At 38.8% G+C, this 288,358-nt stretch overlaps 2 pseudogenes and 2 gene segments (V, D, J or C); all 4 read right to left on the reverse strand.

Moving 5' to 3' along the window:
- Window positions 1-26,044: 26,044 nt before the first annotated feature.
- On the reverse strand, window positions 26,045-202,126 carry LOC148120330 (Ig heavy chain V region 102-like). The segment is given in 2 exon segments: window positions 26,045-26,513; window positions 202,018-202,126. Coding segments are annotated over 2 exon segments (375 nt in total).
- Window positions 44,119-44,618, reverse strand: LOC148120331 (immunoglobulin heavy variable 1-84 pseudogene; annotated as a pseudogene). Its single transcript, XR_015739270.1, has 2 exons — window positions 44,531-44,618; window positions 44,119-44,447 (listed from the first exon to the last, which is right to left on the reverse strand). The product of XR_015739270.1 is annotated as an immunoglobulin heavy variable 1-84 pseudogene (transcript).
- Window positions 202,127-212,440: 10,314 nt separating the features above from the next.
- LOC148120332 (Nuclear RNase P) lies at window positions 212,441-212,661 on the reverse strand (annotated as a pseudogene).
- A 67,800-nt stretch (window positions 212,662-280,461) lies between these two features.
- Window positions 280,462-281,018, reverse strand: LOC148120333 (immunoglobulin heavy variable 1-84-like). The segment is given in 2 exon segments: window positions 280,462-280,802; window positions 280,886-281,018. Coding segments are annotated over 2 exon segments (456 nt in total).
- Window positions 281,019-288,358: the final 7,340 nt, after the last annotated feature.

Below are 288,358 nucleotides of genomic sequence, written 5' to 3' on the forward strand. Positions count from 1 at the left end.
ATGGATGGAGATAGAGACAGAGACCCACATTGGAACACTGGACTTAACTCCCTCAGTCCAAATGAGAAGCAGAAGGAGGGAGAACGTGAGCAAGGAAGTCAGAATCAGACGGACCCTTCATCCGACGATAGATGGAGATTGAGACAGAGACACACGTTGGAGCACTGGACTGAGACCCCAAGGCCCAAATGAGGAGCAGAAGGAGGGAGAACATGAACAAGGAATCCAGAACCGTGAGGAGGGCAATCACTCTCTGATACAAGGGTACTGATCTAATGAGAGCTCACCAAAACCAGCTGAACTGGGACTGAACGAGCATGTGATTAAACCGGATTCTCTGAATCTGGCTGACATGGGGGCTGTCTGAGAAGCCATTGATAATGGCACTGGGACTTGTTTCCTCTGCATGTACTGGCTTTTTGGGATCCTAGTTTGTTTGGATGCTCACCTTCCTACACCTGGAAGGAGGGGGGAGGAACTTGAACTTCCCACAGGGCAGAAAACCCTGACTGCTCTTAGGACTGGAGAGGGAGGAGGAGAGGGAGTGGGGGGAGTGGGAGGGTGTTGGGAGGAGGGGAGGAAGTGGAAATTTTTATAAATTATTAATAAAAATGCTTTCTACACAAATAAGAACAGTTAACAGACTGTCTTTTCTCCAGTAGTCTCTGTTTGCTGGTGGCTCGCAGAGGTGCAGCTCCTGTTAAAGATACTTCCTGACCCAGCGGTAGTTACAAAAACTTATCAGTTCTTTTAAGAAACTCTGTCACCAAACATTTAAATGGTGTCTATGAGCAGCCTGCATCAAGCTTTTATTTATTTTTTTTTGTGGTAGCATGAAACTAAAAACTACAAAGGGATGTGGCAATAAATGCGGTACCTGCCAGTACCTCTGCCATGAAACTAGACTCTCAAAAAGCTAAGGAATGGAGTGAAGCCATCAGCAAAAACCACAGCTTTAATTTGTCACGCACTTTATCAGATTAAAGACACAAGTGATCAGAAAAAGATAGAGCTATATAATAAAGAAAGATGAAAAAACCTATATACGGTTTATTGTATAATTAAAATCATATATATGATTATATATATGGAATTAAATTTAGGCTTGGGAGAGAAAAGAAAAAGGATAGAAATTTTTTTAAAAAAAAAGAAAGAAATTGAGTAGTAAGGCATGGCACATGCCTTTATTCTCAGCACTTGGGAGGCAAAGGAAGGTGGATCTCTCTGAGTTCGAGGCCAACCTGATCTACAGAGTAAATTCCAGGACAGTCACACTGTAATTTTAACTGATTTGATTTTGGGTAGGACTTAGGCTGGTAACAATGGCTGCTAAGAGCGCATTTGTGCAATGAGAACATGTCAATCACTGTAGATAGAATTCCATGACTTTCAGTCTCATTCTCTGAACCTTACATTCTTTCTATTCTCTCTTTCATCATGATCCTTTATTTTGGGGAGGGAGGTGGTTGATACAGAGGATTCACTGTGGCTGAGTACTCAGTCATTCATACTCAGCACTTTGATCACTCATGGATGTCTACTAAGATCATTTCACACTGCACACAGATACTTCCATGATCAAGGTTGAAACCAGCACAAATCAGCTTTTGGGCAATCGAAACTCCCTTCTCCAGAGATCTATGCGCAGCTTTGAAGTTGGTGTCCTTGCTGTCAATCCAACGACCCCTGCCCAACACACATGGTATCTCCAGGCCACTATCAGCAGGGGCTGCTAGGGGGAATATATATATATATATATATATATATATATATATATATATATATATATATTCATAGGCAGTTAGACAACATGACAATCAGCAATACAACTAGGGTCTACTTGGGCTGTATCATTCATAGTTTGGAGTTTTTAAGCATGTTTACCTGGAATGGTGTCTTTCCTGTGGAGCAGGTCATAAATCCAAGTAGAAGGCAGTTATTCAGCATATAATAGGAATCACTAGTTGTTACCTCTTACCTGGAGGCTGATAGTGTAGCCTGAAAGGTGTAGTACTGTGTGAGATTATTGATGTCTTTCTCTCCCTGCAGGCTTCATAGAAACTTCCTGCACTAGAAAACAAAACCAGCAGGGAGAATTTCCTGTTCAGATCAAGATTGGATTCTCTATGGCCCTGCAACCAAAGTCCTTAGTTCAACATAAAATTCAGATTAAAACAATTCCAATTATAGATTATTGCCTCAATAAGAATGACTGTAAACAAGCAAATAAAAGAACACAAATGCAAGCATGCATGTGGGGAAAGGATAATCTATAGTCACATGTTGATGTAAGTGTAAACTTGTGCAGTGACTTTCGAAATCAGGTGGCTGATAACTAAAACTGTCCTGTAAGATGAAATAGCTTCTGGAGTTATCACCATCCCTGATTTCAATTTGTATTGTAGAGAAAAGGAATAAAAATTTAATTGTATTGACATAAAAACAGACAGGTTGATCAATGGAATTCAACTGAAAACCCAGATGTAAATCCACATACTTATGAACACTTGATTTTTGAGAAGGAAGAAAAAATTATACAATGGAAAAAAAAGCATCTTCAACAAATGATGATCTAAATAGATGTCAGCATGTAGAAGAGTGCAAATAGGTCCACATCTATCACCCTGTATAACACTCAAGGCAAAGAGGAAAAAAAACCAAAACGTAAAACCAGATATACTGAACCTGATAGATGATAAAGTGGGGAATAGCCTTGAACACATTGGCACAGGAGAAATTTCCTAAACAGAGCATCAATTGCACAGGTAATAAGGTAACCAATTAACAAACGGCACCCGATGAAACTGAAAAGCTTTTGTAAGGCAAAGGAAACTATCAAAATAACTAAATGACAGTTTACAAAGTGGTAAAGATCTTTGCCAACCCCACATCAGGACCTAGGGACTTAACTCCCTAGGTCCAAATAAGGAGCAAAAGGAGGGAGAACGTGAGCAAGGAAGTCAGGATCCGAGAGAACCTTCATCCAACGATGGATGGAGATTGAGACAGAGACACACACTGGAGCACTGGACTGAGACCCCAAGGTCCAAATGAGGAGCAGAAGGAGAGAGAACATGAACAAGGAAGTCAGGACCGCGAGGGGTGCGTTCACCCACTGATACAAGGGGACTGATCTAATGAGAGCTTACCAAGGCCAGCTGGACTGGGACTGAACGAGCATGTGATCAAACCGGATTCTCTGAATGTGGCTGACATGGGTACTGTCTGAGAAGCCATTGATAATGGCACTGGGACTTGTTTCCTCTGCATGTACTGGATTTTTGGGACCCTAGTCTGTTTGGGTGCTCACCTTCCTAGACCTGGAGGGAGAGGGGAGGAACTTGATCTTCCCACAGGGCAGAAAACCCTGACTGCTCTTAGGACTGGAGAGGGAGGAGGAGAGGCAGTGGCGCGAGTTGGAGGGTATTGGGGGGGCGGAAGTGGAAATTTTTATAAATTAATAAATAAAATAATATAAAGTCACAGTAACACATCATGCTGAAGAGGATACGGAGAAAAGAAACTCTCCTCCACTGATGATGGGAGTGCAAACTTGTACAACCACTTTGGAAATCAATATGTCAGTTTCTTAGAAATGAGGGACCTCTACCTCAAGATCTACCTATAACCACCCCCGGCATATACCCAAAGAACATTCCACCATAACACAATGACACTTGCTCAACTATGTTCATAGCAGCATTATACATAATAACCAGAAACTGGAAACAAACTAGATGTCCTTCAAACAAGGAGTGGTTAAAGAAATTGTGATACATTTACACAATGAAGGAATACTCAGATATTAAAAAATAACATCATGAAATTTGTGGACAAAAGGATAGAACTAGAAAATTTTATTTGAGTGATGCAACCAAGACGTCGAAAGACAAACATGTTATGTAATCATTTGTTAAGTGGATATTATCTGTAAAAGAGAACAAAGCTACAATCCACAGGTAAACAAAGTAACAAGGAGAGTTCAAAGGGTAACACATGAATGTCCCTGGGATGAGAAATAGAATAGACATCATGGTTGGAGTTGAGACTTAAGTGGGACAAGAACAAAAGGGGTCAAGTGTAGGGAGGATGGAGAGGTGAGAGTACTGGGAGAGATACCTGAATCTGAGAGGCATCTCAGGGACAATTTAGACACCTATCACAATAGAAACTCCATAGACTCTATGAAGGTGACCCCAACTGTGAATCCTAACAATGGGAGATACAGAATCTGAACTAATAATTTCTCATAAGCAAGTAAGACTTTCAGTGGAGGGACTGGGACATCAAGCCATCCACAAAACATCCAGCCTACAATTTTTCCTGACACAAGATATGCTAGGGTAAAGGTGGCAGAGAAATTGTGAGATTGGTCAAGCAATGACTGGTCCACACTGAGACACATGCCATGCAAGGGAGCCTACCCTTGACACTGCTTAGAGGACGAGAATTCAGAGGGTGTCCTAGGATAAAACTACACATGACTGTGAAAAAATTCATGAAATGAAGACTAACACTGTTCTGCTATACTCATAGATTGGTGCCTAGCCCAATTGTCATCAGAGTGATTTCAAAAATAGTTAATGGAAACAAATGAAGAGACCCACAGTCAAACAGTAGGCATACTCAGAGAATCCAGTAGAAGAGGGGGAGGAAGGTAGGTAGATTTCAGGGGTGTCATGACCTCTACAAGTAAAGCCAAAAAAAAAATCAATGCAAGCTCATAAGGACTCACAGAGTCTTAACTGAAAAGCAGAGAGCCTGCATTGAGTTGACCTAGCCCCTCTGTATATGTTACAGTTGTGTAACTTGGTCTCTTACAGGATTCTGAAAAGTGGGATGGCATCTGTCTCTCACACATTTATTGGCTTTTGGGACCCTTTTACTCATATTAAACTGCCTCACCAAATTGATGTACCATGTATTATTGATATCCATGGGAAACCTGCCCTCCCCTGAATAGAAATTGAGAACTGGATGGGAGAACAGGGAAAAATGTAGGTATGGATTGGAGGAAGAAGAGTGAAGGAAAATAGCAGTATGGTGGAATGCTGGAACCTATCACAGGTGATACTAGAGAAATACTTGCCTGATTAAGCAGTGTGGATTCACAGAGACATCCTATTCTCATAAGGGAATTCCTCCACAAAGTCCTGGACTCTGTCAGATTGTGGAGAAATGATTAGAGCATCTTCTCCTAAGGTGGACAAATTGAGTATCACAATATGTAATAGGCTTGTGATTACAGTGAAAGTTATTCGGCCTGGAGCAGACTATGTGAAATGCTTAAACCCTGAATCTATTTCTCAAGACATATAAATATGGATTAAATTGATGAATCAGTATTTTTAATATCCCAACAGCAATATTGGTCATGTCCTAGGAGTCAGACATTTATTTAATATGTGATCAAACATTTCTGTTTCAAAGTGTTGACCCAATTATGGCAGACACAGGTGTTGACACTAACAATAGCAGTGGAATACGTGGGTCATCTTTACAAATGTAAAACCGATTTTTGCATGCATGGTGATTAGGAAATTTTTTTATGCACTGAGAATTCAATTTAATTCTATTATTTCTTTCATCAATACTTAACCACAAGTTTTGAGTAAGTCTTTCGGTTACCCTTTCCTGTCTTCTTATCCCAAGACAGCCTCCTGCTCCTTCTGAGTTTCTGAAACAGCTCAGCTCTGGACATGACACTGTGTCTTACACAGTAATGGATGACAGACTACTCATGTCAGGCTTCTGACAGCCATGTTGAAAGTCTTAGGCATTGTGTTTATATCCAGCGGTGCTCTCTCCTCAAACTTCTGTCCATGCTTTGTTCTGTTAATATTTGGAGTTTCCATCCAATCCTTTCAAGTCCGTGTCCAGGGTTCTGCAGTTCCCTGTAGAATAGATATGAGTAAAAATCTTTGCAGGACACATTTAATGTGCCTTCAGGATTTCTTAATTTAGCCACAGACTGCTGTAGTTGAATGTGAGAGTAAACAATTTTTAAAGAATGCATTTGCCACTTCAATTTCTGGCTTCTTGCCAAGCCCAGTTCTGTGAACACACTTACCTGTAGCTGATGACACCAGGTAGAGGATGATCTAACTGCAGTACATGCTGAGAATATGTGTGCTCAGGGATAGTGAACAAGAGACTATTGTTATGGTACTGTGGAGTAGGTGGACATCACTGTATTTACAAACATAATTTCTGAAATTTACATAAGAATGAGAAAGAGCATTCCCTAGATCAAAGCAGGAATCTGTTTGACACAGAAAGGTAAAGGTTTTCTGAGTTAGTCAGTGGGATGGTGAGTTCCAAGTCCTCAACCTGTCTGGCGCAATGCATTTCTTGTTCCATTATTGAACCTATATAGACAAGAACTCTTCCATTCCACTGAGAACAATGTCACTACATTAATGTTTGTTAATGCGACCCACAATTCAATGGTGCATGGGCCATCTGAGCCTCCTTAGAGTCAACTATAACACTAATGCTGTGAAGATGCATTGACCATCCTGCCCTCATCAGATACTAGCATAGAATGCAGGAGACTGCTCTCATCCTTTTATTACCAGTGGTCTGTAGAACTTTGGAAACACCTGAGGTATTATCTCTGTAGTTTTGAAACAATTTCCCCCAAAATATCTCCCATGATCCTGAGGCCAAAATATTCTTAACCTATAATAATAAGTGGTTAATGACTTAGTTTCCTATCCAGTGGCAATAGGCAAATTCCAATTTGGCACATATAATTTGACCTCAAGTATTGATTGTATTAAACAAAGAAGCTCTCACATCTTCTTTGATAACACAGGGATCTCACATTTCAACTACTCCACAGTTTCTGAATATAATGATGTTGGCAATGGAATCCACAGAGGAAATCAGTCAGTGTACAACTTCCTTATCAGCTTCTGCTATTTTATTTCTTAGGCATTGGTGAATGGATCTACAGTGCCACCTGCTGGTTTGGAGAATCAGCTAATACAAGTTTGTGTATGAGCTCACACAGTACCCAAATCATAATTCTCACATCTGTCTTCAGTGTCCTAAGGTGATATTGAGTAGATAATTCAAGAATGAATGGTGAGTTGTGCATAGCTGTTTTTCACATCTCCATGAAACCTAGTCTTTTCTTTAGGTGTTATGAGATCTGTCTGTAGCAGTCACAGCTTTGGAAATCAGTGTGGCAGTTTCTCAGGAAACTGGGAGTCAGCCTCCCTCAGGACCCAGCAATTTCACTCTTGGGAATACACACAAGAGATGCCCTATCATACTACAAAAACTTTTGTTCAACTATGTTCATAGCTGCACTATTTATAATAGCCAGAACATGGAAACAACCTAGGTGCCCCTCAATAGAAGAATGGGTAAAAAAGGTGTGGAACATATATTAGAGTTTTACTCAGCGGTAAAAAAACAATGACATCTTGATTTTGCTTGCAAATGGATGGAAATAGAAAAGGCTTCACTGAGTGAGGTAACCCAGACCCAAAAAGAGGAATATGGTATGTACTCACTCATAAGTGGATTCTAGCCATAGTTAAAGGTCTTTGAGTCTATAAATTGTGATCCTAGAGAAGCTAAATAAGAAGGTGAACCTGAAGAAAATCATATAGTTATCCTCCTGGATATTAGAATTAGGCAAAATTGCCAGGCAAACTTGGGTGCATGGGGGGGGTGGAAGTAAGGGGAGATGGTTAGGGAGAGGAGAGAGGGGGAGGATTGGGGACGGCTTGGGGAAATGGGAGGGAGGGAGGGAGGAAGGATGGTTATGGGAGCAGGGAAGTTTATATCTCAACCAAGGGAGCCATTTTAGGGTTTGCAAGAGACTTGATTCTGGAGGGGTTCCCAGACCCAAGGAGAGGTCCCCAGATTGTACTCTGGGCAGCAGAGGAGAGGGTGCCTGAACTGGCCTTGACCCATAACCATACAGATGAATATTTTACATGTCACCACAGAACCTTCATATAACGATGGATGGAGATAGAGACAGAGACACATATTGGAACACTGGACTTAACTCCCTAGGTCCAAATGAGAAGCAGAGGGAGGGAGATCTTGAGCAAGGAAAAGCAAAATCAGAGGGGACCTTCATCCGACGATGGATGGAGATAGAGATGGAGACCCACATTGGAGCACTGGAGGTCGGGACCGCGAAGGGTGCGTTCACCCACTGATACAAGGGGTCTGATCAAATGAGAGCTCACCAAGGGCAGCTGGACTGGGACTGAACGAGCATGTGATCAAACCGGATTCTCTGAATGTGGCTGACATGGGGGCTGACTGAGCCCCCGAGGTCCAAATGAAGACTGAGAAGCCATTGACAATGGCACTGGGTCTTGTTTTGTCTGCATGGACTGGCTTTTTGGGATCCTGGCCTGTTTGGATGCTCACCTTCCTGGACCTGGAGGGAGTGGGGAGGAACTTGGATTTCCCACAGGACAGGAAACCCTGACTGCTCTTGGGAATGTTGAGGGGGGAGGACAGGGAGTGGGTGGAGGGAAGTGGAAAGAGTGTTTTCAGATACTTGAATAAACAAGTCTAACGGGAAAAAAATAAAAAAAAACACAATAGTAAACATATTTCATACTCTCTGTGTATTTTCTATTTTTACATGACTTATTTTCTTAGTCTTTTTAATCAATGAATGTCTGTATTCCTGTTTCTTTAAAAACATTGCCTTTTTTAAAAATTACTTTTGTTTATAAATGTCTGTACTTTATTTTTTTCTCTCCCAAGCATATGTACATTTTTAGACACACTGTGACACATTTAGACGTCTTTTTCATCTGAATTTGTCATTATTGTGTATATGAAATTATTTTCTGACCAGAAGTGCTTCTTAAATTGCTAAACTGCAGCATGACTAGGGCCAAGGCTGTTTTAACTTTTGGCTCTGCCCAGTCTAACATGTCGGGGGCAGGTTCACTATTTCTCCAACCTGTGCATTGTGCTCCATTTCCAAGTATTCAGCAGGTCTGTGTTGCACAATTAAACAGTTTGTAACATGTTGCTCTCAAACTCCATGTAAGTGCTCAGTCTCCTGAAAGTCTCATGAAAGTGCTCAGAGTTCATGCTGCCACACAGTCCAGAAAGCTATTTTGAACCATGTGTTTTTTGCTTGCTTTATTTATTTAATTATTTGTTTATTTACTTTTGCTACTATGGCTCAATAAAAAAGACCTCACTTTTTAAAAAAATATTATTTATTAAAAATTTCCACTCCCCCCCACCTTCCTTTTCCCTCCCCCTTCCCTCTTCCCCTCCCTCTCCAGTCCTAAGAGCAGCCAGGTTTCTCTGCCCCGTGGAAATTCCAAGACCGCCCCCCACCCGCGGCGATCCGAGTCTATAAAGGTGAGCATCCAAACAAACCAGGCTCCCACAAAGCCAGTCCATGCAGTAGAATCAAAACCCAGTGCTATTGTCCTTGGCTTCTCGGTCAACCTTCATTGACAGCCACATTCAGAGAGTCTGGTTTGATCACATGCTCCATCAGTCCCAGTCCAGCTGACCTTGGTGAGCTCCCATTAGATCTGTCCCACGGTCTAAGTGGGTAGATACACCCCTCACGGTCCTGACTTCCTAGTTCATGTTCTCCCTCCTTCTGCTCCTCATTTGGACCTTGGGAGCTCAGTGCTCAGTCATACTACAAAAGCATTTGTTCAACTATGTTCATAGCAGCACTATTTGTAATAACCAAAACCTGGAAAAAAACCAAGGTGCCCCTCAATAGAAGAATGGTTAAAAAAGGTGTGGAACATATATACTTTAGAGTTTTACTCAGCGGGAACAAAAAAAAATGACATCTTGAATTTTGCTTGCAAATGGATGAAAATAGGAAACACTTTACATAAAGACCTCTCTTAAAGGAGCTTGGGCATCATGCCAACAAGCAGAGCCCATCCAATAAAACAAGCTAAAGCCCTGGGTAAGTCATCTCTGACAGATACTGACACTGATGAATCCTGTCCTTGTGCCTTCTTTCCCTATTCATCAGATCCAATAATTTCCTCAATCATTTCAATTCTTTTTATTATTGTTTTTGGCAAAGCCTGAATCTCCTGGCCTGTATATATTTCTAGTGATTTCATTGAGGCACCTAACCTCTGGTCCTCATTCTGTACACGTGATTCAAAAATCTGAAGTTTCTCCTTTAAAGATAACATCTCATTCTTGAACATTACTTAAACAGCATGCAGATTGCAATCCTGGAGAACAGTTTTTCTGCTAACTTAGCATAACTTTTGACAAATTTTGATTGTCAAATTCAACAGTATGAATTCTTTCAGATAACTTCTTAGTACCCTTAGATATGGATTCAAACTTGTCTGTAATAATATTAGCTTTTCCAGGTAATTTTTGATCTCCTATGGTATTAATCCTGTCAACTATCTGTTCATTATCAATCTGTAAATACTGAATCATTCCTAAAAGTGCCATATTCTTTTTAATGATAGAATATGGAGAAGAAAACTGAATCCCACTACCCAATAAATTTAAGTATCACCATAGTCTTATAAGGCCCACATAATACAATCCATATTATTAGCAAAAAAGTTACTAAAAGTTGCATTATGAAGTCTGCCATAATGATTTATTAATTACCTGTTATGTGATCTGGTAAACTGCAATCTTTATTGTCCAGCAGATGTTGTGATTGCAGAGTTGCAACTAGAAGCAATGCAACCAGTGGTGAGAGGAATGGTCCTGGGCTGTTTTAATTTCCATGTCATTTCAGTTTTTCACCTTGGTACTGCTTAAATACTGTGAAATATGCTTTGCTTGACAAATTAAAAGCAATTAAATCAATTCCATACACAGAGCAAGAAAAACAGAACTCAGGGGCCTGGAGCAGAAATGGAAGCTGCACAAGTCGCCATTCTTCAAGGAACCACCCCAAGGAATGCAGCGGTCCTGAGTGCATTCGCTTGGAAAATATCCAAGTTGCCACAAGCAGTAAACTCCACTGTGGTGGGAATTCAACAAAAAAGCTGCTTAGATAAAATCAAGCCAAGCGGGCAGGGTTGGGAGACTGTCCGGGCCATGGGTTGGCCATGCCATTAGATCAACCACCCAGTAGGCATGCAGTCTGATCCCACGTGGGTGCCGAATGAAGACGGTCGCTTGAAAGAAATCACACACTAGCTCATCATTGAGAAATGGATGGTTATTTATTTAGGGGTAAACTCACAAATATATCGGAATCCTCGGCTGGAACGGATTTCAGAAACCAAAATCCATAACTGGAACAGAGAGAGTAGCCAGAAGAGAGGCGTGAGACATGCTCTGCATCAGCATATACAGGACAAGAGGTCATGCATCAGCATATATAGGACAAGAGGTCACGCCCCAGTGGGTAGGATTCCATTAGCTGTAAGACTTCTTACAACAGCATAGTTTCTCATCTTTCTCGAGTCAGAATTAATACGATGTCCTGTGAACTGTCAGCTCAGAGGGAAACACTGTCAGGGAAAAAAAGCACTTCTCATAATAGAGGAACAAATCGCCTTAATGTTCAGAGTTCTGGGTGGGCTTATCTTGGCATTCCTAAAATCTATTCTTCTGGGTAGTGTTTATAAGAATTATATCATACCCCAGTGTGAGGAGATGCAGATGGCTATCATGGATGGAAATTTAGAAGAAAACTTTAATGCCAAAGCAGTATGGAAATAAATTGACATCCTCCTGTCTCACATTTGCAAAAGTCTGGGTTCTATAAGATTATGAAGAGATGATATGAGCTTCTTCTTCTACGTTAAGGCAATGCAAGGATCACAATATGGCTGTGCAAGTGCAATGTCTATGAATCTGAGCAGAAGTTTTCTTGGAATACATACAGACATTGGTTTCTAGCATTATTCATTCACTCTTTATTCTGAGGTTTATTTAGCCTTCTCCTCTGACTGTGGCTTGTTTTCATTTATCATAAGTATCTAGAGATTCTTTCTGTAACTGGGCCACACTTGACTTTTCTCACCATCAATAAAGGTTCTCAGCACCACTTTTTGCTGTCCTGAACCCCCCTGCAGTGATGAATAAATCTGGAATCTGACTTACATCACCTACCTCTGATTCACTCACATCTTCATACATATTGGTTTCTGTAACAGGAAGGGGTCTGCTTGTTTGTGTTTTTCTGTCCTTCCCAGTAGCCCAGCTGTTTAGTCCCAGAGAAAAATCACACTGAGATCTCTATAAGTTATAAAGCTGATTGGCCCATTAGGTCAGGCTTCTTACTGGCTAACTCTCACATCTTGATTAACCCATTTTTCTGTTCTATGTTAGCCATGTGGTTCAGTACCTTTTTCAGTGGGGAGCTGCTGCTTCAGTGATCTGGGATGGAGTAGGAGGAATCAACTTCCTCCTCCCCAGAATTCTCCTGCTCTCCTTGCATCATTTCCACTTCCTGTCGGGCTTTCCCACCTTACACCTCCTGCCTGGCCAATCAGCATTTATTTAAAACATGATTGACAGAATACAGACAATTCTCCCAAACCAGGTTTCCTTAGTGGTCATTATCACAGGTGTAGGATGAACCTGTTAAAATGTGAATCAGAGAATTTTATTTTTTTATTTACTTATTTATTTATTTATAAAAATTTCCACTTTCTCCCCTCCTTCCAATACCCTCCCATTCCCCCCACTCCCTCTCCTCTTCCTCCTCTCCAGTCCTAAGAGCAGTCAGGGTTTCCTGCCCTGTGGGAAGTTCAAGTAACCCCCCTACAGGTCTAGGAAGGTGAGCTTCGAAACAGACTAGGATCCCAAAAAGCCAGTACATGCAGATGAAACAAGACCCAGTGTCATTGTCAATGGCTTCTCAGTCAGCCCCCATGTCAACCACATTCAGAGAATCCAGTTTTGATCACATGCTCATTCAGTCCAAGTCCAGCTGGCCTTGGTGAGCTCTCATGAGATCAGTCCCCTTGTATCAGTGGGTGAACGCACCCCTCGTGGTCCTGACTTCCTTTTCATATTCTTCCTCCTTCTGCTCCTCATTTGGACCTTGGGGGCTCAGTCCAAGGCTCCAATTTGGGTCTCTGATTTCATCTATCAAGCTCAAAATTATGTGTTTCAGGATGTCACTGAGACGTTCATCCTGTATATCAACTCCAGGAAAAGTTACAGACAAACTCTGCACCTCATTTATCTGGGAAAATATTATTAATCAGCATCCAGAATTACTACTCTTGGAACAGACAGACTGGAAAGTCAAAGAGAATTTTTGGCTGCTTTATTAGACTTGGGCTCATATCATCCATCTCATATGGATAGAATGGCTGGTGAGAAAATTAGTTCACTGACAAGCATTAAAGGGTAAATCTAAGAATTCAATGTGCAATTGTATGTAAAAATACATAAAAACGAGATGTCACGTTGATCTGCAAAAAGCAGATGGATTTTTCAGAAATTTTGTGGTTCCAAGAAAACATGGAGAATAGTACAGAAATACTGTCCTTTGTTCAAAGTCTTAGCTCAAACAAGAAAGCAAGAAGATATGCTTTGCTAATATATAAGATTTGCAAAAATGACTTGTTCTAATACTAAGACTCAACAAGTGAAGAAATACCCTACGTTACTCTAGTGAAAATGAAGCCTGTTCTGAAATCACAGAGGAAGATGTCTTTGAGAAGACCAGTGTCATCACAGAGGAAAGACCAGAATGGAGTAAATATGATCTCTGTATTATGAGAGGTGATGACACACCACCCATTGGTGATGACACATCTCGTCAATATTCACCTCTTTATTTATGCTTAGTCTAAGTCCTCTTACATCCAGTATAAAATGTCAAGATGGTTTCAGTGGAATTCTCTAGCTGCCATCTCTGAGTTAATCTTGTAACCATATTAACAGACATTCTCACTGTATGTAAAGAAACAATATGAGTTAAAAATCCCTGAAGAGCATTTCCTGCACATCCAAGGATCCTAGTTCAGTACCAAATTACTGTAACCAAACCTGGGTATAAACAATTTAGGAAAGTATGCTATTGTCTCTGACTTCTGGTTCAAGCCTGGATCTAAGAATTCACTTACCTATAGCTGCTGCTACCAGATAGATATGATCCAACCACAGTTTATGCTGAGAACCTGTGTTCTCAGGGACAGTGAACAAGAGAGTACAGATGTGGTGCTGTGGAGTAGGTGAACATCACTACCTATACAAACATTATCTCTGCAATTTGCACATCAATGAGGAACATTCTTTAGATCAAAAGAGTAATCTGTTTGAGACAAACCAGGAAAAATTTCTCTGTGTTAGTCAGTGGGTGGTGAGTTCCAAGTTGTAAATCTTCCTGGGGAAATGCATTCTCAGTTCAATACAGGCACCAGTGCAGAAAGAGCTCTTCCATACAACTGAGAACAATGTCGATATATCCAGGATTGTTAATGTGACTCACACGTCAATAGCTCATGGGCCATCTGATCCTCATCAGAATCAACCATAAAGGTGATGCTGAGAAGGTGCATTGAACATCCTCCCCCATCAGACACTAGGACACTAATCATCTCTGTGCACACCTTTCTTATTGATTTATTTTAAAAAACAATCTTTTCTCACTTTGTGTACCAATCCCAGTTCCTTCTCCTTCCCTCCTTCTGTTTCCTCTACCTTATCTTTGTCCCATTTCCCATCCACTTCTCAGAGTGTAAGGCTTTCTATAGGTAATCAACAAAGTCTGACACATCATTTTGAGTTAGGACCAAGGACTTCCCCCAATATCTAGGCTGAGCAAGTTTTGTCTTTCATCTAAGCTTATGTTGGCATTTTCTTCTTAGGAATAGGTGGATCTACAGTGTCACCTGCAAATTTGAAGAACCCAAAAGTATAATTTTGCCTATGGGTTCACAATGTGGCAACTATGGCTCTCACATTGTCTTTATTGTCTAAGGTGATATTGAGTAGATGTTTCGATGATGTATGGTGAGATGTGCATTTGTTGATTTTTAGATCTCTGTGAAACTCAGAGATCTTTAGTGTTGTTAATGGATGGTGACTACATACACTCTACCAGGCAAAAATCCAAAATCTCTGTAGAATAAAGATAGCCACCAAGTATCCAATGGTCTGTGAAAGCTAATGATCCATAGATCTTTGTTCTGTAAAGGCTTAAGAGAGTGGGGCAGCTTTCAGATTCTGGGAAGAAAGTAAGTATGGGACAAAAGAATAATGTGATCTCAGAACCTACATCAATTAACATGTAATATATTGATTTGATTAATGATTTTTGTGAAAAGTAATTCAAAAAGATACTCAGGATAATTATTTTTGTGAAAGTCTTCAAGCCAATCTTCTCTGTCCTTTCAGTCCCAGTGCAACTTTCTGCTTCTCCAGGGTTTCTGACACGCTCAGGATGTGGTTGCAACACTGTGTCTTGCACAGAAATAGACTGCAGAGTCCTCAGATGTTAGGCTGCTGAGCTTCATATAGGCTGTGCTGGAGGACTTGTCTACAGAGAGTGTGGCCTTGCTCTGGAACTTCTGAGCATAGTCAGTATTACCACTTACAGGATAAATTCTTCCAATCCACTCCAGTCCCTGACCAGGCCTCTGCTTCACCCAGTTTATAGTATAGTCAGTGAAGGTGTAGCTTGAAGCCTTGCAGGACAGCTTCACTGAGAACCCTGCTTTCCCTAGCTCAGCTCCAGACTGCAGCAGCTGGACCTGGGATTCGACCCCTGCAGAGACAAAGACAGAGTAGGTATCATTGCTACCTCAATACTGTTCGTTATTAGGATTTTAAACTTTGAAAGGCTGTTACCTGTAGTTACTGACATAATAGACAAGAGTCCCAGGTAACCTCGGGTCCATGGGGGGGGGGGGAGGGTTGTTGGAAGGGGAGACGGTTAGAAAGAAGGGAGTAGGGGAGGAATGGGCAAAGCTCGGTGGACTGGGATGTGGGGGAGGGAGGAAGGATGAATATGGGATCAGGGAAGAATATAGTTCAACTAAGGGAGTCATTTTTGGGATTACAGGAGACTTGATTATATATGGGATCCCAGGTCCAAGGAGAGATCCCCAGATTGTTCTCTGGACAGAGGAGAGTGTGCCTGAACCGGCCTTGGCCCATAACCATACTGATGAATATTTTGCTTATCACCATAGATCCTTCATCTGGAGATGGACGACGATACAGACGGAGACCCACATTGGAGCACCGGACTGAGCCCCCCGAGGTCCAAATGAGGAGCAGAAGGACGAAGAAAATGAAAAAAGAAATAAGGACTGCGAGGGATGCTATTACCCACTGATACAAGGGGACGGATCTAATGAGAGCTTACCAAAGCCAGTTGGACTGGGACTGAACGAGCACGTGATCCAACCAGATTCTCTGAATGTGGCTAGCCCGGAGTCTTTCTGAAAAGCCATTGACAATGACACTGTGACTTGTTTCCTCTGCATATACTGGATTTTGGGGATCCAGTCTGTTTGGATTCTCACCTTCCTGGACCTGGAGGGAGGGGGAGGAGCTTGAACTTCCCACAGGGCAGGAAACCCTGTCTGCCCTTAGGGACGAAGAGGGAGGAGGAGAGGGAATGGGGGGAGTGGGAGGGTGTTGGGAGGTGGGGTGGAAATGGAAACTTTTATAATTTAATAAAATTACTAAAAAAAATAGAAAAAAGAAAAAGAATAATCCAGCTCCAATTCATGGTGAGGATTTTGTGTGTTCAGTGACTGTGCAGAAGATACTGACCATATATTGTCCTGGCCTGTAAACATCACTGTATTTACCACAGTAGACTCTAGTAATTTGCATATTCATGAGCATGGAAATATTTAGAGAAGGACCTAGTCCAGCTATAAAAGAAGGAGTTGAGGCGATGTGAGTCAGACAGCAGTATGTAGAGCTCCATGTAATAATCCCTCTGAGGAAATGCATCTTATACACCTTCCCTAAGTCGTGGGCAGCCCCTCTGGGTGTAATATCAGGGCTTAAGTTTTCAATTGATTTCTGTCCTGAGGAAGTTGCTCCACTTTGTGACAGGTATTCAGATGGATTTACAGCAGGTGTTTGTGGTCATGATGCTGGTGACTGAAAATTTCAAAACCTGCTAATTATTAGAATTTGCAACCTCCTTTCAATACTAATAACATTTTCCTTCACAACTGGTCTTATACTTAAAACTGCCTGAAATGACCAAAAGTAAACGTACTTCAGAAATATTGTTATTTTTATTATTTTATATTATTTTAAATATTATTGTTAAAATATTCAGAAATCAATGTTCATTGCAGCAATATACAATAACTAAACTATGAAAATTATCATGTCTGTCAACATGACTGTATATTGTTATATTCACAACACAGTAGAAACTTTTCATCTGGAAGGAATAAGGAAACTATTAGGAAAATAGATGCAAATGGAGATAACCATATTAATTAAAAGTATCTCTGAAACACAGACATTATGACCCTCACACAGTGAATACAGTTAGTATTATCTATATACACATAAGTGTGTCATTCACTAGTAGATAGGGAACTCCAGAAATATTCCAAAGAAAATGATTATATTTTAATCATCAGGTATCAAATGTCAATAAATGCAAAGCTTGGTTTGAGTCCTCAGGAGTCCTTCCCCATCTGTGTTGTAGAGTTTATTAAGTATTATCCTATCTTCAGTAGTCACATGAGGGTATTCATGATCACAGAGGTATTTGTGATCATCACAGGACAACTTATAAAATTCAATTCTTGTATTCTACCATGTGGGGCCAAGGGATTGAACTGATATTGCTAGGCTTGTCAGTAAGCTCCTTTACCTGTTGATATTTCATAGGCTATCATGCTGTTATCTTGAATGGCTGAATATTTTTCAATGTTTTTTGGAAACTAAAACTGCTGTGACTACATGTGTACAATCACCATTTCAAGCCCTGAAGGTAGTTTTCCTTGTCTATCCACCTTGTATTCTGAGTATTACATTCTTACCAGTCCCTCTTTTGTGATGGTCCTTGATCTCTGAATGAGAGGTTGATACAGATGTTTCTTTTGTGGTTGAGTACACAGTCATTCATGCTCACCATTTTGACCAGTCAAGAACATCTACATTAATCATTACACAGCACACAAAAGCTTCTGTGATCAAGGCTAAGAGCAGCATTACTCTATTGGCTGTAAACATATTTATGAGACAGTTTCACAATATTACCATTAGCAACACAATGACAGTTACTACGGCTATGTCATCCCTAGTCATGGATTTTTGAATATGCTTATTGGGTTAAATATTTCCTATGTCACAAGTCACGAATACAGTTAGAAAGCATATGGTCAGTACATAAAAGACAGGTAATAGAGGGTGTATCTCCTTTGATGGTTGATATTGTGGACTAGTAGGTCTGGTATATCATTTCAATATATCATTGAAATATTTCATCTCACTGCGGGCTGCATAACAATGTTCTGCACTAGGAAACCGAGTCAGCAGGGAGAGTTGCCTGTTCAGTTCAAGGTTGATTTTTCTATGTTCTGTAACTAAACTCTTTACTTAACAGTGAAATGCACATTAAAACAACTTCATTGCTATATTTTTATTTCAATAAAATGATCATAAGAAAAAATTGCAGCAAATGCAGGCATGTATGCGGGAAGAGGGTAATTTTTACTCACCCAGAATGGGAATATAAACTAGTGTAGTGACTTTGAAAATAAGTTTTGTATTTCCAATAAAAATTAATAAATAAAACTACACTGAACCATTCCCGGCAGTGACCTTGGAACTCTCCAAAAACATGATGGTGCCCTTGACTGATGACCATATGCTGTCTACTATCGACATTCAGTACACAAAGGTGCCAGACTTCTGAACTTCATGAAGACAAGGTAGGCCAGCCATGTAAAATTCCCTTCGCGGTCCATGGCTCAATGCAGAAAACTTCACAGTTTTACGATCACAAGCAGCAGATCTCCAATAGGTTAAAGGACCACAATCTATTAAATACATCCAGGGCACAAAAATTTAGTTTCTTGTTACCTGTTTTAGACTAAAGTTTGAAGCAGACAGAGATTTTGAACTTTTCTTTTAACATGCATGGGTGTGTTTAGAGAAGGAGAGAGTCATGATCTAACTCCGAAGACAGCTTTATTTTTAATTGAATTCTAACCACAAAGGGACAATTACTTAGCAGCAGAAATAAATATTTGGGAAGATTTGTGAAATTCGACCCCACTGAAGGTGTGAAGCTGAATCCATTGATTAGGACATTGCTGTTGATGCTCAAGGAAACACCCAGTGATAGAGGTTCTGATGTCAATGAATGATTTTTATTACAAAAGAAACTTTTATAGAGTTTCTGGCACTGACATGAACTTGGCAGATCTTTAGCAAAATTTATTTTTTTACATGGCTTGAACTTAAATAATTATGTATGTGGATATAAAAAAAACTACACTGAGCCCAATGCATGAGTTCTTTAAGCATGCATTCAAAAATCCTACATCTTAAATAGACACTCACACACCCATGTTCATTGATTGTCGATTCATAGCATCTGGGATATGGAATCATCCTATTTTCCAACAAATAATGAATAGATAACAAAAATGTGTAACACTAAGACAATGGGATATTAGTCACTACTAAAGGATGAATGATCAAATCTATGGGTAAATGGATGAAACAAGAAAACATATGAGGAGTGTGGATACCCAGAGCTAAAAAGACAAATGGTTCATATTCTTTCTCATAACTGGTTCTTAGACTTTAATATTATGTTTTGTGGGCTTAATTTGGAGAAACCAAGAGAGTAGAAATGGGCCCTTATGATCTGTGGATTTAAGGTGGTGGATAGAGGAAAATACAGATTAACGAAAGCAGATGGAGAAAACAAGAGACAGGAATTTTGAAACATGATATGATGCTGAATAGTGAATAAAGGAGTTTCTGAAGGGTAAACTAAAATTAAGTATTATAAAAAAGCTAATTTTAACTCTAGGATCTTGAAGTGTAAGTAAAAGTAAAACTATAGAAGTTATAGAATGAATGTGGGGCGGCAAAACGCCCAGGTGATTGAGAGCAAAGGACTGTGTAGATGCACTGAATTACAATGTTTTTCTATAACAAAATGTTTGGAAACAACAAACAGTTCATACAAATCCAGTTTTAGATTTGGTATTTTAATTGAGTTGTTAGAATAATTTTGTGTTAAGGTAATTGTTTGGTTTTATGTATCTACTGATTCAATATTTTATCAAAAAATAAATTTAAGAAAGTTGAATACAAAATTAGAGACATCTAGTTAAGACTTGCAGTTTAGTAATAAGTCTTGTCTGTTTCTGATCATGCTCTATGGGTTGGGGACATTTATGCTTGCAGAAAACTGAGTAGAAATCACATGTGTGAGTTTTGTATTTTGTTTTAGCGTGTTAGTCTTTGAACACAGGTATCCTCATGAGGGACAGTACTTCTCTCCAAAGACAGTAGTTATTAATTGTATACCTCAGTACCAGGCACAGGAAAATCTCCTAAAATTTATGGAGGACCCCTCACAGGACACTGAAAACACTGTGAGGTATTGGTAGGGCTCTTGGTTGATCAGAAAAAAAATCCACAGTTTGACCTTATTACTGAGAAGAAATTTAATATCTCAGCAAATTGTAAGAGCCAGAAAGGTAGGTGACTCTAAGTAAAAAGGGTCTTCCTGACATGACGGGACTAATAGGTGCTCTTATGAACTCATAGAGACTATGACAGAATGCATAGAGCCTGAAAAAAGTCAAGCAAATGGATCCCTGTGTTGAGAGAGGGATATAGACACAGACTCTCACTCCAAACGAAACAGTTTTTGGAATTGTCCTAATACTGCAAAGGAAATATTTGTATTCTACAATAGAGTATCATTCGGCATATTAACCACACTTAAGATGAGGAGGGGAGGAAGTGAAAAATTTTTGTAAGTAAATGAATAAATAAATAAATAAAAAGAATAGACATGTGATCAGCAGTAGAAACACAACACAGAATTACCTCAGTGACATTTTTGTAGATATTTTATCACATACCATTTTGTTTGTTTGTTGATTTTTTGAGTATTATTGGTCTATTGCCTATGTTTTATAATTACAGAATTGTATTATTATGAGGTTTGTAAGTGTGTCTCTTGATAGTTTGATTGCAGTTGCTTTAATGCCTTTTTAAAGTTCTTATTTTCCTATTTCTTTGAAATTTTCAGAGAGAAGGAAAGTGAGTAGAGTTGGGAAGGTAAGGATGTAGGAAGGAACCTGGAGAACTTGGTGGAGGGGAATCAACGATCAGAATATACTACATGATTTTCTTAAACAAATAAACTATAAAAAGTAAATAGAAATAATAAAATAAACAAGAAACTAGAAACATGTTAAGAATTAGCAAAGATTCTTTCTTTGCTTGAGCATGGAAACATTATTCACAGCAGGCACAGCTCAGCTAGCAGACTTCAGAAAAGAAACCACAGAGATATATAGTCCCCCTACACACCAACCTCATCTCTGTACTATGCATTCTTGGCTCCACTGTGCCACCTGTTGGTCCTGAACTCCCCTACACACTGGTTTGTAATGGCTTAAACTGAAGTTGCACAATCTTGGCGGAAGCAGTAACATAACCCCGAAACTCACTACTCACAGAGCTCAGATTCAAGAGTAACAGCAATTGTTTATCTGGAGAGGTTGATGGTATGCTTCAGAGATTGATTTTAAGATGTGCCTATATAAATATCAATGTCCTCTCAATTCCAGGTTTACCTTAGGTGGCAGCTGGTTTCATCCCTAACAGTACCCAAGTGAAAGCAGGTGACACAAGAGAGAACAGGGTATTTGTTACCTTCATCAGGCTACACCTGGAGCTGAGCACCACAGGTTAGAAGCAAAGTGTGTCTTGATATCAAATGCAGCTCTCATGCATCCATGAATAAATTCCTGGCACACTCAAATACAGGAGTCAGCAGTAAGTTGAGGGGAAATGGGGCAGGCGACAAGAGGAGAGGAAGGAAAGGAAACTGTACTCTGAATGTAAAATAATTGCAAAAATGTTCATAATTTTAAACAAGGTACTTAGAAATCAAATGAATATATACATACATCAAAATATGAACCATCATAACCAAGTATGCCTTATCTTGGTAGTGGAGGGATGAGTGATATGTGTGTGTCAACAAATCCATTGAGTCAAATAAATGAAATGAAAGACAAAAAAATCAAGGCAACAATTGATGCAACTTAATCTGTTTCTCATATCACATTTGCATGTATTTAAAGAAATAAGTGGAGAAAGGAAATCACTTTGCAAAGGACCCTCCTGTATAGAGGATTCTTACACAGCCTTTTCTCTCTCTGTCTGCCATTTCAAACCCAGTGACCTTTTATTCCTGGACAGAACACAAATTAGTAAGGTTTTCAGGGAGTTAAATGTTTCCACCAATGATGGATACCTTTGGAAAATACTCCCACAAATATGAGAAGGAACTATGCAGGATTTTGTATGCATGTGTATAAGATTGTGAAGTGTACTTAACTATATAAAAGCAAAAATGAGTCACAGAAATGATATTCTATTACTTTTCACTACAATTTCATGATTTTCTGTAAGCATTTTATATTGCAGGGGAAAAACATATTCTCTTCTATCACTGGTCAGTATTGATATGGTGTCCTGTAGATTGTCCATTCACAGCAAAACACCCTTAAGGGATCACCTGCTACCTATTATAGAAGGTCAGATTTCCCTAAAATTTAAAGTTCTGTATGAGCTTATCTCAGCATTTTACCTTATCTGTTATTCTTGGTAATGTGTACAATGGAGCACTTGCTTCTGCAGTATGAGGTCACACTAATGGCTATCATGGATGACAGTGGAAAAGAGTCATTCCCAGCCAAAGCAATATGGAATTGCACAGACACACACCTCTCATCATAGAATCCACTCACAAATGACTGGACACAGTGAGATATTGATGTGGTGATCTGAACTTTTTCTCCTAAGTTAAACTAATGTTAGAGTCATAATATGTATGAGATAGTGTAATGTCTGTGAACATGAGAAAGAAATTTCCTGGAATACATGCAGACATTGGTTTCTATCTAGAATTTCTCATTCACTCTTTTGGTTTTTGCAGATGATATAATGATGTACATAAATGACCCCAAAAACTCTTCCGAAGACCTCCTACAGCTGATAAGTACACTCAGTGGTAGGCAGGATATAAGATCAACTAAAAAAAAATTAGTAGTCCTCCTATACACAAAGGATAAAGAAGCAAAGAAGGAAATCAGAGAAGCATCATATTTCACTATAGCCACAAATATCATAACGTATCTTGGGGTAACACTAACTAAGGAAGTGAAAGATCTATTTGATAATAACTTTAAGACTTTGCAGCTCATTTAAGTGGTCCTGCCATGCAACACTTATATGATGTTGATGAAAAACATGTGCTTTTTGGGTATTCAGCAGTAGCAGGAAAAAAAAAAGGAGAACCATTTTAAAATGCTTACTTTGTGGGCCATTCTGGCAGCACAAACATTGACACTTTCAGGCAGGAGATCCATCTACAAAGCATTTGAATATGTTTTTTGAGCAGACTGCTGTAGCTTGCTTGCTGGCAAGAACCTTGGAATGTCATAGAGTTATGGCAATAAACACGACTCTGTCCGGTACCTCCACCATGAGGCTGGAATCACAGAAAGCTAAGGAATAGGCTGGATCCAACTTTTGAAGCCACGGATTTAATCCTATCCATATTACTTAGCAAATTTAAGACTCACATAGTCAGAAAAAGAGAGAGATATACAGTAAAGATAGATTCAAAGACAAAATACCCTCTAAATGTTTACTGTGTGTTTGAAAATATATATAGACTTGGGAGAAAAAAGAAAAAAAGAGAGTAGTTGGGTGTGGTGGTCCCCACCTTTAATCACAAAACTTGGGAGGCAGGGACAGGCAGACCTCTGTGAATTAAAGGTGTGGTGGCACACACCTTTAATCCCAGTTCTTGGGAGGCATAGGCAGGTGGATCTCTGTGAGTTCAAGGACAACCTGGTATACAGAGCGAGTTCTAGGACAGCAAAAGATACACAGAGAACCTGTCTCAATGAGCCAAAAGTTAAAAGTAAAAATAAAAGTAATAGAGGTTAAAATAAAGCCACGTAAAAAAATACACAGAGAGTCTGGATACTGTATATTATTATGTTCTCTTTGAATTGTTTAAATGCTGAGGAAAGAGCAAGAGCTGATTAAAGATATTTGTTTATAAATGATGCTGAATTAAACCAAGATAAATATTTTGAAAATACCTTGACTTCAAAATTGAAGTCAAAAGGTTTGTTACTTTGGAGAAGAGGATTTGCTTTTGTTTCCACAGGAAAGGAGAGGCCGTGGATTCATTCTGAGTTAAGAAAAATCAGGTTTGATTAAGGGGGACCAAGTAAGAAATCTCTGATAGTAGCAGATGGTGCAGATATCTGAGTTTTACATCCAGAACAGTTTCAAGATGCTGCCTGAGATGATGAAGCCACAAAGGGTACTCCAGTTAGGACATGATCATAACTCTAAATTTTCTTTAGGTCCCCAAAAGATTATCAGTGCCCCCAACTATCATGAAATAGCCTGGAAAACTATGCCCACATTGCCAAAAAATGGACTATGGATGTTCTTCAAAAAAAATAATGTAAAGTGGGGAAAGTGTTTTGGGACCATGGTCTGTATTCTGCCAATTATATTTTAAATAAATGCTGATTGGCCAGTAACCAGGCAGGAAGGATAGGTGGGACCACCAGACAGAGTTAACTAGAAAAGGAAAATTCTGGGAAAAGGACGCAGTTGTAAGCCCGCCATAGAAGACACAAGATGTGACTACCACACTGAAAAAGGTCCCAAGGCATGTGGCTAGCACAGACAAGAATAATGGACTAATATAAGTTATAAGAGTTAATAAGAAGCCTGAGCTAATATAGTTAATGTAGACCTCTGTGCTTTTCTTTGGGACTTAACAATTGAAGGAACTGGGCAGGACAGAAAACCTCAGACAACAATTTAGTGTTCATTGTCGCTCTACATTTAAATGGATTTGTGTGACTGCTCTTCCACATAATAACACAGAATATGACTGGAGTCACCTTCAGACACTCCAGGTAGTTGGCATAATTCTGCTTTATCCATGGACATATATTCCTCCCTTCACCAGAAAATCGCTGACATGCTCACTCCGTGCACAAAATATGGTTGTCTCTGCTTCCTTCATTATCTAGGGTGATATTGAGTATATATTTCAAGAATTAATAGTGATCTGCATCCCAGTTGATTTCCGGATCTCCATGAAACCCAATCTTTTCTTTGGTATTGCTCTATAAAGCTGTAACAGTGAACATTGAAGATGGAGTGAGATGATAGACAAACACAAATGATGATGTTCAAAAGTACTCAACCATTCAAAACCCCAAACACACTGTACAACCAAGGAGACCACCAGGTTGATATCCAATGGCCTGTGAGATGGAATGACCTATCAGTATGGTTTTATGTTCTATAAAGGTTTGAGACTGTGGGGCAGGTTTCTGAGATTGTGAAGGAAGTAAATTTGGGACCAAGGAATAATGAATTGTCTCATAACCTACATCAATTAACATATACATACATTGATTTGATTAATGATTTTTGAGAAAAGTAATTTAATCATACTTGACCTACTTACAGGAATTATATTCCTGCATAGTGCATTTTGACATGTATCTAACATTCTAAGAGACTAGAACTTCTGTGGGAACACACAGCCAGAAAACTGTAGTCATGTAACATTTAAGATTCCGAAGAAATTTTGTTTTCCCAGCAGTTATTGTTTGGCCTTTACTACTCAAATACTTCAGTTTATTAAACACTACTTTCAAAATGTCCCATTCTCTTAGAATCCAGAGATGGATTTTTTTATCATACTTCATAATCAAAGTTTTCATTTTTTATTATTTTATTAATGGAGAAACATTTCAATGAATGTGATCATTGGTGAAAAGATTGTGAAGGTATGGTGTACACTAAATCAACATCCCTTCATTCACAGATATAATTTTGAAAAGTTCTTTCAAAAAAGTAAGAGACAAAACAACATTCAGAATGACTGTTTCTGTGAATGTCTTGAGGCTCATCTTCTCTCTCATGTCAGTCCCAGGGCAGCTTCCTGCTCCTGCGGGGTTTCTGACACACTCAGGATGTGGTTGCAACACTGTGGCTTGTACAGTAATAGACCGCAGAGTCTTCAGATGTCAGGCTGCTGAACTCCATGTAGACTGTACTGGAGGATGTGTCTGCAGTCAGTGTGGCCTTGCCCTGGAACTTCTGTGCATAGCCAGTATCACCATTACTAGGATCAATAGCTCCAATAAACTCCAGGCCCTGTCCAGGCCTCTGCTTCACCCAGATAATTTCATAACTAGTGAAGGTGTAGCCTGAAGCCTTGCAAGACAACTTCACTGAGGTCCCAGGTTTTCCCAGTTCAGGACCTGACTGATGCAGCTGTACTTGGGAGTGGACACCTGTGAAGGAAAAGACAGAGTAGATTGTCAGAGGCTTTTCCACATCAGTCCCTGTCTTCTCCTCAGGTTTGGAATTAGAAATCCCTTACCTGTCATTACTGACACAAGAAAGAGAATGATAGAGCTCCATGCCATGGTGTGGGCCTTGTGTGCTCAGTGACTATGGAGAAGACACTGATCATATGTTGTTGTCGGGTGTGGACATTCCTGTATTTACCATAAAAGACTCAGATGCTTTGCATATTTAAAAACAGAGGACTTCTTAAATAAGCACCTAGTCCTCTTTGAGAAGGTGGTGGAGGACAATTGAGTCAAGCAACAGGATGTGAAAGTTCAAGTCCTAATGCTGTCTGAAAAATGCATCTCATACGATTCTCTCAGCTCTTCAGGTGCTGTGGGTGTAAGAACAGGACTTAACCTCTCAATATATTTGTGGCCTGAGGCAGATTCTCCACTTTGTGACAAGGTTGTCATATTGATTTAGAGATGGTGGTTGTGATGATAATGGTGTAGACTGCAAATTTCAAATCATTCTAGTTTTTGAGAAATTATAGTCTGATTTTATATATATATATATATATATATATATATATATATATATATATATGCATACCAGAAGGATTCATACAAAAACTGACTGAAATGACGTAAAGAAACATACCTCAGAAATATTTGTACATTAATGTTTAATGCAACACTATCTATCACAACTTATGGAAATAAACTTCATGTCTTTCAGCAGAAGATTGCACCAAGAAGGCATGGCTGTACACATGACAAACAGGAATTGGTCATCTAAAAGAATAAAGAACTTATATCACCTTTAGGAAAATCAGTGTAACTCGAGATAAGTGCATTAATTAAAATTATGTTTGAAATACAGATACAATATGAAATTCTAAGTAGATTTTTCTATATTAAATAAGTACACAGAACTACTTATGCAAGTAACTAGCAATTTAGAAATGAAACTCTCTAGCAGAATATTGCAAAAGCAGGAATACCAGGAAAATGAGTGGTAGGAGTTACAGGGGAAATATGCACAGTGTAAAATGTACTGGTATGAAAATTCTAAACATATGTAAAGTTGTTATTTTCATTTTAAAAAATAATTGTGCTTAAACTGTAAAATTTTTATTCATGTATAAATTATATTGTGATCATGTCTATCCCCAAATATGTTCCTCTGACTTCTTTGGTACCTTCCAAAAAATAATCTCGTTTGTTTCATAATAGCACAGTTAAGTCCAAACTGTGCTATCTACATACACATAGGTGTATCATTCCATAGTAAAGAAGGTGATGAAGGAGCCTCTAGAGACCTTCCCAAAAGTTATTATACTTTTTTCATCAGTTATCCAGTAACTAATAGATCCAAAGCTTGGTGTTGACCAAAGAAGAATCCCTTCCCATAATGTTGCAATATTTCTTTAAATTTTTAACTCTTTTCTCATAAAGTACATCCTAATCAAAGTTTCTCCTTACTCTTCTCTCTCACCAATACTTCTGCTCTCCCCCCGATGCATCCTGCTCTGTCTTTGCCCCAGAAAATTGAAGCTTTTCCAGAAATGTCCATAAAATATGGCATACCATGCTAAAATAAAACCAGGCAAATACCATACCATCAGCCTGGATGAATCAACCCAGTAGGAAGAAAAGTGTCCAACAGGTAGGGTAAAGAATCAGACAGACTCCGTTTCCAGCATTAGTAATCCCCAATCACGTCAAGCTATTCAGCCATAACAGATATGATGGCTAAGGCAGCCCTACAGGATCTCTGATTTCCATGAACCCATATGAGTCTTCATTAGTTGGTTATGTGCAAAGTGATCTCATGGTGTCTATTGGCCCTCTGGTTTTTACAATCCTTGCTCCCACTCCTTAGTAGGACATTATGAATTCCACCTAATCTTTGGCTCTAAGACGTTGTGTTTGCTCCTATCAGTTGCTGGATGCAGTCTCCTTGGTATTAATTATGAAGATTCTTCTAGGTTCCAGTGACAGAACACTCTCCAGACAAGAATACTTAACTCTAGGTCTATGGTTTTGTGGCTTGCTTGGAGTCCTAACACCTCCACTTTAGACCTTGTGTGGTTACAGAAGGTATTCTATTTAGGAAAACTGGTACCATGGAAAATCTATGCAGTCTATGAAGCTAATACTATCAAAGATTCCTAGTAATGGGAGACATAGAGCCTGAACTGGCCATTTTTAATTATTTTTTAAGCTTTTCCATTGTATACAGTAGTAAAACAAGGCACAAATAAACCAAGATGCCTGTAAGAACCCAGGAGGGCAGCTTATGAAATTCAATTCCCATTTCTACCAAGAAGACACAAAGCAATTCAAAACATATTGCTAAGCTTGCAAGTTGACATCTTTATTACTCAGTTACTTCACAGACTCTCATGCTGTGATGATGACTTGCTTGGTCTGCTAAGATCATTACCTGGTACCTGGAGATGCTAAGAGTTCATATGTATAGTACCTATGTCAGGTCCTGAATACAACATTTCATGGCTACCCACCCCATATTCTGGTTCTTAAATTTGATCCCATCTTTTTAACGAAGGCCCCTGAGTTTTGGGTGCAAAGTGGACACAGATGGCTCATCTGAGGATGAGTACTCAGTCTTCCCTTCTTAGTACTTTGACCAGGTCTGAATGTTTACATTAATTATTACCAACTGCACACAGAAGTTCTTGTGATCATGGCTGAGAGCAGGACTAATCTATTGGTTGTAAAAATGAATATTTATATTACAATTTGACAACATGACTATTAAAAATGAAACTTGGCCTATGTTACCCCAAGTCACAGCCTTTTGAACATGTTTACCTAGGATGAATATTTACAATGAATTACTCAAAGAATATAATTAGAATAAAGTTGATCATCACATATCTCTCAGGCACTAGTGGGTATATCTTCTAGGAAGGCTGTTATCTAAGATTATAAGTTTTGGTACTTTATATGATTATTGATGTCCTTTCTCCCAATGCAGACTGAATAACGCCTTCCCATGTTAGGAAAGGTAGCTGAAGAGAGAATTTTCTATTCAATTTCTGGTTGATTTCTCTAGGGCATACAGTGATACAGTCCTTATCTCACACTAAAATGCAGTTCCTAACAACTTTAACATTCTATTTTTACCTCAGTTAGAATGACTATGAACAAGAAAATAAATAATAACAAATGCACACTTGGTGGTGGAGAAAGGGTGATCCTCATGCACTGTTGTTGACAGTATACACTAGTGTTCTGACTTTGGAAATTTCATCAAAAATACTAAATAAAATTATTCTATGCTCTAGATTTATCCCTTCAAGCATATACTCAAGAGACTCTAGATCATACTGTAAAGAAACTTGCACAACAATATTTATTGCTACTCTTTTCACAAAAGATGGGAAATGGAATTAACCTAGATTTCCATCAAAGAACAAATAGACAATGAAAGCTGGGGCACATAAACAATGGGATATTACTCAGTAGTAAAACAAAAATCATAAACTATATAAGTAAGTGTTTGAAACTGGAATGAATATGCTGAATGAGGTCATCCATGTCCATGAATACAAATGCTTCATGTTCTCTCATCTATGTGAATCCAGGATTTGAATATTTGTTTTGTGTGTTTAATTTTTAGAAGCCCAATGATTAGAAATGTATCATTAGGGTCTGAGGTATTAATGGAGAAGTATAAAAAAACAGGGACAAATGGAAACCAGAGGAGGACACTGTAGAAAGAAAGTCTCAAGCATGAAGTGGCACTTGGCGATTGAGAAATCAGGAATTGGTGTAAGGCAAACCAAAATTAGGGGAGATAAGAAAGCTGTGTGTAAATACAGGATATTGCAGCAGAAGTAAAAAATAAAGATGTAGACGACATGGTGTGTGTGTTACTTGACAAAATGAAGTTAGATTGCTTACAGTAAAGATAAGTGTACTATGGAATAAAGAGAAACATAAATTACCTTTGTTGATTCAATACCAGAACACGTTAAAATAATAAACAGTAAATAATTGCCTTGTTCCAAATTTGCAGTTTTCCTTTGTTGACAATATTTTTGTTGTTACGATAATAACATGATGAGAGCATTTGCATAAAAACTAATCAATTTTAAAAAAAGCTGTAGACGAACCTTGTCATATCTAGAGAAGACTGGAAGTTTAGCTGTTAGCGCTATATCAGTGGTCTGTTCTCATCATGATCTATTGTTATCTGGGTTATTGCAGAAACCTGAGAAGAAAGTACAGGATGAACTTTGAATTACATTTTAACCTGTGAGCCTTTCAACACAGGTCCTTCCTGGGTGAATAGTGTTGCTTTCCAAAAACATGAGTTATTAATTTATTATCTCAATGCCAAATTAGAATAACTCTCTATGAGTTAATAGTCAGAGAGGCCCGACAGTTAAAAATCAGTATGAGGTATTGAAATTGTCCCTAGTTGACCCCAATAACTCAATAGTTAAACTAGAAACAATTAAAAACTCAATAGATTGAAGGAGCCAGAGCAGATTAAGTGTCCCAAGGAAAATATCTTAGAGACATAACATGACTAAGGCATACATGAACCTACAGAGATTATGAAAGTATGTACAATTGCTGCAAAGATTTGATCCGAATGTGTTTCCAGTGATGAGAGAGAGAGGGAGACAGAGACACAAGCTCTCAACCCAAGGCAAGAAGTTTCAGCAATTTTTGCTTGTGAAGGAAGCACTAGTTTAGTGTAATTGAGTGTCATTGGGTATATTAACCACACTTAAGGGTGAATCCATGCCCAGGAGTAGATGGCCAACACAAAATGACCTCAATTGTACGTTTGTAGATATTTTCTAGCATATCAATTTATACTGCATTTCTTTTCATCTAATATGTTTTTGCATAGTACTATGGTTTCACTGTCAAATTGCTTATATTTTTTTGGTTTGATTTAGTCTATTTTAGTTTTGGTTTCTCTCTCTCTCTCTCTCTCTCTCTCTCTCTCTCTCTCTCCCTCTCTTTGTCTCTCTCTTTCAGTCTCTTTTTCACTCTCTCTATCCGTATCTCTTTCTCTGTGTGTTTATGTGTGTGTTTCCATATTCTTTGAATTTTTGCTTGTTTTAATCCTATTTTTAAACTTTTTTGTTTATGTGTTTGCTTTCTATAGAGAGAAAGATCTGGATGGAAGGGAAGAAGGAAGTATCTAGAAAAATTTAGAAGATGAAAATCAGTAATTATAATATATTGCATTAATATTTATTTAAATATATATAAATAGTAAATGAAAACTGAGCAAAATAAGCAAGAAAAATTTAAACCTCTGAAAATTTATTAAATAATTTTTACTGTTCTTGAGCATGGAATCATCGCATGTGAGTCACAGCAGGTGCAGATCAGCTAGTAGATTTTTAGTAAAAACACCACAGAAAATTCAGAGTAACCTCCACTTAATTCTTATCTTTTTACTTGGGATTCTTGGTACCATTGTGCCCCCTTCTGGTTCTGAGATCCCCTGCAGGTTGGTTCGTCAAGGCTAACACAGAAGTGGCCTTGTCTGCCATGAGCACAAGCATCCTTGCAACTTCAGTGCTCACAGAGCTCAGCTGCAGGGAGATATGGCTCTGGTTCTTAGGTGATGCTGACTGGATATTTGAGAGATGAATTTTAAATTATGCCTATGTGATTGTCAATGTCTCTCTCAATGCCAGGCTCTGCTAGGGTGAATCCAGTTCTAGCTGTTCCTGCATGTAATACACAAAATAAGGACAGACCTGGGTCTTTGCAGCTTTCATCTTGTTACAACTGGGGGAGAGCACCTGACCTCAGAGAAGCTCAGTGGATCTTGAGTTCAGCTGTGTTCCCCCAGGTGTTCATATATGAATTCCTGAGAAACTCAGACATAGGAGTCAAAAGAAAGAGAAGTAACAACTGTGACACTCATAGACCAGGTAAAACTCAATAAAAACACTTTCACATTCAGGAGATAAAAGTCAGGTCAATTTGAAATTCAACCCAATATATTTACTGTAAATATTTTAGAGAATGAAAGAGTAGATTTCTTTAACAAGGATCCTCATGGGTACAGAGTATATCTCTTAAGACAGTTTTCTCTCTCTCTGTCTGCTCCTCCAAATTCAAGATCTTCTTATTCTTAGACAGAGAATGTGTTAGTAAAGCTTTACAGGAGTTGAATGCTTTCACAAGGATGGATGAATTTGGAAGGTGCTTCCAGGAATGAGAAAATCCAAGAACACTACACAGTATTTTGTCAGTATCTCTGTTTTAATTTCTGCAGTGTAACTACAAATATTAAGACAAAAATTCGTGATACAAAAATCCAAGCTACTCATGTGGGTTTTGTCTAATTTCTAGACCATGAATCATTTGTGCCTAATATTGCAGGAGAAAATCAGCTTGAACCAGTAAGTTGCATGGTTTCTATTCTATAACTGACCATAATTGGTATGATGTCACTGGGTCTTTCAGTTCATTGGCAGCACCCTCAGGGCCACATCTAATTATGAAGGAACAGTTATCTGTACAGTTCAGGATGCTGAAGGGACTTAAGCTGGCATTTCTTCTTCTGTTCTTGTCAGAGTGGTGTCCACAAGTCTTCACCTCATAGTCTAGTTTGGTGGAATGCTGACTAATATCTTTTGTGACAATGTACAGGGGTCTTTGCCTGCTTAATCCATATGGCCTCACAGAGACATCTGCCTCATGTAATGAAATATATTCACAAAATTCTGGGCCCTAAAATTTTTGAGAGATGGCATAAGAGTCTGCTCCTAAGGTAAATCAATTGAGTATTTCAGCATATGCTATTCTGATGCAATGTCTCTGGAATTATGTGAGACTTTTCCAAAATACATGAACACATTCATTTCTAACATTCTCATCCACCTTTTCCTTGTGGATTATTTCCCAATTAAAATCTGTCTGAGGCCTGGTTTAATTACCCTTAAACGCACAGTAGTTCCTTGTGTTATTGTTTTTATATTTGATGCATCTTCACGACTTGATGTAGGTGTGTCTTTCTATGTGTTACTTTCATTGGTTAATAAAGAGAACCGGTAAGCAACAACCTCGTGGTGACATACAGGTTATTAGAAATGGGTTGAATCAATATGTAAGAGCTAGCCAAAATGGGGCTGGAGACAATGGGCCAGGCAGTGTTTAAATGAATACAGTTTGTGTGTTGTTATTTTCACTACAAAGGATGCCAAACATGAAAGACCTGATTAAAAGTGCCCCTATACAACAGGAAGAAGTTTGAAGAGAAATAACTACATCCATATTCCCAGATATTGTTTTTAATGTTCTTTTACATTTAAAGGGGGATAAGATATAGATATGAATAATTTGCATTTGTATGGATTTTTTAATTCATTAATTTATTTATCAAAAATTTCCACCTCCTCCTCCCTCCCGCTCCCCTCCCCCTTCCCACCTCTCCCTTGCTCTCCAGTCCCAAGAGCAGTCAGGGTTCCCAGCCCCATGGTAAGTCCAAGTTCCTCCCCTCTGCATCCAGGTCCACAAAAGTGAGCATCCAAACAAACCAGGCTCCCACAAAGTCATTCCATGCAGTAGAATAACAACCCAGTGCCCTTGTCCTTGGCTTCTCAGTCAGTCTTCATCGCTAGCCGCATTCAAAGTGTCCAGTTTGATCACATGCTTCATCACTCCCAGTCCAGCTGGAGACAGTGGGCCAGGCAGTGTTTAAATGAATACACTTTGTGTGCTGTTGTTTTCACTACAACGACTGAAGGGTCTGAGCATGACTTGCACTATTGCTGAGTCCCTTTGCAAATAGGTTTGCATCTGAAACCTGGATCATACCTTCTCACTCTTTCTCACTCACAGATTGAAACATCATAGTTTTCTCAGTGGTCAGGTATCTCAGCTGAAAAAAGAACCAATTTAGATATGTTTCTGCAGCTGTCTGGAATGTCTACTAGGTAATTTGCCTGTGGAGGAAGTTAGAGATAACGTCTACATTCCCCTCCCATGGAACATCATAAATCAGTATCTGGAATTACTATTGATAGAACACCTGGACTGTACAAATCAAAGAGAATGTCTATGATGTTTTATTAAATGTGGACCCAATACTTCTTATGGATGGGACACTTGATGGCACAATTAGATCACTGAAAAGCATATAAAGCAATTACAGGCCACCAATGTGCAATCATATGAGAATACTCATGAGAAACACTTGGTACACTGATTGGCATATGGATAAATTTAATGAAATGCATATGAATCTCTGTGGTTCTAAGGAAACATAGAGTCAATTATAGGACATGGATAATTCCTATCTATTGACAAGAGACTTAAGTCAAACAGGATATTATATGCTTTGAGTATGTGAGGCGCAAGAGTTGAAAAGGGGGCATGATAAAATTCCAAGATTCAACAAGTAAGAAGTAACCCTCATTTCTTCACTGAAAGTTGAATCTGTTCTGAAATCTCAGAGGGTTAGTGTTCTTTGAAAAGCAACTGTCATCACAGAAGGAAAACACACAAAAAATGTATATATGTACTCTGGGGTCATGCAAAGTCCTAAGGAGTAATGACATGTCTCTGCCACTCACCAATTTATTCCTATGGACCCAAAACTCATTATCAGCTCAAAAGCCTGATGTTTCTTGCATGCACTATAAGATGATATGGCCCTTGCAGCAGAACTGTAAAACAGCTATGTAGTTGAACCTTCAGTAAAAGGCTTGCAGCCATGGTGGTTGCTATATTCATTGTGTTTGCAGAATCTATTCACTTCTGAATTAGAATGTTCAAAATTTTTCTACATATTGATCAATCCCCATGTCACCATTGGAGAAAAGAAATAGTGTGTTTGGAAACTCATTGGTATTTTATGCATTATTTCTTATTTTCAATTTTTATATAAATGTGCTAATTTTACAATCTGGCCACAGTTTCCTGCTTTTTTCTCTCTTCCAGCTCCCTTCCCACACAATCCTTCTGTTCCACTCCTCCTCTATTTCTGTTGAGGAAAGGACAGTTCTCCCATGAGTATCAGTAAAATGTGTTGAATCAAGTTAGAGTGAGATGAATTACCACCCATGTACGTTGACTGGGCAAGGAGACAAAGTATGACAAGTAGGGCCCCAAAGCCAGTAAAAGAGTTTTATACATCCCCTGTTCCCACTGTTAGGAATAACACAAGAGGACCATGTTACCCAATTCTATCATATAATCAGCGGACCAAGCCCATTCCTTTGCAGGCTGTCTGGTTGTCAGTTCAGGCTCTGTGAATCCCTATGATACAAGGGTAGTTGATTCTCTGAGTTGTCCTGTTGTGTCCTTGGCCTACTGGCTCCTACTATCATTTCTCCACCTCTACTGTGGAATTCTTAGTGTGTCTGCTTCTGTTTCCATATTTTGATGGATGATTCCTCTCTCAGAATAATTGGAGAAGACACCAATCAATGAGTATAGCAGAATTTTATTTCAGCACACAGTTGCAAGGTTCTAACTTAGAAGTGGAGAAGAATATACACATATGTCAAAAAGTATTATTAGTTTGATAACATCTATTCACAGCATTCAGATTTCTCATGGGGAGAAACTTTGTGATGGAAGAACATGCAGAACAGGTCACTGTTCTCAGCTACCCTTCTCAATGACAAGCCCCAGAGATCACAAGTGCCATGTGTCTCTATGCTTCTCCTTGCTTAGATATTCATTCAAACCGAGTATGTATCCCCAAACTGTAGAGCAGGTTGTTGTGGCTCTGAGGTTCAATGAAATGCAATATGCTATGAGTACAAGGCAGGGTATTGGGACTTGGGAAGACTATGAGTGTGGAACATGTGACCAGCGGTTAATCTCTGAACCTACCTTCCTGATACCATGAATAAAAATCGGAATGATGAAATCCTTTTTATTAGTAACTGAAAAATAATTTTGGACATCTCCTGAGATTTAGACTTTGATGTATTAGGCGATCAAACACTTCTACTCCAAGATATTTGCCCAGTTATGGTAGTAACCTGAGCTGATATTAATATCAACATGGGGATATGTATCAATTTTATTAAGATTAAGCTTTCTCTTCTCTATATCTTGAATGAAGTGTCACTAGGAAAATTAATATGCAATAGAATTCATTCTTAGTCCTGTTATTACTTTCCTCAACCATTATCCGCTCTTTTGAGCAAGTCCTCATGTTACTCTTCTCTCTCCTCTCAGTAGCAAAGAAGCTCCTTGCTCCTTCAAAGTTTCTGACATGCCTCAGATGTATTCTGTGACTCTGTGTCTTGCACAGTAATAGATAACAGAGTCCACAGGTGTCAGTATGTTGAGATCCATGCAGGCTCTGTTGAATATGGTGTATGCATAGACTGTTTCTCTGTCCTCAATGTTTTTGCTTATAGTATATTCTACCAATGGTTGGGAGTATGATTTTAATCCATTCAAGCCAAAATGCTAGCATCTGCCTCACCCCACTCATATTGGGGAAGGCATGAGTCAAAAATCTTACAGGACACCTTTACTGAAGTTCTAGAACCCCTCAATTCAGACACAGACTTCTGCAGATGAGACTGAGATTAGACTCCAGTGGAGTGGAAGCAGTGGCTGTCACTGTCACTTCACCCACATTCCCGTCCTCAGGCCTAAAATTAAAGATTCACTTATCTGTAGCTGCTGCCACCAGGCCAATCATGATCCAGCGCAAGATCATGTTGAAAACATGTGTGCTCAGGGACTAAGGACAGAATTGTAAAAATATGCTGCTGTAGAGCTTATGGAGATCTGTTTATATACAACCAGAAACTCTCTTATTTACAACTAGAAATTCTGTAAGTTATATATTCATGAGGGAGGTTATCTTAGATCAAAGATCAAAAATTGATCCTGTTTGAGACAGAACAGAAAGAAAATTTTGTTTTAGGCAGCAACGTGGTGAAATATGAGCCTCAAATCTGTATAAGGAAATGCATTTTTTGCTCCATCCTGGTCTTTGTGCACTCAGAGGTCTTCCATCCCACTGAGAATCAGTTCATCACATGCATTAATGTGAATTACCCTTCAGAGGTTCTAGGGAGACCTGAATCTCCTTAGTTTCAACAAGTTATTGTGATGTGAGAAGGTCCATTGAGATTATCATGGTCCAATAAGACACTGGCACAGAATATTGGAGACTGCTGTCCATGACAACACCAATGATCAGCAAGACTATGGAAATCTATGATATCAACTGAGAAGTCTTGGGATACTTTTTCCCAAAACGTTTTTCAGGGTTGTGAGGCCCACATAATCTTAATCTATGCTGATAAGTGCTTCATGCGTATATAGAGACAATAGGAATGCAATGTGGTTTTTGTTGGGTTAACAAATGGGTAATGTCAACTACACCATAAGCTCTGAGTGTAATAAAATTGTGAATGGAAACCAGGGTCTGTTGAAATCTCAATGATCAACTTCCTGTTCTACTGCTACTGCCACTTACTTTGTAGGGATCAGTGAGTCTACAATGACCCCTTCCAGTCTTAGGACCCAGTTTCTTTAACTTTGTCTATGCTGTCAGACTCAGTCCTTTTATAATGGCTCCTCCTTCTCTTTTTCATTCTCTAACTGCTGGTGTTGAGTAGATATTTAGTGAACAAATTATAAGAGGGGATTTCCTTTTTCTGCATATTAAATTGTCCTGCAGTTCCATCGGTGGTGACAGAAATGACCTCTATTATGAATGCTATGGCTGTATATTTGTGTCTACATTCCTTAATTTTATTTCAACATATTTACTTTTATCTCTATAATTTAGTGTTTAAAATTATTTTAAAAGATATTTGAAAATACTCTTTATGCACATTCCTGATTAACATCACATACATAAGAACATGAATTTGATTCAACTACTCAAAAATAACAAAATAAAAAAACACTATTCAAAACACTGAAAACTATATTCACATATCTTGGCTACCATTGTTGAGAGTTTGTACAGACGCTAGCATTGTGCTCAGCATTCAAAATGAAGTTTCTTATTGCATTAGATTAATAAAGAAATCTGTAATTAAAATAAAGAAATCTATAACTGCTGAGGATGTATTATATTGGAGGGTTTGACCCTTATGTAACAGCTATATCAACTCATCTATGTCTCAGAGTGCACTGGAGAATAGGGGATAGAAAGTATGATAAAAGAATGAGAATATATGCGCATCAGAGATGTTTCTTATACATAAAGTAGCTATTTATTCAAGAAGTAGCTATGGTTCTATGTATGACTCCCGCAGATTGAGAACCTCACAGGTTCATCATGGACAGTGGCAGAGTATCCAAGGCTTCACTCCTTCCTAAATGACTATTGACAAAATGGATGTTGCGAAATGTGCTGTCATTTCTTCAATCATATACCATCTGGTAGCACCTTCAGGATATCTACTTCCCCCATTCAGTCAACATAAATGCAATTGGTCACATATAAAGGAAGATAATGATGTGCAACAAAAAAGGAAATGATGAGAAAGAAGAATGAGAGTGAAAGTAACCAAAATCCTTTACACATATTTATAAAACTTCCTAATAAATATTTCAAAATTAAAAAAAGAAATTATTTGGAAGTAATGTAAAATCATCTATGGTGTTAAGGTTTTTCTCTATATAAGAGCAGGCAGATCAAAAGGGAAATGAGTTCAAGGAGCAAATATTAACTTACCTCAGAATGAACAACTTCTAACATATGTTTGGCCAAAGGGACTCACATTTGCTACAAGACAATCTTAGCATGATACTCTCCATATGAGTCACATAGCATCTTATTTGTTCCTGGAGAGACTGACTCCTAGAGGAACCTAATTAGTGACTGTTTAGTAAAGAGACATTCTAATGATGTTTTTTTGAAATATTAGTTTTTTTCATTTATTTTTTTTCAAAGTATACAAAGGAAGAAAGAAAGAATCTTTAACAAATAGTGCTGACAAAACTTGATGTCAACCTGTTGAAGAATGAAAATAGATCCGTATCTATCACCATGCACAAAACTCAAGTCCAAATGGATTACAGACCTCAATATTAATCTGACCACACTGAACCTGATAGAAGAGAACGTGGAAAGTAGTCTACAGCACATGGGTACAGGAGACCACTTCCTATGTAGAACACCTGTAGCACTGACAATAAGAGCAACAACGAATAAATGGGACCTTCTGAAACTGAGAAGCTTCTGTAAAGCAAAGGACACTGTCATTAAGACAAAAAGGCAACCTACTTATTTGGAGAATAACTTCATCAACCGTGCAACAGACAAAGGTCTGATATCCAAAATATATAAAGAACTCAAGAAACTAGACATTAAAATGCTAATTAACCCAATTAAAAAATGGAACACTGAACTGAGAAATCTCAACAGAAGAAGATCAAATGGCCAAAAGACATGTAAGGTCATGTTCAACCTCCTTAGCAATCAGGGAAATGCAAATCAAAACCACTTTGAGATACCATCTTACACCTGTCAGAATAGCTAAAATCAAAAACACCAATGACAGCATTTGCTGGAGAGGATGTGGAGTAAGGGGAACACTCATCCATTGGTGGTGGGAATACAAACTTGTGCAACCACTTTGGAAATCAGTGTGGCAGTTTCTCACGCAATTCGGGATCAACCTACTGCAGGATCCAGCAATACCACTCTTGGGAATATACCCAAGAGATGCCCTATCATACTACAAAAGCATTTGTTCAACTATGTTCATAGCAGCATTGCCTGTAATAGCCAGAACCTGGGAAAAGCCTAGGTGCCCCTCAATGAAAGAATGGATAAAGAAAGTGTGGAATATATATGCACTAGAGCATTACTCACTGGTAAAAAACAATGACATCTTGAAATTTGCATGCAAATGGAAGGAAATAGAAAACACTATCCTGACTGAGGTAACCCAGATCCAAAAAGATGAATATGGTATGTACTCACTCATAAGTGGATTCTAGCCATAAATTAAGTACTTTGAGCCTATAATTCGTGATTGTTGAGAAGCTAAATAAGAAGATGACCCCAAAGAAAAACATATAGTTATACTCCTGTATATTAGAAGGAGACAAGATTGCCAGGCAAAAATTGAGAGATTGGGGGTGGGGGTGGGGTGGAGATAAGGGGAGATGGGGAGAGAGAAGTGAAAAGGGGAGGATGGGGAGAGCTTGGGGGAATGGGATGCATGTAAAGGAGGAAGGGTAGATATGGGAACAGGAAAGTATATATCAATTAAGGGAGCCATTTTAGGGTTGGCAAGAGACTTGACTCTAGATCATTCCCAAGTGTCCAAGGAGATGCCCCCCAGCTTGTACTTTGGGCAGCTGAGGAGAAGGCACCTGAACTGGCCCTATCCTATAACCACATCGATGAATATCTTGCATATCACCATAGCATCTTCTTCTGGAGATGGATGGAGATAGAGACAGAGACCCACATTGGAGCACTGGACTTAGCTCCCAAGGTCCAAATGAGGATCAGAAGGAGGGAGAACATGAGCAAGGAAGTCAGTAAGGGAGGGGTGCGCCCACCCACTGAGACAGCATGGCTGATCTAATGGGAGCTCACCATGGCCAGCTGGACTGGGACTGATAAACCATGTGATAAAACCGGACACTCTGAATGTGGCTGGCAATGAGGGCTAACTGAGAAGCCAAGGACAATGGCACTAGGTTTTGATTCTACTGCATGTACTGGCTTTGTGGGAACCTAGTCTGTTAGGATGCTCACCTTCCTAGACCTGGATGGAGCCGGGAGGACCTTGGACTTCCCACAGGGCAGGGAACACTGACTGTTCTTTGGAATGGAAAAGGAGGGGGAGGGGGAGGAAGGGAGGAAATGGGAGGAGGTTGAAATTTTTAATTAAAAAAAGAATGACACTTATCAATAAATAAATAAATAAATAAATAAAGATACTTTTGGGCCTTTGTGATAAATTTTATTGAGGGTAAATTAAATTTTCACATTGTTTTATTTCTTGCTACATAAGTTGTTTTCTTTTATTATTATTTAAAAAATACCAGTCCAAATTCCCCCTTCCTCCTCTCCTCCTAGTTCCCTTTAGCTCCCTCCACAGATTTTCCTCTCACCCCTCCAACCCTAAGGGAGTGCCATGCACCCTGCCCTTTGGAAAGTCCAAGGCCCTCCCTACTATGTCTAGGTTGAGCAAGGTTTACATCCAAAGAGAATAAGGTCCCAGGAATCCGGTATATGCAAGTAGAGACACATCCCAGTGTCATTATCAATGGCAGGGCTAGGTCAACATATCAATCAGTGTACTCCATCATATAAATAAACTGAAAGAAAAAAAGCCATATGATCATTTTATTAGATGCTGAAAAAGCATTTGTCAAAATCGAACACTGGAAATTCTCATGTTGAGAATTCTCTATTTAGATTTGCACTCCGATTTTAAATGGATTATTTAAAATTCTGATGTCTAATTTCTGTAGTTCTTTATGTATTTTGGAGATTAGTCCCCTGTATGATGTAGGACTGATAAAGATCTTTTCATATTCAATAGATTACCTTTCTGTCTTATAGACTGTGTCCTTTGTTTTACATAAGCTTCTCTGTTGTCAGGGTTTCTGTCCCGCCCAGTCCCCCAGTCCAGTTACCCCAATCAATAAGTCCCAAAGAAATCACACAGAGGTCTACATTAGTTATAAACTGATTGACCCATTAGCTCAGGCTTCTTATCAACTCATATAACTTACATTAGTCCATGATTAGCCATTGTTCTTATCTGTGTTAGCCATGTACCTCATTAAGCAGTGCAGTCACATCTTGCCTCTTCTGTGATCAGGTCAGGAGTGCAGAGGAATGGGCTTCTTCCTTCCCAGAATTTTTCAATTCTCATTGATCCACCTCAATTTCCTCTCTTGTTGTCCTGCCTATACTTGCTGCCTGGCTACTTGCCAATTAGTGTTTATTTAAACTATAATTTACAGAATACAGGTCATTTTCTCACTCATCTTATACCACTTTTTTTAAACAAAGGAAAGTATCTATAGTCCATTTTTTTGGAAATGTGGGCTTAAGTTTCCAGGTTACTTCCTGTTGGTTAGGGGCACTGATAATCTTATGGGATCTAAAGAAAATTTACAATTATGATCAAGTTCTTACTGGAGTATCCTGTGAGGCTTAATCACCTCAGAAAGCAGTGTTCAATCTTTTCTGGATGTAGAACTCAGACATCTGGGCCATCTGTTCCTACCTGAGATTTCTCAGGTGGTCTTCCTTTATAAAACCTGATTTTTCTTAACTCAGAATGAATCCACAGTCTCTCATTTCCTTTGGAAACAAAAGTAAATCCTCTTCTACAAAGTAACTTCAATTTTGAAGTCAAGGCATTTTCAAAATGCCTGTCTTGGATTAATTCAGCAGCATTTATAAGCAAATATCTTTTTGCAGCTGTTGCTACATCCTAAACATTCAAACAATTCAAAAAGAGCATAATAACAAACAGTATCCAGACTATCTGTGTATTTTCATCTTTAAGTGGCTTTATTTTAACCTTTATTTCTTTTATTTTTTAATTTTTGGATTTTTGAGACAGGATTTCAATGTATATCTTTGTCCTGGAACTCCCTCTGTAGACCAGACTGTCCTTGAACTCACAGAGATCTGCCTGCCTTTGCTTCCCAAGTTCTGGGATTAAAGGTGTTTGCACCACATCTTGAACTCACAGAGGTCTGTCTACCTCTGTCTCACAAGTATTGGGATTAAAGTTGTGTACCACCACACCCAACTACCCTCTTTTTTTCTTTTTCGGACTTCACCATTTTTCTTTTCTCTCCCTGGCCTGAATATATTTTTTATCATATGGTAAACTATTTAGAGGTTTTTTCATCTTTGAATCAATTTTTACTGTACATCTCTCTCTTTTTCTGATCATGGTGAGTCTTTAATTGGCTGAGCAATATGCAGAGGATTAAAGTCATGGCTTCTATGGGTATATCCAGCCCATTCCTTAGCTCTCTTTGATTCCAGGCTTATGGCAGAGGTATTAGCTGCAGTCATGTTTATTCCCACAACTCTATAACATTAACAGGTTTCTGCCAGCAAGCAAGCTGTAGCCGTCTAATCACAAACCACACTCAAATGCTCTGTAGCTGGACCTCCTCCCTGAAAGAATCAGAGTTTTCCATGGCAGGATGTCCCAGAAAGCTGTACTTGTTTTAGGAAAACCAAATTGGACTATGAAAGGGGCTTTCTTAGTCCACTTGCTGTTGTTTTGTCTTTACTGGCCTAATCCATATTATAGCTTATTCTCAACTATTTCGGAAACACTTTCATTCCCTTAGATTTAAGAGATATTTATATCATAATGTAATGCCACAATCATATTGTTCTTATTTACTTCATAAAAATTAATCATGTCAATGGACGTGGTGACTGATAAACAGCAGGTCAAGATATAGCCTACTCTAAAAGCATTCTGAATTAGCATCACTTCATTCCTAGCAGTCCTTTAGAAAATCTGACAAAGACTCTATAAGACTGTGAAGTGGTCAAGGGACACTTAGAGTAATCATTTTGGAGCGATGCTAAAGGACAATCTTCTCTGCAATCTTAGACTCACGGCAGCTTCCTGCTTCCCCAGGGTTTTTGACACACTCAGGATGTGGTTGCAACACTGTGGCTTGCACAGTAATAGACGGCTGAATCATCAGATGTCAGGCTGCTGAGTTCCATGTAGGCTGTGCTGGAGGATGTGTCTGCAGTCAGTGTGGCCCTGCCCTGGAACTTCTCATTGTAGTTAGTATCACCATATCCAGGATAAAAATACCCAATCCACTTCATTCTCTGTCCTGGCTTCTGCTTCACCCACTCAATACTGTAGTCAGTGAAGGTGTAACCAAAAGCCTTGCAGGACAGCTTCACTGAGGACCCAGGTTTTCTAAGCTCAGGACCAGACTGCTGCAGTTGTACCTGAGAGTGGACACCTGTGAAGAAAAAGACATAGTGTATATCACTGACACTTCAGTCCCTGTCCCTTCCTCAGGTTTGGAACTGGAAAGCTCCTTACCTGTATTTACAGACACAAGGAGGAGAATGGCCCAGCTCCATGCCATATTGAAAATCTGTGTGCTCAGTGACTGATAAGAGGACACTGGTCATATGTTGTTCTTGGGTATGGACATCCCTGTATTTACCATAATAGACTCACGTTATTTGCATATTCATGAGCAGGGAACTTGGTTACTAAGGACCCAGTCCAGAAGGAGAAGGAGTTAGAGGAGACCTGTAAAAGGCAAAAGAATGGTGAGGGACAAATCCTAATCCTGTGTGAAGGAATGTATAAAATGCTCCTTTTCTGAGCCCTGAGCTAATGCTGAGGATATAAATAGACATATAAGTTCTCAATAAATTTCAAGCCTGAGAGAGTTGCTCCTCTTTGTATAAAGCTTGTCAGTCTGATTTATAGATATTGGTTGTGATAATAAAGATAGTTATGATAAATTTAAAACTTCTTAGTTTGAAATTCTTCAGATTGATGCAATTAATATTTGTCTTTCAAACAGAACATAAACTAAGAAAATTATCAAAATGAACACAAGTAATTGTACTTCAGCAACATTTGCACAACAATGATAATTGCCGCAACATCACAAAAACTAAATTATGGAAATAAATTATGTATCTTTCAACAGAGGATTTTATTAAGAAGACATATTTATGTAAACAAAATGTTTATATGAACCACACATGCAAGAAATATTGAACTTGCATCACTTATAGAAAAATAGATGCAACTAGTGATAGCTATATTAAGACCATCTAAGAAACACAGACATAAAATGAGACTCTTATTAGTAGTTTTTGTGAAATTCTCTAGTAGAATCAAGGAAAAGAAGGAGGGGAAAAAATAAGGGTAGAAATTATAGCAGAAATATACACTGTACAAAATACACATGTACGAACATTCTAAACATATGTAAAAATGTTTCACATTTAATTATTAATATTCTTTAAAATTTTATTCCATGTATAAAATATAGTATAATCATATCTATAGCCACTATGCCTTATGGATTCCTCTTGAAATCTTCCAATAAGTCTCTCTCCCAACTTCATGACTTCTTTTGTATCATTAATTAATAACCCAATGAGTACAATCAGTGTTATCTATACACACATAGGTGGAGTCATTGACTAGTACATAGGAATCCTTCAGAAAAACTCCCAAAAAATTGATTATATTTTACTCATCATTAATCAAATAACAATGGATTCTCAAAATGATTTGTGTCCTCAAGGGTTTTTATCCATCCATGTTATAGTTGCAAAAGTTGTTACACCATCTTTATTACTAAGAATAGTGCACAATGCACCAACATGTATGTGTTATCCTTAGAGGAAAACTTATGGAATTCAATTTTAGTGTACTACTGTCATGTGGGTTCAATTAGTCAAACGGGTGTTGATAAGCTTTGCAGTAGACTCCTTTACCTCTCCAGGTACTTTACAAGCTCTCAGCTCTCACAAAACAAAATTATCTCAATGGTATTTATAGACATATTTTCTCTCAAATTACATTGCTCATTTTTGTCTTACTTGTTTTTTTGCCTATGTAACATGATTATATAGAATTTTGTATGTGCTTGTGTGTATGTATTATTTTACTTCACTTTGGTTTTAACCCATTTTTAAAATAGTTTTTGTCTATTTGGGTTTTTTTCCTAAAAAGAGAAAATCAGATTATGGAGTTGGGTAGGAAACAACTAAGGAAAAATCTGGGAAGAATAGGTAGAAAGGAATCAGTGAGCAGAACACATTGCATGAAATTTGTCAAAATGTCTGTAAAGAACAAATAAAAATAGAATAAAATAAACAAGAAAACACAAATCCATAAAAAGTTTAACAAAGAATCTTTATTGTGTTTAAGCAAGGAAACATCACTTGTCAATCACATCAGTTGTAGGTCAGCTATTGGACTCAAGAATGGTAATCACAGAGGACAGAGAGCTCCTTTGAAACCAACCTCATCTCTCTACTGGGGATAATTGACTCTTTTCTGACCCCTGATGGTCCTGTGCTCCCCTGCACTATGGTTTCTCATGGTTTGCACTGTCTCCCTTGAACAGTAACACATCCCTACAACTTCAGTCTCACAGAGCTCCATTGCAGGGAGGAATGGCTCTTGTTTACCTGGAGATGCTGACTAGAAGTTTGAGAGATTGATTTTAAGATGTCCTATACTATCATCAATGGCTTTCTCAATGGCAAGCTCCTCCCTGACGACAGTGCTCTAACAGTTCCCACTTGTGGTAAGGTGACAACAGAAGAGAAAAAAAGCCTTGACTACCTTCATTAGACTATACCTGGACAGAGCACCTGATGTCAGGGAACCACAATGAATCTTAAGTTCAGATGCAGCCCCCCATAGATCCACTTAAGAATTCCTGAGGCATGCAGGTAAAGTGACCAACAGAAAGAAGAAAACCCACTGTTGTACTCAAAGAAAAGATAATAAATCCAGAAAAATGAACTCACATTAAGAAGGAAGAAAAAGTAAATAAAATATATGCCTTGACTCAATCTGTTTCCCACATTACATTTAAAATAATGGGGGGGTAATCCTTGACAAGGATCCTCAAGGGTGTTGGATATCTCTGCTTACAACGATTTATATCTCCATGTCTACTATTCCAAGTCCAGAATCCTCTTATCCTAGGACAAGGCATGTGTTAATTATGATTCTCAGAATTTGAACATTTCCATGGAAGAGAAATGGATTTGGAATATGCTATATAGGAATAGTACAGCCAATAGTTCTATGTAGGTATATGTGTGTTTAATTAAAAGGTTTGAAGCAAAGCTGCAATGTTAAAAAATACATACTAAATAAATTTAGGATATTCATGTATATTTTGTTCTGAATAGGTCATAAATCAGATACACCTAATTCTCTAGGGTAGAAGGAGCTGAGACCAGACTTATGTATGTCTTCCCTTCTATCACTTGTCAGAATTGATATGATGTTTTGTAGTTTGTTAGTTCACTGGTCAACATCCTCTTCTCAGTGTAGAGGAATTAATGTCCCTACAATTTATGGAGACATTCTCCTCTTACAATATAAATCTTCCACAAAAATCTGAGCTTTATGATAATATGAATAGATACTATGAGCTTTTTCTCCTGAATTAAAGTAATATTAAGATTGTAATATGTACATATCTGGTGCAATGAACTTGAAAGTGAATGGAGGTTTCCTTGAATATATCATCTATTGATTTCTATCATTTCCCCATTCTCCCTTTATTCTGAGGACTATTTTCCAATCTTTATGGCTGGACTATGTTTTTATTAACCCCTAGCAGTTCCTGATGTAACTGTTCTATATTTTATTCTTCTAAACACCACTTAATGACCTGAGCACCACTTTCACAGTCCTTAGGACCTCCACAAGGATGTTTGCTTCTGGCTGCCTGCTCACATGTCCTCATTCCAATTTTACTTAATGATGAGAGAAGCGCACACATGCACCGAGGGGAATGCATTTATTTATGGGGCAATTTAAGAAATTAAATTTTTGTATTCTACAATGTGGCTGCAAGCAATCAAAATATGATTTTCAAAACTCACAGTAGATACCTTTACATGCCCAACAATTTCACAGACTCTCAATCTGTCTTTGTGTTTGGCTGGATTTGTTCATGTCTTGTGCTGGAAACTATTGTGATTGTTAGCTCACATGTGCAATGGTCAAGGTAAGTGGTAACATTAGAATTCCATGAATTTCTGCCCTATATTCTGTATCTTACATTCTTTCCAGTGCCTCTTGGTAATGATCATTGTGCTTCAGGTAGGAGGTTTAATGATTCATCTGAGATTGTGTACTCAATCATCCATTTTCAGCACTTTGAGTAGTCATGAATGTCTGCATTAATCATGAAACACAGCACAGAAGAAATTCTGGGATCAAGGCTGAGAGCAGCATCAACTTACTGAAAATAGACATAGATATTTTTAAGACAGTTTGACAATATGGCCATTAGCAATACAAGTAGGAACTACTAGGTAAGTAGTATGTCACATCCAGTCATGGGTATTTTTTAATTTGTTTACCAAGGATTAATATATTCCTATGAATCTGAAAACAAATCCAAGTAGAAAGTAATCCATTATTACATAACTACTAGGCACCAGTGGATACATCTTAGCTGAAGTCTGATATTGTAGATCATGAGATCTGCTAATGTGTAAGATTATTGATGTCTTTTCTCTCCCTTCTGGCTGTATAACACATTTCTGCACTAGAAAACTTACCAATCAGCGAGAATTTCCTGTTCAGTTCAATGTTGGGGAAAGATTGTTTACAGGTTGATGTAAGAATAAATTAGTGTAGTTACATGGAAAATCAGTTTGTAGATTGTCACCAAAATTATTCAACAAAATTATGCGGTGTCCCAGCCATATCCCTCCAAGCATGTGCTCAAGGACTCTTTATCTTTTTAAGAGTAAGTTCTGTGTCCATGTTTATTGGTGTTCTATTATCAGCGACTGGAAGATGGAGCAAATCTATATTTCCAGAAAAAGGACAAATAAATAATGAAAATGTTGGCTGTATGAAAAATGGAATAATAAGCAGTAGTAAAATACAAACTAAGAAATCTATAGATAAGTGGATGGAACTGGAAAAATATGCTGAGTGAGGTCTCTCTAGACCATAAAAACAAATGCTACATGTTCTCACTTATATGTGATTGCAAGATGTGAATATTATGTTTGTGTCTTTCATTTATATAAACAAAGAGACTTAAAATTGGCCATTGGAGTTTGAGGAATTAAGGTAAAGGATATACTAAAATATAGATAAAATGAAAGGCAATCAGGAAAACACAGGAGACAGAATTTCAAATTTGAAATCATTTGCAAAATTGAGACATTAAGTGATTGTGTAAGAGAAACACAATTTATGTTGTAAGAAAATCATATTAGAATGGGGATCCTGAAGCATAAGTAAACATATAAATGCAAAGGATACAGGATGCATTTGCATGACATAAGAAAGCAAGACCATGAACGTAAAGAAATGTAGACTATGGAGTAAGAGAAATGTAAATCATAATGTCATTTTTATAACAAATTTTCAGGAAATAAGGAAGATTTCCTAGATGCCTTATTTTACATTTGAGATTTTCTATGTATTGACTGAATAAAGTTTGTGTTCAGATTTTGTGTGGTTTTATGGATCTGTTGATACAGGATTGTCATCAAAAATATATTTTAAAGAAAATTGTATGAAGACAAATAAAATATAGATAAACTTGTCATTTAGTTATTAGCATTGCACCTGTGGGTTTTCTGATCATGTTCTATGGATATAAGAGATATATGCTTCCAAAAATATGTTAGACAGCTCATAGATGAGATTTGTAGACGATGAGGTATGCTACTGTATAAGATCCTTGATGTCTTTTCTCACCCTTCAGGTTCCCTAGCTCCTTGCTACACAAGAAAAATGACCCAACAGGGAGAATTTTCTGTTTAGTACAAAATTGGTTTCTAATTAACTAATGAGTGTTTGAACACAGATACCTGCATGGCTGAGCTGTTCTGCTCCCAGAAACCCTGAGTTATTAATGAACACCTCTGTTTGGGCACAAGACAGCTTTCTGCCTTTTGTTATGGTGATTCCACCTTTAAACAAGGTTCCAGCTGCAGGCCCTATATGCCTGCCCCTCCCAACTGCTTCTGGCCTTAGGCTCCGCACCTGTAATCCTATTCCATTGCTCCTGATGGGAGGGGGCCGTGCCCTTTTGCCCTCTTGCCCACTGGTATAAATACCCGACTTGAATTTAATAAAGTGGCCATTTACTGTTTGGTGAATGAGCTTGGTCTCTTGTGTGTCTGTGTGTTTAAACCCTTAGGTCAATTGTCCATTCTCGTGGACTCGGTTCAGGAAAGCGCATGCCTGGATCGGGTGTGGGTATTCACAGAAAAGTGTGGAGGTTAACAGCTTTCTACTATAATAATTGGGGAGATCCCACAGGTGTTCAAAACAGTAATAGTTATTGCCAGTGTTCTTATTTGTCTACAGTAGCTCAATAGTTAGACCTTGTTTCTGAAAAAGAATTTAAAATGTGAATAAATCTTAAAATCTAAAAGTGGTGCATAACCCCAAGGAAAGAGTGTCTTCCAGACACCACAGGACTGATGCACATATGAAGTCACAGAGACTGGAATGCATACTGAGTCTGCACAGATTCGATCCTAATGGGGTCCCAGTGTTCAGAACAGGCTTTCATCCCTTAACCAAGAAGCTCCATAATTGATTCATCCTTGCAATGGAAATGTTTGTTTTCTCCATTGGAGTATTATTGGGTGTATTTACTTCACTCAGGACAGGACACAAGCCTTGCAACAGAAGGCTAACACAGAATAAATGCAATATTTTACAGATATTTTCTCTGATTTCACATTGTGCATTATTTCTTCAATCTTACTCATCTTTTACCTATATAAAATAGTTTCATAGTTGAGTGTTGTTGTGGGTTAATGACTGTAAGTTCCTGTTTTTGTTTCTTACATTAATGCTTTTCTATTTTAATTTTTCTTTTTTGACTGTTGCTTTCTACAGAGAAAAGGAGAGAGTGTGAAATTGGGGGAGGTTCAGTAATCAGAATATGTTGTAATTTTTTTTTCAAAAAATTATGAAATAAATAAAACTGAATAAAATTTTAAAAGAATATACAAACCCATGAGGAGTTTGACAAGGAATCTTCACTGTGTGTGACCACGAAAACATCATATTTTAATCACAGCTGTTGCAGGTCAGTTAACAGACTTTAAGAAAGGAAACCACAAAGGATACAGAAACCCTGCCACACTTCTCCGCATCTCTGTAATGGAGATTCTTAGCTTCTTTGTGCCCCCTCCTGCTCCTTTGTTGCATTACAATTTGATATGTCATGGCTTACATTGAACTTGCACAGTCTGGTTTAACTTCTAACACAGACATGAAAAACAGTGTTCAGCTGCATATGTAAATGGGTTTTGATTCTCCTGGAGATACTGAAAAGATGTTTTAGAAATTGATTTTATATTTTGCCTATATAATTATGAATGTCCATCTCAAAACTAGGCATCACCCTGGTGACAGTTGTATGTATCCAACTCTAGCAATCCCCCTTTGTAACCACAGGAAAAAACAGAATCTTGGCTGCCTTCATTATACTATAACTGGGGCAGAACACCTGAAGTCAGAGAATCACACAGTCTTGAGCTTAGTTCATGCTCCCACCTATTTCCAGACACAAGAGCCAACAGAAAGAAGAGGCACCACTGTGGTATCTATAGATCAGTTAACAACTTCAGAAAAAATATATAAAGAAGGAAGTAGAAATTTAGTGAATGTGTTGAAAGACATTACTGACTGATCAGATGTTACAGTCTACCATAGTTGAGCAGTATTCTCTAAGCTGGGAAACATGGAGATCTCCCTCCATACAGCACAAGTTTTCTGCTTAGGCTTATCTGGGAGATGTCTCGCGGCACAGAATTCCTGACTAATCTCAATGGTTACCCTTAACACATCTTCCCTTGATGAACTACATAGTAATTAGGCAAGTGCTCTAAAAATTTTATAGGGCCATGTTTCTACTAACTTAACTGTATGATAGAACCTTGCAACTTAATGCAAATCATGGTATCTCCCCAGACTCCCCAATTCTCCATATTGCCATAGCCTGGAATAAAGTTGAGCTTTTTCATCAAAAGCAGTCTCCCAGAGGGCTGTCTCCATTCCTCTTAAAGGCCACTTACACAGCTTTCTTTCAACACTTCTTCCCTTTTGTTGTTTGTTGCCTGTTAGACAACAAACCAAGATGGATAAGAGAACACTCACAGATTGTATGCCATGCCTCAATCTGTTTCTCATGCTGCACATTTGCCAGGGCTCATAAGTATGGTTCCATTCTACCTTGACTCAGTTATGGTCAACAGTTAAAATACCAGACATGGCTAATATCCAGACTTGCTATTTCAGATGTGAAGAGATAGATCTGATTGAACCATATCTGGCAAAAAAAATGTGTTAGTAAATCATTTTAGGAGTTGAATAGTTTCAATTATGAAGAATGTTTTGGAATGTGCTCCCACAAATGAGACAGAATAACAAAACTATGTAAGATTTTGTGTGCATGTATGGTTAAATATCAGAAATGGAGTTTCACAGAAGAAAACAAAAGTGTCTGCTATAGAAACTAAAACTCTTCACATAGGTTTTGATCTAACTTCAGGATCACAAATCATATGCACCTAATATTTCAGGATAGAAGAAGCTGGCATCAGTCCAATGCATGGCTTCCCTTCATATACAAATTTATATGATGTCCTCTGGACTGTCAGAACACTGAGAAACAACCTGAGAGGACAATATTCTCTTTTCATTGTAGAGGAGCAGTTATCCCTACAATCCAGGGTGATAGAGGTAGTGGTGCTCCCCTTGGATTTCAACATTTTTTCTATCCTGGGAAAAGTGTATAATGGTGTGCTTCATAGTACAGCATCATGGGATGCTAGTGGCTATCGTGAGTGTGAATGTACAGGAATTTCATATGATTAAGCAGTGTAGATTTACAAAGACATTTTTTTCTCATCACCAAATTCATGAACTAAAGTCTAGACACAGTGACACCATAAAAAAATGGCATGAGCTTTTTTCCTAAGTTAAACTAATGTGAGGATCTCAATACAGGCTAAGGCTGTGCAGTGTGTATGAAACTGGGCAAGATCTTCATTAAAATGCATGCATACATTGATGCCTAGCATTCTCATTCACATTTTTATGTGATTTTTTTTCATATTCCTTTGCTTGGGATAGCTTTCACTCAACAGAATTCTCAGCAGTTCTTTTTGTCACTGAGCTATAAAGGATGATTTTCGACATTACTGAAGGGCCTGAGAACCATTTGCACTATTCATAACACTATTTGCAAAGAGGATTGCTTCTGGAACCTAGTTCTGATCTCCTCTCTCTGAGTCACTCAAAGATTGATACACCATGATTTCCTCAGTGGTCATATACCTCAGGTGCAAGAGCAAAAGTTTGGATATGTTTCTAGAGGTCTGAACAATTTCCTCCAACAAAATTAACAAACAAGGTCTGCAGATTTTTCATCTCAGAAAATTCATGACTTTTCTGAATCAGCGTCATCAAGGACAAGAAAGTTGTTATCTATGTCAAGTAGTGATATCTTGAACCTTCTCAACTGAAGAATGATGTTATGTTCATGGTAAATCACTTACTTTGCCCTGTTTTATAGACAAAGTAAAGAGTTGCGAATTATTGAACAGGAGAATGAGAAAATTGATATAAATGAGTAAATAATGATTCATCTCAGGACTGGGTGACCCTTAGAGCTGAAACAATTTTGAACTTAGTACTGAAACAGGCCTGTGTTTCCAAGAATAGATAATTACTGACAAATTGACTTAGAAAAATTAAAACGGACCAATGGTAGGAAGAGTGTGAATCTTAGAGATCTGCACTGGACCAAGAATCCTGTCCTGATGATGTCATGTAAGACAGTGAGAAATTAGTGGATGAAAACTGAATTGTAATCCTTAATATAAATAACAAAGATTTGTTTGACTGTGTCTGTGCTTGAGTGTATCTGGAAGGGAGCACTATTCTACAGTGATTCTGCCCATGTTGTGATAAAACATCTGAGCAGTAAAACATTTAGAAATCTTTATATATTCCTACTGGATTATAAGAAATGGAATCAACAGTTCAGTAGGAAACTGACAAGAAACTGGAAGCTCTCAAACCAGCTTGTTCATGTGCATGCCAGAGACATTTATAAACATGTTTAGTCTACACACAATATCTTCATATATTGAAAACTTCAATACACAATTTTGGAGGAGGATTCTAGCATTTTCAATTAAATTTTCTTTATTGAAAAAATTGTTTTCAACCAGTACACTCTGGCCATACTTAGTCTTTTTCCCAACTGCTTCTAGATGCTCCTCACCTCCCTACTATCTTTCTTTCCTTCAAACTTTGAAAAACAACCCCATCACTCATTGACTCTCTGAATCTCTATCTCTGTTTCTCTCTCTCTCTCTCTCTCTCTCTCTCTCTCTCTCTCTCTCTCTGTCTCCCACAAACTCACAAAAAACACAAGAATCAGAAAGCAAAATATATAAACAAAAGACCAGCAAGACAAGAAAATGCCAAAATAAATTTATGTGGTTAAAGAACATCTTCAAAAATACCACTCTGATTTATTGATGTTAGTATAAGACCTGTTGGGCAGCACGTTTAATTCGGCCAGTTAAATTCCCAGAAGTACACTAATATTTCTTTGCATGCTCATACCAAGTGCAGATAATTTCTTCATTAGGATAGGGAGTCCTGTTTATTTCTGCTCTTGACAGTAGAATCCCATGTGTCTTGAACTTGTACAAAACCTGTGTATATTTCCACCGTATGTTCATTTGTGCATCAGTTCTATTGTGTCTGGAAGAGAATGTTTCTTTGGATTCATTCAACACCTCTGGCTCTTAAAGTCTTTCATGTTCTTCTTCTAAATCATTTCCTGAGTCATGAAAAGAACATTTGTTTAAGACAACAGATTTATAACTGAGTTGTCCAATATCTCTCATGCTCTATAGACTGTCAATTTGAGATTCATTATGTTATTTCCCATATTATGAAAGAACATGATAGTTGTGTCATGTATGCAGATTAATATGCATATCCAGGCATGTCATTGGGAATTATTTTATTGTTCTATTCCTTTAGCACATTGGCCCTCAACCTTCCTATTGCTGCAGCCCTTAAATATAGTTCCTCAAAAAAACCATAACCCCCTAACCTTAGAATCATTTTGTTGCTATTACATACCTGTGATTTTTGACTATGGATCCGATATGTAAATATCTGCCTTGCAACGTACCTCATATATGAATCCTGTGAAAGAGTTCTTCCATACAAGTGAAAGAGTTGTTCAAATCCCAAAGATGTCATACCCCACAAGTGGAAAACAATGGCTTTAGCATAACATTGGTTTTCCCATAAGAAGCCTCACTACAAGTTCTAGAATGTTCTAGTAGTTTCAAGCATGGTTTACATTCATGGAGTGGTCTTTAAATTCAATCAAAAAATGGCTGATTACTCCCCCAATATTTGTGTCACTGATGAATACACAATCATATCTCACAGGCAGATCAGCATTGTAGGTCACAGATTGTTGTTAGGTTTATTATTAAACTTCTCTGAGAGCATGCCAAGTACCTTCTACTGCTATGAACAGTAGTCAGTAGATAAGACCTCCAGTAAGGTGTCAACTCAAATTCCCCATGATCAGTGAGATACATAAGTGTTGTCTTTAGCAATAGGGATTTATCATCACTTTCTGGAGAGCAACCAATAGACATGGCGATAGCCTGAGGTATTTTGTGATTTACATGAAGTCACTTTGGACAATAATACAATTTATGAATGTTTGTCCAGGAATTCCAATCTTCCAAATATCCAGTAGTTTACTGAATATTGCAATAATTTGGAATCTGCTCTTTGGGGAATTTGAGGCCAAAGACTGAATGTACGAACGTCTCTAAACCACCTGAGTTAGAATCAAGACACCCTTGATACTTAAAAAACTGTTGGAGACCAGCTTGAGCAAAAATACCACTTAACAGTGTGGAGGCATGAAGATTAGAAAAGTCAGTAATGAGTATGAATACATACACGAAAATAATATAATAGAAGCATAAGATAGTATCAGGAGGGAGTTCCAGTAAATACTGAAATTTGCCTGCATTTAATTTTTCATACATGTTTATATCCCAATACAACTGGGGGAAAAGACAAACAACAACTTTAACACAATACAAAAGACAACTGGAACAGTTATTTCCTTTAATACTATGACATCGAGTCATTCTCACTCTGTTTTTTAGGCAGTGAAATCACCCTAGATCAAGTATCATGAAGGCAGTCATTCTCAAGGTGAAAATCCTATTTCAAAATAAGGATGTATAATGCCTGTATTGTAGAAGGAAGACACAGAATGGAGAAGTAGGCGGAACTATTGACTAACTGTCAGCTCAGGCTGTGTCAATGTGCTCTCTGTGCACAGTATATGTAGCAGTATCTGCAGCATACACACTGGTGATCTTAAGAAATGCCCGGTGGTTGGTGAACTTGGAGACTGTGAGTCGGCCCTTTAGGGGTGTTTTGTAGAACTTAGTATCATCCCACCAAATGTTTGCAAACCACTCCAAACCCTTTCCTGATGCTGACGGATCCAACCGATATCTATACCGGAAGTACTCACTGAAAACCCAGAGAAAGAGCAGGTCAGTATGAGATCCTGGGAGAGATGCAACTGCTCAGGGCCAGGTTCCTTCAGCATGACCTGGGAAAGGACAACTGTGGAGAAAGGAAAGCAGAGGATAAGGTTGGAATAGGTGATAATATAGCAGTCTGCCTCTTAGTGAGCCCTGGCACTCACATGCAGGGCAACTCTCAGCAGGAATGAATGAGGAAGTCTGTTGGTGTCTGCACACCAGTGAGTACCCAGACCCATTTTGTCTTTTCAACCCAAGAGAATCCAGGAAAGATTTGCATTCTATGCCAGGCACTGACTTTGATGAAGGACTTAAGTTTTAGGACTCAGGGGGAGCCAGTCTGTCAGTGGAGGCATAGAAGACCTCACTGGAGTTTTCCTTTTCCCCAGGGAAAGTAGCCCACATGGTGGAGCCAGGTATTCAGTGTACAACCCATCACATGAGTATTGTGTGAATGCAGCAGGAAAGAGTAGATGCCCTGGCAGGCTGGCAGATATGAAGTCTATCTATGCATGGAAGAGAGTGATATTACAGTGACTTCTAATCTGTTAATTTCCTGCCTCATGTATTTGAAATTTCTATTTATTCAATATTAGTAGATTCATCTTTATACTGCCCTCTGATTCTTTAAAAACAGTACCAACAGAAAACATAAACTATAGGCAAAGACAAAGTTAGCTCAATTCTCTCAGACCTCGAGCATACTGGAGGAGGGCCAGAAGGACAGAAGACACTGAAAGTCACAACACAGGGCCTAGGATTTTAGTCACTGGTACTGTGATGTTAAAACACAATGTAACTTCCTTTTCTTGCCACTATGGATGTTTTAGAGTTAAGAAAGACAATGATTTGCCTAACTTTCAACACCTTTCACAGTGACTTTGTGGTATGAACATGACTGAAAATGTAGAAAAAAAAAAAACCTGAGTAACTGATTTCCTTAAATAAATCTATGTCAAAAATGATCAACTCATTCTTAGGAATAAACTATCTTCTTGTTTAAATGTCTAAAATTTAAATACATCAAGATGTGTCTAAACCATAAGTTTGCACTTGTCACACGTTCTAGTAACACTGTATAAAGAAACCGAACCCTCAAGGCTAAGAAACAGCTGAGGCACTGAACCCTCATGGAAGGATGGGCAATAAGACCTTCACTTACACGTGGTTCACTTTCCAGGGCATTTCAATGTCACAATGACTTTTCATTTATGATTAAATTATATATATTGAAGTAGGAATGTATTTGACATTATCTCCATGATATTCAAAGATCATCATAAATATCCTCATCAAAGACAGGGAGTAGAATGGTTCCACAAGAAATAAAAAAGGATTCTGCAATGGATGATAACAGGAGCAAAGAGGCTCTTTCCAATGTCTGGCTATTATCTGTAGAGTAGCAGTGAACATTATTGAGTGAGTGTCCATAGTACGATATAGAGTCATTTGTGTGTATTCTCCAGAGTGGTATAGCTGGATGCTGGCTAAGTCAATTCCAATCTTCCTCTGGAGCAGTCACACTGATTCCACAGTGGCTGTAGAGAGTGGGGAGTATGAGGCGTTTATGTTTGCAGCATAAGGGGTTTGGTCACTTCAAAATGGCTCTGCAGCATGCAACAGACAACTGCTAGAATCAAGGTCTCACGGCCACTTGACTGACTCATTACATTGACGAGTCTTGTTCAATTTAGAGGACAGAATCGGGAGATTCCCTTTCCAGCTGCACATTAATGTTTTCCTGTTGGTGGAGACAGGATAGTGATTCATGAAGACAGTATTTTTAATTCAACAGAGGTTTAAATGTCTCTACCATAGAATAGGCCAACTGGATTCATGCTTATGAAGATTATGCCATAGATATTCATAACATAACATTCATATTTCAAGGCAATTTATGTTGGTTACAGGAACATGCCAAACTATCCCTAAAAACTACAGAGATTTCTTACTGAATCAATTCCTTGAAACTATCAAGTATCACAGGATACCATTTTGCTTGTTATTGTTCCAGGTATTCAAAACCAATCACTTTATAGCTCAAGAGTGACTTCATCATATCCAATGGGACGACAAGGATGGTGTCGTTGTCAGAGTAAGTCAGTGCCCGTAAAATCCTGAGACTGTAGGTCAGTATACTGGTTCTCCGAAGGTAGTAAACTTAAGATCAGATTAATATGAATAACGTCAAACATATTCTTAACTGATATGTATACACACTGGGTAAATAAATCAGTTGTATGGAAAGTAATTTAATATTTTTGACAACTTATAAGATTTACACTTTTGTGGTAGTACATTTAAGATGTAAATATCTCTTCCATACTGAGAAACTGAGATTCCGCTACACAACACAGGTAGAATTTAATTTATTTTTTTTCTTTATTTATTCATAAAAATTTCCACTTCCGCCCCTCCTCCCAATAGCCTCCCACTGTCCCTATTCCCTCTCTTCCTCCCTCTCCAATCCTAAGAGCACTCAGAGTTTCCTGCCCTGTGGGAAGTTCAAATTCCTCCCACCTCCCTCCAGGTACGGGAAGGCGAGCATCCAAACAGACTAGGATCCCAAAAAGCCAGTACATGTAGACGAAACAAGACCCAGTGCCATTATCAATGACTTCTCAGTCATCCCCCATGTCAGACACATTCAGAGAATCCAGTTTGATCATATGCTTGTTAAGTACCAGTCCAGCTGTCCTTGGTGAGCTCTCTTTAGATCAGTCCCCATGTATCAGTGGGTGAACGCACCCCCTGCACTCCTGACTTCCTTGTTCACGTTCTCCCTCCTTCTGCTTCTTATTTGGACCTAAGGACTTAAGTTCAGTATTCCAATGTGGGTCTCTGTCTCTATCTCCATCCATCGCCAGAAGAAGGTTCCTTGGTGACATGAAAAATATTCATCAGTATGGTTATGGGCCAAGGCCAGTTCAGGCACCCTCTCCTCTACTGCCCAGGGAACAATCTGGGGACCTCTCCTTGGACCTGGGAACCCCTCTAGAATCAAGTCTCTTACAAACCCTAAAATGGCTTCCTGAGTTGAGATGTACACTTCTGTGCTCCCATATCCATCCTTCCTCCCTCCCCTCATCCCATTTCCCCAACTTTTCCCCAATCCTCCCCTACTCTCTTTTCTCTAACCATCCCCCATTATTTTCACACCCCCAACCCCCATGCACCCAAGGTTGCCTGGCAATCTTGTCTATTTCCAATATCCAGGAGTATAACTATACGATTTTCTTCAGGTTCACCTTCTTATTTAGCTTCTCTAGAATCACAAATTATAGGCTCAAAGACCTTTAATTATGGCTAGAATCTACTTATGAGTGAGTACATACCATATTCTTCTTTTTGTGTCTGGGTTACCTCACTCAGAAAAGCATTTTCTATTTCCATTCATTTGTAGGAAAAATTCAAGATGTCATTGTTTTTCATCACTGAGTAAAACTCTAATGTGTATATGTTACACACCTTATTTAACCATTCTTCTATTGAGAGGCACCTAGATTGTTTCCAGGTTCTGGCTATTACAAATAGTGCAGATATGAACATAGTTGAACAAATGTTTTTGTAGTATGATAGGGAATCTCTTGGGTATATTCCCAAGAGTGGAATTGCTGGGTCCTGAGGTAGGTTGACTCCCACTTTCCTGAGAAACCACCACACTGATTTCCACAGTGGCTGCACAAGTTTGCATTCCCACCAACAATGGATGAGTGTTTCCCTCACTCCACATCCTCTACAGCATAGGCTATCATTGGTGTTTTTGAGTTTGGCTATTCTGTAACATGGTATCTCAAAGTTGTTTTGATTTGCATTTCCCTGATTGCTAAGGCGGCTGAGCATGACCTTAAGTGTCTTTTGGCCATTTGAAGTGCTTCTGTGGTGAATTCTGTGTTCTGTTCAATACCCCATTTTTAATTGGGTTAATTAGAGTTTTAGTGTCTAGTTTCTTGAGTTCTTTGTATATTTTGGAGATCAGACCTTTGTCTAATGAGAGGTTGGTGAAGATCTTCTCGCAATCGGAAGGTAGTCTTTTTATCTTACTGAGAAGGTTCTTTGCTTTACAGAAGCTTCTCAGTTTCAGGAGGACCCATTTATTCATTGGTTCTCTTATTGTCTGTGCTACGTGGTTCTACCTAGGAAGTGGTCTCCTGTGCTTATGTCTTGTAGACTACTTCCCACTTTCTCTTCTATCAGGTTCAAAGTGGTCAGATTAATGTTGATGTCTTTAACCCATCTGGACTTGAGTTTTGTGCATGGTGATAGATATGGATCTACTTTCATTCTTCTACAGGTTGACATCCAGATATTCCAGCACCATTTGTTAAAGATGCTTTCCTTCTTCCATTGTATACCTTTAGCTCCCTTGTCAAAAATTAGGTGTTCATAGGTTTGTAGGTTAATATCCGGGTCTTCTATTCGATTCCATAGGTCGACTTCTCTGTTCTTATACCAATACCAAGCTGTTTTCAATACTGTAGCTCTGTACTAGGGTTTGAAGTCGGGGATGGTAATGCCTCCAGAAGTTCCTTTATTGTATAAGATTGTTTTGGCTATCCTGGGTTTTTGTTTTTCCATATAAACTTGATTATTGTTCTCTCAAGGTCTGTGAAGAAGTTTGATGGGATTTTGATTGGGATTGCATTGAATCAATAGATTGCTATAAATAGAATTGCCATTTATACTATGTTGATCCTCCCAATCCAAGAGCAAGGGAGTTCTTTCCATTTTCTGCTATCCTCCTCAATTTCTTCCTTCAAAGACTTAAAGTTCTTGTCAAATAGGTCCTTCACTTCCTTGGTTAGAGTTACTCCAAGATATTTTATGCTATTTGTAGCTATTGTGAAAGGTGATGTTTCTCTGATTTCCCTTTCTGCTTCTTTATCCTTTGTGTATAGGAGGGCAACTGATTTTTTGGAGTTGATCTTTACCCTGCCACATCACTAAAGGTGTTTGTCAGCTGTCGGAGTTCTTTGGTAGTGTTCATATCATCTGCAAATAACTATAGTTTAACATCTTCCTTTCCAATTCAAATAGCCTTGATCCCCTTATGTTGTCTTATTGCTATTGCTAGAACTTCTAGCACTGTATTGAAGAGGTATGAAGAAAGTGGACAGCCTTGTCGTGTTCCTGATTTTAGTGGAATGACTTTGAGTTTCTTTCCATTCTATTTGATGTTAGCTGTTGGCTAGCTGTAAATAGCTTTTGTTATATTTAGGTATGATCCTTGTATCCCTATTCTCTCCAACACCTTTATCATAAAGGGGTGTTGAATTTGTCAAATGCTTTTTCAGCATCCAATGAAATGATCATATGGCTTTTTTCTTTCAGTTTATTTATATGATAAATTACATTGATAGATTTGGGTATGTTGAACCAGCCCTGCATCTCTGGGATGAAGCCTACTTGATCATAATGGATAATTTTTCTAATGTGTTCTTGGATTCGGTTTGCCAGCATTTTGTTGAGAATTTTTGCGTCAATGTTCATGAGTGAGATTGGCCTGTAATTCTCTTACTTGTTAGTGTCTTTGTGTGGTTTTGGTATCAGGGTAACTGGACCTTCATATAAAGAATTTGGCAATGACGCTTCTGTTTCTATATTGTGAAATACATTAAGGAGTACAGGTATTAGCTCTTCTTGGAAGTTCTGGTAGAATTCTGCATTGAAACAATCTGCTCCTGGGCTTTTTTGCATAGGGAGGTCTTTGATAACAGCTTCTATTTCTTTGCTACTAACAGGTCTATTTAGATTGTTCACCTGAACATGATTTAACTTTGGTAAATGGTACCTATCTAAAAACAAGTCCATTTCTTGTACATTTTCCAACTTTGTGGCGTATAAACTTTTGTAGTAAGATCTATTGATTCACTGAATTTCCTCTGTGTCTTTGGTTAGGTCCCCCTTTTCATTTCTGATCTTATTAATTTGCGTGTTCTCTCTCTGCCGTTTGATTAGTATGGCTAGGGGTTTGTCAATCCTGTTGATTTTCTCCAAGAACAAGCTTTTTGTTTCATTGATTCTTTGGATTGTTTTCTGTGTTTCTATTTTGTTGATTTCAGCCCTCAGTTTGATTATTTCCAGTCTTCTGCTCCTCCTGGGTGAATCTGCTTCTTTTTTCTAGAGCTTTCAGTGTGCTGTTAAGTCTCCAATATGTGCTTTCTCTGTTTTTTTAATTGTGCACGTAGTGCTATGAACTTTCCTCTTAGCACTCCTTTCATTGTGTCCCATAGGCTTGAGTATGTTGTGTCTTTATTTTCATTAAATTCAAGGAAGACTTTAATTTCTTTCTTTATTTCTTCCTTGACCCAGGGGAGATTCAGTAGTTGACTGTTCAGCTTCCATGAATTTGTTGGCTTTCTGTGGTTAGAATTGCTGTTGAATTCTAACTTTATTCTATGCTGATCTGACAAGATACAGGTGGTTATTAATATTTTTTGTATCTGACCATGTTTGCTTTGTTACCGAGTATGTGGTCAATGTTTGAGAATGTTCCATGCTCTGCAGAGAAGAAGGTATATATATTATATCCTATTTGGGTTGAATGTTCTATATATGTCTCTTAAGTCCATTTGATTCTTTACCTCTCTTAATTCTCTTATTTCTCTGTTAAGTTTCTGTCTGATTGACCTATCCATTGGTGAGAGAGGTGTGTTGAAGTCTCCTACTATTAGTGTATGTGGTTTGATGACTGCCTTGAGTTCTAGAACTTTTTCTTTTACATAAGTGGATGCTTTTATATTAGGGGCATAGATATTCAGGATTGAGACTTCCTTCTGATGAATTGTTCCTGTTATGAGTATAAAATGTCCATCTCCATTTCTTCTGATTGATTACAGTTTGAAGTCAATTTTGTTGGAAATTTGAATGGCCACACCTGCTTGTTTCTTAGGTATGTTTGCTTGGAAAACCTTTTCCCAACTGTTTACTCTGAGTAGATGTCTGTCTTTGTGGTTGAGGTGTGTTTCTTTTAAAAAGCAGAATGTTGGATCCTGTTTTTGTATTCAATCTCTTAGTCTGTGCCTTTTTATAGGTGAGTTGAGTCCATTAATATTAAGCGATATTATTGACCAGTGGTTGTTGACTCTTGTTATTCTTTTTGTGTGTGTAGTAGAGTTTTTGTTTCCCTTCTTTGATATGTGCTTGTGAAGAGTCGCTAGATGTCTGACTTATTGTAGGCAATGGTGGCAATGTTAGAATCCTTGGGTTGCGATTTTCTTTCTATTACTTTCTGTAAGGCTGGATTTGTTGCTACATATTGTTTAAATTTGTTTTTATCCTGTAATATTTTGTTTTCTCCATTGATAGTGAATGATAGCTTAGCTGGGTATAGTAGTCTGGGCTTGCATCCATGATCTCTTAGTTTCTGTGGTACCTCTATCCAGGCACTTCTGACTTTCATGGTTTCCATAGAGAAGTCTGATGTAAGGCTGATAGGTTTATCTTTATAAGTTACTTGAACTTTTTCCTTTGCAGCTCTTAATATTCTTTCTTTTATCTGTATGTTTTGTGTTTTGATTATTATATGGTGAGGGGATTTTTTTTTGATCCAGTCTATTCGGTGTTCTGTATACATCTTGAACCTTCATAGGAATATCGTTCTTTTGGTTGGGAAAGCTTTCTTCTATAATTTTGTTGGATATGTTTTCTTGGCCTTTGATCTGGAATTATTCTCCTTCTTCTACTCCTATTATCCTTAGGTTTGGTCTTTTTATTATGTCCCACATTTCTTGAATGTTTTGTGATGAGAATTTGTTGGATTTTCTGTTTTCTTTGGTCATAGCATTTATTTTCTCTATGGCATCTTCAGAATCGGAGATTCGTTCTTCTATCTCTTGTATTCTATTGGTTATGGTTGATTCTGTAGTCTTTGTCATTTACCTAGATTTTCCTTATCCAGCCAGCCCTAGGTTTGTGTTTTCTTCATTGCCTCCATTTCAGTTTTCAATTCTTGAACTGTTTCCATTACCTGTTTGATTGTTTTTCCTTGGTTTCCCAGGGTATCATTTACAGATTTACTCATTTCCTCAAACTTTTTGTTATACTCTTATCCATTTCTTTAAGGGAGCTTTTCACATCCTGTTTAAGGTACTCTATTGCTTTTATAATGGCACTTTTGTCCACTTCTTCTGGCTTAGGGTGTTCAAGTCCTTCTGTTGTTGGGTTGCTGGGATCTGGTGTTTTCATGTTGTTTTTCAGATTGTTGGGGGAATTCTTGCCTTGGTGTCTGCCCATCTCTTCCTTCAAATGCTCTGTAATGGATCTTCTGGTACCAGGTCAAGTTCACTTGTTGGGCTGGGACCTCACTGTCAGAAGGCCTAACTTTCTGCAGGCAGTCTATTGAAACACAGGTATTCCCTCTTGTCGGGGTTGCATTTACCACCCAGTCTCAGGTTCCAAGCAGGCTGAGCTGGGGATTTTATGGCCCTGAGGTGGAAGGCAGGAATAAGGGAAGGGGTTCATTGGTGAAAGCTGGGAAGGGATAGGAAGTAAGAGGGCTCAGCAGGGTGGAGCAGCCCCTGCAGAGTGATCTGGGAGTCAAGGTGGTTGAGGAATGTCTGAGCTCCTCATTGCTGGGATTCTGCCACGGGTCTGGAGCAAACTTACCCCTCTGATGGATCGTCCACTAGAGGATCAGTGACCCTTGCTAGGCAGGAATCTAGCTGAGCTGACAAAAGCCACGGGTAGAATTTTAAAACACACATTCATACTACTTAAGACTGTGAGAGGAGTTTTGCTTTGGTCAGATGCTGTTTATGTGAACTTTACTGGTAAAATTCATATTATACATTATTCAAAGCTATTCCAAAACCTTTAACTCTCTTCAAATCCAGAGATAATGCTGTCACTATGCATTAACACAGTTTTCTCTTCTTTAATGTTTTATTACAGAGAAACATGTAAATGGGGGTCAGTTAGGATCATTTTATTTATTGAGAGGTTGGAGGAAAAAGAGACACTCAGAAAGATTATTTCTGTATAAATCTTCAGGCTAGTCATTTCTGTCATCTCAGGCCCAGGACAACTTCCTGCTCATTCAGGGTTTCTGACACACTCAGGATGTGGTTGCAACACTGTGTCTCGCACAGTAATAGACTGCAGAGTCTTCAGATGTCAGGCTTCTGAGCTCCATGTAGACTGTGTTGGAGGATGTGTCTGCAGTCAGTGTGGCCTTGCCCTGGAACTTCTGATTGTATTTAGTATTATCATCTCCAGGAAAAATCCTCGCAAACCACTCCAGGCTCTGACCAGGACTCTGCTTTACCCAATGAATATAGTAATAATTGATATCGTCAGAGACCCTGCAGGACAATTTCACAGAGGTCCCAGGACTCACAAGCTCAGGCCCAGACTGTTGCAGCTGTACCTGGGAGTGGACACCTGTAGAGAAAAGACAATTTAGGTATCATTGTCATCTCTTTGTCTGTTTTCTCTTCAGATTTGGAACTGAAATGCCCCTTTACCTGTAGTTAATAACATGAGGAAGAGAGTGATCCAGCTCCATTCCATGGCAAGGACCTGTGTGCTCGGTGACTGTGGAGAGGACACTGATCATATGTTGTTCTGGGGTGTGGACATCTCTGTATTTACCGCCATATACTCATGTGATTTGTATATTCATGAACAGTGTACATCTTACATAAGGTCCTAGTACAGGTTTAGAAGAAAGAGGTAGAGGACCTTGGGTAAGGCAGTAGGATGCTTAAGTCCAGTTCTAATCTTGTCTGAGGAAATGAAACCCATACTATATCCCCAATTCTTGTGCCAACCTGAGGATGTAACATCAAGTTATAAGCTCTCAGTTTAAAAAAGACTCTAGCCAGAGACAGTTGTTCTTCTTTTGACAAAAGATTTACAGTTAGTGCTTGTGAAAAGGATTTCAAAACTTGTAAATTATGAGAACTTCTAGTCTTTTTTCATATACATGACATTATCAAGTGTTTCTCCAGAAGATTGTATACTAAAACACTTACACAAATGATCAAAAGTGAACATGTCTCAGAAATTTTTGCACACAAATGTTATTTCTGCATTGTCTACAGTAGATAAATTATAGAAACAAACTACATGCTTTTGAACAAATGACTTTATCAAGAATACATGATATATATTCTACAAAACATAATTTGCTCATCAGTAATGTATGAGGAACTTATATAACTTTGAGGAAAATGAATGCAGTTGGTGTTGACATTATTAAGTAATTTAAGACTTTCTCATAAACAGATATTGTCTGAGTTCTATTTGTAGTCCTTAGATATCGTATAGTTAGAAATAATAGTGAATGTACATATTGTAACGATGTAGAAACGAAAATGTCAAAAATTTTAAAAGTGGCAAATAATTATAGAGGGGTAAGAAAATGATAGGTTGACTTTATAGGGTAAATATGTAGAGTGGACATTATATACCAATATGAAAATTCTAAACTTATGGAATATTGCTATTTCAAAATGATTTTGTTCATTCCTTGCAATTTTCATTCATGAATACAATATATTTTGATCATATTCTCACCCATTATGTCCCTCTAGCTCCCCTTATGATCTCCCCCAAAAAGAGGTCTTTCCTCTAAAATATTGATCTCTTTTGTTTTATTAATGAACAACTTATTAAGTCTAATAAATGCTGTCTGTATGGATATGGTTGGTGTTATCCACTAGCTCATAAGAAACCAAGTGGGCATACTTCTAAAAAAAAGTGATTCTAAATTCCTATGCCTTCTTCCCATTCTAACATCTCATCTGCTGGCAGTGATCCATGGGGCATCCCTCCCCCACCTGTGTTGTAGTCTTTTAAGATATACTTTGTTTACTCTGGGGAGGGGGCAGGGCATACATGAGTCAAGGAACTTAGAAGACAACTTATGGAGTTCTGTTCTCTTTCTGAGGTGGCTATCAGAAATCAAACTAATATTGTCAGTTTTGTTAAGAGACATGTTTAACTTCTTAGCCTTTCCACAGACTTTCATGCTGTAATTTTAACTGATTTGATTTTGTGCAGGCCTTATGCTGGTAACAATAGCTGCTAAGAGGTCATTTATGCAATGAGAATATATCAATCACTGTAGATAGAATTCCATGATGTTCAACCTCATTTTCTGAACCTTATATTTTTTTGTTTCTCTGTTTCATGATGATACTTAATTTGTGGGAAGGAGGAGGTTGATAAAGAGGATTCACTGTGGCTGAGTACTCAGTCATTCATTCTCAGCACTTTGACAAGTCAGGAATGTCTACAGGGATCATTACACACTGCACACAGATGCTTCTGTGTCAAGGCTGAAAGCAGTACTAATCTATTATATATAAACATATAGTTATAGGCAGTTAGACAACCTGCCCATTAGTAATACAACTAGGGTCTACTTGGGCTATATCATTCCTAGTCTTCGGTTTTTGAACATGTTTATCTGGAATGGTATCTTTCCTATGGAACATGTCACAAATCCATTTAGAAGTCAATTATTCGGCATGTAACAAGAACCACTAGTTTGTACCTCTTACCTGGAGGCTGATAGAGTAGACTACAAGGTCTGGTACTGTGTAAGATTATTGATGTCTTTCTCTCCCTGCAGGCTTCATAGAACCTTCCTGCAGTAGATAACATAACCAACAGGGAGAATTTCCTGTTCAGTTCAAGATTGGATTCTCTATGGCCTGCAAACAAAGTCCTCAGTTCGCCCATGAAATTAAAATTAAAACAACTCCAATAATACATTATTGCTTCAATAAGAATGACTATAGTCAAGAAAATATAAGACAACAAATGTAGGCATGCATGTGTGGAAAGGGTAATCTATAGTCACATGTTGATGTAAGTGTAAACTTGCAGAGTGACTTTGGAAATTAGTTTGCTTGATGTAGGTGGGTCTTCTATGTGTTGTTCTCATTGGTTAATAAAGAGACTGCCTTGGCCCTTTGATAGGACAGAAAATTAGGTAGGCAGAGTAAACAGAACAGAATGCTGGGAAGAGGGCAATGAGGCAGACGCCATGGAGCCAGCCACCAGGTCAGACATGCTGAATCTTTTCTGGTAAGCCACCACCTCGTGGTGCTACACAGATTATTAGAAATGGGTTAGTATCAAGATATGAGAGTTAGTCAGTAACTAACTCTCTAGAGATAATGGGCCAGGCAGTGCTTAAATGGATACAATTTGTGTGTTGTTATTTCTGGGACTAAGCTAGCCGTGCGGGAGCCGGGTGAGGCGAAAAGCAGGCCTGCCCGCAGCCCCTCACTACATTTGTTGACAGCTAAAACAACGCTGTGCAATAAAAAAAAACTTCTAGAGGTATCTCCATCTCTGATTTTAAACTGTACTATAGAGAAAAGTAATAAAAATTTCATCATATTGATATAAAAACAGACAGATTGATCAATGGAATTGAACTAAGGCCCAGAAATAAATCGACACACCTAGGGACATTTGATTTTTGAGAAAGAAGCAAAATATATACAATGGAAAAAAGAAAGTATCTTCAATGGTCTAAATAGATGTCAGCATGTAGAAGAGGACAATTAGGTTCATATCTATCGCCCTGCAAAAAACTCAAGGCAAACTGGATAAAAGACCTCAACATAAAACCAGATACACTGAACCTAATAGAAGAGAAAATAGGGAATAACTTTGAACACAATGGCTCAAGAATAAATTTCCAGAATAAACAACCCATTGCATAAGCAATAAGAACACTAATTAACAAATGAAACTAAAAAGCTTTTGTAAGGCAAAGAACACTGTCAAAAGAACTAAATGGCAGTTTACAGAGTGATAAATATCTTTACCAACCCCACATCAGACTAAGGGTTAATATTCAAAATATAAAAAGAACTCAAGATTAGACATAAAAAATAATTAATTCAAAATGAAAATGTGATATAGATCTAAACAGAGTATCTTCAAGAGAGGAATCTCAAATGTTGGGGAAGTACTTAAAAAATTTTCAACATTGTTCACCATCATGAACACTGAGGGGACACTGAGGTTGGCACTCAGAGGTCCCCCAAAAAACGACTATGAGATTCCATCTTACACCTGTCAGAATGTCTAACATTAAAACCACAGCAACACATCATGCTGGAGAGGATATAGAACAAGAGCAACTTTTCCACTGATGATGGGAGTGCAAACTTATGCAGTCAGTTTAGAAATTAATATGTTAGTTTCTCAAAAATGGGGACCCTCTACTTCAAGATCTACCTATACCAACCTCAGACATTTACCCAAAGGACACTCCACCTAACACAAGGACACTTGCTCAACTATGTTCATAGCAGCATTATACATAATAGCCAAGAACTGGAAACAAACTAGATGGTCCTCAAACAATGAGTGGATAAAGAAAATAATTGATACATTTACACAATGGAGGAATACTCACCTATTAAAAAATGACATCATTAAATTTGCAGACAAATGCATAGAACAAGAAAAATTTATCCTGTGTGAGGTAACCCAGAGTTTGAAAGACAAACATGGTATGTACTCATTTGTAAGTGGATATTATCTGTGAAGGAGAACCATGCTATAAACCACAGGTAATCAAAGTAACAAGGAGAGTTCAAGGGGTAACATATGAATCTCCCTGGGATGGGAAAAGAAGAGACAACATGGTTGGAGGTGAGGCTTAAATGGGACAGGAATAGAAGGGGTCTAGTATAAGGAGGATGGAGACAGAGTGCTTGGAGAGACAGCTGAATTTGAAAGGCATCTCAGGGACAATATAGACACCTATCACAATAGAAATTCCATGGAATCTGTGAAGGTGACCCTAACTGAGAATCCTAACAATAGGACATACAGAATCTGAACTGACAATCTTCCATAATCAGGTAAGACTTTCAGTGGAGGGACTGGGACCCCCAATCATCCATAAAACCTTCAGGCTGCAAGATGTGCTAGGGTATAGGTGGCACAGATATTGTGGGAATGATCAAGCTATAACTGGTCTGGATTGAGACCCATGCAACACAAGGGAATCCACCCTTGACACTGCTTGGAGGACCATGATCCAGAGGATGGATAGCCCAGAGGTCTAAGATAAAACCACATGTGACTATAAATAATTAATGAAATGATTACTAACTCTATTCTGCTATATTCATTGATTGGTACCTAGTTCAGTTGTCATCAGAGAGACTTCATAAAATAGCTGATGGAAACAAATGAAGAGACCCACAGTCAAATGTTAGACAGAAGGAGGAAGGATTGTAGATTCCAGAGGTGTCACGACTACTACAAGAAAAGCCAAAAAGTCAACTTAATCTCATAAGGGCTCACATAGTCTTAACTGAAAAGCAGAGCCTGCATTGAGCTGACCTAGTACCTCTGTATATGTTAAAATTATGTAACTTGGTCTTCTTGTAGGATTCTGAAAAGTGGGATGGCATCTGGAAATGGAGAACTGGATGGAGGAAATGAGGAAAAAGCAAGCAGGGATTGGAGGGAGAGGAAGGAAGGAAAGCAGCAGTTTGGTGGAATGCTGGTGCCTATCATGGGTGATAATAGAGAAATACTTCCCTGATTAATCAGTATAGATTCACAAAGACATCCTGTTCTCATCAGGGAATTCATTCACAAAGTCCTGGACTCTGTGAGATTGTTGAGAATTGATAAGAGCATTGTCTTCTAAGGCGCACAAATTGAGTATCACATTACGTAACAAGCTTGTGATTACAGGAAGTTATTGGGACTGGAAGAGTCTGTGTGAAATGCTTAAACTCTGAATCTATTTCTCAAAGCATATAAATATGCATTGGATTGATGAACCGGTGTTACTAATATTCCAACAGCAATATTGGTCATGTCCTAGGAGTTAGACACTTATTTAATATGTGATCAAACATTTCTGTTCTAAAGTGTTGACCCAATTATGGAAGACTCATGTGTTGACCCTGATATTAGCAGGGGAATATGTGATTCAACTTTAAAATTTTAAAACTGATTTTTGCATGCATGGTGGTTAGGAAATTTTCTTATGCAATGAGAAATAATTTTAGTTCTATTATTCATTTCATAAATACTTAACCACAAGTTTTGAGCAAGTCTTTAGGTTACCTTTTCCTGTCCTCTCATTCTAAGACAGTCTCCTGCTCCTTCAGAGTTTCTGAAACAGCTCAGCTGTGGATGTGATACTGTGTCTTACACAGTAATTGATGACAAACTACTCATATTAGTCTTATGAGCTCCATGTAGGAATTCTTAGGCATTGAGCCTACATCTAATGGAGCTCGGTCCTCAAACTTCTGTCCATACTTTATTCTGGGAATGCTTTAAAGTTTCCAACCAATCCTTTAAAGCCTATGTCCAGGTTTCTGCAATACCCAGTGGGGAAGATATGAGTAAAAATTCTTGCAGGACACATTTAATGTGCCTCCAGAATTTATCAGTTCATCCACAGGCTGCAGTAGCTGAACATAGGAGTAGACAATTGTGGAAAGGATGCTATTGCCACTCCATTTTCTTGTTTCTCAACAAGTCGAGTAATGGGAACACACACCTAGCTGCTGACACCAGGTAGAGGATGAGCTAACTGCAGTCCATGCTGTGAAGCTGTGTGTCCAGGGACAGTGAACAAGAGAGTATTATTGTGGTACTGTGGGATAGGTGGACATCACTGTATTTACAAACATAATTTTTGAAATTTACACATGAATGAGGATGAGCATTCCTTAGATCAAAACAGGAATCCTTTTAACACAGAAAGATAAAGGATTTCTGAGTTAGTCAGTGGAATGGTGAGTTCCAAGTCCTAAACCTCTCTGGGGAAATGCATTCCCAGTTTCATTATTTCACCTTTGCAGACAGAGCTCCCACATCCCACTACAAACAATGTCATAACATCCATGTTTGTTAATGTGACCCACATGTCAGTGGTTCATGGGCCATCAGATCCTCCTCAGAGTCCACCATAACAGTGATTCTGTGAAGATGCATTGACTATCCTGCCCCCAACAGACGCAAGCATAGAACACTAGAGACTGCTGTCATCCATTACCAGGGTTCTGAAGAACTGTGGACACACTTGAGGTATCAGCTCTGTGTTTTGGGGATAATTTCCCCCCAAATATTTTCCATTATCCTGAGGCCCAAATACTCTTAACCTATAATAATGAGTGGTTCGTGACCAAGTTTCCTATCCAGTGGCAATAGGATTCCAATTTGGCTCATATATTACAATTTGTCCTCATGTATTGATTGAAATAAACAAAGAACCTCTCAAGTATATCACAGGGACCTTACATTTCACTATTCCACAGTCTCTGAATGTAATGATGTTGGCAATGGCATCCACAGAGGAAATCAGTCAGTGCACAACTTCCTTATCAGATTCTGCTCTCTTTTATTTCTCAGGCATTGGTGGATGGATCTACAGTGCCACCTGCTGGTTTGGAGAATCAACTAATATTAGTTTATATATGAGTTCACACACAGTGTCAAAACTAAGACTCTGGCACCTGTCTTCAGTGTCCTAAGGTGATGTTGATTATAAACTTCAAGGATGAATGGTGAGCTGAGCATAGCTGTTTTCCACATTTCCATGAATCCCAGTCTTTTCTTAGGTGTTATGGGATCTAACTGTAGCAGTCACCACTGATAATAAAGTTGATAGACAGCTCAACTGATGCTTTGAGTCTACACGCACTCCACCAGGCCAAATCTAAACACACTACACAACAAGGTGACCACCAGGTATCCAGTGCACTGTGAGAGCTGATGCTGTATCAGTATAGGTTTATGTTCTGTTAAGACTTGAAACTGTAGGACAGGTTTCTGAGACCATGAAGGAAGGGAATAACGTATGATCTCAGATCCTGCCTCAAGTAGAAAGTACATTGATTGACTTGATAATTATGGGGGAAAGTACTTCATTATTACCAACTTACAGTAATTGCATTTTTTTAAATATATATTACATTCTAAGACACTGGACTTCTGCTGGACCACAAAGGCAGACTTCACTATACACTGGAGTTTAAGTAAAATTTAAGAGGATTAAAATATTTATGTTTATCCGGACTTTATTTATTTACTCCTTAGTTGACAAATTCGTATTTTAGATTATTGAAAGCTACCCTGAAAAGAGTCCAGTCTTTAATAATACAGAGATATTTTTATCATAAAGCATAATCACAGCTTTCAGGTTTTATTATTTTATTAAGGAACATACTTGTCAATGGAGGTGGTCATTGGTGAAGAGATTATCACAGCATGATATACACGAGGGCTTGTTCAATCAGCATCATATTATTTATGTTTGTAATGGGCTTGTTCAATCAGCATCATATTATTTATGTTTGTAATATGAAAAAATTGAAAAACTATAGTACTATGAGGATGAGGCAGAAAGTGGACACTCAGATGATTATTTATGAGCAAGTCTCCAGTCTAATATTCTCTGTCATCTCTGTTCCAGAACTGCTTCATGCTACTCTTGGGCTTCTGACACATTCAGGATGTGGCTGTAACAGTGTCTCACACAGTAATTGACTGCAGAGTCTGCTGCTGCTGAGCTCTATGCAGGGTGTACTAGAGGATGTGTCTGCAGTCAGGGTGTTCTGTCCCTGGAACTTCTGAGCGTACTTACTTTAACCATCTTCAGGATCAATTAATCCAATCCACTCCAGGCCTTGTGCAGTGCTTCACCCAGGTAGGAAAGTAGTCAGTGAAAGTATAGCCAGGAGTCTTACAGGACAACTCACTAGGGCTTCAGGTTTTCCCAGCTCAGGCCCAGACTGCTGCAGCTGAGCCTGGGCATGAACACCTGTAAAGAAAGGGCATTTTAGGTGTCATTGTCTCTTCAGTCCCTGTTCCTTCGGAAGTTTTGGAACTGGAATGCACCTTACATGTACTTGCTGACATGAGGAAGAGAACAATTCAGCTCCATCTTACGGTGAGGATCTGTGTGTTTGGTGACTGTAGAAAGGACAATGATTATATGTTGTTGATCTGGGGGGTGGACATCCTGTATTTATCATAATAGATTCAAATAGATTCAGATAATTTGCATATCCATGAGCATGGAACTTCTTAGATAAGGACTACTCCAGCTGGAGAGGTTGGAGGCAGCACACTTGGGTCAAGCCACAGAATGCTGAGGATCAAGTCCTATTCCTGTCTGAAGAATACATCCCATTCACATTCACTCAGCTCCGTGCAGATGCTTTGGGTGTTACATCAGGACCTAAGCACACAAAAGATTTCCGGCCTGAGGCAGTAGTTCTACTTTGTAACATGGTTATCAGACTGATGCACAGAAGGAGATCGTGATGATGATGGTGGTAACTGGAAATTTCAAAGTCTGCTAAGTTTTGAGAATTCACAACCTCCTTTCAGATACTTACAATTAATATTGTCATTACAGAAGAATGCAAAGAAAAAAAACTTACTGAAATTACCTAAAGGGAACACTTCTCAGAAATGATTATACAATGTTGTTTATTTGGCACTATCTTCAATAACCTACAGAAATAAACTTCATATCTACCATTAAATGATTAAATCAAGAAGATATGGATATACATGCAACAAAAGAGAAATATGTCACGTGAATGAATGAGGGAATTATACATCTTTTCTGAAAATTGTTGTAACTGGAGATAACTGTATTAAGATTATTTCTGAAACATAGACATTATATGAGACTCTAGCTTTTAGAAATTGAAAAGGTACACAGAACTATGTATGTAAATATATAACAATGTATAAATGAAAATGTGTAGCAGAATATAGCAAAAAAAGAATGTTACAAAAAAGAAGGTTAGAAATTTGTGGGAAATAAACATAGTGTACATTATAAAGGTATAAAAATTGTTCATATTTCAAAATAATTTTACATATTATTTGAATTTTCCAATCATTTGTTAAATATACTGTGTTCCTGGTGTGAGAGAATTGTCTGTATTCTGTCAATCATATTTTAAATAAACGCTGATTGGCCAGGCAGGAAGTATAGGCAGGTCAACCAGACAGGAAGTAGAGGCAGGACAATGAGTACAGGAGTATTCTAGAAAGCAGGACGCTCCCCCCACAGTTCTGCCCAGACCACCTGAGAGGCAAGATGTAAGCTGCCCCACTGAGAAAGGTACTGAGCCCTGTTGCTAACATAGATAAAAATAATGGGCTAATATAAGTTATAAGAGCTAATAAGTAGCCTGAGCTAATAGTTTATAATCTTGTGGAGTTCTCTATGTGATTTTCTTTGGAACTTGCTGGTTGTGGGGTCCCGGGTGGGACAGAAACCCCGATAAGCAGGCCCCTTCATATTACGTGTTCCTGCCGATCCCCAACTATGTCCTTATGACTTCCCTTGGGACTTTCCAATAAGTCTCTCTTCCAACTTCTTGACCTCTTTCTTTCATAACAACAGAGTGCTATCAGTGTTAGCTATCGACAAACAGGTTGTCATCCACTAGTTCATAAGGAAACTTTAAAAGCCTTCCTAAACAAAGTGATTATATTTTCCTCATCAGTATTCAAAGGCCAATAGAACCTAAGCTTGGTGGGGCCCCAAACAATCCCTCCTCATCACATTGTAATGTTATTTTAAAAATTACTTCACTTTTTAATTCTTCTCTCATATATTACATCCTGACCACAGTTCCCCCTCATTGTCAGTGAAATGCAAGTATTCACTGACACCACCTATCTGTATGCCCATTTCCATGTCCTCCAGTGCTGTTATTATTATTAATTCCAGAAATGTATTAAAGAGTACTGATAACAGGAAACATCCCACAACACTCTTACAATTAACTTAAACTAACCACTTAGTTCTCCACAGGCTTTGACTTATGCAAATGCATCTTTACAGGCATTTTCTAGTATTCTTGCCATTTTCTCTGAATACCTGTAGAGCCTCATTGTTTCCCAAAGTACTTTCCTTCAAATGCTATCAAATACATTCCTTAAGTCAATGTAAAAAACATATAAGTCTTTGCAAATTCTTCATATTTTTTATTCCAGGTGACTGAAAGTGAATATCTGATCAGTTTTGCTCTGAATCAGCAATAGGCCTCTGCTAGGATTTTCTCTGTTTTGCTCTTGGCCCTTTTTAGGACAATGGAGGAGAAGATCTTACTGAAAGATGTTCACTTACTGGCATATCTTACTGACCATAATCACTACTTGCTGAAAGTCCAAATGAGCTGAAGACCATGGTAAATAGAGTGGTGGAAGTAAATAAAAACCCTGGAATGAAAGTAAAGAATGAGGACTGAGATAAAATACATGGGAGGGGCACTTAAGGTAATGGTCAACATCCTTAGCTGTCAGGGAAATGCAAATCAAAACAATTCTGAGATACCGTCTTACACCTCTCAGAATGACTAAGATCAAAAACACCACTTATAGCTTAAGCTGAAGAGGATGTGTAGTAAATAAAACACTCATCCATTGTTGGTGGGAATGCATACTTGAACAACTGCCTTGCAAATCAGTGTTGCAGTTTCTCAGAAAATTGATCTTTTTTAATCTCAGCATGATTATAAGCAAGAAAACAAAGTATAGCAAATGCAGGCATGAACTGGAGAAAGATTGTTTACAGGTTGATGTAAGAATAAATTAGTGTAATGAAATGGGAAGTCAGTTTGTAGATTTTCACAAAAGTTAATCGATAAAACTATGCTGTGTCCCAGCCATATCCCCTCGTGCATGTGCTCAATAACTCTGTATCTTATTAAATAGTCAGTTATGTGTCCATGTTTATTGGTGTTCTATTCACAGGGAATAGAAGTTGGAACCAACCTGAATTTTCAACATAGGAGAAATATATAATGAAAATGTTGGTTGTATAAACATTGGAATAATAAGCAGTAGTAAAATATAAACTAAGAAATCTATAGATAAGTGAACAGAACTGGAAAAATATGCTGAGTGTGGTTACCTTGGTCCATAAAGACAAATGCTACATGTTCTCACTTATATATGACTGTAAGATGTTAATATTATATTTTTGTGTTTAATTTATATAAACCAAGAGACTAAAAATCAGCCACTGGGTTTTGAGTAATTAAGGTCAAGAATATACTAAAATATAGATAAAATTAAATTAGATCAGGAAATCACAGGAGACAGAATTTCAAACATGAAAGTTATTTCAAAATGGAGATGTTAAGTGTTGGTGTAAGAGAAACACAATTTATGTTGTAAGAAAATTATATTAAAATGAGGATCCCGAAACATATCCAAACATATAAATGTAAAGTTTGTAGAATGCATGTGGCATGACATAACAAAGGAAGAACATGAAAGTAAAGGAAAGTGGACTATGGAATAAGAGAAATGTAAATTATGTTATTTTCATAACAAAATGATAGAAAATACTGATCATTTCCTAGGTGCCTAGTTTTACACTTGAAATTTTCTATGTGTTGAGGGGAGAAATTTGTATTTATATTTTGGTGTGGTTTTATTGATTTGCTGATACAGCATTGTTGTCAAAAATAACATTTTTAAGAAAATTGTATGAAAACTAGTGAGATGTAGATAAAATTGTCATTTAGTCATTATCCTTGTCCTTGTGTTTTTCTGATCATGTTCTATGGATATAAGAGATATATGCTTCGAGAAATATGAGTTAGATAGCTCATGAAAGAGATTTTTAGACCATGAAGTCTGCTTCTATGTAAAATCATTGATGTCTTTTCTCTTCCTTCAGGCAGCATAGCACCTTTCTGCACTAGGAAAATTGACCATCAGGTAGAATTTCTGGTTCAGTTCAAGAATGGCTTCTAATTAACTAATGAGTACTTGAAGTCACATATCTGCAGGGGTAAACTGTTCTGATCCCACAAGATAAGAATTATTAATTGAACACCTCTGTATTGGGCATAGACAGTTCTCTATAATTGAATGATCAGGGGGGCACCACAGGTATGGGGTATTGCTAATGTTCTTATTTGCCTATAGTAACTTAATAGTTAGACATTATTTCTGAGAAAGAATTTAAAATGTGAATAATCTTAAGAACTAGAAGTGGTGTATAACTCTAAGGAAAGAATGTCTTCTAGATCCTGGAGGAATGGTGCACATATGAAGTCACAGAGACTGGAAAGCACAGCAAGTCTGCACAGAGTAGATCCTAATAGGATCCCAATGTTCATAGCAGAACATGGACACAGGCTTTCATCCCCTAACCAAGAAGTTCTATAATAGATACTTCCTTGCAATGGAAATGTTTGCTTTCTCTATTGGAGTATTACTGAGTGTATTAACTTCACTCAGGACTGGAAACAACTCCAGCAGTAGATTGCTAACACAGAATGAATGCAATATTTTATAGATATTTTCTCTGGTTTCACACTGTGAATTATTTCTTCAGTCTTACCCATCTTTTACCTATATAACCTAGTTTCATAGTTGAGTGTTGTTATGGATCGTATGTATGTACGTTCCTGTTTTTATTTCTTATATTTTATTAATACTTTTCATTTTAAATTTCTTTTGTCTGTTTGCTTTCTACAGAAAAAAGAGGGTGTGAAATTGGGTAGGGATTTAGTTATCAGTGTATTGTACATTTTTTTCAAAAAATGCAAAAAGTAAATAAAAGTGAATAAAATTTAAAAAGAATAGATAAAACTGTGAGGAGTTTGACAAGGAATCTTTACTATGTTTGAGCATGAAAACATCATATTTTAATCACAGATGTATACCTGTGGTGTGCTTTATAATAAAATAAGCAAAAAACTGTTTCATTTTCTTAGATTCCTATGCTGGACCATTGTCTGTCTTTATTTGTGCAAGAATGCCGATGATGGTCATAACTTCTAATAAATGTGTGATTACTAAATCACCCTTTTCTGAGCTCAAGGCAGTGGCCCATTGAAAACCTGAATATTTGTCTATGTTGTGGTATACTTATTTTAATTTACCAAATTCCGTAAAGTGGTACACAACCATCTGCCATATTTCATTCCTTTGAGAACCCTTAGAGATACTCTCTGCAGGCAATGGTGTTTGATTATAAGAAAGAGCAAGTAGGACATCTGTCTATAATCTCCTTAGCTTGTTGCCATGTAATAGAAAATTATTTCTTTAAACCTTTGCTATTGACATGATGTTTTTTATGAAATTCAGAGGCCTTCAACACATTTCCAATCAATTATTGATCAATTTCTGCATCACCTTGTGGTAGAGTACCTGGCAGACCCATTTGGGATCAGATGTATGTTATGTATAAAGGACAAAGCCTATTCCTGATTATGTCTTGCATCTGGATGAACAATGAAGTCAATTCTGTATAATCTGGTATAAATTCATCAGTTTCAATATGTAACACAAATCTTTCCGCATATTGTGAATCAGTAACTATATTGAGAGTTTCTTTCAAATCCCTTAGTACCATAGGATTAGCATATAATTCTGCCGTTTGGACAGAATTATAAGACCTTTGTTTCATCTTACTTAATTCTGATGATTTGTAAACTGCCTTTCCTGTTTTATTTGCATCAGTATAAAATGTACAGGCTCCAGTTATTGGCACATCATGTAAAATTTGAGGAAAAATCCAAAAAATTCTGTTTATAAGGTTAAATCTAATGATTTTTGGATAATTGCTATTAATTTCTCCAAAAAAATAGCACAAGCCCTTTGCCAGGGTCCATTGTCTTCACATAACCTTTTTATTTCATTAGCAGTAAAAGGCACTATAATCTCTATTGGCTCTATATCTACTAATTGACAAAATCTCAATTTACCTTTTATGACTAATTCAGAGACTTTTTCCACATAAGTTTTTAATTTTTTAATTGGTTTATGAGTTAAAAAGATCCATTCTAAGATAATATCATTCTTCTGCATGAAAATTCTTGTATGAGAAATTCTGGAATGCGATATGACTAGAATACAATTAAGATTTGGATTTACCGTATCCACATGTGTCTCCTGTAATTTCTACTCAACAATCGCTAATTACTTTTCTGCTTCAGCTGTTAATTCTATGGGACTATTCAAGTCTTTTACACAATCTAAGTTTTGTTTAAATGAATTATAAGATCTGGTGTTATCTCAACAGCTGATCATAGATCAGAAATGTCTCCCAATAATCTATGAAATTCATAAAGCATCAGTATCCAGTCTCTCCTAATGTGTGCCTTTTATGTTCTAATTTTCTGTAAGCCTATTCTATAAACTAGGTAATTAACAGAATCTCTTCTTTGAATCTTTTTAGGAAAAATTTGTAATCACCATTTAGGCAAGACTTTCTTTACTTCTTCAAACATTCTTTCTAAAGTATTTGTATTTGCATCATATAACAAAATATCATCCAAATAATGATAGATTATAGATCTAGGAAATTGCTTATGTATTATTTCCAATGACTGGCTGGCAAAGTATTGGCACAGGGTGAGGCTATTGAGCATTCCCTGTGGGAGAATGGTCCATTGATGTCTTCTAGTAGGCTGAGAATTATTATAAGTAGGTACTGTGAAGGCAAACTTTTCTCTATCTTTATCCTGTACAGGTATAGTTAAGAAACAATCCTTTAAATCAATAACTATGAGAGGCCATCCCTTTGGTAACAGAGAAGGCAGAGGAATTCAAGATTATAAAGGGACCATAGGTCAAATAACCTTGTTGATAGCCCTTAGATCTGTCACCATTCTTCACTTTCCAGATTTCTTTTTAACAACAAATACAGTATAATTCCAAAGGCTGGTATATTCTTCTATATTCGAGCATCTAGTTGCTTTTGTACCAGCTGGTCTAAAGCCTGCAACTTTTCCTCAGCTAGAGGCCACTGCTTAACCATTGCTTTCTCAGTTAACCATTTTAAATGTAGGGCTGTTGGTGCTTCTGAATGTTTATCAATTGCTTTGTATTCTTGTGCAGCCTGAATGGCTGGTGTCATTCTTCTGTAATATCTTCTAATATTATCCTCAAAAACGTTAGTTTTGGAGGCTATAGGAATGTTAATTTTGGTATTCCATTGCTGCAATAGGTCGTGACCCCACAAATTCGCTGTAATATTAGTTATATATGGCCTTAGTCTTCCTATTTGCCCTTCTGGCCCTAAATATTCAACCCATCATATGCTTTGTTTCACCCAAGATAGTGTTCCAATTCCTAGGAACTGAACATCTACCTCTTAGAGAGGCCAATTCGAATGCCAAGATTCTGGAATAATGATACTAACATCCGTGTCTGTGTCTAATAAACCTCCAATATAAACGCCTTTTATACAAACTCTTAGCTTTGGTCTTTGATCATTTATATAAGTCTGACAAAATATTTGTTTCCTCTCTCATACTGAAATTTTTTATTTATCTTCCACACTTAACACATCATTCATACAAGTATTGCTTTTTAAAGTAGGCATTGGATTTTTTAATTGTCCAGGCAAGGCATGTACTCCACAGTAACTGGGAATGACTGAATCACATAAGTCATAGGGGCCTGCAAAAAGACCCCCATGAAATTTCCCAATAATATTGGGTTGCCTTGTCAATCTGTAACTGACCTATATTCATTGGTCCAATGTCAACCTTTGCCACACTTCCTACATATACCTGGAGGCTGAGCCCTCCTATATATGCCATTCCCAGATGAGGCATTATTCCTAGAAATCCATTATCTACAATCCATTTTCAGATGTCCCATTCTACTACAATTAAAACATCTGGTATTCTGGTGTCATCTCTTACCATTGGAAATTGCTTCTCCTACCTACACTTCAGTACCATAGTCAAGTGTCTCAACATTCATTTATGCAAGACCCATTCATCCATGGGTGCTGCTCTGATCGTTAAAGGTCAAAGGATCTATTTGAACTCAATGTTGGCATTCTCATAAGCCAAATATTTAATTATTATACAACTTACTTCTGGGTCAGTTACCCCTATTTTTACAGCCCCAGTTAGTCTTTGCAAAAAGTCACTAAAAGGTTCTCTCTGACACCATTTAACCCTGAGATATGATTCAAATCTCTTTCTTTGGTCCTGAATCCTGTCTCAAGCCTTTAAAGCTTCTGTGGTACATAGGAACAAGGTGTGGTCATTATAAAGAAATTGATCCTGAGGATCAGAGTAAATTCTTTCACCTTGAATTTGATGTAGGGAAATCTCAAGTCCTTATGCTTTATCTTGTTGCTCTAAAATTTCTGCTTCCTCTTTTAAACAGCAACTCCAAAACAATTTTAGTCTTTCTAGGACTGCTGAGATTAACTGAGCCCAATCTTAAAGTGTGGCTTTACTAACGAAAGCCCACGTTTTAGACATTTCCCTAAATAAAGATGAATGTAGTCCATAAGCTACAATTGTTTGTTTAATGTCTTTTGGATCAGCCACACGATTGAGCTCCCATGTATATTCCTTGATAACTTTAGAGTACTTGGAGCCAGATATTTTTTTCTGATATTATTACTGTAAAGGCAGGTAGAACTCTAGGGAAGCTATTCTGGAGATTTTTACATGTGAATGAGGTTAAATTTTGTCTTTTTTACCTTTTGCTCTTGTTCACCAAATTCGACCATTTTCTCAATCTTTTCAAATCTGTTTATCATTGCCTTTTGTAATATCTTGGGCTATATAAAATGCAAGCTATTGAGATAGATAAAAGCAATTATGAAGGTTTGAGGATGAGAAAGTTTAAGTAATGATACAAAAGTGATTGAGTATCTAAGCAAGAAACACGTTCCTGATTTTTTTCTATTGCTATTCTGCTGTTATACTGAGACTCCAAGGGTTCTTAATTTTAACAGAAATTAATAAAATCTGATAAACTATTATTCTGATTGTGACAAAATATCACTACTATTAAAATAACCACAAATTATAAAAATGTTATGTATTTGTATTTTTTTGTCTTTATGAAGGTTCTTATAGGCTCTAAAGGTCACCGTGAATTCACCAATACCCATAGGTCGAGATAAACTTAAGAAAAGTCCCACTGAGCTGTGATTTGTTCCCCATCAACCTATTTTCTTAATGGGACACTTTCTTTCTCTCTCTCTCTCTCTCTCTCTCTCTCTCTTTCTCGCTCTCTCTCTCTCTCGCTCTCTCTCATAAATCTGTATTCCCATCTACCAAGACTATTTCCCCACTATAATTTTTTTCTGAACTAGTTAACTGTACTTCTGTCCCTAGTCTATCTGTCCAACAGGTTTCAAATCAGCCACAGACACCTCCAGTAAATCCAACATCAACTTTAGCTGTTTCCTCAGAATCAATATCCTGGTCCAGCATCACAGAATACAAATCCCTAGTCTCAGATGGTCTTACAGAGCATGAGCAATGAGAGAAACAAACTGAATTTACTGGACTTGGCTAATATTGTACTTTTTTGGGGTTCCCAACTACAATGCCCTAATTTCAGCATGAAATAGGAAGATGATAAATTGTACCTTGTCTCTCATTTATTATCAACAAAAAATCTACAGAATTAATTTCTTAACTTAGTGCCTAGGGATGAACCTTTTTAACATGAGTTATAAAAGAAATTACTAATGTTCTTAGTAAATCTAAATAACTTAATGCTGCTTTATTTGGGCATTATTATACACATTACTACTATAAGAACTGTTGTATGTACAACTTCCTTTGTGCAACAGGTTCCTACTACAGAGGATGTTAATTGACTCTCAAAATTTGTTGTCTGAAAATTCCAATAAATCTAGAAGACAGGGCCCTTCAGGATCATGTCAATGCTTTGGAAGAAGCTTCTTCTTTACAGGAAGTCAGGTGAATGATATTAATCTTAGACTTTGTGTTCATTGTCATTCAACCTTTAAATGAATTTCTGTGACTGATCTTCCTTATAATGACAGAGTATATAATTGGGGTCAAGTTCAGGCACATTTATAGAGTAGTTGGAATAATTCTGCTTTATCTATGCACATAGATTCCTCCCTTCACCAGAAAATCTCAGACAGGTCCCCTCTGTGCACAAATTATGGCTGTCTCTGCTTCCTTCATTGTCGAAGGTGAAAGTGAGTACATGCTTCAAGAATGAATAGTGATCTGTGCCTCAGTTGATTTCCAGATCTCCATGAAACCCAGTCTTTTCTTTGTTGGATATAGGTGTAGCAGTGAACTCTGAAAACGAAGTGAGTTGATAGACAGCACAACTGAGTGATTATATTCACAAGTACTCAACCATTCAAAATTGAAAACACATTGTAGAACAAAGGTGACCCCAGGTTGATATCCAATGGCCTGTGAGAGGCGATGATGTATCACTATAGTTCTATGTTCTATAAAGATTTGGGACTGTGGGGCAGGTTTCTGAGAGGGAGAAAGAAGTAAAATGGGACCAAGGACTAATGTATGTTCTCAGAACCTACCTCAATTAACATGAACATACATTGATTTGATTAATGATTTTGTGAAAAAGAATTTAATATTACTCTTTACTAACTTACAGGAAGTATATTCATATGCAGTGCATTTTGACACATATCTAACATTCCAAGAGATTAGAACTTCTGCAGGACAAGACAGCTAGAGTTAACTCTAAACATAAAGTCATGTAACATTTGAGACTCTGAAGGACTTTTGTTTCTCCAGCAGTTATTATTTGGACTGTATTGCTCAAATCCATATTTCAGTTTATTAAAAACTACCTCCAAAATGTCCCATCATCTTAGAATCCAGAGATGAATATTTTTTAACATACTTCATAATCACAGTTCTCACTTTTAATTGTTTAGTTAATGGAGAAACATTTCAATAAATGTTGTCATTGGTGAAGAGTTTGTGAAGGTGTTGTGTACACTAGTCATCCTAAATCAGCATCCCTTCATTCACAGATATAATTTTGAAAAGTTCTTATAAAAAAGTAAGAGATAAAACAACATTTAGAATGACTGTTTCTGTGAATGTCTTAAGACTCATCTTCTCGCCGGGCGGTGGTGGCGCACGCCTTTAATCCCAGCACTCGGGAGGCAGAGGCAGGCAGATTTTTGTGAGTTCGAGGCCAGCCTGGTCTACAAGAGCTAGCTCCAGGACAGGCACCAAAGCTACAGAGAAACCCTGTCTCGAAAAACCAAAAAAAAAAAAAAAAAAGACTCATCTTCTCTCTCATGTCAGTCCCAGGGCAGCTTCCTGCTCCTTTGGGGTTTCTGACACACTCAGAATGTGGTTGCAACACTGTGTCTTGCACAGTAATAGACTGCAGAGTCTTCAGATGTCAGGCTGCTGAGCTCCATGTAGACTGTGCTTGAGGATGTGTCTGCAGTCAGAGTGGCCTTGCCCTGGAACTTCTCATTGTACTTAGTATTACCATTTCCAGGATAAATCCATCCAATCCACTCCAGGCCCTGTCCAGGCCTCTGTTTCACCCAGCTAACATAGTTGCTAGTGAAGGTGAAGCCTGAAGTCTTGCAGGTCAACTTCACTGAGGTCCCAGGTTTCCCCAGTTCAGGCCCTGACTAATTAAGCTGTACCTGGGAGTAGACACCTGTGAAGAAATAGAGTAGATTGTTAGAGACCTTGTCACTTCAGTCCCTGTCTTCTCCTCAGGTTTCGAATTAGAAAACCCTTACCTGTCACTACTGACACAAGTAAGAGAACGATACAGTTCCATTCCATGGTGTGGGCCTAGCGTGCTCAGTGACTATGGAGAAGTCACTGATCATATGTTGTTGTTGGGTGTGGACATTCTTGTATTTACAATAATAGACTCAGGAAATTTGCCTATTCAAGAACAGGGAACTTCTTAAATAAGCACCTAGTTCAGTTTGAGAAGGCGGTGTAGGACACTTGAGTCAAGCAACACAATGGTGAAGTTCAAGGCCCGATCCTGTCTGAAGAAATATATCTCACACCATTCCCTCAGCTCTGCAGATGCTGTGGGTGTAACAATAAGGACCTAAACTCTCAATAGATAACTGGCCTGAGGCAGTTTCTCCACTTTGTGACAAGGTTGTCTTCTTGATTTAGAGAAGGAAGTTGTGATGATAATGGTGGTGAAGTTTAAAAACTTGCTAAATTTTTAGAAACTATAGCCTCATTTCAAATGATTAATATTGCCATATCAGAAGGTTCAATAGAAAAACTCACTGAAGTGACCGAAAGAAGCACACCTCAGAAATATTTACACATTAATGTTTAATACAGCACCATCTATCATAACTTATGGAAATAAGCTTCATGTCTGTCAGGAGAAGATTGCACAAAGAAGACATGACTGTATGTGTGACACAACAGGAATAGGTCATTGGAAAGAATAAGAAACTTATACCATCTTTCAGAAAATCAATGTAACTGGAGACAACTGTATGAATTAAAATTATGTATGAAAAACAGATACTATATGAAACTCTAAGTAGTTATTATATATTGTATAAGTACACAGAACTATTTGTGCAAATATCTAACAGCTTAAAAATGAAACTCTTTAGCAGAATATAGCAAAAACAAGAATATCAATAATGAAGGGTAGGAGTTGTAGGGGAAATAAGCACAGTGTAAAATGGGCAAGTATAAAAACTCTAAACATATATTAAATTGTTATCTTCATTTTTCAAAATAATTGTGCTTATTCTATAAAATTTTCCTTCATTTATAAATTATATTGTGATCATGTCTATCCCCAACTATGTTACTCTGAATTCTTTGGAACCTTCCAAAAAGTCTTTGTTTTGTTTCGTAATAGCAGAGTAAGTCCAAGCTGTGCTATGTATATAAAAATAGGTGTGTCGTTCCATAGTAAAGATGGTGATAAAGGAGCCTCTAGAGACCTTCCCAAAAGTGATTATACTTTTTTCACCACTCATTCAATACCAATAGAGTCAAAGTTTGGATTTTGAACTGAATTTGATGAGGAATCCCTGTCTAGTATGTTGCGATATTTCTTCAAATTTTTAATTGTTTTCTCATAAAGTACATCCCAATCAAAGTTTCTTGCTATTCTTCTCTCTCACCCATACTTCTGTCTCCCACAGATGCATCCTGTTCTGTCTCCACCTAAAAAATTGCAGACATTCCAGAAAAATCCATAAAATATGGCATAACAAGCTACAATAACACCAGGCAAGAACCATATCATCAGCCTGAATTAATCACCCCAGTAGAAAGAAAAGTGTCCAACATGTACGGCAAAAAATCAAACATTTCCAGTGTCAATGGTTTTGTGACTGGTTTGGTGTTTTACAACTTTCACTTTAGAACTTGCATGGTTAAAGAATATATTCTATTCAGAAAAACTGGTGCAATGGAAAATCTATGTAATCTATGAAGCCAATCCTATGAAATATTTCTAAAAATAGGGGACACTGAGCCATTTATTATTTTTTTATTGTTACATTGTGTTCAATGGTGAAAGCAAGGCACAAATAAATCAAAATACCTATAAGAACCATGGAATAGAGATTATGAAATTCAATTCTCATTTCTACCAAGTAGATACAAAGCAATTCAAGCGATATTTCCAAGCTTACAAGTAGACATCTTTACTCACTCAGTTACTTCAAAGACTCTCATGCTGTAATGTTGGCTTGCTTGGTTTGCTGAGATCAAGAGCTGGTAACTGTTGATGCTGAGAGTTCATATGTATAGTAGCTGTGTCAGGTCCTGAAGACTGTATTTCATGACTACCCACCCCATATTTTGGTTCTTAAATTTGATCACATCTTTTTTGTGAAGGTCCCTTAGTTTTTGGTTTAAAGTGGATACAGATGGCTCATCTACAGATGAGTACTCAGTTTTCCATTATTAGCACTTTGACCAGGTATGAATGTTTACATTAATTATTACCTACTGCATACGGAAGTTCTTTTGAGCATGGCTGAGAGCAAGACTAATCTATTCGTTGTAAAAATAAATATTTATATTGCAATTTGACAACATGACTGTTATCAATGAAACTTGGGTAGGGTCTACTAGGGCCTATTTTATCCCAAGCCATGGGCTTTTGAACATGTTGGAAAGGTAGATGAAGGGAGAATTTTCCATTCCATTTCTGGTTGGTTTCTCTATGACGTACAGTGGTACAGTCCTTATCTCACAGTGAAATGCAGTTCATAACAACTTTAACATTCTATTTTTACCTCAGTCAGAATGACTATGAACAAGAAAATAAATGATAACAAATGCATACTTGGTTATGGAGAAAGGGTGATCATCATGCACTGTTGATGACAGTATACACTAGTGTCCTGACTTTGAAAATTTTATCAAAAATACTAAATAAAACTATTCTGTGCTTTAGCTTTATCCCTCCAAGTATACTCAAAAGACTCTAGGGCTTACTGTAAAGACACTTGCACATCAATATTTATTGCTACTCTATTCACAACAGATGGGAAATGGAATCAACCTAGATTTCCACCAAAGGACAAATAGATAATGAAAGGTGGGCACATAAACAATGGGCTATAACTCAGTAGTAAAACAAGAATTATGAACTATATAATTAATGGATGAAACTGGAATGAAAATGCTGAATGAGGTCACCCATGTTCATGAAGACAAATGCTTCATGTTCTGTCATCAATGTGATTCCACAATTTGAATACTTGCTTTGTGGGTTTCATTTGTAGAAGCCAACTGACTAGAGATGTGTCATTAGTGCCTGAGGTATTAGTGGAGAAATATAATAAAACAGGAACAAAAGAAAACCTGAGGGGAACCCTGGAGAAATAAAGTCTCAAGCATGAAAGGGCACTTGGGGATTGAGAAATCAGTAACTGGTATAAGGCAAGCCAAAATTAGGGGTGATAAGAAAGCTATGTGTAAATATAGGATCTTGCAGCAGAAATAAAAAATAAAGATGTAGTCTACTTGGAGTGTGTGTTGCATGACAAAATGAAGTTAGATTGCTTACAGAAAAGTTAAGTATACTATGCAATAAAGAAAAACATATATTACTTTTTTGCTTCAATAACAGAACATGTTGAAATAATAAACAGTAAATAATTGCCTTGTTCTAAATTTGCAGTTTTCCTTTGTTGACAATATTTTAGTGTTAAGATAATAACATGATGAGAGAGCATTTACATAAAAACTAATGAATTAAAAAACTGTGGACAAATCTTGTCATATCTAAATAAGACTTGTAGTTTAGCTGTTAGTGCTATATCAGTGGTCTGTTCTTATCATGATCTATGGTTATCTGGGTTATTGCAGAAACCTGAGCAGAAAGTACAAGGATTAACTATGAATTTGATTTTAACCTGTGAGCCTTTCAACAAAGGTACCTTCCTGGGTGAACAGTGCTGCTTTCCAAAAACATGAGTTATTAATTTATCATCTCAATGCCAAATTAAAATAACTCTCTATGAGTTAGTGGTCAGAGAAACCTGACAGGTATAAAATCAGTATAAGGTATTGAAATTGTCCTTAGTTGAACCCCAAAACTCAATAATTAGACTGGAAACAATTAAAAACTCAATAGATTGAAGGAGCCAGAGCAGATTATGTTTCCTAAGGAAAATATCTTAGAGACATAACAGGACTGAAGCAAAAGTGAACCTACAGAGATTATGAAAGCATGCACAATGCCTGCAAAGATTTGATCTAAATGTATTTCCAGTGATGAGAGAGGGAGGGAGACTGACAGACACAAGCTCTCAACCCAAAGCAAGAAGTTTCAGCAATTTTTGCTTGTGAAGGAAGAATTAGTTTACTGTAATTGAGTATCATTGGGTATATTAACCACTCTTAAGGGTGAATCCATGCCCAGGAGAAGATGGCCAACACAAAATGACTGCAACTGTATGTTTGTAGACATTTTCTAGCATATGAATTTATACTGCATTTTTCAACTAGTATGTTTTTGCTTAGTACTATGGTTCGAGGGTTTAATTGCTTAATTTTTTTGGTTGTTTTGGTGTACATTAGTTTTGGTTTTTCTCTCTCTCTCTCTTTCTCACTCTCTCTATCCCTATTTTTCTTCCTCTGTGTGTTTATGTGTGTGTTTCTGTATTCTTTGTATTTTTTCTTGTTTTAATCCTATTTTATACTTTTTTGTTTATGTATTTGCTTTCTACATGGAGAAATAGCTGGATGGTAGGGAAGAAGGAAGGATCTAGAAAAAGTTAGAAGATGGAAATCAGTAATTATAATATATTGCATTAATACATATGGTAAATGAAAACTGAGTAAAATAAGTAAGAAAATTTAAACCTCTGAAAATTTAATAAATAATTTTTACTGTACTTGAGCATGGAAACATCACATGTCAACCACAGCAGGTGCAGATAAGCTAGTATATTTTAAGTAAGGACACCACGGAGAATACAGAGTAACTTCCACTCAAACCTCATGTTTTTACTAGCTATTCTTGGTACCATTGTGCCCCCTTCTGGTTCTGAGATCCCCTGCAGGTTGGTTTGCCAAGGCTTACACAGTAGTGGCATTGTCTGCCATGAGCACCAACATCCCTGCAACTTCAGTGCTCACAGAGCTCAGCTGCAGGGAGATATGGCTCTGGTTCTTAGGTGATGCTGACTGGATATTTGAGAGATGAATTTTAAATTATGCCTATGTGATTGTCAGTGTCTCTCTCAATGCCAGGCTCTGCTTGGGTGAATCAAGTTCTAGCTGTTCCTGCTTGTAATACACAAAATAAGGACAGACCTAGGTCTTTACAGCTTTCATCTTGTTACTACTGGGGGAGAACACATGAACTCAGAGAAGCTTAGTGGATCTTGAGTTCAGCTGTGTTCCCCCAGGTGTTCATGTATGAATTCCTGAGACACTCAGACACAGGAGTCAAAAGAGAGAGAAGTAACAACTGTGACACTCATAGATCAGGTAAGACTCAACAAAAATAGTTTCACATTCAGGAGATGAAAGTCGGGTAAATTTGAAATTCAACCCAATATATTTACCATAAAGTATTTAAGAGAATGAAAGAGGAGAGATAATCATTTCGCAAGGATCCTCATGGGTAGAGAGTATATCTCTTAAGACAGTTTTCTCTCTCTCTGTCTACCCCTCCGAATTCAGGATCTTCTTATTCTTGGACAGACAATGTGTTAGCAAAGCTTTACAGGAGTTGAATGTTTTCACAAGGATGGATGAATTTGGAAGGTGCTTCCAGGAATGAGAAACTCCAAGAACACTACATAGTATTATGTCAATATGCCTGTTTAAATTTCTGAAGTGTAACTACAAATATTATCACAAAAATTCATGCTACAGAAAGACAATCTACTCATGTATGTTTTGTTCTAACTTCAGGACCATGAATCATTTGTGCCTAATATTCCAGAATTAAAGAACTTGAACCAGTCAGTTACATGGTTTCTCTTCTATCATTGACCATAATTGGTGGGATGTCTTTGGGTCTTTCAGTTCATAGGGCAGCACCCACAGGGCAACATCTCATTATAAAGGAACAGTTCTCCATACAGTTCAGGGTGCTGAAAGGACTTAAGTTGGCATTTCTTATTCTGTTCTTGTCAGAGTGGTGTCCATAAGTCTTCACCTCATAGTCTAGTTTGGTGGGATGCTGATGGCTACCATGTGTGACAATGTACAGGAGTCTTACAGCCTCCTTAATCCATATGGCTTCACAGAGACATCCACCTCATATAACAAAATATATTCACAAAATTCTGGGCCCTGAAATTGTTGAGAGATGGCATGAGAGTCTGCTCCTAAGGTAAACCAATGTGAGTATTACAGCATGTGCTCATCTGATGAAATATCTGTTGAACTATGTCAGACTTATCCAAAATACATGAACACATTGATTTCTAGCATTCTCACACACCTTTTACTTGTGGATTATTTCCAAATTCACATCTGTCTGGGAACTGGTTTCATTAACCAGAAATGCCCAGTAGCTCCTTGTGTTATTATTTCAATGTTTGATGCATCTTCATTACTGAAGGTTCTGCGCATGACTTGCACTATTCCTGAGTCCCTTTCAGATAGATTTGCATCTGAAACCTGGATCATACCTTCTCCCTCTGTTTCACTCACAGAAGGAAACACTATGGTTTCCTCAGTGATCAGATATCTCAGCTGAAACAAGAACCAATTTAGATGTGTTTTTGCAGTTGCCTGGAGTGTCTGGTAGGTAATTCCTGAGGAGGAGGTTAGAGATATTGTCTATATTCCTCTCCTCTGGAAAATAATGAATCACTATCTGCAATTATTATCTGGAATTACTACTGTAGAACACCTAGACTTTACAAATCAAGGAGAATGTCTACGAAGGTTTATTAAATGTAGACCCAATACTTGTTATGAATGGGACACCTGATGGCACAATTAGATCACCGAAAAGCATATGAAGCAATTACAGGCCACCAACGTGTAATCATATGAGAATAATCATTAGAAAGATGTAGCACATTGATTGGCATCTGGAAAATTTTAATGAAATACATATGAATCTTTGGCATTCTAAGGAAACAGAGAGTCAATACTAGGATATGGATATTTCCTATCTATTGAAAAGATATTGAAAAGTCTATTGAAAATTGACTTAATTCAGACAAGATGTTATATGCTTTGAGTGTGTGAGGCATAAGAGTTGTAAAAAAGAACACAATAGAATTCCAAGATTCATCAAGTAAGAAGTAACACTACGTTTCTCACTGAAAGTGAACTGTTTTCTGAAATCCCAAGGAGTAAGTGTTCTTGGAAAAGCAACTGTCATCACAGAAGGGAAAAAAATATGTATATATGTACTCTGGGGTCATGAGAAGTCCTAAGTAGTAATACATGTCTCTGCTACTCAACAATTTATTCCTATGGACCAAACACTTGTTATCATCTCAGAAGCCTGAGGTGTTTTGGATGCGATATAAGGCGTTGTGGCCCTTCTAGCAGCACTGTAAAGCAGCTATGTAGTTGGACCTTCAGTTTAAAGCTTGCAGCCATGGTGGATGCTACACTCACTGTGTTTGCAGAGTCTATTCACTTCTGAATTACAATGTTCATAACTTTTCTCCATATTGATCAATCCCCATGTCGCCATTGGAGGACAGCAGTAATGTGTTTTGGAAACACACTGGTATTTTATGCATTATTTCTTATTTTCAATATTTACATAAATTTGCTTATTTTACATAATGGTCAAAATTTCCTTCTCCCTTTCTCTCTTCCCAGTCCCTTCCCACAAACATCCCTCTTTCTACTCCTTCTCTATTTCTGTTGAGGAAAGGACAGTTCTCCCATGAGTATCAAGAAAATGTGGCTTATCAAGTTACAGTAAGATAAATCACCTCCATGTACTTTGACTGGGCAAGGAGACAGAGTGTGACAATTAGGGTACCAAAACCAGTTAAAAGTGTTTTAGACATTCCCTTTCCCCACTGTTAGGAACACCACGAGAGGACCAAGATACCCAATTCTAACATATATGCAGTGGACCTACACCATTCCTGTGCAGGCTGTCTGGTTGTCAGTTCAGACTCTGTGAATCCCTGTGATCCCAGGTTAGCTGGTTCTCTGAGATTTCTTGTTATGTCCATGGCCACCTGGCTCCTACTATCCTTTCTCCACCTCTTCTGTGGGGTTCTCAGTGTGTCTGCTTCTCTTTCCATATTTTGATGGATGATGCCTCTCCCAGAATAATTGGACCAAACAACAATCAATGAGTGTAGCAGAATTTTAATTCAGCACACAACTGCAAAGTTCTAACTTAGAATTTGAGAAGAATATTCACACTTGCTAAAAGGTATTATTAGGATGATAACATCTATTCACAGCATTCAGATTTCTCATGGAGAGGAACTCTGTGATGGAAGATCATGCAGAACAGGTCACTCTTCTAAGAGTGACAAGCCCCAGAGATCACAGGTGCCATGAGTCTCCATGTTTCTTTTTGCTTACATATATATTCAAACTGAGTGTGTATCCCCCAAACTGTAGAACAGGTTATTGTGTCTCTATGGTTCAATGCAATGAAATATACTCTGAGTACAAGGCAGGGTATTGGGACTTCGGAAGACTATGAGTGTGGAACCGATGATCAGTGATTAATCTCTGAACATTTCTCTCAGATCTCATAAATAAAAACTGAAATAATGAAATCATTTTTAATTGTAATTGAAAAGTAATTTTGGACATCTCCTGAGAATTATACTTTGATTTACTAGGTGATCAATCACTTCTGCTGCAAAATATTGACCCAGGTATGGTATTAACCTGTCCTGGTATTAATATCAACATGGAGATATGTATCAACTTTAGTAATATGAAGCTTCCTCCTCCCTGAATCTTTTATGAAGTGTCACTAGGAAATTTCCTATGCAATATAAATCATTCTTAGTCTGTTATTACTTTCCTCAACAGTTATCCACTCTTTTGAGCAAGTCTTCATGTTACTCTTCTTTCTCCTCTCAGCAGCAAAGCAGCTACTTGCTCCTTCAGTGTTCCTGACATGCCTCAGATGTGTGCTGTGACTCTGTGTCTTACACAGTAATAGATAACAGAGTCCACATGTGTCAGGATGCTGAGCTCAATGTAGGCTGTGATGGACATGGTGTATGCACAGACTGTGGCTCTGTCCTCTAACGTTTCGCCTATTGTTTATTCTACCAATGGTTGGGAGTATTTTCTAATCCATTCAATAGCACATGCTAGCATCTGCCTCACACAATCCATATAGGAATTGGTGAAGCCATGAGTCAAAATCCTTGCAGGACACCTTTACTGAAGCTACAGAACCTCTCAATTCAGACCTAGACATAGACAGATGTGCTGGAGAATGGACTCCTGGGGAGAGAAAGTAGTGGTTGTCACTGTCACTTTACCCTCATTCCCCCCTCAGGTCTAAGACTAAAGATTCACTTACCTGTAACTGCTGCCACCAGGCCGAACCTGATCCAGTACAAGTTCATGTTGAAAATATGTGTGCTCAGGTACTAAGGAGAAAAGTGTAAAAATGTTCTGCTGTAGAGCTTATGGAGATCCTTTTGTTTACAACCAGAAACTCTATTATTTACAATTAGAACCTCAAAAAATTAGACATTAAAATTCTAAATAACCAAATTAAAAAGTGGTGTACTGAACTAAACAAAGAATTCTTATCATAAGAATTTCAAAAAGCCAAAATATACTGAAGGATATGTTCTAATTTCTTGAGCTCGTTATATATTTTGGAGATCAGTCCTTTCTCTGATGTGGGGTTGATGAAGACTTTTTCTCATTCAGAAGGCTGCCTTTTTCTCATATTAACTGTGTTCTTTGATTTACAGAAGCTTCTAAGTTTCAGGAGGTCCCTTTTATTTATTGATGCTCTTGCTTTTATTTACTTATTGATTGTCTGTGCTATTGAGGTTATATTTAGGAAGTGGTCTCCTGAGCCCATGCATTTAAGGTTACTTACCCCTTTTCTCTCTTTCAGATTCAGTGTGGTCAAATTTATATTGAGGTCTTTATTCCACTTGGACTTGAGTTTTATGCATGGTGATGGCAATCAGAAGAGATGAAGAAGAATACTTTATATTTGTAAAAGGAACAATTCATCAAGATGAAGTCTCAATACTGAACATCTATGCTCCTTATACAAGAGCACAAACATATGTAAAAGAAACATTACTAAAACTTAAATCACATATCAAACCCTACACACTAATCATAGGAGATTTCAACACTCCACTATTGCCAAAGGACACATCCATTAGACAGAAACTTAACAGAGTAATAAGCAAACTAACAGATCTAATTAAACAAATGGACTTAACAGACATATACAGAACATTTCACCCAAACACAAAAGAATATACCTTCTTAACAAGTAATGGCACCTTCTCTAAAATTGATCACATTCTCAGTAACAAGCAAACATACACAGATATAATAAAAATTGAAGTAACCGCCTGTGTCTTATTGGATCACCAGGGAATAAAGTTAGAATTTAATGACAATATTACTTTCTGAAAGCCTACAATTTCTTGGTAATTAAACAGTCAACTCTTATACCACCACTGGTCAATGAAGGAATAAATAAAACAATTAATGTGTTCCTTGAATTTAAGAAAAATGAAGATGCAACATTCCCAAACCTATGGGACACTATGAAATCAGTGTTAAAAGGAAAGTTCATACCACTAAGTGCCACATAAAGAAAGCAAAGAAAGCTCACACTAGTGACTTACCAGCACATATGAACGCTCTAGAACAAAAAGATGCAAACTCACCCAAAAGGAGTAGACAACAGGAAATAATCAAATTGAGGGCTGAAATCAACAAAATAGAAACAAAGAATCAATAAAACAAATAGCTGGTTCTTTGAAAAAATAAAAATATTGAGAAACCCTTATCCAAACTAATCAAAAGGCAGAGAGAGACCACCCAAATTAACAAAATCAGAAATGAAAAGGGGGACATAACAACAGACACTGAGAAAATTCAGACAATCATTAGGTCTTACTATAAAAACTTGTACTCCACAAAATTGGAAAATGTAAAAGAAATGGACAATTTTTTAAAAAGACACCATATACCAAAATTAAATCAAGACAAGGTGAGCAATTTAAATATACCTATAAAATGCAAGAAATAGAAGCTGTAATCAAAAACCTCAAAACAAAACAAAAAAAGGCCAGGGCTTGATGATTTTAGTGCAGAATTCTATCAGAACTTCCAAGAAGAGTTAATTCTTATACTCATCAAAGTATTCCACATAATAAAAACAGAAGGGACATTGTCAAACACTTTTATCTATTTTGTTTTATTTTATTAATCTTCATTGAGCTCTACATTTTTCTCTTATCCCCTCTTGCCGCTCCCCTCCCTTTCAACCTCCCCCAAGCTTCCCATGCTCCCTATTTACTCAGGAGATTTTGTCATTTTCTACTTACCATGTATATTAGATCTATGTATGTCTCTCTTAGTGTCCTAATTGTTGTCTAAGTTCTCTGGGATTGTGATTTTTGGGCTGGTTTTTATGAGGCTGCAGTTACCCTGACAGCAAATCCACACAAAGCCTAAACCACGAAATCGAATTACAGACACAAAATTCTCAATAAAATGCTGGCTAACAGAATTCAAGAACACATTAAAAATCTCCTCCATCATAATCAAGTAGGGTTCATCCCAGAAATGCAGGGTTGGTTCATGATGAAAATCTGTCAATGTAATCTATCATGTAAATAAAATGAAGAAAAAACTATATGATTATTTCATTAAATGCTGAAAAATCATTTGACAAAATCCCACACTTAAAATTTTTCTATTGATAATACTCTGTTTAGATCTGTCCCCCAACTTTTAAATGGATTATTTGGAATGTTGATGTCTAATTTCTTTATTTCTTTACATGAATGATGTAGGACTGGTGAAGATCATTTCACAATCAGTTGATTGCCTTTTTGTCTTACTGACTTTGTCCATTGTTTTACATAAACTTCTCTGTTGTTTGGATTTCTTTCCCACCTTGTCCTTCAGCCCAGTTCCTACAATCATTAAGTCCCAAAGAAATCACACAGAGGTCTACACTAGTTATAAACTGATTGGCCCATTAGCTCAGGCCTCTTATTAACTCTTATAACTTATATTAGCCCATTATTAGCCAATATTCTTATCTGTGTTAGCCATGTGGAGCAGTACCTCATTCAGCGTTGCAGTAACATCCTGCCTCTTCTCTTCTGTGGTCGAGTCAGGACTGCAGAGGAATGGGCTTCCTCCTTCCCTGAATTCTTCTGTTCTCATTGATCCACCTCAACTTCCTGTCTGGTTTTCTTGCCTATACTTCCTGCCTGGCTACTGACCAATCAGTGTTCATTTAAAATAAAAATATAGAGAATACAGGTCATTTTCCCACACCACTATCCCCTCTTTTTTTTTAAACAAAGGGAAGTACCATAGTCCGTTTTTTGGAAATGTGGACATAGGTTTCCAGGCTACTTTCTGATGCTTGGGGGCACTGATAATCTTATGGGGACCTAGAGAAAATTTAGAATTATTATGATAAAGTTCTGACTAAAGTATTCTGTGAGGCTTGATCACCTCAGACAGCCGTCTTGAATATGTTCTGGATGTAAAACTCAGACACATGGGCCATCTGTTCCTACCAGAGATTTCTTAGTGGGTATTCCTTGATAAAACATGACTTTTCTTTCTTTTTTTTCAAAGTTTATTACATTATAATAGTTTCCATTTCCGTGCCTCATCCCAACACCCTCCCACTCCCCCCACTCCCTCTACTCTTCCCTCTCCATCCCTAAGAACAGTCAGGGTTTCCTGCCCTGTGGGAAGTTCAAGTTCCTCCCCCCTTCCTCCAGGTCCAGGAAGGTGAGTATCCAAACAGACTGGATCCCAAAAATCCAGTATATGCAGAGGAAACAAGTCCCAGTGTCATTGTCAATGGATTTTCAAAAAGACTCCGGGCCAGCCACATTCAGAGAATCTGGCTACATTCAGAGAATCTGGTTGGATCATGTGCTCGTTCAGTCCCAGTCCAACTGGCCTTGGTGAATTATCATTAGATCAGTCCCCTTGTATCAGTGGGTGATCGCACCCCTCGTGGTCCTGATTTCCTTTTTCATGTTCTTCCTCCTTCTGCTCCTCATTTTGATCTTGGGGGGCTCAGTCCGGTGCTCCAATGTGGGTCTCCGTCTGTATTGCCATCCATCGTCAGATGAAGGTTCCCTTTGGTCTTGCCTTCCTTGCTCACGTTCTCTTTCCTTCTGCTTCTCGTTTGGACCTAGGGAGTTAAGTCCAGTGTTCCAATGTGGGTCTCTGTCTCTATCTCCATCCATCGCCAGATGAAGCTTCTATGGTGATAAGCAAAATATTCATCAATATGGTTATGGGCCAAGGCCAGTTCAGGCACCCTCTCCTCTGTCCAGAGAACAATCTGGGGATCTCTCCTTGGACCTGGGATCCCATTTATAATCAAGTCTCTTGTAAACCCTAAAATGACTCCCTTAGTTGATTTTTCTTAACTCAGAATTAATCCACAGCCTCTCATTTCCTGTGGAAATAAAAACAAATCTGCTTCTCCAAGGTAACATATATTTTCACTTCAATTTTGAAGTCAAGGTATTTTCAAAATACCTATCTTGGATTAATTCAGCAGTGCTTTTAAGCAAATATATTTTAGCATCTGTTGCTCCTTCCTCAGCATTCAAATAATTCAAAGAGAGCATAATAACATACAGCATTCAGACTATTTGTGTATTTTTATCTTTATTTGACTTTATTTTAACCCCTATTTCTTTTGTTATATATATATATATATATATATATATATATATATATATATATATATATATATTACTTTTTGAGGCAGGGTTTTGATGTGTATCTTTGTCCTGGAACTTACTCTGTAGACCAGGCTGTCCTTGAACTCACACACTTCTGCCTGCCTCTGTCTCCCAAGGGTGGGGATTAAAGTTGTGTACCAACAAACCCAACTATTCTCTTTTTTCTTTTATATTTTAAGAACTTTACCTTTTTTTCTTTTTTATTTATTTTTTTGAAAGTAAATTTTATTGAATTATAAAAGTTTCCATTTCCACCCCTCTTCCCAACACCCTCCCACTCCGCCCACTCCCTCTTCTCCTCCTCCCTCTTCGTCCCTTAGGGCAGTCAGGTTTTCCTGCCCTGTGGGAAGTTCAAGTTCCTCCCCCCTCCCTCCAGGTCCAGGAAGGTGAGTATCCAAACAGACTGGATCCCAAAAATCCAGTATATGCAGAGGAAACAAGTCCCAGTATCATAGTCAATGGCTTTTCAGAAAGACTTCGGGCCAGCCACATTCAGAGAATCTGGCCAAATTCAGAGAATCTGGTTAGATCACGTCCTCGTTCAGTCCCAGTCCAACTGGCCTTGGTAAACTCTCATTAGATCCGTCCCCTTGTATCAGTGGGTGATAGCATCCCTCGCAGTCCTGATTTCCTTTTTCATGTTCTTCCTCTTTCTGCTCCTCATTTGGACCTTGGGGGGCTCAGTCCGGTGCTCCAATGTGGGTCTCCGTTTGTATCGCCGTCCTTCGCCAGATGAAGGATCTATGGTGATAAGCAAAATATTCATCAGTATGGTTATGGGCCACGGCCGGTTCAGGCACCCTCTCCTCTTTTTTCTTTTCTCTCCCCAGCCTGAATATATTTTTAACACACGGTAAACCTTTCAGAGTTTTTTTTTTGTCTTTGAATATATTTTTACTGTATATCTTTCCTCTAAATCCTCTCAAATACCTGAAAAATGTAAAAAGGAATTTCACTAATCCATTCAGTGTCAATCAAGAAGTGGTGACAAAGACAATCAAATATCAGGAAACAGGGGAATGAGCAACCAGGGCTACTGATGACAGGATCAGGCCTCTAACATTCCCAGCTTGGTGTCCTACTGTTCTTCCCCAGGTCTGTCTGTGCAAGAGCCTAGCTTGTTGTGAAAGTAGCTGATTCCTCACCCCGTGGAATTTACAGCATGACACTCAGCTACATCCCTAATGATAAGACAGTAGGAGGTTTAATTACTACTCCCCAAAGTAATTCATGATTAAAGACCATATGCATAAATATCCAAAGATGTAAAATTATATTTCATAAGAAAGTTTAAAACATTTTCTACCAAAATTTCCAAAACTGTCTGTACTTGTTTTAGGGAAACCAAATTGGACTATGAAAGGGGCTTTGTTTGTGCACATGCTGTTGTTTTGTCTTTAATGGCCTAATCCATATTACAGCTTATTCCCAGCTATTTCAGCAACACTTTCATTCCCTTAGATTTAAGAGATATTTATATTATAATGTAATGCCACAATCATATCGTCCTTATTTACTTCATAAAAAATTAATCATGTCAGTATATGTGGTGACTGGTAAACAGCAGGTCAAGATATAGTCTACTCTAAAAACATTCTGAATTAGCATCACGTCATTCCTAGCAGTCCTTTTGAAAACCTAACAAAGACTCTATAAGACTGTGAAGTGGTCAAGGGACACTTAGAGTAATCATTTTGGAGCGACGCTAAAGGACAATTTTCTCTGCAATCTTAGACTCAAGGAAGTTTTCTGCTTCCCCAGGGTTTCTGACACACTCAGGATGTGGTTGCAACACTGTGTCTTGCACAGTAATAGACTGCAGAGTCTTCAGAAGTCAGGCTTCTTAGCTCCATGTAGGCTGTGCTGGAGGATGTGTCTGCAGTCAGTGTGGCCTTGCCCTGAAACTTCTGTGCATAGTCAGTATCACCATCTCCAGGATAAATCCATCCAATCCACTCCAGGCTCTGTCCTGGCTTCTGCTTCACCCAGTGTATAGAGTACTCAGTGAAGGTGTAGCCAGAAGCCTTGCAGGACAGCTTCACTGAGGACCCAGGTTTTCTAAGCTCAGGACCAGACTGCTGCAGTTGTACCTGAGAGTGGACACCTGTGAATAAAAAGGCATAGTGTACATCACTGTCACCTCAGTCCCTGTTCCTTCTTCAGGTTTGGAACTGGAAAGCTCCTTACCTGTAGTTACAGACACAAGGAGGAGAATGGTCCAGCTCCATTCCATATTGAAAACCTGTGTGCTCAGTGACTGATAAGAGGACACTGGTCATATGTTGTTCTGGGGTATGGACATCCCTGTATTTACCATAATAGACTCAGGTTATTTGCATATTCATGTGCAGTGAACTTGGTAGATAAGGACCCAGTCTAGGAGGAGGAGAAGGAGTTAGAGAAGACCCGTGAAAGGCAAAAGAATGTTGAGGGCCAAATCCTAATCCTGTCTGAGGAAATGTATAAAATGCTCCTTCTCGGAGCCCTGTGCAAATGCTGAGGATGTAAATTGGGACATAAGTTCTCAACAAATTTCAAGCTTGAGAGAGTTGCTCCTCTTTCTGAAAAGCTTATCAGTCTGATTTATAGATAGTGGTTGTGATAATAAAGATATTTGAGAAATTTAAATCAGCTTAGTTTGAAATTCTTCACATTGATGCAATTAATATTTGTTTTTCAAAAATATAAACTACGAAAATCATCAAAATGAACAAAAGTAAATGTACTTCAGCAACATTTCTACAACAATGATTATTGCAGCAACATCACAAAAACTAAATTATGGAGATAAATTATGTATCTTTCAACAGAGGATTTTATTAAGAAGACATATGTATATAAATAGCATGTTTATATAAACAACACCTGCAAGAAATATGAAACTTACATCACTTATAGAAAAATGGATACAACTAGTGATAAATATATAAAGACCATCTCAGAAACACAGATATAAAATGAGACTCTTATTAGTAGTTTATTTGAAATTCTCTGCAAAATTCTTAAGATGTAGGTTTCTATGCAACATTCTTACCGAGTGAACATTCCATAAATATCCAGAAATATCTCTAAATTGGATCTTTCTGAATCTTAGCTGTCTGACCACTGAGGAAATACTGGTCAATCATCCTGTGAGGGAATCAGAATGAGAACATATCATCAGGCAGGCAGAAACAAATATCCATGTGGAGGTCCTAAGGAACTGTGAAAGTGGTGCTCCGATCACTAAGTGGTGTTTAGAAGAAAAAAAAATATAGAACAGTTGCATAAGGAACTGCTAGGGGTTAATAAATACATGGTTCAGACATAAAATAATGGAAAATAGTCCACAGAATAAAGGGAGAATGGGGACATCTATAAATCAATAAATGATGCATTCAAGGAAACCTCCTGTTCACTTTCAAATTAATTGCACCAGATCTGTATCAAATACAGTCCTAACATTGCTTTAATTGAGGAGAATAAGCTCACAGTATCTATTCATATTACCATAGAGCTCAAATTTTTGTGGATGGATTATATTGTAAGAGGAGGTACGCAGATAAAGTGACCAGCAGAAATAAGAAAACCCACTGTTGTACTCACAGAAAAGTTAACCATTCCAGAAAAATGTACTCACATTAAGAAGGAAGAAAAGGTGAAGGAAATATATGCTGTGACTCAATCTGTTCTCCACACTACATTGAAAGGAATGAGGGAAATCCTTAACAAGGATCCTCATGGGTGGTGGATATCTGTGCTTATACAGATTTATCTCTACATGTCTGCCATTCCAAGTCCAGAATCCTGTTATCCTTAGACAGGGCATGTGTTAATTGAGCTTTTTGAAAGTTGAACATTTCCATGGAAGAGGAATGGATTTGGAATATGTCCCCAGGAATAATACAACAAATAGCACTATGTAGGTATATGTGTATTTAATTTAACGGTCTGAAGTAGAGCTGCAATGTTAAAAAAATACATACTAAATAAATTCAGGATATTCATGCATATTTTGTTTTAATGTCATGTCTTGAATCAAATACACATAATGTTCTAGAATAAAAGGAGATGAGACCAGACAAATATATGTCTTCTGTCACTCATCAGAATTAATATGATGTTTTGTGGTTAGTTAGTTCACAGGTCAACACCCTCTTCTCACTGTAGAGGAATTATTATCCCTACAATTTATGGAGATATCCATATTTGTGATGCTCAGAAGTTACATTGACCATTCTTCTCCCATCAGTCACTGGCACAAAGCTTTGGAGGCTGCTTCCCATTCCATAACAATGTTCAGCAGGAATATGTACATCTCTGATATCAGTTGTGAACTCCTGAGACACTTTCTCCAAAACGTTGCTTAGCATCCTGGACCTCTAATATCCTTAAATGTTACTGGCAAGTCTTTTGTAAACTAGAATCTTATTCAGCAGGAGTCTATTCTGGACCTTGCTGATATCACAATGGATTTCATTTAATAAATAACCTCTCCAGTGTTGTAACATAGAGATCTTACACTCAACTAGACCATGCTCTCAGAATGTTATCATATTGGTAATGAACATCAGAGAGATATACACAAATATCAGCTGGGAACGGAACAACATTCTTAGCTGCTTCTGCTGTCTTCAAATCCTTAGAGAACTGGTAGATCCACAGTGCCCCCTGCCGGTTCTGGTCATGGGCTTCTGTAAGTTTTTTTTTTCTGTTTTTCTTTTTTTGTTGTTGTATTTTCTTTTTTTTTTTTAGAAAGTAATTTTATTAAATTATAAAAGTTTTCATTTCCGCCCCTCCTCCCAACACCCTCCCACTCCCCCCACTCCCTCTCCTCTTCCCTCTCCATCCCTAAGGGCAATCAGGGTTTCCTGCCCTGTGGGAAGTTCAAGTTCCTCCCCATTCCCTCCAGGTCCAGGAAGGTGAGTATCCAAACAGACTGGATCCCCAAAATCCCTTATGCAGAGGAAACAAGTCCCAGTGTCATTGTCAATGGCTTTTCAGAAAGACTCCGGGCCAGTCACATTAAGAGAATCTGGTTGGATCGCGTCCTCGTTCAGTCCCAGTCCAACTGGCCTTGGTAAACTCCAATTATATCAGTCCCCTTGTCTCAGTGGGTGATCGCATCCCTTGCAGTCCTTATTTCTGTTTCATTTTCTTCCTCCTTCTGCTCCTCATTTGGACCTTGGGGGGCTCAGTCCGGTGCTCCAATGTGGGTCTCCATCTGTATCGCCATCCATTGCCAGATGAAGGATCTATGGTGATAAGCAAAATATTCATCAGTATGGTTATGGGCCAAGACCAGTTTAGGCACCCTCTCCTCTGTCCAGAGAACAATCTGGGGATCTCTCCTTGGACCCAGGATCCCATATATAATCATGTCTCTTGTAAACCCTAAAATGACTCCCTTAGTTGAAATATATTCTTCCCTGATCCCATATTCATCCTTCCTCCCTCCCCCCAACCCCGGTCCACCGAGCTTTCCCCATTCTTCCCCTACTCCCTTCTCTCTAACCCTCTCCCCTTCCAACAACCCCACCACCCCCATGCACCCGAGGTTACCTGGGACTCTTGTCTATTTCCTACCTCCTGGTGGATAGCTAAATAATCTTCATCAGGTTCATCTTCTTATTTAGCTTCTCTAGGATCACGAAAAATAGGCTCAAAGACCTTTAATTATGGTTAGAATCCACTTATGAGTGAATACATACCGTGTTCCTCTTTTTGGGTCTGGCTTACCTCACTCAGTAAAGCGTTTTCTATTTCCATCCATTTGCATGCAAAATTCAAGATGTCATTGTTTTTTACCGCTGAGTAAAACTCTAATGTGTATATGTTCCACACCATTTTTAACCATTCTTCTATTGAGGGGCACCTAGGCTGCTTCCAGGTTCTGGCTATTACAAATAGTGCTGCTATGAACATAGTTGAGCAAATGCTTTGGTAGTATGATAGGGCATCTCTAGGGTATATTCCCAAGAGTGGAATTGCTGGGTCCTGAGGGAGGTTGACTCCCAGTTTCCTGAGAAACTGCCACACTGATTTCCACAGTGGCTGCACAAGTTTGCATTCCCACCAACAATGGATGAGTGTTCCCCTCATTCCACATCCTCTCCAGCATAGGCTATCATTGGTGTTTTTGAGTTTGGCTATTCTGACAGGTGTAAGATGATATCTCAAAGTTGTTTTGATTTGCATATCCCTGATCGCTAAGGAGGTTGAGCATGTCCTTAAGTGCCTTTGGCCATTCGGAATTCCTCTGTTGTGAATTCTCTGTTCAGATCAGTACCCCATTTTTAAATTGGGTTAATTAGAGTTTTAGTGTCTACTTTCTTGAGTTCTTTGTATATTTTGGAGATCAGACCTTTGTCTGATGAGGGGTTTGTGAAGATCTTCTCCCAGTCAGAAGGTAGCCTTTTGGTCTTACTGAACTTTGCTTTACAGAAGTTTCTCAGTTTCAGTAGGTCCCATTTATTCATTGCTTCTCTTATTTTCTCTGCTCCTGGGGTTCTGCTTAGGAACTGGTCTCCTGTGCCTATATCTTGTAGACTACTTCCCACTTTCTCTTCTATCAGGTTCAAAGTGGTTGGATTAATGTTGATATAAGTTCTCACACAGGTCTCTCACTAAGACTCTTCTTTCTCATCTTTCTAATATACCTGGTGATGATGAGTAGGTATTAAAAAATGAATGATGAGCTCTGCCTCAAATGTTGTCTCCCGGAACCACAGTCCTTTTTCTAAGGGCAGTTAGATCTAGCTTTAGCAGTGACCACATGTGATGCAGTGAGTTACCATAGAGGACAAGTGATGCAATAGAATTGCATTTGCTATAAAATGCACTTTCCCCACTTATGGAGCTGCACTTGGAACAGAAAACTCACAAGAACTTGAAGAGGAGAAAATGAGTTAGTTACAGATAAGTTTTCAACTACAAAAAATATTTTCGTATTTGAGAAGTGACCAGAATTTAGGGTCATTTGGACTGTGGTTCCATCTGTTTTCTAATTTGGCATTTGTATTATGGAAGGCTGTAGTGCTATATGTGAAGAATAAAAGCAATTGTTTGTCCCTCTGTGCTCATTTTTCTGGGTGTAAATGCTGTCTGTGTTCTCAGGCATCTTTCCTTTCTCTTTGGATCTAGTTTTTCCACGTACAGCATCCTCTTATTCATGGAAAGTCATGGCTATTGATTTTCAGAAACTTGGCTGTACTTAGTGAATGAGAGCTGTGCAGCTACCAGCTTCAAGGAATTAGTGGAACCATTATTTATATAATGCTGCATATTGAGGTGAATTTGTGAATTTGTCTGGATCTAAGCAGAGCGATCATGAATTCACGGCATTTCATTCCCATACATGTTGATGTTGTATTAAAAAGTTTTTAGGGTCTCAAAGTACTCAGTTTTGAATTTCTTTATGTGATGTGCTTTGAACAACATGTATTAAAAGCTTACTACAAAGAAGAGCTGTTTAATCAAGGTCACTTGTATAATGTATGTTGCACATTGTAGATGCTTTTGTTGCATCTCCCTTTTCTAGTTATTACTGTCAGTTGTTCTTTTTAAAACCATTACATAGTTACATGTGTGGTGTTTGTACGACAGTGATAGAAACAACATACATCCCCCAAATTAATGACATTACCCAAAACTTTTTTTTAAAACTCATCAAATATTGTGTATCAGGTCTCCACAATTTTTCATCATCCACATGCATGATTATTCATTATTGCCTGGGGCTTTGGAAGATATTTTAGTCTTCCCTCTATGTTTCTTTACATGTCTGAGGGACAGTAATTGGAATGTTCTGACTGACAATTCTGCTCCATTACTGGAAACAAAATTTCAAATTACCAGTAATCAGAAAAAAATAGTTACACAATGTCCTGATTGTTCTAAGTTGGGTATCAAACTATTTTCCACAAGGATTCTCCTCACAGACAGACCAAATTACATCTAACCACTGATTACTACTATAATCCCAAAATCTTGCAAGCCAAAATATGTCCAAATCTCTGCGAGTACTTTCTCCATCATGTCAGGCAAAAACTTAACCGGAAAAGTATGGTCTTTGGGCCATATCACATTTAGAAGCCTTTCTTCTCCTTTCTAGGTATTCTTAGATAATTGAAGCTAGTAGTGATCTTGTATACCTATCTCATGAAATCAAATTTTTGTGTGTTCTTTAGTTACTTACAAGACTGAGGTAATATATAAGTGTAAAGGCAACATAAGTCACTGAAGAACACAAAGACTGTACCTATATACATTGAATTATTACAGGATAATGAACTTTGTCCAGTATGATTTCCCTATTCTATAAGCTCAAATGATATAATGTTGTTGATAACATCTGCTTGCTGATCTACCCTAAACTTTGTTGGCTAGATCAGCTGATTCTATGAAATATTGCATAACTTGCAGTGAAATATAAGTTGGATGTGTATAACATATACACATGCACACATGTGTGAGCTATTTGACTCCCTAATGGTGCGACCTTTAGGAAGTGGTAGTGATCACAACAAATCTCTTATCACCTTTGAAACAAAGGTCATTATCAAAGGGATTTTCCAAACTATTTTTATGCTATTTTCATTGTGCCTGCCTGTCTCTAATAATGGCAAAAGAAAGTCCTTCTCCTTGTCAAATATCTTGGACTTTTGCACCAGAAGAATGATGATTCAATTCATTTTTATTTATGGTAAATAAATTATTTTCCATGGTTTTATAGACAGAGTAAAGAATTGCACAGGAATTGTACAAAACAGGAAGAACATTTATATAAATGTGTACATATTGCTTCATTTGAGGGCCAGGATGACTCTTAGAGGCTGAAACAACTTTGAACTTTGTGCTGAAAGAGGCCTGTGTTTCTAAGAATGGATAAGGAGGGTCAGCTCTACTTAGAGAAAATAAAAATGACCAAATATAGGAATAATCTAAATCTTAGAGATTGGCACTGGAAATAACAACAGAATTACAGCATAGGTATGGATCATAAAACCCATCCTGATGATTTCATGTAATTCAATGATAAATAAGCAGATGGAAACTAAAATATAATTTTTGCTCCAAGTAACAAAAACTATCTGACTGTGTCTATGCTTGAGTAAGTCAGGAAGGGAGCATTATCCTGTGATGGTGCTCCAAGTGTTTTAAGGATGCATCTGAGCTGTGAAACATTTAGAAAATTCCATACATTACTTTCTGGTTATTTTTATTGCAGGGAGACAGAAATGATAAGAGATGGAATTAACAGTGCAGTAGGCAATTGATCAGGAATTGCTGGGAACACTCCAACCAGCATGTCAGAAACATAAATAAACATGATTTGTCTATTCATCATGTCTTTATTTATTGTTTACAAAGCAATATACAATTCTGGAGAGAGGATTCTAGTGTTTCATTTAAATTTTCGTTGGTAAGAAATGGTTTTTAAACAATTCATTCTGATTATACTTTGTTTCCCAAGTAATCCTAGATCCTCCTCACATCCCTAATAATCAAATACCACAAGAAACATTCTTTTTCTATCTTTCTCTCTCACTCACAAATTCATAAAAGCATAAAATCAGAAACCAAAATATACAAAGAAAATATTAACAAGACAAAGGAATGCCTAAATTAAGTTATGTGAGCTGTATGATTGTGGCACATGCCTTTAATCCCATTGTTCGGGAGGCAGAGGCAGTCCTTGTTAGTTTGAGACCAGCCTCATCTACAAAAGCTAGTTCAGGACAGACTCTAAAACTTCAGAAAAACCCTGTCTCAAAAAAAAAAACAAAAAAAAGAGTTATATGAAACAGAATATCTACAAAATACCATTGTGTTAGTTTTGTGTTGCTTTTTTGTATAAGACCTCATGTGAAGTATGTTTAATACAGCCAGTGACATTCCAATGAAGTGCACCAATTTTTCTTTGTATATACGTACCAATTGCAAACAGTTTCCAGGTTAGGGTTGGAATTCCAGGTCCATTTACTCCTCTCTGCACTAGAATCCTATGTGACATGAACCTGTGCAAGCCTTGTGCTTACTTCCAGAATCTAGTGTGTTCATGTTTGCATCAGTTCTATTGTGTTTGGAACAGACTGTATCCATGATCTCATCCAACACCTCTGTCTCTTAAAGTCTTTCTACCTTCTCTTCTGCATCAGTCCCTGAGTCCTGAGGAGAACGATTTCTTAAATCATTCCATTTATGACTGAGTATGCCGATTGTCCATTTAAGATCATCTATGTTACTTTCCATATTTTGCAAGAAGAAGCTTCTCTAATGATAGTCATATAAACCACAAATTAATGTGCTTATATTGTCATGTCATTAGAAATTATTTTATTATTGTATACTTTTAGGACAATGGTACTCAACTTCTTCCCTTCAAACCTTTAATATAGTTCCTCTTGTTGTGGTGACTCCCAAATATACAATTATTTTGTTACTACTTCATAACTGTAAATTTTCCACTATGAATCATAATATAAATATCTGACATTTAGGATATCTGATGTGTGACCTCTGTGAAAAAGTTCTTCAACTCCTGTGAAAGGGTTGTTTGACCCAAAGAGATCACTCTCCACAAGGTGAAAACTACTGCTATAGCAGAAAATTTAGTTTCCAAATAAGCCCATAGCCTATCTTGTCTCAGGTTCTAGAATATTCTGGTAGTTTTAAGCATGGTTTGTGTTCATGAAGTGGGCTTTATATCCAATCAAAGAATGATTGATTACCCCCACAATGTCTGTACCTCTATTGCATCAGTGTATCTCACAGGCAGGTCACCATTGTAGGTCACATTTTGTTGATAAGTTGATTCTCCTTTGAAAACATTCCAAGTACCTTCTACTATAACAAACAGTAGTCCATATGGAAAGGACCTCTAGTTATGGACCAATTCAAATTATTTGTATTCAAACAGATATGCAAGTGTTGTCTGCAGCAAGACAGTGTTGCCATCAGTTTGTGAAGAGCAATAAATAACCTTGGAGGTGATAGCCTGGGATATTTTGTGCTTCCATGGATTCACTTTGACCAATGACTCAATTATGGATGCTTATCTAGAAATGCCAATCTTCTACTTAATCAGTAGTATAATGAAGGTAAATGTTATAATAATTTTTAATCTGCTATTCTTGGTAGTTGAGGACAAAGACTGAGTGGAATCACAGCTCTAAAACACCTGGGTTAATAAATATGCACACTTATTCTTCAAAATGCCAGACAGTCAGAGTCTCATTTCTGAACAATTTGTAAAGGGGCATCTTTTTTTAACAAAATACTTGGGTTCTAAAACTCAGAGTGAAGTGAAACCCCCAGATTTTAGCAGAATAAGTGTGTCTACTTCAAACCCTTTGAATTGTAGAAGGATGGCACAGAACTATGAAGCATCCTGAAATATTGTGCAACCGTCAACTGAGGCAGTGTCAATATGCTCTCAGAACACATTAGTATATGGCTTTATCTGCAGTGTTCACAGTGGCTATCATGAGGAATACCCAATTGTTGAAGATATTCTTAAATATTGTGAGCTGGATCTTGTTGTAATACTTATCATTATGCCAGCAAATGTGCGTCAGTCACTCCAGACTCTTCCCTGAGTGCTGATGGATTCAACCTACACTCACAATAGAAGTACTCAGTAAAAATCCAGAAAATGAGCAGGTCAGATTGAGAGTCTTGGAGGACTGCAACAACTCAGGGTCAGAGTCCTTCAGAATACCCTAGGTCAGGAAATTTGTGGAGACCAAATCTGTGGGTAAGATTGGAATAGGTGAGAATATGAAAGATTGTCCTTAGTGGGACTCGACACTCACATGGCAGGAAACTCACCAGCAGGAATGAAGAAATAAGCCGGAACATGGTTGCACACCACTGAGAACACATTCCCAGCTTTGGTTTTTCACCCAGGATTGGATGGAGCCAGGAGAGATTCACATACAATCACCAGGTGTTAACTCTGATGGTAGTCTTAGGTTTTAAGAATCAGGAGGAGAAAGGCTGTGATGCAAGGCACAGAGTAGCCCTCGGGGAGTTCACTTTTGTTCCTCATAGAAAGTAACCAACATGGTGAGTCCCTGGGTCCTCCGTATACAGCACATCTTATAAGTAGTGTGTGAATGCAGCAAGGTAGAGTATGTGCCATTTGCAAGCTATATGGGGAGACTGCTTGTTCTTTTCCTGGCCGTTCAGACCTAAAGTAATCACACAGACACTACATTAATTAAAACCCTCTTAGCCTATTAGTTCTGTCTTCTTATCTTTTACATCTTTAATTAACCCATCTCCATTATTTTGTATTTTACCATGAGGCTTGTGGTTTACCAGTAAGGTTTCCAGAGCAGGTTGTATCTTTCTCCCTTGGTGGCTAAATGGCCTCTATCGGACACTACCTTCTTTTTTCCTCTATCTCTGCTTGGAATTCCTGCCTTGCTCTATATTGAACTGCAATAATCCCAAAGCAGATTCTTTATTAGTCAATAGTAATAAAACATATTGACAGCATACAGAAGGGAATCCCACATCACCAAGCTGTCATTTATGCAGTCTATAATTCCATGAAAGTAAGTCACATTTCAATGATTTTACTAATATTTCAATTTGCTGCCTCCCATATTTGAAATTTTTATTTATTCAGCATTAGTAGCTTCATCCTTATACTGCCCTCTATTTCTGACTTGAAAACAACATAGGCAGAAATCATAAACTGTAACTGGTTGTGTAACATGACTAGTTATTTTAAATATCTCAGATGATGAATAACCCATAGGAGGAAGCAGGAGAACAGAAGGTACTGGAGGCCATAATACACAGGGCCTAAGGATTTTCTTCACCGATTAAGCAATATTAGCATAATGTATTCCTTTTTCTCATTACTATTATATGTTAAAACTTATAAAGAAAATGATTTGCATAAATTGTGACACATTTTCTAGTGTCTTTGTGATATAAATATGGTTGAAAACATGCAAAGAATATTGTGTGAATTGCTGATTTCTTTAAAGAAAGCTACATCAAAAATGATCAACTCATTTTCATGAATAAATCAGCTTCTTACTTAAGTTTTAAAATATGAAGCTCTCAGGATGTATCCAAACCATGAATATGAACTTAACATAGGTTGTAGTATCACTGTAAAAAGGAAAAAAAAATCACACAATGCAGAACACAGACTTAGGCACTGAACCCTTATTGTAGCATGGGCAATTAGACCTGCACTGACTTTTGGTTCATTTTCTAGGGCATTTTAATGTTACAGTGAATTTCAACTATAATTAAATTATGCATTTAGAAATAGGAATATAAATGTCATTCTTTCTATGGAATTCTAAGATCATCACACCTCTCCTTATTAAAGGCAGTCAGTAGAAATGTTCCACAAGGAGGTAAAGACCCTGGAATAGATGACACTGGGGCAAAGTTGTGAAGTTTGGATGAATAATCCAGAGGGCCAGATAAGCAAGGACTGCTGGTTTCTGAGTACTGAAAAGACAGGCACCAGCCTTTTCTGAGAAAAATCTTCATTTCTAACAGGGATCACTGATTGAATTACAGGTGCTCTTGGAAAGCACAACAGTGCAGTGGTCTGTCTAAAGTCTGTGATAAGAGCTGCAGTGTAAACAGAAATTTTTCCTGATTTTTTTCAGTAGTGTTTGAAGTACTTTTGGGTTCAAGGCTAAAACTGTGAGGAAAATGTAGACTATGTGGTATAAAAATTTAAATTCCTAAATTTATTACAACAAATATATTATAAATTTAGATGGTAAGCATACTGCCAAGGTCAAAAAGTAGAAAATATTACTGTAAATTTAGAGCAGAATAACTCATCCATTCACACATCACTGAACTGCTTTATAGCTTTCAAAATTACAGATCTCAGATATATCCAAGTTAAGAGTCAATTTAGTGTATTTCAATCAGTGCTGCAGGCATGATTGCACTCCCTGTGATATGTGTGGTGAAAATTACTAGAAAGGGAATAATTGTTAGATAAAATGCAACCATCAATACATTCTTCAGAAAATGTCAAGCACCAGGATTATAGATATAATTATGAGACTCATGTGAGGAGAGTATGTTATTTACTGATTATGTGAGTAAAGGAATTCAACTTATGCACAGAGTAGAAAAGCAACCAAACATTCCTTTAGATGGCACATAAAGTCTGCTACCTCAGGCAGATTTTAATCTCATGAGGTCCATATCATCCAGTCATTAACAGTTCAGTATGGAAAGAAGGGAAGAAAGTGAATCCCTTATGAGAAATCACCATTAATCTCAGGATTCTCCATAGTAAACTGAAATTCTACAAATGAACATCAGGGCTGATTCCCAACAAGATAATGAAATTTTCTGGGAAGGAATCTTAATACTAGGAGAGATTCAGTCCATACACCCGGAACATCACACCAGACTGAAGGGTTCTCATTCTTTAGACACAAGAAAGGACAGAGCAGAAGCCAATCACAGGTGAGTTCGGAAGTGCTGTCAAGAGATGAAGTGTCGCGTCCGCCTCGTCAGCAATGAAGACGCAACACTGGACTCTTCTTAACTGGAGTTTATTCAGGCCCTTAAAATAATCTTCTCATCCTTTCATTACCTCTTGCAACCTCTCGCCCCCGGGCAGAGCCAGCCTACAACTTAAATAACCTCTGGGTAGCCTACCCCAGCAAGCCACGCGGGAAATGCAGATAGGTCCAGAAGCGCTGAAGTAAGCCAGATCTTAGCGTTAGCTATATATGGAGTTGTTACACACCTGAGAGCATTCACCCTTGGAAAGGTGGAAGGCAGGAATCAGGGCCAACTGTAAGGCATGGCACCACGTGGCTCTCTACAGTTCCCCCTTTTTGTTTTAAAAGCAATAGGCAAGAGTAGAGGCCTGATCTCTGAATAAAAAATGACATTGGGACCTTGTACTGATCCTCATTCAGGTATCATCCACCCAAAGAGTATCAGACCAGTCCGATACCGGTTTTCAGAGGTGGGATCTAGGGTTTCAACCCACATGCAATCAGGCATGCTCTTCTCTGGGCCCAAAGTGACTGACCCTGAGTGCAGTGCTTAGCCTCACATGCTGAGCGTAACAATTCTATGATTGTCCATCATGTGTGGGGGACTGTCCTGCTTCAATGGCTGGCTGTAACGGCTTTAATAATCATGACTGCTCCGCGCTACTGAAAAAACCTAATCTTGCATATATACAACAGGCAAGCCAGGGAGACCAACACCAAGAGGTCTGTTAACATTCCCAAACCTGCTCACTCTTTTAGATGTTTTATGGAAGTGGATATCCAGAATGAGAGTCCTTCAGCTATGCCAGCATCTACTCAGGTAGAATTAATGGTGACGATGACCACCCTCAGCTGTTCAATCATGGCATCAAATTCTCCAGTCCAATTACCTAAAAGATAACTAGACAATTGCTCTGACAAATTTATAGCACGGTTCAGGTAATAACCAGTCACTGCATGTGGGATCGTAGGGGTGTAATCCTCCAGCTGCATCAAGAAGTCCACCAGAGGCGTGCTGCAGGAGTACCTTCCCCTCCTTCAGCCAATAGTCACTGAAGTACAAGCCCACAATGTTGCGGGAGTGACTTCCACTACTTCAGCCAATAGCTGCTGAAATACCAGCCCACTGGGGCGTGGTATATTTCTCTTTTAAATAGAGCCACAAGTCTCGGCTCGGCCTCTCTCTTGGTTCCGGCGCTTGGCTCCGGCTCCTGCTCCAGTGACTAGGCTCCTTTCCTGACGGTTTGTGTGTATGTAAGTTTTAACCTCCAAAAATAAATACCCCTTTAAAACCTAACTGGTGTGGGATAGATTCGCCATAAAATGCCGGCTTTCTGGGCCATCCTACAGGGCAAACTCTGACTCTTTCAGGCAGGCAGTCCTGACTGAGTGTGGTCTGTGAGCAGAAAGACACAGCTTGCTTGCTGGCAGGGACCTTAAAATGCCTTAGAGATGTGACTAAGTTAAAAATGGCTCTGGTGGTACCTCTGCCATGAGGCTGGAAAGCTAAGGAATGGATTGGATCCAGCCAAAGTCACGGCTTTAATTCTCCCGATAAAGACACATGTGGTCAGAAAAATAGAGATATACAGTAAAGAGAGATTCAAAGATAAAAAACCTCTAAATGGTTTACATTGTGTTAAAAATATATGCAGGCTAAAGGTTAAAGTTCTTAAAACTAAAAAAGAAAAAGGGAGTAATTGGGTGTGGTGGTACACACCTTTAATCCCAACACTTGAGAGGCAGAGGTAGATTGACCTCTGTTACTTCAAGGGGTAGAGGTAGATTGACCTCTGTGACTTCAAGGTGTGGTAGCACATACCTTTAATCCCAATGCCTGGGAGGCAGAGACAGACAGATCTCTGTGAGTTCAAGGTATGGTAGTATACACCTTTAATCCCAGCACTGGGGAGGCAGAGATATTGGGATCTCTATGAGTTCAAGGACAGCCTGGTCTACAGATTTATTCCAGGACAAAGATATACAGAGAACCTGTCTCAAAAATTAAAATTAAAAATAAAAGAAATAGAGGTTGAAATAAACCCACATAAAGATGGAAAATACAAAGAGAAACTTAATACTGTATGCTATTATGCTCTCTTTGAATTGTTTGAATGCTGAGGAAGGAACAACAGCTGCTAAAAGACATTTGCTTATAAATGCTGCTAAATTAATCCAAGATAGACATTTTGAAAATACCTTGGCTTCAAAATTGAAGTCAAAAGATATGGTACTTTGGAGAAGAGATTTTGCTTCTGCTTCCACAGGAAATGAGAGGCTCTGGATTCAATCTGAGCTAAGAAAAATCAGATTTGATCAAGAAAGACCACCAGAGGAATCCCCGGAAGGAACAGATGGCCCGGATATCTGAGTTCTACATCCAGAACTGATTCAAGACTGCTGCCTGAGATGATCGAGACTCACAGGATACTCCAGTCAGGACTTGATTATAACTCTAAATTTTCGTTAGGACCCCATAAGATTATCAGCGCCCCCAATCAGCAGGAAGTAGCCTGGAAAACTACGCCCGCATTCCCAACAAATGGACTATGGCTATTTTCCTTTGTTTAAAAAAAAGAGGGAAATGGTGTGGGAGAATTATCTGTATTCTGTCAATCATATTTTAATAAAACGCTGATTGGCCAGACAGGCAGTATAGACAGGAAAGCCAGACAGGAAGTAGAGGTGGAGCAAAGAGACTGAGAGTATTCTAGAAAGCAGAAAGCTCCCTCTGCCATTCCTGTTCAGATCACTGAAGAGGCAGCATGTGAGCTGACAGCTGAAAAAGTTACCAAGCCATATGGCTAACACAGACAAGAATTATGGGTTACTGTAAGATATAAGAATTAGTTAATGAGAAGACTGAGCTAATGGGCCAATCAGTTTATAACCTAATGTAGATTCCGTGTGATTTTCTTTGGGGCTTGCCAGTTATGGGGTACTGGGCAAGACAGATACCCCAACAAGCAGCCCCCCTTCATTCTACATAGGCATGCTGGACACTACGGGCTTCATTTCTCTGTTGACCGCTCTCGGCAGGGCGTAAACCCCATTAGACATTGCCCCTTCAGGGGGAGCTACACTGCCCGCTGCCACCGAGGCCGGCCCACGCTGCTCCGCCAGCTCCTCGGCTCATGTGGTTATGGAGCCCATGCCCGTAGTGGCGGCTTCAGCACCGGAACCCCTGCCATCCCCGCAGGGCTAGCCTTGCTCTCCGAGGCTATGTTGGTGGGGAGTGTGGCGGGAACTGACACTGGACATGCCGGACTTGTGACCGAGGCAGCACAGGCCAGCAACGCCTCAGGGTCCACGCCGGAGCTGCTGTAGCTCTGGGGCTGATGGGAGAGGCAGCAAACAGGGTCGTTTCCTTGTTAGCAAACTCTAACAAGAAGGCTCTCTAGTCTAAATACTGTCCTGGGTTTAAACATGCACATGCAATCCCATTCCAATCACTGGGAGTCATGCAATATCTATTCAAGGCTTTCACCTGTGCCATAGTAAAAGAGGTGGTAAATTCTCACAGATTTAGTCAATGACCCAATCACCTTAAAATCCAGGGGTTCTTTGTACCTATATAAGTGTTTTAAGCAGTTCTTAAAAACTTAAGTTGCATCTTGTAAGGTAATATGGTACTGCCTGTTTACTGCCAGTCTAAACCATAATTGCGCTTTTATTATGATAATTACGACCAGTCCTGCCTGAAGTCAGCACAGTTTAGCTTAGGCAAGTGGAGCTGGAGCCATTCCAGCCTCAGAGCCCCTCCCAGTTCCAGGCACACTACAGGTCTTTCGGTTTGACAGCTTGCAGCACCTCTCCCATTCTCAGCACTGATGTGGCATCCGCCAGGCTAGGCACCGACTGGGCTGGGGCTATGTGCCTTTCATCACAGCCACCTAGCAAAGCTCTGCTCCAGCTGCCTTTTAGCCCCAGCTGCATTCGTTTTAGGTCCAAATTGGTGCACAGAGTGGAGCGGAACTCAGGGAAGCAGGCTTGCTGCTTTGTGACCACTGAAAGGACCCCATTTAAACAATCCTTTTGGGAATTTGGGTGTTGTCAGTCTGTCTGGCTACTTCCTGCTGAGCGGGGACGCTGCATTCTTAGGGGTATTTACTACAACATTTCAGGAGGTCTCAGTGATTCAAACCACATTAATCTCAAATAAATGCTTAGGGTCTCATTTTCTCTGGAGACGAAAATAGAACCTCTTTTCCAAAACATCAAGTCCTTAGGCCCATATTTTAAATTCAAAATACCTTTCTTAGCAGTTCCTTAGTTCAAATATCTTTCTCCTGTCCAGTACACAAAAGACAACACAAACAACATAACATACATCTTTACACATTTACATTAACCCTGCTCTTGTCACAGTCACATTAACCCCCTTTTGTCATGGACTTCTCCTTTACCGGGGAATTTACTAGACTTCCCTGCCCGGAGCAAGTTCTGAGTCCAGACGAGACGTTGTCTCCCCACAACATTCCTTATCCCATATCGTTCCTGGGTTTCAGCACCAAATGTCACGTCTGCCTTGCCAGCAATGAAGACGCAACAACGGACTATTCTTAACTGCGGTTTATTCAGGCCCTTAAAATAATCTTCTCGCTCTCTTCCCCCCTCCCCTCTGGGGCCACAAGATCTCCCCAGAGCTGCTCCCTTGCACGCTGGGCCTGGGCTGTGGGCTCAGGCCGGCAGGGGCAGTTCCTTTGTTTGAGAGCCTGCCTGAGGACAGGTAAGCTCTGTCTCAGCTCAGCCACACTCCTGGCCAGCAAGAGACAATGATCTTCTAGCAGTCATCCATTGGAGGAGGGGTGAGTTTGCTACTGGCTCGAGGGCTTTGGCTAGGAGGAATTCAGACTTTCCCTGCCCCCCCTCAACTTTCTGGTAACCAGGCAGAGGAGGCTCCTCCCTGGAGAGCTCTCCCGAATCCTGTCCCAGTCTTTATCCAGGCACACCTTCCTCTCTTCCACCCCCTTCCCTCTGGGGCCACAAGATCTCCCCAGAGCAGGTCCCTTGCGCTCTGGGCCTGGGCTGTGAGTGCAATCCGGCAGGAGGGAGTGCCTGTGTTTCAATAGGCTGCCTGAGGAAAGGTAGACCTTCTGTCAGTGAAGTCCCTGCCCAACAAGGGAACCTGACCTGGTACCAGAAGATCCAATAGAGAGCATTTGAAGGAAGAGATGGGCAGACACCAAGGCAAGAACTGAGAGTCCCTTAAACAGGATATGAATAACTCCCTTAAGGAACTGGTCGAGAAGTACAACAAAAAGTTTGAAGAAATGAGTATAGAAATGGATGAGAAATATAACAAAAAGTTTGAAGAAATAAGTAAATCCGTGAATTATATCCTGAGAAACCAAGAAAAAACAATCAAACAAGTAAAGGAAACAGTCCAAGAATTGAAAACTGAAATGGAGGCAATGAAGAAAACACAAAACGAGAACCGGCTGGGTATGGAAAACCTAGGTAAACGAGTGGAGACTACAGAATCAAGCATAACCAATAGAATACAAGAGATAGAAGAACGAATCTCAGATTCTGAAGATACCATAGAGAAAATAAATGCTCTGGTCAAAGAAAACAGCAAATTCAACAAATTCTCTTCACAACACATTCAGGAAATCTGGGACACAATAAAAAAACCAAATCAAAGAATAATAGGGATTGAAGAAGGAGAAGAACTGCAGATCAAAGGCCCAGAAAATATATTTAACAAAATTATAGAAGAAAACTTTCCCAATCTAAAGAACGATATTCCTATGAAGGTTCAAGAAGCATACAGAACGCCGAATAGACTGGATCAAAAAAAAACGTCCTTGCGCCATATAATAATCAAAACACAAAACATCCAGATTAAAGAAAGAATATTAAGAGCTGCAAAGGAAAAAGGTCAAGTGACTTATAAAGGTAAACCTATCAGGCTTACACCAGACTTCTCTATGGAAACCATGAAAGCCAGAAGATCCTGGATAGAGGTACTGCAGAAACTAAGAGACCATGGATGCAAACCCAGACTACTATACCCAGCCAAGCTATCGTTCACTATCAACGGAGAAAACAAAATATTCCAGGATAAAAATAAATTTAAACAATTCCTAGCCACAAATCCATCCCTACAGAAAGTAATAGAAGGAAAATCGCAACCCAAGGAATCCAACATTGCCATCACTGCCTACAATAACCCAGACATCTAGCGACCCTTCACAACCACAACTCAAAGAAGAGAAACACACAAACTCTACTACATACACACACACACACACACACACACACACAAATAATAAATGGAATCAACAACCACTGGTCATTATTGTCACTTAATATTAATGGACTCAACTCACCTATAAAAAGGCACAGACTTAGAGACTGCACAAGAAAACAGGATCCAACATTCTGCTGTTTACAAGAAACACACCTCAACCACAGAGATAGACATCTACTCAGAGTAAAGGGTTGGGATAAGGTTTTCCAAGCAAACGGACCTAAGAAACAAGCTAGTGTGGCCATTCTAATATCTAACAAAATTGACTTCAAACTAAAATCAATCAGAAGAGATGGAGATGGACATTTCATACTCTTAACAGGAACAGTTAATCAGGAGAAAGTCTCAATCCTGAATATCTACGCCCCTAATATAAAAACACCGACTTATGTAAAAGAAAAACTTTTAGAACTCAAGGCAGTCATCAAACCACACACACTAATAGTAGGAGACTTCAATACACCTCTCTCACCAATGGACAGATCAATCAAACAGAAACTCAACAGAGAAATAAGAGAATTACTAGAGGTAATGAATCAAATAGACTTAACAGATATCTATAGAACATTCTACCCAAAAAGGAAAGAATATACCTTCTTCTCTGCAGCTCATGGAACCTTCTCGAAAATTGACCACATACTCGGTAACAAAGCAAACTTACACAGATACAAAAAAATATTAGTAATAACCTGTGTCTTGTCGGATCACCACGGAAAAAAGTTAGGACTCAATAACAATTCGAATTCCAGAAAGCCTACAAATGTGTAGAAGTTGAACAGTCAACTACTGAATCATCCTTGGGTAAAGGAAGAAATAAAGAAAGAAATTAAAGTCTTCCTTGATTTTAATGAAAATAAAGACACAACATACTCAAACCTATGGGACACAATGAAAGCAGTTCTAAGAGGAAAGTTCATAGCACTAAGTGCTCATTTAAAGAAAACGGAGAAAGCATATATTGGAGACTTAACAGCACACCTAAAAGCTCTGGAAAAAAAAGAAGCAGACTCTCCCAGGAGGAGTAGAAGATTTGAAATAATCAAACTGAGGGCTGAAATCAACAAAATAGAAACACAGAAAACAATCCAAAAAATCAACGAAACAGAAAGTTGGTTCTTGGAGAAAATCAACAAGATTGACAAACCCCTAGCCAAACTAATCAAACGGCAGAGAGAGAACACTCAAATAAATAAGATCAAAAATGAAAAGGGGAACGTAACAACAGACACAGAGGAAATTCAGAGAATCATTAGATCTTACTACGAGAGTTTATATGCCACAAAGTTGGAAAATGTACAAGAAATGGATTGGTTTTTAGATAAAAACCATTTACCAAAGATAAATCAAGAGCAAGTGAACAATCTAAATAGACCGGTTAGTCGCAAAGAATTAGAAGCTGTTATTAAAAACCTCCCCCACCAAAAAAAGCCCAGGTCCAGATGGTTTCAATGTAGAATTCTACCAGAAATTCCAGGAAGAGCTAATACCTATACTCCTTAATGTATTTCACAATATAGAAACAGAAGAATCATTGCCAAACTCTTTTTATGAAGCTACAGTTAGCCTGATACCAAAACCACACAAAGACACAACCAAGAATGAGAATTACAGACCAATCTCACTCATGAACATTGACGCCAAAATACTCAATAAAATACTGGCAAACCGAATCCAAGAATACATTAGAAAAATTATCCATTATGACCAAGTGGGCTTCATCCCAGAGATGCAGGGCTGGTTCAACATACGCAAATCTATCAATGTAATCCATCATATCAATAAATTGAAATAAAAAAACCATATGATCATTTCATTGGATGATGAAAAAGCATTTGACAAAATTCAACACCCCTTTATGATAAAGGTGTTGGAGAGACTGGGTATACGAGGATCATACCTAAATATAATAAAAGCAATATATAGTAAGCCGACAGCTAACATCAAATTGAACGGAGAGAAACTCAAAGCCATTCCACTAAAATCAGGAACACGACAAGGCTGCCCACTGTCTCCATACCTCTTCAATATAGTGCTTGAAGTCCTAGCAATAGCAATAAGACAACATAAGAGGATCAAGGGGATTCGAATTGCAAAGGATGAAGTGAAACTTTCGTTATATGCAGACGATATGATAGTGTACATAAGTGACCCCAAAAACTCTACCAAAGAACTCCTACAACTGATAAACACCTTTAGTAATGTGGCAGGATACAAGATCAATTCCAAAAAATCGGTTGCCCTCCTATACACAAAGGATAAAGAAGCAGAGAGGGAAATCAGAGAAACATCACCTTTCATGATAGCCACAAATAGTATAAAATATCTTGGGGTAACTCTAACCAAGGAAGTGAAAGACTTATTTGACAAGAACTTTAAGTACTTGAAGAAAGAAATGGAGGAGGATACCAGAAAATGGAAAGATCTCCCCTGTTCTTGGATTGGGAGAATCAACATAGTAAAAATGACAATTCTGCCAAAAGCAATCTATAGATTCAACACAATTCCCATCAAAATTCCATCAAACTTCTTCACAGAACTTGAGAGAACAATAATCAAGTTTATATGGCAAACCAAAAAACCCAGGATAGCCAAAACAATCTTATACAATAAAGGAACTTCTGGAGGCATTACCATCCCTGACTTCAAACTCTATTACAGAGCTACAGTACTGAAAACAGCTTGGTATTGGCAAAACAACAGAGAAGTCGACCTATGGAATTGAATAGAAGACCCGGGTATTAACCCACACACATATGAACACCTGATATTTGACAAGGGAGCTAAAGGCATACAATGGAAGAAGGAAAGCATCTTTAACAAATGGTTCTGGCATAACTGGATGTCAACATGTAGAAGAATGATAATAGATCCATATCTATCACCATGCACAAAACTCAAGTCCAAATGGATTAAAGACCTCAATGTTAATCTGACCACTTTGAACCTGATAGAAGAGAAAATGGGAAGTAGTCTACAAGATATAGGCACAGGAGAACAGTTCCTAAACAGAACCCCAGGAGCTCAGACAATAAGAGAAGCAATGAATAAATGGGACCTCCTGAAACTGAGAAGCTTCTGTAAAGCAAAGGACACTGTCAGTAAGACCAAAAGGCTACCTTCCGACTGGGAGAAGATCTTCACAAATCCATCATCAGACAAAGGTCTGATCTCCAAAATATATAAAGAAGTCAAGAAACTAGACACTAAAACTCTAATTAACCCAATTAAAAAATGGGGTACTGAACTGAACAGAGAATTCACAACAGATGAACTTCGAATGGCCAAAAGGCACTTAAGGTCATGCTCAACCTCCTTAGCGATCAGGGAAATGCAAATCAAAATAACTTTGAGATATCATCTTACACCTGTCAGAATAGCCAAACTCAAAAACACCAAGGATAGCCTATGCTGGAGAGGATGTGGAATGAGGGGAACACTCATCCTTTGTTGGTGGGAATGCAAACTTGTGCAGCCACTGTGGAAATCAGTGTGGCGGTTTCTCAGGAAACTGGGAGTCAACCTCCCTCAGGACCCAGCAATTCCACTCTTGGGAATATACCCAAGAGATGCCCTATCATACCACAAAGGCATTTGTTCAACTATGTTCATAGCAGCACTATTTGTAATAACCAGAACATGGAAACAACCTAGGTGCCCCTCAATAGAATAATGGTTAATAAAGGTGTGGAACATATACACATTAGAGTTCTACTCAGCGGTAAAAAACAATGACATCTTGAATTTTGCATGCAAATGGATGGAAATAGAAAACGCCTTACTGAGTGAGGTAAACCAGACCCAAAAAGAGGAATATAGTATGTATTCACTCATAAGTGGATTCTAACCATAATTAAAGGTCTTTGCGCCTATTATTCGTGATCCTAGAGAAGCTAAATAAGAAGGTGAACCTGTTGAAAATCATGTAGCTATCTGCCTGGAGATTGGAAATAGACAAGAGTCCCAGGTAACCTCGGGTGCATGGGGTGGGTGGGAGGGTTATTGGAAGGGGAGAGGGTTAGAGAGAACGGAGTAGGGAAGGAATGGGGAAAGCTAGGGGGGACTGGGATTGGGGGAGGGAGGAAGGATGGATATGAGATCAGGGAAGAATATATCTCAACAAAGGGAGTCATTTTAGGGTTTATAGGAGACTTGATTATAAATGGGATCCCAGGTCCAAGGAGAGATCCCCAGATTGTTCTCTAGACAGAGGAGAAGGTGCCTGAACTGGCCTTGGCCTATAACCAAACTGATGAAGATTTTGCTTATCACCATAGATCCTTCATCTGAAGATGGATGGCGATACAAATGGAGACCCATATTGGAGCACTGGACTGAGCCCCCCATGGACCAAATGAGGGGCAGGAAAAGGAAGAACATGAAAAAAACTCAGGACCGTGAGGGGTGCGATCACCCACTGATACAAGGGGACTGATCTAATGAGAGTTCACCAAGGCCAGTCAGACTGGGACTGAACGAACATGTGATCCAAACAGATTTTCTGAATGTGGCCGGATCTCTGAATGTGGCTGGTCCGGATCCTTTCTGAAAAGCCACTGACAATGACACTGGGACTTGTTTCCTATGCATATACTGGATTTTTGGGATCCAGTCTGTTCGGATACTCACGTTCAGGGACCTGGAAGGAGTGGGGAGGAACCTGAACTTCCCACAGGGTTGGAAGCCCTGACTGCTCTTAGGGATGAAGAGGGAGGAGGAGGGGGCGAGGGAGTGGGAGGGTGTTAGGAGGAGGGGTGGAAATGAAAACTTTCATAATTTAATAAACTTTAAAAAAATAAAATAAAACCTATGCAAGGACCTACTTAAAAAAATAAACTAATATCTTTTAAAATGGAAAAAAAAAGAAATCAGGACTGCGATGGGCGCCATCACCCACTGATACAAGGAGTCTGATCTAATGAGAGTTCACCAAGGCCAGCTGGACTGGAACTTAACGAGCACATGATCTAACCAGATTCTCTGAATGTGGCCAGATTCTCTGGATGTGGCTGCCCGGAGTCTTTCTGAAAAGCCATTGACAATGACACTGGGACTTGTTTCCTCTGCATATACTGTATTTTTGGGATCCAGTCTGTTTGGATACTCACCTTCCTGGACCTGGAGGGAGGGGGGAGGAACTTGAACTTCCCACAGGGCAGGAAACCCTGACTACTCTTGGGGAGGGAGAGGGAGGAGGAGAGGGAGTGGGGGAAGTGGGAGGGTGTTGGGAGGAGGGGCGGAAATGGAAACTTTTACAATTTAATAAACTTAGAAAAAAAATAATCTTCTCATCATTTCATTACCTCTCACAACCTCTCACCCCTGGGCAGAGCAAGCCTACAGCTTAAATAACCTCTGAGTAGCCAACCCCAGCAAGGCACGTGGGAAACGGAGATAAGTCCGGAAACACAGAAGCAAGCCAGATCTTAGCGTTAGCCATATATGGAGTAGTTACACACCTGAGAGCATTCGCCCTTGGAAAGGTGGAAGGCAGGAAGCCACCTGTAAGGCATGGCACCACGTGGCTCTCTACAATGAAGGTAACCATTGCAATCAGGATATGATATGAAACATTGTCAGAATTCACGTAAGAGGAGCAGTAGAGTGGTGTAGGTAGGAGGATTCTCATCTTCTCTACCTTCAGGATCCTGAATATGAATAGGTAGAGTCCAGATTTAATATATTTTCTTCAAATCTCTTTTCCCAAGTCAAAACATTAGGACATGGTATTATTAACTTGACAAAAACCTTTCCTGTACAAAACAAAACATACACAGGAAAAAATGAGAAATGAAATCCTAAATGCAGTGATGGGCAAATTGTGTGACCATTCCTACGTTTTCCTTATCTCCTTCTCCTGAACTGAGGGCTTCACAGGGCACTGGATGCCTTCAGACCTGGTCACTTACAGCAGAGCAACATGGGCTCCACACTGGATGGAACATCAAGACTAGAGTTACTAAGTCATAGTCATAGAGGAGAAAAGCCCTCATGCCAGTGGAAAGAAGTTACATATAGAATTACAGATGCCACTGCTAATGTTGTAATAATAATGACTGTATGTCTGACACCTCGTGTTTGAAAAATTATAACCTTCTTACACACAATTAATGTTTGTCCTTCCAATAAAGCTCTCATGTAAAGACTAAACACATATGTGCAATATAACTTAACAAAGAATTTTTATTGTACAAAGTTTGGAGTCTTGCCACAGTTACTACATCACAAGTATTATATGGTCATTGTAATTATTTAAGTTACTACTGTTTCCTGTTATTGAGGACAGGAAACCTTGGAGTATCAAGAATCTCCATCACAGTCTAGATGTTCCCCTCACCTACTACATTTTCTTTTCTGGTGAATATTTTACCTACAACACAGCTTCTGGTAGTGAGAATCTTCAAATAGATTTGTTTCTGAGCACGTAGGGAACCTGCTCACTATGTCTGCTGCACAGTAATGCAAGGCTACTTTCAGTGGTTAAGAGAGCCCAGCATCAATGTGAACTGGTTCTTGACTATGTCTATTGACATACTGATTGACATTTTAGGGACAACTTCACACCGTCAACCTGACTTTATCCATTTTTCTCTCAGGTCAGGTATGTTGTCCATGAAGATCAACAATCAGGATAAGGATGTCATCTCCGGGGAGCCAGGTGGTTTTTGTGACCTTATTAATTTAATCAGGACTGTATAAGTAATCATGGGAGTAACATTATTTAATGTAACCACATGGTTTCCTTTTGTTCCTGATTGAAACAGGGTCCCAAGTTCTCCCACATTCCCTGGAAATAGTTGTGTACTCAGAATAGCCTTGACCTGCTAATCTTCTTTGCCTACACCTCCTGAGTGTTGGGATTCTTGGCTTCTGCTGAATAAGCCAGACTATAAAGGAAATTGTATCTCATTTTTTTTTACTTTAAAGTCATTTTGTGTTCCATATTTATCAGCACACCTTGTTCATGCTTGGAACTTTTGGAGGCCAGAAGTGGGTGTTGGACACAATAGAAGAAAAGTTACAAAGAGTTATGAGCTGCTATGTGGGTGCTCTGCACTGGAAACATGTCCTCGAGATGAGCAGCTAATTCTCCAGGATCCTGTGTTACTATTTAAGTTAAGGTTCTAAGGAAGTACAAACCTTTATACAATAATTACTCCTGATGTTTTTCCAAGAGAGAAAAAAAAGTATGGTTTAATCTGATCTGATTTAAAAGTGCTTCATTCCACAATTATCATTTTCATTTTTATTGAAAATGGGTATTTTTATATAATGTGTTCTGCCTATGATTTTCCCTTTGTCTGTTTATCCAAGTTCCCACCCATACTCAGTCATAAAATTCTAATTAATTGGGTTACAAATAAAAAGAGTCACAAAGTGAGACATGCTGATGAAAAGAATGTCTTTTACAAAAGAGGAACAAAATAAGAAAGGAGAGTGAAAGTCAAGGTAACTAAAGTATTTATAAAATTGTCAAATAAAAAGTTGAAAACTGAGGAAAAACAGAATTTTACTGGCAACAAAAAGAGCTCAGATCCTCTCTGGGTTTGACGTTCACACCTATATGAACTTAATCAGGTTAGATGTGAAATGATTTTTTAATTCTGTCACTAGGCCAAGATTGCCTGTGAGCTCCTGTCTGAATCCCAAGGACTAAAAAAAACACTGGTGTGTTGTCTCTCATCAGAGCAAAGTCTTCAGATTCCTTCCTGATTCCTCAGGGTCTAATGCATGGGGCAATGGGAAGGTGCTGCCAGTGTTGAGCAGTTCGATGCACCAGACAAATGATCCCCTAGAAAGTTCATGCAGTTACTAGCTGTGGAACGGTTGCTCCTGTCTGTAATTTCTCTCATGAGCAACTTCATTTCTGCCTTAAGAACAGCTGTGGGGTTCTTTCCATGACCCTTTGGCAATGGGTTTTACACTTATTCAGGCACACGTATAGCTGTGAGTGATCAAGATGATGAATTCTGTTTAGGCTGTATAACTTTGATGAATAGACACAATACTAGGGTATTTTGCAGTACTCAGACTAACATAGGTTCTCAGCCACAAAGACGGCCTTTTACACATCAGAGCAGATTCAAAGCTGTTTGGTGGCATCTGGAAGCAAATATTAGGATGCCTCTAGAGACAAAAGAGTAGTCGTTTTCCTGGGTGTTCTTTGTTGCTGATTAAAGGTCAGAGCTTGAAGAAACTTTAGTCTGCATGTGCCCCCTACCACTCAAGGGCAAACTAATTCATAGTTATTGTTAAGTCTTAAGTTTAATGCTATTTTCTATCCAGTAGCCATTACCAATTTAGAGCTACAAACATGGGTCAGTGTGACATTGCTGACCGAAGAAAAACTACATAGCTTATCATGCGGTATGAGAATGGGTCAGGCCCTGAAAATGTGACAATATTGTCTAGAGTTTTGGCTGTGAGATAGCAGCATTGAGGAGCAGCAGTGGCAGTATAAAGACTGACAGGATGATTGTGTGGAGCCATGTGAGAGCTGCTGCAGAAGGTTGCTGTGATCCGGCTGACCTCACTCCCCCTGATTGGCAGGAGAACTTCCTTGTGGTCTGTAATTGACAAGGATGTTTGTGTTTTCTGGCCAGTGAGTCTGCACTGAAGGAGTAGAGTTATAAAAGGTTGCTGGACAAAATAAAGGTTGCTTTCTTCCACCTGAAAAGAAGCCTCCATGTCTCAATCTAGGCACCCCCCGCCAGTCTTGGCTATCCAGGCTGCGCTGGCAGCAGCAAGTGGAGGTTCCACCAAGATCTGGAAAGTGGGGATACATGAACGGGGTCGCTCCAGCCACCAGCTAAATTGAGGAGCATATTGGGGAACTGCTGCGGGAGCTCCTTCCACTCCTTCAACCAATAGCCGCCGAGATACCAGTCCATTGGGGAGTGATCTCTCTCTCTTTAAAAGATCAGTGGCTGTCCTCCACTTTCTCTCTGGCTTCCAGCTCAGCTTCGAGCTCCTAGACTTCTTTCCTGTTCGCACAGAGGGGCTGTTGTCTGGGACGGTAATCTGTAAGTTTTTCCCCTTTGAATAAATAACCATTCTATTAATCATAATTCCAAACAGGTGTGGGATTGTTTATGACTTACACCTTCAAGGAAGGTAAAATGTTTTTATTTTTCATCCCCAGAGAGAACTCTGAGGGACCTCCTCCAAAAGATAAGCAAGTATAAAGAGGCAGGAGGGTGAATTGAAAGGCCTCAAAAAGTAACTGAAACTCTTAAAACAACAAGGCACGAAAGTAACAAGGAAGACAGTCAAAGATTTTGTACAGGAGGGGGTTTAAATGTTCCAGACTGGGAACAAGCCAAGTCAGATTAAAAAAGTATATGTGTCTTCATCCCCAGAGATTCTCTGAGGGATGCCCTCTGGAAGATTGGCCAATAGGAAAGCAATAAAGATGAGGCATGAGGGCCTCAAAAGATAGAATATGCAGAGATATATGTTATTATGTTGATTGTGTTGTCTTTTGTGTTCTGGACTGGAGAAAGACATTTGATTCTGGGAACTTCTAAGAAAGGTATTTTGACTTTAAAATATGTGTTATTCTTTGCTATCACTTTAAGAACTAACCACGCCCACCTCAGCCACTTCGGCCCTCCCTCGCCGCCATCTTGCTCTCTCTCTCTCTCTCTCTCTCTCTCTCTCTCACGTGTGTGTGTGTGGGTGCGTGCGCGTGTGTGTATGTGTGGGTGCGTGCGCACGCGTGTGTGTATGTGTGTGTGTGTCCTTGTTTTATGTTTGTCTATATCTCCCTTTTTAAGTAATAAATGTCTTGCTTTATGTATAGCCTTATGTCCATTTACTCTGCCGTTCACCGTATCCAGCCGCCTGACTCTGCCGCTCGCCCAGGGACCCTGTACTGCTCTGGCGGCAGCTTCTGCCTGGCTTGCAGGCCGCCCGGGCCATCCTATCATCATATTCTTTTAAAAAGAACAATAATATGGGCCTAAGGATTTGATGCTTTGGAAAAGAGATTCTGCATTTGTCTCCACAGAGGATGAGAACCTGTGACTTCATTGCAAATTTATGTGGTTTGAATCACTGAAACCCCTTAAAATGTTGATGTAAAATGCCCCCAAGAATGCAGCACCCCTGCTCAGCATTAAGTAGCCAGACAGATTGACGATGCCCAAATTCCCTAAAAGATTGTTAAAGTGGGGCCTCTTCAATGGTTCCAGAGCAGGAGCAGTGAGCCTGCTTCCCTGAGTTCTGCTCCACTCCATGCAGCAGTTTGGATCCAGAGTGAGTGCGGCTGGGGCCAGAAGGCAGCTGGAGCAGAGCTTTGCCACCACAGCTAGTGTTGCGGGACTTGCTGTAACATGAGGGGCCGGCTTGTTGGGCTTTCTGTCCCACCTGGTACCCCACAACCAGCAAACCCCAAAGAAAAATCACACACAGGACTCTATAAGATTATAAAATGATTGGCCCATTAGGTCAGGCTACTTATTAGCTCTTATAACAAATGTTACAACATTATCCTTAATGTTGTTCTCTGAACAATCTGATCCCCAGATTGTTCTCTGGACAGAGGAGGGGGTGCCTGAACCGGCCTTGGCCCGTGACCATACTGATGAATATTCTGCTTATCACCATAGATCCCTCATCTGGCGTTGGATGACGATACAGATGGAGGCCCGCGTTGGAGCACCGAACTGAGCCCCCCAAGATCCAAATGGAAGGAAGAAAATGACGAAGGACTGCGAGGGATACTATCACCCACTGATACAAGGGGTCGGATCTAATGAGAGTTTACCAAGGCCAGATGGACCGTGAATGAACGAGCATGTGATCCAACCAGATTCTCTGAATGTGGCCAGATTCTCTGAATGTGGCTGGCCTGCAGTCTTACTGAGAAGCCATTGACAATGACACTGGGAGTGGTTTCCTCTGCATATACTGGATTTTTGGGATCCAGTCTGTTTGGATGCTCACCTTCCTGGACCTGGAGGGAGGGGGGAGGAACTTGGACTTCCCACAGGGCAGGAGACCCTGACTGCCCTTGGGGACAAAGAGGGAGGAGAAGAGGGAGGGGGGGAGTGGGAGGGCGTTGAGAGGAGGGGCGTAAATGGAAACTCTTTATAATAATAAAATTACTTTCAAAAAAAAATTTCTTATAGTTTATTTAACTTTTATTTTATGTGCATTGGTATGAAGGTGTCAGATCCCCTGGAACTGGATCTTCAGACAGTTGTGAGCTGCCATGTTGGTGCTGGGAATTGAACCCTGGTCCTCTGGAAGAAGAGTCAGTGCACTTAAACACTGAGCCATCTATCCAGCCCCTATTTTTAATGACTTTAACCTTTAGCCTGTGTATATTTTTAACACACTGTAAACCATTTAGAGGTTTTCTTCCTCTTTGAATCTCTCTTTACTGTATATCTCTCTTTTTCTCACCACATGAGCCTTTAATTAATTAAGCAATATGGAGAGCCATGGCTTTGATGGCTAGATCAAGCCTCCTTAGTTTTCCAGCATCATGGCAGAGGTACTGCCAGAGCCATTTTTTATCGTAACAACTCTACAGTGTTTCAAGGTCCCTACCAGCAAGCAAGTTGCAGCATTCTGCTCACAGACCACACTCAGTCGGACTGCCTACCTGCAAGAGTCAGAGTTTGTCCTGGCAGGATGGCCCAGAAAGCCGGCATTTTAAAACAGCACAGCTTTTCTCCTGCTATGGCTGAAAACAGGAAAGCATCTGTTCAGCTTTTCATTAACACCGTTTAAGTGTTTCACGGCAGGACCTCTTAATGAGCTGCAGAGTTTTGCAGCTAAAGCTGAGTCAGGAAGCCTCTCTTAAATGAGAGCATTTGTTTGCCTCTAGCAAGCAGAACAGACCCGAGAAATTGCTGCCACCAAGAAAACATGATTTACTGTATTCTTTCCCAAGCTTTCTCAAGCTTTCTGTGAATTCAGTTATCCATGTCTGGGCACCATTTATAACATGAGTGGGCCTGTTTGTTGGGGGTTTGTCTGTACTTCCTGACACCCCAGTTGTTTAGTCCCAGAGAAAAATCACACAAAGAAATCTCTATAAGTTATAATGCGCCATCTGAAGCACGAGGGCCAGCTTGTTGGGGTTTCTGTCCTGCCCGGTACCCCACAACCAGCAAACCCCAAAGAAAAATCACACACAGGACTCCATAAGATTATAAAATGATTGGCCCATTAGGTCAGGCTACTTATTAGCTCTTATAACAAATGTTACAACATTATCCTTATCAACGTTAGCCACATGGCTCAGTACCTTTCTCAGCTGGGCAAATTGCATTCTGCCTCTTTGGTGGTCTGCTCAGGAGTCGCTGAGGGAGCTTCCTGCATTCCAGAATACTCCCAAACTCTTTGCTCCACCACTACTTCCTGTCTGCCTTTCCTGCCTATACTGCCTGCCTGGCCAATCAGCGTTTTATTAAAATATGATTGACAGAACACAGACAATTCTCCCACACCAACTTGCTCTCTCACAGACTCTGCAGATGGCAGAAACTGCGAACCAGCTTGCTGAAAAGAGTCAGCAATGCCTTGGACATATTCATATGGGCATATTGACCTTGAACCAACAAGTAGCTCTGTTTCAGGAGCAAGTGGACTATCTGTGGACTTTTCAACAGTTAATCATGTTATGTGTGTTACTCATGGCACTGTATTGCATTCTTCTGCTACTGCTATGGAACTCAACCATCATATGTGAGGGGTTTGGAATACTGCTTTTGTTAATTTTGCCACCCAGTTAGTGCATGCTAGATGGTTGCATGCTGGTCTGGCTCCTTGGTACTGTCAGTCCTGAGAATACTTGGTTTAGGTCTGGGTAGCCATGGATGGGCATTACTTTGGGGACAGGATGCTACCTAAGACAGGGAATATTAGAGGGTTATTTCCCATGACAGGCAAGGTATTATAAATAAAATAGGGAATGTTGTTGTGATCCAGTTGCCCTCACCCCCCTGACAAGAAAGAGAACTTCCTTGTGGTCTGTAATTGACAAGGATGTTTGTGTTTTCTGCCGGATGGGTCTCCACAGAAGGAGTAGAGGTATAAATGGTTGCTCAACAAAATAAAGGTTGCTGTGATACTGAGTGAATTTAGAGAATGTGAATAATGTGGAAGCATGTGTGTGTGTGTGTATGTGTGTGTGTGAATAGATGTGTGAAAGCGAGCTATGTGAAAGAGTTGCTGCTACATGTAGGAGATGTGACTAGGAACTGTGGAAAGTGCTGAATTGTGTGTGAAAGAGGGAAATGAGATGTTTAGCTGTGTTTGTATTTGTAACTGTGTGGAGGCAAGGAAAATGAAGCTGTATAGAAAAGAGATATAGAAGAGAAATGTATATAAAGGAAAGATGTGTAGCCATGTGAAAAGAGATGTAACTGAATGTTGAAATATGTAACTGTGCAGGAGAGAGATCTTTGTATGTAAAGAGAAATATGTTGTTGTATGTTGTGAAGGTAGCTGTGTAGAGACAGGTTTTCAGATAGTAATTTTAAGATGAAGTAAAAGAGAAAGTTACCACCAGGAAAACTTGCACTTCTTCCTTTTTTCTTTGGTTACCCACAGGAAGTTTGTTTCCTTATTTTACCCTCAGATAAAAAGTCTAACCACCAATGCATTGTAGATTCTTTACACACCCTGGTGCTGTAGGTTTTTCAAAGAAAACTTTTATATTTGGAGGAAGTTCAAGGTCCCTAAGGAAATAAACACTTCCTTAGTCACTCTCTGCACCTGCTCCTGGGTTGACACTGGGTTCCTGTGTTCTGTGTGCCTCCTGCTGGAAATGAGCTCCAAAGTTGCTCCTGAGCACAATCCAGGGAGTGTTGTGTGCCTGACTGTGATGTCTCTCAGTGTGCTCATCACAGTAATATTTGGATGTCACTTTCACTAACACAGAAGTCAGCCTTGAGGACACCTTTCCTTAGATGTGTTTATAGAGGTGAAGAAAAGTTGCCCTGAACACACAGTAAGCCATCCCTTAGCTCTAGATGAGGGACTGAGCTCTGGAAGGAAAATTTGATAAAAAATTCAAGTCTATCACTTCCTAGATTTATATGTGTAGTCCTCAAGAACAGAAAAGGTGCTCGGACAACTCATCAGAGTGCTTACCTGTGACAGAGCCTGGATCCCCTTCCCCTTAGTTCCATATGAATTACTGACACTTTTCCTGTCAAGGGCCCACCCTAACCTCAGTATGAGGGAAAAGTTTATCTGAGGTTCCTGAGATTAGCCAGCAGCTGATCCTGGTAACCATAGAGAATTGCTCTTACTCTCATGGACATGGTCTACATTTTCTTCAGGTGAGACATGATATACTTGTCTTAGGAAAGGCAATCACAACAGGATGTTTTATATTTTTAGAGACATGATCAATTCCTAGAGTCTAAATTGTAAAGAGAATCGCCCAAAAAACTATCAGATGGATAGGGTACCCATATAAGAAAAAATTATGCATGCCCCTTATTTTTTATATTTTTAGTACATTTTTATTGATATTTATTGAGCTATACATTTTTTTCTGCTCCCCTCCCTACCTCCCCCCTTCAACCCTCCCCCAAAGTCCCCATGCTCCCAATTTACTCAGGAGAGCCTGTCTTTTCCTACTTTCTACTTTCCATGTTGATTAAATCTATGTAAGTCTCTCTTAGTGTCCTCATTGTTGTCTGTGTTATCTGGGATTGTGGTTTGTAGGCTTGCTTTCTTTGCTTTAGTTTCAAAAACCACCTATGAGTGAGTACATGTGATAATTGTCTTTCTGTATCTGGTTTACCTCACTCAAAATAATGTTTTCTAGGTCCATCCATTTTCCTGCAAAATTCAGGTTGTCACTATTTTTTTCTGCTGTGTAGTACTCCATTGTGTAAATGTACAACATTTTCCTTATTCTTTCTTCAATTGAGGGGAATTTATAGGTTGTTTCCAGGTTCTGGCTATGACAAACGAAGCTGCTATGAACATAGTTGAGCACATGTCCTTGGGGCATGATTGAGCATCCCTTGGATATAAACCCAAAAGTGGTATTACTAAGTTTTGAGGAAGGTAGTTTCCTAATTTTCTGACAAATCTCCACACTGACATCCAAAGGGGTTATACCAGTTTGCAATCCCACCAGCATTGCAGAAGTGTTCCCATTTCCCCACAATCTCTCCAGCATAAGTTGTCATCAGTGTTTTTGATTTTGGGCATTCTTACAGGTGTAACATGAAATGTCAGAGTTGTTTGGGTTTGCATTCCTCTGATGACTAAGGATGTTGAACATTTCCTTAAGTGTCTTTCAGCCATTTTACATTCCTCTGTTGTGAGTTCTCTATTTAGATCTGTACTCCATTTCTTATTGGATTATGTGATCTTTTGGTGTCCAATTTCTTGAGTTCTTTGTATATTTTGGAGATCAGACCTCTGTATGATATGGGGTTAGCGAAGATCTTTTCCCATTGTATAGGCTGTTGTTTTGTCTTGTTGACCATGTCCCTTGCTTTACATAAGCTTTTCAGTTTCAGGGGGTCCCAATTATTAATTGTTTCTCACCGTGTCTGTGCTGCTGGGGCTATATTTAGGAAGTGGTTCCCTGTGCCAATGCATTCAAGTGTACTTTCCAACTTATCTTCTGTAAGGTTCAGTGTGTCTGGCTTTATGTTGAGGCCTTTGATTCATAAGGACTTGAGCTTTGTGCATGATGATAGATATGGGTCTATTTTCATTCTTCTACATGTTGATATCCAATTATGCCAGCACCACTTGTTAAATATGCTTTCTTTTTTCCATTTGATATTTTTTGCTTCTTTATCAAAGATCAGTGTTTGAAGATGTGTGGCTTGATATCTGGGTCTTCTAATTAATTCCTTTGGTCCTCCAATCTGTTCTTATGCCAATATCAGGCTGTTTTCAGTATTGTAGCTCTGTAGTAGAGTTTGAAGTCAGGGATTGTGATGCCTCCAGGAATTCTTTTATTGTACAGGATTATTTTGGCTATCCTGGGGTTTTTGCTTTTCTATATGAAGTTGAGTACCATTCTTTTAAAGTCTGTGAAGAATTTTGCTGTGATTTTGATGCACATTGCATTGAATCTGTGGATTGCTCCTTTTTTAAACTATATTAATTCTGTCTACCCAAGAGCATGCTGTATCTTTTTACTTTTTGGTGTCTTCTTCAATTTCTTTCTTCAAAGATTTAAAACTTTTTTCATACAAGTCTTCCACTTATTTCGTTAGAGTTACTCCGAGATATTTTATGCTATCTGTGTCTATTGTGAATGGTGTTGATTCTCTGATTAATTCCCCAGCCAATTTATCGTCTGTGTACAGAAGGGCTACTAAATTTTTTGAGGTTATCTTATATCCTGTTACATACTTGAAAGTGTTTATGAGTTGTAGAAGTTCCTTGGCAGAATTTTGGGGATCACTTATGTAAACTATCATATAGTCAGCAAACAATGAGAGTTTGACTTCTTTTTTTCCAATTTGTGTACCCTTGATTTCCTTTTGGTTTCTTATTGCTCTTGATAGGACCTCAAGAACTATATTGACTAGATATGGAGAGAGTGGACAACCTTGTTTTGTTCCTGATTTCAGTGGACTTGCTGCAAGTTTCTCTCCATTTAGCTTGATGTTGGCTACTGGCTTGCTCTATATTGCCTTAATTATGATTAGGTATGTTTCTTGTATCCTTGCTCTCTCCAAGACCTTTATGATGAAGGGATGTTGTATTTTGTCAAAAGCGTTTTTGGCATCTAATGAAATGATCATGTAATTTTTACTTTTCAGTTTGTTTATATGGTGAATTACGTTGACAGATTTTCGAATGTTGAACCATTCTTGCATCTCTGGGATGATGCAGACTTAAACATGGTGGATGACAATTCTGGTGTGTTCTTGGATTTAATTTGCCAGTATTTTATTTAGTATTTTTATTTTATTATATTATTATTATTATTATTTATTTTTATTTTTCCATTCAATTATTTACACTTCCGTCCTTCTTCCCAATGCCCTCCTGCTCCCCCATACCTCCTCTTCCCTCCCACACTCTGTTTGAGATAAGGCAGGGAAACCTGCCCTGTGAAAAGTCTAAGACCCCCCATACCTACATCCAATACTGCGGAGCTGTGTATCCATATAGACTAGGGTCCCAAAAAGTCAGAACATGTCATAAAAACAAGTCCTAGTGCCTTTATCAATAGCTTTTCAATCAGTTCCCAATGTTAGCCACAATCAGAAAGTCTGGTTTTATCACATGCTTCTTCAGTCCAACTGGATTTGGTGAGTTCCCTTTGGAATAGGAGCACTGCCTCAGTTGGGGAACAAACCCCTCATGGTCCTGACTTCCTTGCTTGTCTTCTCCCTCCTTCTGCCTTTCAACTGGGCCTTGGAAGCAAAGTCCGTTGCTCTGATGAGGGTCTCTGTCTCTATCTCCATCCATAGCTGGACAAAGATTCTATGGTGATATTTGAAATAATCATCAGCATGATAATGGGACAAGGACAGTTCAGGCACCCTCTCCTCTGCTGTCCAAGGATCTAGCAGGGGACATCCCCAGGGAAACCTGTGATCCCCTCTAGAGCCAAGTCTTTGCCAGCCCTAAAATGGATCCCTTAATGTAGGTATCTTCTTCCCTGATCCTATATCTGCCCTTCCTCCTTCTCTACCCTCCCACTCCTCCAAGCTGTTGCCAGTCTTTCCCTTTTCCCTTCCCTCTCCCCCCTCCCATTTTCCCCAACCACACTCCCACCCCTGTTCCCCCCGTGCTCACAAATTTTGCCCTGCAATCTTGTTTGCTTCCAATTTCCAGAAGGATCTATATATGTTTTTCTTTGGGTTCACCTTGTTATTTGGCTTCTCTGGGCTTGTGAACTATAGGCTTAATGACCTTGGTTTATGGCTAAAGTTCACAAATGAGTGAGTACATACCATACTCATCTTTTTGGGTCTGGGTTATCTCACTCAGGATAGTGTTTTCTATTTCCATCCATTTTCATGCAAAATTCAAAAGATGCCATTGTTTTTTAACCACTGAGTAGTATTCTGTGTATATATTCCACACTTTCTTTATCCATTCTTCATTTATGATTTTTGTATCAATGGTCATGAGTGAGATTGGTCTGTAATTCTCTTTCATAGCAATGTCTTTCTGTGGTTTGCATATCAGGGTAATTGTAGCCTCATAAAAAGAGTTTGGCAATGTTCTTGTTTCTATTGTGTGGAATAATTTGAGGAGCATTGGTATTTTTTTTGAAAATCTTGTAAGAATTCTGAGCTGAAATCATCTGGTCCTCATTTTTTTTTGTTTTTGTTTTTTTTTGGGGGGGGAGGAGACTTTTGATTGCTGTTTCTATTTCTTCAGCACTTATAGGTCTGTTTAATTTGCATATCTGGTCTTGATTTAATTTTGGTAAGTAATATTTATCCAGAATGTTGTCCATTTCCTTCAAGGTTTCAAATTTTTTAAAGCACATGTTTACAAAATATGACCTGATGATCCGCTGTATTTCCTCTGTGTCTGTTGTTATGTCCCCCTTTCGTTTCTGATTTTGATAATTGGGATATTCTCTCTCTTCTTTTTGGTTATTTTGGAAAAACACTTTTTTCTGTTTTGTTGATTTTCTCAAACAACCAACTCTTTGTCTCATTGATTCTTTGTATTGTTTTCTTCATTTCTGTTTTGTTGATTTCAGCATTCAATTTGGTTATTTCCTGCCATCTAGTTCTCTTAGGTGAGTTTGTTTCTTTTTGCTCTAAAATTTTTCAAATGTTCTGTTAATTCCTTAGTGTGGGATTTTTCCAGCTTCTTTATGTATGTGTTTATGAACTTGCCTCTTAACACTGCTTTCATTGTGTCCCATGAAATTGTGTATGTTGTGTGGTCATTTTAATTTTTAATAGACAGAACATAGAGACAATCTAGATGCCCCTCAACCAAAAAATCAATAAAGTAAATGTTATTGTGAGCTTTGCTTTTAACGGTTGAGCCATATCTCCAAGGCCAACTGGACTGGGACTGAACGAGTATGTGATCAAATCAGACTCTCTGAGTGTGGCTGACAATGAGGGTGGATTGAAAAGCCAATGATAATGACACCAGGTTTTGATTCTACTGCATGTACTGGCTTTTTTGGGAGCCTAGTCTGTTTGGATGCTTACCATCCTACACCTCGATGGAGGGGGAGAGGGCCTTGGACTTCCCTTAGGGCAGGGCACCCTGACTTCTCTTAGGACTGGAGAGGGAGGTTGAGGAGGCGGGGGAGGGAAAGGAAAATGAGAGGATGGGAGGATGTGGAAATTTTTAATAAATGAAAAAAATAAAGGCAATTGAATGACAAAAAAGAAGACAGTTTAAAAGAAGAAAGAAACTGCTCTGGAATTTGCTTTCTTCTTGAACTGTTAATTCTACAAACACTCATATTCAGAGTGTCATAAACTGATCAAAGTGAAAAAAAGAAAATGTGGTACATTCATGCAGTAAAGTACTACTCAGAGGTAAAAATAAAAATGACATCTTGAAATTTGCATGCAATGGACAGAAGTGGAAGAAACATTCTGAGTGAGGTAAACCAGACCCAAAAAGATGAACACAGAATGTTCTCACTCATAAGTGTATAGGAGTTATAAAGCAAATAATAACGAGCCTGTAATCCATGGTCCCAGAGAAGGTAGGTAACAACGGGAATACTAAAAGAAACATACATAGACTACCCTGAGAAGGGGAAGTAGACCGGATCTTCTGAGAAAATTGGGAGTGTGTGTGGAAGCAAGAAGGACTTTTGTGGGGAGGGATTTAATCCTGCCTCAAAGCAATGTGCTAGACTTCATTGATTCCCCATGTGAAGCCTTACCCTCTCTGAGGAATGAATGGGAGTGGAATGAAGGAGAACGTGGGTGGAGGGAGCAGGACAAGGGGAAGGAGTCTTAACTGGGAATGGTACTTAAAATGAGAAAAAAATAGTTTTTTTTAAAAAAATAAATAAATCCTTTTTAACATCAAAAATTGTTATAGAGAGATGGTTTGGGGGTCCTTTCTCTATAGAAATAATAGATGCTATGGCAGATATGTATGAAAGGAAACTCTTGGCCTAACAAGCCCATATGAAAACAATTTTCACCATCCCTCAGTTTAGACTATGACTTCAGTAATGGATGGATGGTTGCCTCTCCACTGCTTCTTCTATCCAAAGCATTAACACCTTAAAAACAATATTCTTATCATCAGTTTATCAGACAAAGTAATTTCCAAAGAGTGGCCCAACAGCTTGCCTGCCCTCAGGTGGTTAACAATCAAAGTAGCCACACTGCTAAAAGAACTCGGAATAAAGTTCTTGATATTAATATTCCCAAGACATCTTTCCCATTATAGACAAAACCTACAGATACTTTTATGACTTTGTAGGTCATCTACAAGAAGCTATAGAGCAGCACATTGATAATAAAGAAGCTGCTTTTACCTTATCTCTTTCACTTGCTTATTAAAATACATTTTTTTTTCTCTACAAAGATTCATTGTGTAGTTGCTAATACCTCCCCTACTATTGCTGATTTTTATACAGGCATGCCAAAATGATGGCACAATGTAATGGAAAGGTCAGATTCTGGCAGTTTCCTTGTGGCTTCCTATATGTTTCAAGTGTGAAAAGAAATAAAAATTCTCAAAAATAATGTAAACAAAAACTTGACAATCAGCCCAGGATAGAAAACCTTCATCTAACAAACTTGCAAAAAGTAAAATGCAGACCCCTGTAGCAGTGCCGAGGAGTTCTACCCGGAGAGGTGAGTGGGTGCTAGCCTGGGCAGCCAGCCTGGGAAAAGAGCACAGCCCCTCCCCCCTCAGCTTCTGTGGCAGGATCTTCCCTGTTTCACCAGACCCCTCCCTGACCCACTGCTGCTGCCTTTTTGTCTCCTGTAAACACCAGCTAGCCCTGTTGCAGTGCTGAGAAGTTCTATCCAGAGAAGTGAGTGGGTGCTCTCCTGGGCTCTCTGTCCCAGAAGAGAGCACAGCCCCTCCCCCCTCAGCTTCTGCAGCAGGGTCTTCAGTGTTCAACGGGACCCCTCCCTGCTACCACTGCTGCTGCCCTTTTGTCTTCTGGGTCCTGGAAATACCAGCTATCCCTGCTGCAGCGCTGAGGAGTTCTATCCAGAGAGTGCTGAGGAGTTCTATCCAGAGAGTGCTGAGGAGTTTCATCCAGAGAGGAGGAGATGGGCAGATGCCAATGCAAGAATTCCTCCAACAACCTGAAAGGCAACATGACATCTCCAGAATCCAGGGATCACGAAACTAGAAGAATTGAACACCCTGCTCCAGAAGAAATAGAAGAAATCGACTCTAAGCGGATTTTTATGAAAATAATAGAGGAACTTAAACAGGAGGTGAAAATCAGCTGTAAAGAAATGGAAGATAAGTATAACAAAAAGATTGAGGAAATGAGTAAAGAAATGGAAGAGAAATATACCAAAAGGTTTGAAGAGATGAGTAAATCCGTAAATGAAATTCTGGGAAACCAAGAAAAAAAATCAAACAGGTAATGGAAACAGTTCAAGATTTGAAAACTGAAATGGAGTCAATGAAGAAATCACAAACCGAGGGCCGGCTGGCTATGGAAAATCTAGGTAAACGAACAGAGACTTCAGAAACAAGCATAACCAACAGAATACAAGAGATAGAAGAAAGACTATCAGACTCTGAGGACACCATAGAGAAATTAAACACTCTGACCCAAGAAAACAGCAAATCCAACAAATTCTCATCACAAAACATTCAGGAATTGTGGGACACAATAAAAAAACCAAATCTAAGAATAATAGGGATTGAAGAAGGAGAAGAATGGCAGATCAAAGGACCAGAAACTGTTTTCAACAAAATTATAGAAGAAAACTTTCCCAATCTAAAGAACGATATTCCTATGAAGATTCAAGAAGCATACAGAACACCGAAGCCTGGATCAGAAAAAAACACCCCCTCGTCATATAATAATCAAAACACAAAGCATTCAGACTAAAGAAAGGATATTGAGAGCTGCAAAGGAAAAAGGTCAAGTAACTTATAAAGGTAAACCTATCAGGCTTACACCGGACTTCTCTATGAAAACCATGAAAGCCAAAAGATCCTGGATAGAGGTACTGCAGAAACTAAGAGACCATGGATGCAAGCCCAGACTACTATACCCAGCCAAGCTATCGTTCACTATCAACGGAGAAAACAAAATATTCCAGGATAAAAAAAATTTAAACAATTCGCAGCCACAAATCCAGCCTTACAGAAAGTAATAGAAGGAAAATCGCATCCCAAGGAATCCAACATTGCCATCACTACCTACAATAACCCAGACATCTAGCGACCATTCAAACCACAACTCAAAGAAGAGAAACACACAAACTCTACTACATACACACACCAAAAGTAATAACCGGAATCAACAGCCACTGGTCATTAATATCACTTAATATTAATGGACACAACTCACCTATAAAAAGGCACAGACTAAGAGATTGGATACGAAAACAGGATCCAACATTCTGCTGTTTACGAGAAACACACCTGAAACACAAAGATAGACATCTACTCAGAGGAAAAGGTTGGGAAAAGGTTTTCCAAGCAAACGGACCAAAGAATCAAGCTGCTGTGGCCATTCTAATATCTAACAAAATTGACTTCAAGCTAAAATCAATCAGAAGAGATGGAGATGGACATTTCATACTCATAACAGGAACAATTCATCAGGAGGAAGTCTCAATTCTGAATATCTATGCCCCTAATATAAAAGCACCCACTTATGTAAAAGAAAAACTTTTAGAACTCAAGACAGTCATCAAACCACACACACTAATAGTAGGAGACTTCAACACACCTCTCTCACCAAAAGACAGGTCAATCAAACAGAAACCTAACAGAGAAATAAGAGAATTACTAAAGGTAATGAATCAAATGGACTTAACAGAAATCTATAGAACATTCCACCCAAATAGGAAAGAATATACCTTCTTCTCTGCAGCTCATGGAACCTTCTCGAAAATTGACCACATACTTGGTAACAAAGCAAACTTCCACAGATACAAAAAAAATTTCGTAACCACTTATGTCTTGTCGGATCACCACGGTATAAAGTTAGAATTCAATAACAATTTGAACACCAGAAAGCCTACAAACGCATGGAAGTTGAACAGTCAACTAGTGAATCATCCCTGGGTCAAGGAAGAAATAAAGAAAGAAATTAAAGTCTTCCTTGAATTTAATGAATATAAAGACACAACATACTCAAACCTATGGGACACAATGAAAGTAGTGCTAAGAGGAAAGTTCATAGCACTAAGTGCCCATTTAAAGAAAACGGAGAAAGCACATATTGGAGTCTTAACAGCACACCTGAAAACTCTGGAAAAAAGAGAAGCAGACTCTCCCAGGAGGAGTAGAAGACTGGAAATAATCAAATTGAGGGCTGAAATCAATAAAATAGAAACACAGAAAACAATCCAAAAAATCAACGAAACAAAAAGTTGGTTCTTGGAGAAAATCAACAAGATTGACAAACCCCTATCCAAACTAATCAAAAGGCAGAGAGAGAACACTCAAATTAAAAGATCAGAAATGAAAAGGGGGACATAACAATAGACACAGAGGAAATTCAGAGAATCATTAGATCTTACTATGAAAGTTTATATGCAACAAAGTTGGAAAATGTACAAGAAATGGATTGGTTTTTAGATAAATACCATTTACCAAAGTTAAATCAAGACCAGGTGAACAACCTAAATAGACCTGTTAGTCGAGAAGAATTAGAAGCTGTTATCAAAAACCTCCCGACCAAAAAAAGCCCAGGGCCAGATGGTTTCAATGCAGAATTCTACCAGAACTTCCAAGAAGAGCTGATACCTATACTCCTTAAGGTATTTCACAATATAGAAACAGAAGAGTCATTGACAAACTCTTTTTATGAAGCTACAGTTACTCTGATACCAAAACCACATAAAGACACAACCAAGAAAGAGAATTACAGGCCAATCTCACTCATGAACATTGACGAAAAAATTCTCAACAAAATCCTTGCAAACCAATTCCAAGAACACATTAGAAAAATTATCCATTATGATCAAGTAGGCTTCATTCCACAGATGCAGGGCTGGTTCAACATATGCAAATCTATCAATGTAATCCATCATATAAATAAACTGAAAGAAAAAAACCATATGATCATTTCATTAGATGCTGAAAAAGCATTAGACAAAATTCAACATCCCTTTATGATAAAGGTGTTGAAGAGATTGGGGATAAAAGGATCATACCTAAATACAATAAAAGCTATTTACAGCAAGCCAACAGCTAACATCAAACTGAACGGAGAGAAACTCAAAGCCATTCCATTGAAATCAGGAACAAGACAAGGCTGGACACTCTCCCCATACCTCTTCAATATAGTGCTAGAAGTTCTAGCAATAGCAATACGACAACATAAGGGGATCAAGGGGATTCAAATTGGAAAAGAAGTTAAACTCTCATTATTTGCAGACAATATGATAGTATATATGAGCGACCCCAAAACCTCTACCAAAGAACTCCTAGAGCTGATAAACACCTTTAGTAATATGGCAGGATACAAGATCAACTCCAAAAAATCAGTTGCCCTCCTATACACAAAGGATAAAGAAGCAGGGAGGGAAATCAGTGAAACTTCACCTTTCATGATAGCCAGAAATAGCATAAGATATCGTGGAATAACTCTGACCAAGGAAGTGAATGACCTAATTGATAAGAACTTTAAGTCTTTGAAGAAAGAAATAGAGGAGGATACCAAAAAATGGAAAGATCTCCCTTGCTCTTGGATTGGGAGGATCAACATAGTAAAAATGGCAATTCTACCAAAAGCAATCTATAGATTCAATGCAATCTCCATCAAAATCCCATCAAACTTCTTCACAGACCTTGAGAGAACAATAATCAAGTTTATATGAAAAAATAAAAAACCAAGGATAGCCAAAACAATCTTATATAATAAAGGAACTTCTGGAGGTATAACCATTCCTGACTTCAAACTCTATTACACAGCTACAGTATTGAAAACAGCTTGGTACTGGCATAAGAACAGAGACGTCGACATATGGAATCAAATAGAAGACCCAGATATTAACCCACAAACCTATGAACACTTGATTTTCGACAAGGGGGCTAAAGGTATGCAATGGAAGAAGGAAAGCATCCTTAACAAATGGTGCTGGCATAACTGGATGTCAACCTGTAGAAGAATGATAGTAGATCCATATCTATCACCATGTACAAAAATCAAGTCCAAATGGGTTAAAGACCTCAACATTAATTGGACCACTTTGAACCAGATAGAAGAGAAAGTGGGAAATAGTCTACAAGATATAGGCACAGGAGGCCACTTCCTAAGTAGAACCCCAGTAGCACAGACAATAAGAGAATAAATGAATAAATGGGACCTCCTGAAACTGAGAAGCTTCTGTAAAGCAAAGGACACTGTCAGTAAGACAAAAAGGCTACCTTCTGACTGGGAGAAGATCTTCACCAACCCCTCATCAGATAAAGGCCTGATCTCCAAAATATACAAAGAACTCAAGAAACTAGACAATAAAACTCTAATTAACCCAATTAAAAAATGGGGTGCTGATCTGAACAGAGAATTCTCAACAGAAGAACTCCGAATGGCCAAAAGACACTTAAGATCATCCTCAACATCCTTAGCGATCAGGGAAATGCAAATCAAAACAACTATGAGATACCATTTTACACGGGTCAGATTAGCTAAAGTCAAAAACACCAATGATAGCCTATGCTGGAGAGGATGTGGACAGAGGGGAACTCTCATCCATTGTTGGTGGGAATGCAATCTTGTGAAGCTACTGTGGAAATCAGTGTGGCGGTTTCTCGGGAAACTAGGAGTCAATCTCCCTCAGTACCCAGCAATTCCACTCTTGGGAATATTCCCAAGAGATGCTCTATCATACCATAAAAGCATTTGTTTAACTATGTTCATAGCAGCATTATTTGTAATAGCCAGAACCTGGAAACAACCTAGATGCCCCTCAATAGAAGAATGGTTAAAAAAGGTGTGGAACATATATACATTAGAGTTTTACTCAGCGGTAAAAAACAATGACATCTTGACTTTTGCATGCAAATGGATGGACATAGAAAATGCTTTATTGAGTGAGGTAAACCAGACCCAAAAAAAGGAATATGGTATGTATTCACTCATATGTGTATTCTAGCCATAATTAAAGGTCTTTGCGCCTATTATTCGAGATCCTAGAGAAGCTAAATAAAAAGGTGAACCTGAAGAAAATTATGTACTTATACTCCTGGAGATTGGAAATAGACATGAGTCCCAGGTAACCTCGGGTGCATGGGGGAGGTGGGTGGGAGGGTTGTTGGAAGGGGAGAGGCTTAGAGAGAAGGGAGCAGGGGAGGAATGGGGAAAACTCGGGGGACTGAGATGGAGGGAGGGAGGAAGGATGGATATGGGATCATGGAAGAATATATCTCAACTAAGGGAGTCATTTTAGGGTTTACAAGAGACTTGATTATAAATGGGATCCCAGGTCCAAGGAGAGATCCCCAGATTGTTCTCTGGACAGAGGAGAGGGTGCCTGAACCGGCCTTGGCCTATAACCATACTGATGAAGATTTTGCTTATCACCATAGATCCTTCATCCGACAATGGATGGCGATACAGACGGAAACCCACATTGGAGCACCGGACTGAGCCCCCCAAGGTCCAAATGAGGATCAGAAGGAGGAAGAACATGAAAAAAAACTCAGGACCGCGAGGGGTGCGATCACCCACTGATACAAGGGGACTGATCTAATGAGAGTTCACCAAGGCCAGTTGGACTGGGACTGAACGAGCATGTGATCCAACCAGATTTTCTGAATGTGGCTGGGTTCTCTGAGTGTGGCTGGCCCGGAGCCTTTCTGAAAAGCCATTGACAATGACATTGGGACTTGTTTCCTCTGCATATACTGGATTTTTGGGATCCAGTCTGTTTGGATGCTCACATTCCTGGACCTGGAAGGAGGGGGGAGGAACTTGAACTTCCCACAGGGCTGGAAGCCCTGACTGCTCTTAGGGATGGAGAGGGAGGAGGAGGGGGAGGGGGAAGTGGGAGGGTGTTGGGAGGAGGGGCAGAAATGGAAACTTTCATAATTTAATAAACTTTGGAAAAAAAAAGACAAAAAAAAGTAAAATGCAATTTCACTGATCCAGTCAGTGTCAGTCTAGATGTGGTGACAAAGACAATCCAATTTCAGGAAACAAGCAAATGAGCCACTAGGGCTGCTGCTGAACAGGATCAGGCCTGTTATATTCCCAGGTTGGAATCCCACTGCTCTGTCTCCAATGCTATCTATGGAGAAGTCCAGTTTGTTTCCAATGTAACAGATTCTATACCCTCAGGATTCCACAGCTCTATCCTTAATCCTAACAGAGTTAGAAATTTGATTGCTACTGGCAAAAATAATTCATGACTACAATGTATCTATAACTAAAGATATACAATTTGATTTCGTAGACAAGCTTAAAGAACCTAACACAACATCTATAGCGACTCCTTCCAAGAAACTGCCATTGCTTGTTTGTGGGAAATCAAGCTGGACTATGTAAGGGGCTTCTGTTTGCCAAATATTATTGATTTGTGTTTTATTGATGTGATTGTAGCTTATTCCCAGCTACTCCAGCAACAGTTCCAGTCCCTAAGATTGAAAAGATATTTATATTTTAATGTACTGCTATAGTTTGTCTTATTTTGCTTCATAAAAAAGGAATCGTGTCAATGGATGTGGTCATTGGTAAATATCTGGTCCAGTTATGGCCTGCTCTGAGGCATCCTGAATCAGCATCACATCCTTCCCAGTTATCCTTTTGAAAAGGTGCCAAAGACCAAGAAAGACTGATTTGACAGAGAAAGAGATGCTCCTAGTGATAATTTCTCAAAAATCTCCAGGCATATCTCAGTTCTCGGGCAACTTCTTGCTCCTTCAGGGTTTCTGACAAACTGAGGATGTGGTTACAACACTGTGTCTTGCACAGTAATAGATGGCAGAGTCCTCAGATGTCAGGCTGCTGAGCTTCCATGTAGGCTGTGCTGGAGGATGTGTCTGCAGTCAGTGTGGCCTTGCCCTGGAACTTCTGAGCATATAAAGTTTCACCATCCTCTGGATCAATCTATCCAATCCACTCCAGTCCCTGCCCAGGCTTCTGCTTCACCAAGTGCATAAAGGAATCTGTGAAACTGTATCCTGAAACCTTGCAAGACATCTTCACTGAAGCCCCAGGCCTCACCAGCTCAGCCCCAGACTATAGCAGCTGGATCTGTGAGTTCACACCTACAGACAGAAAGGCAGAGTGGATGCCATTGTCACCTGAAAGTGTGGAAATCTCTAACTGGGAAGCCTTTTACCTGTAACTGCTGCCAATAGGAAGAGGAAAATATAGCTTCTTCCCATGGTGAGGAACTTGTGTGCTCAGTAACTGTGGAAAGGACACTGATCATATGATGTTTTGGTGTGAGCATCCCTGTATTTACCACCACATGCTCAAGTGATTTGCATATTCATTAGCAGGGACTTGTAAGATAAGGATCTAGTCCAGTTGGAAAAAAAGGAGGTACAGGGCACTTGGGTCAGGTTGCAAGATGTTGAGGTTCAAATCCTAATCCTTTCTGAGGAAATTATCACATACTTCTTTCCTGAGCACTGTGCAGACCCTCTGTAAATCACATCAGGGCCTAAGATCTCAATTGACTTCAGGCCTAAAACAGTTACTTCGCCTTGAGATATGGTTATCAGATTGATTTATAATAGGTGATTGTTATTCTGAAGATGATGGCCATTAGAAATTCCAAAACCTGTTAAAATTACAGAATTTGTAGCTTCCTTTCAGATATACACAATTGATATTTGCCTTTGCACCTTGTTAAAAAAACAAAATAAATAAAAACTGATGTAAATGACAAAAAGGGAACATACCATAGAAACATTTGTATATCAAAGATTATTAAATCACTTTCTCTAATAACTGAATTATGAAAACAAATATAATTGTAAACAGATGATTCCAGCAAGAAAATGTGTTTACACATGCATTACAACAGAAATATTTTCTCTAAAGGTAATAAAGAAATAGCATCACTCTCAGGAAATTCAATGCAACTGTAGATAGCTATATTAGTTAAAGATCTACTTAGAAATATAGACATTGTAAGCGTATTTCATTATTAGTTTTTATATTTTGTGACAAAACAATTGCATATACCAATACATAAATATGTTTAAAAGAAACTGTCTAGCATAAGTGGACAAACAGGTGGGTCAAGAATTAAAATAGTAGAGATTCTCAGGAAATTTACACAGTATACAATATCAATTTGAGGGAAAATTCGAAACATATATAAAATAGTTTTAGTTTTCAAGATGACTTTTCTTATTCTTTAATTGTTTATTGATGTATGATATATAGTATGGTCAAATCTGCCACAAATATGTCCCTCTGGCTCCACTTGAGACCTTCCAATTAATCTCTTTCGCAAACTCCTGAACTCTTTTTTTCATTAACACAGTGAGTCCAATCAGTGCTATATGCACACATCGAGGTGGGATCATTCACAAGTACATAGAGAACCTACAGAAACCATACAAAGAGAAGTGACTATAATTTTCTCATCATTCTTGAAAAGCAAACAGACTTTCAAATTTGTGTGGACCTTCATGAGTTCATCATGTTGAAATATTTTAAAATATTATTGCATTTTATTTAATGGTGAGAGCAGTGCACACATGCACTAAAGGGGGATGCATTTAACCCTGGGGCAATTTAAGAAATTAAATTTTTGTATTCTACAATGTGGCTGCAAGCAATCAAAATAGTATTGTCAAGACTCCCAGTAGACACCTTTACATGCTCAACAATTTCACAGGCTCTCAGTCTGTCTTTGTGTTTGCCTGGATTTGTTCATGTCTTGTGCTAGAAACTATAGTGACTGTTAGCTCATATGTGCAATGGCCAAGTCAAGTAGTAACATTAGATTTCCATGACTTTCTGCCCTATATTCTGGATCTTCCATTCTCTCCAGTGCCTGTTTGTGATGGTCAAAGTGCTTTAAGTAGGATATTAAATGATTCATCTGCGATTGTGTACTCAAACATTCATTGTCAGCACTTTGAATAGTCATGAATGTCTGTGTTAATCATGAAACACAGCAAAGAAATTCTGGGATCAAGGCTGAAAGCAGCATCAACTTACTGGGAATAGACATAGACATTTTTACAACAGTTTAATAATATGGACATTAGTGATACAAGTAGGATCTACTAGGTAAGTAGTATGTCATCTCCAGTCATGGGTATTTTTAGCCTGTTTACCATGATGAATACTTTTCTATGAAACTGACCACAAATCCAAGTAAAAAGTAATTCATTATTACACAACTATTAGGCACTAGTGGATATATCTTAGCTGAAGTCTGATATTGTAGATCAAGAGGCCTGCTACTGTGTAAGGTTATTGATGCCTTTTCTCTCCCTTCAGGCTGTATAACACATTTCTACACTAGAAAACTTACGACGCAGGGAGAATTTCCTATTCAGTTCAAGGTTGGTTTTGCTATGCTCTGCAACTAAAGTCCTCAACTCATTTTGAAATATAGATTGAATCAACTTTGTTGTTCTCTTTTTACCTGAGAATGATTATAAACAAGGAAACAAAGTACAGCAAATGCAGGCATGAGCTGGTGAAAGACTGTTTACTGGTTGGTGTAAGAATAAATTAGTGTAGCTACATGGGATATCAATTTGTAGATTTTCACGAAAAAATAATCAATACAACTATGCTGTGTCCCAGCCATATCCCTCTCAAGCATGTGCTCAATAACTCTATATTTTATTAAAGAGTGAGTTATGTGTCAATGTTTATTGCTGTCCTATTCACAGAGGCTGGAATTTGGAACAAGCCAATATTTCCAACAAAGGACAAATATATAATGAAAATGTTGGTTGTATAAACAATGGAATAATAAGCAGTAATAAAATATCAACAAAGAAATCTATTGATAAGTGGATGGAAGTGAAAAAATATGCTGAGTGAGTTTACCCTACACCATAAAGACAAATGCTCCATGTTCTCATTTATATGTGATTGCAAGATATAAATATTATGTTCATGTGTTTAATTTATATAAACCAAGAGACTTAAAATTGGCCATTGTGGTTTGAGGAATTAAGGTCAAGGATATGCTAAAATATAGATAAAATGAAAGGAGATTAGGAAAACACAGAAGACAGTTTCAAACGTGAAATCATTTGCAAACTGGAGACACTAAGTGTTGGTGTAAGAGAAACACAATTTAAGTTGTAAGAAAATCATATTAAAATGAGGATCCTGAAACATAATAAACATATAAATGTAAAGGATATAGAATGTATTTTCTTGACATAATAAAGCAAGACCATGAAAATAAAGAAAAGTGGACTACGGAATAAGAGAAATGTAAATCATAATGTTATTTTTATAACAAAATTTCAGGAAATAAGGAAGATTTCCTAGGTGCCTAGTTTTACATTTGGAATTTTCTATCTGTTGACTGAATGAATTTGTGTTCAGATTTTGATGTGGTTTTATGGATCTGTTGATGATACAGCATTGTTATCAAAAATATATTTAAAAAATTGTATGAAAACTAGTGAGATGTAGATAAACTTGTCATTTAATTGTTAGCATTGTCCCTGTTGTTTTTCTGATCATGTTCTATGGATATCAGAGATATATGCTTCCAGAAATATGAGTGAGACAGCACATGAATGAGATTTGTAGATCATGAAGTCTGCTACTGTATAAGATCCTTGCTGTCTTTTCTCTTCCTTCGGGCTGCCTAGCTACTTGCTACACAAGAAAAATTACCCAGCAGGGAGAATTTTCTGTTTAGTACAAAGTTGGTTTCTAATTAACTAATGAATATTTGATCACAGATACCTTTATGGGTGAACTTTACGCTCCCAGAAACCAAGAGGTATTAATGAACACCTTTGCACTGGTCACAAGACAGTTCTCTATGATTTAATAATCAGGGAGACCCCACAGGTGTTGCAAACAGTATGGGGTATTGCCAATGTTCTTATTTGTCTATAATAGCTCAATAGTTAGACGTTGTTTTGAGAAAGAATTTAAAATATGAATAAATATTAAATGCTAATAGTGGTGCATAACTCCAAGAAAAGAATGTCTTCCAGACACCACAGGACTGAGGCACATATGAAGTCACAGACTGGAAAGCATGCGGAGTCTGCACAGATTCGATCCTAATGGGGTCCCAATGTTGAGAGAAGAACATGGACACAGGCTTTCCTCCCCTAACCAAGAAGTTCCATAATTGATACTTCCTTGCAAAGGAAATGTTTGTTTTCTCTGTTGAAGTATTATTGGGTCTACTTACTTCACTCAGGAGCAGACACAAGTCTTGCAGTAGATGGTTAACACAGAAAGAAAGCAATATTTTACAGATATTTTCCCTGATTTCAAAATGTACATTATTTTTTCAATCTTATTCATCTTTTACCTATATAACATAGTTTCAGTCTTAGTGTTATGGATTATATATATGTGTACGTTCCTGTTTTTATTCCTACATATATGCTTTTTATTTTACTTTTTCTTTTTCGACTGTTTGCATTCTACAGAGAGAAGGAGACGGTGTGAAATTGGGGAGGGGATTCAGTAATCAGAACATCTTGTACATTTTTTTTAAAAAAAAAGTGTATAAAGTAAATAAAACTGAATAAAATTTTAAAAGAACATCCAAACCCGTGAGGAGTTTGGCAAGCAATCTTTACTGTGTATGACATATAATGGAAACATTATATGTCAATCACAACTGGTGCAGGTCAGTTAACAGACTTTAAGAAAGGAAACCACAAAGATACAGAATCCTCTCCACACTTCACCTCATCTCCCTAATGGGAATTCTTAGCTTCATTGTGCCCCCTGCTGGCCCTTCGCTCCTTTGCAAGTTGATTTCTCACAGCTTGCAGTGAAGTTGCACAGTCTGGTTTAATTTGTAATATAGGCATGAAATACAGTGTTCATCTGCATATGTAAATGGATTTTGATTAAACTGGAGATGCTGAATAGATGTTTCATAAATTGATTTTATGTTATGCCTACATAATTATCAATGTCCCTCTCAAATCTAGGTTTCACCCTGGTGACACTTGTATGTATCCAACTCTAGCAATTCCCCCTTGTAGCACAGTGACCACAGGAAAGACCAGAAGCCAACACCACTATGTAAGATTTTGTGTGCTTGTATGGTTAAATTCTGAAATGGAGTTTCACAGAAAAAAAAACCAAAATGTGTGCTATAGAAAGTGGGTTAATATCCGGGTGTTCTATTAGATTCCATTGGTCAACATCTTTGTTTTTATGTCAATACCAAGCAGTTTTCATTACTGTAGCACTGTACTAGTGTTTGAAGTCAGGGATGGTAATGCCTCTGGAAGTACTTTTATTGTATAGGATGGTTTTGGCAATCCTGGGTTTTTTGTTTTGCCATATAAAGTTGATTATTGTTTTCTCAAGGTCTGTGAAGAATTTTTTTGGGATTTTGATGGAGATTGCATTGAATCTATAGATTGCTTTTGGTAGAATTGCCATTTTTACTATGTTGATCCTCCCAATCCAAGAGCATGGGAGATCCTTTCATTTTCTTGTATCCTCTTCAATTTCTTTCTTCCAAGACTTAAAGTTCTTGTCAAATAGATTTTTCACTTCCTTGATTAGAGTTACCCCAAGATACTTTATGCTATATGTGGCTATCATGAAAGGTGTTGATTCTCTGATTTTCCTTCCTGCTTCTTTATCCTTTGTGTATAGGAGGGCAACTGATTTTTTGAAGTTGATTTGGAATCCTTCCACATTACTGAAGGTGTTTATCAGTTGTAGGAGTTCTTTGGTAGAGTTTTAGGGGTCGCTTATGTACACTTTCATATCATCTACAAATAACGAAAGTTTAACTTCTCCCTTTCCATTAGAATCCCCTTCATGTCCTTATGTTGTCTTATTGTTATTGCTAGAACTTCAAGCACTATATTGAAGAGGTATGGAGAGAGTGAACAGCCTTGTCTTGTTCCTGATTTTAGTGGGATGGCTTTGAGTTTCTCTTAATTTAATTTGATGTTAGCTCTTGGCTTGCTGTATATAGCTTTTATAATATTTAGTTATGAACCTTGTATCCCTTATCTCTCCAAGACCTTTATCATAAAGGGGTGTTGAATTTTGTCAAATGATTTTTCAGCATCTAATGAAATGATCACATGGTTTTTTTTCTTTCAGTTTATTTACATGATGGATTACATTGATAGATTTCTGTCTGTTGAACCAGCCCCTAATTTCTTGGATGAAGCCTACTTGATCATAATGGATAATTTCTTTGATATTTTCTTGAATTCGGTTTTCCAGTATCTTATTTAGAATTTTTGTGTCAATGTTCATGAGTGATATTGGCCAGTTATTCTCTTTCTTGATTGAGTCTTAGTGTGGTTTTGGTATCAGGGTAACTGTAGCTTCATAAAAAGAGTTTGGCAATGACTCTTCTGTTTCTATTTTGTCAAATACATTAAGGAGTATAGGTATTAGCTCTTCCTTGAAGTTCTGGTAGAATTCTGCATTGAAATCATCTGGTCCTTGGCTTTTTTTGGTTGAAAGATTTTTGATGAAAGCTTCTAATTTTTCGCGACTTACAGGTCTATTTAAATTGTTCACCTTGGCTCTCTTCCCCCCTCCCCTCTGGGACCACAAGATCTCCCCAGAGCTGCTCCCTTGCACGCTGGGCCTGGACTGTGGGCTCAGGCCGGCAGGGGCATTTCCTTTGCTTGGAGAGCCTGCCTGAGGACAGGCAAGCTCTGTCTCAGCTCAGCCATACTCCTGGCCAGCAAGAGACAGTGATCTTCTAGCAGACATCCATTGGAGGAGGGGTGAGTTTTCTCCTGACCCGAGGGCTTTGGCTAGGAGGAATTCAGACTTTCCCCGCCCCCCTCGGCTTTCTGGCCACCAGGCAGAGGCGGGCCCTCCCTGCGGAGCTCTTCCGAATCCTGTCCTAGCCTTTATCCAGGTACACCTTCCTCTCTTCCCCATTACCCTCTGGGGACACAAGATCTTCCCAGAGCTGCTCCCTTGCATGCTGGGCCTGGACTGTGGGCTCAGGCCGGCAGGGGCATTTCCTTTGCTTGGAGAGCCTGCCTGAGGACAGGTAAGCTCTGTCTCAGCTCAACCACACTCCTGGCCAGCAAGAGACAGTAATCTTCTAGCAGACATCCATTGGAGGAGGGGTGAGATTTCTCCTGTCCTGAGGGCTTTGGCTAGGAGGAATTCAGACTTTCCCCGCCCCCCTCGACTTTCTGGTCACCAGGCAGAGGCGGGCCCTCCCTGCGGAGCTCTCCCGAATCCTGTCCTAGCCTTTATCCAGGTACGCCTTCCTCTCTTCCCCCCTCCCCTCTGGGGCCACAAGATCTCCCCAGAGCTGCTCCCTTGCGCACTGGGCTGGGGCTGTGAGTGCAACCCGGCAGGAGGGATGGCCTGTGTTTCAATAGACTACCTGACAAAAGGTAGACCTTCTGTCAGTGAAGTCCCTGCCCAACAAGGGAACCTGACCTGGTACCAGAAGATCCAATAGAGAGCATTTGAAGGAAGAGATGGGCAGACGACAAGGCAAGAACTCCTCCAACAATCTAAAAAACAACATGAAAACACCAGATACCAATGACCCTACAATAGAAGGTATTGAACCTCTTAATTCAGAAGAAGCGGAAAAAAATGCCATTATGAAAGCAATAGAGTCCCTTAAACAGGATATGAATAACTCCCTTAAAGAACTGGATGAGAAGTACAACAAAAAGATTGAAGAAATGAGTAAAGAAATGGATGAGAAATATAACAAAAAGTTCGAAGAAATGAGTAAATCCATGAATGATACACTGGGAAACCAAGAAAAAACAATCAAACAGGTAATGGAAACAGTTCAAGAATTGAAAACTGAAATGGACTCAATGAAGAAAACACAAAATGAGGGCCGGCTGGATATGGAAAATCTAGGTAAACGAACAGAGACTACAGAATCAAGCATAACCAATAGGATACAAGAGATGGAAGAACGAATCTCAGAGTCTGAAGATACCATAGATAAAATAAATGCTCTGATCAAAGAAAACAGCAAATCCAATAAATTCTCATCACAAAACATTCAAGAAATATGGGACACAATAAAAAAACCAAATCTAAGAATAATAGGGATTGAAGAAGGAGAAGAACTGCAGATCAAAGGACCAGAAAATATATTCAACAAAATTATAGAATAAAACATTCCCAACATAAAGAATGATATTCCTATTAAGGTTAAAGAAGCATACAGAACACTGAATAGACTTGATCAAAAAAAAATCCCCTCACCATATAATAATCAAAACACAAAACATACAGATTAAAGAAAGAATATTAAGAGCTGCAAAGGAAAAGGGCAAGTAACTTATAAAGGTAAACCTATCAGACTTACATCGGAGTTCTATATGGAAACCATGAAAGCCAGAAGGTCCTGGATAGAGGTACTGCAGAAACTAAGAGACCATGGATGCAAACTCAGACTACTATACCCAGCCAAGCTATCATTCACTATCAATGGAGAAAAAAGAATATTCCAAGATAAGAACAAATTTAAACAATTCGTAGCCACAAAACCAGCCTTAATGAAAGTAATAGAAGGAAAATCGCAACCCAGGGAATCCAACATTGCCAACATTACCTACAATAACTCAGACATCTAGAGACCCTTCACGAGCTTAATACAAAAAAGCAACACATACAAACTCTATTAAACAAATAAACAAAAAATAATAATAACCGGAGTCAACACCCATTGGTCATTAATATCACTTAATATTAATGGACTCAATTCACCTATAAAAAGGCACAGACTAAGAGATTGGATACGAAAACAAGATCCAACATTCTGCTGTTTACAAGAAACACACCTCAAACACAAAGATAGACATCTACTCAGAGTAAAGTGCTGGGAAAAGGTTTTTCAAGCAAATGGACCTAAGAAACAAGGAGGTGTGGCCATTTTAATTTCCAACAAAATTGACTTCAAACTAAAATCAATCAGAAGAGATGGAGATGGACATTTTATACTCATAACAGGAACAATTCATCAGGAGGAAGTCTCAATCCTGAATATATACACCCCTAATATAAAGCCTACTACTTATGTAAAAGAAACACTTCTAGAACTCAAGACAGTCATCAAACCACACACACTAATAGAAGGAGACTTCAATACTCCTCTCTCACCAATGGACAGGTCAATCAGACAGAAACCTAACAGAGAAATAAGAGAATTATTGGAGGTATTGAATCAAATGGACTTAACAGACATCTATAAAACATTTCACCCAAATAGGAAAGAATATACCTTCTTCTCTGCAGCTCATGGAACCTTCTCGAAAATTGACCACATACTGGGTAACAAAGCAAACTTCCACAGATACAAAAAAATATTAGTAACCACCTGTGTCTTGTCAGACCACCATGGATTAAAGTTAGAATTCAACAACAGTGCTACCCCCAGGAAGCCAACAAATTCATGGAAGTTGAACAGTCAACTAATGAATCACCCCTTGGTCAAGGAAGAAATAAAGAAAGAAATTAAAGTCTTCCTTGAATTTAATGTAAATAAAGACACAACATACTCAAACCTATGGGACACTATGAAAGCAGTGCTAAGAGGAAAGTTCATAGCACTAAGTGCCCAACTAAAGAAAACGGAGAAAGCACACATTGGAGACCTAACAGCACACTTGAAAGCTCTAGAAAAAAAAAGAAGCTGATTCACCCAGGAGGAGTAGAAGACTGGAAATGATCAAACTGAGGGCTGAAATCAACAAAATAGAAACACAGAAAACAATCCAAAGAATCAATGAATCAAAAAGCTGGTTCTTGGAGAAAATCAACAAGATCGAGAAGCCCCTATCCAAATTAATCAAACGGCAGAGAGAGAACATGCAAATTAATAAGATCAGAAATGAAAAGGGGGACATAGTCACAGACGCAGAGGAACTTCAGAGAATCATTAGATCTTACTACGAAAATTTATATGCCACAAAGTTGGAAAATGTACAAGAAATGGACATTTTTTAGATAAGTACCATATACCAAAGTTGAACCAAGACCAGGTGAACAATCTAAATAGACCTGTCAGTCATGAAGAATTAGAAGATGTTCTTAAAAATCTCCCTACCAAAAAAAGCCCAGGACCAGATGGTTTCAATGCAGAATTCTACCAGAACTTCCAGGAAGAGCTAATACCTATACTCCTTAATGTATTTCACAATATAGAAACAGAAGAATCATTGCCAAACTCTTTTTATGAGGCTACATAAAAAGTGTGATACCAAAACCACACAAAGACACGACCAAGAAAGAGAATTACAGACCAATCTCACTCATGAACATCGACGCAAAAATACTCAATAAAATACTGGCAAACCGAATCCAAGAATACATTAGAAAAATTATCCATTATGATCAAGGGGGCTTCATCCCAGAGATGCAAGGCTGGTTCAACAAACGAAAATCTATCAATGTAATCCATCATACAAATAAACTGAAAGAAAAAAATCATATGATCATTTCATTGGATGCTGAAAAAGCATTTGACAAAATTCAAAACCCATTTATGATAAAGTTGTTGGAGAGACTGGGGATACAAGGATCATACCTAAATAAAAGCAATATACAGCAAGCCGTCAGCTAACATCAAATTGAATGGAGAGAAACTCAAAGCCTTTCTTCTAAAATCAGGAACACGACAAGGCTGTCCACTCTCACCATACCTCTTCAATATAGTGCTTGAAGTTCTAACAATAGCAATAAGACAACATAAGGGGATCAAGGGAATACAAATTGGAAAGGATGAAGTTAAACTTTTGTTATTTGCAGACGATATGATAGTGTACATAAGTGATCCATAAACTCTACCAAAGAACTCCTATAGTTGATAAACACCTTTAGTAATGTGGCAAGATACAAGATCAACGCAAAAAAATCGGTAGCCCTCCTATACACAAAGGATAAAAAAGCAGAGAGGGAAATCAGAGAAACATTACCTTTCATGATAGCCACAAATAGCATAAAATATCTTGGGGTAACTCTAACCAAGGAAGTGAATGACCTCTTTGATAAGAACTTTAAGTCTTTGAAGAAAGAAAGTGAGGAGGATACCAGAAAATGGAAAGAGCTCCCCTGCTCTTGGATTGGGAGAATCAACATAGTAAAAATGGCAATTCTACCAAAAGCAATCTATAGATTCAATGCAATTCCCATCAAAATCCCATCAAACTTCTTCACAGACATGGAGAGAACAATAATCAAGTTTATATGGAAAAACAAAAAACCCAGGAGAGCCAAAACAATCTTATACAATAAAGGAACTTCTGGAGGCATTACCATCCCTGACTTCAAACTCTATTACAGAGCAACAGCATTGAAAACAGCTTGGTATTGGCATAAAAACAGAGAAGTAGACCTATGGAATCGAATAGAAGACCCGGGTACTAACCCACAAACGTATGAACACCTGATCTTTGACAAGGGAGCTAAAGCTATACAATGGAAGAAGGACAGCATCTTTAACAAATGGTGCTGGGATAACTGGATGTCAACCTGTAGAAGAATAAAAATAGATCCATATCTATCACCATGCACAAAACTCAGGTCCAAATGGATTAAAGACATCAGCATTAATCCGACCACTTTGAACCTGATAGAAGAGAAAGTAGGAAGTAGTCTACAAGACATAGGCACAGGAGACCACTTCCGAAGCAGAACCCCAGGAGCGCAGACAATAAGAGAAACAATAAATAAATGGGACCTACTGAAACTGAGAAGCTTCTGTAAAGCAAAGGACACTGTCAGTAAGACAAAAATGCTACCTTCTGACTGGGAGAAGATCTTCACAAACCCCTCAACAGACAAAGGTCTGATCTCCAAAATATACAAACAACTCAAGAAACTAGACACTAAAACTCTAATTAACCCAGTTAAAAAATGGGGTACTGAACTGAACAGAGAATTCAGAACAGATGAACTTGGAATGGCTAAAAAGCACTTAAGGTCATGCTCAACCTCCTTAGCGATCAGGGAAATGCAAATCAAAACAACTTTGAGGTATCATCTTACACCTGTCAGAATAGCCAAACTCAAAAACACCAATGATAGCCTATGCTGGAGAGGATGTGGAATGAGGGGCACACTCATCCATTGTTGGTGGGAATGCAAATTTGTGCAGCCACTGTGGAAATCAGTGTGGCTGTTTCTCAGGAAACTGGGAGTCAGCCTCCCTCAGGACCCAGCAATTCCACTCTTGGGAATATACCCAAGACATGCCCTAACATACTACAAAAGCATTTGTTCAACTATGTTCATAGCAGCACTATTTGTAATAGCCAGAACCTGGAAACAACCTAGGTGCCCCTCAATAGAAGAATGGTTAAAAAAGGTGTGGAACATATATACATTAGAGTTTTACTCAGCGGTAAAAAACAATGACATCTTGAATTTTGCATGCAAATGGATGCAAATAGAAAATGCTTTACTGAGTGAGGTAAGCCAGACCCAAAAAGAGGAATATGGTATGTATTCACTCATTAGTGGATTCTAACCATAATTAAAGGTCTTTGAGCCTATTATTCATGATCCTAGAGTAGCTAAATAAGAAGGTGAGCCTGACGAAAATCATGTAGCTATCCTCCTGGAGATTGGAAATAGACAAGAGTGCCAGGTAACCTCGGGTGCATGGGGGGTGTCGGGGGGCTGTTGGAAGGGGGGAGGGTTAGAGAGAAGGGAGTAGGGGAGGAATGGGGAAAGATAGGGGGACTGGGATAGGGGGGAGGGAGAATGGATAGATATGGCATCAGGGAAGTATATACCTCAACTAAGGGAGTCATTTTATGGTTTACAAGAGACTTGAGTATAAAGGGGATCCCAGGTCCAAGGAGAGATCCCCAGATTGTTCTCTGGACAGAGGAGAGGGTGCCTGAACCGGCCTTGGCCCACAACCATACTGATGAACATTTTGCATATCACCATAGAACCCTCACCTGGCGATGGAGGGAGATGGAGGCGGAGACCCATGTCGAAACACTGGACCTAGCTCCCTAGGTCCAAAGGAGAGGCAGAAAGAAGGAGAACGTGAACAAAGAGGGCAAGAGCAGAGGAAACCTTCATCCGAAGTTGGATGGCAATGCAGACGGAGACCCATATTGGAGCGCTGGACGGAGCCCTCCACGGTTCAAATGGGGAGCAGAAGGATGAAGAAAATAAAAAAAGAAATCAGGACTGCGACGGGCGCCATCACCCACTGATACAAGGAGTCTGATCTAATGAGAGTTCACCAAGGCCAGCTGGACTGGAACTGAATGAGCACTGTGATCTAACCAGATTCTCTGAATGTGGCCGGATTCCCTGGATGTAGCGGGCCTGGAGTCTTTCTGAAAAGCCATTGACAATGACACTGGGACTTGTTTCCTCTGCATATACTGGATTTTGGGATCCAGTCTGTTTGGATACTCACATTCCTGGACCTGGAGAGAAGGGGGAGGAACTTGAACTTCCCACAGGGCAGGAAACCCTGACTACTCTTAGGGATGGAGAGGGAGGAGGAGAGGGAGTGGGGGAAGTGGGAGGGTGTTGGGAGGAGGAGCGGAAATGGAAACCTTTATAATTTAATAAACTTAAAAAAAATAAATTGTTCACCCTGTCTTGATTTAATTTTGTTATATGGTACTTATCTTTAAAAAAAGTCCATTTATTTTACATTTTCTAATCTTTTGGCATACAGACTTCAGTACTTAGATCTCATGATTCTCTAAATTTCTTCTGTGTCTGTGGTTATGTCTCCCTTTTCATTTCTGATTTTATTAATTTGTGTGTTCTCTCTCTGCCGTTGGATTATATTGGAAAGTGGTTTGTCAATCTTGTTGATTATCTCTGAGAACCAACTTTTTGTTTCATTGATTCTTTTGATTGTTTTCTGTGTTTCTATATTGTTAATTTCATCTCTCAGTTTGATTATTTCCAGTCTTCTACTCCTCCTGGGTGAATCAGCTTCTTTTTTTCTAGTGCTTTCAGGTGTGCTGTTAAGTCTCTAATGTGAGCTTTCTCTGTTTTCTTTATGTGAGCACTTAGTTCTATGAACTTTCCTCTTAGCACTGCTTTTATTGTGCCCCATAGGTTTGGGTATGTTGTGTCTTTATATTTGTTGAATTCAAGGAATAATTTAATTTCTTTCTCTATTTCTTCCTTGACCCAAGGATGGTTCAGTAGTTGACTGTTCAGTTTCCATGAGTTTGTAGGCTTTCTGAGGATAGAATTGTTGAATTCTATCTTTATTCCATTGTGATCCAATAGTATACAGGTGCGTACCACAATTTCTTTGTGTCTATGGATGTTTGCTTTGTTACCAATTATGTGGTCAATTTTTGAGAAGGTTCCATGCGATTCTGAGAAGAAGGTATATTCTTTTCTTTGGGAGTGGAATGTTCTATAGATGTCTTTTAAGTCCATTTGCTTCATTACATCTGTTAGTTCTCTTATTTCTCTATTAAGTTTCTGTCTGGTTGACCTGTCCATTGGTGAGAGAGGAGTCTTGAAATCTCCTACTATTAGAGTGTGGGGTTTAATGTATGCTTTGAGTTCTATTAATGTTTCTTTTGCATATGTGGATGCTTTTATATTAGGTGCGTAGATATTCAGGATTGAGACTTCCTAAAAATGAATTGTTCCTGTTATGAGAAATAAGTGTCCTTCTCCATCTCTTCCAATTGATTTTAGTTTGAAGTCAATTTTGTTAGATATTAGTATAGCCACACCGGCTTGTTTCTTTGGACCATTTGATTGGAAAACCTTTTCCCATCCCTTTACTCTGAGGTGGTGTCTGTCTTTCAGGTTGAGGTGTGTTTCTTGTAAACAGAAGAATGTTGTATCCTGTTTTTGTATCCATTCTCTTAACCTGTGCCTTTTTATAGGTGAATTGATTCCATTGATATTAAGTGCTATTAATGACCAGTGGTTCCTAACTCCAACTATTTTTTCTGGTGGTAGTGTTTGTGTGTTTCCCTTCTTTGAGTTGTTCTGGTGAAGGGTTGTTAGATGCTTGTGTTATTATGGGTGTTGTGGGTTTCCTTGGTTTCTGATTTTCCTTGTTTTTGTCCTGGAATATCTTGTTTTCCCCATTGATGGTGAATGCAAGCTTTGCTGGATATAGTAGTCTGGGCTTACGTCCATGGTCTCTTAGTGTCTGCAGCATATCTATCCAAGGCCTTCTGACTTTCATGGTTTCCATTGAGAAGTCATATGTAATTCTGATAAGTTTCCCTTTATATGTTATTTGATCATTTTCTCTTGCAGCTCTTAATATTTGTTCTTTATTCTATATGTTTTGTGTTTTGATTACTATAAGGCAAGGGGATGGTTTGTTTGATCCAGTCTATTTGGTGTTTTGTATGCATCTTGTACCTTCCTATGAATATCCTTCTTTAGGTTGGGAACGTTTTCTTCAATAATTTTGGTGAATATATTTTCTGGGCCTTTGAGCTGTAATTCTTCTTCTGTTACCCCTATTACTCTTAGGTTTGGTCTTTTCATGGTGTACCAGATTTCCTGGATGTTTTATGTTAAGAATTTGTTGGATTTGCTATTTTCTTTAATTAATGAATTTATTTCCTCTATAGTATCTTCAGTGTCTGGGATTCTTTCTTCTATCTCTTGTAGTCTGTTGTTTATGCTTGTCTCTGTAGTTCCTGATAGATTACCCAGATTTTCCATATCCAGCCTTCCATCGGTTTGTATTTTCTTCATTACCTCCATTTAATTTTTCAAGTCTTGAACTGTTTCCTTTACCTGTTTGATTTGCTTTATCTTGGTTTTCTTGGATATGTTTGAGAGATTTATTTATTTCTTCTACCTTTTTGTTTGTCTTCTCCATTTCTTTGTAGAAGTTTTTTACCTCCTGTTTAAGGTCCTCTATTATTTTTATAATGTTACGTTTAAAGTTGATTTCTTCTTCTTCTGGAATAGAATGTTCAAGTCTTCTTGTTGTGTGATCCCTGGAATCTGGTGTTGTCATGTTGCCTTTCTAGTTGTTGGAGGAATTCTTGCATTGGTGCCTGCCAATCTCTTCCTTCAATTGCAGCCAGGAGAGTCTTGGCGTCTTGGTCCAATCTATGATGTGAATGACTCTGGGTGGATCTCCTCAGTGCAGGAACAGGAACTGTTCCCCTCTGGGTGGATAACCTCAGTACAGGAGCAGGAACTGTTCCCCTCTGGGTGGATAACCTCAGTACAGGAGCAGGAACTGTTCCCCTCTGGGTGGATAACCTCAGTGCAGGAGCAAGAATTGTTCCCCTCTGGGTGGATAGCCTCAGTGCAGGAGTAGGCACTGTTCCTGGGCCAAGTATCTCTCTGGCAATAGGGCAGGCTTGGGAGGTGGGGCAGGGATGTGTGGAACAAAGAAGCCCCTGCAGCAGGAATTGAAGGAGCCCAGTGCTCCTTTCCAAGACTTTCTGCCCTGACCCTGGATGGCACCCATCCACTGATGGGTCTGAAAGGTTGTCCTCAGTACAGGGACAGGACTCTTGGAGGTCCAAGGATCCCGCAGACCAAAGGGTGAACCTATTATCTTCATCTTTATGCTGACCTCTGATTCTTTAAAAACAGCACCAACAGAAAACATAAACTGTAGGCAAAGACATGATTAGTTAGCGCATTTCTCTCAGACTTCAAACAAACTATAGAGGGCCAGAAGTACAGAAGACACTGAAATTCACTACACAGGGACTAGGATTTTATTCACTGGTGCTGTGATGTTAAACCACAGTGTGATCTCTTTTTCTTGTCACTATGGATGTTTTAGTGTTAAGAAAGCCTATGATTTGCCTAATTTTGAACACCTTCTCACAGTGACTTTGTGATATGGACATGACTTAAAATATAGAGAAAGACTTAAGTAAAATGTTTTCTTTAAAGAAATCTATGTCAAAAATTATCAACTCTGTTTTAGGAATAAACTATCTTCTTATTTAAATGTATAAGATGTGTCTTAAACCATGAGTTTGTACTTACCACAAAGTTATAGTAACACTGTAAAAAGAAACCAAACTCTCAATGCTGAAAACCATCTGATGGAAGGATAGGCGATAAGACCTGCACCTACAATAGTTCATTTTCCAGGGCATTTCTATGTCACAATGACTTTTCATTTATGATTAAATATTATATATATTGAAACAGGAATGTATCTGACAAGATCTCAGTGAGATTGAAAGATCTTCATAAATGTCCTCATCAAAGACAGGGAGTAGAATGGTTCCACAAGAAAAATAAGAATACTGGAGAGGATGATAACAAGTTCAATGGAGCTTTGTCCAATTTCTGGCTATTATCTGTAGAGTAGCAGTGAACATTATTGAGTAAGTGTCTCTAGTAGGATGTAGAGTCTTTGGGTAAATGCACCAGTGTGGTACAGCTGGATGCTGGGGTAGGTCAATTCCAATCTTCCTCTGGAGCAGTCACACTGATTCCACAGTGGGTGTAAATAGTGGGGAGTATGAGGTGTTTAAGTTTGCAGTATTTGGGGTTTGGGCACTTCAAAATGGCTCTGTAGCATGCAACAGACAACTGCTAGAATCAAGGTCTCAAAGTCACTTGACTAATGCCTTACATTAATGAGTCTTGTTCAATTGAAGGACAAAATCAGGAGATTCCCTTGCAAGCTGATCATTAATGCTTTCCTGTTGGTGCAGACAGGAGAGTGCTTTATGAAGACAGTATTTTAAATTCAAAGAGTATTTTAAATTCAACACAGGTTTAATGATCTCTAACATAAAATAGGCCAATGGGATTCCTACCTACCACAACATATAAAGATTATGCCATCGATATTCAGTACATAACATTCATAATTCAAGGGGATTTATGTTGGTTACAGGAAAACGCCAAACTATTCTACATTACAGAGATTTCTTAATGAATCAACCCCTTGAGATTATCAAGTACCACAGGATTCCATGTTCCTTGTTATTGGCCCAGGTATCCAAAACGAACCACTCTATTGAACAAGAGTAACTTAAACATATCCAATGGAACATGAAGGATGATGGAATGTCAGAGAAGGTCAGTGTGTGTAAAAGCCTGAGACTCTAGGTCAGGGTACTGGAAAGCCAGTAAACTTAAGATCAGATTAATACAAATAATACTATTCTAACTGACATGCATACACACTGGGAAAATAAATCAGTTCTATGAAAAGTAAATAGTGATATTTTGTCAACTTATAAGATTTACACTTATGTGGTAGTACATTATGATGTAAATATCTCTTCCATTCTGAGAAACTGAAATTCTGCTGCACAACACGGGTAGAATTTAAAAACACACAATCATGCTACTTGAGACTGTGAGAGGAGTTTTGGTTTGGTCAAATGCTGTTTATGTGAACATTACTGGTAAAATTCATATTATACATTATTCAAAGCTACTCCAAAAAGTTCAAGTCTCTTTGAATCCAGAGATAATTCTGTCACTATGCATCAACACAGTTTTCCCTTCTTTAGTGTTTTATTACAGAGAAGTATGTAAATGGAGGTCAATTAGCATCATTCTATTTATAGAGAAGGAGGTAGAAAAACAGACACTGAGAAAGATTATTTCTGTGTAAATCTTCAGGCTAATCATCTCTGTCATCTCAGTCCCAGGACAACTTCCTGCTCCTCCAGGGTTTCAGACACACTCAGGATTTGGTTACAACACTGTGTATTGCACAGTAATAGACTGCAGAGTCTTCAGAAGTCGGGCTTCTGAGCTCCATGTAGGCTGTGTTGGAGGATGTGTCTGCAGTCAGTGTGGCTTTGCCCTAGAACTTCTGATTGTATTTAGTATTATCATCTTCAGGATAAATCCATCCAATCCACTCCAGGCCTTGTCCAGGACTCTGTTTCACCCAGTGAATATAGTAATAAGTGATATCCTCAGAGGTCCTGCAGGACAATTTCACTGAGGTCCAAGGCCTCACAAGCTCAGGCCCAGACTGCTGCAGCTGTACCTGGGAGTGGACACCTGTAGAGAAAAGACAGTTTAGGTGTCATTGTCACCTCTGTCCCTGTTTCTTCTTCAGATTTGGAACTGCAATGCCCCTTTACCTGCAGTTAGTGACATGAGGAAGAGTGTGATCCAGCTCCACTCCATGGTAAGGACCTGTGTGTTCGGTGCCTGTGGAGAGGGCACAGATCATATGTTGTTCTGGGATGTGGACATCTCTATATTTACCATGTAATTTGTGTATTCATGAACAGTGTACCTCTTAGATAAGGTCCTAGTACAGCTTTAGAAGAAACAGGTAGTTGAGCTTGGTCAGGCAGCAGGATGCCAAATCCAAGTTCTAATCTTGTCTGAGGAAATGAGACCCATTCTATATCCCCAAGCCCTGTGCAGACCTGTGGATGTAACATCAAGACATAAGCTCTCAATTTACAAAGAGAATTCAGCCAGAGACAGTTTTTCCTCTTGTGACAAAGATTTACAGTTAGTAGTTGTGAAAGGATTTCAAAACTTGTACACTTATGAGAACTTCTAGTCTTTTCTCATATACATGAATTTGGCCAGTATTTCTCCAGAAGATTGCATACTAAAACACTTACACAAACGATCAAAAGTAAAAAAGTCTCAGAAATTTTTGGACACAAATGTGATTGCAGCATTATCTACAGTAGATAAACTATAGAAACAAACTACATGTCTTTGAACAAATGACTTTATCAAGAACCATGATATATATGCTATAAAACATAATTTAATCATCAGTAATGTATAAAGAACTTGTATAACTTTGAGAAAAATAAATGCAATTGGAGATAACATTATTAAGTAATTTAAGACCCTCTCAGAAACAGATATTGTCTAAGTTCTATTTGTAGTCCTTAGATATCGTATAGTTAGAATATCTTATATATGTGAATGCACATATGTAAGAACATAGAACTGAAAATGTCCAATGGAATAAAAGTGGCAAATGAATATGGAGGGGCAAGAAAATGAAAGGTTGACTTCTTAGGGTAAATATGTACAGTGGGCATTATACACCTATGTGAAAATTCTAAACATATGGAATATTGCTATTTCAGAATGATTTTGTTTATCCCTTGAAATTTTAATTTATGAATACAATACATTTTGATCATACTCTATCCAATTATGTCACTCTTACTCCCCTTATAATATGCCAAAACAAAAGGTCTTTCTTCTAACATATTGTTCTCTTTTGTTTATTAATGAATAACTCAGTAAGTCTAATAAATGCTGTCTGTATGGATATTTTGGGCATTATCCACTAACTTATAAGTAACTGCAGGCATACTTCTAAAAAAAGCGACTCTTAATTCCTACGCCTTCGTCCAATCCTAACATCTCCTCAGCTGGCAGTGATCCATGGGAGTCCCTCCCCAACCTGTGTTATAGTCTTTTTAAATACACTTTGTTTAGTAGGGGAAGGGGGCAGGGCACACATGTGGCCAGGACTTAGAAGACAACTTATGGAGTTTAGTTCTCTTCTTCTAAGAGATGGCTTTCAGAAATCAAACTAATATTGTCATTTTGGCCAAGAAGGACATTTTCCTGCTTAGCCTTTCCACAGGCTTTCACACTGCAATTTTAACTGATTTGATTATGCGCAGGTCTTATGCTGATAAAAACAGCTGCTAAGAGCTCATTTGTGCCATTAGAACATGTCAATCACTGTAGATAAAATTCCATGACTTTCAGTCTCATTCTCTGAACCTTACATTCTTTCTTTTCTCTCTTTCATGATGATCATTTATTTGGGGGAGGGAGGATTTACTGTGGCTGAGTACTCAGTCATTCATTCTCAACACTTTGACCACTCGTGAATGTCTACAATGACCATTGCACACTGCACACAGATATTTCCATGATCAAGGTTGAAACCAACACAAATCGGCCTTTGGGCGATCAAAACTCCCATCTGCAGTGATCTATGCGCAGCTTTGAAGTTGGTGTCCTTGCTGCCAATCTGCCGAACCCTGCCCAACACAAGTGGTATCTACAGGCCAGTATCAGTAGGGGCTGCTTTGGGGGACACTGGGAATATATATATATATATATATATATATATATATATATATATATATATATATATATATATATATATTCACAGGCAGTTATACAACATGAGCAGGTCATAAATCTAATTAGAAGGCAGTTATTCAGCATGTAATAGGAATCACTAGCTGTTACCTCTTACCTGGAGGCTGATAGAGTACCCTGCAAGGTCTAGTACTGAATGAGATTATTGTTGTCTTTCTCTCCCGGCAGGCTTCATAGAAACTTCCTGCACTAGAAAACAAAACCAGCAGGGAGAATTTCCTGTTCAGTTCAAGACTGAATTCTCTATGGCTCTGCAACCAAAGTCCTTAGTTCACCCATAAAATTCAGATTAAAACAACTCCAATGACAGATTATTGCCTCAATAAGAATGACTGTAAACAAGAAAATAAAAGAAAATAAATTCAAGCATGCATGTGGGGAAAGGATAATCTATAGCAACATGTTGATGTAGGTGAAAACTTCTGTAGTGACTTTAGAAATCAAGTGGCTGATAGCTAAAACTATCCTGTACAATAAAAGAACTTCTGTAAGTATCACCATCCCTGATTTCAATTTGTACTGTAGAGAAAAGGAATAAAAATTTCATTGTACTAACATAAAAACAGACAGGTTGATCAATGGAATTCGACTAAAACCCAGAAGTAAATCCACATACTTATGGACACTTGATTTTTGAGAAGGAAGAAAAAAATTATACAATGGAAAAAGAAAGTATCTTCAACAAATGATGATCTAAAAAGATGTCAGCATGTATAACAGAGCAAATAGGTCCATATCTATCACCCTGCATAACACTCAAGATAAAGTGGATAAAAAAACCTCAACATAAAACCAGATACACTGAACTTGATAGATGATAAAGTGGGGAATAGCCTTGAACACATTGGCACAGGAGAAAATTTCCTAAACAGAGCATCAATTGCACAGGTAAGAAGGTCACCAATTAACAAATGGCACCTGATGAAACTAAAATGCTTTTGTAAGGCAAAGGAAACTAACAAAACAACTAAATGATAGGTTGCAAAGTGGTAAAATCTTTGCCAACCCCACATCAAACAGAGGGTTAACATTTAAAATATATAAAAAAAACTCAAGACTAGACACAAAAAAATAATTCCAGGTTCTGGCTATGACAAACAATGTTGCTATAAAAATAGTACTACATATTGATGAATATTTTGCTTCTCACCATAGATCCTTCATCTGGCGATGGATGGAGATAGAGACAGAGACCCACATCGGAACACTGAACTTAAATCCCTAGGTCCAAACAAGAAGCAGAAGGAAAGAGAACGTGAGCAAAGAAGGCAAGATCAGAGAGAACCTTCATCCAGCGATGGATGGTGATGCAGACGGAGACCCACATTGGAGCACCGGACTGAGCCCCCCAAGGTCCAAATGAGGAGCAGAAGGATGAAGAAAATGAAAAAGGAAATAAGGACTGCGAGGGATGCGATCACCCACTGATACAAGGGGACGGATCTAATGAGAGTTTACCAAGGCCAGTTGGACTGGGAATGAACAAGGATGTGATCCAACCAGATTCTCTGAATGTGGCCAGATTCTCTGAATGTGGCTGGCCCGGAGTCTTTCCGAAAAGCCATTGACAATGGCACTGGGATTTGTTTCCTCTGCATATACTGGATTTTGCGATCCAATCTGTCTGGACACTCACCTTCCTGGACCTGGAGGGAGGGGGGAGGAACTTGAACTTCCCACAGGGCAGGAAACCCTGACTGCTCTTAGGGATGGAGAGGGAGGAGGAGATGGAGTGGGGGGAGTGAGACGGTGTTGGGAGGAGGGGCGGAAATGGAAACTTTTATAATTTAATAAAATTACTTTCAAAAAAAAAACAAATGGTGCTGGCATAACTGGATGTCAACCTGTAGAAGAATGAAAATAGATACATATCGAACACAATGCACAAAAGTCAAAACCAAATGGATTAAAGACTTCAATATAAATCTGACCAAACTGAACCTGATAGAAGAGAAAGTGGGAAGTAACCTGCAATACATGGGCACAGGAGACCACTTCCTATGCAGCATGGACAATAAGATTAGCAGTGAATAAATGGGAGCTCCTGAAACTGAGAAGCGTCTGTAAAACAAAGGACACTGTCATTAACACCAAAAGACAACCTGCTGAATGGAAGAAGATTTTCACCAATCCCACATCAGACAATGGTCTGATCTCAAAAATATATAAAGAACTCAAGAAACTAGACATTAAAATTCTAAATAATTCATTTAAAAATGGTGCACTGAACTGAACAGAGAATTCTCAACAGAAGAAGGTCAAATGGAAAAAAGATACTTAAGGTCATGTTCAACTTCCTTAGCGATCAGGGAAATGCAAATCAAAACAACTTTGAGATACCATCTTACACCTATCAGAATGGCTAAAAATTAAAAACACCAATGATAACCTATTCTGCAGAGAATATGGAATAAGGGGAACAGTCATCTATTGCAGGTGGGAATGTAAACTTGTGCAACCACTGTGCAAGTCAGTGTGGCAGTTTCTCAAAATTGCGAGTCAACCAACCTCGAGATCTATCAATACCACTCTTGGGAATATACCCAAGAGATGCCCAATCACACTACAAAAGCATTTGTTCAACTATGTTCATAGCAACATTATTTGTAATAGTCAGAACCTGGAAAAATCCTAGATGCCCCTCAATGGAAGACTGGATAAAGAAGATGTGGCACATGTACACATTAGAGTACTACTCAGTCATAAAAGAAAATGACACCTTGAATTTTCCATGAAAATGGATGGAAATAGAAAACACTATTGTGAGGGAGATAACCCAGTCCCAAAAATATGATGAATATGGTATGTACTCACTCATTAGTGAATTCTAGCTATAAGCAAAGGACATTGAGCCTATAGTTTGAGATCCTAGAGATGCTAAATAATAAGGTGAACCCCCCCAAATAATATATATATATGATATATATATATATATCATATATATATATATATATATGATATATATATCTCCTCCTGGAAATTGGAAGCAGAAAAGATCACCAGGCAAAAGTTGGGAGCATGGCAGTGGGGGTGAAGTAATGAAGAAGGAGACGGGGAGAAAGATAGGAAAACGGGAGGATTGGGGAGAACTTGGGGGAGTGGGATAGTTGAGATGGAAGAAGAGCAGATATGTGAGCAGGCAAGAATATATTGAAATTAAGGGAGCCAATTTGGGGTCACAAGAGACTTGGCTCTAGAAGGGTTCCCAGGGGTCCATGGGGATATCCCCAGCTAGGTCCTTAGGCAGTAGAGGAGAGGGTGCCTGAACTGGCTTTGTCCCATAGTCATACTGATGACTATCTTGAATATCATCATAGAACTTTCATCCTGCAGCAGATGGAAATCGAGACAGAGACCCACATCGAAGCACTGAACTGAGCTCCCAAAGTCCAATTTTAGAGCAGAAGGAAGGAGAAGATGAGCAAGGAAGTCAGGACCTCCAGGGGTTGGTCCACCCAGTGAGACAATGTGCCTAATTTAATGGGAGCACACCAATGCCAGCTGGACTGGGATTGAATCAGCATGTGTTCAAACCGGACACTCTGAATGTGACAGACACTGGGGGACACTGAGAAGTCAATGAAAATTGCTCTGGGATTTGTCTCTACTGCATTTACTGGCTTTTGGAAATCCTCGTCTGTTTGGATGCTCACCTTCCTAGGCCTGGAGAGAAGGGAGTGCCTTGGACTTCCCACAGGGCAGAGTACCCTACCCTCTCTTTGTACTGGAGGGGTGGGAGGAAAGGTGAGTGGGAGAGTGGGAAGGATATGGGAGGAGGGGAGAGTGTGGAAATTTCGAATGGTATTATTTATAAAGCAATAAAAATTAAAAAAAATATGTTGGAGACCAGGTTCAGCAAAGATACCACTTACCAGGGTAGGGGTATGGAGATTAGAAATGTCAGTAAAGAGTATGAGTACATGAATGAAAATAATAAAACAAAGCATAGGATAGTACGAGAGAGAGTTACAGTGAGTACTGAAAATTACCTGCATATAATTTTCCACACACTTTTAAGCACATAATACAACAGAAGGCAAGCGACTGCCTTAACATGATACAAAGGACAACAAGAACAGTTATTTGCTTCAATACTTTAAGAGATCAAGTTATTAGCACTTTGTTGTTTAGGCAGTGAACCTACCCTAGACCAATTATCCTGAAGGAAGAGATTCCCAAGGTGAAATTTCCTATTTCAAAATAAGGAGAAGAGGTATGCTTAAAAATCATGATCATTAGTCAGAATTGAGTGAATCTGCCTATATGAACCATCTTAATGTCAAAAGGACCAAGTAACCACACCCTAGGTCAGGATGTGCAGTCACACTTGTCAACAACTCTGGACAAGTTAAAACTCTCTGACATTCAGACAAGCTGGAAATAGGCTCACATTTTTGGATCTCCACAAAAATCTTAGCAACAGATTCTCATTTCTGAATAATTTTCAAAGGGGACTTCATTTGTTTATCAGAATGCCAGGGCTCTGAAACAAAGAGTAGAGAGGAAACCTGAGAAGCTAGCAGAAAATCTGTGTTCACTCCCAAACCCATAAATTGTAGGAGGAAGGCATAGAGGTGAGAAGCACCCAGAACTGAGAAGCAGTTGTCAACTGAGAATGTGTCAGTGTGCTTGCCATGCACAATAGTATTTAGCAGTACATGCAGCATACACACTGGTGATCTTGAGGAATTCCCAGTTATTGGTGTCCTTGGAGACTATGAGCCGGCTCCTCGTGGGTGTGCTGTCGAACTTAGTATCATACCAACAAATGTTTGCAAACCACTTCCAACCCCTTACTGAGGGCTGGCAGATCCAACCAACACCTATACCAGAAGTGCTCAGTGAACACCCAGAGAAAGAGCAGGTCAGTATGAGATCCTGGGAGGGTTGCAAGAGCCCATGATCAGATTCCAGGGTAACCTGGTACAGGACAACTGTGCAGAAAGGAAAACATGGGATAAGGTTGGAATAGGTGATAATATAATTCTGCCCTGTAATGAGCATTGACACTCACATGCAGGACAAATGAGCAGCAGGAATGAAGAAGTAAATCTGTCCATGGCTGCATACCATGACTACCCAGACCCAGCTTTGACTTTTCAACGCAGGGTTGGGGGGATCCACGAAAGACTTGCATTCCATGCCAGGTACTGGATTTGATAAAGGACTTAAGTTTTAGGGCTCAGGGGGGAGCCATCTGTGAGGAGAGGCACAGAAGCCCTCTTGGGAGTTAACTATTTCCACAAAGAAAGTAGCCCACCTGGTAGAGACAGGCATTCAATGTACAACACGTCAGATGGGTACTGTGTGAATGACGCAAAGAAAAGTAGGTGTTCTTGCAGGCTGGCAGCTATGCAGTCTGTAATTGCATGGAAGAGAGTGATATTTCATTGACTAATAGTCTGTTAATTTCCTGCCTCATGTATTTTCATTTCTATTTATTCAATAACAGTAGCTTCATCTCTATGCTGCCCTCTGGTTCTTAAAAACAGCACCAACAGAAAACAAACTGTAGGCAAAGACATGATGAGTTAACTCATTTCTCTCAGAGCTTGAGCATACTGGAAGAGGGCCAGAAGGACAGAAGACACTGAAAGTCACCACACAGGGCCAAGGATTTTATTTACTGGTACTGTGATGTTAAAACACAATGAAATCTCTTTTTTGCCACTTTGGATGTTTCAGAGTTAAGAAAGACAATGATTTGCCTAACTTTGAACACCTTTCACAGTGACTGTGATATTAACATGACTGTAAATGTCGAAAAAAAACTTGAGTAAACTGATTTCGTTAAAGAAATCTATGTCAGAGATGATCAACTCATTTTTAGGAATAGACTATCTTTTTATTTAGATGTTTAAAATATGAAGGCATTAAGATGTGTCTAAACCATGAGTTTGCACTTATCACAAAGTTATAGTAACACAATATAAACAAACTAAACCCTCAATGCTGAGAGCCAGTTGAGGCACTGAACCCTCATGGAAGGCTGGGGATTAAGACCTACACCTAACTTGGCTCATTTTCCAGGGCATTTCAACGTTACAATGATGTATCATTTAAGATTAAATTACATATATTGAAATAGGAATGTATTTGACATTATCTCCATGAGATTCAAAGATCATCATAAATATCCTTGTCAAAGGCAGGAAGTAGAATGGATCCACAAGAAAAAAAGAATCCTAGAATGGATGATAACAAGAGCAAAGGGACTCTTTCCAATTTCTGGCTATTATCTGTAGAGTAGCAGTGAACATTATTGAGTGAGTGTCTCTAGTAGGATGTAGAGTCATTTGGGTATATGCCCCAGAGTGGTATAGCTGGACGCTGGGGACACCTATTCCAATCTTCCTCTGGAGCAGTCACACTGACTCCACAGTGGCTGTACAAAGTAAGGAGTATAAGATGTTTAAGTTTGCAGTATAAGGGGTTTAGGCACTTCAAAATGACTCTGCAGCATGCAACAGACAACTGCTTGAATCAAGATCTTATAAGCACTTGACTAATGCCTTACATTGATGAGTCTTATTCAATTCAAGAACAGAATCAGGAGATTCCCTTGCCAGCTGGTCATTAATGCTTTTCTGTTGGTGGAGACAGGAGAGTGCTTTATGAAGACAGTATTTTCAAATAAACAGAGGTTTAAATGTCTCTATCATAGAATAGGCCAACGGTATTCCTGCCTACCACAGCATATGAACATTATGACATTGATATTCAGTACATAGAATTCATATTTCAAGGGGATATTTGTTGGTTACAGGAAAATGACAAACTATCCTTCTACACTACAGAAATTTCTTATTGAATCAACCTCCTGAGATTATCAAGTACCACAGGATTCCATGGTTCTTGTTATTGGCCCAGGTATCCAAAAACAAAAACTATATAGAACAAGAGTGACTTCAACATATCCAGAGGAACATGAAGGGTGATGTCATGTCAGAGAAGGTCAGTGTCTGTAAAAATCTGAGACTGTATGCCGGGGTACTGGTTCTGGAAAGGCAGTAAATTAAAGATAAGATTAATATGAATAATGTCAAACCTGTTCTTAACTGACATGTATACACACTGGGTAAATAAATCAGTTCTATGAAAAGTAATTTAATGATATTTTTATCAAATATAAGATTTATACTCATGTGGTAGTACATTATGATGTAAATATCTCTTCCATTCTGAGAAACTAAAATTCTGCTGCACAGCACAGGTAGAATTTAAAAGCACAATCATGCAACTTAAGACTGTGAGAGGAGTTTTGGGTTCGTATGATGCTGTTTATGTGAATTTTACTGGTAAAATTCATATTATACATTATTCAAAGTTACTCCAAAAAGTTCAAGTCTCTTCGAATCCAGAGATAGTCTGTCACTATGCATTAACACACTTTTCCCTTCTTTAGTGTTTTATTACAGAGAAGTATGTAAATGGGGGTCAATTAACATCATTTTATTTATAGAGAAGGAGACAGATAAACAGACACTCAGAAAGATAATTTCAGTGTAAATCTTCAGGCTAATCATCTCTGTCATGTCAGTCCCAGGACAACTTCCTGCTCCTCCAGGGTTTCTGACACACTCAGGATGTGGTTGCAACACTGTGTGTTGCACAGTAATAGACCGCAGAGTCTTCAGAAGTCAGGCTTCTAAGCTCCATGTAGGCTGTGTTGGAGGATGTGTCTACAGTCAGTGTGGCCTTGCCCTGGAACTTCTGATTGTAATCAGTATCACCATTTACAGGATTAATTGTTGCAATCCACTCTAGGCCATGACTAGGCCTCTGCTTGACCCAGCTAATATAGTGATAAGTGATATCCTCAGAGGCCCTACAGGACAATTTCACTGAGGTCCCAGGCCTCACAAGCTCAGGCCCAGACTGCTGCAGCTGTACCTGGGAGTGGACACCTGTGGAGAAAAGACAGTTTAGGTATCATTGTCACCTCTGTCCCTGTTTCCTCTTCAGATTTGGAACTGCAATGTTCCCTTACCTGTTGTTAGTGACATGAGGAAGAGAATGATCCAGCTCCACTCCATGGTAAGGACCTGTGTGCTCAGTGACTGTGGAGAGGACACTGATCATATGTTGTTCTGGGGTGTGAACATTTCTATATTTACCATGTGATTTGTATATTCATGAACAGTGTACCTCTTAGATAAGGTCCTAGTACAGCTTTAGAAGAAAGAGGGAGGGGACCTTGGGTCAGGCAGGAGGATGCTAAAGTCCAGTTCTAATCCTGTCTGTATAAATTAAGCACCTACTATATCCACAATGCTGGTGTAGACCTGTAGATGTAACACCAAGACATAAGCTCGCAGTTTACAAAAGACTTCAGCCAGAGACAGTTTTTCCTCTTGTGACAAAAGATTTACATTTAGTAGTTGTGAAAAGGATTTCAAAACTAGTATATTATGAGAACTTCTTGTCTTTTCTCATATACATGAAGTTGGCAAGTGTTGCTCTAGAAGACTGCATACTAAAACACCTACACAAATGATCAAAAGTGAAAATGTCTCAGAAATTTTTGCACACAAATGTTATTGCAACATTGTCTACTATAGATCAATTATAGACACAAACTACATGTCTTTGAACAAATGACTGTATCAAGAAAACATGATACATATGCCATAAAACATAATTTATTCATTAGTAATGTATAAGGAACTTATATAACTTTGAGGAAAATGAATCCAATTGGTGATAACATTATTAAGTAATTTAACACCCTCTCAGAAACAGATATTTTCGGAGTTTTATTTATAGTCCTTAGATATCATATAGTTAGAAATAATTGTGAATGCACACATATATAAGGACGTAGAACTGAAAATGTCCAATGGAAAAAAGGGACAAATGGATGTGGAGGGGCAAGAAAATGACAAGTTGACTTTATAGGAAAAATATGTACAGTAGACATTATACAACTATATGAAAATTGTAAACATTTGGAAATTGCTATTTCAGAATGATTTTGTTTATCCCTTGAAATTTTCATTTATGAATGCAATATTCTTGGTCATATTCTCACCCACTAATTCCCTCGTGCTCCCCTTATGATCTCTCAAAACAAAGGATGTGTCTTCTAACATATTGATCTCTTTTGTTTCATTAATGAATAACTCAGTTAGTCTCATAAATGCTGTTTGTTTGGATGTGGTGGGTGTTATCTACTAGGTCGTGAGTAACCTCCAAGTGGGCACACTTCTAGAAAAAGGTGATTTTAACTTCTAAGAATTCTTCCAGTCCTAACATCTTCTCTTACTGATCCATGGGGTGTCCCTCTCCACCTGTGTTGTAGTCTTTTAAGATATACTGTGTTTAGTAGGGGGAAGGGGCAGGGCACACATGTGCCAAGAATGTAGGTGACAATTTATGGTGTTTAGTTATTCTCTTCTACTAAGAGGTGGCTTTCAGAAATCAAACTAACTTTTTCAGTTTTGCCAAGAGACACATTTACTTGCTTAGCCTTTCCACAGGGTTTGACACTGTAATTTTAACTGATTTGATTTTTGTGCAAGACCTAGGCTGGTAACAATAGCTACTAAGAGGTCATTTGTGCAATGAGAACATTTCAATCTCTGTGGATAGAATTCCATAACTTTAAACCTCATTCTCTGAAAATTACATTCTTTCATTTCTCTGTTTCATGATGATCTTTGATTTGGGGAAAGGAGGAGGTTGACAAAGAGAATTCACTGTGACTGAGTATTCAGTCATTCATTCTCAGCACTTTGACCAGTCATGTTTGTCCACATCGATCATTGCACACTGCACAAAGATGCTTCTGTGGCAAGGCTGAAACCAGCACTAATCTATTATATATAAAGATATATATTTATACACAGTTAGACAACATGACCATTAGCAATACAACTAGGGTCTACTTGAGCTATATCATTCCTAGTCATGAGTTTTTGAACAAGTTCACCTGGGATGAAGTCTTTCCTATGGAGCAGGTCACAATTCTAATTAGCAAGCAGTTATTCGGTGTGTAACAGGAACCACTAGTTGGTGCCTCTTACCTGGAGGCTGATAGATAAGACTGCAAGGTCTGGTACTCTGTGAGATTATTGATGTCTTTCTCTCCCTGCAGACTACACAGCACCTTACTGCAGTACAAAACATAAATAGCATAGAGAATTTCGTGTTTAGTTCAAGATTGGATTCTTTATGGCCTGCAACCAAAGTCTTTAGTTCACCCATAGAATTCATATTAAAGCATCTCCAATGCTACATTATTGGCTCAATAAGAATGACTGTAAACAAGCAAATAAAAGACAACAAATGCAGGCATGGATGTAAGGAAAGGGTAATCTATAGTCACATGTTGATGTAAGTGTAAACTTCTGTAATGACTTTAGAAATCAGGTTGCTGATAGCTGAAACAATCCTGTACAATAAAAGAACATCTGGAGGTATCACTATCCCTGATTTCAACCTGTATTGTAGAGAAATGTAATAAAAATTTTGTTGTATTGACATTGAAACAGACAGGTTGATCAATGGACTTGAACTGAATGCCCAAAAGTAAATTCACAAACCTATGGACACTTGATATTTGAGTAGAAGAAAAAGATTATACAATGGAAAAGAAAAGTACCTTCAAGAAATGATGATCCAAATGGATGTCAGCATGTTGAAGAGTGCAAATAGGTCCTTGAGCACAAAACTCAAGGCAAAGTGTTTAAAAGACCTCAACATAAATCCAGATACACTGAACCTGATAGGTAATCAAGTGGGGAATAGCCTTGACCACATTGGCACAGGAGAAAATTTCCTGAATAGAACATCAATTGCACAGGTAATAAGATCACCAATTAACAAATGGCATCAGTTGAAAATAAAATGCTTTTGTAGGGCAAAGGCAACTATCAAAATAACTATATGGCAGTTTACAGAGCTCAATAAAAATTAATAAAATGAAAAAATCAATAAATTCAATGTTGGGGAAGCACTTTAAAAAATTTTAAACATTGTTAGTCATCATGAACACTGACAGGACACTGATGCTGTCACTCAGAGGTCCCCAATACAAAATAACTCTGAGATTCCATCTTACACCTGTCAGAATGACTAACATTAAAATCACAACAACACATCATGCTGCAGAGGATATAGAGCAAGAGAAACTCTCTTCCACTGATGATGGGAGTGCAAACTTGTGCAGACACTTTGGAAATCAATATGTCATTTTCCCAGAAATGTGGGACCTCTACCTCAAGATCTATCTATGCCAATCTCGGGCATATACCCAAAAGAAACTCCACCTTGTCACAATGATACTTGCTCAACTATATTCATAGCAGCATTATACATAACAGCTAGAAACTGGAAACAAACTAGATGTCCCTCAACAGAGAGTGGATTAAAAAAAAATGTGATACATTTACACAATTATGGGATACTCAGCTATTAAAAAATGGCATCATGAAATTGTGGGTAATGGATAGAAATAGAAAAATTAATACTGGGTGAGGTAACCAAGACCTCAAAAGACAAACATGGTATGTACTCACTTGTAAGTAGATATTATCTGTAAAGGAAAATCGTGCTATAATCCACAGGTAATCAAAGTAACAAGGGGAGATCAAGGAGTAACACATGAATCTCCCTATGATGAGGAAATGGAATAGACATCATGTTTGAAAGTGAGGCTTAAGTGGGACAGGAACAGAAGGAGTCAAGTGTAGGGAGGATGGAGAGGAGAGGGTGCTGGGAGAGACAACTGGATTGGGGAGGCATCTGGGGGACAAGATAGACACCTATCACAATAGAAATTCCCTGGAATCTATGAAGGTGACCCTAACAATGGGAGATACAGAATCTTAACTGACAATCTCCGATAACCAGGTAAGACTTTCAGTGGAGGGTCTGGGACACCAATCCACCCACAAAACCTCCAGCCTACAATTTGTCCTAGCTACAAGATATGCTAGGGTATAGGTGGCACAGAAATTTGGGAGTGGTCAAGCAATGATTGGTCCATGTTAAGACCACGGCATGCAAGGGAGCCCACACTTAACCCTGCTTGGAGGGCCATGATCCAGAGGATGGATAGCCCAGTGACCTAAAATAAAACCACGTGTGACTCTGAAAAATTATTTAAATAATTACTAACGCTATTCTGCTATATTCATATATTGGTGCCTAGCCCAGTTGTCATCAGTGAGGCTTCATAAAACAGCTAATGGAAACAAATGAAGAGACACACAGTCAAACATGAGGCAGACCCAGGGAATCCTGTAGAAGAGGAGGAGGAAGTATTGTAGAGTCCAGAGGTGTCACGACCACTACAAGAAAAGCCAAAGTATCAATGTAAGCTGATAAGGGGTCACAGAGTCTTAACTGGAAAGCAGAGCCTGACCTAGGCCCTCTGTCTAGGTTACAGTTATGTAACTTGGTCTTCTTGTAGGATTCTGAACGTGGGATGGCATCTGTCTCTCACACATTTATTGGCTTTTGGGACCCTTTTACTCATATTGAATTGCCTCACCAAATTGATATGCCATGTATTATTGATATCCATGGGAAACATGTCCTCCACTGAATAGAAATTGAGAACTAGATAGGGAAACATGGTAAAAATGTAGGTAGGAATTGGAGGAAGAGAAATGAAGGAAAACAGCAGTTTTGTAGAATGGTGATGCCTATCATAGGTGATAATAGAGAAATACTTTCCAGATTAAGCAGTATAGATTAAAAGAGACATCCAGTTATCATCAGGGAATTTATTCACAAAGTCCTGGACTCTGTGAGATTGTGGAGAAATGATAAGAGCATCTTCTTCTGAGATGCACAAATTGAGTATCAAAATATGTAACAGGCTTGTGATTACAGGGAAAGTTATTCAGACTAGAGAAGACTATGTGAAATGCTTATACCCTGAATCTGTTTCTCAAAACATATAAATATGGATTAAATTGATGAATCAGTATTTTTAATATCCCAACAGTAATATTGGTCATGTCCTAGGAGTTAAACATTTATTTAATTTGTGATCAAACAGTTCTGTTCCAAAGTGTTGACCCAATTATGGCAGACACAGGTGTTGACACTGACAATAGCAGGGAATATGTGGGTCACCTTTACAAATTTAAAACTGATATTTGCAAGCATGGTGATTAGGAATTTCTTTAAGCAATGGGAATTAATTTTAGTCCTATTATTCCTTTCATCAATACTTAACCACAAGTTTTGAGCAAGTCTTTAGGTTACCCTTTCCTGTCCTCTCATCCCTGCTCCTTCAGAGTTTCTGAAACACCTCAGCTGTGGACACGACACCACTGTGTCTTACACAGTAATAGATGGAAGACTACGCATATCAGGCTTCTGAGCTCCATGGACGAAGTATCAGGCACTGTGTCTAGATCCCATGAGAGGAGCTCTGTCCTCAATCTTTTGTTCATGTTTTGTACTCATAATGCTTGGGAGTTTCCACCTAATCCTTTCAATCCCATGTAAAATGTTCTACAATACCCACTGGGGAAGATATGAGTAAATATCCTGGCAGGACACATTTAATGTGCCTCCAGGATTGCTATGTTCAGCCACAGGCTGTTGTAGGTGAATGTCAGAGTAGACAATTTGGAAAGAATGCCTTTGTAACTCCATACTGTGACTTCACACCAAACCTGGTTCCTGGAACAGACTTACCTGTAACTGCTGACACCAGGTAAAGGATGAGCTAACTGCAGTACAGGCTGAGAACCTGTGTGCTCAGAAGCAGTGAACAGAGCGTATTATTGTGGTACTGTGGGGTAGCGCACATCGCTGTATTTACAAACGTAATTTCTGAAATTTACACGTGAATGAAAAAGAGCTTTCCTTCAATCAAAGCAGGAATCTGTTTGACACAGAAAAATAAAGGATCTCTGAGTTAGTCAGTGGTATGGTGAGTTCCAAGTCCTAAACCTGTCTGGGGAAATGCATTCCCTGTTTCATTATTGCACCTATATAGACAGGAGCTCTTCCATCTCACTGAGAAAAATGCCGTCACATCCATGTTTGTTAATGTGACCCACATGTCAATGGTTCATGGCCATCTGTTGCTTCCCAGAGTCCACCATAACAGTGATGCTGTGAAGATGCATTGACCATCCTGCCCCCAACAGACACTAGCATAGAACACTGGAGACTGCTGTCATCCATTCATTACCAGTGGTCTGCAGAACTCTGAATACGCCTGAGATATCATCTGTGTATTTTGGGGACAATTTTCCCCAAAATGTTTCCCATGATCCTGAGACCCAAATATTCTTAACCTATAATAATGAGTGGTTCGTGACCTAGTTTCCTATCCAGTGACAGTAGCCAATTCCTATTGGCCCATATTTTAGAATTTGATGTCACGTATTGATTGTATTAAACAAAGAAGCTCTCAAGTATTGTAGCACAGGGACCTCACATTTTAACAACTCCACAGTCTCTGAATATAATGATGTTGGCAATGGAATCCACCGAGGAAATCAGTCAGTGCACAACTTCTTAATCAGCCTCTGCTACCTTTTGTTTCTCAGGCATTGGTGGATGAATCTACAGTGCCACCTGCTGGTTTGAAGAATCAGCTAATACAAGATTGTGTATGAGTTCACACACCCTGCCCATACTATGACTCTGACATCTGTCCTCAGTGTCCTAAGGTGATGTTGAGTAGATGATTCAAGGATGAATGTTGAGCTGTGCATAGTCATTTTCCACATCTCCATAAATCCCAGTCTCTTCTTAGGTGTTATGATGTCTATTTTTAGCAGTCATCACTGATGATGAAGTTGATACACAGCTCAACTGATGATGGGAGTCTACAAGTCTGGCCAAAATCAAAACACACTTTACAAGAAAGATGACCAGCAGGAATCCAATGGCCTGTAAGAGTTGATGCTGTATCAGTATAGGTTCACATTCTGATTATACTTGAGGCTGTAGGACAGGTTTCTGAGACCATGAAGGAAGTAAATATGGGACCAGGAAGTAATGTATGATCTCAGATCCTACCTTAATTAGAAAATGAATTAATTGGCTTAATGATTTCTGGGAAAAGTACTTTAGTAAAATCAACTTGCAAGAATTACACTCATGTGGCTGTGCATTTTTATACAAATCTTACATTCTAAGACACTGGACTTCTGCTGAACCACAAAGCCAGACTTAACTATACATATGATGTTAAGTAACATTTAAGAGCATGAAAATGGTTTTGTTTAGCTACACTTTATTTATTGACCCCTTATTTGCCAAATTCGTATTTATTTTATTGAAAGTTACCCTGACAAAGGGCCCAGTTTTTAATAATCCAGAGGTATTTTCTCATAAAGCATAATCCCAGCTTTCAGTTTTTATTATTTTATTAAGGAACATATTTGTCACTGGAGATGGTCATTGGTGAAGAGATTGTCACAGTATGATATAATGAGAACTTGTTCAATCAGCACCATATTATTTATGTTTGTAATATGAAAAAAAATGAAAAAAAACTAAAGTACTGTGAGGATGAGGCAGAAAATGGACACTCAGATGATTATTTATGAGCAAGTCTCCAGTCTAATATTCTCTGTCATCTCTGTCCCAGAACTGCTTCGTGCTACTCCTGTGCTTCTGACATCTCAGGATGTGGCTACAATGCTGTGTCTGACACAGTAATAGACTGCAGAGTCTGCTGCTACTGAGCTCTATGTAGGCTGTACTAGAGGATGTGTCTGCAGTCAGCGTGCTCTGTCCCTGGAACTCTGAGCATATTTAGTTTAACCATCTTCAGGATCAATTCATCTAATCAGCTCCAGGCCATGTGCAGTCCTGTGCTTCACCCAGGTAGTAAAGTAGTCAGTGAAAGTATAGCCAGAAGTCATACAGGACAACTCATTGGGGCTTCAGGGTTTCCCAGCTCAGGCCCAGACTGCTGCAACTGGGCCTGGGAGTGGACAGCTGTGGAGGAAAAGCATTTTAGGTGTCATTGTCACTTCAGTCCCTCTTCCTTCTGCAGGTTTAGAACTGGAATGCCCCTTACCTGTAGTTGTGACATGAGGAAGAGAACAATCCAGCTCCATCCCATGGTGAGGACCTGTGTGCTCAGTGACTGTAGAGAGGACAAGGATTATAAGTTCGTCTGGGATGTGGACATCCCAGCATTTACCATAATATATTCGTGTAATTTGCATATTCATGAGCAACGAACTTCTTAGATAAGGACCTACTCTAGCTGGGGAAGTTGGAGGCAGCACACTTAGGTCAAATCACACAAAACTGAGCTCTAATTTGATTCCTGTCTGAAGAAATACATCCCATTCACCTTCCCTCAGCTCTGTGCAGATGCTTTGGGTGTAACATCAGGACCTAAGCTCACAAACGATTTCTGGTCTGAGGCAGTTGTTCTACTTTATAATATGGTAATCAGATTGATGCGCAGAAGGAGATTGTGATGATGATGGTGGTGACTGGAAATTTTAAAGTCTGCTAAGTTTTGAGAATTCACAACTTCCTTTTAGATACTTACAATTAATATTGTCATTCCAGAAGTTTGCAAACAAAAAAAAAACTTATTGAAATTACCTAAAGGGAGGAACACTTCTCATAAATGTTTATACATGGCTGTTTATTCATCATTATCTTCAATAACATAAAGAAATAAACCTCATGTCTATCATTAGATGATTGCATCAAGAAGATACGGATATACATGCAATGGAAGAGGAATATTTCATGTGAAATAATAAGGAAATTATACCACTGTATAAATTGTAGCAAACTGGAGATAACTGTATTAATTAAGATTATCTCTGAAACACAGACATTATATGAGACTCTAATTTTTAGAAATTGAATAGGTACACAGAACTATGTATACAAATATACAACAACATATAAATGAAACCGTGTAGCAGAATATAGCGAAAACAGGAATATCAAGAAAAAGAAGGGTGGAAATTTGGGGGGAAGTTTAGCAGAGTGTATAATATATAGCTATAAAATTATAAACATATATAAAAATTATTTTCATAATTTCAAATAATTTTATATTCTTTGAAATTTCCAATCACGTATTAAATATATTGTGATTCTGTGTATCCCCAAGTATGTCCCACTGACTTCCCTTAGGACCTTTTAATAAGTCTCTCCTCCAACTTCTTGACCTCTTTCTTTCATAATAACAGACTGAGTCCTATCAGTGCTAGCTATAGACAAACATGTTGTCATTCACTAGTACATAAGGAACCTTTAAAAGCATTCCTAAACAAAGTGATTGTGTTTTTCTCATCAGTTATCAAATGCCAATAGACCCAAAGTTTCATGGGGCCCCCAATAGTCCCTCTTTGTCATGTTGTAATGTTATTTTAAACATTACTTCAATTTTTAATTCTTCTCTCATATATTACATCCTGACCACAGTTCCCCCTCATTGTCAGTGAAATGCAAGTATTGATACACACACCACCTATGTGCATGCCCGTCTTCTCATCCTCCATTATTGTTGTTATTATGAATTCCAGGAATGTATTAAAGAGTACTGATGAAAGGAAACATCCCACAACACCCCTACATTTATCTTAAATTTATCACTTAGTTCTCCGCAGACTTTGACTGATGCAAAGGTGTCTTTATAGGCATTTTCTTGTGTTCTTACGGTTTTCTCTGTTTACCCATAGAACCTCATTGTTTCCCAAAGTCCTTTCCTTCAAATGCTATCAAATACCTTCCTGAAGTCAATATAACAGATATGCAAGTCTTTTCTAAAATCTTCATATTTTTTTCATCCAGGGACCTCAAGGTGAAGATATGATAATTTGTGCTATGAATCCACACTGGGCCTCTGCCAGGATTTCCTCTGCTCTGGCCTTGGTCCTTTTCAGCACAATGGGGGAGAAGACCTTACTGCAAGATGTTCACTAACTGAAATATCTTACTGATGATCATCACTACTTGCAGAAAGTCCAAATGAGCTGCAGACCATGGTAGATAGAGTGGTGGAAGTAAACAAAAATATTTATATGAAAGTAAACATCAAGGACTGAGATACAATACATGGGAAGGGCACATGAGGATTTTAACATTGTAATAAATAATCAGAACTTCAAAAAAACCAGACAATTATTTCTATCAGAGAGGAAACCTCAGATAAAAGGAGGGAACTATTTCAGATGTCAAGAGGTGGATAACCATAGCAAGGGCTGCATTCCAGACATTGGAAAAGGTTTGGTCAGCAAGAAATATAACGACAACAACAAAATTACAAATATATGAGACACTTGTCTTGAGCTGCTTTCTCTACATCTCTGAAACTTGGGCAATTAAATGCTCCCACACCCAAGCATCTAGAACTGCCCAGGATAGGAACAACTGGAGAATTGCAGTGAGCATGCTGTTCATGCTTATTTGAGCATTGCTGGGGTATAAATTATGATGACAATTCCCCTTTCCCCCAGCCTCTTATCCATACTTCCCCCTCTTCCCAACATGCAACCCTCTTTGCTTCCCCTGAGAAAAGAGCAGGCATCCCAGGGATATTTAACAAATGGTTCACAGTAAGCTACAATAAGACCAATCACATACCATTACATAAAGTCTTGATTAGACAACTCAGTAGGAAGAAAGGGGTCCTGCAAGTAGTCAAAAGAGACAGAGAGAGGATCTATTCACAGTTAATAATCACGCAAGCACTCCAAGCTCCTCAACAATAACACATATGGAGATGACCTAAGTTAGGTTCCTAGAGGCACCCTGAATTCTGCCAGCCATATTTGTCCCAGTCAGTTGATTAATGGGCCAATATCTCATGGTGTTCATGACTCCTCTGGTGTAGTGGCAGCAATGATGGGCATGGCAGCAAAAGGAGCAGAAAGTGCTAGAGCTTGCCCCAAACCCAGGTGGCTTCATTTAGATTCCAATTCCTAAAGCTGGAATTCCAATCCAAGTTCTTGTCTGGGCTGTTGGCTAAAAAGACTCAGTGATATAGCCAAAGGACTCAATATTGGTTTGTGTTGGATCCATTCATCAGTTGGTGCTGATCTATATTTAAGGGCTAAAGTATTTTTCTGCATTCTAAGTTAGCATTTTCAAAAGCCAGAGATTCAATGAGTACTCCTCTGGCTTCTAGAAAAGCTGCAGCTATCTATCAGATATAGTTAATCTTCACAAAGATTAACTAAAAGGATCTCTTGGGCTTTAAATAACCTTAGTATGTAATTGAATTATTTTCCGAGTTCTTGAATCTTGTCCCAACCATTCATGACTGCTGTATGGCATAGGGACAAGATGTAATCATTGTATATATCTTGCCTATCTGAATCAGAATAAGGGCCCTCACCAAGAATCTGATCTTGGAAGACCTCAAAACCTCTGACTCTACTTTGATGTTAAAGGGCCTTAGTTTCTTTTCTCCAAAAACTCTTCCACTGAAGCTGTGGCCCATGGTCTAGTATAGCTGAGACTAGTTGAAATCAATCATGTGGGATAACCTTATTTCTTGAAGCCCATGACTTTATCAACTCCCTCAATATATGGTGAAAACATGCCATATGACACTATTGCTTGCTTAATATCTTTCAGAGTTTTCATATGTTAGGTTCCCATTTTCATTCTATAAACTGTTGTGGGAACTCCTTCAGACAATAACATTTAAGATATCAGCCATTCGGGGCATATTCTCACGTACTATAAGTGCAGATGAAAAACATGTGCTACTCCCATTTTTCTAGATTTGGTTCCATTTATCAGCACATGCGGAGGTCTGTGGATAGCTACCCTTACTATGAGTTTACCCCCAAATAAGTAAATATTTGCTATAGTCCATTCTGAGCCATTGTGTAACTTTTTGATACTACTTTTAGATCCCTTTTGGGTATTGTGTATTTGGTGACTTTTTATAGGGAGCAACAGCAAAAGTAGCAGAAACTCTTGGTAAGTGATCTCTGACTCTGAAAGGTGCTGGAGATGCTAAATTTTCACTTGTCTTTTGCCTCTACCTTCTCTCCTTGCTTGCTAGTTCTGACAAGTTCCTAAACTGATTCAAATCTTTTTATCACTGTCTTATATAAGGTCTGAATCTATTGGCCTGTAAAAATTTCTAATGATTTCCTCAAATCCAATAATTCCTAGTTCTCATTCTGCACATGTGATTTCAAGTTTTTTTTTAATTTTTCCATTAATGATATCTTCTCATCTTTAAGATTATTTGGATGGCATGTAGATTGCATTCCAGGAGGTATGTTCGATCTCATAGTTTATCATAACTTTTTAACGATTTGATTGTCAATTTCAATAGTATGAATCCTTTCAGATAATCTCTCAGTATCATTTGGTATGGTTTCATAACCCATTGACATGGAATCAGTTTTACCTCTCAATTTATGGTTACCATTTTCAATGGTATGAATCCTTTCTACCACCTTCTCATTACTAGTCTGTAAAGTCTGTATCATTTCTAAAAGCCTCTCATTCTTGGCTCTATTATCAAACCTTTTCTTTAAAGATATTATATGAATTATCAAACTGATAGCAACTGTGACTAAGAGTGTATACACCCCAGTTACGTCATATACCTCTCCTAGAATTTCATCCATAATAGAAATGAAAAAAAATTAAATTCCTGAATGGGGATATTATCAGACATTATCTTAGAAGGGTAGCTGCCCACAGGAAGCAGTGGGCAGGGTTTCAAGAAAATATGTGGGTGCCACACACTAACACTAGTGCACCCAGCACCCGTCTGCGCTGGCTTATCATTTTCTCCTGCCCGTCCTATTCTTGCTGCCACTACACTCTGGTTCCCCCAATATTTTCTTCCTCCCCTATATGACTACTTGAACTCCACTTATTGTTTGGCTGTGTCACTGTGTACCTGCTCTCATAAGTTGCTGGATGAAGTATCGCTGGTCTCTTTCAAGATGATTGGGCTAGATTCCGGTCCCAGAAAACTCTCCGGGCAGGACAACCTAACTGTAGGTCAAAGGTTTTCTGACTGCTTTGGTATCTAATCCTTTCACTTTAGGCCTTGTACAGAAGATAGTGAATTCACTAAACCAAATACAATGGAAAATTCATGCAATCTATGAAGTTAACCCTAGCAAAGACTCTTAGTAATGGGAGACATAGAGCCTGAACTAGCCATGCAGTTGGACTGGGACTGAATGAGGACGCAATCCAACCAGATACTCTGAATGTGGCCGGATTCTCTGAATGTGGCTGACCCGGAGTCTTTCTGAAAAGCCATTGACAATGACACTGGGACTTGTTTCCTCTGCATATACTGGATTTCTGGGATCCAGTCTGTTTGGATGCTCACCTTCCTGGACCTGGAGGGAGGGAGGAGGAACTTGAACTTCCCACAAGGCAGGAAACCCTGACTGCTCTTAGGGATGGAGAGGGAGGAGGAGAGGGAGTGGGGGGAGTGGAAACGTGGTGGGAAGAGGGGCGGAAATGGAAACTTTTATAATTTAATAAAATTACTTTAAAAAAACATGTTACATTTTGTTTATTGCTGAAATCAAGGCAAAAATTCAGCAAGTTGCATGTAAGAATCTTGAAGAACAACTTATGAAATTGCATTCTCATTTCCACCAAGTAGTTCAAGCAACCAAAATAATACTGCTAAGCTTGACTTAATTAAGGTCCTCTGCTGGTAATTATAGCTGCTGTGAGCTCATGTATACAAAGGTAATGTCAGGTCCTGGAGACAACATTTCAAGACTGTCAATTCCATATTCTGGATCTTAATGCTTTCCAATCTTTTTTATGAGAGTCCTTGAGTTGTGGGTGGAACGTAAACAAAGAAGAATCATCTGTGGATGAATATTCAGTCATATTCTTAGCACTTTGGCCAGAGGTGAATGTCTGTATTTATCATTACATCTTGCATATGGAAGTTTCTGTGATCAAGGAAGTGACCAGAACTAATCTATTGGGTGTAAACATAAAAATGTATGAGACAGTTTGATAACAAAGCTATTAGTAAAAATACTAGCATAAGGTCTACTAGGGCCTATGTTATCCCAAGCCATATTTACCTGGGATGAAGACTTCCCTGTGAATCAGGCAATGAATACAATTAGAAATCAGTTAATCACTAAAGAAGAGTCAGGTACTAGAGGGTACACCTTACCTGAAGGCTAATATTGTAAGCTGTAAGGTCTGGTACAGGAATACATTTTACTAGAAAGACACTTACACATCAATGTTTATTGTCAATCTAGTCACAGAACCTAGGAAACAGAATCAGCCTTGATTTCCAACAAAGAACAAATATATGTTGAAAAGGTAAGACATACAGACAATGGAATATTACTCAGTGGTAAGAAAAGAATTGTTAACTCTACATTTAAGTGGATAGAACTTGTAAAAATATGTTAAGTGAGGTCTCCCAGGTCATTGAAGACAAATGTTTCATGTTCTCACTTATATGTGTTTCCCAGGTTTGAATACTTGCTTGGTGGGTTTAATTCATTGAAGCCAAGTGACTAGAAAGAAGATATTAGGGTCTGGAGAAGTAGGGAAGAGGATATAGTAAAACAGGAATAAAGTTAAACCAGCTGGAGATACTGGAGAAGAAAAGGCTCAAACATGAAATGATGTTGGAAAATGAAGAAATGCAGCATTGGTGTAAGTCAATCCAGAAATTAGGGATGAAAATAAAACTATGTGTAAATATATGATCTTGTAGAATAAGCAAAAAATAAATCCACAAAACACATGGAATGTGTATATCATGAGAAAACAGTAAGAATATTGGTAGTAAAGGGAAAAGCATTATAAAGTAGAGAACTATAAATTGCCTTTGTTATTTATATAACAAAACATGAGGATATAATGACCAATTCATGTTTTCCTAATTTTAAATTGCAGTTTCAATTTTCTTTGTGCTGACAATATTTTTGTACAGCTTTTGGTGTGGCTTTTATATATCTGCTGATACAGTATTTTACTAAAAAAGAATAATAATTTAAAATTGAAGAAAGCCATAGACAAAGCTGATTATATTTAGATAAGTCTTTCAGTTTAGCTATTAGTATTGTCTCAATGGTCTGGTCTTCATCACATTCCATGGTTATCTGAGTTATTGCAGAAAGCTGAAGGCAAGAAACATGGATAAGTCTTTTTGTATTTTGTATTTTTTTTAACCTGTGAGCCTTTCTACAGAAGTATTTGCATGGCTGGACAGTGCTGCTTCCAAAGACATGAGTTACTAATTGAACATCTCAGTACCAAGCTTGGATAACTCCCTATGCTTTAGTGGTCAGAGAGACCCAATAGAGGCTGAAAACAGTATGTGGTACTGCCATTGTTTTTTAATTGCCCACAAAATAACTCAATAGTTAGACTTTATTTCTGGGAAAAATTCAAATACAATAGATTGTAGGAGCCAGGGCATATGAATGACTTAAGGAAACAATCTTCCAGATATAGCAGGACTAATGCAATTATGAACTTACCAAGATTGTAACAGCATACACAAGGTGTGCACAGATTTAATACAGATTGAGTAACAGTGTTGTGAGGACACAGACATAGGTTCCTCTCATGAATCAATAAGTTTGAGCAATTGAAACTTGCTGACAAAGGAAAAATATTTTTCTCTAAAGGAGTCTCATTTGATACATTAACCACACTGAAGAGTGGATCCATGCCCACAGTAGAAGGCCAACACAATATGAACTCAATGGTATGTTTGCAAACATTTTCTATCGCACAAAATTTTAGTGCATTTCTTTTTGTCTGATATTATGGCTCCATTGTTGTATTCTTTTTTCTAATTTTTTTTCATAGTTTATCAAATTTTGAAAGTTTCCATTTCCGCCCCTCCTCCCAACACCCTCGCAGTCCCCCCCCTTCTCCTCCCTCTCCATCCCTAAGAGCAGTCAGGGCTTCCAGCCCTGTGGGAAGTTCAAGTTCAGGAAGTTGAGTATCCAAACAGACTGGATCCCAAAAATCCAGTATATGCAGAGGAAACATGTCCCAGTGTCATTGTCAGTGGTTTTTCAGAAAGGCTCCGGGCCAGCCACATTCAGAGAATCTGGCCACATTCAGAAAATCTGGTTGGATCACGTGCTCGTTCAGTCCCAGTCCAACTGACCTTGGTGAACTCTCATTAGATCAGTCCCCTTGTATCAGTGGGTGATCGCACCCCTCGCAGTCCTGAGTTTTTTACATGTTCTTCCTCGTTCTGCCCCTCATTTGGACCATGGGGGGCTCAGTCCAGTGCTCCAAAGTGGGTCTCCGTCTGTATCGCCATCCATCGTCGGATGAAGGATCTACGGTGATAAGCAAAATCTTCATCAGTATGGTTATAGGCCAAGGCCGGTTCAGGCACCCTCTCCTCTGTCTAGAGAACAATCTGGGGTTCTCTCCTTGGACCTGGGATCCCATTTATAATCAAGTATCTTGTAAACCCTAAAATGACTCCCTTAGTTGAGATATATTCTTCCCTGATCCCATATCCATCTTTCCTCACTCCCCTCGTCTCAGTCACCCGAGTTTTCCCCATTCCTCCCCTACTCCTTTCTCTCTAACCCTCTTCCCTTCCAACAACCCTCCCACCCACCCACCCATGCACCCGAGGTTACCTGAGACTCTTGTCTATTTCCAATCTCCAGGAGGATAAGTACATGATTTTCTTCAGGTTCACCTTCTTATTTAGCTTCTCTAGGATCTCGAATAATAGGCTCAAAGACCTTTAATTATGGCTAGAATCCACTTATGAGTGAATACATACCATATTCCTCTTTTTGGGTCTGGCTTACCTCACTCAGCAAAGCGTTTTCTATGTCCATCCATTTGCATGCAAAATTCAAGATGTCATTGTTTTTTACCGCTGAGTAAAACTCTAGTGTATATATGTTCCACACCTTCTTTAACCATACTTCTATTGAGGGGCACCTAGGTTATTTCCAGGTTCTGGCTATTACAAATAGTGCTGCTATGAACATAGTTGAACAAATGTTTTTGTAGTATGATACGGCATCTCTTGGTTATATTCCCAAGAGTGGAATTGCTGGGTCCTGCGGGAGATTAACTCCGAGTTTCCTGAGAAACCGCCACACTGATTTCCACAGTGGCTGTACAAGTTTGCATTCCCACCAACAATGAATGAGAGTTCCCCTCTCTCCACATCCTCTCCAGCATAGGCTATCATTGGTGTTTTTGACTTTAGCTAATCTGACCGGTGTAAAATGGTATCTCATAGCTGTTTTGATTTGCATTTCCCTGATCGCTAAGGATGTTGAGCATGACCTTAAGTGTCTTTTGACCATTCGGAGTTCTTCTGTTGAGAATTCTCTGTTCAGATCAGCATCCCAATTTTTAATTTGTTTAATTAGAGTTTTAGTGTCTAGTTTCTTGAGTTCTTTGTATATTTTGGAGATCAGGTCTTTGTCTGATGAGGGGTTGGTGAAGATCTCCCAGTCAGAAGGTATCCTTTTTGTCTTACTGACAGTGTCCTTTGCTTTACAGAAGCTTCTCAGTTTCAGGAGGTCCCATTTATTCATTGATTCTCTTTTTGTCTGTGCTACTGGGGTTCTACTTAGGAAGTGGTCTCCTGTGCCTATGTCTTGTAGACTACTTCCCACTTTCTCTTCTATCTGGTTCAAAGTGGTCAGATTAATGTTGAGGTCTTTAATCCATTTGGACTTGATTTTTGTGCATGGTTATAGATATGGATCTACTTTCATTCTTGTACAGGTTGACATCCAGTTATGCCAGCACCATTTGATAAAGATGCTTTCCTTCTTCCATTGCATACCTTTAGCCCCCTTTTTGAAAATCAGGTGTTTATAGGTTTGTGGGTTAATATCTGGGTCTTCTATTTGATTCCATAGGTCGACTTCTCTGTTCTTATGCCAGTACCAAGCTGTTTTCAATACTGTAGCTCTGTAAGAGAGTTTGAAGTCAGGGATGGTTATACCTCCAGACTTTCCGTTATTATATAAGATTGTTTTGGCTATCCTGGGCTTTTTATTTTTCCATATAAAATTAATTATTATTCCCTAAAGGTCTGTGAAGAAGTTTGATGGGATTTTGATGGGGATTGCATTGAATCTATAGATTGCTCTTGGTAGAATTGCCATTTTTACTATGTTGATCCTCCCAATCCAAGAGCAAGGGAGATCTTTCCATTTTCTGGTATCCTCCTCAATTTCTTTCTTCAAAGACTTAAAGTTCTTGTCAAATAGGTCTTTCACTTCCTTGGTCAGAGTTATCCCAAGATATCTTTTGCTATTTGTGGCTATCGTGAAAGGTGAAGTTTCTCTGATTTCCCTCCCTGCTTCTTTATCCTTTGTGTATAGGCGGGCAACTGATTTTTTGGAGTTGATCTTGTATCCTGCCACATTACTAAAGGTGTTTATCAGCTGTAGGAGTTCTTTGGTAGAGTTTTTGGGGTCGCTCATGTATACTATCATATCGTCTGCAAATAACGAGAGTTTAACTTCTTCCTTTCCAATTCGAATCCCCTTGATCCCTTTATGTGGTCGTATTGCTATTGCTAGAACTTCTAGCACTATATTGAAGAGGTATGGGGAGAGTGGACAGCCTTGTCTTGTTCCTGATTTCAATGGAATGGCTTTGAGTTTCTCTCCGTTCAGTTTGATGTTAGCTGTCAGCTTCTGTAAATAGCTTTTATTATATTTAGGTATGATCCTTTTATCCCCAATCTCTCCAACACCTTTATCATAAATGGATGTTGTCATTTATGTTATGTTATGCTATGTATGTCATTTATGTTATCATAAATGGATGTTTGTCAAATGCTTTTTCAGCATCTAATGAGATGATCATAAGGTTTTTTCTTTCAGTTTATTTATATGATGGATTACATTGATGGATTTGCATATGTTGAACCAGCCCTGCATCTCTGGAATGAAGCCGACTTGATCATAATGGATAATTTTTCTAATGTGTTCTTGGAATCGGTTTGCCAGGATTTTGTTGAGAATTTTTGCGTCGATGTTCATGAGTGAGATTGGCCTGTAATTCTCTTTCTTGGTTGTGTCTTTATGTGGTTTTGGTATCAAGGTAACTGTAGCTTCATAAAAGGAGTTTGGCAAAGACTCTTCTGTTTCTATATTGTGAAATACCTTAAGGACTACAGGTATCAGGTCTTCTTGAAAGTTCTGGTAGAATTCTGCATTGAAACCATCTGGCCCTGGGCTTTTTTTGGTTGGGAGGTTTTTGATAACTGTTTCTAATTTTTCGCGACTAACAGGTCTATTTAGATTGTTCATCTGGTCTTGATTTAACTTTGGTATATGGTATTTATCTAAAAATCAATCCATTTCTCATACATTTTCCAACTTTGTGGCATATAAACTTTCGTAGTAAGATCTAATGATTCTCTGAATTTCCTCTGTGTCTGTTGTTATGTCCCCCTTTTCATTTCTGATCTTATTAATTTGGGTGTTCTCTCTCTGCTGTTTTATTAGTTTGGCTAGGGGTTTGTATCTTGTTGATTTTCTCCATGAACCAACTTTTTGTTTCATTGATTTTTTGGATTGTTTTCTGTGTTTCTATTTTGTTGATTTCAGCCCTCAGTTTGATTATTTCCAATCTTCTACTCCTCCTGGGAGATTCTGCTTCTTTTTTTCCAGAGCTTTGAGGTGTGCTGTTAAGTCTCCAAAATGTGCTTTCTCCGTTTTCTTCAATTGGGCACTTAGTGCTATGAACTTTCCTCTTAGCACTGCTTTCATTGTGTCCCATAGATTTGAGTATGTTGTGTCCTTATTTTCATTAAATTCAAGGAAGACTTTAACTTCTTTCTTTATTTTTTCCTTGACCCAGGGATGATTCACTAGTTGACTGTTCAACTTCCACACTTTTGTAGGCTTTCTGGTATTAGAATTGTTATTGAATTCTAACTTTTTTCCATGGTGATCCAACAAGACACAGGTGGTTACTAATATTTATTTGTATCTATGGAAGTTTGCTTTGTTTCCGAGTATGTGGTCAATTTTTGAGAAGGTTCCATGAGCTGCAGAGAAGAAGGTATATTCTTTCCTTTTTGGGTGGAATGTTCTATAGATATCTGTTAAGTCCATTTGATTCATTACCGCTAGTAATTCTCTTAGTTCTCTGTTGAGTTTCTGTTTGATTGACCTGTCCATTGGTGAGAGAAGTGTGTTGAAGTATCCTACGATTAGTGTGTATGGTTTGATTACTGCCTTGAGTTCTAAAAGTTTTTCTTTTACATAAGTGGGTGTTTTGATATTAGGGGCATAGATATTCAGGATTGAGACTTCCTCCTGATGAATTGTTCCTGTTATGAGTATGAAATGTCCATCTCCGTCTCTTCTGATTGATTTTAGTTTGAAGTCAATTTTGTTAGATATTAGGATGGCCACACCCGCTTGTTTCTTAGGTCCATTTGCTTGGAAAACCTTTTCCCAACCCTTTACTCTGAGTAGATGTCTATCTTTGTGGTTGAGGTGTGTCTCTTCTAAACAGCAGAATGTTGGATCCTGTTTTCGTATCCAATCTCTTAGTCTGTGCCTTTTTATAGGTGAGTTGAGTCCATTAATATTAAGTGATATTAATGACCAGTGGTTGTTGATTCCGGTTATTATTTTTATGTGTGTGTGTATGTGTAGTAGAGTTTGTGTGTTTCTCTTCTTTGTGTTGTGGTTGTGAAGGGTCGCTAGATGTCTGGGTTATTGCAGGCAGTGTTGGCAATGCTGGATTCCTTGGGTTGCGATTTTCTTTCTATTACTTTCTGTAAGGCTGGATCTGTGGCTACGAATTGTTTAAATTTATTTTTATCCTGGAATATATTGTTTTCTCCGTTGATAGTGAATGATAGCTTGAATGGGTATAGTAGTCTGGGTTTACATCCATGGCCTCTTAGTTTCTGCAGTACCTCTATCCAGGACCTTCTGGCTTTCATGGTTTCCATAGAGAAGTCCAGTGTAAGCCTGATAGGTTTACCTTTATAAGTTATTTGACCTTTTTCTTTTGCAGCTCTTAATATTCTTTCTTTAATCTGTATGTTTTGTGTTTTGATTATCTCTTATAAAAGTGACCTGGGTTATTGTGTCTCTCCATAGAAATAGAGCAATAAGGCTGCATTCAAGCTTTTCAGAGTAATAACACCACTTACGGTGTTAGTTTCTAGTTGTATTGCAGGTAAAAACTATATGACAATAACAACTCAAGGAGGAAAGACATATGTTCTCAATTTGATGTACAGTCAATCATAACAAGGAAGTCGTGAACTCAAGACCTTGATAGAGCAAGACACGTAGCTTTCACATTTAGAAGCAGCAAAGATAAATGCTTATACTTCATTTGCTATCTAATTTATATTCACGTCAGGACCCCAGACTGTATCAATAGTGTTGCCAACACTTGGGGCAGATCTTAAACTCAGTTTCAGCAGTCTTGTTCTTCTCTCACTACACCTTCTAATGTTTAAAGCTAATCTAATGACACCATCAAAAGCAAGTCCAAGACTCATTTCCCAGGTAATTCTAGGCCCGATAAATTTGACCATCTATATGAAGATAGACTACAAAAATTCAGAAACTATGTTTTCTCTCCTAGGGAACAAAATGAAGGGCATAGTGTGAAAATGGTCTGAGGGTGAGGAAGTGTATCTGCTAAAAGTCAAAATTGAGCATATCTGATCTTAGAATGTACCTCATGAAGAGAAACGGAGGTTTTAAACTTACAAGGATTCCAAGATTCAGGAGCATTCCCTGCCTTTCTCTTGGTTCCTCCAGAATCTCAAATACTATCTTAGCCAGGAAATCCCACTGAAGTTCTACCCAAAATCAACAGAAAGTTCTGTGATTTCCTGAGCTTCCTTGGGATCTGATATTGCACAATATTTTTTCATTAATTTATTTATTTGTTTATAAAATTTTCCACTTTCTCCCCTCCTCCCTATACCCTCCCATTCCCCCTACTCCCTCTCCTCCTCCCCCCACTCCCTCCCCTCCTTCCTGACACTGAGACTTGTTTCCTCTGCATATACTGGATATTTGGGATCCAGTCTGTTTGGATACTCACCTTCCTGGACCTGGAGGGAGGGGGGAGGAACTTGAACTTCCCACAGGGCAGGAATCCCTGACTGTTCTTAGGGATGGAGAGGGAGGAGGAGAGGGAGTGGGAGGTGTTGGGAGGAGGGGCGGGAATGGAAACTTTTATAATTTAATAAACTTTGAAAAAAAATTATGAAAAAACTAATGAACTAGTATTCTGATTCTGACAAAACACCACCATTATTATTATAACCACAAATAATAAAAATATTAAGGGATTTTTTCTCTTTATGAATATTTTTATAGACTTCAAAAGATCAGCTTGAATTCACCAACACCCACAGTTTGAGAAAAGCTTAAGACAATCCAACCAAACTATGATTTGTTTCCCACCAGCCTATTTTCTTAATGGGAAAATTGGTTCATACTGCGAAGCACGTTTATTGTCTCTCAAATATGTTATCCAAAATTGTTAAAAATACAGAAGACAGAGGCCTTCATGATCTTATCAGTGCTTTGTAGGAAGATGTTTTTTAATAGGACATCAGTTGAACAAAATTAATCTTAGACTTAGTATTCAGTTTCATTCTATCTTTAAATGGATTTGTGTGACAGTTCTTCCACATAATGATACAAAATATGATTGGGGTTAAGTTCAGGCACATTTATGGGGTAGTTGGAATAATTCTGTTTTATCTGTGGATATAGATTCTTCCCTTTACCAGAAAATTTCTGACAGGCTCACTCTGTGTACAAAATATGACTGTCTCACCTTCCTTCATTATCTAAGTTGATATTGACTAGAAGCTTCAAGAATTAATAGTGAGTTCCACCTCAGTTGATTTCCAAATCTCATGAAACCCAGTCTTTTCTTTGGCATTGTTGGATATAGCTGTAACAGTGAATTCTGGTGATAAAGTGTGTTGGTAGACAGCACAATTGATTGATGATGTTCACAAGTACTCAACCATTCAAAAATCAAAAGACACTGTAGAACAAAGGTGACCACAAGTTTGACATCCAATGGCCTGTGAGAGGTAGACGTATCAGTATAGTTCTATAAAGGTTTGAGACTGTGGGGCAGATTTCAGAGACTGGGAAGGAAGTAAATATGGGAGCAGGGAATAATGTATGATCTCAGAACCTACCTGAATTAACATGTACATACATTGATTTGATTAATGATTTTTGTGAAATGTAATTTAATCATACTTGACCAACTTACAGGAATTATATTATATGCAGTGCATTTGGACACATATCTAACATTTTAAGAGACTGGAACTTCTGCAGGACCACACAGCCAGTGTTAATTACAAACATGGAGTCATATAACTTTTAAGACCTTGAAAGACTTTTGTTTTCCCAGCAGTTTTCATTTGGACTTTACTGTTAAAAATCATATTTCAGTTTATTAAAAACTACCTTCAAAATGTCCTGTTCTCTTAGAATCCAGAGATGGATACTTCATTAACATACTTCATAGTTTTCAGTTTTTATTTTATTAATTAAGAACCATTTCAATGAATATGGTCATTGGTGAAGAGATTGTGAAGGTATGGTGTACACTAAATCATCACTCCTGCATTCACAGATATAATTTTGAAAAGTTTTTACAAAAAAAGTGAGAGACAAAACAACATTCAGAATGATTGTTTCTGTGAATGTCTTAAGGCTTATCTTCTCTCTCATTTCAGTCCCAGGGCAGTTTCCTGCTCCTCCAGGGTTTCTGACACACTCAGGATGTGGTTGCAACACTGTGTCTTGCACAGAAATAGACTGCAGAGTCTTCAGATGTCAGGCTGCTGAGCGCCATGTAGGCTGTGCTGGAGGATTTGTCTGCAGTCAGTGTGGCCTTGCCCTGGAACTTCTCATTGTAACTAGTATCACCACTATTAGGATTAATAACTCCAATCCACTCCAGACCCTGTCCCGGCCTCTGCTTCACCCAGTGCATAAAGTAGTCAGTGAAAGTATAGCCTGAAGTCTTGCAGGACAATTTAACTGAGGTCCCAGGTCTCCCCAGTTCAGACCCTGACTGATGTAGTTGTACCTGGGAGAGGACACCTGAGAAGAAAAAGACAAAGTAGATTGTCAGAGACATTGTCACCTCAGTCCCTGTCATCTTCTCAGGTTTGGAATTAGAAATTCCTTACCTGTCATTACTGACACAAGGAAGAGAATGATACAGCTCCATCCCATGGTGTGGGCCTTGTGTGCTCAGTGACTGCTGAGAAGACACTGATCATATGTTGTTGTTGGGTGTGCGCATTCCTGTATTTACCATAATAGACTCAGGTAATTTGCATATTCAAGAACAGGAGACTTCTTAAATAAACAGCTAGTCCTCTTTGAGATGGTGGTGGAGGACACTTGAGGCAAGCAACAGGATGATGAAGTTCAAGTCCTAATACTGTCTGAAGAAATGCATCTCATGCCATTCCCTCAGGTCTGCAGATGGAGAGACAAGGGGACCCAAGCCCTCAATAGATTCTGGTCTGAGACATTTGCTCTACTTTATGACAAGATTGTCATATTGATTTATAGAAGGTGGTTGTGATGAGAATGGTGGTGTCTGGAAATTTCAAAACTTGCTGAATTTTGAGAAATTACAGGCTGAGTTCAGATGAATATAGGTAATATTTGCCATACCTGAAGGTTTCATACAAAAACTCATTGAAATGACCTAAAGAAACATACCTCAGAAATATTTGCAAATTGATGTTTAATACATCACAATCTTCCATATCTTATGAAAATAAACTTTGTGACTTTCAGCAGATGATTGCAGCAATAAGACCTCACTATATATGTGACACAACTGAACTAGGTCAACTGAAAGAATACAGAACTTACATCACCTAGACCTGTATGGAGTGGGGAGGTCCTGGGACTTCCCACAGGGCAGGAAGTCCTTACTGCTCTTAGGACTTGAAAGGGAGGGGAGGGGGGAGGGGGGAGGCAAAAGGGAGGTGGGAAGGAGGTGAAAATTTTTAATAAATAAATAAATAAGTTAAAAATATAGAAAGAAAAATCAACTTTAAAGAAATCAACTCAATATGAAGAAAAGTGTCCAACAAGTAAGGCAAAGAATCAGACAGATCCCATTCCAGTGTTAGTAATCCCAAAAGCATGCCAAGCTATTTAATCAAAGCAAGTATGCTGAGGACCTAAGGCAGTCCTACAGTATCCCTGATTTTCAAAACCCCTCATGAGTCCTCATTAGTTAATTATTTGGACCGTGATCTCATGGTGTCTGTGTGTCCTCTGGTTTTTACAATCCTTCCCCTCATTCCTTCGTAGACTCCATGAATTCCACAAATATTTAGCTATAGGACTATGTATCTGCTCCCATTAGTTGCTGGATGCATTCTCCTTTGTCTCAATGATGATGATTTTGTTAGGCTCCAGTCACAGAACACTCTGCAGACAGGAAATGCTAACTGTAGGTCAATGGTTTTGCGGTTGGTTTGGTGTCCTAACACCTCCACTTTAGACCTTGCATGGTTACAGAAGATATTCTATTCAGGAAAACTGGTACAATGGATAATCTATGCACTCTATGAAGCTAATTTTACCAAAGATTTCTAGTAATAGGGGACACAGAGCCTAAACTGGCCATTTTTAAAATATTTTTTTTAAAAATTTTACATTGTGTTCAACAGTGAAAGAAAGGCACAAATAAACAAAGATGCATATAAGAACCATGGAGGACAGCTTATGAAATTCAATTCTCATTTCTAACAAGCTTACATGTAGACATCTTTACTCAGTTACTTCACAGACTCTCATGCTAAAATGTTGACTTGCTTGATTGGTTGAGGTCTTGTGTTGGTAACTATAGCTGTTAAGTGTTCATTTGTATATTAGCTTTACCAGATCCAGATTTGAGGACAACATTTGATGGCTACCAATCCCACACTGTGGTTCTTAAATTTGATCCCATCTTTCTTTTGAAGATCCATGAGTTTTGGGTGCAAAGTGGATACAGATGGCTCATCTGTGGATGGACACTCAGTTTCCATTCTTAGCACTTTGACCAGGTATGAATGTCTACATTATTACTCACTGAACACAGAAGTTCATGTAATCATGGTTGAGAGTAAGACTAATCGATTGGTTGTAAAAATAAATATTTATATTGCATTTTGACTACATGACTATTAGCAATGAAACTTGAATTTAGTCTACTACGGCCAATGTCATCCCAAGCCATGGGCTTTTGAAATGTTTACCTCAGATAAATATTTACAATGATCATAATTAGAATAAAGTTGATCACCACATAACTGTCAGACACTAGTGGGTATATATTACTGGAAGGCTGTTATTGAAGTCTACAGGATCTGGTACTTTTACATGATCACTGATGTCCTTTCTCCCAATGCAGACCTTCCTACATTAGAAAAGGAAGCTGAAGAGAGAATTTTCCATTCAATTTCTGGTTGATTTCTCTGTGGTATACAATAATACAGTCCTTAACTCACAGTAAAATACAGTTCATAACAACTTTAATGTCCTATTTTTACCTCATTTAGAATGATTATAAACAAGAAAATAAATAATAACAAATGCATACTTGGTTGTGGAGAAAGGGTGACCCTCATGCACTATTGATGACAGTATACACTAGTGTCCTGATTTGGAAATTTCATCAAATTACTAAATAAAATTATTCTGTGCTCTAGGTTTATCCCTCCACGTACATACTCAAGAGACTACATCTTACTGTAAAGACACTAGCACATCAATATTTATTGTTTCTCTATTCACAGCAGTTGGTAAATGCACTCAACCTAGATTTCAACAAAGGACTAATAGATAATGAAAGCTGGGCACATAAACAATAGGATATTACTCAGCAATAAAAGAAGAATTATGAACTCTCTAAATAAGTGATAGAAATGTAAAAAATAATCTGAATCAGGTCACACAGATCCATGACGATAAATGTTCGCACTTGTATTTGATTCCACGATTTGAATACTTGCTTTGTGTTCTTAATTTGTAGGAGTCAAGTGACTAGAAATGGGTCATTAGGGCCCAAGGAATTTAAGGAGATGGTACAATAAAAAAGGGACAAAAGGAAACCAGAAGGGGACCCTGGAGAAAGTCTCAGGCATGAAGTGGAACTTGGAAATTGAGAAATCAGGAATTGGTGTAAGACAAACCAAAATTAGAGGTGATAAGAAAACTATGTGTAAATATAGGATTCCGTAGCAGAAGTAAAAAAAATAAAATAAAGATGGAGTGTGTGGTGCCTGACAAAATGAAGTGAGATTGCTTATAGTAAAGTTAGATGTAGTATGGAATAAAGGCAAACATAAATAAGTTTTGTTGTTTTTATTAAAACAATAAGGGGAAATAATAAACAGTAAATAGTTGCCTTGATCCAAATTTGCAGCTTTCTTTGGTTGACAATATTCTTTGTGTTTAGATAATAAAGTGATGAGAGAGCATTTATATCAAAACTAATGAATTTAAGAAAACTGTGGGCAAACCTTGTTATAGCTAGATAAGAGTGTAGTTCAGCTGTTAGTGCTATGTCAGAGGTCTGTTCTCACCACGATCTATGGTTATCTGGGTTATTGTAGAAAGCTTATTAGAAAGCATGAGTATGAACATTGAATATTTTTTAACCTGTGAGCTTTTCAGCAGAGGTACCTGACTGGGTGAACAGTTCTGCTTTCCAAAGACATGAGTTATCAACTGAACATCTCAATGTCAAGAAAGAATAACTCTTTTTGAGTTATGGTCAGAGAGGCCTAACAGGTCTAAAATCAGTATGGGCTATTGCAATTGTCCTTAGTTGCCCACAATAACTCAATAGTTATATTTTATTTTGGGGAACAATTTAAATCTAAATAGATTGTAGAAACCAGACCAGATGGGTATCTTTAAAAATACTTTTTCCAACAGGACTGATGCAGACATGAACCTACAAGGATTGTGAAAGCATACACAATTCCTGCAAAGATTCAATCCAGATGGGTTTCCAGTAATAAGAGAGAGAGACAGAGACAGAGATAGAGTCAGACAGAGAGAGGCTCTCAACTTAAAGCAAGAACTTTCAGCAATTTTTCTTTCAAAGGAAGAATTATTTTTCTGTACTTGAGTCTCATTGGGTATATTAACCACAATTAAGTGTGGATCCATGCCCAGAAGTAGATGACCAACACAAAATGACCTCAATTGTATGTCTGTAGATATTTTCTATCATATCAATTTATATTGCATTTCTTTTCATCTAATATGTTTTTTCTTCTTACTATGGTTCCAGGGTTGAATACCTTAGTTTCAGTTTCTCTCTCTCTCTCTCTCTCTCTCTCTCTCTCTCTCTCTCTCTCTCTCTCTCTCTCTCTCTCTTTGTGTGTGTGTGTGTGTGTGTGTGTGTTTCTGTGATCTGTATAATTTTGCTTGTTATAATCCTATTTTTAACTTGTTTTTTGCTTATGCGTTTGCTTTCTACAGAGAAAAAGAGATGGATGGTGCAGAAGTAGGAAGAATCTAGAAAAAGTTTGAAGATGGGAACCAGTAATTATATTGAATTAAAATTTATTTTAAAAATATATAAACAGTAACTGAAAACTGAGAAAAATAAACAAGATGATTTAAACCTCTGAAAATTTTAATGAGTAAATTTTACTGTTCTTGAGCATGAAAACATGTAAGGACACCACAGAGAATACAGAGTAACCTCCACTCAAACCTCATCTTTTAAATAGGGATTCATGGTACAATTGTGCCCCCTTCTGTTTCTGAGATGCCCTGCAGGTTGGTCTGTCAAGGTTTACACAGAAGTGCCATTGTCTGCCATGAGCAATAGCATCCCAGTAATTTTAGTGTTCACAGAGATCAGCTGTAGGGAGAAATGGTTATAATTCTTAGGTGATACTTTCTGGATATTTGAGAGATGGATTTTAAATTATGCATATATGATCGTCAATGTCTTTCTCAACGCCAGGCTCCACTTGGATGGATCCAGCTCTAACTATTCCTGCTTGTAATACACAAAAAAGGACAGACCTGGGTCTTTGCAGCTTTCATCTGGGGGAGAGCAACTGAACTCAGAGAAACTCAATGGATCTCGAGTTCAGCTGTATTCCCACGTGTGTTCATGTATGAATTTCTGAGAAACTCAGATACATGAGTCAAATAAAAAGGAGGCACAACTGTGGCACAGACAGACCAGGTAACAACTCAAGAAAATTACTTTCACATTGAGGAGATAAAAATCAAGCCAATTTGAAATATTACTTATTATATTTACCATAAAGTATTTGCATGTATTTAAGGGAATGGAAGGGGAGAAAGATACTTTGACAAGGATCCTCATGGGTAGAGGTGTATCTCTTTAGACAGCTTTATCTCTCTCTGTCTACCTCTCTGAATTCAGGATCCTCTTTGTCTTGGACAGAGAATGTGTTAGTAAAACTTTACAGGAGTTCAATGTTTTCACAAGGAAGGATGAATTTGGAAGGTACTTCCAGGAATGAGAAAATCCAAGTATTTTGTCACAGTATTTTGTCAAAATACCTCTTTTAAGTTCTGAAGTTAACTACAAGTGTTAACATAAAAATTCATGCTACAAAAGCCAAGCTACTCATGTATGTTTTCTACTAATTTCTGCACCATGACTCATTTGTGCCTAACATTCCAGGAGAAAAGCAGCTTGAACCAGTCAGTTGAACGGTTTCTCTCCTATCACTGACCAAATTGGTAAGATGTCATTGGGTCTTTCACTTCATAGGGCAGCACGCTCAGGGCAACATCTCATTATAAAGGAACAGTTCTCCATATAGTTCAGGATGCTGATAGGACCTAAGTTGGCATTTCTTATTCTGTTCTTGTCAGAGCGGTGCCCATAAGTCTTCACCTCATAGTCTAGTTTGGTGCGATGCTGATGTCTATCATGTGTGTTAATGTACAGAAGACATTGCCTGCTTAATCCATATGGCTTCACAGAGACATCCACCACATATAATGAAATATATTCACAAAATTCTGGGCCCTGAAATTGTTGAGAGACAGCATAAGAGTCTGCTCCTAAGGTAAACAATGTGAGTATTGCAGCATGTGCTGATCTGATGCAATGTCTGTGGAACTATGTGAAACTTTTCCAAAGTACATGAACACATTGATTTCTAACATTCTCATCCACCTTTTACTTATGGATTATTTCCCAATACACTTCTGTCTGGGGCCTGGTTTAATTAACCATAGACGCACAGTAGTTCCTTGTGTTACTGTTTCTATGTTTGATGCATCTTCACCACGGAAGGGCCTGAGCATGACTTGCACTATTCCTGAGTCTCTTTGCACATAAATTTACATCTGAAACCTAGATCATTCCCTCTCACTCTGTTTCACGCACAGATGGAAACACCATGTTTTCCTCAGTGGTCAGATATCTCAGCTGACACAAGCAATCAATTCAAATGTGTTTCTGCAGCTGTCTGATATGTGTACTTGGTAAGTTACCCAAGGAGGAGGTTAGTGATAACTTCTACAGTCAAGTCCTCTGAAACATAATGAATCAGTATCTGGAATTGCTATTGATAGAACACTTGGACTGCATGAATCAAGGAAATGTCGATGAAGGTTTATTAAATGTGAACACAATATTTCTTATGAATGGGACACCTGATGTCACAGTTAGATCACAGAAAAGCATATAAAACAATTACAGGCCACCAATGTGTAATCATATGAAAATACTCATGAGAAAGAATTGACAAACTGATTGGCATCTGGATAAATGCATATGAATATTTGTGGTTCTAAGGAAACATAGAGTCAATTATAGGATAGGGTTATTTCCTGTGTATTGATAAGAGAATTAAGTCAGACAAGATATTATATGCTTTGAGTATATGAGGTATAAAAGTTGAAAAAAGGACAAAATAGAATTCCAAGACTCAACAAGTAATAAGTAACCATCGGTTCTTCACTGAAAGTGAACTGTGTTCTGAAATCTCAGAGAGTAAGTGTTCTTGAAAAAGCAACTGTCATCACAGAAGGGAAACAAAAAAAGTATACGTGTACTCTGAGGTCATGAGATGTCCTAAATAGTAATGATATGCTCTGCTACTCACCAATTTATTCCTATAAACCAAACATTCATTATCATCTCAGAAGCCTGAGATGACTTGCATGCAATATAAGATGCTGTGGTCCTTGGAGTGGAATTGTAAAGCAGCTATGTAGTTGAACCTTCAGTTAAAGGCTTGCAGCCATGTTGGATGCTATACTCATTGTGCTTGCAGAATCTATTCACTTCTGAATTAGAATGTTCAAAATTTTTCTACATATTGATCAAACCACATGTCACCATTAAAGGAAAGTAGTAATGTGCTTTGGAAAGTCACTGGTATTTTATGCATTATATCTTGTTTTCAATTTTTATATAAATATGATTATTCTACATCCTGCCCACATATCCTGCTTGTTCTTTCTTCCCAGTCCTTCCCCACACACATTTCTCTGATCCACTCCTCCTCTATTTCTGTTGAAGAAAGGTAGTTATCCCATGAGTATCAACATAATTTGGCTTATCACGTTACAGTAAGGTTAATCATCTGCCTTGTACTTTGACTGGGCAAGGAGACACAGTATGACAAGTAGGGTCCCAAAGCCAGTAAAAGAGTTTAGACATTCCCTGTCCCCACTGTTAGGAATACCACAAGAGTATCAAGATACCTAATGCTAACATATATGCAGTGGACCTAGAGGATCTAGACCATTCCTTTGCAGGCTGTCTGGTTGCCAGTTCAGGCTCTGGGAATCCCTATTATCTTTTGCTAGTTGATTGTCTGAGTTTTCTTGTGGTGTCTATGAACCCTTGGGATCCTACTATCCTTTCTCCGCCTCTTCTGTAGGATTCTCAGTGGGTTTGTTTCTGTTTTCATATTTTTATGGATGATGCCTGTCTCAGAAAGGTTGGACATGACACCAATTAATGAGTATAACAGAATTTTAATTCAGCACACAGTGGCAAGATTCTAACTTAGAATGGGAGAAGAATATTCAAACTTGATAAAAGGTATTATTAGGATGATAACATCTATTCACAGCATTCAGATTTCTTATGGAAAAGAACTCTCTGATGGAAGAACATGCAGAACAAGTCACTGTTCTCAGCTACCCTTCTCAATGACAAGCCCCAGAGATCACAAGTGCCATGTGTCTCCTTGTTATCCTTTCTTAGATATTCATTCAAACTGAGTATGTATCCCCAAACTGTAGAACAGGTTGTTGTGTCTCTGCAATTCAATGCAATGCAATATGCTATGAGTACAAGGCAGGGTATTGGGACTTGGGATGCTTTTGAGTGTGGTACCTGTGATCAGTGGTTAATCTCTGAACATACAACTCAGTTCTCATGAATAAAAACTGGAATGATGAAATCATTTTTAATAGTAATTGAAAAGTAATTTTGTACATCTCCTGAGAATTAGACTTTGATTTACTAGGGGATCAAACACTTCTGCTCCAAGATATTGGCCCAGTTATGGTAGTAACCTGTGCTGATATTAATATCATCATGGGGATATGTATCAACTTTAGTAATATAAAGCTTCTTCCTCTCTGAATCTTTTATGAAGTGTCACTAGGAAAATGCCTGTGCAATAGAAATCATTTTTAGTCCTGTTATTTCTTTATTCAACACTTAATGACAATTTTGAACAAGTTTGCAAGTTATTCTTCTCTGTCCTCTCAACAGCAAAGCAGCTTCTTGCTTCTTCAAAGTTTCTGACATGCCTCAGACGTGTGTTGCTACTCCGTGTCTTGCCCAGCAATAGATAGTAATAGATATAATATATAATAATAGATAGTAATAGAGTTCACAGGTGTCAGAATGTTGAGCTTCATGAAGGCTGTGTTGAACATGGTGTATACATAGACTGTGGCTCTGTCCTCCAAAATTTTCCCTATATTCTACCAATGGTTGGGAGTATGTTTCCAATCCCTTCAAGCCCACATGCTAGCATTTGCCTCACTCAACTCATATTAGAAATGGGGAAGACATGAATCAAAATCCTTGTAGGAAAACTTTACTGAAGCTCTAGACCCCTCAATTCAACACAGATTTCTGAAGATGAGACTGGTAATGGATTCCGAGCACACCGGCCTAAGGCGGCAACATCAAAGGATGTGTATACCTCCAGGCTGTAGGACTGCTGGCACTATCTGGCCAAGGCCACATCCTGGCGGCTCCCGACAGCTCCTCCTTTTATTGTCTTTAAGAACAATAAGGCAAAACTATTTTTCCAATCTGGTCCCCACCTCATGATGTGTGGACCGATTGAAGAAAAGAAAAACAAGACACACCCTCCGCCAATGCATACCTTCCTCAGTGCAATGGGACTATCTGGTCCCTTGAGGGTACAAAGGCTATGCATGGCTAATTGCCTATGAGCTCTTTTGAGGCTGAGAGCCAAACTTGGGGTGAGGATACACATACCAAGGCTGCCAATGCCTGTGCCACAAAGACCTTGTCCCTCCTCACTTGGGCTAGCAGGTAGCACACCAATCAAAGACATACAGCACTTCCACTTAGACACAGCATGCCAAGAATATCTCTGCTCCCACCCATTCCTAAGGAAGGAAAAGGCAAAATAGAGTCAGTCAGAAAATTGTTAAGAGATAAGAGGTTGCACAGGGTGTTGCTCAAGTCGATGGTGTGAAACAGCTGCTCTTGGCACCGCCCAGAAGGTCATCTCTGCTGTCTCCGCACGAATCTTCCACAGCAGGACACTCAACATCCACTGGGTCATCTTTCTTCTTTATTTCTCTTGTCAGTCTCGCTGGCATCCAGATGTATGTCAGCATTCCTAGAAAAACATAAACAAAACTCTCCTACCAAATTAACATTTAAGAGTATTAAAAACTCTAGGCTGGTTTTGAACTTAGAGACTTGCAGGTCTCCGTTTCAAAGAGCAAATCTTGTTTGCCTGTGCCAATAAAGCAGGCCTTAGAATTAGACGGAATTGCTTTCAAACAGAGCATGTCTGTCTGTTGCAGTTTTTCCAGCAATATTTTGAATTAAAAATTAAGTGTAAAGAATGCAAGAGAAATCCTTTCTCTGGGGGAAGCTGTCACTGGTAGTCCTCCTCTATTGTCTAAAACCAAAACAGTTGTCACTGGGAATTGAACTCATGACCTTTGCAAGAGCAGTCAGTGCTCTTAACCTCTGAGCCATCTCTCCAGGCCCCCATTCAAATGAAAAAACCTCTAGGTAGCATTGTTTATTCCACCCGTTGCTTGAGGCAATAGGTCCGTAACGGGTAACCAGGTTGACACGCCTTTATTATGATAATTACGACCAGTTCTTTGAGGGAAAATGAGTGTCGACAATCGATCTGACTACTTCCTGCTGACGACGGGACGATGCACATTTTTTTGGGGGGATAAATGTTTTTATCTGACTGAATTTTTTGGCAACAAATGTTTTTATCTGACTGAATTTTTGGCGGCCGTGGCTGTGAGCGGCGGCAGCAGCAGCTCCGCCTCAGAGGCGCGGCCCAAACAAAGGCATGGCCCCGCCCCGGGCCGTGCGCGGGCTCGCCGTTTATCCTGTACCTGCGAACTGTGCACCCTGCCTCACCTCAGGCATTGAACTCGCACCGCTGGCCATGAGTCTTTTCCATGCTCCGGCGAGGGGGTCCTCTCCTGTCCGGTCTGCCCGCGCATGGAAGGGCCCGGTTAGGGCCGCAGGGGGGCCCCAGTCTCAGACCTTCCCAGGGGCCGGGGAGTGACGAGCACTCAGCATGTGGCCCCACCGATGAGCTTCCTCCGCCCGCCCATGTTGCTATGGAAACGCGGTTCAGAGTTTGTGCTCAGAGCTCAAGTGCTGGGATTAAAGGCGTGCGCCACCACGCCGGCTACTTCCTCAATCAAAATTAAAGTTTTCTGTACGTGAGAGCCAGAGACTGAGCTCTCTTATCAAAATTAGGCGAAAATCACCTCCAAAAGCTCTGTGGCTCTTTAAGAACAGGAAAGGCAGTCTTCAAGCATGATCAAGCCCGCCTCCCTACGAGACTGTTGCCCCAGTCTCTAACAGCGAGTACGGACGGAGGAAGCCGCGGATCTCCCAACTGTAAACCTCGCTTTTTCTCAGCTCCACCTGCACTGAACTTGAGGGGTTTTTTCTTCCCCGTTGCTTTCTGTACCTTCTTTCAGATACCTTAACTTTGATTTTTTTTATTTTCTTTTCTTTTTAGGCCTATACTTTTTCCATTCTTTTTCCTCCCTTTTCTGGAGGATTTAACTGACGTCTCTCACTGCTCCACGTGTTCAGAGTTCTGAAATTCACGGCTCTCTGTGTCCTGGTGTCTGATCTCGGCTTTTTCTTCCCGGGCTTTCAGCACCAGTTGCTGGGCGCTTCCTTCTCAGGGTCCCCCGGCGTAGTTGTCAGGGTCCCTCGGGGTCCCGGGTTTCAGCACCAGTTGCAACGCGCATCCTGACCAGCAGGAATGAACGCCACTAAAAACGAGAATTCCTTCCCTGGTCACGTCCTTATTCGGAGCCCTTTGATTGAGGAAAATTGGGGGAGGGAAGTTAGAGCCGGGATGAGAGAAAGCTTAGAGAGAGGAAGTTGAGCCCAGAGGCAGCTGCTTTTAAACGGTGGAGAGGCTTGAATGCTGATTGGTTGATGCCATTCTACTAGGACCCAAGGCCATGTTACAGGTCAGGAGACCGAGTCTCTTGAAATGCAAAACAAGGCTCCGAGCACACCGGCCTAAGGCGGCAACATCAAAGGATGTGTATACCTCCAGGCTGTAGGACTGCTGGCACGATCTGGCCAAGGCCACATCCTGGCGGCTCCCTACAGATTCCTGTGGAGAGGAAATAATGGCTGTCACTGTCACTTTTCCCTCATTTCCCTTCTCAGGCCTAAGACTAAAGATTCACTTACCTGTAGCTGTTGCCACCAGGCTGAACATGATCCAGCCCCAGTCCTTGTTGAAAACATGTGTGTTCAGGAACTAGGGAAAAAAGTGTAATAATGTGCTGCTATAGAGCTTATGGAGCTCCTTTTATTTACAACCAAAAACTCTATTATTTACAACCAGAACCTCTATAATTTATATATTCATGAGGGAGGGTATTTGTTAGATCAATAATTGATACTGTTTGTGACAGAGGAAAAAGAAGATTCTGTTTTAGGCAGCAATGTGGTGAGATCTGAGCCTCAAATCTGTCTAAAGAAATGCATTCTTTGCTCTGTCCTGGTCCTTGTACACACAGAGCCTTTCCAACCCACTGAGAATCAGTTCACCACACACAATAATGTGAACTACCCTTTAATGGTTCGAGGGACACCTGAATCTCCTTAGGGTCAACAATTAATTGTGATGTGAGAAGATCCGTTTAGATTGTCATGGTCCAATAAGAACCTAGCACAGAACATTCGAGACTGCTGTTCATAACAACACCAGTGATCAGCAGGACTATGGACCCCTATGATATCAGCTGAGAAGTTTGAGATACTTTTTCCCAAAACGTTTCTCAGGGTTGTGAGGTCCAAATAACCTTAAACTATGCTAATAAGTGTTTCATGCTTATACAGAGACAATAGGAATGCAATGTGATCTGTGGTGGGTTAACATATGGTTTCTATTTAACAAAGAACCTCTCTGGTATTATAGCATGGATATTTCACATATCAACTACACCATAAGCTCTGAGTGTAATAAAATTGACAGTGGAAACCAGGGTCTGTTGAAATCTCAATGCATAATTCCTGTTCTACTTCTGCTGCCATTTACTCCATAGGGATGAGTGTGTCTACAATGATCCCTTCCAGTCTTAGGACCCTGTTTCTGTAACTTTCTCTATAGTGTCAGACACAGTCCTCCGTATAATGTCTCCTCCTTCTCTTTTTCATTCTCTAACTGCTGGTGTTGAGTAGATATTTAGTGAACAAATGATAAGAGGGGATTTCTTCTTTCTGCATATTAACATTGTCCTGCAGTGCCATGGGTGGGGACAGAAATAACCTCTGTTATGAATGCTATGGCTGTATATTTGTGTCTACATACCTCAATTTTATTTCAACATATTTACTTTTATTTCTGTAATGTAATGTTTAAAATTAATTTAAAAGGTACTTAGGAACACGCTTTCTGCTCATTCCTGATTAACATCCAAACATAAGAACATGAATTTGATTCTACTATTCAAAAATAACAAGGTAAACATTATTCAAAACACTGAAAACTATATTCACATATCTATTGGCTACCTTTGTTGAGAGTTTGTACAGACACTAACATTGTTCTCAGCATTCTAAGAGAAGTTTCTTAGTGCATTAGATTAATAAAGAAATCTGTAATTGGAATTCAGAAATGTATAACTTCTGAGAATATATTATATTGGAGTGTTTGACCATAATGTAACAGTTATATCATCTCATCTATGTCTCAGAGGGTACAGGAGAATAGGGGCAGAAACAAGTCAGATAAAAGCAGGAGAATGTGTGTGCGTCAGAACTGTTTCTTATACATAACCTAGCTACGCATTCAAGAAGTAGCTGTAGTCGTATATGCTACTCCTGCAGAGGATTGGGAACCTCACTGGTTCATCACGGACAGTAGCTTCTTTTCATTTAATTGTTTCCTCTAATCTTTTCACAATACTTGCCATGTTGAATTTTCACATTGTTTTATTCCTTGCTGCAAAAGTTGTTTTATTTTTTCCCAAGTTCTGGGATTAAAGGTTTTGCCACCACACCTTGAACTCACAGAGGTCTACCTGCCTCTGTCTCCCACATGCTGGGATTAAAGCTGTGTGCTACCACACCCAACCACTCTCTAGCTTTCATTTCTATCTTAAGAACATTACCATTTTTCTTTTCTCTCCCAAGCCTGAATATATTTTTAACACACAGTAATCCATTTAGAGAATTTTTTCTCTTTAAATCTAGCTTTACTGTATATCTCTCTCTTTTTCTGATTATGTGAGTCTTTAATTTTCTAAGCAATATGGAGAGGATTAAAGTCATGGCTTTGATGGTTTGATCCAGCCCATTCCTTAGCTTTCTGAGATTCCCAGCTTATGTCTGAGGTATCGGCTAGAGTCATGTTTATTGCCAAAAATCTATGTCCCTGCCAGAAAACAAGCTGCAGCAGTCTGCTCACAAACCACACTCACATTCTCTGTTTCTGGACCTCCTTCCTGAAAGAGTCCAAGTTTGCACTGACAGGATGGCCCAGAAAGCCGGCATTTTATTTATTTTTTTTTCAGGCAGTCTTTATTTATTAAAATACAATTGAAATGACATTACATTTTTCCTTTCTAATTTTTCCTGGGTACATTTTTTTTGTAATTTTATTAAATTATAAAAAGTTTCCATTTACACCCCTCCTCCCAACGCCCTCCCACTCCCCCCTCCCTCTCCTCCTCCCTCTTTGTCCCCAAGGGAAGTCAGGGTCTCCTGCCCTGTGGGAAGTCCAAGTTCCTCCCCCCTCACTCCAGGTCCAGGAAGGTGAGCATCCAAACAGACTGGATCCCAAAAATCCAGTATATGCAGAGGAAACCAGTCCCAGTGTCATTGTCAATGGCTTCTCGGAAAGACTGCAGGCCAGCCACATTCAGAAAAACCAGCCACATTCAGAGAATCTGGTTGGATCACATGCTCGTTCAGTCACGGTCCATCTGGCCTTGGTAAACTCTCATTAGATCCGACCCCTTGTATCAGTGGGTGATAGTATCCCTCGCAGTCCTTCGTCATTTTCTTCCTCCTTTTGCTCCTCGTTTGGATCTTGGGGGGCTCAGTTCGGTGCTCCAACGCGGGCCTCCATCTGTTTCGTCATCCAACGCCAGATGAGGGATCTATGGTGATAAGCAAAATATTCATCAGTATGGTCACGGGCCAAGGCCGGTTCAGGCACCCCCTCCTCTGTCCAGAGAACAATCTGGGGATCTCTCCTTGGACCTGGGATCCCATATATAATCAAGTTTCCTGTAAACTCTAATATGACTCCCTTAGTTGAAATATATTCTTCCCTGATCCCACATTCATCCTTCCTCCCTTCCCCCCATCCCGGTCAACCGAGCTTTCTCCATTCCTCCCCTACTCCCTTCTCTCTAACCCTCTCCCCTTCCAACAACCCTCCAACCCCCCCCATGCACCCAAGGTTACCTGGGACTCTTGACTATTTCCTACCTCCTGGCGGATAGGTAAATAATCTTCATCAGGTTCGTCTTCTTATTTAGCTTCTCTAGGATCACGAATAATAGGCTCAAAGACCTTTAATTATGGTTAGAATCCACTTATGAGTGAATACATACCGTGTTCCTCTTTTTGGGTCTGGCTTACCTCACTCAGTAAATCGTTTTCTATGTCCATCCATTTGCATGCAAAATTCAAGATGTCATTATTTTTTACCGCTGAGTAAAACTCTAATGTGTATATGTTCCACACCTTTTTTAACCATTCTTCTATTGAGGGGCACCTAGGCTGTTTCCAGGTTCTGGCTATTACAAATAGTGCTGCTATGAACATAGTTGAACAAACGCTTTTGTAGTATGTTTGGGCATCTCTAGGGTATATTCCCAAGAGAGGAATTGCTGGGTCCTGAGGGAGGTTGACTCCCAGTTTCCTGAGAAACCGCCACACTGATTTCCAAAGTGGCTGCACAAGTTTGCATTCCCACCAACAATGGATGAGTGTTCCCCTCATTCCACATCCCCTCCAGCATAGGCTATCATTGGTGTTTTTAACTTTAGCTATTCTGACAGGTGTAAGATGGTATCTCAAAGTGGTTTTGATTTGCATTTCCCTGATCGCTAAGGAGGTTGAGCATGACCTTAAGTGTCTTCTGGCCATTCGAAGTTCATCTGTTGTGAATTCTCTGTTCAGATCAGTACCCCATTTTTTAATTGGGTTAATTAGAGTTTTAGTGTCTAGTTTCTTGAGTTCTTTGTATATTCTGGAGATCAGACCTTTGTCTGATGAGGGGCTGGCGAAGATCTTCTCCCAGTCAGAAGGCAGCCTTTTTGTCTTACTGACAGTGTCCTTTGCTTTACAGAAGCTTCTCAGTTTCAGTAGATCCCATTTATTCATTGTTTCTCTTATTGTCTGTGCTGCTGGGGTCCTACTTAGGAAGAGGGCTCCTGTGCCTATATCTTGTAGACTACTTCCCACTTTCTCTTCTATCAGGTTCAAAGTGGACGGATTAATGTTGATGTCTTTAATCCATTTGGACTTGATTTTTGTGCATGGTGATAGATATGGATCTACTTTCATTTTTTTACAGGATGACTACTCCAAAGGGGCAGCTTCCCCAGCTATTCCCTCTCTCCTGCAACGCCATCCCAGCTTTCTGCCTGGAACCCATACCCTCCCCTCTCCTTTTTTCGGGGCTTAAATTCCTCCATCTCAGCCGGGGTGGGCACCGCGGGCCAGGTTAGGTGGTGAGTGCAAAGGGACTGGAGTCCCTTTGTTCCAAAAGCCGGCCTGCAGCAAGCCAAGACTGCAGGCAGGGGCACCTCTGACCAGCGAGGGGCTCTGATCCTGTGGAGGGGTAAGTGTATTGTTCCTGACCGCCACACAAGGCCGGTTAGGGAACACACAATACTCCCGCCACCCTTATCTCCCTGACTACTCCAAAGGGGCAGCTTCCCCAGCTAATCCCTCTCTCCTGCAACGCCATCCCAGCTTTCTGCCTGGAAAGCCGGCATTTTAAAATGGTGCAGCATTTTTCCTGCTATGGCTGAAAACCAAAAAGCATGCAGTCAGCTTTTCATCAATACCATTTAAGTTTTGTGGCAGGACCTCTTCAGAGAGATGCAAACACCACTTCTCAGTTATAGGAAGTCCCATTTATCTATTGTTGCTCTAAGTGTCTCTGTTACTGGTGTTATATTTAGGAATTGATCTCTGTACCGAAGCAATAAAGGATACTTCCCAATTTCTTTTTAATCAGATTCAATGTGGATTGATTTTTGTTGAGTTGTCTAATCATTTGAACTTGAGTTTTGTGCATAGGAATTTTTATGGATCTATTTTCATTCTTCTACACTGACATTGCCAAACTCTTTTCATGAAATTACAGTTACATGCATAGCAAAACCACACAAAGACTCAACAAAGAAATAGAATTACAGACCAATCTCCCTCATGAATGTTAATGCAAAAATAATATTATATTGGCAGATCAGATCCAATAACACATCAACAAATCATTCACCATGATCAAGTCAGCTTCATTCCAGTGATGCAGGGATGGTTCAACATATAAAAATTTATCTATGTGATCTACTATATAAATAAAATGAAAAAATAATAGAATCATCTCATTAAGTGCTGTAAAAGTATTTGACAAAATCCAACACCCTTTTATGACAAAGATCTTGGAGAGATCAGAGATACAAGGAACATATATAGACATAATAAAAAAACAATATACTGTGAGTCAACAGTCAATATCAAATTAAATGGAGAGAAACTCAAAGTAATTCCACTAAAACCAGGATCAATACAGGAGCAAATCATCTCTGTTCAACATAGTTCTTAATGTTCTAACTAGAGCAATAAGACAACAAAGCAGATCAAGAGGATGCAAATTGGAAAAGAAGAGAATATGCAAATTTTATCTGTACTGAGATTCATTCTGAAGTTGCTAATGCCTCTCATACCATTGCTGATTTTATAAAAGCATGCCAAATTGATTGCACAAAGGAGTATAAAGCTCAAATTCTGTCAGTGTCCTTGTAGCCTCCTATATGTTTTTAAATGTGGAAGGATATAACCATTTTCAAATATAATATAAACAAAACCCTTATAATCATCCTCATTATAAAAAATTTTCCACTATAATACCTGAAAAATGTAAAATGCAATCCATTCAGTGTCAATCAAGAAGTGGTGACAAAGACAATCAAATATCAGGAAACAGGGGAATGAGCAACCAGGGCTACAGATGACAGGATCAGGCCTCTACCGTTCCCAGCTTGGTATCCTACTGTTCTTCCCCAGTGCTGTCTGTGCAGGGCCCAGCTTGTTGTGAAAGCAGCAGATCCCTCACCCTATGGAATTCACAGCATGACACTCAGCTCCATCCCTAATGATAAGACAGTAGGAGGTTTAATTACTACTCCCAAAGCAATTCATGATTAATGATCATATGCATAAATATCCAAAGATGTAAAATTACATTTCATAAGAAAGTTTAAAACATTTGCCACCAAAATTTCCAAAACTGTCTGTACTTGTTTTAGGGAAACCAAATTGGACTATGAAAGGGGCTTTGTTAGCGCACATGCTGTTGTATTGTCTTTAATGGCTTTATGTATATTATAGCTTATTCCCAGCTATTTCAGCAACACTTTCATTCCCTTAGATTTAAGAGTTATTTATATCATAGTGTAATGTCACAATCATATTGTCCTACTTTATTAAAAATTAATCATGTCAATGGAGTTGTCACTGTTAAACAGCAGGTCAATGTACTCTAAAGGACATTCGGAATTAGCATCATTTTATTCCTAGCAGTCCTTTTGGAAACCTGACAAAGACTCCATAAGACTGGGAAGTGATCAAGGGACACTTAGAGTGATCATTTTGGAGCAAGGATCCAGGACAATCTTCTCTGCCATCTCAGTCTCAGGGCTGTTTCCTGCTCCTCCAGGGTTTCTGACACACTCAGGATGTGGTTACAGCACTGTGTTTCGCACAGTAATAGATAGCAGAGTCTTCAGAAGTCAGGCTGCTGAGCTCCATGTAGGCTGTGCTGGAGGATGTGTCTGCAGTCAGTGTGACCTTGCCCTGGAACTTCTGTGCATAGCCGGTATCACCATCTCCAGGATAAATCCATCCAATCCACTCCAGGCTCTGTCCTGGCTTCTGCTTCACCCAGTGTATAGAGTACTCAGTGAAGGTGTAGCCAGAAGCCTTGCAGGACAGCTTCACTGAGGACCCAGGTTTTCTAAGCTCAGGACCAGACTGCTGCAGTTGTACCTGAGAGTGGACACCTGTGAATAAAAAGGCATATTGTATATCACTGTCTCCTCAGTTCCTGTTTCGTCTTCAGGTTTGGAACTGGAAAGATCCTTACCTGTTGTCATGAACACAAGGAAGAGAATGGTCCAACTCCATTCCATATTGAAAACCTGTGTGCTCAGTGACTGATAAGAGGACACGGGTCATATGTTGTTCTGGTGTATGGACATTCCTGTATTTACCATAATAGACTCAGGTTATTTGCATATTCATGTGCAGTGAACTTGGTAGATAAGGACCCAGTCCAGGAGGAGGACAAGGAGCTAGAGAAGACCTGTGAAAGGCAAAAGAATGTTGAGGGCCAAATCCTAATCCTGTCTGAGGAAATGGATAAAATGCTCCTTCTCTGAGCCCTGTGGAAATGCTGATGTTGTAAATCGGGACATAAGTTCTCAAAAAATTTCAAGCCTGAGACAGTTGCTCCTCTTTATGAAAAGCTTATCATTCTGATTTATAGATAGTGGTTGTGATAATAAAGATATTTGAGAAATTTAAAACAGCTTAGTTTGAAATTCTTCAGATTGATGCAATTAATATTTGTCTTTCAAAAAAATATAAACTAAGAAAATCATCAAAATGAACAAAAGTAAATGTACTTCAGCAACATTTGCACAACAATGATTATTGCAGCAACATCACAAAAACTAAATTATGGAGATAAATTATGTATCTTTCAACAGAGGATTTTATTAAGAAGACATATTTATATAAACAACATGTTTATATAAACAACACCTGCAAGAAATATGAAACTTGCATCACTCATAGAAAAATGGATACAACTAGTGATAAATATATTAAGACCATCTCAGAGACATAGACATGAAATGAGACTCTTATTAGTAGTTTATTTGAAATTCTCTGCAAAATTCTTAAGATATAGGTTTCTCTGCAACATTCTTACAGAGTGAAAACTCCATAAATGTCCAGAAATATCTTTAAATTGGATCTTTCTGAATCTTAGATATCTGACCACTGAAGAAATATTGGTCAATCATCCTGTGAGGGAATCAGAATGAGAACATATGATCAGGCAGGAAGAAACAAACATCCTTGTGGAGGTCCTAAGGAACTGTGAAAGTGGTGCTCCGATCACTAAATGGTGTTTAGAAGAGAAAAAATATAGAACAGTTACATAAGGAACTGCTAGGGGTTAATAAAATCATGGTCCAGCCATAAAATAATGGAAAATAGTCCACAGAATAAAGGGAGAATGGGGAAATCTATAAATCAATAGATGATGTATTCAAGGAAACCCCTGTTCACTTTCAAATTTATTGCACCGGATCTGTACCAAGTACAGTCCTAACATTGCTTTAATTGAGGAGAATAAGCTCACAGAATCTATTCATATTATCATAAAGCTCAGATTTTTGTGGATGGATTATATTGTAAGAGGAGGTACACAGATAAAGTGACCAACAGAAATAAGAAAACCCACTGTTGTACTCACAGAAAAGTTAACCATTCCAGAAAAATGTACTCACATTAAGAAGAAAGAAAAAGTGAAAGAAATATATGCTGTGACTCAATCTGTTCTCCACACTACATTGAAAGGAATGAGGGAACACGGGGGATATCCTTGACAAGGATCCTCATGGGTGGTGGATATCTGTGCTTATACAGATTTATCTCTACATGTCTGCCATTCCAAGTCCAGAATCCTGTTATCCTTAGACAGGGCATGTGTAAATTGAGTTTCTTGAAAACTGAATATTTCCATGGAAAAGGAATGGATTTGGAATATGTCCCCAGGAATAATACAGCAAATAGCACTATGTAGGTATATGTGTGTTTAATTTAAAGGTCTGAAGTAGAGCTGCAATGTTGAAGAAATACATACTAAATAAATTCAGGATATTCATGCATATTTTGTTTTAATGTCATGTATTGAATCAAATACACACAATGTTCTAGAATAAAAGGAGCTGAGACCAGACTGATGTATGTCTTCTATCACTCATTAGAATTAATATGCGCAAGGATGACACGCAAATTCGTGAAGCGTTCCATATTTTTACAATAGAAGGTCTTGAACCTCTTAATTCAGAAGAAGCGGGAAAAAATGCCATTATGAAAGCAATAGAGTCCCTTAAACAGGATATGAATAACTCCCTTAAAGAACTGGATGAGAAGTACAAAAAAAAGATTGAAGAAATGAGTAAAGAAATGGATGAGAAATATAAAAAAAGTTCAAAGAAATGAGTAAATCCATGAATGATACACTGGGAAACAAAGAAAAAAACAATCAAACAGGTAATGGAAACAGTTCAAGAATTGAAAACTGAAATGGACTCAATGAAGAAAACACAAAACAAGGGCAGGCTGGATATGGAAAATCTAGGTAAACGAACAGAGACTACAGAATCAAGAATAACCAATAGGATACAAGAGATGGAAGAACGAATCTCAGAGTCTGAAGATACCATAGAGAATATAAATGCTCTGATCAAAGAAAACAGCAAATTCAATAAATTCTCATCACAAAACATTCAAGAAATCTGGGACACAATAAAAGAACCAAATCTAAGAAAAATAGGGATCGAAGAAGGAGAAGAACTGCAGATCAAAGGCCCAGAAAATATATTCAACAAAATTATAGAAGAAAACTTTCCCAACATAAAGAATGATATTCCTATGAAGGTTCAAGAAGCATACAGAACACCAAATAGACTTGATCAAAAAAAAAAAAAATCCCCTCGCCATATAATAGTCAAAACACAAAACATACAGATTAAAGAAAGAATATTAAGAGCTGCAAAGGAAAAAGGGCAAGTAACTTATAAAGGTAAACCTATCAGACTTACACCGGACTTCTCTATGGAAACCATGAAAGCCAGTAGGTCCTGGATAGAGGTACTGCAGAAACTAAGAGAGCATGGATGCAAACCCAGACTACTATACCCAGCCAAGCTATCGTTCACTATCAATGGAGAAAACATAATATTCCAAGATAAGAACAAATTTAAACAATTCATAGCCACAAACCCAGCCTTAATGAAAGTAATAGAAGGAAAATCGCAACCCAAGGAATCCAACATTGCCAATATTACCTACAATAACTCAGACATCTAGTGACTCTTCACGAGCTTAACTCAAAAAAGGGACACATACAAACTCTATTAAACAAATAAACAAAAAATAATAATAACTGGAGTCAACAACCACTGGTCATTAATATCACTTAATATTAATGGACTCAATTCACCTATAAAAAGGCACAGACTAAGAGATTGGATACAAAAACAGGATCCAACATTCTGCTGTTTATAAGAAACACACCTAAAACCCAAAGATAGACATCTACTCAGAGTAAAGAGCTGGGAAAAGGTTTTTCAAGCAAACGAACCTAAGAAACAAGCAGGTGTGGCCATTTTAATTTCCAACAAAATTGACTTCAAACTAAAATCAATCAGAAGAGATGGAGATGAACATTTTATGCTCATAACAGGAACAATTCATCAGGAGGAAGTCTCAATCCTGAATATCTATGCCCCTAATATAAAGGCACCCACTTATGTAAAAGAAACACTTCTGGAACTCAAGGCAGTCATCAAACCACACACATTAATAGTAGGAGACTTCAGCACACCTCTCTCACCAATGGACAGATCAATCAGACAGAAACAAAACAGGAAACAAGAGAATTATTGGAGGTATTGAATCAAATGGACTTAACAGACATCTATAGAACATTCCACCCAAATAGGAAAGAATATACCTTCTTCTCTGCAGCCCATGGAACCTTCTCAAAAATTGACCACATACTCGGTAACAAAGCAAACTTCCACAGATACAAAAAAACATTAGTAACCACCTGTGTCTTGTCAGATCACCATGGATTAAAATTAGAATTCAACCACAATGCTACCCCCAGGAAGCCAACAAACTCATGGAAGTTGAACTGTCAACTATTAAATCACCCCTGGGTCAAGGAAGAAATAAGGAAAGAAATTAAAGTCTTCCTTGAATTTAATGAAAATAAAGACACAACATACTCAAACCTATGGGACACTATGAAAGCAGTGCTAAGAGGAAAGTTCATAGCACTAAGTGCCCAATTAAAGAAAACGGAGAAAGCACACATTGGAGACTTAACAGCACACTTGAAAGCTCTAGAAAAAAAAGAAGCTGATTCACCCAGGAGGAGAAAAAGACTGGAAATAATCAAAGTGAGGGCTGAAATCAACAAAATTGAAACAGAGAAAACAATCCAAAGAATCAATGAATCAAAAAGCTGATTCTTGGAGAAAATCAACAAGATTGACAAGCCCCTATCCAAATTAATCAAACGGCAGAGAGAGAACATGCAAATTAATAAGATCAGAAATGAAAAGGGGGACATAACTACAGACGCAGAGGAAATTCAGAGAATCATTAGATCTTACTACGAAAATTTATATGCCACAAAGTTGGAAAATGTAAAAGAAATGGACATTTTTTTAGATAAGTACCATATACCAAAGTTGAACCAAGAACAGGTGAACAATCTAAACAGACCTGTCAGTCGTGAAGAATTAGAAGCTGTTATTAAAAACCTCCCTACCAAAAAAAGCCCAGGAACAGATGGTTTCAATACAGAATTCTACCACAACTTCCAGGAAGAGCTAATACCTATACTCCTTAATGTATTTCACAATATAGAAAGAGAAGAATCATTGCCAAACTCTTTTTATGAGGCTACAGTTACCTTGATACCAAAACCACACAAAGACATGACCAAGAAAGAGAATTACAGACCAATCTCACTCATGAACATTGACGCGAAAATTCTCAATAAAATACTGGCAAACCGAATCCAAGAATACATTAGAAAAATTATCCATTATGATCAAGTAGGCTTCATCCCAGAGATGCAGGGCTGGTTCAACATATGCAAATCTATCAATGTAATCCATCATATAAATAAACTGAAAGAAAAAAACCAATGATCATTTCATTGGATGCTGAAAAAGCATTTGACAAAATTCAACACCCATTTATGAAAAAGGTGTTGGAGAGACTGGGGATACAAGGATCATACCTAAATATAATAAAAGGAATACACAGCAAGCCAACAGCTAACATCAAATTGAATGGAGAGAAACTCAAAGCCTTTCCACTAAAATCAGGAACACGACAAGGCTGTCCACTCTCACCATACCTCTTCAATATAGTGCTTGAAGTTCTAGCAATCGCAATAAGACAACATAAGTGGATCAAGGGGATACGAATTGGAAAGGATGAAGTTAAACATTCGTTATTTGCAGACGATATGATAGTGTACATAAGCGATCCCAAAAACTCTACCAAAGAACTCCTACAGTTGATAAACACCTTTATTAATGTGGCAGGATACAAGATCAACTCCAAAAAATTGGTAGCCCTCCTATACACAAAGGATAAAGAAGCAGAGAGGGAAATTAGAGAAACATCACCTTTCATGATAGCCACAAATAGCATAAAGTATCTTGGGGTAAATCTAACCAAGGAAGTGAAAGACCTACTTGATAAGAACTTTAAGTCCTTGAAGAAAGAAATTGAGGAGGATACCAGAAAATGGAAAGACCTCCCCTGCTCTTGGATTGGGAGAATCAACATAGTAAAAATGGCAATTCTACCAAAAGCAATCTATAGATTCAATGCAATTCCCATCAAAATCCCATCAAACTTCTTCACAGACCTGGAGAGAACAATAATCAAGTTTATATGGAAAAACAAAAAACCCAGGATAGCCAAAACAATCTTATACAGTAAAGGAACTTCTGGAGGCATTACCATCCCTGACTTCAAACTCTATTACAGAGCAACAGTATTGAAAACAGCTTGGTATTTGCATAACAACAGAGAAGTCGACCTATGGAATCGAATAGAAGACCCGGGTATTAACCCACAAACGTATGAACACCTGATTTTTGACAAGGGAGCTAAAGGTATGCAATGGAAGAAGGAAAGCATCTTTAACAAATGGTGCTGGCAAAACTGGATGTCAACCTGTAGAAGAATGAAATTAGATCCATATCTATCACCATGCACAAAACTCAGGTCCAAATGGATTAAAGACATCAACATTAATCCGACCATCTTTGAACCCGATAGAAGAGAAAGTAGGAAGTAGTCTACAAGACATAGGCACAGGAGACCACTTTCTAAGCAGAACCCGAGGAGCGCAGACAATAAGAGAAACAATAAATAAATGGGACCTACTGAAACTGAGAAGCTTCTGTAAAGCAAAGGACACTGTCAGTAAGACAAAAAGGATACCTTCCGACTGGGAGAAGATCTTCACAAACCCCTCAACAGACAAAGGTCTGATCTCCAAAATATACAAAGAACTCAAGAAACTAGACACTAAAACTCTAATTAAACAAATTAAAAAATGGGGTACTGAACTGAACAGAGAATTCAGAACAGATGAACTTGGAATGGCTAAAAAGCACTTAAGGTCATGCTCAACCTCCTTAGCGATCAGGGGAATGCAAATCAAAACAGCTTTGAGGTATCATCTTACACCTGTCAGAATAGCTAAAGTCAAAAACACCAATGATAGCCTATGCTGGAGAGGATGTGGAATGAGGGGAACACTCATCCATTGTTGGTGGGAATGCAAACTTGTGCAGCCACTGTGGAAATCAGTGTGGCGGTTTCTCAGGAAACTGGGAGTCAACCTCCCTCAGGACCCAGCAATTCCACTCTTGGGAATATACCCAAGAGATGCCCTAACATACTCCCAAATCATTTGTTCAACTATGTTCATAGCAGCACTATTTGTAATAGCCAGGACCTGGAAACAACCTAGGTGCCCCTCAATAGAAGAATGGTTAAAAAAGGTGTGGAACATATATGCCGCTGAGTTTTACTCAGCGGTAAAAAACAATGACAACTTGACTTTTGCATGCAAATGGATGGAAATAGAAAACGCTTTACTGAGTGAGGTAAGCCAGACCCAAAACGAGGAATATGGTATGTATTCTCTCATAAGTGGATTCTAACCGTAATTAAAGGTCTTTGAGCCTATTATTCGTGATCCTAGAGAAGCTAAATAAAAAGGTGAACCTGACGAAAATTATGTAGCTATCCTTCTGGAGATTGGAAATAGACAAGAGTGCCAGGAAACCTCGGGTGCATGGGGGGGTGGGGGGGGCTGTTGGAAGGGGAGAGGGTTAGAGAGAAGGGAGTAGGGGAAGAATGGGGAAAGATCGGGGGCCTGGGATGGGGGGGGGAATGATTAGATATGGGATCAGGGAAGTATATACCTCAACTAAGGGAGTCATTTTAGGGTTTACAGGAGACTTGATTATATATGGGATCCCAGGTCCAAGGAGAGATCCCCAGATTGTTCTCTGGACAGAGGAGAGGGTGTCTGAACCGGCCTTGGCCCACAACCATATTGATGAACATTTTGCATATCACCATAGAACCCTCATCTACTGATGGAGGGAGATGGAGGCGGAGACCCACGTAGAAACACTGGACCTAGCTCCCTAGGTCCAAAGGAGAGGCAGAAGGAAGGAGAACGTGAACAAAGAAGGCAAGAGCAGAGGAAACCTTCATCCGACGTTGGATGGCGATACAGACGGAGACCCATATTGGAGCACCGGACAGAACCCTCCAAGGTCCAAATGAGGAGCAGAAGGATGAAGAAAATGAAAAAAGAAATTAGGACTGCGATGGGCACCATCACCCACTGATACAAGGGGACTGATCTAATGAGAGTTCACCAAGGCCAGCTGGACTGGAACTGAACGAGGACATGATCTAACCAGATTCTCTGAATGTGACCGGATTCTCTGGATGTGGCTGGCCCGGAGTCTTTCTGTAAAACCATTGACAATGACACTGGGACTTGTTTCCTCTGCATATACTGGATTTGTGGGATCCAGTCTGTTTGGATACTCACCTTCCTGGACCTAGAGGGAGAGGGGAGGAACTTAAACTTCCCACAGGGCAGGAAACCCTGACTACTCTTAGGGATGGAGAGGGAGGAGGAGAGGGATTCTGGGAAGTGGGAGGGTGTTAGGAGGAGGGGCGGAAATGGAAACTTTTATAATTTAATAAACTTTAAAAAAAATGATGTTTTGTGGTTAGTTAGTTCACAGGTCAACACCCTCTTCTCACTGTAGAAGAAGTATTATCCCTACAATTTATGGAGACATCCATATTTGTGATGATCAGAAGTTGCATTGACCATTCTTCTCCCATCAGTCACTGGCACAAAGCTTTGGAGGCTGCTTCCCATTCTATAACAATGTTTAGTAGGAATATGCACATATCTGATATCAGTTGTGAACTCCTGAGACACTTTCCCCAAAATGTTGCTTAGCATCCTGGATCTCTAATATCCTTAAATTTTACTGGCAAGTCTTTTGTAAATTAGAATCTTATCCAGCAGCAGCAGGAGTCTATTCTGGACCTTGGTGATATCACAATGGACTTCATTTAATAAATAACCTCTCCAGTGTTGTAACGTAGAGATCTTATAGTCAACTAGACCATGCTCTCGGGAATGTTATCATATTGGTAAAGAAGATCAGAGAGATATCCACAAATATCAACTGGGAACTGAACAACATTCTTAGCTGCTTCTGCTGTCTGCTAATCCTTTGAGAACTGGTGGATCCACAGTGCCCCCTGCTGGTTCTGGTCATGGGCTTCTGTAAGTTCTCACACAGGTCTCTCACTAAGACTCTTCTTTCTTGTCTTTGTAATGTACCTGGTGATGATGAGTAGGTATTAAAAAAATGAACGATGAACTCTGCCTCAAATGTTGTCTCCATGAACCACAATGCTTTTTCTAAGGGCAGTTAGATCTAGCTTTAGCAGTGAGCACATGTGATGCAGTGAGTTACCATAGAGGACAAGTGATGCAATAGAATTGCATTTGCTCTAAAATGCACTTTCCCCACTCATGCAACTGCACTTGGAACAGAAAACTCACAAGACCATGAAGAGGAGAAAATGTGGTAGTTACAGATAAGTTTTCAACTACAGAAAACATTTTCGTATTTGAGAAGTGACCAGAATTTAGGGTCATTTGGACTATGGTTCCATCTGTTTTCTAATTTGGCATTTGTATTATGGAAGGCTGTAGTGCTATATGTGAAGAATAAAAGCAATTGTTTGTCCCTCTGTGCTCATTTTTCTGGGTGTAAATGCTGTCTGTGTTCTCAGGCATCTTTCCTTTCTCTTTGGATCTAGTTTTTCCACGTACAGCATCCTCTTATTCATGGAAAGTCATGGCTATTGATTTTCAGAAACTTGGCTGTACTTAGTGAATGAGAGCTGTGCAGCTACCAGCTTCAAGGAATTAGTGGAACCATTATATATATAGTGCTGCATATTGAGGTGAATTTGTGAATTTGTCTGGATCTAAGCAGAGCGATCATGAATTCAAGGCATTTCACTCCCATACATGTTGATGTTGTATTAAAAAGTTTTTAGGGTCTCAAAGTACTCAGTTTTGAATTTCTTTATGTGATGTGCTTTGAATAACATGTATTAAAAGCTTGCTATAAAGAAGAGCTGTTTAGTCAAGGTCACTTGTATAATGTATGTTGCACATTGTAGATGCTTTTGTTGCATCTCCCTTTTCTAGTTATTATTGTCAGTTATTCTTTTAAAAACCATTACATAGTTACATGTATATAACTATGTATCACTGTCATACCAACAACATACATCCCCCAAATTAATAACATTACCCAAAGCTTTTTTAAAAACTCATCAAATATTGTGTTTCAGGTCTCCACAATTTTTCATCATCCACATGCATAATTATTCATGATTGCCCTGGGCTTTGGAAGATATTTTAGTCTTCCCTCTGTTTTTCTTTACATATGTCTGAGGGACACTAATTGGAAGGCTCTGACTGACAATTCTGCTCCATTACAGCAAACAAGATTTCAAATTACCAGTAATCAGAAAAAAAGTAGTTATACAATGTTCTGATTGTTCTAAGTTGGGTACCAAACTATTTTACACGGGGATTCTCCTCACAGACAGACCAAATTACATCTAACCAATGATTACTACTATAATCCCAGAATCTTGCAAGCCAAAATATGTCCAAATCTCTGCACATACTTTCTCCATCATGACAGGCAAAATTTAACCGGAAAAGTATGGTCTTTGTATCATATCACATTTAGAAGTCTTTCTTCTCCTTTCAAGGTATTCTTAGATAATTGAAGCTAGTAATGATCTTGTATACCTATCTCATAAAATCAAATTTTTGTGTGTTCTTTAGTTACTTATAAAACTGAGGTAATATATAAGTGTAAAGGCAACATAAGACACTGTAGAACACAAAGACTGTACCTATGTACATTGAATTATTACAAGATAAAGAACTTTGTCCAGTCTGATTTCCCTATTCTATAAGCTCAAATGATGTAATGTTGTTGATAACACTTGCTTGCTGATCCACCCTACACTTTGTTGCCTAGATCAGTTGATTCTATGAAATATTGCATAACTGACTGTGAAATATAAGTAGGATGTGTATAACATACACACATGCACACATGTGTGAGCTATTTGACTCCCTAATGGTGCAACCTTTAAGAAGTGGTAGCGATCACAACAAATCTCTTATCACCTTTGAAACAAAGGTCATTATCAAAGGGATTTTCCAAACCATTTTATGCTATTATCATTGTGCCTGCCTGTCTCTAATAATGGCAAAAGAAAGTCCTTCTCCTTGTCAAATATCTTGGACTTTTGCACCAGAAGAATGATGATTCAATTCATTTGTATTTATGGTAAATAAATTATTTTGCTTGGTTTTATAGACAGAGTAAAGAATTGCACAAGAATTTTACAGAAGAGGAAGAACATTGGTATAAATGTGTAAATATTGCTTCATTTGAGGGCCTGGATGATTCTTAGAAGCTGAAACAACTTTAAACTTTGTGTTGAAACAGGCCTATGTTTCTAAGAATGGATAATGAGGGTCAGCTCTACTTAGAGAAAATAAAAATGACCAAATATAGGAATAATCTAAATCTTAGAGATTGGCACTGGAAATAACACCAGAATTATAGCATAGATATGGACCATAAAACCCATCTTGATGATTTCATGTAGTACAGTGATAAATAAGCAGATGGAAACTAAAATATAATTTTTGCTCCAAGTAACAAAAACCTATCTGACTGTGTCTATGTTTGAGTAAGTCAGGAAGGGAGCATTATCCTGTGATGATGCTCCAAGTGTTCTAAGGAAGCATCTGAGCAGTGAAACATTTAGAAAACTCCATAGATTACTTCCTGGTTATTTTCATTGCAGGGAGACAGAAATGATAAGAGATGGAATTAACAGTGCAGTAGGCAATTGACCAGGAATTGCTGGGAACTCTCCAACCAGCTTGTTCATATGCATGTCAGAAACATAAATAAACATGATTTGTCTATCCACCATGTTTATATTTATTGTTTACGAATCAATATACAATTCGGCAGAGAGGATTCTAGTGTTTCATTTAAATTTTCGTTGGTAAGAAATGGTTTTTAAACAATTCATTCTGATTATACTTTATCTGTTTCCCAAGTGATCCTAGATCCCCCTCACATTCCTAATAACCAAATACCACAAGAAATATTCTTTTTCTATCTTTCTCTCTCACTCACAAATTCATAAAAGCATAAAATCAGAAACCAAAATATACAAAGAAAATATTAACAAGACAAAAGAATGCCTAAATTAAGTTATGTGAGCTGTATGATTGTGGCACATGCCTTTAATCCCATTGTTTGGGAGGCAGAGGCAGTCCTTGTTAGTTTGAGACCAACCTCATCTACAAAAGCTAGTTCAGGACAAACTCTAAAACTTCAGAAAAATCCTGTCTCAAAAAAAAGAGTTATATGAAACAGAATATCTATATCTACAAAATACCACTGTGTTAGTTTTGTGTTGGTTTTAGGTATAAGACCTCTTGTGAAGTATGTTTAATACAACCAGTGACTTTCCAATGAAGTGCACCAAATTTCCTTTGTATATATGTACCAATTGCAAACAGTTTCCAGGTTAGGGTTGGAATTCCATGTCCATTTACTCCTCTCTGCACTATAATCCTATGTGGCATGAACCTGCGCAAGCCTTGTGCTTACTTCCAGAATCTAGTGAGTTCATGTTTGCATCAGTTCTATTGTGATTGGAACAGACTGTATCCATGATCTCATCCAACACCTCTTTCTCTTAAAGTCTTTCGACCTTCTCTTCTGCATCAGTTCCTGAGTCCTGAGGAGAACGATTTCTTAAATCACTCCATTTATAACTGAGTATGCCGATTGTCCATTTAAGATCATCTATGTTACTTTCCATATTTTGCAAGAAGTAGCTTCTCTAATGATAGACATATAAACCACAAATTAATGTGCTTATATTGTCATGTCATTAGAAATTATTTTATTATTGTATACTTTTAGGACAATGGTACTCAACTTCTTCCCTTCAACCCTTTAATATAGTTCCTCTTGTTGTGGTGCCTCCCAAATATACAATTATTTTGTTACTACTTCATAACTGTAAATTTTCCACTATGATTCATAATATAAATATCTGACATTTAGGATATCTGATGTGTGACCTCTGTGAAAAAGTTCTTCAACTCTTGTGAAAGGGTTGTTTGACCCAAAGAGATCACTCTCCACAAGGTGAAAACTGCTGCTATAGCAGAAAATTTAGTTTCCAAATAAGCCCATAGCCTATCTTGTCTCAGGTTCTAGAATATTCTGGTAGTTTTAAGCATGGTTTGTGTTCATGAAGTGGGCTTTATATCCAATCAAAGAGTGATCGATTACCCCCACAATGTCTGTACCTCTATTGCATCAGTGTATCTCACAGGCAGGTCACCATTGTAGGTCACATTTTGTTGATAAGTTGATTCTCCTCTGAAAGCATTCCAAGTACCTTCTACTATAACAAACAGTAGTCCATATAGAATGGACCTCTAGTTATGGACCAATTCAAATTATTTGTATTCAAACAGATATGCAAGTGTTGTCTGCGGCAAGACAGTGTTACCCTCAGTTTGTGAAGAGCAATAAATAACCTTGGAGTTGATAGCCTGGGATATTTTGTGCTTCCATGGATTGACTTTGAACAATGACTCAATTATGGATAATTATCTAGAAATGCCAATCTTTACTTAATTGGTAGTATATTGAAGGTAAATGTTATAATAATTTCTAATCTGCTATTCTTGGTAGTTGAGGACAAAGACTGAGTGGGATCACAGCTCTAAAACACCTGGGTTACTAAATATACACACTTATTCTTCAAAATGCCAAACAGTCAGATTCCTATTTCTGAACAATTTGTAAAGGGACATCCTTTTTTTAACAAAATACCTGGGTTCTAAAACTCAGAGTGAAGTGAAACCCCCAGATGTTAGCAGGACATGGGTGTCTACTCCCAACCCAATGAATTGTAGAAGGATGGCACAGAACTATGAACCGTCCTGAAATATTGTGCAGCTGTCAACTGAGACAGTGTCAATAGTTCTCAGAGCACATTAGTATAAGACTTTATCTGCAGTGTTCACAGTGGTGCTCTTGAGGAATACCCAATTGTTGAAGCTATTCTTAGATATTGTGAGCTGGATCTTCAGGGATGGGTTGTAATACTTATCATTATCCCAGCAAATGTGCGTCAGCCACTCCAGACTCTTCCCTGAGTGCTGATAGATTCAACCTACACTCACAATAGAAGTACTCAGTAAAAATCCAGAAAATGAGCAGGTCAGACTGAGAGTCTTGGAGGACTGCAACAAATCAGGGTCAGAGTCCTTCAGAATACCCTAGGTCAGGAAATTTGTGGAGACCAAATCTGTGGGTAAGATTGGAATAGGTGAGAATATGAAAGTTTGTCCTCGGCAATCACATGGCAGGAAACTCACCAGCAGGAACGAAGAAATAAGCCTGAACATGGCTGCACACCACTGAGAACACATTCCCAGCTTTGGCTTTTCACCCAGGATTGGATGGAGTCAGGAGAGATTCACATACCCTCAACAGGTGTTAACTCTGATCGTAGACTTAGGTTTTAAGACTCAGGAGGAGAAAGGCTGTGATGCAAGGCACAGAGGAACCTTCAGGGGAGTTCACTTTTGTTCCTCATAGAAATTAACCAACATGGTGAGTCCCCAGATCCTCCGTATACAGCACATCGTATAAGTATTGTGTGAATGCAGCAAGGTAGAGTATGTGCCATTTGCAAGCTATATGGGGAGACTGCTTGTTCTTTTCCTGGCCGTTCAGACCTAAAGTAATCACACAGACACTACATTAATTAAAACACTCTTAGCCTATTAGTTCTGTCTTCTTATCTTTTACATCTTGAATTAACCCATCTCCATTATTTTGTATTTTACCATGAGGCTTGTGGTTTACCAGTAAGGTTTCCAGGGCAGGTTGTACCTTTCTCCCTTGGTGGCTACATGGCCTCTATCGGACACTACCTTCTTTTTTCCTCTATCTCTGCTTGGAATTCCTGCCTTGTTCTATATTGAACTGCAGTAATCCCAAAGCAGATTCTTTATTAGCCAATAGTAATAAAACATACACCATACAGAGGGGAATCCCACATCACCAAGCTGTCATTTATGCAGTCTATAATTCCATGAAAGTAAGTCACATTTCAATGATTTTACTAATGTTTCAATTTGCTGCCTCCCATATTTGAAATTTTTATTTATTCAGCATTAGTAGCTTCATCCTTATACTGCCCTCTATTTCTGACTTAAAAACAACATTGGAAGAAATCATAAACTGTAACTGGTTAATCGTGACTAGTCATAACCTGAATAGTTATTTTAAATATCTCATATGATGAGCAACCCATAGGAGGAAGCAGGAGAACAGAAGGTACTGGAGGTCATAATAAACAGGGCCTAAGAATTGTTTTCACCGATTAAGCGATATTAGCATAATGTATTCCTTCTTCTCATTACTATTGATATGTTAAAATATATAAAGAAAATGATTTGTCTAAATTTTGACACATTTTCCAGTGACTTTGTGATATAAATATGGTTGAAAACATGCAAAGAATAATGTGAGAATTGCTGATTTTTTAAAGAAAGCTACATTAAAAATGATCAACTCATTTTCTTTTTTTTGAAAGTAATTTTATTAAATTATAAAAGTTTCCATTTCCGCCCCTCTTCCCAACACCCTCCCACTCCCCCCTTCCCTCTCCTCCTCCCTTTTCGTCCCTTAGGGCAGTCAGGGTTTCCTGTCCTGTGGGAAGTTCAAGTTCCTCCCCCCTCCTTCCAGGTCCAGGAAGGTGAGTATCCAAACAGACTGGGTCCCAAAAATCCAGTATATGCAGAGGAAACAAGTCCCAGTGTCATAGTCAATGGCTTTTCAGAAAGACTTCGGGACAGCCACATTCAGAGAATCCGGCCAAATTCTGAGAATCTGGTTAGATCATGTCCTCGTTCAGTCCCAGTCCAACTGACCTTGGTAAACTCTCATTAGATCTGTCCCCTTGTATCCGTGGGTGATAGCATCCCTCGCAGTCCTAATTTCCTTTTTCATGTTCTTCCTCCTTCTGCTCCTCATTTGGACCTTGGGGACTCAGTCCTGTGCTCCAATGTGGGTCTTTGTCTGTGTCGCCATTCATCGTCGGATGAAGGTTCCCTCTGATCTTGCCTTCCTTGCTCACGTTCTCTTTCCTTCTGCTCCTCATTTGGAACTTGGGGGACTCAGTCCAGTGCTCCAATGTGGGTCTCCGTCTGTATCGCTGTCCTTCGCCAGATGAAGTATCTATGATGATAAGCAAAATATCCATCAGTATGGTTATGGGCCAAGGCCGGTTCAGGCACCCTCGCCTCTGTCCAGAGAACAATCTGGGGATCTCTCCCTGGACCTGGGATCCCATATATGATCAAGTCTCCTGTAAACCCTAAAATGACACCCTTAGTTGAAATATATTCTTCCCTGATCCCATATCTATCCATTCTCACCCCCCCCCTCCCAGGCCACCGAGCTTTCCCCATTCCTCCCCTACTCCCTTCTCTCTAACCCTATCCCCTTCCAACAACCCTCCCACCCACCCCCATGCACTCGCGGTTACCTGGGACTCTTGTCTATTTTCTACCTCCTGGAGGATAGCTAAATAATCTTCATCAGGTTCATCTTCTTATTTAGCTTCTCTAGGATCACGAATAATAGGCTCAAAGACCTTTAATTATGGTTAGAATCCACTTATGAGTGAATATATACCATATTTCTCTTTTTGGGTCTGGCTTACCTCACTCAGTAAAGCAATTTCTATTTCCATTCATTTGCATGCAAAATTCAAGATGTCATTGTTTTTTACTGCTGAGTAAAACTCTAATGTGTATATGGTCCACACCTTCTTTAACCATTCTTCTATTGAGGGGCACCTAGGCTGTTTCCAGGTTCTGGCTATTACAAATAGTGCAGCTATGAATATAGTAGAACAAATGCTTTTGTAGTATGTTAGGGAATCTCTAGGGTATATTCCCAAGAGTGGAATTGCTGGGTCCTGAGGGAGGTTGACTCCCAGTTTCCTGAGAAACCACCACACTGATTTCCACAGTGGCTGCACAAGTTTGCATTCCCACCAACAATGGATGAGTGTTCCCCTCATTCCACATCCTCTCAAGCATAGGCTATCATTGGTGTTTTTGACTTTAGCTATTCTGACAGGTTTAAGATGGTATCTCAAAGTGGTTTTGATTTGCATTTCCCTGATCACTAAGGAGGTTGAGCATGACCTTAAGTGTCTTCTGGCCATTCGAAGTTCATCTATTGTGAATTCTCTGTTCAGTACAGTACCCCATTTTTTAATTGGGTTAATTAGAGTTTTAGTGTCTAGTTTCTTGAGTTCTTTGTATATTTTGGAGATCAGACCATTGTCTGATGAGGGGTTGGTGAAGATCTTCTCCCAGTCAGAAGGCAGCCTTTTTGTCTTACTGACAGTATCCTTTGCTTTACAGAAGCTTCTCAGTTTCAGTAGATCCCATTTTTTCATTGTTTCTCTTTTTGTCTGTGCTACTGGGGTCCTACTTAGGAAGAGGCCTCCTGTGCCTATAACTTGTAGACTACTTCCCACTTTCTCTTCTATCAGGTTCAAAGTGGACAGATTAATGTTGATGTCTTTAATCTATTTGGACTTGATTTTTGTGCATGGTGATAGATATGGATCTACTTTCATTCTTATACAGGTTGACATCCAGTTATGCCAGCACCATTTGTTAAAGATGCTTTCCTTCTTCCATTGTATACCTTTAGCTACCTTGTTAAAAATTAGGTGTTCATAGGTTTGTGGGTTAATATCTGGGTCTTCTATTCGATTCCATAGGTCGACTTCTCTGTTCTTATGCCAATACCAAGCTGTTTTCAATACTTTAGCTCTGTAATAGAGTTTGAAGTCAGGGATGGTAATGCCTTCAGAAGTTCTTTTATTGTATAAGATTGTTTTGGCTATCCTGGGTTTTTTGTTTTTCCATATAAACTTGATTATTGTTCTCTCAAGGTCTGTGAAGAAGTTTGAGGGGATTTTGATGGGGATTGCATTGAATCTGTAGATTGCTTTTGGTAGAATTGCCATTTTTACTATGTTGATTCTCCCAATCCAAGAGCAGGTGAGGTCTCTCCATTTTCTGGTATCCTCCTCAATTTCTTTCTTCAAAGATTTAAAGTTCTTGTCAAATAGGTCTTTCACTTCCTTGGTTAGAGTTACCCCAAGATATTTTATGCTATTTGTGGCTATCATGAAAGGTGATGTTTCTCTGCTTTCCCTCTCTGCTTCTTTATCCTTTGTGTATAGGAGGGCCACTGATTTTTTGGAGTTGATCTTGTCTCCTGCCACATTACGAAAGGTGTCTATCAGCTGTAGGAGTTCTTTGGTAGAGTTTTTGGGGTCACTTATGTACACTATCATATTGTCTGCAAATAACGAAAGTTTAACTTCATCCTTTACAATTCGAATCCCCTTGATCTCCTTATGTTGTCGTAATGCTATTGCTAGAATTTCAAGCACTATATTGAAGAGGTATGGAGAGAGTGGACAGCCTTGTCGTGTTCCTGATTTTAGTGGAAAGGCTTTGAGTTTCTCTCCATTCAGTTTGATGTTAGCTGTCGGCTTGCTGTATATTGCTTTTATTATATTTAGGTATGATCCTTGTATCCCCAGTCTCTCCAACACCTTTATTATAAATGGGTGTTGAATTTTGTCAAATGGTTTTTCAGTATCTAGTGAGATGATCATATGGTTTTTTTCTTTCAGTTTATTTATATGATGGATTACATTGATAGATTTGCGTATGTTGAACCAGCCCTGCATCTCTGGAATGAAGCCGACTTGATCATAATGGATAATTTTTCTAATGTGTTCTTGGATTCAGTTTGCCAGTATTTTATTGAGAATTTTCGTGTCGATGTTCATGAGTGAGATTGGCTTGTAATTCTCTTTCTTGGTTGTGTCTTTGTGTGGTTTTGGTATTAGGGTAACTGTAGCTTCATAAAAGGAGTTAGGCAATGACTCTTCTGTTTCTATATTGTGGAATATGTTAAGGAGTATAGGTATTAGCTCTTCCTGGAAGTTCTGGTAGAATTCTGCATTGAAACCATCTGGTCCTGGGCTTTTTTTGGTAGGGAGATTTTTGATAACAGCTTCTAATACTTCGCGACTAACAGGTCTATTTAGATTGCTCACCTGTTCTTGGTTAAACTTTGATATATGGTACTTATCTAAAAAAATGGCCATTTCTTTTACATTTTCCAAATATGTGGCATATATACTTTCATAGTAAGATCTAATGCTTCTCTGAATTTCCTCTGTGTCTGTGGTTATGTCCCCTTTTCATTTCTGATCTTATTAATTTGCATGTTCTCTCTCTGCCATTTGATTAATTTGGATAGGGGTTTGTCAATCTTGTTGATTTTCTCCAAGAACCAGCTTTTTGATTCATTGATTCTTTGGATTGTTTTCTGTGTTTCTATTTTGTTGATTTCAGCCCTCAGTTTGATTATTTCCAGTCCTCTAGACCTCTTGGGTGAATCAGCTTCTTTTTTTTCTAGAACTTTCAAGTGTGCTATTAAGTCTCCAATGTGTGCTTTCTCCGTTTTCTTTAATTGGGCACTTAGTGCTATGAACTTTTCTCTTAGCACTGCTTTCATAGTGTCCCATAGGTTTGAGTATGTTGTGTCTTTGTTTTCATTAAATTCAAGGAAGACTTTAATTTCTTTCTTTATTTCTTCCTTGACCCAGGGGTGTTTTAGTAGTTGACTGTTGAACTTCCATGAGTTTGTTTGCTTCCTGGGGGAAGCATTGTTGTTGAATTCTAATTTTAGTTCATGGTGATCTGAAAAGACATAGGTGGTTACTAATATTTTTTTGTATCTGTGGAAGTTTACTTTGTTACTGAGTATGTGGTCAATTTTCGAGAAGGTTCCATGAGCTGCAGAGAAAAAGGTACATTCTTTCCTATTTGGGTAGAGTGTTCTATAGATGTCTGTTAAGTACATTTGATTCAATACCTCCAATAAATCTCTTAATTCTCTGTTTGGTTTCTGTCTGATTGACCTGTCCATTGGTGAGAGAGGAGTGTTGAAGTCTCCTACTATTAGTGTGTGTGGTTTGATGACTGCCTTGAGTTCTAGAAGAGTTTCTTTTACATATGTGGGTGCCTTTATATTAGGAGCATAGATATTCAGGATTGAGACTTCCTCCTGATGAATTGTTCCTGTTATGAGTATGAAATGTCCATCTCCATTTCTTCTGATTGATTTTAGTTTGAAGTCGATTTTGTTAGATATTGGAATGGCCAAACCCGCTTTTTTCTTAGGTCCATTTGCTTGGAAAACCTTTTCCCAACCCTTTACTCTGAGTAGGTGTCTGTCTTTGTGGTTGAGGTGTGTTTCTTGTAAACAGCAGAATGTTGGATCCTGTTTTTATATCCAATCTCTAAGTCTGTGCCTCTTTATAGGTGAATTGAGTCCATTGATATTAAGTGATATTAATGACCAGTGGTTGTTGACTCCAGTTATTATTATTTTTTGTTTATTTGTTTAATAGTGTTTGTATGTGTTCCTTTCTTGAGTTAAGCTCGTGAAGGGTCGCAAGATGTCTGAGTTATTGTAGGCAGTGTTGGCAATGTTGGATTCCTTGGGTTGTGATTTTCCTTCTAATAATCTCTGTAAGGCTGGATTAGTAGCTACGTATTTTTTAAATTTGTTCTTATCTTGGAATATTTTGTTTTCTCCATTGATAGTGAACGATAGCTTGGCTGGGTATAGTAGTCTGGGTTTGCATCCATGCTCTCTTAGTTTCTGCAGTACCTCTTTCCAGGATCTTCTGGCTTTCATGGTTTCCATAGAGAAGTCCGGTGTAAGCCTGATAGGTTTACCTTTATAAGTTACTTGACCTTTTTCCTTTGCAGCTCTTAAAATTTTTTCTTTAATCTGTATGTTTTGTGTTTTGACTATTATATGGCAAGGGGATGTTTTTTTCTGATCCAGTCTATTCGGTGTTCTGTATGCTTCTTGAACCTTCATAGGAATATCGTTCTTTAGGTTGGGAAAGTTTTCTTCTATAATTTTGTTGAATATATTTTGTGGGCCTTTGATCTGCAGTTCTTCTCCTTCTTCAATCCCTATTATTCTTAGATTTGGTTTTTTTATTGTGTCCCAGATTTCCTAAATGTTTTGTGAAGAGAATTTGTTGGATTTGCCGTTTTCTTTGACCAGAGCATTTATTTTCTCTATGATATCTTCAGAATCTGAGATTCGTTCTTCTATCTCTTGTATTCTATTGGTTATGCTTGATTCTGTAGTCTCTGTTCGTTTACCTAGGTTTTCCATATCCAGCCGGTTCTCGGTTTGTGTTTTCTTCATTGCCTCCATTTCAGTTTTCAATTCTTGAACTGTTTCCTTTACTTGTTTGATTGTTTTTTCTTGGTTTCTCAGGGTCTCATTCACGGATTTACTTATTTCTTCAAACCTTTTGTTATATTTCTCATCTATTTCTATACTCATTTCTTCAAAATTTGTGTTATATTTCTCATCCAATTCTTTAAGGGAGTTATTCATATCCTGTTTAAGGGACTCTATATTTTTCATAATGGCACTTTTTTCCACTTCTTTTGGATTAAGGTGTTCAAGTCCTTCTATTGTAGGGTCCTTGGGATCTGGTGTTTTCATGTTGTTTTTCATATTGTTGGATAAGGTCTTGCCTTGGCGTCTGCCCATCTCTTACTTCAAATGTTCTCTATTGGAACTTCTGTTACCGGATCAGGTTCCCTTCTTGGGCAGGGACTTCACTGACAGAATGCCCACCTTTCCTCAGGCAGGCTATTGAAGCACAGGTACTCCCTCTTTCCGGGATGCGCTTACAATGCTGGCTCAGCTTGCAAGGCAACTGAGCTGGGGAAATTTTATGGCCCCAGGGGGAAGGGAGAAATATAGGAATTCGTACCTGGATTGGAGCTGGGATGGCAGGCGGGAGGGGGGAACCAGTACTGCAGGGTGACCTGGGCGTCTATGGGGTCGGGGAACGCCCAAGCTCCTCCTCACCGGGACCCTGCCATGGCCCGAAGCAAACTCACCCCTCCGATGGCCCTCTGCTAGAAGTCAGGGCCCCTGCTGGTCAGGAATGTGGCTGAGCTGGCACCTGGTCCACCTGTCCTCAGGGAGGCCTTTAAGACCCAGGAACTGCCTCCAGTCGGGATGCGCCTACAGCCCAGGCCCAGCTTGCAAGGCAGCTGAGCCCTCTGATGGCCCTCTGCTAGAAGTCAGGGGATCAACTCATTTTCATGAATAAATCAGCTTCTTACTTAAGTTTTAGAATATGAAGCTGACAGGATGTATTCAAACCATGAATATGAACTTAACATAAGTTGTAGTAACACTGTAAAAAGGAAAAAAATCTCACAATGCTGAACACAGACTGAGGCAATGAACCCTTATTGTAGCAAGAGCAATGAGACCTGCACTGACTTTTGGTTCATTTTCTAGGGCATTTTAATGTTACAGTGAATTTCAACTATAATTAAATTATGCATTTAGAAATAGGAATATAAATGTCATTCTTTCTATGGAATTCAAAGATCATCACACCTATCCTTATTAAAGGCAGGCAGTAGAAATGTTCAATAAGGAGGGAAAAACCCTGTAATAGATGATACTGGGGCAAAGTTGTGAAGTTTGGATGAATGTGAAAGAGAACCAGATAAGTAAAAACTGCTGGTTCCTGAGTACTGGAAAGACAGGCACCAGCCTTTTCTGAGAGAATCTTCATTTCTAACAGGGATCACTGATTGAATTACAGGTGCTTTGCTCATGGAAAGCACAAAAGTGCAGTGGTCTGTCTAAAGTCTGTGATCTGAGCTGCAGTGTAAACAGAAATTTTTTTCCTGATTTTTTTCAGTAGTGTATGAAGTACTTCTGGGTTCAAGGCTAAAACTGTGAAGAAAATGTGGACTATGTGGTATAAAATTTAAATTCCTAAATTTATTACAACAAATATTTTATAAATTTAGATGGTAAGCATACTGCCAAGGTCAAAAATTAGAAAATATTACTGTAAATTTAGAGCAGAATAACTCATCCATTCTCACATCACTGAACTGCTTTATAGGTTTCAAAATTACAGATCTCAGATATATCCAAGTTAAGAGTCAATTTAGTGTATTTCAATCAGTGCTGCAGGCATGATTGCTCTCCCTGTGATATGTGCGGTGAAAATTACTAGAAAGGGAATAATTTTGTTAGATAAAATGCAATCATCAATACATTCTTCAGAAAATGTCAAGCACCAGGATTGTAGATATAATTATGAGACTAATGTGAGGAGAGTATGTTATTTACTGATTATGTGAGTAAAGGAATTCAACTTATGCACAGAGTAGAAAAGCAACCAACCATTCCTTTAGATGGCACATAAAGTCTGCTACCACAGGCAGATTTTAATCTCATGAAGTCCATATCATCCAGTCTTTAACAGTTCAGTATGGAAAGAAAGGAAGTAAGTGAATCCCTTATGAGAAATCACCATTAATCTCAGGATTCTCCATAGTAAACTGAAATTCTACAAATGAACATCAGGGCTGATTCCCAACAAGATAACGAAATTTTCTGGGAAGGAATCTTAATACTAGGAGAGATTCAGTCCATACACCTGGAACATCACACCAGACTGAAGGGCTCTCATTCTTTAGACACAAGAAAGGACAGAGAAGAAGCCAATCAATCACAGGTGAGTTCGGAAGTGCTGTCAAGAGATGAAGTGTTGCGTCCGCATCGCCAGCAATGAAGACGCAACACCGGACTCTTCTTAACTGCGGTTTATTTAGGCCCTTAAAATAATCTTCTCATCCTTTCATTACCTCTCACAACCTCTCGCTCCCGGGCAGAACCAGCCTACAGCTTAAATAACCTCTGGGTAGCCAACCCCAGCAAGCCACGTGGGAAACGCAGATATGTCCAGAAATGCGGAATCAAGCTAGATCTTAGTGTTAGCCATATATGGAGTTGTTACACACCTGAGAGCATTCACCCTTGGAAAGGTGGAAGGCAGGAATCAGGGCCACCTGTAAGGCATGGCATCACGAGACTCTCTACAATGAAGGTAACCATTGCAATCAGGATATGATATGAAACATTGTCAGAATTCACATAACAGGATCAGTAGAGTGGTGTAGGTAGGAGGATGTCTCATCTTCTCTACCTTCAGGATCCTGAGTGTGAATAGGTAGAGTCCAGATTTAATATATTTTCTTCAAATCTCTTTTCCCAAGTCAAAACATTAGGGCATGGTATTACTAACGTGACAAAAAGCTTTCCTGTACAAAACAAAACATACACAGGAAAAAATGAGAAATGAAATCCTAAATGCAGTGATGGGCAAATTGTGGGACCATTCCTACGTTTTCCTTATCTCCTTCTCCTGATCTGAGGTTTTTACAGGGCACTGGATGCTTTCAGACCAGGTCACTTACAGCAGAGCAGCATGGGCTCAACACTGGATGGAACATCAAGACCAGAGTTACTAAGTCATAGTCATAGAAGAGAAAAGCCCTCCTGTCAGTGGAAAGAAAGACGTTACATATAGAATTACAGATGCCACTACTAGTGTTGTAATAACAATGACTGGATGTCTGACACCTTGTGTTTGAAAAATTATAGCCTTCTTACATACAATTGATGTTTGTCCTTCCAATAAAGCTCTCATATAAAGACTAAACACATATGTACAATATAACTTAGCAAAGAATTTTTATTGTACAAAGTTTGGAGTCTTGCCACAGTTACTACATCACAAGTATTATATGGTCATTGTAATGATTTAAGTTACTACTGTTTCCTGTTATTGAGGACAGGAAACCTTGGAGTATCAAAAGAATCTCCATCACACTCTAGATGTTCCCCTCACCTACTACATTTTCTTTTCTGGTGAATATTTTACCTACAACACAGCTGCTGGTAGGGAGAATCTTCTAATAGATTTGTTTCTGAGCATGTAGGGAACCTGCTCACTGTGTCTGCTGCACAGTAATGCAAGGTTGTTTTCAGTGGTAAGTGAGCCCAGCATCAGTGTGAACTGGTTCTTGACTAGTGTATTGAAATACTGATGGGCATTTTAGGGACAACTTCACACTCTCAACCTGACTTTATCCATTTTTCTCTCAGGTCAGGTATGTTGTCCATGAAGATGAACAATCAGGAGAAGGATGTCATCTCCAGGGAGCCAGGTGGTTTTTGTGACCTTATTAATTTAGCCAGAACCGTATAAGTAACCATGGGAGTAAGATTATTTAATGTAACCGCATGGTTTCCTTTTGTTCCTGATTGAAACAGGGTCTCAAGTTCTCCCACATTCCCTGGAAATAGTTGTGTACTCAGAATAGCCTTGACCTGCTAATCTTCCTTGCCTACACCTCCTGAGTGTTGGGATTCTTGGCTTCTGTTCACTAAGCCAGACTATAAAGGAAATTGTATCTCATTTTATTTTACTTTAAAGTCATTTTGTGTTCCAAATTTATCAGCACACCTTGTTTATGCTTGGAACTTTTGGAGGCCAGAAGTGGGTGTTGGACACAATAGAAGAAAACTTACAAGAGCTATGAGCTGCTATGTGGGTGCTGGACACTGGAAACACGTCCTCGTGATGAGCAGCCAGTTCTCCAGGATTCTGTGTTACTATTTAAGTTAAGGTCCTAAGGAAGTACAAACCTTTATACAATAATTACTCCTGATGTTTTTACAAGAGAGAAAAAAAGTATGGTTTAATCTGATCTGATTTAAAAGTGCTTCATTCCACAATTACTATTTTCATTTTTATTGAAAATGGGTATTTTTATATAATGTGTTCTGCCTATGATTTTCCCTTTGTCTGTTTATCCAAGTTCCCACCCATACTCAGTCATAAAATTCTAATTAATTGGGTTACAAATAAAAAGAGTCACAAAGTGAGACATGCTGATGAAAAGAATGTCTTTTACAAAAGAGGAACAGAATAAGAAAGGAGAGTGAAAGTCAAGGTAACTAAAGTATTTATAAAACTGTCAAATAAAAAATTGAAAACTGAGGAAAAACAGAATTTTACTGGCATCAAAAAGAGCTCAGATCCTCTCTGGGTTTGAGGTTCACACCTATATGAACTTAATCAGGTTAGATGTGAAATGATTTTGGAATTCTGTCACTAGGCCAAGATTGCCTGTCTGAATCCCAAGGACTAAAAAAACACTGGTGTGTTGTCTGTCTCTCATCAGAGCAAATTCTTCAGATTCCTTCCTGATTCCTCAGGGTCTAATGCATGGGGCAATGGGAAGGTGCAGCCAGTGTTGAGCAGTTTGATGCACCACACAAATGATCCCCTAGAAAGTTCATGCAGTTACTAGCTGTGGAACGGTTGCTCCTGTCTGTAATTTCTCTCATGAGCAACTTCATTTCTGCCTTAAGAACAGCTGTGGGGTTCTTTCCATGACCCTTTGGCAATGGGTTTTACACTTATTCAGGCACATGTATAGCTGTGAGTGATCAAGATGATGAATTCTGTTTAGGCTCTATAACTTTGATGAATAGACACAATACTAGGGTATTTTGCAATACTCAGACTAACATAGGTTCTCAGCCACAAAGACGGCCTTTTACACATCAGAGCAAATTCAAAGCAGTTTGGTGGCATCTGGAAGCAAATATTAGGATGCCTCTAGAGACAAAAGAGTAGTCGTTTTCCTGGGTGTTCTTTGTTGCTGATTAAAGGTCAGAGCTTGAAGGAACTTTAGCCTGCATGTGCTCCCTACCACTCAAGGTCAAACTAATTCATAGTTATTGTTAAGTCTTAAGTTTAATGCTATTTTCTATCCAGTAGCCATTACCAATTTAGAGCTACAAACATGGGTCAGTGTGACATTGCTGACCGAAGAAAAACTACATAGCTTATCATGCGGTATGAGAATGGGTCAGGCCCTGAAAATGTGACAATATTGTCTAGAGTTTTGGCTGTGAGATAGCAGCATTGAGGAGCAGCAGTGGCAGTATAGAGACTGACAGGATGATTGTGTGGAGCTATGTGAGAGCTGCTGCAGAAGGTTGTTGTGATCCGGCTGCCCTCACTCCCCCTGATCAGCAGGAGAACTTCCTTGTGGTCTGTAATTGACAAGGATGTTTGTGTTTTCTGGCCAGTGGGTCTCCACTGAAGGAGTAGAGTTATAAAAGGTTGCTGGACAAAATAAAGGTTGCTTTCTTCCACCTGAAAAGAAGCCTCCATGTCTCAATCCAGGCACCCCCCGCCAGTCTTGGCTATCCAGGCTGTGCTGGCAGCAGCAAGTGGAGGTTCCACCAAGATCTGGAAAGTGGGGATACATGAACGGGGTCGCTCCAGCCACCAGCTAAATTGAGGAGCATATTTGGGAACTGCTGCGGGAGCTTCTTCCACTCCTTCAACCAATAGCCGCTGAGATACCAGCCCATTGGGGCGTGATCTCTCTCTCTTTAAAAGATCAGTGGCTGTCCTCCACTTTCTCTCTGGCTTCCAGCTCAGCTTCGAGCTCCTAGACTTCTTTCCTGTTCGCACAGAGGGGCTGTTGTCTGGGACGGTAATCTGTAAGTTTTTCCCCTTTGAATAAATAACCATTCTATTAATCATAATTCCAAACAGGTGTGGGATTGTTTATGACTTACACCTTCAAGGAAGGTAAAATGTTTTTATTTTTCATCCCCAGAGAGAACTCTGAGGGACCTCCTCCAAAAGATAAGCAAGTATAAAGAGGCAGGAGGGTGAATTGAAAGGCCTCAAAAAGTAACTGAAACTCTTAAAACAACAAGGCACGAAAGTAACAAGGAAGACAGCCAAAGATTTTGTACAGGAGGGGGTTTAAATGTTCCAGACTGGGAACAAGCCAAGTCAGATTAAAAGAAGTATATGTGTCTTCATCCCCAGAGATTCTCGGAGGGATGCCCTCTGGAAGATTGGCCAATAGGAAAGCAATAAAGATGAGGCATGAGGGCCTCAAAAGATAGAATATGCAGAGATATATGTTATTATGTTGATTGTGTTGTCTTTTGTGTTCTGGACTGGAGAAAGACATTTGATTCTGGGAACTTCTAAGAAAGGTATTTTGACTTTAAAATATGTGTTATTCTTTGCTATCACTTTAAGAACTAACCACGCCCACCTCAGCCACTTCGGCCCTCCCTCGCCGCCATCTTGCTCTCTCTCTCTCTCTCTCTCTCTCTCTCTCTCTCTCTCTCTCTCGCGTGTGTGTGTGTGGGTGCGTGCGTGCGTGCGCGTGTGTGTATGTGTGGGTGCGTGCGCACGCGTGTGTGTATGTGTGTGTGTGTCCTTGTTTTATGTTTGTCTATATCTCCCTTTTTAAGTAATAAATGTCTTGCTTTATGTATAGCCTTATGTCCATTTACTCTGCCGTTCACCGTATCCAGCCGCCTGACTCTGCCGCTCGCCCAGGGACCCTGTACTGCTCCGGCGGCAGCTTCTGCCTGGCTTGCAGGCCGCCCGGGCCATCCTATCATCATATTCTTTTAAAAAGAACAATAATATGGGCCTAAGGATTTGATGCTTTGGAAAAGAGATTCTGCATTTGTCTCCACAGAGGATGAGAACCTGTGACTTCATTGCAAATTTATGTGGTTTGAATCACCGAGACCCCTTAAAATGTTGATGTAAAATACCCCCAAGAATGCAGCACCCCTGCTCAGCAGTAAGTAGCCAGACAGATTGACGATGCCCAAATTCCCTAAAAGATTGTTAAAGTGGGGCCTCTTCAATGGTTCCAGAGCAGGAGCAGTGAGCCTGCTTCCCTGAGTTTTGCTCCACTCCATGCAGCAGTTTGGATCCAGAGTGAGTGCTGCTGGGGCCAGAAGGCAGCTGGAGCAGAGCTTTGCCACCACAGCTAGTGCTGCGGGACTTGCTGTAACATGAGGGGCCGGCTTGTTGGGCTTTCTGTCCCACCTGGTACCCCACAACCAGCAAACCCCAAAGAAAAATCACACACAGGACTCTATAAGATTATAAAATGATTGGCCCATTAGGTCAGGCTACTTATTAGCTCTTATAACAAATGTTACAACATTATCCTTATCGGCATTAGCCACATGGCTCAGTACCTTTCTCAGCTGGGCAAATTGCATCCTGTCTTTTTGGTGGTCTGCTCAGGAGTCGCTGAGGGAGCTTCCTGCATTCCAGAATACTCCCAGGCTCTTTGCTCCACCTCTACTTCCTGTCTGGCTTTCCCGCCTATACTGCCTGCCTGGCCAATCAGCGTTTTATTAAAATATGATTGACAGAATACAGACAATTCTCCCACACCATTTCCCTCTTTTTTTTAAACAAAGGAAAATACCCATAGTCCATTTGTTGGGAATGTGGGCATAGTATTTCAGGCTACTTCCTTCTGGTTGGGGGCGCTGATAATCTTATGGGGAACTAAAGAAAATTATCATCAAGTCCTGACTGGAGTATCCTGTGAGTTTGATCATCTCAGGCAGCAGTCTTGAATCTGTTCTGGATGAAGAACTCAGACATCTGGGCCATCTGTTCCTGTCAGAGATTTCTCAGGTGGCCTCCCTTGATCAAAGCTGATTTTTCTTAACTCAGAATGAATCCATAGCCTCTCATTTTCTGTGGAAATAAAAGCAAAATCTCTTCTCCAAAGTAACATACCTTTTGATTTCAGTTTTGAAGCCAAGGTATTTTCAAAATGGCTATCTTGGGTTAGTTTAGCAGCATTTATAAACAAAAGTCTTTTAGCAGCTGTTGCTCCTTCCTCAGCATTCATACAATTCAAAGAGAGCACAATAGCATGCAGTATCAAGATTCTTTGTATATTTTCCATCTTTATTTTAACCTCTATTTCTTCTATTTTTACTTTTACTTTTTGAGACAGGATCTCTGTATATCTTTGTCCTGGAATAACTCTGTAGACCAGCCTTTCCTTGAACTCACAGAAATCCATCTGTCTCTGCCTCCCAGGCATTTGGGATTAAAGGTGTGTGCTACCACACCTTGAAGTCACAGAGGTCAACCTACCTCTGCCTCCCAGGCATTGGGATTAAAGGTGTGTACCACCACACCCTTTTTCTCCCTTTCTTTCTTTTTTATTTTTAATGACTTTTTTTTAAAAAAAAATTCTTATAGTTTATTTAACTTTTATTTTATGTGCATTGGTATGAAGGTGTCAGATCCCCTGGAATTGGATCTTCAGACAGTTGTGAGCTGCCATGTTGGTGCTGGGAATTGTACCCTGGTCCTCTGGAAGAAGAGTCAGTGCACTTAAACACTGAGCCATCTATCCAGCCCCTATTTTTAATGACTTTAACCTTTAGCCTGCGTATATTTTTAACACACTGTAAACCATTTAGAGGTTTTCTTCCTCTTTGAATCTCTCTTTACTGTATATCTCTCTTTTTCTGACCACATGAGCCTTTAATTAATTAAACAATATGGAGAGCCATGGCTTTGATGGCTAGATCAAGCCTCCTTAGTTTTCCAGCATCATGGCAGAGGTACTGCCAGAGCCACTTTTTATCGTAACAACTCTACAGTGTTTCAAGGTCCCTACCAGCAAGCAAGTTGCAGCATTCTGCTCACAGACCACACTCAGTCGGACTGCCTGCCTGCAAGAGTCAGAGTTTGTCCTGGCAGGACGGCCCAGAAAGCCAGCATTTTAAAACAGCACAGCTTTTCTCCTGCTATGGCTGAAAACAGGAAAGCATCCGTTCAGCTTTTCATTAACACCATTTAAGTGTTTCACAGCAGGACCTCTTAATGAGCTGCAGGGTTTTGCAGCTAAAGCTGAGTCAGGAAGCCTCTCTTAAATGAGAGCATTTGTTTGCCTCTAGCAAGCAGAGCAGACCCGAGAAATTGCTGCCACCAAGAAAACATGATTTACTGTATTCTTTCCCAAGCTTTCTCAAGCTTTCTGTGAATTCAGTTATCCATGTCTGGGCACCATTTATAACATGAGTGGGCCTGTTTGTTGGGGGTTTGTCTGTACTTCCTGGCCCCCCAGTTGTTTAGTCCCAGAGAAAAATCACACAAAGAAATCTCTATAAGTTATAATGCGCCATCTGAAGCACGAGGGCCAGCTTGTTGGGGTTTCTGTCCTGCCCGGTACCCCACAACCAGCAAACCCCAAAGAAAAATCACACACAGGACTCCATAAGATTATAAAATGATTGACCCATTAGGTCAGGCTACTTATTAGCTCTTATAACAAATGTTACAACATTATCCTTATCAACGTTAGCCACATGGCTCAGTACCTTTCTCAGCTGGGCAAATTGCATTCTGCCTCTTTGGTGGTCTGCTCAGGAGTCGCTGAGGGAGCTTCCTGCATTCCAGAATACTCCCAAACTCTTTGCTCCACCACTACTTCCTGTCTGCCTTTCCTGCCTATACTGCCTGCCTGGCCAATCAGCGTTTTATTAAAATATGATTGACAGAATACAGACAATTCTCCCACACCAACTTGCTCTCTCACAGACTCTGCAGATGGCAGAAACTGCCAACCAGCTTGCTGAAAAGAGTCAGCAATGCCTTGGACATATTCATATGGGCATATTGACCTTGAACCAACAAGTAGCTCTGTTTCAGGAGCAAGTGGACTATCTGTGGACTTTTCAACAGTTAATCATGTTATGTGTGTTACTCATGGCACTGTATTGCATTCTTCTGCTACTGCTATGGAACTCAACCATCATATGTGAGGGGTTTGGAATACTGCTTTTGTTAATTTTGCCACCCAGTTAGTGCATGCTAGATGGTTGCATGCTGGTCTGGCTCCTTGGTACTGTCAGTCCTGAGAATACTTGGTTTAGGTCTGGGTAGCCATGGATGGGCATTACTTTGGGGACAGGATGCTACCTAAGACAGGGAATATTAGAGGGTTATTTCCCATGACAGGCAAGGTATTATAAATAAAATAGGGAATGTTGTTGTGATCCAGTTGCCCTCACCCCCCTGACAAGAAAAGAACTTCCTTGTGGTCTGTAATTGACAAAGATGTTTGTGTTTTCTGCCGGATGGGTCTCCACAGAAGGAGTAGAGGTATAAATGGTTGCTCAACAAAATAAAGGTTGCTGTGATACTGAGTGAATTTAGAGAATGTGAATAATGTGGAAGCATGTGTGTGTGTGTGTGTATGTGTGTGTGTGAATAGATGTGTGAAAGCGAGCTATGTGAAAGAGTTGCTGCTACATGTAGGAGATGTGACTAGGAACTGTGGAAAGTGCTGAATTGTGTGTGAAAGAGGGAAATGAGATGTTTAGCTGTGTTTGTATTTGTAACTGTGTGGAGGCAAGGAAAATGAAGCTGTATAGAAAAGAGATATAGAAGAGAAATGTATATAAAGGAAAGATGTGTAGCCATGTGAAAAGAGATGTAACTGAATGTTGAAATATGTAACTGTGCAGGAGAGAGATCTTTGTATGTAAAGAGAAATATGTTGTTGTATGTTGTGAAGGTAGCTGTGTAGAGACAGATTTTCAGATAGTAATTTTAAGATGAAGTAAAAGAGAAAGTTACCACCAGGAAAACTTGCACTTCTTCCTTTTTTCTTTGGTTACCCACAGGAAGTTTGTTTCCTTATTTTACCCTCAGATAAAAAGTCTAACCACCAATGCATTGTAGATTCTTTACACACCCTGGTGCTGTAGGTTTTTCAAAGAAAACTTTTATATTTGGAGGAAGTTCAAGGTCCCTAAGGAAATAAACACTTCCTTAGTCACTCTCTGCACCTGCTCCTGGGTTGACACTGGGTTCCTGTGTTCTGTGTGCCTCCTGCTGGAAATGAGCTCCAAAGTTGCTCCTGAGCACAATCCAGGGAGTGTTGTGTGCCTGACTGTGATGTCTCTCAGTGTGCTCATCACAGTAATATTTAGATGTCACTTTCACTAACACAGAAGTCAGCCTTGAGGACACCTTTTCTTAGATGTGTTTATAGAGGTGAAGAAAAGTTGCCCTGAACACACAGTAAGCCATCCCTTATCTCTAGATAAGGGACTGAGCTCTGAGTTTAGTGTACAGTAGTCAGAAATAGAATTATGTACTTGATCAGAGAAACAGAAGACATAAAGTTGAAATGCAGTAATGGAGGAAAATTTGATAAAAAAATTCAAGTCTATCACTTCCTAGATTTATATGTGTAGTCCTCAAGAACAGAAAAGGTGCTCGGACAACTCATCAGAGTGCTTACCTGTGACAGAGCCTGGATCCCCTTCCCCTTAGTTCCATATGAATTACTGACACTTTTCCTGTCAAGGGCCCACCCTAACCTCAGTATGAGGGAAAAGTTTATCTGAGGTTCCTGAGATTAGCCAGCAGCTGATCCTGGTAACCATAGAGAATTGCTCTTACTCTCATGGACATGGTCTACATTTTCTTCAGGTGAGACATGATATACTTGTCTTAGGAAAGGCAATCACAACAGGATGTTTTATATTTTTAGAGACATGATCAATTCCTAGAGTCTAAATTGTAAAGAGAATCGCCCAGAAAACTATCAGATAGATAGGGTACCCATATAAGAAAAAATTATGCATGCCCCTTATTTTTTATATTTTTAGTACATTTTTATTAATATTTATTGAGCTATACATTTTTTCTGCTCCCCTCCCTACCTCCCCCCTTCAACCCTCCCCCAAAGTCCCCATGCTCCCAATTTACTCAGGAGAGCCTGTCTTTTCCTACTTTCTACTTTCCATGTTGATTAAATCTATGTAAGTCTCTCTTAGTGTCCTCATTGTTGTCTGTGTTATCTGGGATTGTGGTTTGTAGGCTTGCTTTCTTTGCTTTAGTTTCAAAAACCACCTATGAGTGAGTACATGTGATAATTGTCTTTCTGTATCTGGTTTACCTCACTCAAAATAATGTTTTCTAGGTCCATCCATTTTCCTGCAAAATTCAGGTTGTCACTATTTTTTTCTGCTGTGTAGTACTCCATTGTGTAAATGTACAACATTTTCCTTATTCTTTCTTCAATTGAGGGGAATTTATAGGTTGTTTCCAGGTTCTGGCTATGACAAACGAAGCTGCTATGAACATAGTTGAGCACATGTCCTTGGGGCACGATTGAGCATCCCTTGGATATAAACCCAAAAGTGGTATTACTAAGTTTTGAGGAAGGTTGTTTCCTAATTTTCTGACAAATCTCCACACTGACATCCAAAGGGGTTATACCAGTTTGCAATCCTACCAGCATTGCAGAAGTGTTCCCATTTCCCCACAATCTCTCCAGCATAAGTTGTCATCAGTGTTTTTGATTTTGAGCATTCTTACAGGTGTAACATGAAATATCAGAGTTGTTTGGGTTTGCATTCCTCTGATGACTAAGGATGTTGAACATTTCCTTAAGTGTCTTTCAGCCATTTTACATTCCTCTGTTGTGAGTTCTCTATTTAGATCTGTACTCCATTTCGTATTGGATTATGTGATCTTTTGGTGTCCAATTTCTTGAGTTCTTTGTATATTTTGGAGATCAGACCTCTGTATGATATGGGGTTAGCGAAGATCTTTTCCCATTGTATAGGCTGTTGTTTTGTCTTGTTGACCATGTCCCTTGCTTTACTTAAGCTTTTCAGTTTCAGGGGGTCCCAATTATTAATTGTTTCTCACCGTGTCTGTGCTGCTGAGGCTATATTTAGGAAGTGGTTCCCTGTGCCAATGCATTCAAGTGTACTTTCCAACTTATCTTCTGTAAGGTTCAGTGTGTCTGGCTTTATGTTGAGGCCTTTGATTCATAAGGACTTGAGCTTTGTGCATGATGATAGATATGGGTCTATTTTCATTCTTCTACATGTTGATATCCAGTTATGCCAGCACCACTTGTTAAATATGCTTTCTTTTTTCCATTTGATATTTTTTGCTTCTTTATCAAAGATCAGTGTTTGAAGATGTGTGGCTTGATATCTGGGTCTTCTAATTAATTCTTTTGGTCCTCCAATCTGTTCTTATGCCAATATCAGGCTGTTTTCAGTATTGTAGCTCTGTAGTAGAGTTTGAAGTCAGGGATTGTGATGCCTCCAGGAATTCTTTTATTGTACAGGATTATTTTGGCTATCCTGGGGTTTTTGCTTTTCTATATGAAGTTGAGTACCATTCTTTTAAAGTCTGTGAAGAATTTTGCTGTGATTTTGATGCACATGGCATTGAATCTGTGGATTGCTCCTTTTTTAAACTATATTAATTCTGTCTACCCAAGAGCATGCTGTATCTTTTTACTTTTCGGTGTCTTCTTCAATTTCTTTCTTCAATGATTTAAAACTTTTTTCATACAAGTCTTCCACTTATTTCGTTAGAGTTACTCCGAGATATTTTATGCTATCTGTGGCTATTGTGAATGGTGTTGATTCTCTGATTAATTCCCCAGCCAATTTATCGTCTGTGTACAGAAGGGCTACTAAATTTTTTTGAGGTTATCTTATATCCTGTTACATACTTGAAAGTGTTTATGAGTTGTAGAAGTTCCTTGGTAGAATTTTGGGGATCACTTATGTAAACTATCATATAGTCAGCAAACAATGAGAGTTTGACTTCTTTTTTTCCAATTTGTGTACACTTGATTTCCTTTTGGTTTCTTATTGCTCTTGATAGGACCTCAAGAACTATATTGACTAGATATGGAGAGAGTGGACAACCTTGTTTTGTTCCTGATTTCAGTGGACTTGCTGCAAGTTTCTCTCCATTTAGCTTGATGTTGGCTACTGGCTTGCTCTATATTGCCTTAATTATGATTAGGTATGTTTCTTGTATCCTTGCTCTCTCCAAGACCTTTATGAGGAAGGGATGTTGTATTTTGTCAAAAGCGTTTTTGGCATCTAATGAAATGATCATGTAGTTTTTACTTTTCAGTTTGTTTATATGGTGAATTACGTTGACAGATTTTCGAATGTTGAACCATTCTTGCATCTCTGGGATGATGCAGACTTAAACATGGTGGATGACAATTCTGGTGTGTTCTTGGATTTAATTTGCCAGTATTTTATTTAGTATTTTTATTTTATTATATTATTACTATTATTTATTTTTATTTTTCCATTCAATTATTTACACTTCTGTCCTTCTTCCCAATGCCCTCCTGCTCCCCCATACCTCCTCTTCCCTCCCACACTCTGTTTGAGATAGGGCAGGGAAACCTGCCCTGTGAAAAGTCTAAGCCCCCCCCCATACCTACATTCAATACTACGGAGCTGTGTATCCATATAGACTAGGGTCCCAAAAAGTCAGAACATGTCATAAAAACAAGTCCTAATGCCTTTATCAATAGCTTTTCAATCAGTTCCCAATGTTAGCCACAATCAGAAAGTCTGGTTTTATCACATGCTTCTTCAGTCCAACTGGATTTGGTGAGTTCCCTTTGGAATAGGAGCACTGCCTCAGTTGGGGAACAAACCCCTCATGGTCCTGACTTCCTTGCTTGTCTTCTCCCTCCTTCTGCCTTTCAACTGGGCCTTGGAAGCAAAGTCCGTTGCTCTGATGAGGGTCTCTGTCTCTATCTCCATCCATAGCTGGACAAAGATTCTATGGTGATATTTGAAATAATCATCAGCATGATAATGGGACAAGGACAGTTCAGGCACCCTCTCCTCTGCTGTCCAAGGATCTAGCAGGGGACATCCCCAGGGAAATCTGTGATCCCCTCTAGAGCCAAGTCTTTGCCAGCCTTAAAATGGATCCCTTAATGTTGGTATCTTCTTCCCTGATCCTATATCTGTCCTTCCTCCATCTCCACCCTCCCACTCCTCCAAGCTGTTGCCAGTCTTTCCCTTTTCCCTTCCCTCTCCCCCCTCCCATTTTCCCCAACCACACTCCCACCCCTGTTCCCCCCTGCAATCTTGTTTGCTTCCAATTTCCAGAAGGATCTATATATGTTTTTCTTTGGGTTCACCTTGTTATTTGGCTTCTCTGGGCTTGTGAACTATAGGCTTAATGACCTTGGTTTATGGCTAAAGTTCACAAATGAGTGAGTACATACCATACTCATCTTTTTGGGTCTGGGTTATCTCACTCAGGATAGTGTTTTCTATTTTCATCCATTTTCATGCAAAATTCAAGATGCCATTGTTTTTTAACCACTGAGTAGTATTCTGTGTATATATTCCACACTTTCTTTATCCATTCTTCATTTATGATTTTTGTATCAATGGTCATGAGTGAGATTGGTCTGTAATTCTCTTTCATAGCAATGTCTTTCTGTGGTTTGCATATCAGGGTAATTGTAGCCTCATAAAAAGAGTTTGGCAATGTTCTTGTTTCTATTGTGTGGAATAATTTGAGGAGCATCGGTATTTTTTATTTTAAAAATCTTGTAAGAATTCTGAGCTGAGGAAGACCAGCTAGCCCTGTTGCCCTGCTGAGCAGTTCTTCCCAGAGAGGTGAGTGGGTGCTAGCCTGCCTGCCTCTCCGGGAAGGGAGGACAGCCCTTCCCCCCTCAGCTTCTGCTGCAGGGTCTTCGGTGTTCCAAGGGACCCCTCCCCTCCCCCCACTGCTGCGGGCCCTTAGTCTCCTGAGTCCTGGGAAGACCAGCTAGCCCTGTTGCCCTGCTGAGCCATTCTTCCCAGAGAGGTGAGTGGGTGCTAGCCTGGGCAGCCTGCCTGCCTCTCCGGGAAGGGAGCACAGCCCTTCCCCCCTCAGCTTCTGCTGCAGGGTCTTCGGTGTTCCAAGGGACCCCTCCCCTCCCCCCACTGCTGCGGGCCCTTTGTCTCCTGAGTCCTGGGAAGACCAGCTAGCCCTGTTGCCCTGCTGAGCCATTCTTCCCAGAGAGGTGAGTGGGTGCTAGCCTGGGCAGCCTGCCTGCCTATCCGGGAAGGAAGGACAGCCCTTCCCCCCTCAGCTTCTGCGGCAGGGTCTTCGGTGTTCCAAGGGACCCCTCCCCTCCCCCTACTGCTGCGGGCCCTTTGTCTCCTGAGTCCTGGGAAGACCAGCTAGCCCTGTTGCCCTGCTGAGGAGTTCTTCCCAGAGAGGGCTGAGGAGCTCTATCCAGAGAGTGCTGTGAAGTCCTACCCAGAGAGTGCTGAGGAGTTCTATCCAGAAAGTGCTGAGGAGTTTCATCCAGAGTGGGGGAGATGGGCAGGTGCCAATGCAAGAATTCCTCCAACAACCTGAAAGGCAACATGACATTGCCTGAATCCAGGGAGCTCGAAACTAGAAGAATTGAACACCCTACTCCAGAAGAAATAGAAGAAATCGACTCTAAGCGCTTCTTTATGAAAATAATAGAGGAACTTAAACAGGAGGTGAAAATCTGCCATAAAGAAATGGAAGATAAGTATAACAAAAAAATTGAGGAAATGAGTAAAGAATTGGAAGAGAAATATACCAAAAAGTTTGAAGAAATGAGTAAATCCGTAAATGAAATTCTGGGAAACCAAGAAAAAACAATCAAACAGGTAATAGAAAAAGTTCAAGATTTGAAAACTGAAATGGAGTCAATGAAGAAATCACAAACCGAGGGCCGGCTGGCTATGGAAAATCTGGGTAAACGAACAGAGACTTCAGAAACAAGCTTAACCAATAGAATACAAGAGATAGAAGAGAGAATCTCAGACTCTGAGGACACCATAGAGAAATTAAACACTCTGTCCAAAGAAAACAGCAAATCCAACAAATTCTCATCACAAAACATTCAGGAACTGTGGGACACAATAAAAAAAAACCAAATCTAAGAATAATAGGAGTAGAAGAAGGAGAAGAATTGCATTTCAAAGGTCCAGAAAATATACTCAACAAAATTATAGAAGAAAACTTTCCCATCCTAAAGAACGATATTCCTATGAAGGTTCAAGAAGCATACAGAACACCGAATAGACTGGATCAGAAAAAAACATCCCCTCGTCATATAATAATCAAAACACAAAGCATTCAGACTAAAGAAAGGATATTGAGAGCTGCAAAGGAAAAAGGTCAAGTAACTTATAAAGGTAAACCTATCAGACTTACACCAGACTTCTCGATAGAAACCATGAAAGCCAGAAGGTCCTGGATAGAGGTACTGCAGAAACTAAGAGACAATGGATGCAAACCCAGACTACTTTACCCAGCCAAGCTATTGTTCACTATCAACGGAGAAAACAAAATATTCCAGGATAAAAACAAATTTAAACAATACGTAGCTACTAATCCAGCCTTACAGAGAATACTAGAAGGAAAATCACAACCCAAGGAATCCAACATTCCCAACACTGCCTACATTAACTCAGACATCTAGCGACCCTTCACAAGCACAACTCAAAGAAGGAAAACACATACACGCTACTACCCAAAAAAATGACCGGAGTCATCGATCACTGGTCATTAATATCACTTAATATCAATGGTCTCAACTCACCTATAAAGAGGCACAGACTTAGAGATTGGATACGAAAACAGGATCCAACATTCTGCTGTCTACAAGAAACACACCTCAACCACAAAGACAGACACCTACTGAGAGAAAAGGGTTGGGAAAAGGTTTTCCAAGCAAATGGACCTAAGAAACAAGCGGGTGTGGCCATTCTAATATCTAACAAAATCGACTTCAAACTAAAATCAATCAGAAGAGATGGAGATGGACATTTCATACTCATAACAGGAACAATTCATCAGGAAGAAGTCTCAATCTTGAATATCTATGCCCCTAATATAAAGGCACCCACATATGTAAAAGAAACTCTTCTAGAACTCAAGGCAGTCATCAAACCACACACACTAATAGTAGGAGACTTCAACACTCCTCTCTCACCAATGGACAGGTCAAACAGACAGAAACCAAACAGAGAAATAAGAGATTTACTGGAGGTACTGAATCAAATGGACTTAACAGACATCTATAGAACACTCCACCCAAATAGGAAAGAGTATACCTTTTTCTCTGCAGCTCATGGAACCTTCTCGAAAATTGACCACATACTTGGTAACAAAGCAAACTTCCACAGATACAAAAAAATATTAGTGACCACCTGTGTCTTGTCAGATCACCATGGATTAAAATTAGAATTCAACAACAATGGTACCCCCAGGAAGCCAACAAACTCATGGAAGTTGAACAGTCAACTACTAAATCACCCCTGGGTCAAGGAAGAAATAAAGAAAGAAATTAAAGTCTTCCTTGAATATAATGAAAACAAAGACACAACGTATTCAAACCTATGGGACACTATGAAAGCAGTGCTAAGAGGAAAGTTCATAGCACTAAGTGCCCACCTAAAGAAAACAGAGAAAGCACACATTGGAGACTTAACAACACACTTGAAAGCTCTAGAAAAAAAAAGAAGCTGATTTACCCAGGAGGAGTAGAAGACTGGAAATAATCAAACTGAGGGCTGAAATCAACAAAATAGAAACACAGAAAACAATTCAAAGAATCAATGAAGCAAAAAACTGGTTCTTGGAGAAAATTAACAAGATTGACAAACCCCTATCCAAACTAATCAAACGGCAGAGAGAGAACTTGCAAATTAATAGGATCAGAAATGAAAAGGGGGACATAACCACAGACACAGAGGAAATTCAGAGAATCATTAGATCTTACTACGAAAGTTTATATGCCACAAAGTTGGAAAATGTAAAAGAAATGGACATTTTTTTAGATAAGTACCATATACCAAAGTTGAACCAAGACCAGGTGAACAATCTAAATAGACCTGTTAGTCGTGAAGAACTAGAAGCTGTTATCAAAAATCTTCCTACCAAAAAAAGCCCAGGACCAGATGGTTTCAATGCAGAATTCTACCAGAACTTTCAGGAAGAGCTAATACCTATACTCCTTAATGTATTCCACAATATAGAAACAGAAGAGTCACTGCCTAACTCCTTTTATGAAGCTACAGTTACCCTAATACCAAAACCACACAAAGACACAACCAAGAAAGAGAATTACAGGCCAATCTCACTCATGAACATCGACGCAAAAATTCTCAATAAAATACTGGCAAACCGAATCCAAGAGCACATTAGAAAAATTATCCATTATGATCAAGTAGGCTTCATTCCAGAGATGCAGGGCTGGTTCAACATACGCAAATCTATCAATGTAATCCATCATATAAATAAACTGAAAGAAAAAACCATATGATCATCTCACTAGATGCTGAAAAAGCATTTGACAAAATTCAACACCCATTTATGATAAAGGTGTTGGAGAGACTGGGGATACAATGATCATACCTAAATATAATAAAAGCAATATACAGCAAGCCAACAGCTAACATCAAACTGAATGGAGAGAAACTCAAAGCCTTTCCACTAAAATCAGGAACACGACAAGGCTGTCCACTCTCTCCATACCTCTTCAATATAGTGCTTGAAGATCTAGCAATAGCAATAAGACAACATAAGGGGATCACGGGGATTCGAATTGGAAAGGATGAAGTTAAACTTTCGTTATTTGCTGACGATATGATAGTGTACATAAGCGACCCCAAAAACTCTACCAAAGAACTCCTACAGCTGATAAACACCTTTAGTAATGTGGCAGGATACAAGATCAACTCCAAAAAATCAGTGGCCCTCCTATACACAAAGGATAAAGAAGCAGAGAGGGAAATCAGAGAAGCATCACCCTTCATGATAGCCACAAATAGCATAAAATATCTTGGGGTTACTCTAACCAAGGAAGTGAAAGACCTATTTGACAAAAACTTTAAGTCTTTGAAGAAAGAAATTGAGGAGGATACCAGAAAATGGAAAGACCTCCCCTGCTCTTGGATTGGGAGAATCAACATAGTAAAAATGGCAATTCTACCAAAAGCAATCTATAGATTCAATGCAATCCCCATCAAAATCCCATCAAACTTCTTCACAGACCTTGAGAGAACAATAATCAAGTTTATATGGCAAAACAAAAAACCCAGGATAGCCAAAACAATCTTATACAATAAAGGAACTTCTGGAGGCATTACCATCCCTGACTTCAAACTCTATTACAGAGCTACAGTATTGAAAACAGCTTGGTATTGGCATAAGAACAGAGAAGTCGACTTATGGAATCGAATAGAAGACCCAGATATTAACCCACAAACTTATGAACACCTAATTTTCGACAAGGGAGCTAAAGGTATACAATGGAAGAAGGAAAGCATCTTTAACAAATGGTGCTGGCATAACTGGATGTCAACCTGTAAAAAAATGAAAGTAGATCCATATCTATCACCATGCACAAAAATCAAGTCCAAATGGATTAAAGACATCAACATTAATCCGTCCACTTTGAACCTGATAGAAGAGAAAGTGGGAAGTAGTCTACAAGATTAAGGCACAGGAGGCCTCTTCCTAAGTAGGACCCCAGCAGCACAGACAATAAGAGAAACAATGAATAAATGGGATCTACTGAAACTGGGAAGCTTCTGTAAAGCAAAGGACACTGTCAGTAGGACAAAAAGGCTGCCTTCTGACTGGGAGAAGATCTTCACCAACCCCTCATCAGACAAAGGTCTGATCTCCAAAATATACAAAGAACTCAAGAAACTAGACACTAAAACTCTAATTAACCCAATTAAAAAATGGGGTACTGAACTTAACAGAGAATTCACAACAGATGAACTTCGAATGGCCAGAAGACACTTAAGGTCATGCTCAACCTCCCTAGCGATCAGGGAAATGCAAATCAAAACCACTTTGAGATACCATCTTACACCTGTCAGAATAGCTAAAGTCAAAAACACCAACGATAGCCTATGCTGGAGAGGATGAGGGGTGAGGGGAACACTCATCCATTGTTGGTGGGAATGCAAACTCGTGCAGCCACTGTGGAAATCAGTGTGGCGGTTTCTCAGGAAACTGGGAGTCAACCTCCCTCAGGACCCAGCAATACCACTCTTGGGAATATACCCTAAAGATTCCCTAACATACTACAAAAGCATTTGTTCAACTATGTTCATAGCTGCACTATTTGTAATAGCCAGATCATGGAAACAACCTAGGTGCCCCTCAATAGAAGAATGGTTAAAAAAGGTGTGGAACATATATACACTAGAGTTTTACTCGGCGGTAAAAAACAATGACATCTTGAATTTTGCATGCAAATGGATGGAAATAGAAAACGCTTTACTGAGTGAGGTAAGCCAGACCCAAAAAGAGGAACACGGTATGTATTCACTCATAAGTGGATTCTAACCATAATTAAAGGTCTTTGAGCCTATTATTCGTGATCCTAGAGAAGCTAAATAAGAAGATGAACCTGATGAAGATTATTTAGCTATCCACCAGGAGGTAGGAAATATACATGAGTCCCAGGTAACCTCGGGTGCATGTGGGGGGTGGGAGGGTCGATGGAGGGGGAGAGGTCTAGAGAGAAGGGAGTAGGGGAGGAACGGGGAAAGCTTGGTGGCTGGGGATGGGGGGGGAGGGAGGTAGGATGAATATGGGATCAGGAAACAATATATTTCAACTAAGGGAGCCATTTTAGGGTTTACAGGAGACTTGATTATATATGGGATCCCATGTCCAAGGAGAAATTCCCCAGATTGCTCTCTGGACAGAGGAGAGGGTGCCTGAATCGGCCGTGGCCCATGACCATACTGATGTATATTTTGCTTATCACCATAGATCCTTCCTCTGGCGAAGGACGGCTATGCAGTCGGAGGCCCACATTGGAGCACCGGATTGAGCCCCCCGAGGTCCAGAGGGGGAGCGGAAGGAGGAGGAACATGAAAAACGAAATCAGTACTGCGAGGGATGCTATCACCCACTGATACAAGGGAACGGATCTGATGAGAGTTTACCAGGGCCAGCCGGACTGGGACTGAACGAGGACGTGATCTAGCCAGATTCTCGGAATTTGGCCGGATTCTCTGACTGTGGCTGGCCCGGGGTCTTTCTGAAAAGCCATTGACTATGACACTGGGACCTGTTTCCTCTGCATATGCTGGATTTTGGGGATCCAGTCTGTTTGGACGCTCGCCTTCCTGGACCTGGAGGGAGGGGGAGGGAGCTGGAGCTTCCCACAGGGCAGGAAACCCTGACTGCCCTGGGGGACGGAGGGGAAGGAGGGGGGGAGTGGGGGGAGTGGGAGGGTGTTGGGAGGGGGGGCAGAAATGGAAACTTTTATAATCTAATAAAATTTACTAAAAAAAAAAGAATTCTGAGCTGAAACCATCTGGTCCTCATTTTTTTGTTTTTGTTTTTTTTTGGGGGGGAGGAGACTTTTGATTGCTGTTTCTATTTCTTCAGCACTTATAGGTCTGTTTAATTTGCATATCTGGTCTTGATTTAATTTTGGTAAGTAATATTTATCCAGAATGTTGTCCATTTCCTTCAAGGTTTCAAATTTTTTAAAGCACATGTTTACAAAATATGACCTGATGATCCGCTGTATTTCCTCTGTGTCTGTTGTTATATCCCCCTTTCATTTCTGATTTTGATAATTGGGATATTCTCTCTCTTCTTTTTGGTTAGTTTGGAAAAACACTTTTTTCTGTTTTGTTGATTTTCTCAAAGAACCAACTCTTTGTCTCATTGATTCTTTGTATTGTTTTCTTCATTTCTGTTTTGTTGATTTCAGCATTCAATTTGGTTATTTCCTGCCATCTAGTTCTCTTAGGTGAGTTTGTTTCTTTTTGCTCTAAAATTTTTCAAATATTCTGTTAATTCCTTAGTGTGGGATTTTTCCAGCTTCTTTATGTAGGAGTTTATGAACTTGCCTCTTAACACTGCTTTCATTGTGTCCCATGAAATTGTGTATGTTGTGTGGTCATTTTAATTTTTAATAGACAGAACATAGAGACAATCTAGATGCCCCTCAACCAAAGAATCAATAAAGTAAATGTTATTGTGAGCTTTGCTTTTAACGGCTGAGCCATATCTCCAAGGCCAACTGGACTGGGACTGAACGAGTATGTGATCAAATCAGACTCTCTGAGTGTGGCTGACAATGAGGGTGGATTGAAAAGCCAATGATAATGACACCAGGTTTTGATTCTACTGCATGTACTGGCTTTTTTGGGAGCCTAGTCTGTTTGGATGCTTACCATCCTACACCTCGATGGAGGGGGAGAGGGCCTTGGACTTCCCTTAGGGCAGGGCACCCTGACTTCTCTTAGGACTGGAGAGGAGGGAGAGGGGGCGGGGGAGGGAAAGGAAAATGAGAGGATGGGAGGATGTGGAAATTTTTAATAAATGAAAAAAATAAAGGCAATTGAATGACAAAAAAAGAAGACAGTTTAAAAGAAGAAAGAAACTGCTCTGGAATTTGCTTTCTTCTTGAACTGTTAATTCTACAAACACTCATATTCAGAGTGTCATAAACTGATCAAAGTGAAAAAAAGAAAATGTGGTACATTCATGCAGTAAAGTACTACTCAGAGGTAAAAATAAAAATGACATCTTGAAATTTGCATGCAATGGACAGAAGTGGAAGAAACATTCTGAGTGAGGTAAACCAGACCCAAAAAGATGAACACAGAATGTTCTCACTCATAAGTGTATAGGAGTTATAAAGCAAATAATAACGAGCCTATAATCCATGGTCCCAGAGAAGGTAGGTAACAACGGGAATACTAAAAGAAACATACATAGACTACCCTGAGAAGGGGAAGTAGACCGGATCTTCTGAGAAAATTGGGAGTGTGTGTGGAAGCAAGAAGGACTTTTGTGGGGAGGGATTTAATCCTGCCTCAAAGCAATGTGCTAGACTTCGTTGATTCCCCATGTGAAGCCTTACCCTCTCTGAGGAATGAATGGGAGTGGAATGAAGGAGAATGTGGGTGGAGGGAGCAGGACAAGGGGAAGGAGTCTTAACTGGGAATGGTACTTAAAATGAGAAAAAAAAATAGTTTTTTTTAAAAAAAAATAAATAAATCCTTTTTAACATCAAAAATTGTTATAGAGAGATGGTTTGGGGGTCCTTTCTCTATAGAAATAATAGATGCTATGGCAGATATGTATGAAAGGAAACTCTTGGCCTAACAAGCCCATATGAAAACAATTTTCACCACCCCTCAGTTTAGACTATGACTTCAGTAATGGATGGACGGTTGCCTCTCCACTGCTGCTTCTATCCAAAGCATTAACACCTTAAAAACAATATTCTTATCATCAGTTTATCAGACAAGGTAATTTCCAAAGAGTGGCCCAACAGCTTGCCCGCCCTCAGGTGGTTAACAATCAAAGTAGCCACACTGCTAAAAGAACTCGGAATAAAGTTCTTGATATTAATATTCCCAAGACATCTTTCCCATTATAGACAAAACCTACAGATCCTTTTATGACTTTGTAGGTCATCTACAAGAAGCTATAGAGCAGCACATTGATAATAAAGAAGCTGCTTTTACCTTATCTCTTTCACTTGCTTATTAAAATACATTTTTTTTCTCTACAAAGATTCATTGTGTAGTTGCTAATACCTCCCCTACTATTGCTGATTTTATACAGGCATGCCAAAATGATGGCACAATGTAATGGAAAGGTCAGATTCTGGCAGTTTCCTTGTGGCTTCCTATATGTTTCAAGTGTGTAAAGAAATAAAAATTCTCAAAAATAATGTAAACAAAAACTTGACAATCAGCCCAGGATAGAAAACCTTCATCTAACAAACCTGCAAAAAGTAAAATGCAATTTCACTGATCCAGTCAGTGTCAGTCTAGATGTGGTGACAAAGACAATCCAATTTCAGGAAGCAAGCAAATGAGCCACTAGGGCTGCTGCTGAACAGGACCAGGCCTGTTATATTCCCAGGTTGGAATCCCACTGCTCTGCCTCCGATGCTATCTATGGAGAAGTCCAGTTTGTTTCCAATGTAACGGATTCTATACCCTCAGGATTCCACAGCTCTATCCTTAATCCTAACAGAGTTAGAAATTTGATTGCTACTGGCAAAAATAATTCATGACTACAATGTATCTATAACTAAAGATATACAATTTGATTTCGTAGATGAGCTTCAAGAACCTAACACAACATCTATAGCGACTCCTTCCAAGAAACTGTCATTGCTTGTTTGTGGGAAATCAAGCTGGACTATGTAAGGGGCTTTTGTTTGCCAAATATTATTGATTTGTGTTTTATTGATGTGATTGTAGCTTATTCCCAGCTACTTCAGCAACAGTTCCAGTCCCTAAGATTGAAAAGATATATATATTTTAATGTACTGCTACAGTTTGTCCTATTTTGCTTCATAAAAAAAGAATCGTGCCAATGGCTGTGGTCATTGGTAAATATCTGGTCCAGTTATGGCCTGCTCTGAGGCATCCTGAATCAGCATCACATCCTTCCCAGTTATCCTTTTGAAAAGGTGCCAAAGACCAAGAAAGACTGATTTGACAGAGAAAGAGATGCTCCTAGTGATAATTTCTCAAAAAAGCTCCAGGCATATCTCAGTTCTAGGGCAACTTCTTGCTCCTTCAGGGTTTCTGACAAACTCAGGATGTGGTTGCAACACTGTGTCTTGCACAGTAATAGACTGCAGAGTCCTCAGATGTCAGGCTGCTGAGCTTCCATGTAGACTGTGCTGGAGGATTTGTCTGCAGTCAGTGTGGCCTTGCCCTGGAACTTCTGAGCATATAAAGTTTCACCATCCTCTGGATCAATCTATCCAATCCACTCCAGTCCCTGCCCAGGCTTCTGCTTCACCCAGTGCATAAAGGAGTCTGTGAAGCTGTATCCTGAAACCTTGCAAGACATCTTCACTGAAGCCCCAGGCCTCACCAGCTCAGCCCCAGACTATAGCAGCCGGATCTGTGAGTTCACACCTACAGACAGAAAGGCAGAGTGGATGCCATTGTCACCTGAAAGTGTGGAAATCTCTAACTGGGGAGCCTTTTACCTGTAACTGCTGCCAATAGGAAGAGGACAATATAACTTCTTCCCATGGTGAGGAACTTGTGTGCTCAGTGACTGTGGAAAGGACACTGGTCATATGATGTTTTGGTGTGTGCATCCCTGTATTTACCACCACATGCTCAAGTGATTTGCATATTCATGAGCAGGGACTTGTTAGATAAGGACCTAGTCCAGTTGGAAGAAAAGGAGGTACAGGGCACCTGGGTCAGGTTGCAAGATGTTGAGGTTCAAATCCTAATCCTTTCTGAGGAAATTATCACATACTTCTTTCCTGAGCACTGTGCAGACCCTCTGTAAATCACAGAGGTCTAAGATCTCAATTGACTTCAGGCCTAAAACAGTTACTTCGCCTTGAGATGTGGTTATCATATTGATTTATGATAGGTGATTGTTATTCTGAAGATGATGGCCATTAGAAATTCCAAAACCTGTTAAAATTACAGAATTTGTAGCTTCCTTTCAGATATACACAATTGATATTTGCCTTTGCACCTTGTTAAAAAAACAAAATAAATAAAAGCTGATGTAAATGACAAAAAGGGAACATATCATAGAAACATTTGTATATCAAAGATTATTAAATCACTTTCTCTAATAACTGAATTATGAAAACAAATATAATTTTAAACAGATGATTCCAGCAAGAAAATGTGTTTACACATGCAATACAACAGAAACATTTTATCTAAAAGTAATAAAGAAATAGCATCACTCTCAGGAAATTCAATGCAACTGTAGATAGCTATATTAGTTAAAGATCAACTTAGAAATGTAGACATTGTAAGCATATTTCATTATTAGTTTTTATATTTTGTGACAAAACAATTGCATATACCAATACATAAATATGTTTAAAAGAAACTGTCTAGCATAAGTGGACAAACAGGTGGGTCAAGAATTAAAATAGTAGAGATTCTCAGGAAATTTACACAGTATACAATATCAATTTGAGGGAAAATTCTAAACATATATAAAATAGTTTTAGTTTTCAAGATGACTTTTCTTATTCTTTAATTGTTTATTGATGTATGATATATAGTATGATCAAATCTGCCACAAATATGTCCCTCTGGCTCCACTTGAGACCTTCCAATTAATCTCTTTCCCAAACTCCTGAACTCTTATTTTCATTAACACAGTGAGTCCAATCAGTGCTATATGCACACATCGAGGTGGGATCATTCACAAGTACATAGAGAACCTACAGAAACCATACAAAGAGAAGTGACTATAATTTTCTCATCATTCTTGAAAAGCAAACAGACTTTCAAATTTGTGTGGACCTTCATGAGTCCCTCTTCATCATGTTGAAATATTTTAAAATATTATTGCATTTTGTTTAATGGTGAGAGCAGTGCACACATGCACTAAAGGGGGATGCATTTGACCCTGGGGTAATTTAAGAAATTAAATTTTTGTATTCTACAATGTGGCTGCAAGCAATCAAAATAGTATTGTCAAGACTCCCAGTAGACACCTTTACATGCTCAGCAATTTCACAGGCTCTCAGTCTGTCTTTGTGTTTGACTGGATTTGTTCATGTTTTGTGCTAGAAACTATAGTGACTGTTAGCTCATATGTGCAATGGTCAAGTCAAGTAGTAACATTAGAATTCCATGACTTTCTGCCCTATATTCTGGATCTTCCATTCTCTCCAGTGCCTGTTTGTGATGGTCAATGTGCTTTAAGTGGGATATTAAATGATTCATCTGAGATTGTGTACTCAAACATTCATTGTCAGCACTTTGAATAGTCATGAATGTCTGTGTTAATCATGAAACACAGCACAGAAGAAATTCTGGGATCAAGGCTGAGAGCAGCATCAACTTACTGGGAATAGACATAGATATTTTTACAACAATTTAATAATATGGACATTAGTGATACAAGTAGGATCTACTAGGTAAGTAGTATGTCATCTCCAGTCATGGGTATTTTTAGCCTGTTTACCATGATGAATACTTTTCTATGAAACTGACCACAAATCCAAGTAAAAAGTATTCCATTATTACATAACTACTAGGCATCAGTGGATATATCTTAGCTGAAGTCTGATATTGTAGATCAAGAGGCCCGCTACTGTGTAAGATTATTGATGCCTTTTCTCTCCCTTCAGGCTGCATAACACATTTCTGCACTAGAAAACTTACCAAGCAGGGAGCATTTCCTATTCAGTTCAAGGTTGGTTTTGCTATGCTCTGAAACTAAAGTCCTCAACTCAAAGTGAAATATAGATTGAATCAACTTGGTTGTTCTCTTTTTACCTGAGAATGATTATAAACAAGGAAACAAAGTACAGCAAATTCAGGCATGAGCTGGTGAAAGACTGTTTACTGGTTGGTGTAAGAATAAATTAGTGTAGTTACACGGGATATTAATTTGTAGATTTTCACGAGAAAATAATCAATACAACTATGCTGTGTCCCAGCCATATCCCTCCCAATCATGTGCTCAATAACTCTATATTTTATTAAAGAGTAAGTTATGCGTCAATGTTTATTGGTGTCCTATTCACAGAGGCTGGAAGTTGGAACAAGCCAATATTTCCAACAAAGGACAAATATATAATGAAAATGTTGGTTGTATAAACAATGGAATAATAAGCAGTAATAAAATATCAACAAAGAAATCTATAGATAAGTGGATGGAAGTGAAAAAATATGCTGAGTGAGTTTACCCTACACCATAAAGACAAATGCTACATGTTGTCATTTGCTACATCCACGGCTGTCTCACCAGTGTAGCAGAAATGCTGACTGGACGGGCAAGTGTTGCCGGAGGATTGGGATCTGTGCTTCTCAGAGCTGTATTCCATGCGGGCCCTTGGCAATCAGCTGTGGTCATGATGCCATCTGTAATTGCTACCCGTACTGACTCAACCTGACTGTCCTTGGTGCCATATGTCTGTCGTTTCCCTTGTCTGTGTGTTCTTTGTGATCCTTCCATATTGCTAACAGATCAGACTATTCCAGGCAGTTGCCGATACAAACAAGACTGTTGAGAACATTTCGAGCTTTGCCCCACTATTCATTAAAGCCTTAGAAGAAGTAGCCAGTTCTGGGAATTGGCAAGGTCATCATTAGGATAATTCCTTGATGATGTGGAACAAAAGGAGTTAATTTTACTAGGAAAAACCTTAGAAACTTTCTACAGGAAAACAATACTAGGAATTTACCTGGGAAAATACATGCAATTTAACAGGAGGCCTATGCAGCCTTCCTTATGGCCAGTAAATCTAGGCTAATTACAACATCTGACCCTGAGAGTTGGGAAGGGAAGGGAGTTGAGAATAATGGTATGAGATGAGTTTAAGACAAGTTTGAGATCATGTCTTTAAAGTTTCCTAGCAGAAAGTTTTTCCAGGAAGATAGTAGCCTTCTTCTTTCTCACCCAGACATACAAGGTCACTTAGCTAAACCCAGCCAGTCACCTGGTATAAGCTGATAAAGATGGCCTAACTTAAGAACAGTGGCCTCTCTAAAAACAAGAAAAAAGGCTAACTTTACAGAATGTGAGGAAGCAAAAGTCCTTGTACTCATGCCAAAGCATCTTTAAAGATTCTCTTTGTAAAACTGTCTTATGCTGTTCTTTTCTATTTTATGATCTGATGATGTATGCCTTTGCCAAGTTCTTTGTTTGTAAAAATATAAAAGCCCCGCACTGAAAAAGTAAAAGCGCAGCAGCATGTCACAAATACATTGAGAGTGGTCTGTCTGTCATTTCCTTCGCCATATTCTGAAATCTCCTGTCCCTTCATCCTGTTCCCCCATGGTCTGAGTGGCTCACCTGAGCCGGTCAGTGGCACTCATTTATATGAGATTGCAAGATATAAATATTATGTTCATGTGTTTAATTTATATAAACCAAGAGACTTAAAATTGGCCATTGTGGCTTGATGAATTAAGGTCAAGGATATGCTAAAATATAAAAAAAATGAAAGGAGATTAGGAAAACACAGAAGACAGTTTCAAACGTGAAATCATTTGCAAAATGGAGACACTAAGTGTTGGTGTAAGAGAAACACAATTTAAGTTGTAAGAAAATCATATTAAAATGAGGTTCCTGAAACATAATAAACATATAAATGTAAAGGATATAGAATGTATTTTCTTGACATAATAAAGCAAGAACATGAAAGTAAAGAAAAGTGGACTATGGAATAAGAAAAATGTAAATCATAATGTTATTTTTATAACAAAATTTCAGGAAATAAGGAAGATTTCCTAGGTCCCTAGTTTTACATTTGGAATTTTCTATCTGTTGACTGAATGAATTTGTGTTCAGATTTTGGTGTGGTTTTATGGATCTGTTGATGATATAGCATTGTTATCAAAAATATATTTAAAAAATTGAATGAAAAATAGTGAGATATAGATAAACTTGTCATTTAATTGTTAGCATTGTCTCTGTTGTTTTTCAGATCGTGTTCTATGGATATAAGAGATATATGCTTCCAGAAATATGAGTGAGACAGCTCATATATGACATTTGTAGATGATGAAGGCTGCTACTGTATAAGATCCTTGATGTCTTTTTTTCTCCTTTTGGGCTGCCTAGCTACTTACTACACAAGAAAAATTACCCAGCAGGGAGAATTTTCTGTTTAGTACAAAGTTGGTTTCTAATTAACTAATGAATATTTGAACACAGATACCTGCATGGGTGAACTTTACGCTCCCAGAAACCAAGAGGTATTAATGAACACCTTTTCAGTGGGCACAAGACAGTTCTCTATGATTTAATAATCAGTGAGGACCCACAGGTGTTGCGAACAGTATGGGGTATTGCCAATGTTCTTGTTTGTCTATAGTAGCTCAATAGTTAGACCTTGTTTTGAGAAAGAATTTAAAATATAAATAAATATTAAAAGCTAACAGTGGTACATAACTCCAAGAAAAGAGTGTCTTCCAGACACCACAGGACTGAGGCACATATGAAGTCACAGACTGGAAAGCATGAGGGGTCTGCACAGATTCGATCCTAACGGGGTCCCAATGTTGAGAGAAGAACATGGACACATGCTTTCCTCCCCTAACCAAGAAGTTCCATAATTGATACTTCCTTGCAAAGGAAATGTGTGTTTTCTCTGATGAAATATTATTGGGTGTACTTACTTCACTCAGGAGTAGACACAAGTCTTGCAGTAGACGGTTAACACAGAATGAAAGCAATATTTTACAGATATTTTCTCTGATTTCACATTGTACATTATTTTTTCAATCTTACTCATCTTTTACCTATATAACATAGTTTCAGTCTTAGTGTTATGGATTAAATATATGTAAGTTCCTGTTTTTATTCCTACATATATGCTTTTTATTTTAATTTTTCTTTTTCGACTGTTTGCTTTCTACAGAGAGGAGACTGTGTGAAATTGGGGAGGGGATTCAGTAATCAGAAAATCTTGTACATTTTTTTAAAGTGTATAAAGTAAATAAAACTGAATAAAATTTTAAAAGAATGTACAAACCCGTGAGGAGTTTGACAAGCAATCTTTACTGTGTATGACCATGGAAACATTATATGTCAATCACAGCTGGTCCAGGTCAGTTAACAGACTTTAAGAAAGGAAACCACAAAGGATACAGAATCCTCTCCACACTTCACCCCATCTCCGTAATGGGAATTCTTAGCTTCATTGTGCCCCCTGCTGGCCCTTTTCTCCTTTGCAAGTTGATTTCTCACAGATTGCACTGAAGTTGCACATTCTGGTTTAATTTGTAATATAGGCATGAAATACAGTGTTCATCTGCATATGTAAATGGCTTTTGATTAAACTGGAGATGCTGAATAGATGTTTCATAAATTGATTTTATGTGATGCCTACATAATTATCAATGTCCCTCTCAAACCTAGGTTTCACCCTGGTGACACTTTTATGTATCCAACTCTAGCAATTCCTCGTTGTAACACAGTGACCACAGGAAAGAGCAGAAGCCAACATCACTATGTAAGATTTTGTGTGCTTGTATGGTTAAATGTCTGAAATGGAGTTTCACAGAAAAAAAATGTGTGCTATAGAAAGTGGGTTAATATCTGGGTGTTCTATTCAATTCCATTGGTCAACATCTTTGTTTTTATGTCAATACCAAGCAGTTTACATTATTGTAGCACTGTACTAGTGTTTGAAGTCAGGGATGGTAATGCCTCTGGAAGTACTTTTATTGTAAAAGATTGTTTTGGCTATCCTGCATTTTTTGTTTTGCCATATAAAGTTGATTATCGTTTTATCAAGGTCTGTGAAGAATTTTGTTGGAATTTTGATGGGGATTGCATTGAATCTATAGATTGCTTTTGATAGAATTGCCATTTTTACTATGTTGATCCTCCCAATCCAAGAGCATGGGAGATCCTTCCATTTTCTTGTATCCTCTTCAATTTCTTTCTTCCAAGACTTAAAGTTCTTGTCAAATAGATTTTTCACTTCCTTGGTTACAGTTACCCCAAGATACTTTATGCTATTTGTGGCTATCATGAAAGGTGATGTTTCTCTGATTTCCACCCCTGTTTCTTTATCCTTTGTGTATAGGAGGGCAACTGATTTTTTTGAAGTTGATCTCGAATCCTTCCACATTACTGAAGGTGTTTATCAGCTGTAAGAGTTCTTTGGTAGCGTTTTTGGGGTCGCATATGTACACTATCATATCATCTACAAATAATGAAAGTTTAACTTCTCCCTTTCCATTAGAATCTCCTTCATGTCCTTATGTTGTCTTATTGTTATTGCTAGAACTTCAAGCACTATATTGAAGAGGTATGGAGAGAGTGAATAGCCTTGTCTTGTTCCTGATTTTAGTGGGATGGCTTTGAGTTTCTCTCCATTCAATTTGATGTTAGCTCTTGGCTTGCTGTATATAGCTTTTATAATATTTAGTTAGGAACCTTGTATCCCTGATCTCTTCAAGACCTTTAGCATAAGGGGTGTTGAATTTTGTCAAATGCTTTTTCTGCATCTAATGAAATGATCACAAGGTTTTTTCTTTCAGTTTATTTACATGATGGATTACATTGATAGATTTCTGTATGTTGAACCAGTCCTGTATCTCTTGGATGAAGCCTAGTTGATCATAATGGATAATTTCTTTGATGTTTTCTAGGATTCGGCTTGCCTGTATTTTATTCAGAATTTTTGTGTCAAAGTTCATGAGTGATATTGGCCAGTAATTCTCTTTCTTTATTGAGTCTTAGTGTGGTTTTCATATCAGGGTAACTGTAGCTTCATAACAAGAGTTTGTCAATGACTCTTCTGTTTCTATTTTGTGAAATACATTAAGGAGTATAGGTATTAGCTCTTCCTGGAAGTTCTGGTAGAATTCTGCATTGAAATCATCTGGTCCTTGGCTTTTTTTGGTTGAAAGATTTTTGATGAAAGCTTCTAATTTTTCGTGATTTACAGGTCTATTTAAACTGCTCACCCTGTCTTGATTTAATTTTGTTATATGATACTTATCTAAAAAAAGTCCATTTCTTTTACATTTTCTAATTTTGTGGCATACAGACTTCAGTAGTAAGATCTAATGATTCTCTGAATTTCCTCTGTGTCTGTGGTTATGTCCCCCTTTTCCTTTCTGATCTTATTAATTTGCGTGTTCTCTCTATGCCGTTGGATTAGATTGGAAAGGGGTTTGTCAATCTTGTTCATTATCTCTGAGAACCAACTTTTTGTTTCATTGATTCTTTTGATTGTTTTCTGTGTTTCTATTTTGTTGATTTCATCCCTCAGTTTGATTATTTTCAGACTTCTACTCCTCCTGGGTGAGTCTGCTTCTTTTTTTTCTAGTGCTTTCAGATGTGCTGTTAAGTCTCTAATGTGTGCTTTCTCTGTTTTCTTAATGTGAGCACTTAGTGCTATGAACTTTCCTCTTAGCACTGCTTTTATTGTGTCCCATAGGTTTGGGTATGTTGTGTCTTTATTTTCGTTGAATTCAAGGAATAATTTAATTTCTTTCTTTATTTCTTCCTTGACCCAAGGATGGTTCAGTAGTTGACTGTTCAGTTTCCATAAGTTTGTAGGCTTTCTGAGGATAAAATTGTTGAATTCTATTTTTATTCCATGGTGATCCAATAGTATACAGGTGGTTACCACAATTTCTTTGTGTCTATGGATGTTTGCTTTGTTACCCAGTATGTGGTCAATTTTTGAGAAGGTTCCATGAGATTCTGAGAAGAAGGTATAGTCTTTTCTTTGGGAGTGGAATGTTCTATAGATATCTTTTAAGTCCATTTGCTTCATTACATCTGTTAGTTCTCTTATTTCTCTGTTAAGTTTCTGTCTGGTTGACCTGTCCATTGGTGAGAGAGGAGTGTTGAAATCTCCTACTATTAGAGTGTGGGGTTTGATGTATGCTTTGAGTTCTATTAATGTTTCTTTTGCATATGTGGGTGATTTTATATTAGGTGCGTAGATATTCAGGATTGAGACTTCCTCCTAATGAATTGTTCCAGTTATGAGAATGAAGTGTCCTTCTCCATCTCTTCTAATTGATTTTAGTTTGAAGGCAATTTTGTTAGATATTAGTATAGCCACACCGGCTTGTTTCTTTGGACCATTTGATTGGAAAACCTTTTCCCATCCCTTTACTCTGAGGTAGTGTCTGTCTTTGAGGTTGAGGTGTGTTTCTTGTAAACAGAAGAATGTTGGATCCTGTTTTTGTATCCATTCTCTTAACCTGTGCCTTTTTATAGGTGAATTGATTCCATTGATATTAAGTGATATTAATGACCAGTGGTTCCTAACTCCAGTTATTTTTTCTGGTTTTAGTGTTTGTGTGCTTCCCTTCTTTGAGTTGTGCTGGTGAAGGGTTGTTAGATGCTTGTGTTATTATGGGTGTTGTTGGTTTCCTTGGTTTGTGATTTTCCTTGTTTTTGTCCTGGAATATCTTGTTTTCTCCATTGATGGTGAATGCAAGCTTTGCTGGATATAATAATCTGGGCTTACATCCATGGTCTCTTATTGTCTACAGCATATCTATCCATGACCTTTTGGCTTTCATGGTTTCCATTGAGAAGTCATATGTAATTCTGATAAGTTTCCCTTTATATGTTATTTGACTGTTTTCTCTTGCAGCTCTTAATATTTGTTCTTTATTCTATATGTTTTGTGTTTTGATTATTATATGGCGAGGGGATGCTTTGTTTGATCCAGTCTATTTGGTGTTCTGTATGCATCTTGTACCTTCCTAGGAATATTCTTCTTTAGGTTGGGAAAGTTTTCTTCAATAATTTTGGTGAATATATTTTCTGGGCCTTTGAGCTGTAATTCTTCTCCTTCTGCTACCCCTATTATTCTTATATTTGGTCTTTTCAAGGTGTCCCAGATTTCTTGGAGGTTTTATATTAAGAATTTGTTGGATTTGTTATTTTCTTTAATTAATGAGTTTATTTCCTCTATAGTATCTACAGTGTCTGAGATTCTTTCTTCTATCTCTTGCATTCTGTTGGTTATGCTTGTCTCTGTAGTTACTGATTGATTACCCAGATTTTCCATATCCAGCCTTGCATTGGTTTGCATTTTCTTCATTACCTCCATTTCATTTTTTAAGTCTTGAACTGTTTCCTTTACCTGTTTGATTTGCTTTATCTTGGTTTTCTTGGATATGTTTGAGAGATTTATTTATTTCTTCTACTTTTTTGTTTGTCTTCTCCATTTCTTTGTAGCAATTTTTTACCTCCTATTTAAGGTCCTCTATTATTTTTATAATGTTACGTTTAAAGTTGATTTCTTTTTCTTCTGGAATAGAATGTTCAAGTCTTCTTGTTGCGTGATCCCTGGAATCTGGTGTTGTCATGTTGCCTTTCAGGTTGTTGGAGGAATTCTTGTATTGGTGCCTGCCAATCTCTTCCTTCAATTGCATCCAGGAGAGTCTTGGCATCTTGGTCCAATCTATGCTGTGAATGACTCTGGGTGGATCTCCTCAGTGCAGGAACAGGAACTGTTCCCCTCTGGGTGGATAACCTCAGTACAGGAGCAGGAACTGTTCCCCTCTGGGTGGATAGCCTCAGTGCAGGAGTAGGCATTGTTCCTGGGCCAAGTATCTCTCAGGCAATAGGGCAGACTTAGGAGTGGGGGCAGGGATGTGTGGAACAAAGAAGCCCCTGCAGCAGGAATTCAAGGAGCCCAGTGCTCCTTTCCAAGACATTCTGCCCTGACCCTGGATGGCACCCATCCACCGATGGGTCTGAAAGGTTGTCCTCAGTAAGGGGTCAGGACTCTTGGAGGTCCAAGGACCCCACAGACCAAAGGGTGAACCTATTATCTTCATCTTTATGCTGACCTCTGATTCTTTAAAAACAGCACCAACAGAAAACATAAACTGTAGGCAAAGACATGATTAGTTAGCACATTTCTCTCAGACTTCAAGCAAACTATAGAGGGCCAGAAATACAGAAGACACTGAAATTCACTACACAGGGAGTAGGATTTTATTCACTGGTGCTGTGATGTTAAACCACAGTGTAATCTCTTTTTCTTGTCACTATGGATGTTTTAGTGTTAAGAAAGCCTATGATTTGCCTAATTTTGAACACCTTCTCACAGTGACTTTGTGATATGAACATGACTTAAAATATAGAGAAAAACTTGAGTAAAATGTTTTCTTTAAAGAAATCTATATCAAAAATTATCAACTCTGTTTTAGGAATAAACTATCTTCTTATTTAAATGTATAAGATGTGTCTTAAACCATGAGTTTGCACTTACCACAAAGTTATAGTAACACTGTAAAAAGAAACCAAACTCTCAATGCTGAGAACCATCTGAGGCACTGAACCCTCATGGAAGGATAGGCAATAAAACCTGCACCTACCATTGGTTCATTTTCCAGGGTTTTTCTATGTCACAATGACTTTTCATTTATGATTAAATATTATATATATTGAAACAGGAGTATATCTGGCAAGATCTCAGTGAGATTGAAAGATTGTCATAAATGTCCTCATCAAAGGAAGGGAGTAGAATGGTTCCACAAGAAAAATAAGATTACTGGAGAGGGTGATAACAAGTTCAATGGGGCTTGGTCCAATTTCTGGCTATTATCTGTAGAGTAGCAGTGAAAATTATTGAGTAAGCATCTATATTAGGATGTAGAGTCTTTGGATAAATGCTCCAGAGTGGTACAGCTGGATGCTGGGGTAGGTCAATTCCAATCTTCCTCTGGAGCAGTCACATTGATTCCACAGTGGCTGTACAGAGTCGGGAGTATGAGGTGTTTAAGTTTGCAGTATTAGGGGTTTGGGCACTTCAAAATGACTCTGCAGCATGCAACAGACAACTGATAGAATCAAGGTCTCACAGTCACTTGACTAATGACTTACATTAATGAGTCTTGTTCAATTGAAGGACAGAATCAGGAGATTCCCTTGCAAGCTGATCATTAATGCTTTCCTGTTGGTGGAGACAGGAGAGTGCTTTATGAAGATAGAATTTTAAATTCAAAGAGTATTTTAAATTCAGCACAGGTTTAATGATTTCTAACATAAAATAGGCCAATGGGATTCCTACCTACCACAACATATAAAGATTATGACATCGATATTCAGTACATAACATTCATAATTCAAGGGGATTTATGTTGTTTACAGGAAAACACCAAACTATTCTATATTACAGAGATTTCTTAATGAATCAACCCCTTGAGATTATCAAGTACCACAGAATTCCATGTTGATTATTATTAGCCCAGGTATCCAAAACGAACCACTCTATAGAACAAGAGTGACTTCAACATACCCAGAGGAACATGAAGGATGATGGCATGTCAGAGAAGGTCAGTGTCTGTAAAAACCTGAGACTCTAGGTCAGGGAAGTGGTTCTGGAAAGCAGTAAACTTAAGATCATATTAATATGAATAACCTCGATCCTATTCTTAACATGAATACACACTTGGTAAATAAATCAGTTCTATGAAAAGTAATTAGTGATATTTTGTCAACTTATAAGACTTACACTTATGTGGTAGTACATTATGATGTAAATATCTCTTCCATTCTGAGAAACTGAAATTGTGCTGCACAACACGGGTAGAATTTAAAAACACACAATCATGCTACTTGAGACTGTGAGAGGAGTTTTGGTTTGGTCAGATGCTGTTTATGTGAACATTACTGGTAAAATTCATATTATACATTATTCAAAGCTACTCCAAAAAGTTCAAGTCCCTTCAAATCCAGAGATAATTCTGTCACTATGCATTAACACAGTTTTCCCTTCTTTAGGGTTTTATTACAGAGAACATGTAAATGGAGATCAATTAGTATCATTTTATCTATAGAGAAGGAGGCAGAAAAACAGACACTCAGAAGATTATTTCTGTGTAAATCTTCAGGCTAGTCGTCTCTGTCATCTCCAGTCCCAGGGCAGCTTCCTGCTCCTCCAGGGTTTCTGACACACTCAGGATGTGGTCACAACACTGTGTCTCTCACAGTAATAGACTGCAGAGTCTTCAGATGTCAGGCTTCTGAGTTCCATGTAGGCTGTGTTGGAGGATGTGTCTGCAGTCAGTGTGGCTTTGCCCTGGAAATTCTGATTGTATTCAGTATTACCATTTTCAGGATCAATAACTCCAATCCACTCCAGGCCCTGACCAGGACTCTGCTTCACCCAGTTAATATAGTAATTAGCGATATTGTCAGAGGTCCTGCAGGACAATTTCACTGAGGTCCCAGGCCTCACAAGCTCAGGCCCAGACTGCTGCAGCTGTACCTGGGAGTGGACACCTGTGGAGAAAAGACAGTTTAGGTTTCATTGCCACCTCTGTCCCTGTTTCCTCTTCAGATTTGGAACTGGAATGCCCCTTTACCTGTAGTTAGTGACATGAGGAAGAGAGTGATCCAGCTCCACTCCATGGTAAGGACCTGTGTGCTCGGTGACCGTGGAGAAGGCACTGACCATATGTTGTTCTGGGGTGTGGACATCTCTATATTTACCATGTGATTTGTATATTCATGAACAGTGTATTTCTTAGATAAGGTCATAGTACAGCTCTGGAAGAAAGAAGTAGGGTACCTTGGGTCAGGCAGAAGGATGCCAAAGTCCAGTTCTAATCCTGTCTGCATAAATGAAGCAAATACTATATCCCCAAGTCTTGTGTAGACCTGTGGATGTAACATCAAAACATAAGCTCACAGTTTACAATGTGACTTGAGCCATAGACAGCTGTTCCTCTTGTGACAAAAGATTTACAGTTAGTAGTTGTGAAAAGGATTTCAAAACTAGTAAATTAAGAGAACTTCTTGTCTTTGTTCATATACATTACATTAGCAAGTGTTTTCCAGAAGATTGCATTCTAAAACACTTACACAAATGATTAAAAGTGAAAATGTCTCAGAAATTTTTGTACACAAATGTTATTGCAGCACTGTCTACAGTAGATAAATTATAGAAACAAACTATATGTCTTTGAACAAATGACTGTATAAAGAAAACATGATATATATGCTTAAAACATGGTCTATTCATCAGTAATGTATAAGGAACTTATGTCACTTTGAGTAAAATGAATGCAATTGGTGATGACATTATTAAGTAATTTAAGACCCTCTCAGAAACAGATATTTTCTGAGTTTAATTTGTAGTCCTTAGATATCATATAGTTAGAAATAATTGTGAATGCACATTTGTAAGGACATAGAACTGAAAATGTCCAATGAAATAAAAGTGGCAAATAGATGTGGTGGGGGAGAAAATGCTAGAATGACTTTATAGGTTAAATATGTACAGTGTACATTATACACCTATACGAAAATTCTAAACATATGGAATATTGCTATTTCAGAAGGATTTTGTTCATCCCTTGAACTTTTCATTTATGAATTCAATATATCTTGATCATATTCTCACACACTATATGCCTCTTGCTCTCCTTAAGATCTCCCAAAAAAAGGTCTTTCTTCTAACATATTGATCTCTTTTGTTTTATTAATGAATAACTCATTATGTCTAATAAAAGCTGTCTATATGGATATGGTGCGTGTTATCTACTAGGTCATGAGTAACCATCAAGTGGCCATATTTCTAAAAAAAAAAGTGATTCTAACTTCTTACGTATTCTTCCAATCCTAACATCATTTTAACTTACAGAGATCCATGGGGTGTCCTTCCTCCACCTGTGTTGTAGGAAGGGAGGAGGTTGAAAAAGAGGATTCACTGTGGCTGAGTACTCACTCAGTCATTCGTTCTCATCAATTTGACCAGTCATGAATGTGTACAAAGATCATTGCACACTGCATACAGATGCTTTCATGATCAAGACTGAAAGCAGCACTAATCTATTATATATAAACATGTATATTTATAGGCAGTTAGACAACATGACCATAAGTAATACAACTAGGGTCAACTTGGGCTATATCATTCCTAGTCATGAGTTTTTGAACAAGTTCACCTGGGATGAAGTCTTTCCTATGGAGCAGGTCACAATTCTATTTAGCAAATTGTTATTCAGCGTGTAACAGGAACCACTAGTTGGTACCTCTTACCTGGAGGCTGATAGAGAGGACTGCAAGGCCTGGTACTCTGTGAGATTATTGATGTCTTTCTCTCCCTGCAGACTACACAGCACCTTCCTGCAGTAGAAAACACAACCAGCATGGAGTATTTCCTGTTTAGTTCAAGATTGGATTCTTTATGGCCTGCAACCAAAATCTTTAGTTTACCCATTAAATTCATATTAAAACATGTCTGATAATACATTATTGGCTCAATAAGAATGACTGTAATCAAGCAAATAAATGATAACAAATGCAGATATGGATGTAGGGAAAGGGTAATTTGTAGTCACATGTTGATGTAGTGTAAACTTCTATAGTGACTTTAGAAATCAGGTTGCAGATAGCTAAAATAATACTATACAATAAAAGAACATCTGGAGGTATCACCATCACTGATTTCAACCTGTTCTGTAGAGAAATGTAATAAAAATTTTGTTGTATTTACATAAAAGCAGACAGATTGATCAATGGACTTGAACTGAAGGCCCAGAGGTAAATCCACACACCTATGGACACTTGATTTTTGAGAAGGAAGAAAAAATTATAAAATGGAAAAAGAAAGCATCTTCAAAAATGGTGGTCTAAATGGATGTCAGCATGTAAAGAGTGCAAATAGGTCCATATCTATCACCCAGACATAAGTCAAGGCAAAGTGGATAAAAGACCTCAACATAAAACGAAATACACTGCACCTGATAGATGATAAAGCAGGAATAGCCTTGAACACATTGGCACAGGAGAAAATTTCCTGAATAGAGCATCAACTGCACAGGCAAATGGCACCAGATGAAAATAAAAAGCTTTTGTAAGGCAAAGGAAACTATCAAAATAACTATATGGCCGTTTACAGAGCTCAATAAAAATTAATAAAAAAGAAAAAACTTCAATAAATTCAATATTGGGGAAGCTCTTTAAAAATTTTTAAACATTGTTAGCCATCATGAACATTGACGGGACACTGATGCTGTCACTCAGAGGTCCCCAATACAAAATAACACTGAGATTCCATCTTACACGTGTCAGAATGTCTAACATTAAAATCACAGCAACGCATCATGCTGCAGAGGATATAGAGCAGAAGAAACTCTCTTTCACTGATGATGGGAGTGCAAACTTGCGCAGAAACTTTGGAAATCAATATGTCATTTTCCCAGAAATGGGGAAGCTCTACCTCAAGATCTACCTATACCAACCTCGGGCATATACCGAAAGGACACTCCGCCCTATCACAATGATACTTACTCAACTATGTTCATAGCAGCATTATACATAATAGCCAGAAACTGGAGACAAATTAGATGGCCCTCAAACAAAGAGTAGATAAAGAAATTGTGATACATTTACACAATGAAGGAATACTCAGATATTAAAAAATGACATCATGAAACTGGACAAATAGAACTAGAAAAATTCATCCTGGGTGAGGTAACCATGACCTCAAAAGACAAACATGGTATGTACTCACTTGTAAGTGGATATTATCTGTAAAGGAGGACCATGTTAAAATCCAAAGGTAATCAAAGTAACAAGGAGAGATCAAGGGGTAAAACATGAATCGCCCAGTGATGGGGAAATAGAATAGACATCATGGTTGGAGGTGACGCTTAAGTGGGACAGGAACAGAAGGGGTCAAGTGTAGGGAGAATGGAGAGGAGAGAGTGCTGAGAGAGACAACTGGATTGGGGAAGCATCTCGGGAACAAGATAGACAACAACCACAAAAGAAATTCCCTGAAATCTATGAAGGTTACCCTAACAATGAGAGATACAAAATCTTAACTGACAATCTCCAATAACCAGGTAAGACTTTCAGTGGACGGTCTGGGATACCGATTCATCCACAAAACCTCCAGCCTACAATTTGCCCTTAGTACATGATGTGCCAGGGTATAGGTGGCACAAAAATTGTGGGAGTGGTCAAGCAATGAATGGTCCCATGGCATGCAAGAGAGACCACCCTTAACCCTGTTTGGAGGGTCATGATACAGAAGATTGATAGCCCCATGACCTAAAATAAAACCACACGACTGTGAAAATTAATGAAGTGAATACTAACGCTATTCTGCTATACTCATAGATTGGTACCTAGCCCAGTTGTCATCAGTGAGGCTTCACAAAACAGCTAATGGAAACAAATGAAGAGACCCACAGTCAAACTTTAGTCAGACTCAGGGAATCCTCTAGAAGGCGGGGAGAGAAAGGCAGATACCAGAGGTGTCATGACCACTACAAGGAAAACGAAAAAATCAATATAAGCTCATAAGTGCTCACAGAGTCTTAACTGAAAAGCAGAGCCTGCATTGAGCTGACCTAGGCCCTCTGAATATGTTATAGTTATGTAACTTGGTCTTCTTGTAAAATGCGCTGTTTTATTGATATCCATGGGAAACTTGCCCTCCACTGAATAGAAATGGAGACTGGATTGGGGAACTGGGGAAAATGTAGGTAGGTATTGAAGGAAGAGGAAAGAAGGAAAACAGTTTAGTGGGATGCTGATGCCTATCATAGGTGATAATAGGGAAATACTTTTCAGATTAAGCAGTTTAGATTCACAGAGACATCAGGTTCTCATCAGAGAATTCATTCACAAAGTCCTGGACTCTGTGAGATTGTGGAGAAATGATAAGGGCATCTTCCCCTAAGGTGGATAAATTGAGTATCACAATATATAACAGGCTTGTGATTACAGGGAAAGTTATGCAGACTGGAGAAGACTATGTGAAATGTTTAAACTCAGAATCTATTTCTCAAAGCACATAAATATTGATTGTATTGATGAATCAGTATTTTTAATAACACAACAGCAATATTGGTAATATCCTAGGAGTTAAACATTTATTTAATTTGTGATCAAACATTTCTGTTCCAAAGTGTTGACCCAATAATGGCAGACACATGTGTTGACACTGACAATAGCAGGAGGATACGTGGGTCAACGTTACAAATTTAAAACTGATTTCTGCAAGCATGGTGATTAGGAATTTCTTTATGCAATAAGTATTAATTTTTGTCAAATATTTATTTCATCAATACTTAATCACAAGTTTTGAGCAAGTCTTTAGGTTACCCTTTCCTGTTCTCTCATCCCAAGACAGTCTCCTGCTCTTTCAGAGTTTCTGAAACAGCTCAGCTGTGGTCATGACACTGTGTCTTACTTACACAGTAATAGATGGCAGACTACTCATATCAGGCTTCTGAGCTGCATGTAGGAAGTATCAGGCATTGTGTCTACATCCAGAGGAGCTCTGTCCTCAAACTTCTGTCCATGTTTTGTTCTCATAATGCTTGGAAGTTTCCACCTAATCCTTTCAATCCCATGTCCAGTGTTCTACAATACCCAGTGGGGAAGATGTGAGTAAATATCCTTGCAGGACACATTTAATGTGCCTCCAGGATTCCTAGGTTCAGCCACAGGTTGCTGTATGTGAATATAAGAGTAGACAATTTGGAAAGAATGCCTTTGTAACCCCATACTGTGGCTTCACACTAAACCCTGTTCTGGGAACACACTTACCTGTAGGTAGAGAATGATCTAACTGCAGTCCATGCTAAGAACATGTGTGCTCAGGGATAGTGAACAAGAGAATATTAATGTGTCACTGTGGGGTAGATGAACATAACTGTGTTTAAAAACATAATTTCTGAAATTTACACATGAAAAACAGCTTTCCTTCAATCAAAGCAGGAATCTGTTGGACAGAGAAAAATAAAGGTTCTCTGTGTTAGTTACTGGGTTGGTGAGTTTCAAGTCCTAAACCTGTCTGGGGAAATGCATTCCCTGTTTCAATATTGCACCTTTGCAGACAGAGCTCTCCCATCCCACTGAGAACAAAGTCATCACATCCATGTTTGTTAATCTGACCCACATGTAAATGGTTGATGGGCCATCTGGTTCTCCTCAGAGTCAACCATAACAGTGATGCTGTGAAGATGCATTGACCATCCTGCCCTCAACAGACACTAGCATAGAACACTGGAAACTGCCGTCATCCATTCATTAACAGTGGTCTGCAGAACTGTGGACAAACCCGAGGTATCAACTGCGTCTTTTTGGGACAATTTCCCCCAAAATATTTCCCACGATCCTGAGGCCCAAATATTCTTAACTTATAATAATGAGTGATTCATGACCTAGTTTCCTATCCAGTGGCAATAGGCTAATTTCAATTTAGCTCATATTTTACAATTTAATGTCACATATTGATTGTATTAAACAAAGAGGATCTCAGGTATTGTAGCACAGGGATCTCACATTTCAACTACTCCACAGTCTCTGAATGTAATGATGTTGGCAATGGAATCCACAGAGGAAATCAGTCAGTGCACAACTTCCTTATCAGTTTCTGCTGTCTTTTATTTCTCAGGCATTGGTGGATGGATCTACAGTGCCACCTGCTGGTTTGGAGAATCAGCTAATACAAGTTTATATATGAGTTCACACAGTGCCCAAACTATGACTCTGACGTCTGTCTTCAGTGTCCTCAGGTGACGTTGAGTAGATGATTCAAGGAAGAATGGTGAGCTGCACATAGTCGTTTTCCACATCTCCACAAAACCCACTCCTTTCTTTAGGTTTTGAGAGATCTATCTGTAGCAGTCATCACTGATGATGAAGTTGATACACACCTCAACAGATGATGGATGTCTACAAGCACTCCACCTGGACAAAATAAAAATACACTACACAGGAAAGATGACCAGCAGGAATCCAATGGCCTGTGAGAGTTGGTGCTGTATCAGTATAGGTTCACATTCTGTTAATACTTGAGACTGTTGGATAGGTTTCTGAGACCATGAAGGAAGTAAATATGGGACCTAGGAGTAATGTATGATCTCAGATCCTACCTCAATTAGAAAGTGCATTGATTGGCTTAATGATTTTTGTGAAATGTACTTTAGTAAAACAAACTTGCAGAAATTACACTCATGTGGCTGTGCATTTTTATACATTCTAAGACACTGGACTTCTGCTGGACGAGAAAGCCAGACTTAACCATACATATGATATTAAGTAACATTTAAGAGCATGAAAATGTTTTTGTTTAGCTACACTTTATTTATTGACCTCTTATTTGCCAAATTTGTATTTATTTCATTGAAAGTTACCCTGCCAAAGGGCCCAGTTTTTAATAATCCAGAGGTATTTTGTCATAAAGCATAATCCCAGCTTTCAGTTTTTATTATTTTATTAAGGAACATACTTGTCACTGGAGATGGTCATTGGTGAAGAGAATGTCACAGTATGATATAATGAGAACTTGTTCAATCAGCATCATATTATTTATGTTTGTAATATGAAAAATATAGAAAACTAAAGTACTATGAGGATGAGGCAGAAAATGGACACTCAGAGATTATTTATGAGCAAGTCTCCAGTCTAATATTCTCTGTCATCTCTGTCCCAGAACTGCTTCCTGCTACTCCTGGGCTTCTGACAGTCTCAGGATGTGGCTGCAATGCTGTGTCTCACGCAGTGATTGACTGCAGGGTCTGCTGCTACTGAGATCTATGTAGGCTGTACTAGAGGATGTGTCTGCAGTCAGCATGTTCTGTCCCTGGAACTTCTGAGCATATTTAGTTTAACCATCTTCAGGATCAATTCATCTAATCCACTCCAGGCCTTGTGCAGTCCTCTGCTTCACACAGGTAGTAAAGTAGTCAGTGAAAGTATAGCCAGAAGTCTTACAGGACAACTCACTGGGGCTTCAGGGTTTCCCAGCTCAGGCCCAGATTGCTGCATCTGGGCCTGGGAGTGGAGAGCTGTGGAGGAAAGGCATTTTAGAT

This window comes from Myodes glareolus, chromosome 11, assembly GCF_982192425.1.
Source record: "Myodes glareolus chromosome 11, mMyoGla1.1, whole genome shotgun sequence".
NCBI lineage: Eukaryota > Metazoa > Chordata > Mammalia > Rodentia > Cricetidae > Myodes > Myodes glareolus.